At 50.0% G+C, this 274,806-nt stretch overlaps 3 protein-coding genes and 2 long non-coding RNA genes across 12 annotated transcripts; 1 reads left to right on the plus strand and 4 right to left on the minus strand.

Moving 5' to 3' along the window:
- The first annotated feature begins 44,948 nt into the window (after positions 1–44,948).
- LOC146429634 (uncharacterized) lies at positions 44,949–45,976 on the plus strand. The gene is made up of 2 exons (XR_014855625.1): positions 44,949–45,068; positions 45,230–45,976. It is a non-coding gene; the product is annotated as an uncharacterized LOC146429634 (long non-coding RNA).
- A 3,493-nt stretch (positions 45,977–49,469) lies between these two features.
- On the minus strand, positions 49,470–185,153 carry SEPTIN9 (septin 9). 7 transcript variants are annotated; one of them, XM_085077891.1, is made up of 12 exons: positions 184,808–185,153; positions 161,210–161,266; positions 105,637–106,293; positions 67,890–68,081; positions 63,811–63,939; positions 63,349–63,430; positions 62,555–62,692; positions 57,128–57,245; positions 54,727–54,822; positions 53,848–53,944; positions 52,382–52,433; positions 49,470–51,581 (listed from the first exon to the last, which is right to left on the minus strand). In XM_085077891.1, the coding sequence occupies exons 1-12, from the start codon at positions 184,827–184,829 to the stop codon at positions 51,446–51,448; spliced, it is 1,776 nt and encodes a 591-aa protein (XP_084934017.1). In that variant the 5' UTR covers positions 184,830–185,153; the 3' UTR covers positions 49,470–51,445. The 7 variants fall into 7 exon arrangements, with proteins under 7 accessions (XP_084934017.1, XP_084934024.1, XP_084934023.1 ...); XM_085077898.1 differs by lacking the exon at positions 161,210–161,266 and having other exon boundaries at positions 184,808–185,149; XM_085077897.1 differs by lacking the exons at positions 161,210–161,266; positions 184,808–185,153 and adding an exon at positions 147,333–147,852.
- Positions 185,154–212,290: 27,137 nt separating this feature from the next.
- Positions 212,291–229,302, minus strand: CD7 (CD7 molecule). The gene is made up of 10 exons (XM_085078051.1): positions 228,407–229,302; positions 227,812–227,964; positions 226,800–227,117; positions 225,706–225,873; positions 224,915–225,037; positions 219,608–219,724; positions 218,477–218,815; positions 216,626–216,967; positions 214,889–215,013; positions 212,291–213,884 (listed from the first exon to the last, which is right to left on the minus strand). Exons 2-10 carry the CDS (start codon positions 227,873–227,875, stop codon positions 213,774–213,776), a joined length of 1,707 nt encoding a protein of 568 aa, XP_084934177.1. The 5' UTR covers positions 227,876–227,964; positions 228,407–229,302; the 3' UTR covers positions 212,291–213,773.
- Positions 229,303–234,546: 5,244 nt separating this feature from the next.
- On the minus strand, positions 234,547–244,419 carry LOC146429637 (uncharacterized). 2 transcript variants are annotated; one of them, XM_085077900.1, is made up of 6 exons: positions 244,251–244,419; positions 239,981–240,143; positions 238,975–239,292; positions 237,381–237,524; positions 236,731–236,827; positions 234,547–235,501 (listed from the first exon to the last, which is right to left on the minus strand). In XM_085077900.1, the coding sequence occupies exons 2-6, from the start codon at positions 240,042–240,044 to the stop codon at positions 235,474–235,476; spliced, it is 651 nt and encodes a 216-aa protein (XP_084934026.1). In that variant the 5' UTR covers positions 240,045–240,143; positions 244,251–244,419; the 3' UTR covers positions 234,547–235,473. The 2 variants fall into 2 exon arrangements, with proteins under 2 accessions (XP_084934026.1, XP_084934025.1); XM_085077899.1 differs by lacking the exon at positions 236,731–236,827 and adding an exon at positions 236,605–236,730 and having other exon boundaries at positions 244,251–244,418.
- A 24,526-nt stretch (positions 244,420–268,945) lies between these two features.
- On the minus strand, positions 268,946–269,561 carry LOC146429638 (uncharacterized). Its single transcript, XR_014855586.1, has 2 exons — positions 269,423–269,561; positions 268,946–269,311 (listed from the first exon to the last, which is right to left on the minus strand). It is a non-coding gene; the product is annotated as an uncharacterized LOC146429638 (long non-coding RNA).
- Positions 269,562–274,806: the final 5,245 nt, after the last annotated feature.

A 274,806-nucleotide genomic window follows, 5' to 3' on the forward strand; every position in this document is an offset into this window, starting at 1 on the left:
CTCAGATCTGACACTATTTGTCTACTTTTCTATTTTTCTACTTTTTCTTCTTTTCTCTCTTTCTCCAGGTCTGCACCTGCCTGTGCAAATGGCACACCCCACATGCACCCTCATCCAAAAACCACATCTGACACACACAGGACTGAGGCCAAAGCTACAGTGAACAACTTCTCTTCCCAAGGCCTTTAAGAAAACATTCCTTCAGCAGCACTGACTCACCTCCACTCTCCCCAATTCCAAAGTTACACCAAGAGCCATTAACTCCCCATTTCTGCCTCACACCACTGCCAGACCAGAAGGTTTGGCTCAACTCAAGGCAGGAAGGACAATGAATGGCAGAAGCATCTGCCCAGGGCAGGCTGGTGGATGCAGCAGGGTCAGTGGAGCAAAGAAAACATTCTCTGAGCAAAGGAAACCTCCTCTGTGGGGGGATTGTGTTGTTTTGTTGTTTGTTTTTTGTTTTGTTTTTTAACCAAAATCCTGGAGCTGCCCCTTATTCCAGTAATGATTTCTGATATTCACTGCATTTTCTTTTGAACCATCTTGTTGCTGTAGGGAACACCAGATGCTCTGGCTGTGCTGCTGTTGCCTAGGGACAGCCTTCAGATATCTGGTTTGATTTTCCTGCTTCATTTATCATCAAATCAAAATCTCTTATCCAAACTTCCACGGACTCCTGTGGGCTTTGGTACCAACAATTAACAGCATCTGCTGAGGGGTAATCACACTGTTCCTGTCCAGGGTGGGAATGAAATAAATGGGATGGAGAGCTGACAGATTAGGGACTGACATTTAGTTACTACAAAATACATATGGAAATAACATACATATTCATTTCATTTTACGTGTATAAATGTATCAGACATGTCTGCACACACATAAAAACTTCTTAAACCCCCTGAAATCTCCCCCAGTGATGCTCTGAGAAGGCCTGGAGTGCAGCCTGTTTTGACTGAAGTCTGGTCAGACACGAAGGCATGGGTAGAGACAAACTGTGACAGAAGAGCTAAAGGGCCTTCTAGGGAAGAAGGACTGATTTAAAGCAGAAAACTAAATTTGGAAGAGAGGTGATAGAAACTGGCACATGAAAATGCATTCTCTTTCTTACTCCCATTTACACTCCTCTGTTATAAATAAGGCTGTTTTAAGAAGAAGAAAAGCTCAAGTTGTCATGTTGAGATGTTAGATGGCAAAGCCATCCCCTTTGTCCCTGTTTGGATTAAAGTGTGTCTTTCCACGTCCCATATGGAACAGAAACAGTAAAACTGAAATGTTTAAACAAATATCTGCAAGAGGGAGTTTATTTGTTTTTAAATACTTGTCCTACTCCAGGCAGGACCCACAGACCACACAGAGTGTCATAAAACACCATTTCTTTCCTCCCTCTCCAAAAAAAAATGGAGCAGAAATGTGTATTAATGAAGGAGATCTGGATGAGTCCAAGAGAACAGGCAAGATTTTCACTCTCAGATGCAAAAACCAGACCGAGATATCTGCATCCATTTCCATAGAGTGAACCAAACAGCTGAATGAAGAGCTGTCACAAGGTGTGACCTCAAACCTGAGATTCAGATAAAGCCAAAACCTGTTTTGGACCCAGTCTGGCTTCCTCCAGCTCATCCCAGCAGTGGTAAAGATTCATTTTTGCCAACCAGGCTGCACAGCTTTGTTTGTAAAGCAGAAGACATCAATGCAATCATTAAGAGGAAGGATTTAGTCTTGGCATAAACAAAGCTAAAAGACTGACCTTCTGTCTGTCACCAAGATCTTGGCTGTCTTTGGTATTAAATTCACAGGCAGAATCTTCCATGTCCTGGAAAAAATACATTAAGAGAGCCTGAATTCGTGTTATTCCTAAACTTGATACCTGCTTGTGTGCTGTGTAGTGTAAATATTGCTGGAACAAAGAGGGTTTCAGCTTTGTGCTCAGAGTTTCTGGTGACTCAAGTGCGGGTGAGACCAGAAATGATGAAATAAAAGTTTCCAGTTTCTCAGCACTGATATGGGTATACAACAAAAGGCAGTCAGGACTAAGTGGTTGGAAACAAACCGAAAAACCTTAAAAAATAGAATAAAATAAAAACATTTTCCTGTCTAAACTTTCTCTTAAAAAAAAAGAAAAGAGACTGAAAAATGTGAGGTATCTGCCACTTTCTGCAGCAAGAAGTGGGACAATTTTTCTAAAAGCTTTTCAAATCTGACATTTCATCACAACTTGAGGGGCCATTAACAGCTGAGGATGCTCTGCAGCCTCTGTTCTCCCCAAAAGCTTCCTCCTCACCCCTGTTGTGCCAATATCTATATTTTAGATCTGCAAACACAGACAGAAAGAGCTGTTTTCTCCAAATATCCCCCTCCAGCAGGTAAGGACAGCCTCGAGAGCAGAGCCTGGAGCCGCAGAAAAGCCAGAAAAGCCCCAACTCTGCCAGAAAATCCTGGAATCTTTGAGGAATAGCCAGAGGTGACAGCAGGAAAGCTCCAGAAAAGTCGTGGGGAACGGAGCCGGCTGTGGCAACGATAGCTCTGCAAATCGTTCTCCTGATGGAAAGCCAGCGTGGTGCTAAAAAGCCAAGTTTCCCATTGTTACCTGGAGCATGAAATAACGTCCCCGTTGAGGGCAGCAGGTTCGCAAAGCAGAACGGAGAGTCGTGAATGGGATTGCCAGAGGTACCTGAGTGCTTTGCAGTAAGGCTGAACTCCTGAATTATTGAGGTGCTTTAGAAAAAATCCCACTTCACACAAGTAATTCCACGAGATATCGCTGGTGTGGTTACAGAATAAACACCCTAAAAAAAGCATCAGCTGTAAATTGCTGTGTGATTGCTGATGCCTGAGGATAACGTCAGGACTCTCCTCACTTAATTCTTCATTTTGCCTTGGAAAATATCAACAAGCTGCTCTGGAGTGAGCCCAGCTCCCTCAGAATTTGTGTGATGCTGGAGTTATTTGTTAGTTATATTCCTCAGGCAGAGCAAGGGAAGCTTCTAAGAGAACACGAGGTAGGCTTTTAAAAATTTTTTTTAAAAAATGCATCAAAAATGTTGTTTCCACAGTGGGCACTAATTTTTCTTCACTGTGGCTGTGTTTGGACCTCCTGCCCTAGGCACCTGCTGGGGTTTGCACAGAGGTTTTCCCCTTGATCTCCTGGCAAATAAAGTTGAATACGATGGAAGATATCTGCCGGCTGTTTGCATTCAGAATATCCAACAGCGAGAGAATTACTACGTGCCGAGTGAGACACCTTAAATAGCACATTAAGACACAAGCAGTCAAATCTCTGATTCAGATGTCGGCAGGGCAAGAGATGGGGATGGCTCGGCTCTTCCTGACCTGAAAGCTGTGAAATTCAGCCCAGAAGGTCCTGTTTCATTCACACAAGAACTGGTTATGTTCTTTAGTAACTCAATTATCACCCTGTCCCTTCCCAGCCTCCTGTGCTGAGCTACCCAGCGCGGATTGCGGGAAAGATGCAACGTGGAAAGTCATCAGCATTTGTTTCTGGAGAAGACAACTGAAAGCTGGGAAGGCAGAATGAGAAAGAAGCAGCACCGAGACACAAAGGATTCCAAGACAAATGCCCATTACCCAGCACAATGTGCTGCTACTTTCTTAGCAACACGCGTCACTTGAATTAATTTTCTGAAAGAAAACAGACTGTCTCAACAGCAGCCTGATGGTCTCAGCAATTCGCTTTACAATTACTCACTAAACTACCTTGATTTAATTATTCAAGAAGAATCTCACTGCCACTGATAACTACTTAATTAAAAACACAACTTTAGAGCAATAAGAGAGTCACATTATATTGCGTTTGAAATAGATTTCTTGCTGTAAACATGCGCAGTTCATTTTAAGCGGCTTAATGTGCCAATATATTTGGAGTCCCAAGGATTTTAAGAATGGCTCGAGCACCAGTCATCATCCAGGGGCTGCAAACAACACTCATGAGCTTGTTCTTGCTTGGAGCAATTCCACTAAGATCAAATTAAGAAAAGCAGTGCTGCAACAGACAGAGTGTAGAGCATAAAGCTTGATGCTCGGAAGTCAGAAGCTGAGAAATGAGGACAAATTCTTATCCTGCTCCACTGTTCTTGCTGGAAATGATACAATTGAAATTTTTTAAACTAACTTTATTCAGGGGTTTTGTTTGTCTTCTCGCAGAGGGAAGGGAAGGGAAGTTTCTTTTCAAAAGACTCTGTTCCCTGGATGAGCTTAACATCTACAGACTGGGAGTAGCAGTAGAAAGAAGAGACACAAGAGACCATTCAGGAACATCAATGCCTGAACATCCCCCTGGTGGTTCAGGACAGCTGGCCTGGGAAATGATCTCTTAGAGAATGAAGAATGAAGACCTAAGCATCGAAGGCAAAGGGAACAAAAACCAATAGGAAACCAAACACTGAGAGCTGCATAGCTTGGGATCAATGAACATTGAACCAATGAATTTCTCTGGGTTTTGCCTGTGTAAGTATGTGAAAAATCTAGAAAAGAAGGATGTGTGATGGAATGATTTTCTCTGCACAATCTGGGTAATGTGTGGATGAAATGATTTCTGTTACACTTCCTGGCCAGAACAATATGCTGGCCAAAATAAAGTAATGCCTTAATTCCCTAACACTAAATGTTGCTGGAGAGTTTTGTTTTCCCCGCAGTTTCAGTGACATTCCCAAGCACCCCCACTGTGCTCTGCTGCTCTCTTAGCACTGCAAGAACTCCACAGGTGAAGGTGCAAACCCCTGACTGAGGTTACCCTCTGCATTCCCAGCAGCAGAGGAGGACCTGCCCTGCTCCCATGACAATGGTGGGACACCTGTGATTCCCCTATAAAAGCACCTGTGGCCCCAACAGCTCCTCAGGACTACCCTGGGCTCAAAGCACCAAGTGCCCAGCCTGGCTTCTGTGCCTAAACCTCACCCTGGGAGTTCCCAGGATCTTCTCCAGCACCCTGTGTGCATGGAGGGAACATCCAGCCCTTCCCTCTGTGCCCCCCAGGTCAGCTGGTGGGATCAGCTCACATCCTCCAGGCTGGACATATCTGACTGAGGGCAACTGCCAGAGAGCAATTCCCATTTTTCATTAATTTCACATTTTAATGGCTATCAAGTATGGGCACCATTAGATACTTGAAAGAGTCGAGAGCAGTCTTTGAAAATTTGGTGATTTTTAACCTGTGACAGAAGGGGTTGTGAATAAATTGGCTCAAATTCCACTGGGATTGAGGTGGATAAACCTTTGGGGGGAAGGAGCTGTGAGCTGCCAGTAGCCAGAGGAACAGGAGACAAGCAGGGCTGGCTGCAGACACCAGAGTGACTCATGAGGAACTTTCCAAGAGCACTGGCTGGATTTAGGCTGTGCCAAGTGATGGAGGAAAGCCTCCCAAATTACCAGCATTCCATCCCCTGTTTAGTTATTTAAAACATCTCTCCTTCCCCCTAACTAAGAGGTAGCGACTCCTTTGGTTTTAATGCATTTTCAGTGCAGCCGAAACTATAGATGTATTTATATATGAAAAAATTAAATGACTGCCTTCTTGAATATTATCTTCCCGTTTATTGTGTGCCCTCTCTCCCCTTCTCTTCCCAGAGAGACCAACCATCACATGAAAATGCTTTTCATCATCTGCAAAATTTGATGCCCAAAATAGCCCCATGGTTGCCCTAGCAACAAGCATTTATTCCCCCTCCCCCCAGCATCCCCCCCTTTGCATATTGCTGCATATTTCTATCATCTCTTTCCAGGCACAGTTCATAAACACGGCTGCATAATAAAGAATGTTATCACCAATGACTTACAGCCCAGCTGCTGCAAATAAGATATGAAGTGGCAAGGAAATACAATTTCATGCAGCTAGGACAACAGATTGATTGGGTGCCCTTCAAATTTGATGCCACTTCTTTAAGTCTGTCCAAATTCAAAAAAAAAAGGGAAAAAAAAAGTTAGTTTCCCCACCTCCCCATCTTTCCATGGTAGCAACAGACAATAAAAGTGGGAGATAATTCACTAGGACACTCATTATGTCTGCAGCAACCTTGCCCTGAGAGATTGACAATTTAAAGAGATGTGCTTCTTTTCCCTGCCACCTCCTCTACTTTTTCCCCAGCTGCCCTTCTCCATCAAAAGTCTTATTCCTCCAGTTTGGTTGCCTGTTTAATTCAATTATCTTCCCTTTCAAATTATTATTTCTGTTCAGATTACTAGCCAGAAGGTTGTTACTGATAGAGACAAGCAGCCTCCTTCATTTCCTTGCCACCATCTCCAAAATCTTGTCTTTGTTTTTATTTAGTTTTGGTAGAACAAGACGAAAAGCCTCTGTCCTGCAGCAATCCCATCAAAGAACACCCCATCAAGGACAAAAAGAGGTGGGCTTGTAAATTCTTCCTTCCTCCTGTCAGTTCTGCTGGGTTCAGTTTCAAGGCTATGGAGAGGCTGATGGGGATGCGCAGAGAGCACCTTGTGACCTCGTGGTGCCAATGTGGGACACAGCAGGGTGAGGAGCTGCACGGATGAGCTGTGCTGATGGACCTGGATGCTCCTGCTCATGGGACAGAGAGCATCTCTGGGAGCAGAGACAGCTCCCCATGCAGGGTTTGTCCCATATCTTCACCTTTCTGTCCCCTGCCTCTCCTCTCCTTTACTAACAGTGTTTTAGGGAGTTCTTCTTCACCCCTGAGTGTGAAGATCGTGGTGCCTGTGTCTGACCATCTGACTGACTTCCTTCCTTCCTTCCTGCCTTCCTCCCTCCCTTCCTCCCTTCCTTCCTCCCTTCCTTCCTGATGCCTTAGTATTTTAGTTTCTATATTTTTTGTGTCTAAGCTCCTGTTCTCAGCATTTTTAGACAAAGCAATTCCCCTCTAAGCTCAAAACCCAAGGACACCTTACTGTCTCAGGCCCTAAGATGTGCAAACAGCAGTGAACTGGGGGGAGAAAACTTGGAGAAACTGATTTCATTACCTGAAGCTTTAATTGGAGGATTAGACCTCGATATGCAAATGGACAGAACTTATAAAGTATGACAAACTCGTGACTCAGCGTTCATTTTGGGTGTAACCCCTTGGGTGGGCTGTGAGTGCCCTAAATGCACCTGAAGGCCTTCAATAAATATAACTACTTTCTATTCTCTTAACTTTGTCCAGCCTCTGTTTTAGGCAATCCCTTCCAGGCATCACTAGGAGCTCTTCCTCTGCATGGAAAGTGTGCCTGGAGCAGTGCTGGCAAGGCTGGAGTGATTCTTCAACAGAATCTTAGCACTGATCTCTGGCACTGCCATTGTTGAGGGAAGAGCAAGACTCAAGGTGCACAGAGACCTCTCTGCTTGGAAATGTGCACTGAAAGGAAATGTGGTTTATTCCCATTTAGCAAAGAGAAGAGAGAGCCCCATCCTACGTGTTGTGCAGCCTCTGGCTCCAAATTATCTCTAGGATTAGTTAACGCTAATCAATCTGCATCAATCAAATAAACCACAGAGGAGGAAACTGCTCCTTGCAGAAGCTGTTCTAGTGCTCAACAGCAGCACCAACTGCTCCCAAATCCTCGCAGAGAGCCCTGCGGGAACTCACGTGCATATGGAGACAACACAAGGGCTCAAATCCCTGCAGCATCTCCAGGGAGCATTTCCCACAGCCAGGCTGACCTGCAAACAGCTCTCCCTGCCCAGGAGCACAGAGATATGGAGATATATTTTTTTTTTCTCACAGAAAGGAGGGTAAAGCATTTGAATGGACTATGCAGGGAAGTGGTGGAGTCACCATCCTTGGAAGTGTTCAAAAACCATGTGGATGTGACACTTGAGGCCACGATTTAGTGGTGAACGTGGTGGTGGTACTGGGTTGACAGCTGGATTTGATGATTTTAAGGGTCCTGTCCAACCTTAATGATCCTGTGACTCTGGCTGTATCCAGTGTAGGATCCCATTGCCTCTCATTTCCCCTTTCCCATCAGTACATTGCAATAATGAGTCTAGAACAAGGTTTCAGACACAAACAGCTCTGATTTGTGCAGTGAACTGGATCTGAATCCTGGCAGCTTGCACTCACTGGCCCTTAGGATGTTGTGATGCTTAAATGAGTAGGACATTTGCCAGCTCTTCAGATGGAAAACATGAAAGCAGCTCAGAACAGGATTATTACTATTATTAAAATGAGAGATGAGGTTTTAAACCCAAAAACTGCAGATCAGGAAAGTTAAAACAGTTTTCCATCTTGAAATATGTTCAACGATGGAAGAATGAAGTCAGCATTAAAGCAGCACTCATGGGTCACACAGAGGAGTGTGTTCAGAAATGGCAGTGGAAGAGAGCACAGCAAAGTTGGTGGATTTTTGTGTCTTTTAAAGCAGAGATGAAAAAAAGCAGAAAATGTGTAATATGAGAAGGAAAGATTTTTTACAAACTAATTTCTATCACCTCCTTCGAGGCATGAGCAGTTCTCTAATCTAAGAAGGGTCATTTCTGTGTCATTTTTCTGCCCTAAGTGGAGGCCAAGTTCAAGAGAACTGTGTTTCTTTTCATTTCCTTTGGATACAAGTACTCGGATCCAGTCGCCCATTTATCTTTCCCGACTCAAGTAAATAAATTGAGAAAAAACCAACTTCGTGTGTCCTATAAATACCCCATAATACAGCCGGATCCAACATCACTTTTTTTTCCTTTTTTTTTTACACCTAAAACCTTAAACCCTTCTGACACCATAAAACCAGGCATCCCCCATCCCGGGATTGTTTCCCATAATCTAGGGGAACATTAAAGAGAGAAAAATCGCGCTGAAAAATGACATCTTATCTATTTCCTGCCTTCCTGCCGCCACTCGGTGCTTTTGTCATCGCAGGTCAGACACCTGCTCCCCGCATTAGTCTGGGGAGGTGATGGATGCTCCTCGCGGTGATTACGGAGCATTCACAGGGTGTCAATCTGGAGCAGCCATCTCCTCTCACTTGCCATTCTTTGTCCTGCCAACAACCCCGAAAAGCAAGGGAGAAAAGCAGAAAAAAGGAGAAAGTGACGATTTTTCTCTCCCTGGAGAGGACAGTCAGGATGTTGGAGAAACCTCAGGGCCAGAGAGGGGATGCTGCAAGCAGCATCACTATTAACTCTTGTGGGACTGCGGGATAAAGACCATAATTTGCATGAGGCTGGATTTCCTGGCTGTGGCTGTGACCCCTGCGTGGCTCTGGATGTATTTAACTGGCAGGACAGACCAGCAAAAAGCCAAACTGCAGCCCAACCTGGCAGAGCCCAATTTAGTCATCACTGCACCAGCCACAGGCAGCCCCTGACTGCTGACCTTTCCCACCTCAGGGCTGCATCACATCCTCATTTAGGCAGACCTTGGGCCACCCCAGCAGGGTTGAACAGGTCAAGGAAGAAGAGTCTCGTTTGGTTTCTCCCTGTCCCATCACAGCAGGCTGTGCCCATCTCCTCCTCCCAGAGCAGTGGCTGCAGCACTGAACATTCCCCCCAAACAGGCACAGCTCTGACATTTTGCACATTCCAGGCTTGTCACAGGCTTTTATTCTTTATTCTGGGACTCCATTTGGTGCTTGGGTCTGTTTGTGGCTGTTGAAACTTGTGCTACACCACCTGGGCTCTACCCTGCCCATCCCTGCAGTGCTGATGTCCAGCCCTGAACACACCTGGAGCTACCTGGTGAACTCCCAGGCAAAGAGAGGAGGCTTCAACCCTGAAAAACCCAGGAACTCAGGAGTGCTGATGGCCATCCCTGTTCACAACCAGCCCTCTGCCCTCCAGGCTGGAGATGGCCACTGGCATCTCCCCATGGATTTGCTCTGGAGTGGAGTTGTTAGAAACAATATAACTTTAAAAATTTTATTTCTCTAGTTAAGCTTGGTTTGACTTTGCCTTGGGGAAAGGAATTTTTTTAGAGTTTTTTAGGAGATGTAGCATCACTCTGTGGAGATGGGATTAACATATTAACAGAGCTGGAGCAGCCCAAAAGTTACCCAGAAAGATTAAAGGCCATCAACGGAGCATCAACAGAACATCAGTGGTCATCTACAAACATCTACCCCAGACACTGCCACAGAGTTGGAGACATCTAGCCCAGAAAAGACTGAAGAAAATCAAAGAATGAAGATCTAATTAACATCAGAGGCGAAGAAATTTGGATCCAATAGGAAACTGAATACTGTGGGCTGCTCAACTGTGAACCAATGAACTTTGAAACAATTCATCTCTATGAGTTTTGACTGTATAAAGTTTGAGAGAAAATCCTGTAAAAACATGTATGTTTGGAATATTTTCCTTGGCACATCCTGACCAGAAAATAAAGTAATGCCTGATTCTCCATAACTTCAAATATAGTGCTAGAGGGTTTTATTCCCCACTTTTAGTGACAGAGCCACATCCCTGAGCACAGGATGAGTGGAGCCTCCGCTGGGCCAGCAAACCTCTAGCACATCCTCTGTGCATTTTAGCCACTGAAGTGGAGGTGACATCCTCTGCTGGTCCCCAAGTCACTCCATCACTTCCCAGGTGGGGAGGACACATCCCAGGGACCAGCTTTAGAGTTGTCAATTACACTGTGGGTCCACAGTGCAATTATTCATAAACATTTATACACACACACGCCTTTTGTTCTGCTTTTGTGTGACACAGAGGGGGAATTTTGGCTCTGTTCTTTCTGCCTCACCTGGATTTGCTCTGCCCTTTCTGTTAGATACAAGGGATTTGATTGAATCAACTAATTGGCAGATGTATTGTTCAGACAGCTGTGACAGAAATTACTTTGTGCATTAGTCAGGAGGTTAAGTGGCTCATGACAGCTCCCAACACCGGTTTTGCTTCCAGTCCCCCATACTGGAGCAGTTTTAGGGGGCAGAGAGATCTGCTGTGTTGTACATCACGTTTGGGTGCTCAGAGCCTCATGGTCAGAGATGCCAGACCCTCTGGTTCCTTGCCTTGCTCCCAGCCTTTGGTCATGTCATGGAGCAAGGCAAGGAACTTCTTTTCCTGCTCTGGAAATTGTAACTTGAGGTGGCTGTGATCCAGATCTGTCCATGGGAAACAGAGCAAGAACCATCTCCAGGCACAGCCAGCTCTCCAGACAGGATGAATTGTTCTTGGGCAGACCTTCCTCTCTCCTCTCTGACTCTCCAGTAGCTGGGCTGATGAGGTTCTCAACTTCAGTACCTCTGCTAAAAGCCTAAAATGGACCAGCTGTCAGCAGCCCTCCTCCTTCTCCCATTATTTATTGCATTTTGCACACACTACATAATTTTAACAGCTTGGAAGCTCATTGTATGCATGAGATCTTCCATGAAAAGATCCATGGAGGAGGTCTCCTCTGGATGGCTGGCAAGGTAAGGTGTGGGAGAAGCTCCTCTTTAGCACCTCTCTGCACCCTGAGCATCCTCTGACCACACACTGGTCCATTCTCCAGAGGGGCAGGACAGCCCTTCCCCAGCACCATGGGCACTTGAAAAACACATTGAAAGCTTACAGGCAGAGGGAGAACAGCAAATTTTCATAACCATTTTGATTTCTGCTAAGTGAAGCCAGTGTAAATCTCTGTTTTTTATGAATCTCACTTACATTTCGTGCCTGACTCGTGCATAAAACTTCCCCAGATTTATACAAGCCAACTCCATAAGTCATCTCCTTCCCAATCGGGCCCTATATCTTGATGACCTTTTAGAAACCAATGACTGCTTTCCTGTTGTTATCCATAATTGGAAAAGCACTAGAGATAAGAAAATTTATGGCAATGAGTGATCTACCTGCAAGAGACAATAAAGAACACTGGGAGGTGAAAGAAGGGGAAGGAAAAATCCCACACAGGAGCTGTGCAGGCACATGGGAATGTTCAGAGGCACACAGCTCCAGCTGAACTTCCCCTGATTTTACTGAATCTCTCTCTCCTTGAGCCCTCAATTCCCCTGACCTTGCAACCTCCACCCTACAGGACAAATACACCTCTGCATTTCAGTTTTCCTGGAATTTTCTTGCAAATCTTTTGGTTTAAGGTGAATGAGGCATCATACAGGAAGGGGTTCACTCCCCAGGTGGGTAATCCCATCCACACCATCCCATCCCTCTAGGAAAGCAAGCCAGGAGTGCAGTGTTCACATTGCTGTAGGTGTAACACACAGGGGGAGGGAAGGGCAGCCCTACATGTCACTTTGGGGTTAATCACAGACACAATAATCACCTCTCCATCATCCCCAGCCAGCAGGAATCATTCCACACCAGCACCACCGAACTGCTCCTGGGCATCCAAACCCCATTCCCAGACTGAGTCTTGCTTTGTTTTGAAACAAAAGCAGAAGTTCACTTGCTGCCACATCCCTTCACTGCCCAGACTGGGGTGCAGCACTGCTGTGTGTAAGGAATGAGAGTTTTCTGTGAGCCAAAGGACCTAGTCTTGGTTGTTCCCAAGAAATCCAGGGCATGCCAAGACTCAAGAAGGGAAATGTTTCCAGCAACATCCACTTTCAAGTCAGAGTAACCCAGGTGACCTTCTTGTCTCTAGGAACAGAGGTGCTGAAAGGAAAAGGAGCATTTTCTAGTGCAAGGGTGAGCAAAGAGCCACCAGTGGTACTGAAAGGGCTGAGTGTGGAGGGGAAGTACAAGGTTTGCAAAGCAGAGCAATGAAAATCTTCAAACATGCAAACAATTAGTCCAGCCTTACTCTACAAGTTGCCTCCAACCCTCCTGCAAGAGCAGGAGATTGCAACGAGGGGCAGCCAGGATTCAGGGACACTGCAGGGGACAAAAGCCCCTTATTCCTGGATCAGCTGTAGCAGACATGCAGGCAGCCTGCAGGAGATTATCCAGCCCTTTCTGCTCTCCACATCTTCTGCTGAAAGGTGCTGATAAAGGGGCAATGCTCTGTCCCTGTCACGATAGCATTTTCAGATAGCTGGACAAGAGTTACTAAAGCAGTTTAAAAAGTGGCTTTCAAAGCTCTGCTGTCACCTGAGACACTCAGATACAGTGACCTGCACCCACTCTGATTGCTGTACAAGTGTTTGTGCTGCCCCAGCTTAAAATGGATTCTGGCCACAGCTCAGCTTTCTTATTTGCAGTCAGGAGGATTACACAGAACTATCTGTAATAATTAACTCCCAAGAGATGAGTTAAAGTGAAAACAGTACTAGCAAGCTGCTCAGAACCAGAAAAAAAAACCCAACAAAACAACAGAGGACAAATTCCTGGCAGGGGCTGGGATGGGGAGAGGCAAACAGAAAGGAGGAAGGGTTGTCATTGAGGAAACCCTGGCAGGTCTCCCCTACAGCCCTTGCAAATAAAGATCTCTGCAGCTCCAGTGAAGGTCGCCAGGTCTGTGCAGCCCAAGGCTGCTCCAGATGCACCCAGTTTGCAGCTTTTGACTTGGCTCCCAGTGAGCTCTGCCCCGGGGTTTTTTGGGGAATGAGGTGGTGGCACCTCAGGGCTGAACATCTCCCCCTTGCTGGGGTCTCCTCCAGCTGCTCTCCCCCAGCCCTGCTGAATTCAGTCTGCGCCGAGGACATCTGTATTTTTGGATTATTCATTATGAATTGATTAGTTCATCCCACAGTCACCCTGATCATATTCTTCCTATGTACTAACATCTCAATGAATGAGCAGTCAAGTAGAAAATGAATGCATTAGTGCCTGATTGTATTACTAAGCTCTTGTATATGCTAACGAATGCAGCAGGGCTTAATTCAGCCCAATAACAAACAGGTAGTTGCAGAATTAAGCAGCACAAGTGTCCAAATAAGAGTAAAACATCAAAAAAACTCTTAATATCTTTTGTGTTTAACATTCAAATTAGCTTTGGACACGGGTACCTGTTTGTGGAGGATTCTTTTGTCTGGCTATAGAGACATTTTCCTGCTAGTATTTTCACAATCATGACACTGATTCAGCCACTGATCGTCCCTGGCAGGGTAGAATTGATTACAAACCACCTAGTTAATTAAAAAAAACAGCTTGCATTCAGACCTGCTTTTTAGCAGAAACTAAGCTTAGAAAATTATTTTTTGTAAGTCCACTGGAATTGCTATTTGCAGTAAAATATGCCAGACGAAGTTCTCTGCTGGGAACAGAGAAATGAAACATTTTTTTCCCTTCCTTTTATTTTTATTTTTCATCATACACTGTATGAGATAATTTCCTATTTCTACCCACAGCAGCCACAATTGTACATAGAGAAAAGAAAAGCTCAGAGAAAGCACAAAAGGAAAGGGTACATTTTCTGAGCAGGACAACTTTGTCCTTGTCCGTTGACTTACTGCGTGATGCAGAGAAAAGCAGCTCTCTGGATCACAATCTGTTCATCAAAACTTTATGAGTAATAGATGAAAAAGTCTGGAAAATTTCCACCCGGGCTCAGGTTTGGCTCCCTGGTTCAGAGCAGAGCAGCAGACCTGCAGAGCCCTGCAGTCCAAGCATTGCTGGGGGGGTACAGGGGGCACAGACCTACTCGTGCTCCCCAAATATACAAGGATATTAACTCAGGGAGCTTTTTGTAGGGATTTCCAGACAGCCTCAGGTTGTGCAAACAACCAGCATCCTAACAGGTTCACATTATCCCTTCTATCAGCTTGTTACCATTAAAATGTAACAAGGACACTACTAAAAAAAAAAAAAAAAAAAAAATTCTTCCTTCTTAGCAAGTAAAAAAATCACCTAAACCACAAAGGACTCTGTAGCAGCTGTCAGAACAAGGCCTGGACAGCACCTCCCTCCACAAAACCACGGGCACTGACCCCTCCAGAGCCCATGGAGGTGACAATTCAGAGGAGCAGCAGCTGTGTCCACCATGACCTGAATGCAGCAGGGTGACTCAGCCGTGAGGCTGCATTTCTTAGGCAGCCTTGCTGGCTTAGGGGCTCACACAAAAATCCCTAAGAAATCCCTCCTGGCTTGTACTCCTCTTGACATTGTTCCTACAAGGGACAGCAGCAGCAGCAGGGCTGCAGAGAGGCCCTGGGCAGGGCTGGCTGCCCCTTTAGGAGGTTTTGGACCCAAAGCTGTCCGTAGTGCTGGGTGGCCAAGCCCTGGGACAGCAGCACTGACCCTCGTGCATCCTCATCCCCCTACTCCCTGCACCAGAACCAGGCATGCCAGGAGCCACATGGGCATGGCATTCCCTGCCTCTGACCCAAATCCCTTCTGAGGCACTGCCTCCAGCACGGGAATCTGGCTGCTGCTTTGACTCAGCAATGGGCAGCTCTTCCAGACATCAGCCCAGGGAGGTTTTAACTTCCCCTCTCTGATGAGCCCTGGCCAGACCCTGTGGCCAAAGACCTGTCCTCCCACAAGCAGTAGGACATTGTGGAGCTGAGCCCTCAAATCCACTGAGCAGAGTATAAATTAGAGCCTGCAAGAAGTGCCTGTAACCACCTGAGTGCAGAACACTGACTCATCCCTGTGTTTTCCCCAAGCACAGACTGTGGCTGTTTGGCAATAGACCAAAGAAAATGACAGTATAAACTGCCAGATCCTAGCAAATCTCTTCTTTTGCTGCCTCTGTTTTTCACTTCCAAGAGGCAGAGTTGGTTTGGTTGCTACCCCATAGAGAAGCCTCATTCTCAGGTCTAAATTTGGCTCTCCCATCTTTCTAACAAGCAAAGTGACAGAAAGATCGGTCTTGTAGATTAAGACTCTCTCCAAGAGTCAGTTGGCTCTGTAGATGCCTTTAGGGTCTCCTCTATCAGTAGAAAGACAAGTGGGCTTTGCATCCTGGCCCTGGGGAGCACAGTTTGGGACTGCTGAGGTTGTGCTGTGAGGTCTCACCACCACCACATGGGAATCCTGCTGGCTGCACCCAACTTGAAAGGAAAGTTGAGCACTTGATCCACTCCACAGGTGAGAGAGTCCTAGCAGAGGCACAGGGGAGGAAAGGCTGCCAGAAATGATGCATCCATCAGCCTTTCTCTGCACGTGGAAGAGATGTGCAGGCTTAAAAATACATGGTAATAGTCTGACTTGAGTGCAGATGAAAGCTGCTGGGCCCCAGCTCCCAGCAGAGCACAGCAGGAGTGGCCATGGTTCACACTTCCCTGAGGATTCCCAGAAATAAAACTGAAAGGATTACGCCAGAAAAGGACTCCAGAGGTGCTGCTTTCCCAGGGCCTGGGGCAGAATTAGACCTGAAAGAGGGTGTTAGTCAGGCCAGCAGGAGAGGCAGGATCAGCCCTCACTCCCTGCAGCATCTGCTGGTCCTGCTGTAGGGCCAGCAGAGATCCCAGGTTTGTAATTTGGGCATGTTTTCACTAAGAACCACAGTGAGACCATTCACTCCTCTGATACAGCCCACCAAAGAGCCATTTGTGATAATGACCAAACTTGGTTTCATCTTGGAAATCTTTAATAGACTCCTGTATATTGTTGAGGTTTTAATGGAGCTAGGAGAACAAACAGAAAAAATACCACAGACAATATGAAGACACTGGTTTTGTTTTCTGCATTCAGAGCAAACCATTTTGAATTTTTTAGTCAATATTTTCTGTATTTCCCCCATTCACTCAGAGAAGTTTGTATTCATTTTTTCAGCTTTTTCACTGCATCTTTTCTCTTTCCTTTCACTTTTTATTTTCCTTCTTTCTACAACCATAGAAGGAAAAGAAATCAAGAACCAGGAAAAAGCAGCAGTGATGAGCCCATCACCATTCTCCCAGGACTAGCTGCTCCTCACAGCTCTGGCCTCTTGCTCTCTCCCAGGGCAGGGAGCAGGAGGAGGCAGCAGCAGCAGCCCTGGGCAGGGAGCAGGACACAGTTCATGAGCTGTGTGGCAAGGAAGTGACAGCATTTGATGGGACATGATTGGAAGGATCATCTGTCTTTCCAAAGCTGGACAGCTACTGGAAGAGGGTCACCAAACAAACTTATTTGCCTTCCCTGGGGAGATGCCATTCTCCCTGTCTGAGGGGGAATCTCAGCCAGGATAAGATGAGAACCTCCAAGTGTTCCTCAACATAAACACACAGGGACAGCAAAGGTTTGCTCATCTTAGAAATATTTTGCTCACCCAGAGACAAACAGAACCTACCTGGTAACTCTATAGTCCCAAGACTTGTCCTGAGCAAACAGGATAAGCTTCTCCATAGAAATTATCTCCTTGACATTAGCTGGGTGCTCCTGAGCCAGAGAACAGTGAAAAAACCTCTCCAACTGCCAGGTTATCAAATGTTTATGGTAATCAGAGGGAGATGGTGATGATGTTTGACCCCAATGGGTGAGCACGAGTATCAGGGCACAAATACTTGTGATTATGAGCTGCTGGACTAATAAAACCAATTAGATATAAACAGAGGCATCAGCAGCAAATGAAAGTAGGACCTCTGTTCCCAAAACCAACTCTGCCAGTGGAGTGTTTTGATCATCTATCCAAGCAAAACTGCTTTAGAGAAACCAATTTGATGAGCACATGTTTTTACTCAACATGTGCAACTGAGGAGATCTCCAGTTTTACCTCATGTCTCCCAGAGAAAGAAGGAGTTATGAGGTTTTACTCTTGCAAGTGTAACTGTCCTGGACGAGACCCTCACAGCGATGAGAAGTTTTACATTACACAAAATAGCTGGGAGATGGACTCTTTATGGTGTAAGTATAATTTTGCTTCACTAGGAAATGAGGTACACAAGCAAGCTGTCCTGTAAAATCTGCAGGAATTGTCCAAGCAGCTCAGAAAAGGAGCAAAGGCCTGGGCAAAGTCAGACAAACAGGCCCTGCAGACAGATGTTTTGTATTAACAGAAAAAAAAAAACACAACAAAAAAAGGAGAAGAAAAAGCCCCAAGACAGTGTGGCCTAAGAAACAAAACAATTCCCAACACTGTTTGTTTTAACCTGTAAAAAGCATCTCTGAAAGTGTCCACACACACAGACACCCAGCCCTGGAGGGGTTATCTGGAGCAACACATTACAGTATAGAGACTTCTACACCAGTTTCTAAGATTTCCAATCCCTACATACTCAGTTGTATCCAGAAGTCCTCACATGGATCTAAAAAATCCCCCTGCATTACCTGTGCTTTGCTTAAAGTAGGAAGGCCATGCATGTAACTCAAGAACTTTCCTGTATGTTGTTCAAAACAGGAAAACAGATCTAAATGATTTAATTTTTTGTTATCACTCATGTTTAGTCCCCAAAGTTACTTTTCACAACCTCACCAGGAGCTCATGTTTTTGGAAAAGCTTTCCCAAAGCTGCAGAGGAATACAGGGTGGGAAAAGCCTGCTCTGGGTTTTGTACCAACACTCTTGGAACAAAACACTTTGCTCAGGCAAGAGCTGAAGAACAGGAGAGAGACACAGTGAGAGGATAATCTGCTTTGTCCAACAAGATCAGCTCATTTCATCCAAAAGAAAGAATTGGGAACTACTATTATTGGGCAGCAAGCAGAGTTTGCTCCACAATAACCACAGGTGGACCTCCAATATATAGACCTACCTAACACACCTCCTAGGGTGGTTCCTGATCATGCCACCACCAAACAGGACCATGTAAACCCACAAAGCACATCAGGGAACTCATCAGGGAACCAAAATCTAGAGCCCTTTCATCACAGACCTCACACCCCTGGCAACCACACGAGGTTGGCCATGACAGCAGCAGAGTGGGAAGCCCAGAGAGTGATGGAGACACCATATTTGCTGCTGCTAGCTGTGCCCAAATCAGGATCTGAGGCAGCTCAGGTACCTTCAAACTAATTCCCCACGGTGCTCCCAACATGCACAGCCAAACCTCTCTGTTGGGCAGGGAGCAAGCATGGAGGAACCTGTCCAAGGCACTGACCCCAGCTCACACAGGAGCCATTTCCCAGCACTCCATCATCTTCCTGAGCCACTGAAATCCCTCAAAGGACAGGGCTTTCTGCTCCTCCCTGGACAAGGACATGACCAGCAAGGGCTGGGAGCCAGGAAGGAGAGGCCAGCAGCTTGGGCTGGGGAAAAGAGGACACAGGTTGTTGGTGTTTTTCTGGGGCGTTGTTGTTATTTTTTTTCTTCTTTTTGAGGAGCTGTAGTGTCATCTTGTTTTATTTCCTGGCACTGCAGGCTGCTGGCAGGATGACTTGGTTGCCAGGGAAACCTCTGGGAAAGCACACAGGGCTGCTGCCTGCATCTGGGCACCAAAACTGCAGTGCCAGTGAGGATCCTCCAGCCCTGCCCTGCATGGCCAGCGTGGAAGCAGCAGAAACAGCAGCCAGCCTAGCATCTGCCCCCACACCACCCAGATCAGGGGCTGATCTAAGCCTCCAGAGGCAGGGAGAGAGCCCAGCTCAAGGGTCAGGATGTACAGACAGCCCTCGCCCACCAGCAAGGACAGGGTTAGCCCAGCTCCTAAGGGATGCTCTATTTTTATTATTTTTTTTTTTTATTTTCAAATCGCTGCCATTAGGAGAATTGTTATGGTTGGCAATTTGCAATAATCAATTTGAAACCACACTTTGATTAGTTAATGCACTTTCTGCTGCTCTCTCCTCTTAATTTGATTGGGAGGAGAAGATGGGGGGATTTTGTTTCCTGGTTTGTGGCAGTGCTGCAGTTTGTGCCTGTGCTGACACATCCCTGTTCCTGGCTGGTCCCCAGGGCTGTGGCACCTACAGGACAGGCTGGGTGTCCCCTGCCTTCTCCAGGCAGCAGAAAGACCCTCCTTCCCCACACATCCTTCCCCTCGGGCTCAGCCAGTGCTTTCTGCCTCCCCAGCTTCACACCAAGGGCTGGGGGCAGGTGGGTGGGCAAGGGAGCACAAAGGAAAGCTGAGCATCAGCTCCAGAAATATCTGTAATACACGATATTATCCAAAACAACCTCCAGGCAGGCGCTGATCTTCGCACTTGCCTGTAATACATGACTATCCTGAAGGTTCTCACTTCAGTGCCCACACGTTATTCCCACCAACAGCAGAGAGAGCAACAAAGCTGGAGGAGCACTTACAGGAAGGAAGAGAAGGAAATGCATTTTCCTCTCCCTTTCATGATCTACTCAGACTCCAAATACTTTGCTATAATCCACATTTTTCCATGGAACCTGCCCAACCTGCTAAAGCAATGCAGGAATCACCCATCAGCTCTGCCAGAGGCAGACAGAGGTGTGTCCATGCTGATGCACATCTCCTCTCCAGGGTATCCCATGGCCTTGCTGGTATTCCAAACCAAGGTTGGCTCCATGGCTCAGGTCCCTCCACAAGGCCCAAGTCCCAGCAGGATGAAGCTGATGCAGAATATCAAAAAGCCAAAATCCAGCCTCAGGAAATTCAAACCTGGTGCTGCAAAGCACACAGCAGCTGTGACTGCCAGGCTCACAATGACCTGGGCAGCCACAGCTCTCCAAGAGTTATGTCAGCCACTCTGGAAAGGTCTTTCCATCTTAAAAATGACACTATAGTGACACAACAGATCTTTGCCAACCCCTCCAACCAAGTCATGTCTGAATAAAAGAGTGACTCCTGCTTTAGAAGAAAAATTAAGTACAAACCAAACTTCTTTGGACTTGCATGTCCCAAACTGTACAGGGGAGGACCTCAGAATGTGCAGAAACTCCAGTGCTGTGAAGGTGCCAGAGATGCTGAGTCTGTGCTCAGCAGTTATAAACCCCAGATCAGAGTAATGAACAGAGTGGTTAGCAGGCACTACAACCAGGGGGAATATTTCCATCAATTACCTTTTACTACATCCCCACCAAGGTGACTCAGGCGCTGACAGAGCCCAGAGAATCCCAAATTGCTCCTCTCCATAGCAAACACTGTAACTTCCAAGGAGTCAGCTGGGGCCACCCAGCTCAGTGCTATTTTCTGCCTCCATCACTCACGCTGTCTCTTAGAGCTCTTCACTGCTGCTCCTTCCTTTCCCTTCCTGCTCACACTATTCCCATCCTAGGCAGCTTCCTCCACCCACCTCTCCCCATCCCCAAATCTCATCATGTAGCTGATGATCTGTTCCCATCTCCTCGGTTATTCTCAGCACCACGTACCAAAGATACACCAAGCAGCAAGGCTGTGACGCTCCACTCTGCTGCCCTAAGTGAGCAAGTTTATCTCTGTGCCATTAAAGGGAGAGGAAAAACCCGACAAATCCGTTTTGTAAAAGACTTCATACATCCCACCTGCTCACAGAGCATCCTTGGGAGAAATCTGGATTGTTGTGACTGACGTTACCTGCTGCAGTAATTAGAAGCTGTATTTACAGCCTTGCTACCGTTTTAATGCTGTTTTGCATCTGTTGTACTCTCACTTAGAGAGTAAATGTAGTGGGGAACATCTGTTTCCTGCTGCTGGCTCTGGTGATGTCCCCGGCCGGCGATTTCCCCTCTGCTACCGTGGGCTGTAATTATTTCAATTACCATGGCAGGGATGTCTCCCTGCAGCAACAGGTGCCAGTCCTGGGACAGATTTCTGAGCCCAGTGGAGGTTTGAGGTGACCCCACTGGCAGTTTAGCTCGAGGCACCCCCAGGACCCCTTTCATATCGGGGTCTGTGCTCCCTTTCCCTCCAAACCCCAACCACTGGTGTGGTACTTGGTGGGTTTGGTCACCTCACAAAAAGGGATGAAGATAAAGCAGACATTGAACTCCTTCACCTCTCTCTTCATCCCCTCTGGGATACTTAGAGACCCAGGCTGAAGGACCCTGACTGAGGGAGTGATGAGGTCCCAGTTAGCTTTGAAACTGTACAGGATTGGCTGCTGCAACTGAATGCATTTAAGAAAATGGAGGCTGATAGGATTCATCCCAGGGGACAGAAGGAGTTGGCTGGTGTTATTGTGAGCCTCTCACAGTTATCCATCAGTGGTCCTGGGAACCCAGAGCAGCCCCAGTCAACTGGAAGCTGGCAAATGTCGTTCCAATTTTCAGAAAGGGCAGGAATGAAAACCCTGGTAATTACAGGCCTGTCAGCTTCACATCAGTGCCTGGTGAAATTATGGAGAAGATCATTCCAGGAGTTATTGAAAAACACTTGAGAGACAATTCAGTCAGTGGACAAAGCCAAGGTTGATGAAGGGACAGTCAGGTCTGACACTTCCTGAATATCCTTTTACAACAAAATTACCCACCCAGTGGGCAGAGGGAGGCAGGGTGTGTGGGCTTTGGGGGATTTCAGCAAAGCTCCTGATACCATCTCTCACAGTAACCTTCTGGACAAAGTGTCCAGCAGGCAGCTAGACATGTAACAAACAGCTGGCTGAAGGGTCAGGCTCCAACAGCAAATGGGATAACAGCTGGCTGGTGGCCAGTCAAGACTGTTCTCAGTTTTAGAGCCCATGCTCTTGTGGTTTATCAGTGACCTGGACAGGGGAGCTGAACACAAACTAAGTAAACTTGCCAACAATATTATATTAGGAGGTCCAGTTGATTCCCTTGAAGGTAGAGAGGCCTCATGGAGAGATCTTGAGCTGGATGGCAATGCTGTGCCCTTTATCTTCCCATCCTCTTCTCTGCACTTCCCTAGCCTAGTCCAGGAACTTGTCTGGATTAGAAAAACGCAGCCAAAAAGCATTTTAAATCACTGTACTGATGCAGGTATGGACACAGTCCTCCTCCTGGCTTCAGCTATTCCAGGCAGTACTGAATGAAGCAAAACCAGCACAGGAGCACCTGGTGGCTCAGGGAGGAGCTGTGTGCTCACACTGGGGCTGATTTTCCCAAAGCAGGGCTCAGGCACTGGTGAGGCACAGTGGGTGGCAGCTGTGGCTGGGAGGGCAGAGGAGGTGGCAGCCTGGGCTTGCACTCCCAGCAGGAAGGTGGGAGCACAGATCAGAAAGGTTTTCATGGATCTTAAAGGGCAGCCTTAGGCTGTGTTTGGAAAACCAGGTGCTTTTCCAGCACCTGCCCTTGCTAGCAATGGTTCTGCTGCTCCCTCACTCCTGACACCCTGCTGGAGCTGCCTCTGCCAGTCCTGCAACACCACGCAGGGTGAGGAAATCTGCCTGCAGAGCACTCTGTGCCCAGATCAAGCACCAAAGCAGCTGTGAAGAGACCTTCCTGCAGCTCCAGGATTTGCTCTCCACAAGCAGTCTGTCTCCAGACCCTCTCCTGCTTTAGACACATTGCCATCTTTCCCAGCCAAACCTATTCCAGGCTGCTGCTGCCTCCTCATCCCTGCACAGCAGCAGCTTCCCCAGGGCAGAGCTCTCCAGACAATTCCACACCACAAACCCCCGTTAGTAAACAGCAGCAGCTTGAAAATGCACCAGGAAAACCACTCTGCTCCACGGTGTGTTTAAGGAGAGCCAGGGTTATGCAGGTTTTTTGTACATTAAAGCCAACAGAAGGTTCTTAGCTTATTTAGGTCAATTAACTACAGCTTTCAAATTAAGTTCTCATCTCATTTTACAGACAAGCTGTAAGCAAAGCGTAAAAAAAGGGTCAGCTGAGGAGAGCAGAGCCCAGGGTTTCCAGACAAGTAATTTAAACCCAAAGGGTAGAAACAAAATTGAGATCAAAGGAGAGCACAGAGACCACTAAACACGTCTGCTGCTTCGCCCACTCGTTTTTCCAGCGCTCTGTGCACCAAACCCGAGGCAGGAAAAAGGTAGAAGGAGAGGCAACACGAAGAGCTGTGCAGAGGAAGCCATTTGTGGCACACACCACCACATTTCATTGGTCTGCCCGAGCCGGGAATGACGGTCCATATTCTGGAGTGCCATCTACTGGCATTTTTATCTCTTTCCTGTAAATTAAAGCCAACCTCGGTGTTAAAAGAGCAGTCAGGTTGCAGTTAAGCACTTGAAAAATGCCAGAATCCAGATAACCCGAGCCCAGTCCCCTTGTCCAGGTGCATCACAACACACGGTGGAATAATAAGATCATGGAGCACTTTTTTTTTCTGCAGGAAAAAGCCCCTTTCGTACACCAGATGGATAGTGCTCTCTTAATGAGCAGCTATTCAATATTTTTCTTTATCCTCATCCTTCAAGATGTAGTCCTGTGTCCTGGGCATGGCATGCTATTGAAGTCCCGGGCTAAATAATGAGCTATTAATTTTCTCCTGGGCTTTCACAGCATTTATTATCACAGTATCCAAGTGGTTTGCAAACATTAATTTGCCTGAGAGCAGCCCTGCAAGAGAGTGGAATTATTCTTGTGCAGATGGAGAACTGAGGCAAGGCCAGTTTCAAACCAGAAGGGTACCCTGGGGTTGGGTGCTCGAATTGAGGTGCAAAAAGGACATTTCTCTGAGCTGTGCAAGTCAGAGCTTTTTAAGGCACCACATCCACAACCTCCACCTGCTGCTGGGAACTGCTGGGGTTCATTTGAGATGAAGCTTCTCCACATTTTGTCTGAGACTGCTGCAGTCCTCCAGGCTGCCCCAGGAGCTCCAAAGAGACACAATCCCCCAGGAGAAACACATCCCACCTCTGACCACAGCCTAAATCATCACTTCAGCTTGGGGCAGACAAATTCACACTTACTTCCCGAAGTGTAAATGGGATGATCTTCCCAAAGATCATCTCTTTCCCATAACACAATCCACCACAGAACATTTCCTGACACACCTCTGGCAAGCTGAAGACTTGGGTTAGAGGATGAGAAATCACAGCAAAAAGATGCCCAAGGAGGGGAGAGAGAGCAGCACAGACTGGGGCCCTGCCAATGAAGAATAACAGTTCCTGTTGGTTTGGAAGAACCCACAAATACAGCACTAGGAAAAAGCTCATCCATATTCCCTGTCCAGTGGGAAAAGGGTGTTAATCCCACCCCTAAATCCAGGGAGCAGCAGGAGCCAGCCCATGGGAGCAGCTACACCAACCCCAGACCAAGAGAACAGTGTCAGACTGCCACAGCAGCTCAGACTGTCACAGCAGCTCTCTAGGCTTCAGAAGATGCAAAAGAGATCCAAAACAGGGTCAGCAAGCCATGGATGAGGGCAGGGAAAGGATAAATCCCTTCTTGACACCTATTGCTCCCCATGCAGCCCTGACATCCACCACGCTGAGCCTCCACAGCCACCCAGGAGAGGAAGAGCTTAGCAGTGACTGCCCACGAGTGTGGAGCTCAGAGCCAGCTGCTTCACATCCCCACGTTTTTGGCAGAGGCAGAGCTTCAGTTCCCCTGCTCTAGGGCTGGTGAATCCCATCATGGCAACCCCAGCCATTCACTCTGCCCTGACAGGGGCTTTTCCAGCCCCTGGGCACTGTTTTAATTTCACCCAGGAGAATCTCAAGACCATTTTGGGGACTAGAAGTCAATATTTTGTATTGTATTTAGAGAAGGGAGAATTACTCACACACATCATGACAGTATTATATTTTCTTTCTACTTTTCATCCTTTCCAGCCCCTTACCCCTCCTAAGATCTTATTTGCATTTTTGATCAGACCCATACACCAAGAAGATGCCCTCAGGGAGCTGATTGTAACAGTGCCCAGGTCCTTTTCCTGGGCTGAATCAATTAATTTGCACCCCTGGGAATAAAATGGATTTTTCCTGGCAATGTGTACAATTACTCCCAGTTTTCATTGGTAAGAGAAGGGGAGACTGAGGCTTTGAAATGCAAAATCGTTTGCACAAATCATCATCTCCAGCAGCAAAAGCTTCCCTGGGGTGCTGTGATCCCAGGTGAGGCAGCATCTCACCTGAGAGGGAAGGAGCTCTGCCTGTCCTGCACTGCTCTGCCCACATGGAGCCACCCAGGAGGTGAATTGGATCCTTCAATGAGGCACCAACCCCCCTGTGCCTCCCCAAAACACAGCAGCATCCCATAAAAATGCTCACGTGGTTCCCCTTGCAGGGCTCTCTCCAATTCACCCCCTGAGCTCCACCACCCAGGTAATTTTCTGTTTTAAACTTCCATCTCAGAGCTTGAATCCACAAAGCTCTTAACCACATCCCCAACATGAAGCACAGCAGTAGGAAAACCTGGCCTGGGGAGTGTCTGGGGGTTTTCAGTCCAGTTTTGCTGATTTAAGATTCTTCACCTCAACTTTCTCATGTATCATTACATTTAAGTTTGTTTTCTTTTTTTTTCTTGAGTGCATAAACATGGACGAAATCTGTTCTAATCTGGGAATAGCTTTTTTCTCACCTAACAGTGGAAATATTGTTGCTTGGTAGGAGAAGAGACGAAGAAAAGCCTGGTGTGGTCTAATACCTTCTGCAAGTGGCAGCCAGTGCTTTATGGACCCCAAACATCTTCTTGTGGATGCCATGGATTAACTGCTTTTCCAGGTTCTGCCTTGCATGAGAGCTGAGCCACCTCCTTGCCCCACAGCCCATGCAAAGGTAGCAGTGCTTTCAAAAATGCCCAGATTAGTTCAGAGTATTACACTGCAGCCTTGATAATCTCCAAATGCAGATGCTGCTGATTAACCACATGCACTGTCCCTTTCCCCTTCATCCTGCCTTTTTAGCTCCTCTCATTCCCTCCTCCCTGTGCTCTCTCTCATTTCCATCTCACACTGCTTTCCCATTTTCCCAACTCTTCTCCCGCAGTCATGGAGGTTTAGACCTTAGAGGTCTAAAACCCTTAGAGGTTATGAGAGTTTTCAGGGTCCCTCCCACCTGAACAGCTCCTCTCCCATCCTGTCCTTTCCCAGAGACACCAACTCTCCCTGCTGTGCTTTCCTGAGCTCTGGAAGCTTTTCCCACCACCACAGCCAGCATGTCCACCAAGCAGCAGGGAAGAGCTGCCAAAGGCAAGGGCCAGCAAGAACTATTCATTAAACCTCACCAGACTGGACACAGGAGACTCCCACCACAGTTAACTTTATTTCTGATTACTGACACTCACAAGTGCCAGATGGAGCTCCAGGAAGTGTGTCCTGCAAAAGCACTGCCCAGGGAGCTCAAAGAACCCTAGCTGATAAACTTTGGGGTTTTCTGGTGCAGCAAATATCCCAGAGCCTCCCTTCCCCTCCTACTTCAAAGCTTTCCAGGGTGTTTCAGGATTTCTGTGATTCACCACCAAGGCAGAATAACTTCTGCATTAAGGGATGGTCTCAGAGAGCAGTGAGTACCACAGGCTCAGCACTGTGTGTACCTCACTTTTGCACTCCCAAGGAATGATCCCAACCACCCCTCCAAGGGGCTGAAACATCTCTGGGCTCAGAGAATCCTTCTCCAACCAAGCTCCAGCCTCAAGCAGAACAACTTAAAAATCAAGTTCTCCTCCTCGGACCAACTCTCTGCACAACCCCTAGGTTGAACTCTGTAGAAAATAGTTAATTAATCTCTCTTGCTGTGGCCTAATTCTCTTTTCAACATGTGGCTGTCACTTCCCTGTCATCACAGCTGATTTACAATGGGGTTTAATTAAATCCTCCGTACATTATTCAGCATTCTCTGAAGACAACACCAAAGCAGCCAAGGGTATTTAAAATGTCACCTGCTGAGACGTATCATCTCCTCCTAAATAAATATGACAGTGATCAAACTTTGGCTAATTACAGTGACTTCGTTATTTGTTTGTATGTTTTAATATTTAATTGCTTTCGTGTTCATCCAATTACAAAGCAACAGCAAATAGAAATTAACTTTTTATCAGCGTGTTCCCAGCCCAGCTAATCAGCACTTCAAAGGCCAGACACAATAGGAGGCCATCCAACCTGAGAGCGCTTTACAATATATTCTCTGCTGAATGGACCGTTCTATTAAATTACGGGAGAATTGTGTTTGTCAGGGCACTCCCAGCTCCCACCCGCATTCCCTTTATGTGGCCATTTATGGGTCTCGCTGCAGATCCTTGCGGCAGGACAGTAAATTGTTTGTATTGCTCTCTGCTCTGCCGCTGCCCGAGGTGACGGTGGGTGGCTCCATGGCACAGAAATTTCCCAGAAAATCCTGGGAAATCGCTTCCCTTTGGATGCTCTTGCTCCCTTGAGCGTGGGGAGCAGAGGCAGCATCACACCAAGTGTCCTGTCTAGAGTTACAGAGGAGTTGAGCCTCGCTTTTTTCACCCCAAATCTGAATTTTCCAGTGCAGCCACCACAGATTCCAGAGTGCTCCCAAGCCGTGGGGCTGCAATAACTTTAATCTCACCACCATTCCCTTGTGCCTGGTGCAATTCAGCTCAGTTTGGCAATGAGAACTGATCCATCCTTCCTCCCATCTCTCTTTGGGAGACCTTAACCCATTTTAGTAGCGACCAGAGGAAAGCAGCAAGAAAACCCTGAGCATCCACAGCTGAGAGAAACCAAATTATTTCTGCCAGTGCAATGATCTTGCTGGTGACCAGCAAATATTTATATTGTCACAAACCCTACAAAGAAAATAAAAGGTTAAGTGTAGCTGTTTTCCCCCCTCAAATCTCCCAACAGAAGTAGGTAAGTGCAGACAGAGTGATTTAGGGTCACAGCAAACAGATAAATAGCAAATATGCCAAACAGCAGAGGAGAAATAGCACCAGGCCAGCACAGGCATAAATGAGCCACATTAAAGAACTGCTCTGCATTGCCTTAGTCCTGCATTTCTTTGCATTGCTCCATTATTACTGCCTCAAAAAAACTGGATTTTCAGTCACCACAGGGAAATTCTAGACAAGAGACCAGGAATTGTGCCATAAGTTAAAGTGATTTTAGGAAGTAATATACATAATGACAATAAAGCACAACCTCTGCGTTTCAAATATTCAGATATCAAATATTCAAGAAAAAACCCCTGACCCTGTGCATCCATAAGCCCAGGCCAGGCAGAGACCTCTCCCTTGGAAGCACACATAAATTTGATGTTATGGCCCAAACACGGGTTTTGGAGTTTATCAGAAGCCTTTCTTCCTTTGTGCACACGAAGAAAATAAAGAAAAACACTCACACAGGTGAAAATTGTACAAATTGGGACGTTTCTTGCCACACATGCTGCTGTTTCTGAGAGGGTTGAACTCAACCCTCCAAGCAGGGAATGAAAACCTCCAAGAGCAGCCACAGCTCCTCCACACAGATTTTGGGAGACGCCACATCCCCTCTCACACCTTGGGTCTCTCTGTTTCATGTAAGCAAGACCTCACAGGAAAAGGAATAATTGTACAGAAAATCTATTTCTCCAAACTCCACTGCAGCAGCAAGACTCATCTCTGTCCCTGAGCACCAGGAGATGAGAAACCCACAGAGGCACCATCTTTCTGCAAAGGATGCAGTGACAGCCTCACATTGAAATCCTCACATTGGGAAAAAAAAAGAAAAAAATATTCTAGGAGGGAAAAAAAAAGGACTTTTACTAGACGGATTTATTATTTCTTTAAAACATACAAAAACAACCCCTGTTTTTTTCCCCAGAGAAACAACTCTATGTTTAATTTTAGGCTTCTCTCATAAAATATTAAATGAACAAAGAAATCTGTTTGAAACGCTTTGATTTTATTGAAATTAAATATTTAATTTGACTCAAAATATTGTTTCAGATTTTTTTTTAACCTTTGAGAGCAGTTCCATTTGAGAAATCAAGACTTGCAGACTTTTTCATGCAAACAGATCTGCTTTCTGCTATCTCCAGTAATGACTCATTCACTTAATTTTTCTCCACCACAGTTACATGGCTCATTAAAAAGATAGAGAAATATTGGTCTCACACCAAGAATGAAGCTGAAATAACTTTGATGGAGTTCTTTGAAACAGCTGAGCAATGGTGAAGGAGAAATTTGGGGTTGGGAGGAGGAAAACTGAGAAGAAATGCAGAAAAATGCATGTGAAGAAAAACAGATATTTCCCACTTTGATGAAAAATCTGAGCATTTTGAAGTTTATGCACAAAGACTTCAGCAAACCTGACTGCCAGTGACACGAGACAGGGAAGCAAATAAAACCCCACCAAACTCCTGGTTAGAAAGATCTCTTTGGCAGCACAGAAAAGTAACTTTCTGTACAAAAGCAAGAGGATGGAACTGGTCTGAGGGATTAAAAATGGTTAATTCCAGACAAAGTCCTGAGATACAGGCCTTTTTTAATTTCAAAATTAGAAAGATGGAAATATCCTGATTTTCCTGGCCAGTCCCAACAGAACCCAAAGCATTTTGGGGTGGAGGCTTCAAGCACCCCAGTGGCCCTACTGGTACCAATGTGGGGGTTTGTGTTGAAAAAAATCCATCAGTTCATTCCCAGCAAAGCCCTGCTCTGAATCATTTCAATATCCTTTGCCCTAAGGGGAAAAAAAGTTGGAGAAAGTCCTGAAATCATGTTTATATCACTTCCAACATGCAATTTATTTTCCTCCCTTAGCTTGGAGGGAATTTGTATCCTGAAGCTTAAGCTGCCTGCATCTGTCCAAGTCCAGCCAAAGCACAAAGCCCAGGCTGAGTCCCAAAGCCAGCCTGGACCAAATCAAAGGGTTCAGATGGCACTGCCTGTTTGCTCTGGAGCTTGCTGATAGCTGGAATTATGATTTACCAGTCTCATCTGGGCCAAGAATGATACTGATATTATTATTATTTCTGTATCTACATCTTAAATGTTTTCCAGGATGGCAAAAACATCTCCTGCTCAGTTTTACTGCTTAGTTTCTGCATTTTTCAGCTCTGTGATAGATGGGGTGGCTGAGTACAGGGCACATCTCCAGACTTCTGAAGCTGTCATGTCATCAAAACTCAGGAAATAACTCCATGCTGGGGACAGCACAAAGAATCCCATCTCCCCACAGCTTCCCATTTCTCTGCTCCCAAGTTCTAATTTGGTCATTTCATAGAAAAAAAAATCCCAGAGTCAGAAAATTACAGGAGAACCTGAATTTTCATTCCCCAAAGGCAGGCTGGACAGGGCTTGGAGCAGCCTGGTCTAGTGGAAGGTGCCCTGCCCATGGCAGGAGGTTGGAACTAAATGACATGTAAAGTCCTTCCAGCCAAAACCATTCTGTGATTCCATGGAGAATCAAGTTTCTAACATTCATGGCTGCTGAGGAGTATTTGAGGAGGCAACACTAAAGGCTGAAAAACCAGGAAAAAAACCAAATAAACCTGTGATGGTGGGAAAAATATAATCCAAAAGGACACTCCACAAATTCAATGCTAGGAATTGTTTTGGTCAGCACGCCTGAAGTGTTTAGTGTGGATGTTCCTGAGGGATTATCCAGGACCTTTGGGATGGGCACTGGGCTTTGATAACTCTTGGCCACACAGTGGGGAAGAACAACCCAAGGCAGGATGGCACTGGACCTGCTGAAAATGGGGCTGTGCAGAAAAACTCCAACAATATCCATCTCACACAGAGGGGGAGAAACGTATAAACTAATTTTTGTTTGCTCCTCCTGTGTTTCCATCCCCATTTTCATCCTGTTCAGGTTTCTTAGTCAGGCCAACAGAGTACAGTGTGAAAAATAGTTTTGCCCAGCTGCAAACACCCAGGAAAGTTCCTCAGATCTCACCTTCCATGGGTGGGGATCCTCCTGCTGCCCAAAAACTGCTGCCCAAAAACTGCTGCCCCAGCCCATCCTTCACCCACCATCTGCTCCAGGAAAGGGAACTCTGTTTCCCTCCCCCTCTTAGCAGACTCAGAGCTGCCCCAGTGTCTCCATAGGGAGATCCATAAGGTGTTTAGGACCAGCTAAGCTTGTGGATGAAGACAAGGGTGTGGTGGATCACTGCAGAAATCCACAGAGACACAAGTTGTGGGCAAGACAATGTCACATCCTGGGAGATGTGAACAGCCACTGGAGATATTCCAGAACTGTCTGGACACAACCCTGTACCTGGGATGATCCTGCCTGAAGAGGGAGGTGGAAACAAATGATTCCAACTGGGGTTCCTTCCAACCTGACCCATCCTGGGATTCTGATCTCAGCAGCAGCTGCACACCAGGAGGAGCTCAAAAGGGGATCCAGGAACGTTGGGCTGCTCCAGGCAGCACCCAGCCCCTCCAGCATCAGGCTCTAGTGATGCTCTGTGACATTCCAAAGCTTTTGCAGAAGGAAATGCTCCTGGAAAACCCCAGACAGGAACAGATTGACTTCCAACGCACAAAAAATTATATAAAAAAAGAAAAAAAAAATCAAAGCCAGCAGCTTGCACACAAGCCTTGCATTTGCAATTCTGATTCTCTAATAGGAAACAGCTCCCAACTGGGGGAGGGGTAGACAGGAAATATTACAGCAACGTTATTTTGTTACACTAATTACCAATAATGGCACATACTAGACTACCAACCACAGTCAATTCATTTTGAAAGCTATATAATAATGTTTAGGATAAGGAATTAATTTTTATAGCCACTGAAGCAGATTTACTTGTACTGTAATGCAGATTTATTACAAATTAAATTTCTTAACTCCAGAAGTTTCCTTGGAGAGGCTCAGCAGGACCTGAGGGGGGACATACCTGCTGCAAGGAGGGAATTTTGGCAGCATTTAGGTTCGGGTCAGAGTGCTCAGACCATTATTAACCCTTCAGCACACATGCATGTTTGGATGAACACACCTTCATGGGCATGTTAGGCCCACACTGTGCACACAAAAAGCACCCAGAAGATGATTTTTCTCAAGTCAACTGATTGTGAAAGGGTGGGGTTTTTGGGTTTTCTTATTGTATCATTTACAAAGGTAAAATTTCACTAGTACAAGGGTTTGTTGTTTTCTTTTTTTTTTTTTCCTCCAGTGTAGAGAATTCCATAAAAGATTCATAAAGTGAAAACTTTGAAGTACAGTCAAAAAGATACACATTAATTTACAGAAACATCCCTGGTGTCAGTTATCGACTGTGAAGAGGTTCATGTTGTCTCTTCCATGCAGGAGCAGTGCTGCTGGCTCAGAATTGGTACAGAACTGAGGGTGAGGCTGGGCCTGGGCAAAAGACCAAACAGGGAGAATCCTCAGCAGGACTTCAGATAGAAATTATCCCATTCAGTCCCCCTAACTGAAATAATTTATTAAATGATTGGGATTATTTCACTTTCTTCACTCCTGCTCATAAGCATCCATTACTAGACCCACAACTGTCTGGACAGAAAATCTCCAAGGCCTTCTGCAGGTATATTAGTTGGGCTGATCTTGAAAGAGTTTCCATCCAGCCCTGGAGATGTGGTTGGCTGAGGATGGGAACCAAAGGGATGGCTGGGCTGAGCTCTGCATCCTCCAGAGGGAAATGATGCATCAATTCTGCATCCAGGGAAGGAACAGCCACTGTGCACCTGAGTTCTCAGGATGTTCAAAGCAAACACAGGGAGGGTTCAGCATACGGTGGGAACAGAGGCTTGGTTTTTGGGATTCATCTCTTTTGGGTGTGCAGGGAATTATTTGGTGTCTCACAGGGAGCCCAGGCTGGGGCAGAGGGAACACATGTGGCCAGAGAAGGAGCTACACATCTGCATGCACCACACCGAGGGACTCCTGCTGGGACTCTGCCCTTGGACCCTAACAAAACCCAGTGGGAAATGTTCCTGCAATCCAGCCAGCCCTGAAAAATAATCAGGCAAACACCCCCAGATGGGCACCCACCAGGACGCCTTTCAGGGCACCAGTCAAGGACTAAGCTGAGTGCAGCTCCTCCTCATCTGCATCCTGGAAAACACCCCAGCCTGCCAACCCAGCTCTTGACATTGCTACTCCCTCAAAAGAAGCCACTTATTCAGCCCAAGCCTTCCAACAGCTCCAGTGACAACTGGCAGCCCAGCCCAGCTGGGGGGGCTTGCAGTGGTTTCTAAACATCGTCTCTGCACCATCTGATCTGTGCAGGCACCAGACAAAAACCTACTCAAATTCCTTAGCAGAAAGAACAAGGCAGCTGGAGTTGCTCCAATTCCTGTCCTGGCTGGAAGCAGCTCCTGGCTGCTGGTGTCTCCAGGGCCCTGGTGCGCAGGCGTGAATGCAACATGGCAAAGGGAATCTGTCTGATGCTGTTTTCATGTTTGGTATTGTGGGTTTTTGTTTTGGGGTTTTTTTGGGGTTTTTTTTAATGACACTTCTAGAGATCCCACCACTCTAAGTTCCATACTGGGAGGGAGATGCAGAGGGAGGAGAATCATTACCTTATCCCTAACGCCTGGAGAGGACAAGGAGAAGGGAGGAGGGGTTCCCTATGCTAATCCTGCACAGGCTGATCTCCCACCAATGCTTTGCTGTGCTCCAGGATAAATGAGACTTCCCTAATTCTTTTCCCGCTGCAAATAAACAGACGGGGAGCCTGCACCATGCGGCTCACACTGCCCTATCCATCACCGTGTCCCGACTGTAGGTAGCGGTGATTACAGCTCATTATCCGCAATTACCACCGCCGAGCTCGTAGGTGTTTTCCCCCAAGAACTTTCAGCAGCTCCAAAGCTCTTTGAAGGCTTCTCTGTGAAGAACGGCTGAAGGAAATCCCTCCCTCTCTGCCCAGCAGTCAGATCTTCCTTCCAAAAGCTGTAGCCATCAGACACCACAGTGCAATCACGAAAAACAAGTGGAAAAAATTCCCCAACCCCGTGAGCCCGAAGGATCGGCGATGCACCAGGTCTGTCTGCTTGGCACGGCTGGTTGGTGGGCAACGTGTCTGCTTGGAATGACTCTTCTTTCTCTCTTTTGCTGCTCAAAAAGCTTCTCCTGTGAGCGAGCCTGCCTCCCCCTGCCCCTCCTCCAAACACACCGTTTAATTCACACAAAAACCCCCACGCAACAGAAAAGCACATGTACAGAGGGTGCTTTTCCCGCATACAAAGTAACACGGCGGTGGACTGAGGGATGGACCCTTTGAGAAATTCATATGCCAGCCTTCCCACTATAGCAATTTCATTCTGTCTTTGTAATTGTCTGATATTACATTGTTCCCTGCCAGAAGATTAATTAGCTAGTCTTACCCTCCAACATACCATCCCTCTGCAACCCTCAAGGAAGCTGGAGTGGTGCCAAGTCGCACGGATTTGCTATTCTGGCTGGCAGCTGCTACTGTCGCCGCAAAAAAAAAAAAAAAAAGCAAAAAAAAAAGCCTCCTTTTGTCCCCAAGCAGCAGTTGCTGTGCCAACTGACCCCCACGTCCTCGGCCCTCCCAAAGCCATCACCAACGAGGTGGCCAAGTTTCAACGCCGTGGGCTGGGCAAGTGGAAAAAAATAAAAAGGTGGCAGGAAACGGAAATTAAAGATTTTTTTTAAAAAAATTAAATAAATAAATTTTTTAAAAAATCAAGCAAACCCCCCCCACACACACACCCAACACCGAGCTCTCCCCACGCCCCGAGCCCCCGCCTGGTGTCATTACTCACGCTGGCTGAGCATGGCTGCACTGCGGCTGCGAGTCACGCGGGACACGGCGTGGGCAGGGCGACATCCCCACATGGACATCCCCACATGGACACCCCAGAGCCACCTTCACGCCCCAGCCCACCCTCAGCCCAGAGGAGAGGGCAGCAGGAGCACCAGGGCCGTGTTGGTGCACGAGCACCGCCGCAGCCGCTCTTGGCAAGGAGCCCGGCCGGCACTGCGGTGGATCTGCTGCTTTTGTTCCCTCTCCATCTTCCATCCTCACACACAAACACACACACACGCTCTGGATCTCTCCATCTTACCCTAAACGTGGTGCCCATGCAGCTCCCACCTGCCTGGGCATGAGCACACACACCCATGGTCACCATCCCAACCAGCTGTGGGTCCACATGGGTTTTCCATCTTTCTAGAGGGGAGACGAGTTCAAAGACTGGGAGGTAAAAACCTGAAATACAGTCACCTGTCTAAACTCGGATGTATACCACAAAACCAACTGACAAGAACATCATCTTTCCTTCCAGACAGTCCTCAAAACTTTCTGTTCTGCTAAAGTCACCCCAGCAGTCCAGCTTTCCCATTGATTTGCTGGTTTACCCCAACATCACCACAGGGCTCTCCAGCTGTGTCCCACCAGGGCTGCAGCACAGTGCAGCAAGATTTTGGCAAAGGAGGCACCGCAAGTGCCAACAAATTGTGTTTAAGGTAAAAACCAGAGAAAAGGAGAGCAGGAGCCCTGCAACACCAACAGACACAGCTTCAAGCAGTGAGGGCACTCCCTGTACAGCCCAGTGGCGTTTGGTCCCCAAAACCGAGACAGACCAAACCTGGCAGCTTTGCCTCCTGTCCCTCATCCAGTGCAAAAGGAGGCCAACTGGTGATAATTTTTTTTTTTAATTTGGGCAGCTGTTGCAGGAGATCACCTTTCCTCCCCAGCCGCCAAGGACTGGCACAGGGAGCTGAGTTTGCTGGGCACCAGAAGCCATTTGGAGCCACCCATTCCCGGGCTGTGGGAAACGAGCCCATATTGTCACGGGGGCTAATTAAGCTCCTCCACTAAGACAGCAGCTCTAGACTGTCTCAGCACCCGCCTTTGCTGGCAGCCCCCCTCCTCGGGTGCTACGGAAACGGGAATTAAGCGGTGATGAATGCAGTATTAATTAATTAAGAGAAGATGCACATGAAGGGGGTGGGAGGCAGGGGGTCTTTGCGCTGTGGAAATTACCCAAGGAGGGGCCGCTGTAAATTTGTTTTTTATTGTTTTTGCTCGAGAGAAGGCACCAGGGGGGACCTGCACGCCCAGGTGGTGGGAGTGACCCACTGGCACCAAACCCACTCATCCTCCATCACTGAGGAAAAGAGGATATCCCAAAAAAATGACAAGGGAGGGAAGAGGCGCCCGCAGCGCCACGCCGCCATCTTCTCCCACTGCGGAGGCCGAATACAAAATCAATTTTGCACACTCCGAAATGGCTGTTCGGGAAGGGTTTTTCGCTCTGGAGAGGTTAATGGGGAAGCTCAACCCAGCTGATGGTGGGGGATGGATGCTACCTTTCAGTTTGCATATTGAGATTGTTTACACACATGATTAGCTAATATATTAAGCTTCTTAAAGGAAAAAAAAAAAAAAGGATGGCAAAGCGCATTGTTTAGTTTTGATTTGCATTGCTCACCCACTCTCTCCTTCACAATACATCGCCCTGAGAAGAGCAAGGACTTGGCCATCACTGCCAACAGCTGGGCTTTGGAGAAGGGAAACAAATGGTTAAAATTCCATCAATGACTGCAGTGCCCAGCAGGATTTGGCACATCAGGTAAACGCTGGTCCCCATCAGGCAAACTGGCGCAGCTCAGAGGTGAGTTTTGGGTGGGTGCCCAGCAGCCCAGGGTCCCCAGACCCTGACCCCGTGGGGAGGACAAGATCCCTGTGGGAAGCCTGCTGTGCCAAGTCTGGCTTGACCGGTGGCAGTGGGGTGCCAGGGAAATGCTCAGCACTGCAGCTTTCCCTCTCTGCATGGCTCCCTGCTCCTGGGGCCGGGTGTGGTCTCCAGAGTCACTTTGCTGTCTCAAGGCTCGAGACAAACAAGCCAGGAGATAACCAAGGCTTTGTTTCATCACCAGCAGGGGCAGAGAAATTCAACTGCAGACCCAGCTAGCACTTCCCTGGGCTACCAGGACACGTACTGCCATTCCCTGATCCAGAGACCTTCTGGGCATCTCCAGGACACCCCTGCCAGGTATCTCCAATCCAGACCTGACTGGTTTCTAGCTCCTCACACCACACACACTCCTGGGAACACAAACCAAAGGTGTGGCTGTGCCTCAACAGCTCCACAGATTCATCCCTGTCTCCCAGGTTATGCCAGTGTTTAACTAAGCCACTAAACAGGCTTCACTCCACTTCTACACACAAAATTCCTCCTGCAGGAGCTCAGTGGGATGGTGGGCTGGGAAGTGTTTTAGGAGATCTCTTTTAAACACCAGGCTGTAAACTCAGGACCTCGTGCTGTTCCTCCAACCCAGAGCCTACACTGCAGACTCAGCTCCTGCATCCCTGCCTCTCGAGCCAGCTTCCTGGCATCCTCCAAATACAATTCTCTTGTGAATTTCCAAACACACTGGAAAAGCTCTTCCAACTCACCATCCTTCTCTGACATGGTTTTAAAACCACACTTCTCCTTTACTCCTTTCTTCCGCTGCTACAGGGATAATCCCTCCTTCCATAGCCAGGCATCACAGCTGCTCTTCTTTCCCTCAGCTTCCTCCCAGCTCTCACCAGGCAGGGTGTGTTATTTATACAACATCTCTTAACACCAACTTCTTCAACACAACTTTTTCTTTAATTACTTGCATTGAAAATAAAAATGCCAACCTATGCGAGCAACTGCTCTCATTACAGTATCAGTCCTCCAGCTAATTAATATCTGTTAGCTTTGGCTTATGCACCAGGATGCCTAAATCCAAAATACACAAGGCTGCCAAGTTACTTTGCAAACAGGAGCGCTTGCCTTGAAGAGAGAATCATATTATCCAACTTGCCTCTATGCAATCTCATCATAACCTTTACTTTCAAGGTCTTAGGAAAGAGAAGGAAAGCTCATCCAGCTTGAAAGAGATTGCAGTGAAACTAAAGGGGAAAGCAAAGAGAAAGAGAAGAGGAACAGATCTCCAGAAGAAAGAGAAACACCATCCTTGTACCCATTTTCTTATACTCACACAAGCCTCACGGGAAAGATTGAGTCTAAGAAAAACCTCTCAGCAGCTCCCAATCCTCTCACAGAGCACAAGCACACCTCTCCAGGCTGCAGAGAAGGAAAGGGAGCCGATTACAAGCGATCCCAATCACAGCAGCAATCACCTCCCTTCACGGTGCTGTGTGACTGCAGAGGGTGTCAGAGATGCTGCACAGGTGACAACAGAGCCACAAGCCTCAGGAGGGTTTGGTGACAAATCAAGGAGCCTCCCCAGTGAGCACATCAGAGCTGGCAGGGTGGGAAGGTGGGTGCAGCCCTCCTGTGAGCCCCTCACAGCTCCTGAGTGCATCCAGCACATGCCGAGGCAGCGGGTTGGGAACTGATTAAAAACGGAAAAGCCTTATGTAAACTTAATGCATAATTAACCTGAGCAACGCACTTGCAGAAGACATTATTGAGGTCAGGGAAGCATTAGAGCCACAAAAGCAACTCTGCTGGCATGTGAGGGATGAGAACATCCACTGTTAAATTATTTGAATGCTCCTCTAACACAAAGGAAAAACCTGCTGGATCCTAACCAGGACAAGCCTCCCCTCCAGGCAGACTGGAGCAGGTTTCTTAGATCCTAATCCAAAGCATTGGATGGGAAAGGCCAGAAAGGACAGCCTGAGGTGGACAAGCCCTTCTGAGATTTTCCTGTCCATATCAGGTCTCCTGCAGAGCTTACAGGGGGGATTCCTGCCCTACTGTGTGTGTCCATGAGTGGGACACAGGGGTCTGCACGAGTCACCTTTGGCTGTCCTTGTGCTTAGCTGAGACAATCAGCCCACACAGGAAAGCTTCATCTTGTCCCAAGTGCAATCCCTGGGAGGTGGATGGTCCTTGTGAGGTGCCTGGCCCAGGGTGATGCAGCCTCACAGTGCCCTGGGCACCATGAACTGATGGGAGATGCCCTGGGGTGCTCACTGAGCTGTGCTTGGAACAATTCCCAGAATTCAGAGGGCTCTTGGGTGCTTTTAAGCCTTTACCAGCCTGGACAAGGATGGACGGAAATGCTCCCTCTGCATTTTCACTTCCTGCACTCTCCTTTGCCCCTACCCTGCCTTGACACCACTGTCACAGTTCCACAGGGCAGAAGCACCTTTCAGCCCCCCTTTCAGCCCCCCTCAAATGGTATTTGGGGCTCCAAGGTCCCAGCGATCGTCCTGATGCCAATTAAAACAACAGGAGAGCCTCCTGCCTGCCAAGGTCCATAACCAAACAGCCCTAGGCATTGCCCTCCCCTCCATTCCTGGCTTGCTTACAGCCACAGCAGCTGTTCCACATTTCCCGCTTTTAAAAACTCCTGTTAAATCAAGGTCTCTTTTGCCAAAATCCAGTAAAACACAGACTTCATGAAACATTTCATGGAGACCAAAATTGCCTTTCCCAGGCTGCCCCTCTCTCAGAAGATCATGATTTAAATACTTGAGGCTCCCTCTGGAGAAAGCCAAGGGCTTTATTGGCAGCTCTGCTCCCAAACATCCCACAGGCACAGCACTTGCTTGGGATTACGGCAACACTCCAGAGGGGTTTGTGGCAATGGATCCACCTGGGATGAGTTCTGTCATCCCCACCTACCCTTGGGCAATAGCTCTGGTGCTTCCAGCACACACAGACTGGGGGCAGTGCCAGGCTGTCTCCCTTTTCCAAACAATCCAAAATAATAAACCAGAAAGTCCAAATAGTTCATTTTACAGCTGATGTAATGGTATTTGGATATAATAACCTCATACTCCTTGTATTTGCATAAAACAAATATTTTAAGGTGCCAGGCTTCACTTGCTGAAGCACCTCTCTGCCCCTCCAAGGGCTGGAAAGGCTCACGTGGGAAGGAGGGATGCTCTCAGCCCACCAGGCTCCAGGAGAAATACAGACACCAGCTGTCCATGACTCCTGATAAATACAGCAGCAACAACAAGGCAGTTCATGCTTGCGGCCAGGTAGAACAAAGCCTGATCCAAACTCAGCTCATCCCAGTGCATGGCACAGCCCTGCCTGCTCCAACAGGATGAGGAGGATTGGAATCCTGGAGTCAGAGGGCTCAAGGACTGGATCATCCCAGCTATTCTACAATTAAACCCTCAGCCCCACGAGGGAGGCAAGCACACCAACCAGGTGATGGACCCCACGTGGGGTGGCAGCTTGAAGGGGGGATTTGGCCAGTAAAAGCCCAGGAAGCCCCCAGCCCATAGAACTGCAGCTGTGGCAGTCAGGACATATCCTTAACAGCCTCCAGAAAAGCCAGCTTTCCATCTGCTCCAGTTAAGGTTTGGAGTCTGTACTTTCACTGCAGGGAATGAAAACCTGGAGCAACCTGGTCCATCAAACTGCCAAAAGTCCTGCAAGAGCAGGACACACACATTTCAGCTTTGTTTCCTTCATCCTATTGCACAGGAGCTCCCATTATATTTAAAGAGGGTTTGTGGCATGGCTGTCATCCAGACATCCCTTGTAAACTCCATGGAAGAGCCTGGATAAGCACAACATCCAAGTCCTTCCGTTGTATTGAAAGGGAAAACTGACTCCTGGTGGCAGCACAGGACCTCTGGGATGCACTTCCCTCACCCATCAAATAACAAGATAAAACAGCCCTCCCTCAGCTCACAGAGGTGCTATAATTCATACCTGACACTCACAACATTCCATGGCAACCCCTGGAAAAGCCATTAGCACCAGAAGGGAGGTGAAGCCACACTCTGCCACCTCTCTCTGCCCGTATGCAGCAAGCTACTGCCACCAGCTAGCCCAGCATGTGAGACTGAAAATGAAACAACTCTCATTTGCTTTATGTTGCTTTCCAAGTGACATCTTGCACACTGGCTGGACAGGGGAGGTGGCGCTGTCACCAGGTCACCATGAATATCTGATTGCCTGGAGGGACACGGACTCACTTTTTCAAAAACCAGATAATATTGCAAAGACACTTGGTGACATTTTTCCTTGTTCACAGGCAGAAAAAAAAACTTGCAATCTCAGGGCTACTGCATGACACAGAAATGTCACTAACCTGAGAATTTGGAAGCAAGCAAGGGAAAAGAGAGAGAGCAGTGTTTCATATTTTGAGTTTGGCTCAAGGTGGCCTCTCACAGGAGGACCCATTTGCCAGAGCTCAGCTTGAGTGGTGTCACCCATGAGTGGTGTCACCCAGCCCTGCCAAACCCTCACCAGCTTGCTCTAGGGTGGTTTCAGCACATTTAACACATTTTTAATAGCTAGAAACCTCTTTGGCTCAGTCACATCCCTGGTTTCAGCTCGGGGGGATCCTTTGGTGAGGATCTCTACCTCCCTCTCACAGACCTTTTGTGCCACCTGCACATCAGCCCTGGCACAGCTGCTGAAGGCACCTGAGACACCCCATTAGGAAAAGCTCATTCCTCTCCAGGGATCTGGAGTCCTGCAAGCACCACAAGGATGTGGGATTGCCAAAGCAAACTGGCACCACAGCTTTGGAGAGCTGCCAGGAATCAAGTGCTGCCAACTTGAATGAACACAAGGAGCTCCAGCAGGAATCTCATCCAGATAACCAACACCCATTCTCCTGTCTCAGCACCAGCACCCCAGGCTGCTCCTCAGGTTCCGACCAGCTCCTCTGAAACCCCTCTGACCTCCTCCCATTTTATTTTTGAGCACATGGAGCTGGCCCCTCTTTGGCAGAGGATTTCCTTGGACCTGTTGACTCCTCATCCACTGAATTTAAATTTCCCTTATCCAGGTTGCAGCCAAGACTCTGTGCCAGTGGCTGCCCATGCTGGTGGGAGATCCTTGCTTCCAGCAACCCCCATGCTGCTGGCCCTACAATGAATTTCCTTCCAGTTCAGCACAGAAGAAAAACCCACCATCCTGCCTCCCAAACACATTTTGATGGCTGATCCCTGCGCAAGAAAGTCCCACAGGATGGCAGAGATCAAATATCAGCACCTGGATTCAGGGCTTGGCAAGGATGACATTTCCCAGGGGATGAAGATGTTTTGTGCTAACCTGAACCATTCTTATTTACACACCCAAACACAGCACTTGCTCTCCCAAAATCCTACAACCTCTGCAAATTAACAGCTGAGTTATTCCAGCTCCCAGCCAAGCTGCTGCTACTCTTCCAGAAGAATTTTACACCCAAAGCTTTGGCAAAACCTGCTGCTGAACCCATCCGTTCTGTCAGCCACCACACAGCACAGCATCCATAGGGGAGGAGTTGGGGTCTCTCCTCTGTGTAAAACAGGATCACTGCTCAAGCAGCCTCCCATCAAATGGGAGCCTGGCAATCCTCTGGGACCTTGTTCCCTCATCAGAGGGTGTTAAACTCACCAAGATCAAGGGCTCTTCCTTTGCTCGCCCCTGAAAACCAGGAGGAAGCTGCAGATATACTACAGGCACTTAGGAGGAAAAACATTACAGCATCTAAAGGTACTTTAAATGATTTAGATACAAACTTGCCTGTAATAAGACATCTATTTTGGTTAATCTCTTAGTTGCAAATCTTGAAACTCTTGAACCTGCCTCAGGCTACTGTCAGCAGCACTTCATTTAACACTGCTTATTGGGAATAACTGCTATTTCCCACTGTAACCTCCAAACCTCTTAAAGTCTCTCTTATTGCTCTGCCCAAATATACTTGCCTTCAGGATACAGAGGGTTTTTTCTTGCTAAGAACTGTTAAGATGATTTGAGCAAGCTGAATCAGAAGAGACTGTTTCCCAGGCGAAGCTGCCAAGACTCAAAACACCATCCCTGCGATATTTTGGGAGTGATTCCTTTTTTTATTTTTTTGAGCATTTACTCGGGTTATGAAACCAAACAGCTGCACTTTGATCACTCCTCACGAGCAAGGGAGTGGAAGGGATGGAGGAGTGTGATCATCCTCCAGGAGAGTCACCTGGGGGAAGGGATCTCCATCCCTGCTCACACCTGGGGCTGTGGAGATCATCAGCAGCTCACCACGTTCATGGTCAGAGCTCTCTGAGGAGATTTGGGGCTTCAGCACCACCAGTGCAGCTCCTGTGCTCTGAACTCAACCCCACTTTTATTTTAAGGGGATGCAGAGCCATAGTGAGCACCAACCTATGACTACAGTCCCACCCATCCCAGCTCAGCAGGTTTGATTTTCAACCCAACCTCTTGGGCAGCACTGGCTGTCCCAATGGCTGTCACAGCTCCAGCCCCAATAATGCTGGCACTTGCAGCAGCCCTGAGGATGCTCCTGTCCTGCAGGCACAGGGAGCAGCCTGAAGCCACAGCAGTCCAGGCAAGAGCAGCTGCAGCAGAGCTGCCAGAGCCCTCCAAGGCTTTTAGATATGGCATTTAACAATAACACAGGATTTTGCAGCCCAGGCCTGTGTCTGGAGCAATCAATGACTCATCACTGCAGGTTTGCAAACCCCAGAGCCACCTCAGTCACCACCTTCTCTCTGCTCACTGTGAAAAGCTTTGGTTGTTAAATAACTTTAACCCCCATGGAGCAGGACACAGAAATGGGGGAGCAGGACCCCAAAGGAAAGGGACAGGGCTCACAGCAGACACAGGCCTGACTTGGGATCACTTTCTATTCCCACCAGTGTGCTTGAGAAAGTACCCAGCATTAAGGGATTACAGCTCTGGGAGTTTAGAGACACTCTCACATCCATCTGCACCAGGTTTCACACAGAAATGGTGATGGAAAAGAACTCCAAACCAGTATGAAATACATGTATATAAGCTGTGCTTAAAAAACAGCCTGTCTGTGCAGGCTAAAGGGCTCTGCTCTTTACATTCACCCTGGTTTAGTAGGGTGAATGTAAAGCCACCAATAAATCCAGTCTCTGCCAAACCAAAACCAATGCAATAAAAACCAGCATGCTGCCTGCAGGGCCAAATGGGTACCAAACACAGCTTTGGCACACCATTGTCCCTGGAAAACTGCAGAAACCAAAACTGTGTCTTTGCAGCCTCTGCTTCCCTGTGTCTCCCTGCTCTCCAGGGCTAGCCCATAGTCTGAGCTCAGGTTGCAGAGAACAAATATTCTACCAGATATAAAACAATATTTTCCCCTTCCCCCTAAATATCCCACTTTACATAATCAAAACCAGCCACTCAAGCCCCACTGTATCCCTGCTTGAGGCAAAGCACTTGTGGGGAGGTACCTGCAAAGCCCTCAGCTTTGGGAGAAAGCTGGCCCATAGCACACAAAATTACACTTACAGATAAAGCAGAATAAAAACTCCTTGAACCTACTTCTTCTCACAGAGCAGCTCCAGCTCTCACAGAAGTTTCCAGCAGGACAGGACCATCCCAGGAGCTCTGGCTCAGTGCAGTCTCACACATCCTGACTGCAGGCAGTGCTTCCCCCTCACTCCCGAGAGCAAACAGCTGCTGCTGTAAGCCCTCCAGAGGGTTAGGAGTGGAGCACCTGCAGCAGCAGCTGATAGCACTTACTGCTCTCCAATTAAGCTAATTTTGCACCAAAGGGGAGACAACTGTGCAACTGCTGCTCAGCCACTCCATTCCTGGCCCTGCACTGTGACAATGACCTGCAGCAGGGAGCAGAGGTGTCTCAGTGTCACAGCAGGAGCAGGGAAGCACCAGAGTGGCTCTGTGAGCACAGGAGGGTTCCAGGAGGAGCCCCTGGTCCCTTTTCAGAGCACGGCAGCTCTCTCTGAGCTCTGACTCCGGCAAACCTCACACAGCCTGGTGTTTGCACACTGTGCTTGCTCCAGCACTGGCATTGATGATCCAGGGCACTGGCCTGGCTGACAACAGCAAAAACCCTGTTTAAAACAGTTTTTTCCTCCAGCAGAAAGCACTGAGAGTGCGGTGTGTTCTGAGATGCCAGACTGAGGTAGGAGAGGGACGAAACCAGAGCTTCTAAACAAATGGGAAATGTTCCAGCTACAGCCACCAGCACAGGCCCAAATCTGCCCTCTCCTCCTCCACAGCAAACTGCAGAAGTGCTCAGAAAAGGAAACACCAAACATCCATGGCCTCTCTTTTCCTCCACAGGGCTGAAACTGGCATTGGTGCCTCCTTCTACTCATGCCAGTGGAGTAAAGCCATTGCAGCCAGCCCTGGGGAAGGAGGACAGAGGGACAGAGGGTATTTTAGGTGTCACCCCTGGTCTCACCCACAGATGGGTCCCTCAGAGTTCTGCTCAACATCCATAAATCTTCAGAGTGGGGCAGAAGGTCACTAGAGATGCTCCTTCCAAACCCTTTGTGTCTTCACCCATCAGTCAGCTCTCTCTGCTGAAGATCCCTTCCATCCTGGAGAGTTTCAGAAGTAATTTGCAGACATCTCAGCTTGCCCAATAATTTTGTTCCTTATTAAATGTTGCTAATGACAGGGTTTTAGACTCTCGGCCATACATCCACTTTCTGTTCTAGTAAAAATTTTAATTTATCTTCCCTCTTCCTTCTAGACTAGTCTTTAAAAAAATTACTGGAATAAAAAGGAAAGCACCAAGTAATTGGAAAAAGCTGCTAAAAACAGAAAGGAAGGAAAGCTAAAGAAATTCATAATGATTGAAAAGTTCAATAAAATTGGAGGAAAGGAGGAAAAATTCCAATTTTTAATGAAATGGATGGTGAGGTGTCACTGGCACATGGCAGCAGATCCCTGGAATGTGAGATCTGTTTTCCCACCTCTATGGGCCACCCCAAAACCATCACCCCACTCCCCTTACCCTGTTGTAACTAGAGGTGCATTTTCTGCTCTCTACTCACCCTCAGGCTAATTCTTTTCAGCTGGTGCTTTCAAAGCCTAACCAACAAAATGCTGAAACCAATAAAACTGTTTGTGGGGAAAAAGTTTTCAGAAGAAATTGAGCACAAAAGATGATGTTTTACCAAAAGCTACAAGCAGAAAAACGGGAGGTTGGAGTTAAAAAGCTCATGCAGATGAATCTTGAACGGTCTATTCTCACCCTCATAATGAACACATACATGATTAATGAAAATATTTATCCTCATAACCCACTGCAGCGAGTTAATATTTAATCCAAAGTCCACGTGAAAGCCCAGCCTCTCCTGCTTCCTCACCCACCTTCTTGTTTCCTTGGAAATCTCTGAACTCTGCCAGCTGACCTGAGATTTGGCTCTTTGGGGCTGGCTTTGCCTGGCTTTCTGCATAAGTACCACACCTTTTGATCCCGAAATTGCCGTCGCTTGGGACCTACAAGGTTCCTCAGATAATCCCGGCGAGCTGGGCTTTGTAACGCTCCTCACTTTGATATTCCAGGCAAAGCCGGACAGCCCACACATGAAAAGACATCCTTGCCTTTCTTCCCAGGCTTAATTTCATCTGCAAATTAAACAGATCGAGACAGATATTTATAGAGGAATGCCCTGAGCCTCCCGGGAGGGCTCTGGAGTCTCCAATGTGTAATTTTGCTTTAGGAATGTGATTTTAATCTTGACTTTCTTTGAGGCTGGTGGCAGGAGAGGAGAAGGGCAGGGAAGGGGGGATGCTCCTCTGCTGCCCCACAGGCTGAGCCCTGGGCTGGTGCAGTGTGATGTTCACAAGGCTCTTTATGCTTTCCTGTCCTTGTCCTCTGCAAAGCTGTTTCAGGACATTGTCCTTAAAAGGTGACAATTTTTACTTTTGAAGGAGTGCAGTCTGTAAACTTTGCCAGCAAGAGCTTTCAGCTGTGGCTTACAAAAAAACCCCAAACCTCCTTTAAAAATGGCTCACAGATTAAAACAACTGCTCAGCCCTGGGTCCTGATGGCACTTAGTGACAAGGAACTCCCACAGAATTATCCATCTCTATGTATCCCAGTTCTCCATCCCACATTTTCACTGTGGGTAACCCCCAGCCAAAAAAAAAAACCTACAAAAAAGGAACATTTTGGCTTATGTAATTTACAGATATGCACTAGAGCAGAGGACTTTTATTTTGTTTCCCAGTTAAATATTTTCATTTTATCTTCTTGTTAAAGAGTAACTCAATGCAATTCTTTTGACCAGCATCACTCACTTACACATCCTCCTGATGGGAAGAGTGCAGGGGAGGGAAACTTGCAGGAAAGATGGTTTCAGTGGTAATAAGAAGAGGGACTTTGGCACATTTCTGCATGCTATGAGGTATGTCTTTAAGCTTCAGTAAACTTTTGGAGTCCCTGGGAAGCTGGTAATGTGCCTTTGAAGGAAGTATGACTTATGAAATTGCAGTTTTTAGCTTAGCTGGGTAATGTTAATGAGAAAATATCATGGGCTGCGGGTGGAAGTCTCCTGAATCCCATAACTTAGGAATAAATTATTCTGTTTTCCTAAATGAAGCAGCGCAGAGCAGTGCTGCTCGTAAATCAGGCTGATGGTGAGAATTATTTATTAATTTGTACAGGACCAGAGAGAAGCTCAGGCAAATAAATACAAACTAAACTGCGTGAAAGAGTTACAAACTCGGGCTTGCTGTGGGCATGGCAGAAAAGGTTTTGCTGGGTTGTGAGAAGGAGCAGGAGGGCTGGAGCCAGCAGCCAGTGATGGAGGCAGCATGAGGAGCTTGCACAGGGGTGGAGATGGAGAGACAAATCCTCCTTTCTGCTGGAGCCACACTGGAGATGATCAAAACCCCCCAAGCTTTCAGCTGCAGTGCAGCAGCTTGGCAGTAATTAAAGGCTGAGCTCTGCAGCTCTGCCCGTGCCTGCTGCAGCCCAGCCTGCACATCAAAGGGAGATGTTTCCAACAGGACAGCTCCCACGCCAGGGAATTCAGGGATTGATGCACACTCCTGGCTGGTGTGTGAGTGATGGCCCAGGAAGGTCCCTGAGCAGCAGCTCACACCCAGCAGGTGCTGGCACATCCCTCTGGGGCTCCTGGTGCTCCTTGGTCCATTTTTTGGGCATCCCAAAGCTCCATCCCTGCAGCAGGAGCCCTCTGGGGCTCTGCAGGTAGCACACAGCACAGCTTCCCCTCCTGCCAGCACCTGGCCTCCTACCCAGAGAGGATTTATTCCTCCCTGAGCAGGTCTCCAATGACATTATTAATCAGGGAGATGGACGAGTACAACCCAGTTTATTGTGCGCTGTGGGTGAGTGATAAGTCTGTGCCGATGCCTGGGATAGCAATCAGGAGAAGGGAGCGAAAGGAAGAGGAGGGAAGAGCAGCATTGTGGGTAAATATGTGCGCTTCTGGTGGTGATTACCCTCCAAGTAATTAGTTTTTAAATCAGGCAGACGTTTCGGGAACTACTCGCAGTGAGCTGCTTTAATTATTTATAGTCCCTTTTATTCTTATTATTTATAGTCATCCTCTTTGGATGGAGGTGCTCTCTGGAACCTGACCCATCTCCAGCCCTCCCTCCTCCAGGGCTGCCAGGCTGTGCTGGGGGGTCCTGGTCTCCTCCCAGAGCCAGGCAAGGGAAGTGAGGGCTAATCCTTGCTGTGGAAAGCCCTGTTCAGATCGGTAATTAAACTCTCACTCATCTTCATTTCCCTCATTTGTTAAAGTGAGGCCACTCAATAAGCCATTAGTGCAAGGTCCTTTCTGTCAGCCCAGGCATCGTTAGGCACATTTCCCTTGGAGACAGCAGGGGAGGGTGTGGGCAGGGGGAGCAGCCCCTTTCCTGCCCCCTCCTCTGCCCAAACCCTCCCCATCCACCCCCTCCCAGGCCACTCCTGCCCTTTGGCCAAAGCTCTGGGGACTGAGGGGGAATTTTGCAATGGCAAACCCTTCCCCCAGCTGGGATTTTTCCCACAGCACCACACAAACTCCCGTTCCATCCGAGCATCTGGTGTTGTTGCTCTCCCTTCGCCAACCCCACCTCTCCAGAGCTTCCCAACATCTGGAAGCCATTCCCTGCACCATTCCCATGAAGGGACCTCTGACCCTTTGAGCTCCTCCTCTGGGCTAAACAAAAGCTGCCCTTATTGCTGAGCTGGGGAATTTTGCCTCCTTTCCCCTCTCTCTGTCCACAAACCATTTCTCAATGTGTCACCAGGAGAACATCTGCCTGGGAAGCTCTGGAGCATCCTCTGCCCCATCTCCCTCCATGGGCACATGGTCAGACACCAGCACTGAGGAAAACTGTAAAAAAACCCCAAATTCCAACACAAGAAAAACCACAATTCAGGGGAAAACTCCTGTAGATTCCTTCAGGAGCAAGGCCCATGGTCCATGTTTGTAGTTACTTCAACTATACTTCCTAGGAGTGTTTGTTCTGGGTTTTTCTCTGGTTACAACAGAGAGAATACCATGCAGCAGCAACTGCACAGTGGCTGGGAACAGACATTTCGAAACAAGCCTCCTTCTATTTGCATTTGAAACATTTATTTTGGGAAATACATATTAAACACTATTATTTATACAAAAATGGACTAAATTTTCATAATGCTTATAACCCCCAAAAGGCCATTTTAATAGATCTGGATGAAGGGTTTTTTTATTGTATTATTTTCTTTTTTTTTTTGTCCAAAAAAAAGTCAGGTTACAAAGGAGAAAGCGGCGTGTCTTGCTTGGCCCAGCTTGAGATATCAACTAGAGGAAAAAAAAGTTTAAGATGGCATTTGCAGAAGTGCCTAACACAAGAGATTTTTCTCCCCTTTCAGTCTTTTTTTTAAACACTTGAAATATATATTTTTTCTTCAGTTAATGCATTTTTGTTGTTGTTTTTGCTAAAGTATAGCAAGTCAGCAAATAGAGAGTTGCTGTTCCCCAACAGCTCCGTGGGGCTGCTGTGGAGGGGGAATATGAGCGAAGGGGAGAACTGATTCTCACAATGTCCACACCCCTTTGGCTGCTGGGGGCATGTGTGGGGAGCCCCTGAAAACCTGGGCATCCCCAGCAAGGGGAGAACAACCTCCTCCCTCCTGCTGGTCAGCTGTGCTGAGCCAGGCTTTGTCCCCTTGGAGATCACAGGGCTCTGCAGGTGCCTTCCAGTGCTGGAGGATGGGACACGCTGCCACTTTAGGGTGTGCCCCCAAAAATGGGTGATTTGCAGGAAGTTTTATCCCTTAGAGAGGATTTGGAGGTTGATGGAGAACGGAAAGGCAAGGGGAGCTGGGGAGGGGAGCAGGAGTGCAGGGCTCTGCTCCAGGGCTCCCTGCTCCTGAGTCACAGTGCTACCTAATGCTTGCAGGGTCTTGTTTACTGGAGACACACAGAAAGAGGGTCTGGGGGCAGAGCAGGGGGAGCAGCACCCACAGCACCCCCCAGCTCTCCCCAGGGCTGCAGGGTTTGATCAGCACATGCACAGACCCTGCACAAGGACCAGTGACACAGAGGATGTGTTCCCCAGACACACATCACACAGGGGACCCAGAGAATGAACAGGAATTCACCAACAGACACCCAAGAGCCTCCTCTGACACAGGGAAAAGCCCAAGAATCACAAGGGTCAGACAGGACAACCCTCTGCCTCCCACCACTGCTTTGCAGAGACAAAGTTCCACACTCAGCCCCCTCTGGACAAACACACTCTGAGTCTTCAGACAAAAACCCACCCAACTGAATGAAAAATAAATACACAAGTGTTCCCAGGACATCAGCACATCTCTGGCCCAAGGGAGAGGGAAGGAGGGTCTCTGTGGAGCTTCACAGCCTTCTGCAGGCTGCAGACAGACAAGGCAGACCCTCCTTCCTCTCTCCCACGCTATTGCAAGGTCACAGTCTGAAAAGGCACTTCTCCCAAAGCAGGTCTCTGCCTGGCCGGGGGTTGGTGACAGGCGAGGTGACACCTAAACACTCCCAGTTTATTGCATGTAGACAGGGTACAGGGGCTGGGCTGGGGGCTGGCAGGTCCCACAGGGCTGCAGAGGGCTCGGAGGAGGCGGCAGGAGGCAAGGATGGCACTGTCTTGCTCTCTTCATCCCACCTTGCTTCCGAAAGCTGTGGAGTGATTCTCGCCTTCAATGGACGGAGAAGAACCCCTGCATGGAGGGGCTGGAGGGGCTCAGGGCACCCCAACCCTGCCAGCCCCACAGATCTGCTCCCCTGGGTTCTGCTGTGGGGCCAGAGCTGGGGGCAAGCAAGAGCCTGACCCCCCCAGAGGGACATCCCCGGCCCAGGGACACAGCTCAGGGGGCCGAGGACAAAACTCATGGCACAAAGCGGGGGGAGAGCGGCCAACCCCGCTCCACGTCTGGTTATTTGGTCAGTTAACATGGCAGGGGTCAGGGACCAGGGCAAGAGGGACAGTGGCAGAGGGTTTTATATAAAAATAAAGGGGGGACAGGGGAGAAATAGCGAGCGTGAGCGAGCAAGGTCCTGCAGGCGGGCGGGACGGTTACATTTCGTTAGCCACCAGCTCTTTGTCAGCCACGCCGTTGGACAGAGAGCTCTGGCCCTCGTTCAGCCTCTTCACCCTGTAGGCTTCAAAGTGGATGTTGCTGGTAATATCCTTGATGTTCTGCATGTGTGTCCTGCAGGGAAGGGAGATGGAGCAGTCACGCCTTGCTGGGCACAGCCTCTGCCTCTGCACCCCAAACCCTGCAAACAGCCCCCAGTCCCCCTGTCCCCTCCTGTCTCACTGGTGAACAGGGTATTTAGGGCACAGGAGGGATATAAAGGCAATAACAGACAGCAGGAGCTGATGCTTTCACTGGTGCTTGGGCACGTGGGAGCTGTGGATGCAGAACACCCACCCAGGGAGACCCTGACCCCACAAGTCCTGGGATGAGGTTTTGCAGCCCCACACAACTCTTGGCCAGCAACAGCTCTCGTGTGCAGAGCAAACTTGCAGCCAAATTCAGGAGCAGCCCAATGCCCCCTCTAGGAAGCCCAGGGGGCTCAGCCCCACACTGCCCCACAGCAGGGACTCCTCTTTCAAGAGGGCCCAGTGATCACCCAGACCCCAGAACGACACCCCAGTGGAGGGTGATGTCTTGGAGCTGGGCTAAGACCTCGCACTGGTGAGGGATCACTGAGGCTGCTTGCAGGTGAGCTGGAGCCACAGTGCCAGTAATCCTGGAGTGTGTGCTGACCCACCCACTGCTCCTGACCTCCTTGAGCTCAGCTCTGCAGCTGAGAAAAGCCCCCTGAAAACTCATCCCATGGAGTGGGGCCACCAGAGGGGCTGCAGAGTGGCAGCAGGGTGGGAGGGAAGGAGGGGGGAAGGGGTGGAGGAGCAGAGCAAAGCAGCAGCTGCTTCAAGCTGGGCTGGGCTGTCCCCTTTCCCTGGATGCCACCTGGTGACAGGAGGCTCTGGGGACACAGCACTGACCTGATGAGGAGGTCCCGCAGGTAGGCGAACTCACAGTGTGTTGTGTTCTCCACTGGCAAGAGAGAGAGAAACCATCAGTGTGCACCCAGGGGGGCCAGCAGGAGCTGGGGGCTTCAGCAGGGCGTGGAGGGCTCAGGTGGGCACTCACACCCCAGGGGACAGGGGCAGGACCAAGGAATCCTCTTTGCTGCTGTAGGTACAGCGTACCTGCCTCAGCCCAGCCCTGCTGAGGTCTGGCTGAGCACCCACAGCCCCTTTCCATCCTGCCCCAGCACAATGTGGGAACCCCTGGGCCCCAAAAAAGGCAGGGGAAGGTCACAGTGAGCACCAGGCGTGTCTGCACAGAAGAGTTTCACCTGTAGCTTAGCCATGAGCACCCTGCAGCATCCCAGAGCTATGCAAGGACATGAACTCCTGCTGTCAAAGGCTGCTGCTGGCAGGAGGAGGAGTGTTTGCAACAGGGAAAAATCAAGGGGTGCTGCTTCACCACAATTAGTCTGACAGCTGCTATTTTACCCCAAATTTTACTCAATTTTGAGGTAAAACTCCTTTTTTATATTTTTTAACCCAAACAGTCTTGTACATAGAACAGCAGAATCCTTTATGTTGGAAAAGACCTCTAAGATCGAGTCCAGCTATTTAAATACCATAACACTGCTATGCAAAGGCTGTCCATGGCCATGGCTGTGTTCTGGGAGTCTCCCTGTGCTGAAGGCAGATGCCAGAAGCAGAAAGTGAGGGTTTAATGAATCCCATTAAACTCAGAATGTTCAGGGACACAGCACGAGAGGGCAGCAGAGCTTCAAAATACACTGATTTCCCCGGCAGCTTTGTTAAACCATCCCTCAACACAGGATTCCTATTAAAAAGACTCATAAATGAGAGGAACCTGTGAAGTGAAGGGGAGGAAGATGAGAGGGGTGGCACTGGAGATGAGCCAGCTGGCTGCCAGAAACCACAGCCAGGGAAATGTAAGATGTGCTGGAGCCAGGAGCTTTCATCTAGCCTTTAAACTGTGACTGTAACATGGGGGAGAAGAAAGGGAGATGCCGATGGGAAACGGAAGAGAGAAGAGATCCCACAAGGGCACCAACCAAAGGCATGGGGAAGGGCAAAGATGCCAGGGGAAGGTTCTAACAGGGGCTTGAGACACAGGGATGTCACTTCTGTGCCCTCAAATCCTGCCATCAGGCATTTAACTGTGCAGGAAGTACAATCCAGGCCATGAGACCCCCAGAAATGTCCCCTCCAGCTCTCAGCAGCCCACAGGACACACCATGGCTCAGGAACTCAGTGCAGGAGCATTGACCAAGGTGTTTCCAGTCCTAAAAATTCAGGGAAATTATCTTTTTTGGAGGGGCAGGGAAGCACCACATACACCTGAACTTCTGCTGGTTTTGGAGCTCAATGTCTTCTGCCAGGGCAGGGAGATGGGCTTGGGGTTCGGGGAACCAAGAGCAAGGTACCTTCAATGGTGCCCCACTTGGTCTTCCTCCCAAGGATTCTTCTTCCGTTCACCTGGTACTCCTGGTCACTGCCCACCACTGCAAATGGGATCATTTCCTGTGCCAAGAGAAAAACAAAGTCATGTTTTCTTCCTGAGAACTGCTCAGGAAAGTCCTGTGAGCAAAGTCCTGTGTCAGGCTGTTTTCTGGAGAGTTTCGTGGGCTGAGCTGGTCTGTCCCTGATGTTCCTGAGCAGTGTTTCCTGCCAGGGTCCACAGGCAGCCCAGGACTGGGTACCAGCATCTCTTGCACATGTGCCCAGCCTGAAACCAGCCCAAAGCCCAGCTCAGCCTCTCACTGGCAGGTGCCAGGTGCAGCTGGAGCAAAGGTGTCCCAAAGCTTCCCTGGGAATTGCCCCCAGCATCTGACAACTTGTGACCAAGCCTTCTCCTGACCCAAGCTGGTGTCTTAGAATTTCAGAGTCCCTAAAATATTTTTTTCTTCCTCGAGTTTGTCCAATCCACTTTATTTTGCCAAGAAATTGCTAGCTGCCTCCTGCAGCATGGAATGGACAGCTGCAGGTAAATTCCATCCCGATGCTGGGAAGGCTCCTGCCCTAGGCAGGGATGGGCAGGCTCTGTTCCCTGTGCCTGGGGCAGGGAAAGGGCCATGGAGCCCCTGCTTGCTGATGGAGATGGGGAAGGAGGATGGACAGGACACCTTCCCCTTTCTCAGCCTCTTTCCATCCCTGCTCTGATCCTCTGAGAGGACCCCTGGTCCTGGGCAGACCCCATGGACAGGGCACAGCAGCTTTGGGAAGAAAAGAGTCCTTTTGGAAGGGATCCCCCAGCACATCCCAACCCCTGGAGCTGCAGGACCCTCCCAGCCACAGGCACTGACCCGGAATTTCTCGTTCACCAGCCGATCTTCAGAGTCCTCATCAAACTCCTTCTGGGGATACACGTCGATGCCGTTGGCGAGAAGATCTGCCATTATCTAGAGGGGAAGAGCAGAGGGGCAGCTGAAGGAGAGGCACAACAGGAGCTGCACTCCCAGCTGCTCCCAGCCCACCCGAGAGGGTCTCTAAGTGATGTCCAGCAGCAGCATTGTCCCTCTCCATCCTAAGCACTGCCCACCCAGGGGACACAGAGCTGTGTTTTCCTGCCACACAGCCACATGTGCTTCCCTGGAACCTCTGCAAGAACCTGGAGCCAAGGCACAGCTCAGGCAGGGAGTGAGATGGAGTTATGTGAGCTGGATGTTGTTTAGGGATTGAAAAACACAACAAGGCAACCCAAGCTGCCCAAGCAAAGGGGAGCACAGCTGCCAGGCTAGTAACACAAAGGTATAAAGCTGCTCTCTGGTGTTTGTTTATGCTCCTTGGAAAAGGAACTTGATCTGAGGGGACAAGGACTGCTTGGAAGAGCAGCCTCTAAGGACTTTGCCTCTGTGCAAGGCCAAGAGATACTGAAATCTGATTCCTGGGTGGAGGCTCAGCTCCTGGAGAGCTTGGAGGATCAGCCTTTGACAAGGCTGCAAACCCCTGGTGCCAGCTCCTGTCACTTCCTGTGGCAATAACCCCACATCAGCCCTGCAGTGCAGGTTGGCAGAGGAGTGGATCCAGCCCAGGGAATGCTCCAAGCCAGCCTGCCACCTCCCACCAAACCCACACACTGAATTTAGGGGAAAAACCCCACACAGCCAACTGCACAGAGCACATTCCACTCGCTCAGCACAGCACTGGCATCAATCTGCAGCCAAGCTGGAGCTTCACATCTCCTGCCCACCCCATCCAAACCCCCAACCTATCACCTCTCTGAGCTAGCCACACCCCCAGATGCAAACAGGGCTCTGCTTTTGGAAGCACACACACACCACACTGGAATGAGTGGAAAAGATCCCAGTTTGTGTCCACTTGGCCTGATTTCCTGCCCTCTCATCTGCATCAGCAGGTCTGGAGCTGGGAGCATGAGAAGAGTGAGCAAACACGCCATGTGGCTGAGTGTTCTCCCTCCATCTGGAAGGGTCTGGGGCTCTGGTTATAATCAGGAGGCAATCAGAGATAGGGAGAGCTGTCCTGTGCCAAGCCAGGGCAGAGCAGCACAGCCACACACTGTCCCCATGGCTTCCATGGCATCAGCAGCCAAAGGTGCCCAGGTGACACTGAGGTACCAGACTGACTTGGTAGTGCCAGAGTCACCCTCAGACACAGGGATATGTGCATTGGTGACCTCTGAATGGAGCCAGCAGCCTGCAGAGGCCACCACAGGGAGCAGATGTGGCACTGTGGACTCACCCCTTGGTGTCCCCTCACCAGCTCCTTACAGAGCTCAGTGCACACAGCCTGAGGAGCCCAGTGAGCCCAGCCTGGATTACCCCTCAGCTCCATTCCCAGACAGCCTCTAGCCAAGGAAATTGCTTGCAGAGTTTGCATTCAGCCCCAAATCCAGACTGCGTAATTCAATGCCTGAGGCTGCTCTTCAGGAACTGGGAAAACACTAGTGTGGGAAGGAGTGGCTCACCCTCTCCTGCAAGGTGTGGAACAACCCCTGGCTAAGGTGTCATCCTCTCCATAACCCATGGAGTGGCCCTAAAGACTCCTTTTTGGCAAGACCTCCTTTCCCTTCACTTCTCCCAGTTCAGACTCATGGACCAAGGAGCTTGGGGATCTTAGCTCTGCAGGGAATGCTGAGGCCATCACGCCTGCAGCCACATCCATCTCCCACACAAACGGATTTACAGTCCCTTACCAAAGCCCCAAATGGGCCATCTCCACCTCTCGGAGCAAAGCCCACGCCTTGCTGTGGATTCAGACAGCCCCTCCTCAGCTCCCAACCACGGGAATTTCATACCTTGCTTCCCTCTTAAGTCTTGCCCAGCTGAGCTCAGCAAACCCACATTTTTCTGCCTGGTTCCTGTATCAGTGCACGATGCTGCAGAGGGAGGGTTTTCCACCCCCTATTTGCAGCACCACCAACCTCCCAGAATAACAGAAAACACCCTGAAAACAACAACAACACCAACAAAGGAGGCAGGAGAAACAAGCCTGGAGACGCAGAGCTCCAAACTGATCGTGCACTGACAGAGGTCCAAGAGAAACACGAGGAAGTGCTTGGAGAGCAGGGCTCTCTGCTGCCCTGCGGCCAGGCGGGATCGCTCCGAGCTGCAGCCCCAGGAATGCACTGGGCTCCCGGCCAGACACTGCCTGCACAGCCCTGCCTGGGGAGCCTCGGGGGGAGAGGGGCAGCAGGGGATGGGCTGGCAGGGCTGGGAGCCCCGGGAAGAGGCAGCAGCCCCGTACCCGTTGTTTGAAGTAGTCCCTCTCCTCCAGCGTTAGCGTGTCGGCTTTGGCGATCACAGGGACGATGTTGACCACTTTGCTCAGGCGCTTCATGAACTCGATGTCCAACGGCCGGAGCCTGGAAAACAGCAGGGAAAAGGAGGTTTGCACTGCGAGGCTGCTGCAATCCCCTGGCAGAGAGGGGTTTTCAAAGACCAGACAGAGGGGGAATCACTTCCTTTCAGATAGGACAAGTAAAGAAATTTTCTTAAAAGAGTGACAGCACAGAGAGGGGTTTGAAAACACTTTAAACATTTCCCTTTCAAAGCTCCCGCTATCGCCTGTGAACCCTCACAGAGCCCCGGGAAGTGGCAGAGAGCTTTTATCTCTGTACAGCCACAGAGGACTGCAGGAACTTGCCCAGAGCTACTTGTGTCCTTCTGGAGCTGGGATGAGAGCAGGACGATGCTGGCTGCAGGGCCAGCCCACTGCCATTTTTGTTTTTGTACAAATCTCAACCTCCTCCAGCCCTCTCCAAGCTGTCACCAGCCATCCAGGGACAGCACAACATGGAAATGGCCACAGGTGACTGTTCCTGCTCACACTGCCCACTGTGCTGAGCACCAGCCCGTGGTTATGCACAAGCTGCATCTCACATCCATCAGCTGGGATTAAAAAAAGCCCTGGAAATTCTCCAGGGGCTCACAGAGCACAGAAGAGATGCTGCTTGTTCCAGAGGGCAAGAATGTCAGAAAATCTCTACAACAAAAGTCTCAGCTGAGGAAATCTGCAGAGATTGCATAACCCCAGTGATCAGCGCCTCGGGAAATCCCTCCCGGCTGAACTGCTGCTGACAGCACTGACACAGCTCCAGTTCCACTCTGCTCCACATCCAAGGCCTGCAGACACCTGGCCATGATCCCCCCTGCTCCTCAGCCCTTCCTGAAGGTGTTTTAACTGCTGGGGGTTCCCAAAGCAGGAGGAAAGCCCTCCTTGGGACACTTCCAGTTGCTGCAGGTCGCCCTCGGTGGCTCTGGAGGTGATGGGGACATGCACATGCAGCACAGGTGAGCAGATGCTGCCTTGCAAAGGAAACCTGGAGGTGCCAGGGCCCAGGAACACCTCTGGGGTAGGAGCCTGTTGGAAATGAGTCCTCACTGAAGGGCCAAGAGATCACCCACTGCCAACACACTCCAGCCAAACCCCACCATAGTCTCCTTGAGCCCTAAAAAGGATTGAGAGACCCCTGCAGACCCAGCCACAGCAGTGAGGGGGGGAAGGGACCCATCCTGCTCCTCAGCAGCCAGCAGGCAGTGTCCCCATCCCTGGGGGACACCTCTGCCTGGCTCCAGAGCCAAGGGAGGGACATTCAGCCTCAGAGAGACCCACTGAGCTCCAGCAGATCTGAAAAGAGCAGCTCAAGGCTGCCCCAGCACAGCCAGCACTGGTGACCCAGCTGAACCCTGGTCAGAGCCACTCCTCTGGCAGGGATGAGCTGGACTGTGCCAGGTGGAGCCTGTCCTCCACACCAACAGCACACACAGCCCTGAACACGTCATTAGCACACCAACTAACGAGGTCCTAACACAAACACGGGGTCACAGATCACCCTGGGCCCCAGGAAAGAAAGATTTTGGCTATTAAAGGGAAAAAAGAATAGAAAAAAACACAAGGAACCCCCCATGGACACATCTGAGCTGACTTGCTGCTGGCAAACATTGTTTGGAGCTCTGCATAATGTATTTCCCAGACCTCCAAGGAAGTAATGCAGTTATGCTCCTCTCCCAGTAGAATTCTTTCCCCTCCTCTCTCTTTGCTATTTTCCAAACAATTTTTCTCCTCTAAAAGCTTCTTCCCCACTGAGCCTGTGTTCCTGCCTCTTTCATCAGCTTCTCCTTTAAAGACCAGGATGCATATGGAGCGAATGCAGATGAATTCACAATCAGGCAGAGGCTGGAGTTTCAGCTCAATCTACATGTTAAAAGCTCAGTTCCGATCTCTCAGATCCCTCACACATCCGGAGCATGCCGAGGATGCCACAGTGAGCCTGAGAGCAGGAGGCAGAGCCAGAGGCAGCCCACAGCCCTGCTGTGTCCAGCAGCATCCCTCAGGCACAGTGACAGTGTCCATCTGCACCCACTTGGGCACAGTGACAGTGTCCATCTGCCCCTATCCAGGCACAGTGACCATCTGCACCCACAGCCAGAGGGGCCCAAAGCACCTTTGACACAACTTTCTGCTCCAATGGGCTCCTGCAAGTGCCTCATCCATGGAGGTCACTTCCCTGCACCACCCTGAGAACAAAGAGGGACTCCCCAGCAGAGCAAATTGTACATTTTTAGGGTATTCTGTAAGTTTCTAGATATTCTACCAACTCCTGCTAGGCAGATCCCCCAAAACCCTAATTATGTAAAAGAAAGTGAACCTTTTCACTAAAAACAATGCCTGCCTGCAGCTGCACATCACCTTCATGTGAAGACACCAAAGGAAAATACATGGATTAAGGTGATGATGAGCACTATTTGCCCCAAATACATCACAGAAGAGAAGGTAAAACCCAAGAAAATTAATCTATTTTCTTCCCCTTCCCCAAATGGTCCCTGATATTATTATTAAGTTATAACTAGACACACACATGCTTTGGGCTTTGCTAGGAGGGGTGGAGGAGCTCTAAGGGGAGTGGATGGCTGGAGCAGGAGGCACAGGATGGGCTCCAGACACTCCAGCTAGTGCTGGCTGTTCCCTCATCTCCTCTTGCTGTGGGCCTGGGGGAGAATGTGCAGCTGGGCACACCTTGGCAGGGCTGGGGACATCTTGGCAGGGCTGGGGACACCTTACAGGGCTGGGCACACCTTGTGGTGGCAGGACACACGTTATTTCTGCCACCATGAACAGACAGCATCTAAGCAGAAGCTCATTCCTGCTGGTTCCCCTGAAATGCAGTTACAGGACTCAAAATCCACAGTGAGCTGCAAAGTTATTTCCTTTTGGTCGTGCCCCAGATCAAACTAACAGCAGGAATGTGAGCTGTGTGTTGAGCAAACACCAGTGAGGACCCAGCAGCCACCCAGCCCCATCACCTGCTCAGGGAGCTGGTGGGCACCTGAGAGGGGCACTCAGAGGCAGCCCCTCAGCCACCAGCCCTGCTAGAGGCAGGAGAGGTGCTGAGGAGGCCAGGCAGAGTTCCAGAGCCCCATTTCCGAGCTGAAGGGAGCTTTGCAGGGGTCAGAGCAGGGATATTTATTGGGTGGCAGAGCCAGGATTGTGCAGCTGCAGCTGCAAGCCCCTGCCAGCTCAGTCCTCAGCCTTCACAGGCAGGGTTACAGGGGAGTGTTACAGGCTGTGTGTGAACTGCATGGGCTGCAAAGCCTGTCCTCAACTCCCTTGGGAACTCTCTGTGCAGCAGAAACTTCTCTGCTGATTAACCCTCGAGCTGCCTGCAAGGGAGGGCAAGAGTGAAACAGAGCCCAGCAATCCTCTGCTCTGGCCTCTGAATCTCTGCATCAACTTTAATTTCTTTAATCCCTCACTCTTTTATTTAGGAAAAAGCAAGCTCTCACCCAGTGACCTGGGTGACAATGTCCCCAGTGCAGGTCCTACAGCTCCACCAGCCACTGCCATCCTCCCAGCTGGCTCCTGGAGAAGCCAGAGGCACCACAGCAAGGACCTGGATCCCTTCCCATGCCTGGGGGACCACACCTGCAAGGGACCAGGGATCACAAACCTGCACCCAACCTTGTGACAACCCCAGGACCAGGCTCCCCACAGGATCCTCTGCTACAGCCCTGCCACAGCAGCTCCACCCTGCAGAGAGGTGGCCACATCACCCCTTTGTGTCCACGCTGGGAAAAGCCTGTTCATGATGATGAAAAACATAACTTGGGCTTCACAACATAGCAGAAAGGAAACCCAACGCCTGCTCGAGCTCTCAGAGAAGCAAAATTTCTCATCAACATCCCCCTCCCAGTGGGTTTGCCCCCTTCAGTCATGCCTCAGGTGGAAGGAGGGGACGGGTGAGGCGGTGACAGCAGGGACAGCCCCAGCCAGGCTATCAGGCTGCGGGGAAAGAGGATCAGCACAGGGTTCAGCAACAACAGCCCCCAACTGCCGGGCTAGCTTGGATATTGGAAACACATGTTCACTGGAGAGAAGGAAAAAAAGCAGCTGAAAATCCCCACAATTGCTGTTGGCCGGCGGGTGAGAGAAAGCAGAGCGCGGCTGGAGAGGCTCCGCCAGGGGACATGGCAATGGAGCTCCACATCCCTGCCTGCACCCAGCATCCCCAACCTCCCTGCAGGCTCCAAGCATCAGAGGTGTTTTTGAAGGGTTAAACAGCCAGAGCAGGGAGGAAAAGCTGGAGCACAACTCAAGCTGCATGTCAGACCTGCCGAGGCAGGGGCTGCAGATCCAGGCTGAGATAAGTGGGACCAACACGTTAGACTGGCCTAAAAATGTCATCTCCCTTTGAAACCTCCTCTGCTTTCTTGTATTCAACCATAAATGTTTCGTCAGCCCCTCTGCTCCCGATCAGTTACACAAGAGGAGCATAACTGGCCCATGCAGTCATTTGATTCCAGTGAAAGATGCATTTTTGGTCTACCCACTGACAGAAGCAAAACAAAGTCCTTTCTATTGGAATAAATCTCCACATGGGGAAGTGGAAAAGGCTGACATGAATACAGTGCTGGAGGCTTAAGTTTACTTTTGAAAACAGACCCAAAAACATCCCAATGCAGACAGAGCCAGAAGTGGAAGGAATTGACACAAATCAAAAGGAAACTTAGGTCTCGTTTTATGTTGTGATACTTTAAGTCACATTTTTCAAGACATTTTAAGCGCCCCAGATTTTCAGGGTGGGCTGTGTGCCTAAGGTGGGGGGGGAGCAGAAAAGGAAAAAAATAGAGTGAGATCTGGGCCTTTTGATGTTGTCACTTGAGAAGTGCCAGAGCCAGGAGAACTCTGGGCTGAATAAACAACATCCCACTTGCAGACTCGTCAAACAACCTACAAAATATCCTTACAGGGTGAGGGTGTTTGCTGCCTTGGAAGCATAAGGAAAACTGGCTTCACCCCTTACAATGTCGGGGCAAAGGAAAAAAAAATTAATGTTCTGCTTGCAAAAGCAGCCTATCCATCCAATTTGAGACCTGGTGTCCATTCACTCCCAGTAAGCCAGGTGACCACAGCAGAGCAAGCAGCTCCCTGGAGCTCAGAGAGGATTTTGTGGAGGAAACACCACATTTCTCTGGGGTACAGCAGCTCTGCTGTGCTACTGCAAGGGCTCCAGATGGTACAGCCCTAAAAGGATGGCTTCAAGCTGTCCTCGAGCTCCTCAAGCCCCAAAAACCACAGGAGGATCCCAGGGAGAACTGCCCTGGTGGCTGAGCTGCCCTGATGGGACCCAGGAGAGGGAAGGCTGAGGGGTGGCAGGGACAGGGGGTTACATACGAGTGGCCGGTGGCTGGGATGAAATAAATACAGCAGTGCACCCGCGTGTCGGGGATTCGCTTCTTGCGGTTGATGTTGATCTCCTCCTGCAGGTACTTCTCGTACTGGTCGTTGATGAACTTCATGATGGGCTGCCAGCTGCAGGGAGACAGGAACAGGGGGTGGTGTGAGGGAGCTGGACCACCCTGACCCTCCCACCTGGCCTGTGTGAAGCAGAGCCCTTTGAACCAGGGATGCTCAGCATCTCTTAAATCACAAACCTGACATGTTCACTGCTTAGCAACTCCATGCACTGCTGCAGGAGGGATTTACTGGCTGGTTTAGACAAGCAAGTGCTAAAAAGTGCTCCCTTCTCTCCCCCTGGACCTGGCTGTGGAGCAGCACAGGGCTGGGACTCATTGCACGGTGTCATGGCACAGGAGCAAGAGCAGAATCAAAGCCCCCAAGCCCAGCCCAGCTCAGGGTGGCAACAAGGCACCTGCCATGGGCCAGCCCTGGGGCCATCCTGCAGAGCCAGGCACTGTCCCAGGGCTCAGAGTTCAGCCTCCAGAGCCACATGAGCAGGGTCTGGGGAGTGGCCCTGCTGGCACACAGCTGCTCCCGGCCACAAACAAAGGCTGTCTCATGCCTGGAACAGCAGGATGTTTGTGGCTCTCACGGGGAGCATGGCACTGCGCTGTCACCACAGCAACCCTCCTTCCTGCTGCCCACGGAGCAGGGGGGCACAGCACCAGGGTCAGCATGTGCTGGGTCCCTCCTGCCTTCCCCCTGCAGCCAGGGCAGTGGCAGCTCACCAGTTCTCGTTGTTGATGTGGTCCCCAAAGCCCGGGGTGTCGATCACTGTCAGCTTCATGCGAACTCCTTTCTCCTCAATCTCTGAAAGAGAGGAAAGCTGGGGTGAGAGGAGAGTGTTGATGGGTGCTCTGGCCAAGCCCACCCTCCCAAAGTCAGAAATGCACCTTCACAGCTCCTCCCAGGCACTGACCAGCCCTCCAAAGGGATCCAGCCCCATACCCACCCTGAAATGCTGTCCCCACGGCCACCTCACTGGCTCCCTTCCAACACAACTCAATGCTGATGAATAAAGGAAAAATAGATGTTTTCTCAGCCCTGCAAGCATCTCTGGATGGTAAAAGCCCGTTCAGAGAGATGAGAGTGGAGGTTTATGGAAGTCCACAACCCCTGAGAGTCCCCAGAGACACAAGGCAGAGCAGGACCTAAAGCCAAAGCAGCAGGTGGGACCTGCAGAGCCTCACCGTGAGTGATGGATTTGATTTCAATGGTCTTGGGGATTCGCTCCTCAGAAGTTGGCTGTACAGATTTCCGGCTGATCTTGGATTTGAAGAGAGTGTTGATTAACGTGGATTTCCCCAAGCCACTCTGACCTGGAAGAGAGCAGGATAACCCACGGTCAGCACTCCCTCCTTTCCAGGCTGTTCTGTCAGGGGCCAGGGGATGGGGCTGCTGACAGACTCAGCCTGTGCTGGATCTGCAGCAGGGACAGAGGGAGGGAAGAGCTGCAGCTGGAGCCGAGGAGCTCAGTCCAGCCCAGCCAGGAGGATGCTGGAGGTAGCAGAGCCCCTCTCTGGCTCTGAGCAGCCAGGCTTGCTGGGAGTCAGCAGTTCTAGAGCTGCTTCCCTGCATCCAGGCACAATCCCAGCAATCCTGAGGACAGGCACAGTGCTGGGGATGTTTAAAGGGCTGAGATGATGCCCAGCAGGGCACAGGGACCAGGAAACCCCAGGAAGAAGCATCCCAAGTGTGTCTTCACTCTCCTGCAGTCACATCTGTCCAGCTCCACAGGGAAAGTTTTGGAATAGCTTGGCAAGCCTTTATCTGGGCAGGACTAACAACAATCCTACAAACCTCAGCCCTGCTGCATCTGCTGCTGCTTCCCTGCTGGACTTGCTGTTGCAATCAGCCCAGCTGGCTGCACAGACACAGGTCCACGCCAGGAGCTTCTCTGAATCCCACAAACAACACCCCAGGAAGCACACGAGATTCCACAACTCTAGCAAAACAGCCATCAGAGAAGCATTTTCATGCTTTATATCCCAGAGCTGATGCTGATCTGTGAGGAAAGGACACCAGCAGCTCTTGACTCTCCAGGAACGGCTGCACTGTGAGCTTGGAGAACAAATTTTCCAGAGCAAAGAAAACAGAACAACTTCTCAAAACCCAGGGAGCAGATATTTTGTGCTCTCTGCAAACACTGCAGAATTCCTGCACACACCACGATGACCCCAGTGGCCCCGTTCTGCCAAGACATATTGCAGCCAGTTATTGTGGCACTGCCATCAGCATGTCCCTTGTCCCACAGAGTGTCCCTAAGCAGAGCCAGCAAGGGTTTCACCCACGTCCTTCAGGGTCCTGGCCCATCCAGGCTGCCAAAGCCAACAGTAGGATCAACCAGCATGGGGCATCACCTCCTGCCATCACCCCACTCCCTGATTAAATAGCAATTTTAGAGTTGAGTTTGCAACATCACCAATGGCTGCAATCCAGCACAGGAAAACTCTCAGCCACTGTCTGAGCTGTAAGGAACTGCTGGGCTGTAAGGAACACATGGACCAGGCTGGGGGCAGGTGCTCCTGGTCCTCTGCTGCCTAAAATCACAGGGCCAAGAACAAACAGGTCTGGAGCTGGGCATGCAGAGCCAAAACAGAGCTCTCATTGCACCAGTGCTCACCATTAAATGGAGCACCTGGGGAGAGGGGAAAGAGAGCTGACACACCGAGGAAAGAGGGGTGACACACTGCCAGAGCTCTGGGCAGTAAGTCTCTGCAGTTGTGTCTGTCCAAGCTGCTGGAGCTGCACTGCCTGGAAGGGGACCAGGTGAGAGGCACCAGCAGCCAGGATGTGATGTCCCATTATCACCACAGCCACCGTCTGACCTCACTGAGCCATGATGGGGCTGCACCTGGGGATCCTAAGGCTGTGGCACAGGCAGCTGAGTGCAGGGCAGAGCCCTCCTTCCAAGAGCCCTGGTTTGCAGCCCACTGCTTTTCCCAGAACTGAAATCCAGCAGGGGAAATGCAGCTGAGCCTGGCCAACTCTGCTCTCCTTCCAGCTGCTTTGCACTGAAAACTGAAAGCAAAAGATGTGCTTTGTTTTTTTGTTTTTGTTGGGATATTTTCAAGTTTAGACATTTTTCTTCATCTCTTCAACCTTAGAGGACAAGGAGCTGGGCTGAACTCAGCCTGCAGCCTTCTCTCAGAGCTCTGGTTGGGATTGTGAAACCCTTTTGAACAGGGACCTTGGTAGAGTGGGCAAAGGGATTTCCCAAAGCCCCATCACAAGGACACGGTGAGGAGTGACCCCTGCATGGCAGCAGTGCCCAAATTCCTACCTCCCTCCTCCCTGCCCTCATCTCCTGCCTGCCAGACTGAGATAGGAAAAATTTCAACTCCAGGACTCGCAGCTCAGGCTGGATGGGAATAAACCCACCCCTGGCAGCCTGGCCATGGCCAGGGAAGCACAGCAGGATGAGAGCTGCTGCTGCCTCCAGCCTCAGCCCAGCACGCCTTCCCCAAGGTGCTGCTCCTCCCGCATCCCTCCCGCTCTTCAGGGAGGGCCAGAGCTCCACTTGTTTATGCTGCCCCGAATTCCCAGCCTGTAAACAGCCAGCCCAGCGCCTGCCAAGGGGAGAACAATGTTTTCCAGGCGCGCCGCAGCATGGGGCCTTCGTACCACACACAGTGCTGCCAAGGCAGAGCCACTCCTGAGCATCCCTCCCTGTCTGCACAGCGCAGAGCCGGGGTGCTGAGAGAGCACAGCCTGCTCCTGGAGGAATGGGAACGTGCTCCTGGAGGGATGGGAACGTGCTCCTGGAGGGATGGGAGCCTCCTCCAGCAGGAAAACGGGAGCTCAGCTCAGGCAATCTTGCTTGCAGGCTCCCAGCACCAGCACAAAGATTCCTCTGCCGTGGAAATGCTGCTCTGTTAGCAACAAAGTGCTGGATTGGTTAAAATACCTCTCAAGAACTGGTTCTGCACTGACCAGGCTTGCTGTGATCACCCAGCCCGGGGAACATTCCGCACAGAGGGAATGAAAATATCAAAATGGGAAAGGCAGAGCATCTGCAGAGCTTGCTGGGAAGCTGCAGCACACTGATATTCTTAACAGAATTAGGAAACAATGGATCAGGCCCTTCCATAGCCCCATGCAGACCCCCAGGATATCCCTGGGACATCTCACAGGCACCACCTATAGCCTTACACAGCTCCTCCCAGGAAGATAAGGGATGGTGAGGCCCCATCACCACACCTCTGCTCATGGCCTGGACTTTGCTCTCCTCATCCCCCTGCAGCTCCCCTGGGAGACTCAGGCAGGGAGAGCTGCTGCCTGACCAGCCCAGCCCCAGGGAGCACAGCCCAACCCCAGGGAGCACAGCCCAGCCCCAGGGAGCACAGCCCAGCTCTCACAAGGGCTCCACAGGGCCAGGCCAGACATTAACAGCTGGAAAAGAGCAGAAAAGGTTTATTTCCCTTTTCCCCCTTGCCTGGTATCCCAGTGTCTGCCCAGCTCTCCAGTACACCCAGCATTTTGCAGGTGAGTGGCTGTGCCATCCCTGGTTTTGGGGGCTCCAGGAGCACAAGCCCCACAGCTGAAGCAGTGATGCAGCCAGGGGTCTCCAGCAGAGATAAATCTCCTCCATCCCATCCATCGTGCAGCCTGGGAGAGATAATGAACAGGAGCTTGTGGGCAGCAGGATTTGGGCACACAACCCTCCAGCCCTCCCTGCTTGCCTGTGGATCCCCCCTGGGATATCTCATCTCTGCTGTGCTGCCCTGCATGTTCCCAAAGGAGCCACACAAGCCAAATGACTGAGCTATGCAAACCACTCCTGCTGCTCTTTACTCCCACCGGTAAATCACTGGGTTTGGCATTTCTTCCCTGGTAGGTGTAGCAGGGCTGCCTGAATACAAAAAAACTCACAAACATGAATTTTACCCAAATTACTGGAAGTACCAACAAGGATGAGGGCTCTGGAATACCAGCAGCAGTGCAGCCCCTTGAGCCTTTCATGTGCCCTCTGACTGCTCAAGCCAGAGCAAGACTCCCAGCAGAGCTGTCAAGGCAGCTCTTGTGAGCCCTGACTCCCCTCGAGGTGCTTCTCTCTGGAATGTGCCAATGGATAATACATCCCGAGGTGCAGGAGGGTGCAGAGGACCATGGACCACACCACACTGACAGCTTTAACTCCAGCCGAACTCAGGCAGCTCCTTGGGAGCAGGGTTTGCTGACCGAGGAGACTCCAAAGAGGACAAACATCCAGGCAGGACAATGACAACACCCAACTGAGCGCACTGCAGGCAGCAGGGGGACAACTCACCCACGACCATGATGTTGAACTCGAAGCCCTGTTTCATGGCTTTCCTCCTCAGCTGCTCCAGGATGGCATCGATGCCCACGTAGCCAAAGTCAGCAGCTGGCTTGTCCGGCCGTGCCGGCGCCGCCTGCTTGGGGCCAGCATCCCGCGGAGCGTCCGTCATGCCGGGAGCGTGGCTGGGAACGGCCTCTGGACCTGCGTTGGGAAATACACCAGGTTAAAATGGTTTTTATATAGCTTTAGTCAAGGGGTTTTGGTCGCCTTTGCCCCGGGAAAAGGAATTTTAAGTTTCTTTCCAGGGCATTGCTCTACCAGGTGAGGTCTGATGAGCTTAACCTCTCGACAGACTGGGAGATACCCAAAAGATAATGACCATCAGGAAAATATCAAAGGTCATCAGCAAACATCAGGCAGTATCTACTCCAGACCTGACCCCCTGGCATGGTTGGAGACATGTGGTCTGAAAAAGGCTGATAGGAAAATCAAGGCGTGAGGACTTAATTAACATCAGAGGCAAAGAAATCCTGGTCCAATAAGAAAGTAAATACTGAGAACTGTGCAACTTGGGACCAATGAACATTGAACCAATGGATTTCTATGGGTTTTAACTATATAAATTTTGGGGAAAAATCTAGTAAAACTTATGTGTCATGGAATGATCTTCTCTGCACACCTGGGCTCTGTGTGGATGAAATGATTTCTGTGGCACATCCTGGCCAGAACAACATCCTGGCCAGAAATAAAGTAATGCCTTGACTCTCTAACACTAAAATGTTGCTTGGAAGGTTTTTGTTTTTCCAGCAGTTTCAGTGACAACAGGGTGGTCAGAGGTGCTGCTCCTGGCAGGGAATCACAGGAGCTGCCTGCTGTATCCAAAGTGGGAATAAAGCACATGCAGAGACTCAGAGTACCAGCAGGCTGGGGGGGAGGAGGCTTGTGGGATCTTCCTCTACAATAATTACATTAAATTTTGGATTTCCTTTCTCCATTCACTGGATTCACCTTGATCCCTGGCCACTCCAGCAAACCTGCCAGAGCAGAGAGATGCTGCTGTGGGGGTGTGAGCACACCAGGTCCCACAGAGCAGGACCCAGCACCCAGAAATTGCTCGGAGTCTGTTTAGTGAGTGTCAAAGGCTTCCAGCCCCACAGCCCTGTGCCCAGCACTGCTGTTAAAGGCTGGCAGACCTACACATCCCACTGGAATTACAGCACTGTGCAGCCTGCTGGTGTGAACAACTCCCAGCCGCGTTCTGGGGGAGCTGGATGGCTTTGCAGACACACAGAGTCCTTGGCATCTCCTGCCACGTGCCCTCCTCGAGCTCCAGCTGACGCAGATCTGAGGCTGCCAGCCCTGGCTTGTGGAAAACCCAACACATTTGCATTCAAACGGGTTGTGCCAGACAACACCCACGCAGCCACAGAGCTGTGATCTCGCTCTGATTCTGTCGATATCTGCTCAGAAACCCAAACCCTTCAGCTCCCCTCTGAGACAGGCTGCCTGTCTCCCCTGCGAGATGCTCCAGCCCGACAAAGTTCTTCAGGAGAAGTAAATGTAAAACTCCTGCCTCAGCCAACAGCTTTGTAAGAAAATCCAGGAATACCAGCAGTATCTATTCCCCCAGGCACCAGGCAGAGCATCAGCCCGGGAAGGACAGAGAGCTCCACGTGTTTTGGGGTGATGCAGCCTTGTCCCCTGCCAGCCCCAGCTGCTCTGCATCACCCACAGCGGATACAGCAAATATCCCCAAGGCAGAGCATGCACAAGGCCAGCCCAGTCCCCTGCAAGCTCCTGGAGGCATCAGCCATGTGCAGCATGTTCCTCTGATCCAGGCACAGAGAGGGAGCTTTTAGGAAAACACACTTCTAAGAGCTCTCCCCACCCCAGGCTGCTGCTGCTCAGTGCCTGTGTCCCTGCAGCCACCAGCCTAAGAGAGCATTTTGTTCTTGCTCAGTGTTTTGCAGTGCTTATTTATTATTTTTTAATCATCTACTATTATTCATAAAAACATCATTATTTGCAAAGTCCTCATCCCTCCAGACAGCAGCAGAGCTCTCAGTTCATCTCACCCCAGTTATTCCTGTTCTTTGACGATGTGCTGCCTGCTTTTCTCTCCCTCCCTCTCTCTGTGGGAGTGTGGCTGGGCCAAAGGGGCTCCTCAAACACGAGCCCATCATCACTTCTCCTCTGGCCATGTCAGACCAGAGCCTGCTGGGCTCTGTGAGGTGGAACCACACTTCCTGTGAGCACAGCACACTTCCACGTGCTTAATATAGGCCAAGCAGAAAAAAAAAAAAAAAAGAGCAAAAACAAACCTAGAACTAATCCCAAAGACTGTTGGGTCACTTTGAACACTTTTTTCCAACCCACAATCCTGGGCTGTGCAGCTGAGTGTTACTCACAGAGGTGCTAGAGAGCAAACATGCTGTCCCTGACACTCATGGGAGCATCCATGGAACTCTGCACAGCTGGAACTGCACTGCACTGGGAGCATCCTGCTCCTCCTGGGAACTCTGCACAGCTGGAACTGCACTGCCACTGGGAGCATCCTGCTCCTCTCAGGAACTCTGCACAGCTGGAACTGCACTGCCACTGGGAGCTTCCTGCTCCTCCTGGGAACTCTGCACAGCTGGAACTGCACTGCACTGGGAGCATCCTGCTCCTCTCAGGAACACTGCACAGCTGGAACTGCACTGCCACTGGGAGCATCCTGCTCCTCCTGGGAACTCTGCACAGCTGGAACTGCACTGCCACTGGGAGCATCCTGCTCCTCTCAGGAACTCTGCACAGCTGGAACTGCACTGCCACTGGGAGCTTCCTGCTCCTCCTGGGAACTCTGCACAGCTGGAACTGCACTGCACTGGGAGCATCCTGCTCCTCTCAGGAACACTGCACAGCTGGAACTGCACTGCCACGCTGCCCCTGGCAAAGTCAGCCAGCCCAGCATGCCCGAGGCCTCACCACAAATCCCAAATTAGCCCCGTTCCAAAATGGCAAGGCCAAAAGTAGAAAAAAAAAAAAATCCCTGAAGAACATGAAGAAAAACCCCAAAAATAAATCATGTGGAAAATATGCTGCCACCAGCAGCAATGCTGGGTTGTGCAATGGGTTTAACTCCTCCAGGCACCACTTGTGCTCATGGGACAGACCAAAGGATGGGATGGCAAACAGGGACACTGGGGTAGGTAAGGTGCAGAGAAATTAAGGAATTAAACAAAGCAGAAAGCCATTCTCCTCTTGACAAAGGCCAGGAGCATCTCCAGCACCTCAAGGAGCAGTTGGCAGTGTGCAGAGGAGCTGACCTGTCCCTGGGCAGGGGGATGTGAACTGTCCCCAGCTCAGGGAGCAGACATTCTGTGGCTGCCTCACCAAACTGCCCTCAGGGGGAGAAGAAAGGCTCAGGGGTCCCCAGACTCCAGCCAGACCAAAGCCACAGGAAGAGCAGCACCCCTGGCAGGGCAGCCCAGAGCTTCAGCTGTCTGTGGGGAACTGGTGATTTAAAGCACCTGGGTCCTGACTGGGGAAAAATACAACAAAAGTCAGTATATTGCAGCTAGGAGTGTCTGCAGGACAGCAGGGATGCAAAGCCACCAACACCCCAGCAGCACCAGCAAAATCCCAAGGGAAATTCCACAACTCAAACACGCAATTTTTTTTTGCAGCTTCCCAGCTCTCAGCTGGTCTTTTTTTAGCAAAAACTCCAGTGTCACACTTGGCTCCAGGGGGTTTGTGCCAGCAGAGGCAGGGTGCAGCCAAACCACAGGAGCACTCCGTGGCACACAGGGACGCTGTGCTGGGTGGCAGGGAGCACTCCCAGGAGTCACTTGTCTGAAATAGAAACATCCTAGAAGTAAATTGGAGCAGAGCAGTGGATGCCTGGGGCGCATCATGGGCACATCCTGGGTTTGTCTGACCTGCTGTGCTCTCTGCAGGGGCACTGCAGACCTGTGGTGCTGTCAGAGCCAGTGTCACCGAGCTGACCCTTCTGGAGCACTGCAAGGAGGGATGAGTTGATAAACACCCCATTATTGCCTGAAATCCCTGATTGCTATCAAGTCCCTGGCAAGAGCAGGACCAGACCTCACATGATTCACCTTTGTCACCTTAACCCAGCTGTTGTCCCTCCCTCGAGGGGACATCATTTTGCTGATGGGGCAGAGAGCTCAGAGCCTGCAGCTCTCTCCCACTCAAGAGCTCCTGGATAAACATCAAGCACATGGGAACATGTGCATGTGCCATATTTAGACCTCCTGTGCCAGGGAAAGCCTGTCCACATGAGCACAGGGGATGTGGAGATGCTCAGGGCAGCACTGCACCGAGCAAGGACAGAGCCAGAGCTGTGGCTCGGGCACGGCTGACTCAGGACAGCTGCTCCAAAGTTGATTTTGCCAAAGACTCGGGGCTGTTGCTGTGTAATTGATGCATGTCAGACACGAGCCAAAGCCAACATCTGTGAAGCAGCAGATGAAAGGCACCCCGCGGGGAGGGAAGCCCCTGGGAGCCCCCCGGGGACCCTGCTGCTCCTGCAGCCAGCTGGACGCCGTGTGTCGTGGGATGGGCTTGGCCAGGGGCTGCTGGAGAGGCTGTGCTGGTGCCACGAGGCTGCCACAGCCCGGGACAAGGCGGGCAGGGCATGCAAGGACAGCCATGGGCTTGCCCAAAAGCCTGAGCCCAGGCTGGGCATCCTCACTGAGGATCTGGATAGGGAGCTGCTGGAGATGGGTGTTTCACTGCACGTACACAACGGTTAAAGGAGGCCTGCAGAGGCTGATCTGGGAATGTGTCACCCACCCCAGGTCCTGGCTAGACCCAGCAGCTCCATGCTCTGCTGGTGATCTGGGAGAGCAGAGCTGATCCTGGAGCAGGGCTGGTCACAGACCTGGTGCTCAGTGACTGCACAGCACCCAGAGAGAGGCAGGAGGCTGCACCTCTGCCATGGCCACCTGTCAACACATCCAAACCATTGTCCACTCTATGGATGCACCACAATCAATGGCAAAATGCTAATGCTTGCAGGGCAAATCCAAGAAACTCTCCTTGGATGCCAGGAACACCAAGCACTGGCCACCTTTTGAGGTGCTGCAACCAGTTCTGCAGAGCTACAAGCACCCAAAAGACCAGGACACTGTGGGTAACTCCCCTTTCCCCCACACAACAGGTGCTGGAGATGCCATGGGCTCCCAGATGGGTTGGATGGCTTCATGCAAACACAGAAAGCAGGTTCAGAGCAGTGAGCAGTGGTGTATCAGGGTGGGAAAGCACAACCTGGGCAGCTGAGTATCCACAGATTTTTCAAGGGAGAAGTGTGGACCACCTAACCTTTCGATTTCTGGGAGCAGTTCTCTTGGAGAAATGTGCCTGTAGGGTGTCCCAGAGACATTTATAGCTGTGAAGAGTGAATCCACAGCTCGTGGCTAGGAACAGCTGGCTGTCAGGGCTGCAGCACACGCAGCCTCCAGGGCCTCTCCCCTTGGCACACCGAGCCAGTGACCACAGGCTATGGAAACCGATCCAACCTGCGGAGGAGGTGGCAGAGCCACAGTTCTCCCTTCCCAGGGGACAGGAGGAGTCAGAAGGGAGGGAATCAGCAAAGCCAGGACTGGATGCCATCCCAGCATGGCCCAGGCACTGCTGATTTTTTCAGCTGCCCAGCCACTGCCACCATGGGATCCCCTGGTGCTGAACGTGGCAGGTCCCTGCTGGATTGTGTGGGTGCCAGGGAATGTGAGGCACAGCTCAGCCTGAAGCTGGAGTGGCTCAGCCTGGCACATAGGGCAAGTGCCACAGACCCTGCAGCACCAAACTGGAACTAAGGGATATTCCTATTATGCAGTTAATACCACCAGCACTTGGCTGGCACTGCCAGGCCAGAGCTGGAGTCTGTCCCTCGCATCCCTGGGCAGCAGGCTACAGTTTCAGGCTGGCCACCAGCCCAGGCCCACCTACCAACCAGTTCTGTTTCCTTCTCAACTTGCATTTCCACCTGGGTGCCAAAAAACACCACCCAGAAATAGCAGAGTGTGCTTAACTCTGCTTCATTATACCAAACCCACCCCAGAGCTGTCAGAGAGGTGGCCAGGTGCCTCCTGAGCAGGCAAGATGCTCCAGGCTTGAAGCCTTTTACTCAGGTGGGGAATAAACCCATTCCCAGAGTTTAAAAAAGGCGGCAGTGATTCCTGCTGTGGTGTGAGTGATCCCACAGGTGACCAGACAGGGCCACAGCCCTGAGCCCCAGGCCAGGGGCACACACCACGTGCAGGTCGAGCTGTCCCTGCCAGCCACATGCACTTCCGTCCTCCCTGGCTGTGTGCTTCCCCTCTGCTCCGGAAGCCCAGGGTGCCCTGCCTTCTGCAGCTCAGCCCTCCTGGCTCTTTTATTTACAAGATATGGGTGCTTCAGGGCTCCCCATCACTGCTTCCCACCTAAACCCTCCTGCAGGCTCTAATCCCAGGGGTCAAACCATGGTGCCACCTCAAACTGTTGCCTGTGGCTCCACTGCCAGCTTCTGTGCTGGCCTGGGTGTGGTGTGAGGCTGACCTGACCAGGCTGACCACCACCCTGCCCTGCTCAGACACATGCAGCTCTGGCAGCAGAACCCTAATTTCTCCAACCACGTGAGACAGCAGCTCTAAACCACTTACAAAAACCTGCAATGAGTTGTTAGGCTGCTCTCCACGATTAAAAAGGAGGAGATAAGCATGAGCAACCCCAAGTCTCGGCTTGGGCATGCAGAGGTCTCTGGCCATGTGGCTCCACTGATCTCCCTCTGTAAGCAGCTGGAACTGGAGCAAGGCTGACCCCAGAGCAGCCCTGCCTCACTGGGAACAGCCACACAGAAGAATCCCACCAAAAGTAGCTCCATCAACAGTCCCCACCAGTGCCAGTGGCCAGCACAGCCCTTGCTCCCTGCAGACAGGCTCAGGGTGCCCATCCCATGCCCAGGAGGCTCTGAGGATACCCACAAAACTGATTCCCGGGGGTCTGAGGGCAGGACCCACTCCCGGCCCTGTCCACCCAGCCTGGACAGTGGTGCTCAGCACAGGAGGGACGTGGGGAACCTCCCCTGGCCAAGAGAAGCACCCTTCAGCCTGTCACTGCTCCGCAGAGCTCTGGGCTGTGAAAACAAAGAGCCAGGCAGCACTCCCCAAACTCAGCTTGCCCAGAGAGCACTGCAGAAGGAACGAGTCCAGCCAAGTCCCAGGAATGGGCAGCGGGCAGGGCTCAGTGTGCCCAGGGCTGCCGAGCCACACTGCGGGGCTGATGCCCCGACCAACCCACGAGGCACTGACTGCAGCCACGGCAAGAAAAGAGCAAGCCAGAGGGATTCACATCCCGGGGGCTGCAGTTCAGCTTTCCTTTTTTCATTTCCCTCGTTCTTTTCTCTCCTCTTTTAATTTTTCTTTTGTTTGGTTTTGTTCTTTGAATGGTTGGGTGGTATGGGGGTTTTTTAAATTTTTTTTCGGTCGTTTTGTTGTTTTCTTTCTTTACCAAAGGCAGCTGCGCCCCAGACGCCCCGCGAGCCCGTTTGCGGGGGCAGCAGAGGGAGGAGGATGCCGGCGGGCAGGGCAGGGGACTCGGAGTGTCCCCCGGGCAGGGCAGGGGACAAGGGGTACCCGCTGGGGCAGGGCAGGGGACAGGGGATGTCCCCCGCCCGCAGCCCCTATCGCTGCCGGACAATGGGGGCAGAGCGGCCAGGCGGTGCCGAACCACGGCCCCTCTTGTGGGGCACAGCGGCAGAAGGGGCAGAAGGGGCAGAGCCCCCCGCAGCCCCCGGTGCTCTGCCCGCAGCCCCCCAGCCCGCCGGGGAACCTCCGCACCGCGCCCGGTGCGCTCCGCGGGAACGGCGGCACACACCCCCGCGCTCTCCAGCCCTTCCCCGGGACAATTCACCCCAAAAAAGCGCTTTCCCCCCTCCATACCCGCCCGTCCGCTGCCCCCCGGAGCCCCCGCCCCGGGCACCGCAGACTCACCCGCGGCGGCGGAGCTCCGGCAGCCGGTGGCTCCCGCCTCCTCCCGCGCTGCCCTCCGCCTCCTCCCCCATCGCCCTTCCTCCTCCTCCTCCTCCTCCTCCCCCACCAGCCTGCCTCCTCCCCCCGCAGCCCGGCCCGGGGGGATGGAGCCTCTTCCCGGGAAGTTGCTTCGCCCCCGGGCGGTTTCCATCCCCCCGCCGCTCCCAGCCCGGCCCGGCCCAGGGGGGCCCGCAAAGGGTGAGAGGAAGAACAGTTTGGGGGGATGTCCCACCCCGGGGGTGCGGGGAAACTTCCACGGCAAAGAGATAGGTTGGGACAAACGGGGCAGCCCCATCCCGAGAAGAGCCCAGTACACCCACAGCCCTGGGGACAAGGGCCAGCGTCTCATCTACATCCCCATTCCAGAGTCCAGGGAAGCCTTTTGCTTCCCAGCATCCCGAAATTCTCCAGCAGAGCCCCAAAGCAGCCGCGGGTGGGTGTGAGCGCTGGGAGCATGGGCTCACTTGGCTCTGCAGCTGCTTGAAGACCCCTGGGCTGCATCTCACATCTGCCAGGACAAGATGCCCACTGACCCCCACGGGCACGGCTGCTCTCTAAAATGATGCCAGGGAAGCTGAATCAACATACTAGCTGTCTCCACAAGTCCTTCCTGCCTTGTACCTTGATCCCAGAGCATCCCCATCACCTCTCTCCCACCAGTGCAGGAAAGGGCCAGCCCCAGGAGAGAAGCTGCCGTGTGCAGGGGTCAGGGAGGCTGGGCTGCATCAGCTGGCACTGTTCCTTCCAATGCACACTCTGGTGTGGGGTGAAGTCCCCTCTGTGATGTCCAGCAGTGGAGGTGGGACACCCTCCTGAGACAGCCAATGTGAAGCCAACCTCCCTCTTTTGGGCTCCTGGGTCTGACACATTGCTTTGACCTATCCTGATATCTCAGGATTTTTTCCCTGCAGTTCCCACATTTGCATTCCCAGAGAAAGGCCTGCAGGCTATGAAAGGGTTAAGACAGATGTGCACATCTGCAATCTCCAACACCCAGAGGACTCCATTTCCCACGAACAGCCCCTGCACAGCCTGCAAGCCCAGGGCTAGTGCTTGGACTTCCTTCTTGACCTCTTACCAGCAGTGCCAACCTCTGCCAAACTCCTTCACTTGATGCAAGCCCTGCCAGTGGCACCACAGCCCCCCTGCCCTGTCTCCTGCCTGTGGCTGTCACCTTCCCTCTCCACTTCCTGGCCACCAGCAGTGGCAGATCTTCCTCCACCCAGCACAGCCACCACACACCAGGCTGTCAGCTCCTCCCGTGATGCCCAGCAAGGCTGGCACAGCCTGCTCTGGAAATGATGGGTGCTCAGGGGGGCAAAACTCACATCCCCCCACTTCAGCGAGTACCACAAATACCAATTTCTGAGAAACCACCACGCAGCACCCAGGCAGGAAACCCAGCCTCAATCTGCTTAGGCTGCAGCTGCGTGCAGCTTTCTGCCAGATTACACCACTTTTTATGACTTAATAAAGCTTTAACCCCTATCAATGGGCATTAGTGTTTTAATCTCTCTAATCTCTAGGAAAATCCGATGCTAGATGCCAAACTGGGCTTGCCTGAGTAGCAGCTGGGTCTGTTTGCAAGTCACCCCAGCCTTGTTTTAGCTGGAGAAAGGCAGGAAAAGGCTGTGCTGTGCTCACTTAGGTGCTGTGCTAGCACAAAGAGTAAAGGGAGGATCTCAGGTGTGTGTGGGCTTTGCAGATGAGATGTGCTCTTCCTGCCCCTGCCACTAAGTTAACCACATCTGGGGCTGTGCAGATGTCAAAACATCAACACAGGGCTCATGTGCCCAAACCCAGATCAGCAAAGAGGTTTGAACACGGTGTGCTCAGCCACAGGAAACAACTCCTCACTCCTCAGACTTAATTTTGTCAGGTTGAAATCATGGACATGTTTTAGTTTTGCCTATGAGGGAACAAAAATACATAGAAAAGTACTCCCCACAGTTACTGAAGACATTTCACAGAATCACAGCCTGGTTTGGTTGGACAGGACCTGAAGACCATCTAATTCCACCCCCTGCCATGGACCTTCAGCTAGACCAGGTCCAGCCTGGCCTTGGACACTTCCAGGGATGGGGCAGCCACAGCTTCCCTGGGCATCCCTGCCAGGGCCTCACCACCCTCATGAGAAAGAAATTGGAGCCCATGGGAACTCAACACTGTGTACAAGTTGTTTCCCAGATTAATTAATACAAAATATTTTGTTTCAACTCGTATCTCATCCTTCCCAGGAGCAACAGGTGGTGGGGGAGCAGCTCAGAAGGACAGCACAGTGTCACCCTTGGCCTCACAGCCAGTGCAGCAGGGCTTTGGTAGCACTGCTGGACCCCAGGATGGGTCTCAGTGACTTTGGGGTGATTGCACAGAGGTGGCACTGGCAGAGTGACAAACAGCCACCTCTGGGAGCTGTTCTCACAGGAGCATCCTCATTCCTGCAAGGAGCACAGAGCCTGCTGTGCTTCTCCCACTGCTCATTTCTGGCTCTGAGCACAGGCAGGACCCACAGGCAGAGGAAGGAAGCAGCTTTACCCCTACAGTGCAGATGAACTGAGAGGGATTAAGTGACTCGCCCAGGGTCACACAGAGATCTTACAGCAGAGCCAAGAACTGGATCCAAATCCCCTAATTAGGGGTTTTAAAATCACAAACTCATTGTTCTTCTCTTCAAAAAAAAACTCCTAATAATCAGAGTTAGGAGCAATTCTAAAGAGGCCTATTGCTGTTTTAAGTTGTAACAAGGGATTTGAGCTAACTGCAGATCCAGCTTTTAGTCTTGCAACTAATCTGAAATATTAAGGAAGATTCCTGCCTGGCTTACACAATCCAGTCTGTACTGCTTTCTGGGACACCCTGGCAGGTGAAAGCAGGTCCCCATGTCACAGCCACTCTGTGCAGGGCTGCTAGGGCTCACTGGAGAAGGTGGTGCAGCACTGATGCTCAGGGAAACAGCAGTGAGGATTTCAACAGTCCCCGAGTTTTGAGGACAATCCCAGCCACAGTCCTGCCAACAAAACTCACTTCATCCCGAGCTGCCCAGCTCTTACAAAAACATCAGATCCCTTGGGCACAGGCAGCACAAGCAGGACATGTTCTCTCGCAGGAATGCTGAAGGGACATTTCCAATTTTACCTCACCTCAGCAATCCCCAGTTAAAAGTGCACCATTAGGGCTTAGGAAATAATTTTTGTTTTTTCAATATTGCTGCAATGCTGACTACCTGCCAGCCCCCAGTGACTTTGACAGACAGATGGAAATTCTGCCAGCTATATTTATAATCTCAGATCAATAGCAGAATGAAAAGTACATCCAGAGACCTTGGTAGAGCACCAGCAAGTTCAGTGGAAAGTAGCATGACCGAGAAAAGGACATGAGCTTGCAGATCACAAGACCAAAATTTAATTTTTTTAGCATTTAAAGAGACACCACCACCTTTAGCAGGAGCAGAAAGGATCCCCCAATGCCAAGAACATCTAAAATCAACCCAAATGATTTTCTAAGAGCCTGAGTGCAGATTTGCAAGTGTTCCCACCCCAGGAGGATTCTGGCAGGCAGCCACCATGGTCCTTCAGCATTTTGCAGGGTAACTCCCCAGAATATCTCTAAGACCCACAGATCAATGACATTTCCTGCCCTCTGGCTGTACTCAACTCCCAAGTCTACAGATGATGCTGGTTTTATTCTTTTAAGCTACCTGGCTGCTGGCACTGAACAGCCCCTCTGTGCAGCCCATGTCAGACACACCTCTGCAGGTATGCTGTTCTGCTGAAGCCACATTACACCCAAGCTTCCACCACACCAAACCCCAGAGCCTCCTCCAGCTGGACATCTCCAGATCGCTCCCACTGTCCAGGAGGAAAGGAAGGAAGGAATTATTTCACACGCTGTCACCAGCCGTCACGCGCAGCTGGCACCGTGTCCTTGGCGTGAGTCACCCGCGCCTCGGTTCCTGGTGTGTCACATCCCAGAGTGTCCCTGCAGCAGCCTCCCTTCCTCTGGCACATTCCTCCTGCAGAGGCTCTGCAGGGCCTGCTCCCTTGAGCAGGGCAGGCAAGAGGCTCATCACCCTGCTTGAGCAATCCACCATTTTCCAAAAGGGGACAGGCTTTGCTGGGAAGGCACTGCAGTCACCAACACTTGGAAAAAGCAAGAAAAAGCCCCATTCCTCCCAAATTCCTCCTCCCTTGCTTGGGGCAGTGGTTGGGGCACTGGTTTGGGCATTGACATGCTGGTTTGGGCAGGCACAAAGCACACTCAGCACCTCGCAGGCACTGCCACAGGCTCAGGTGTGAGCACAGGTTTTGCTCAGCAGGGACAGCTCTGCCTTGGCACCAAAACGCTGCTGCTCAGATCCCTGGGCCAGCTCTGCAGATGGCACAGTCCAGCCATGCCCAAGGAAACATGCTTGGCTGCTTTGGCTGCTTAGGAGCAATCCTCATCCCTCTTCCTCAGGGCATGATCTGCTCCCCAGACACCCCCACAGATTACCACAAAGGACAAATTATCACCCCACCAGCATCCCAGAGCCCCATTCCACCAAAACCCCATATCCTGCCCTGTGGGGAGAGGGGGAGCAGGTGGAACCTACACAGAGCTCACATCCCAAAGGGCACCTCACAGACCCCCAGCATCCTCCACCACCACCTCTGCTCCTCTCACCCCAACAGCACAGTCAAGGCAGACCCAACAGCAGAGGCAGAGGATGAGTTTGGTGAAAATAAATCACCTTCGCAAGGGGGAACAGCAGGCAGTGAAAAATTTGACCACTTGAGTCACCCCAAACTTGCTCAAGTAGTTTAAACTCTATTTCACCCCAAAGTAGCATCTCCTCTCAAGATGGGGAGATGCCCAGGCAGTGACATCCCTTGGGGGTCACAACACCCCCCTGGGACAAACCAAGCTGCAGAGAAGGTGCTGGGATGTCCTAATGGTCCCTGCAGAGCACGTGCAGGGATACACGTCCCTGCGAGCTCACATAATGGGCCCTTCTCCACCCTTTGTCTGCTGCCCCTTTTAAACCTATAAACGGCCGTTTGGAGGTAAAGAAAGAATTTAGGGCATCCTACCCTTGAAAAGAAGGAAAACTCCATTCAAGCTGCCTGGCTGTCTCCTGCAGCTTAATTAATAACAACCCATCCCCAGCAAGCTGCTGCAGCGCCAGCTGTCTCCTCGGATGGAGGTGCCTTGCTCCGAATAATAGTGCTTTGTGTTTTGATGGGAAAAGGTCAGGAGGACAGGGGGGAGGAGGAGCACGGGTGGGAGGGAAATGCATTGCTTCCCTGCAGTTCCCGACGCCGTGAGTGAGTCCTGCTCGGTCCCCATCTGCTCCTGGGTCAGATTTGGGAGATGGTGGCACCCCTCCATCAGCCTGGGGGTGATCACGTCCTAAAACTCAGTGGGGACAGAGGGATGAGGAGAATTCAGACCTGTGGTGTGCACTGCCCCCACTGCTGGGAGGGCTGGGGAGCCCCTGAAGCCACTCTGACATGGACCAGGACCCCCTCTGGGGAAATCCTGCTCTGCTCTTATCAGGAGCCTCCCTGATAACAGCGTAGGACCAGCGCTGCAGGGAGCCAGCACTGTGTGCCCCTGGCAGCTTCTCCAGGCCACCAGACAGGGACATTCCCTGCTACCATTTGGCTTCTACAGAAATAAACAAGGCAAGCCGAGGCTCAGAGAAACAGAGGATGAATCCGAGGTGATGCAACAATGCGGCACAGTGGGGAAACAAAGTCAAATGAACCCAAACCCTGGGTGGGAGATGTCACAGCCACCAGACTGCAGGGCAGGGCTGTGAAATCACCTCCATTTCTGCTTGGCCACAGAGCCAGCACCAGGTACCACACCAAGATGCCTCCTTGGATCCAGGGCACCAGAGCCAAGGGTTCCTACAGGTGCTCTCTGCCTGCCTTCACCCTTCTCCTGGCTGGTTAGCCAGCCCTCCAGCTCTCCTGGAAAAGGGATGCTCCTGCCCCAGCCCGGTGACAGCGCCAGGCTGGGCAGTGGTGCCTGGGGAGTGCCACTGACACCATCACTGCCCTCTGAGAGCACACAGGCAGCTCTTGTGCTCCGCCAGCTGGCCTGGCCTCTGCTCTCACTGCTGCTCTTGCTCCCTCCTTGTCCCACCCATGTCCCTCTGTGCCATCCAGACAGCCTGAGCTGCCCCAGCACAGACAGACCTCTGCTCCCAGTGCAGGACTGGTGCACAAACTCCCACCCATTTATCTTGGGGAATGAAGAGAGACTAAAAACAGCAAAAAAAGGCAGCGAGAAGCAGCATCAGGGCAGGTCCCTGTCCCACAGACATGTCCCACAGACATGTCCCCTAGCCAGGCTTTGCACGTCAGCCTCTAGCTGTGCAGGAGAGGGCACAGCCCACAGTGCCCCCTCTTCCAACCCAGGAAAAGGCCCCTGTTGCTTAGCAAAGGGCCATTCATCACCAGGACTGTGTGGGATGACAAAGGGTTAACCCACTGCAGCTGGGCCAGAAATACCATCCAGGACAAAGAGAGATTTCATGTCACCAGCATCCGCCCAGCACGGAGAAAAAGGGGCCTTAATCCGATTCCCAAAGAAAATGTGGCTTTTACAGCCCCGCCTGACCAGGGCCCTCCAGCAAATTCTGCATCTACAGCAAGAGTTAACCCAGTTTGAGTTTGAGAAGGGGCCAGAAAATAAGAAGGGAAATCACTTTTGCACAAGTTTGTGAGAAGGGAGGGCTGGGTGCAGGCAGAACTCAGGCAGCATCCCTGCAGCAGGACTACAGGGACATGGATGCCTTAGCCTGGGAAGTCTGATGGCCCCAAAGCACCCTGAGAGCAGCCAGGGCAGTGATTTTTAGGGGATTTATCAGGGACAGGAGAAAGCACCACTGCTGATTTCCCACTGGCTGCACCCCATCCTAGTGAACACCAATGGCACAGTGAGGGACCTGTGAGCACTGCTGTTTTGGGGACGATGAGGATGAGCCAGCAGAGGTTTTCAGGGTGTTAATGGCAGAACTCTGCCTCATCCCCAAAAGGATGAGGACCTCAGGGAACAGAGCAGGGATGCTGCTGGGAAGCAGACAGTGCTCACACCCACTCGATGTGGGTCAAATGGTTTTGCCTTTGTCTCCCAGCTGACAGCCAGGCACACAGCCTGCAGTGCCACATCCCTGCCCAAGTCACAGCCCCGTGGCAAGTGGGGTTTGCCAGCCTGGCCCCTCCACCCTGTTACCTTGAAATGCCTCATGCCCACTCCCCCAGTGATTTTTGGACAGGCACTCCTAGGGTGCCACTGAGCTGTATTTGCAAGATTAAATAATTCCCTCCCATTTTGCTGATCACTTTTTAACAAATGAGGTAGCTCACTGTACTCCACAAAGCCTGACAAATTTTGGGGATAAATGAAATAAACTACAATCGAATTCAACCATAAGAGCAGCGCACTCAGCAGGCTCAACCCCAGGAGAGCCTTTCCCAGCCCAGCTTTTCCCCTGTACCAGAGCAAAGCTCAGACACATTACACAAGGAGCAGCAGCTCCAGCCCCTGTTTCACCCAGCCCCAGCATAGCTTCAGCAGGGCTGGATGTGGCGTCAGGGCCATGCGGAAATCACAGCATTTAAAACCACAGGCTATAAAAATTCCACCGTGCTCAGAGAGGGGAAGTCTGGATTCCCCATGGAGAGGCATCCAGGAACCACTGCTGCAGGGTTATTGGCCACCAAGCCATTAGAGCCTGCCACATGTGCATGCCTGGAGCTGTGGCCAGCACAGAGCAGGGAGAGGGGATGGGCTGAGGGGCTGTGGGGTCAAACCCATTCAAACACCACCATGGAGCTGCCCACGAGCCCCATGGCCACACAGGGGTTTTGAGCTCAACATGGGAAATCATGGATGGCAACTATAACAGCATGGGAGAGGTCACAGCTCCCAGGGCTATTGCAGCCCTCTGTGCTCCAAACTTATTTTATCTGTCCTGACATGTCCTTATCTGCACTCAGGATGCTCTTACAGCAGGGCACACACCCTGGGCAGCTGTACTCCTGCTGGATGCTGTATCTTACAATCTGGAATCACACCTGGACAAGGCAACAGTGCTCAGGTGTTCACACATAATCACAATTCTTGCTTTTTTTTTTATTTTTACCCTGTCTCGAAATGAAAGCTCAGCCCAGTATTGCCTGAGCACACAAATGTCCCATCCCCTTGCCCAGGCCCACTTATCTCCCCGAAGAATTTAGCCAAACCAACCAACAGTCATTAGCACACGGAGTTATTAGCACCAGGAAACCCAGGACTCTCAGCCAGCACACATCCACCAGCAGTGTAAAATCCACTCCCACCCCAGAGCTGCACCACCAGTCTGCTCCCTCCGCCGCACCCACCATCCACAGCAGCAGGAATTCCATAAAATTAAGCAACTTTAACCCAAAACTTGCCTGGTGCTATAGGAGGCTGTTCCCGTTCTCCTCTGCTCCGTGTGCTCCTGCAGGCTGACCCTGGGAAGCAGCAGGAGCAAACCTGTGCAGGGCTCAGCTCGTGGATGGCTAGATATCCGTGGCTCCCAAGCAGGGCTTAGGGGAGAGATGGCATAACCTGCTATTTACAGAAGGGAGGGCTCAACACCTATGAAATCTCCAAGAAATCCTGTATCAACAGCTCGGTGTATGCTGGGAGTCAGAGCACAGGGCAGCAATCCCTGCCCCATCAGATCCCAGCTGCTCCCCTGGCCCTGATCTGCTCCAGCAGAGCTGAGGTAGTCTGAGTGCTGAATACGTCAGCCCAGATCCATCCCGGATGCTCCTTCCCTAAACGAAGTGTGCTCACACTGGGATGGATATAAAAAGCCTAGCCTGAAATCCTCTGGTGTGAAACCTTTCCTGCAGCCCTGGCTGCTTCCAAGGGCTGTTTGACAGGGAGATATTGGGATCCAGGGGGGAAAGAGCCATTCTTGGGGGTTCACACTGCCACAGCCTGGGCTGCCATGCCCAAATTCTGCCAGGCTAAGGCAAGTGGGAAAATTCCTGTGCTTGGCAAGTCCAAGGGGTCCCTGGATGTCACCTAAACATCTGTGTCAGTCACTGGGAAAACAGCTGGCAGGAGCGGTGAGACAAGAATGCAGAGGGGTTGTTCAAATTGTAAAAAGAAAAAGAGGGGAAAAAATGGTGAAGCTCTGGACTGGGCCATTTTGCAGGGCACCAGTGCTGTGACACAGCACAGGACAAAGTGTGGGGACACACCAGGAGTGGCGTGACCTGGCTGCCAGCCCCAGAGCCCCAGCCCCAGCCCAGCCAGGGGAATGACAGAGCCCCTGTGAACCCCCCAGCCCTGTCCCCCCACACTCACCAGTGACCACAGCTCCCTCACAGGGCCAGAGGGGCTTGGCTGGGGCTGGTTCAGCCATCCATGCCCACGTGTCCTGTCCCCAACCCTGTAGTATCTCTGTCCCCATGGTGTCCACGTTCCAATGACATCCCCACCTGCCCCCTTCCCTGTGCTGTCCTCATCCCCATGGCATCCACATGCCTGGAGTGTCATCATCCCTTCACTGTCCCCAACCCTGTGGCACCCCATCCTCACAGTGTCCCCAGCCATGGGACATTCCCATTTTTGGGGGACTGAGGTGTCCCAGGGCTCCAGGTGACCCCAGCACATGGGGGATGTGTGCCCTGGGCTGCAGCTCAGGTGTGGGGCTGCTGAGAGTCCTGGGGCAGGACAGGCAAGGGGGCTGTTTTGGGGGAGCATTTCCCACACAGGCACTGAGAGCCACAGAGAGGGGCTGGGGACAAGAGTCCTGCACCCACCCTGACACAGGGATGCTCAGGAAATGGATTTTCCCCCGTGTTCATGAAGACACCATCAAAAACCAGAAGCTCCTTTTCCACATCAGTTCACAGCCAACTTCCAGAGCAGAAACCAAGGAGTGAGGTCACCACGAGCTGCCAGACCTCCCTTACGTCACCAGACACACTCCCTGCAATGTCACAGAAATGCCTTTGCCAAAATTAACATGAGAGCATCTCCAGTGCAGCCCACAGAGCTCTCTCAGCCACACATCTGCCAGGCTGGGGGGCTGTGGCAGCTCCTTCCCACCCCCTGCACAGATGCAAACCATAGCTGGCCCCTCTGGCTGGGGCAGGCAGAGCTCCCAAATTGGGCACAGACCCCACCAGAGGCAGCAGCCTCCCCCTTGCCTGGCACTGCCAGCAGCCAGGGCTGCTTTACACCGCAGGGCTGAGTGATCTGGGTCTGGGGTCTGTCTGCACAGGGGTCCCAGCCTGCTGGGAGGTGACACCCAGGGAGTCCCCATGCCCTGGGTCATGGCAGAGCTGCTGCCACCCCAGTTCTGGCTGCTGTGACTCCCCTGTCCCCCTCTCTGCCTGCTCAGGTGTTGGTGAAGAGGCTCAGCTGGTGCCTTAAGAATTTTTAGCTTCTATTCTTCATGAATCTGTAGCTTTGGTGTGTAGCTCTAGGCTTCATAAAGTGCAAAAATCCTCTGTTCCCAGCGTTTTAGACAAAACATTGCTCTCAGTTGGAAAATCCAAGGACACCTCGCTGCCTCAGTGCCCCAAAATGTGTAAACAACAGTGAATTCCGGGGAGCAAGTTTGGGGTGGTTGACATCATCACCTGAGGGTGTAATTGGAGACTTGGGGTTCGATATGCTAGTGAGAACTCATAAAATGTGAAGAACTTGTGACTCGGTGCCCATTTTGGGTGTAACCTCTCGAGTAGGCTTTGTCCACCTTGAATGTACCTGAAGGCCTTTAATAAATATGCTATTTATTCTCCTAATCCTGTGTCTTCTGTTTCAGGTAACCCTTTAGGCATCACAACCCAGCACATCCCATCCCACAGCGAGCCTGAGCAGTGGCAGAGCCAGCTCTGCCTCCTCCCTCAGCACAGGCCCTGACAAATCATTCATTCCCCTGTGACAGAGCCTGCATCATGCCCCTGGTATTTTCCCCCTTCAAACCCCCCTGCACTCATCACACAGCCACACTCCAGCTTTCCCACCCCACAAATCCCCATCAATGGAGACCCCAGCACAGCTCTTGCCACAGCTTTTTCCTCCCCGAGGCTGGGGAGAGCTCAAGCAGAGACTTACTGAGCCAAGGATGATGATGATGATGATGATGATGATGATGATGATGAGGACAATGCACGCTGCTCAGCACCAGCGAGAGCCAAGGATGCTTCAGCACCTCCTTCAGCTGCTGCCCCAGAGAGCCTCCCCACGACTGCTGAAAAGTTTTGCTCAATTCCCTCAGAAAAGGTCTCACAAAGCAGATCCCTCCTGGCTCTCTGCCTCCCTCACCACCAGACATGAAAAGCACTCGAGTTTCTCCCCGGGTAACGCGGGCAAAAGCCTCCAACATCAAAGGCACCACACAAGAGCTCTCTCCCCCCCATTCCTCCCAGGCACCAGTGCTGGGGTTGCCTCCCTTGAAAGCACAGCAGCCTCGGTGGTTGAGGCGCCAACTGTGCTGAAAATGCAGTTTTGATTTTTTTTCTGTCTTTTTCTTTTTTAAATCAGCCACAAGCTGGGGAACTTGGGGGCAAATCTGGGCCAGGCTCTCCTCTGGGGGCAACATGAGCAGTGTGGTGCTGGTGGGGTTTTTCTCGCTGTCTGCTGTGTGGTCACCCCAGAAAAAGGGGAGCAAAACCCTCCCTTGTGCCAGTCCTGTCTGCTCATTGCCCAACACTAAAGGAAGCCACTGAGTGTCCCAAACCCAAACCACAAGCACCCTCCAAGCGAGCAGATTCCCATGGATTTCTCAGCAGCCTCTGCAACTCCTCTCCTCCGTCTACAAGGCAGAAACAACATCTCCCCCCTGCTTTGCAGAGCACTTTGATTTCTGCACGGCAGAGCAGGGCGAGGGAGGGGTGTTTACCTTCCTGGAAACAGGGAGCAGCATTTACACCCAAAACAACACGGCCTCAGCACAAAATTCCGGGGCAGAGGGAGCAGTTGCAGACGCAGCAGGAACAGCCGTGGAGCCAGAAAATGAGGAGGACTAGAAAATAGCTTCAAACACCGCAGGGATTTCAAAAACTCCTAGGAGCACATGGTTTCTTGGCCCATTTCGGAGCGTTCCTCATCCCTTCATCCCACACAGCAGTTGTTCCTGCCAGATCACTGCCTGCCCGGGAATGCTAGGTTCATTTTATTGCTGGAGCATGGAAACAAGCTCGGTGTGCAGGGGGGAGGTGGGAGGCTCTGCCGTTTAACACTTGGCTGCAACCACGCTGTGATTAATATCACCCAGTGCACAGATACCAGATGTGCTCGGGGCAGGCTGCAGCGCATCCTAAATTGCACCAGGATGGAATTTTTGGGCAATTTTCAGGGAGTGCTGAGGGCAGGCAGTGATGGGAGAGGAGAGATTTACAAAGATAGGCAAGGAAAGAGCAGTCTGTGGGGTTATGGCACTGGTCATAACCCCTGGGCCAGCTGCAGTGCCATGGGCTGTGCTTATCATCAACACATTGTCATTTTGGGGGTAATTACTCCCATGCCTGCCCTTCAGTGGATCACAAGGCTCTGATTTCCACATACTCACAGCAATAAATACTTCAGTTTTACCCCTGCTTCTGTTGATCTCACAAAACTTCAGCTCCTGCTGGTACAGGAACAGCAAATGGGTAAGGCTGGACCTCTCCATGCTTCTTCCCCCACTGCAAGCCCAGTCCTAAGCAAATCCCCCAGCCAAGAGCCTCACTGCATCAGCAGCTTCTCCCCACCCTGATGGGGAGGAGTGCCCCGGGGTCACCTCCATGGGTGTCCTTTTAATTAGAACCAAATCCTGGAGCAGCACTGGAGACTGAGTCATTCCAGCTTTTTGGAGGCCACACACTGCCCTGGCAGAGAGCTGACCTTGATCAGGGTGACTTCTGGCTCCTTGCTGGCTGCAGGGTGATGTGGGGCATTGGCTCATGGGACAGTGGCTGTCCCTGACCAGCGTGGCACAACCCAGCACTCGCTCCAGGATGGGGAACACCCCATGGCCAAGCAGGCACGGAGCAGCAAAGTCCCTCTGGAGCTCACCCTGTGACCACTGAAGGACCCAGCCAGCTAACACTGGGGCCCAAGCAAGGAGAGGATCTGCTGGGGTGTCCTCAGCATGGCAGAACTGTGGGATGCCCTAAACCCTCACCATGGGATTTCAGAGACCTCTCTTCTCTCTGCTCAGGGTTCCCTCCTGCTGATCCCACCCGTGGGCCATGGCTGATGTCCTCCAAAAATGAGTTCAGGCAGTGTCTGGACCTTCTGGGGTTTTTTTTTCTTCTTTCAATAGATTTGGGAGCTGAGGTCTGGGTTGTTCTCACCTTCCCCAAACCAGATCAGCCCTACACAGAGGTGGCCAGGCTGTGGTTCACACCCCGTTTCAGTAGCACTGGGTGCTGCTGATGACACGACTGGTGGCAACCACCAGTGTCACCAGGGCTGTCCCACAGGACACAAACCAGAGAACAAAAAGAGAGTCCAGGGCAGAGAAAAACAGTGCTAGCTGTGTATTCTGCAGTGGGCATGAAAAAAAGCAACAAAAAGGAGCATTTCTCCTCCCTGAAACTCCATGGATGTGCTTGCTGCCAACAGGGAAAATGAGGGAGCTTGTCCATCTATCCAGGCAGGACCTGCAGCGACTCTGGGCGTGAGAAATCCCAAATTCCACATCCCACAGGGCTGCCTTTGTGCTTCTGCTGAAATGGTGAGTCTGGCTGGCATCTGAAGCCTGGTTTGGGGGTTCATCAGGGCAGGAGGGAAGGGCAATTCTCTGCAGGCTGCCGGCTATGCCTACAAAGCACTTCACCCAAGCGAAGTCTCTCTCTGTTCCTCCTCCGTTTTTTCCCACCATGGGTCTGTGCTGTGCATACAAAACCAGTGCTGAGTTGTGAATTTACACCCAGAAACCAAAAGTAAAAGATCTCCGTTATTCACTTCTATGAGCAAAGGTTAAATCCTACCAAATACATCAGCTTTTGTGGACAGGACAAGCGTTTGGCAGCCAGCAGGAAGGAACAGAAACGTGGGAATTCCTCCTACGACTTGGCAACAGACTCTTCCCCCAGCACGGGAGCCCTCTGGGGTCTGCTCAGCCTCTGCCAAGCTCAGAAAGCCCCTCATTCAAGTGCTCAGTAATCTCACAGGACATCCTGTAGCTCAAGGAGGAGATTAAATGAGGGGCTGGATGGATTCAAGCTGCCTAATTGTTGCAGAGAGAAATAGGAGAGGTGGGGTGGCAGGCCTGGAGCTGCGATGTCCTGACCTGCTCTTTGGAGAAACACCTCTCATCCTACTGAATACAGAAGGTGTCCATAGAAAATCACAGAAAATCAGCTGCTGAGCTGTAAGATGATGTCTGCCTGCAATGAGCTCCACTACAACATGAAAGAAGCTGTCTTAGTATTCCCTGGGAGGTCCAAGAGGGGCATCCTGCCTCTTCCTCCCTCACCCCAGCTGCTCCCATCACCCCACTCCCCATGGCAGAGCACATCTTGGGGTCTGATGCTCTGTTCAGAGGCACACAAGAGCCAGGACATGCATCCTAAAAGGTACGTAGGCACCTAATTCTGATTAGGCTGTAATGCTCCTCAAGAGAGTGCAGAAGATGATAGATAGATGATAGATAGATAAATGATAGCTAGATAGATAGATAGATAGATAGACAGACAGAAAAGGAAAAGGACCAGTATTTGAAAGATGTTTTGGGGCAGACCTGCACCACCATCACACCAAGTGGGGAATGAAGCACTCAGCACCTGCAGCCAGGTCTTCATCACCACCCACCCCACACAGCTTTACATGCACTGGAGCAGCACCCAGACCAAGGGCAGGTGCCCACACACACACACACACACACACATGACAGATAGCTGCATTTGCTGGGGAAGGGGAGAGACCTGAATTAGTGCCTGCTGCTGCTGAATAAACTCTCAAAGGATCAGCAGGAACAGTCAACAGGAGGCAGCCACCTCTAAGAAAGCAGAGCTTGGCTTTAGATGTGAACGAAACAAACATTTCCTCAGAGCTGCCATGCACACATGTTTTTGGGATTCATTTGTACCTATTTGAAATGTTACACCTTATCCCCATCCTCACAGTGCCTACAGACTCGGCAGGTCATACTTTCTGGAGATCTTACACAGGATGTATTCAAGGCAGCTCCTCTGGACACAAATCTGCAGGACACTAAGGGTTCTCCCAGCTTTGTGTCTCTGTATCCTACAAGGACTAGAGAAAGTGTCTAGGGGATGCTCCAGGCTGCAAATCCCACTGGTTCCCCCAGGAGCACCCGAGGAGGGGAGGCAGCAGGTGCTGATCCCCAGCAGTGGGTGTCCCTGGCTCCCTGCACTGGGTGCTGTGTTCCCCACCAGCTCCCCAAACCCTCATCACCCAGCACAGAGCAGCCCCCAGGCTGAGCCCCACCACCCCACAAAACCAGGGCAGTCCCAATACCTCCCAACCACCAGCTCAGAGCAACCAGAGCAGCTCTGCCACCACCCCAGTGCTGCTCAGAGCCTCCTCCCCAGCCCTGATCTGAGATAAAGGCAGAGGCTCTGCTCTGTGACACTCACTGCTGCTTAAAGGTCACGAGGCCCAACAGGGTTTGAAGTTTTCTGCTCTGCAGGATACAACTCTCATGTCTGACACCCTCTTGAAGCTGAGAGAAGGCAGTGCTGCTGCCTTCAGCCTAATTCTGGGGGCTCAGGTCCCCCCACAACTCCAGGAGCACACTTGGGGATCTATCAACCATCAGTCACATTTTTGGTCCTGAAGAAAAAGCATTACTGAGGTCTCCAAGAGCCTGGATCCAGAGCTTGGGACCATTTAACCAAAGGCTGTGGTGGAAACTGACTTTCTAGATGAGGGGCAACAGGAAAAAATCAGCTTTTGAGGCAAAGACTGGGTGCTGGATCCATCCCTTGAGGCACACAGGCAGGTCCAGCACAGCCCCTCTATGTCCCTGCCCTTCCCATCCCAATCCATCCTCCTCCAGAGCACATCAGGGCCTCACAGACTGGCTAAAACTCACTCCCTGGGCTCCAGACTGCCCATTCATTTCACATTTAAGACAAGCCTTAAGAAAGATTTAAGGCAAACTTTGGCCTCCCTACAGACCTGTGGTGCAGCAAGATGAGCTCTGCCCTCTGCCCTGGACGGAGAACTCAACGAGCACTTTCCAAACCTCTTCCCAACCCTTTCTGTGCCTCTCCCCCTGCCGCAGCCCCAGGGCTCCGTGTCCCTCTGCAGGAGCCGTGGGAAGGAGGGCTGGTCCTGCACAGGGACACCCTGACCCACAGCGACACCGAGAGAAGGGCTGGCAGGGGCAGACCGAGGGTCAGCCAGCCACAAGAAGAAAAATAAATCCCCCGTGCAGGGATTACACACTGCTCCTTCCTGCAGCCCCACAGCCTCACCACAGCTGCTCAGCACACGCTGGGGCTGCTCAACTGCCCAAAAGGCTCTGAAACACCTCTGGGGAAGGATGAATTTCGGGTGAATTCCCCCATTCCCCCACCCCGCCTGGAGCCCCGTGCACCCAAGGATGCTGTGTGTGTGTCTGCCTGCCCAGCTGATGGGTGAGCAGGGCAAAAGCAGGCTTCAAACCAGCACCATTTGGGGCAGCAAAGCCTTTTTTACACACACCCCCTGCCCTGCATTGGGTGTGACCATCCTGCTGGTCCCTGCACAGCGCGGCAGCCGCAAGGCACATCGGGGAGGCTGCAAGGCAAACGGGAATGATTCCAGAGCAAAGAACTACATTTCTACCCCCAAACAGCCCCAGCGCTGCCCCTCCAGCTCTGCAGCCCCAAACCAGCCTTGTGTGCAGCCCATCCCTCCTCTCTGCCCCCCATATCAGCTCAGGAGGGGCTCCACTCCCCCAGCCCCGCTATCCCAGAGCATGGGGCACCTCTGATGTGCTGCAGGCTGCAGACACAGCTTTCGGCCAGCTGGGACTACTTCTGGGATTTAAATCAGCCTCATCTTCCCCTCCCCCAGGGCTGCCGGCCAAAGTTTTCCCAGGAAAAGCTCCCCCCATGGAAAAACCTGGGAAAACAAGCAGGGTGTGCCTCGCCGAATCCCGACCCCGAGGGCTGCGCTGCGCAGGGTTTCGGGGATGCCATGGGGAATAGGAGGGCATCAGACACCCCAAGGCCAGAGCTGCCTCTGAGGATGGAACTCACCCGTCCGGATCCCAGCTCTGGCAGAGCGGCCGGGGCTCCCAGCATCCCACATGGAACGGCGCAGGGAAGGAAAGGAAGGGAAGGGGTCAGGGCGGAAAGCCTGGGAGGAGGGTGCTCGGAGCACAGCATAATGCTCCATTCACCGTGCACCCGCCCCAAAAAGCACCCACACGCTTGGCTGCTGCTCCCGGAGCTGCACAGGCCTCCCAAAGGGACTCAGGTCCCGGCACAGGGGCAATTTTTACTCCTTTACGAGCAATTTTAGGATTCTCAGTGACTGCTGGAGGAAATGAGTGTGAGCGAGCTCAGAGCAGCCCAAGCTCTGACCCCATAATCTGCCCACAGCCCTCACTTCATTGCTCCACTGCACCTGCAGACTCCCAGGTATTTGTTATCCAACCCATATAACATTCTGAATAAAACTCCCCAAATCTCCAAGCTCCAGCCAGCAAACCAGGGTTTGGAGAAGCTTTCCATACCAGGGCAGCAATCTCCAGGGAGCTGAATCACATCTAAAGATGTCACAGCCACCCCAGAGCTCCAGCGAGGACATCCCTGCCTATGGGACCTCATCCCTGCCCTCCCTTCCCCTGAACACACAGATATTCCTGTTCCTCTCCAGCCCTGTCCGTCTGTCCTGCACACACACAGATATTCCCGTTCCTGTCCGTCTGTCCTGCACACACACAGATATTCCCGTTCCTGTCCGTCTGTCCTGCACACACACAGATATTCCCGTTCCTGTCTGTCTGTCCTGCACACACACAGATATTCCCGTTCCTGTCTGTCTGTCCTGCACACACACAGATATTCCCGTTCCTGTCCGTCTGTCCTGCACACACACAGCTGCTATTCCCTGCCTGGCCAGGTAGATGGTGCTCAGCCGGCACCAAGAGGGAATTCATCCTCACTGGAAGGATTCCTTGGCCTCTGATTAAGCCAATAATTAAGCCAATGATTTTCACTGCTGGATGGGGAAGGTCCTGCTCCAGCCCCAAACAAACGGCACCAAATCAGATCCAGCTATCCCACATTTTCACCCTTCACTGCAGGCTGGGAGGTGGTGGATAAACTGCTACAAACATTTCACCAGAACCAGCACTTTCCCAACTCCCATTTTCTGCTGAAAACTCAATTTGACGACATTTTTCCCCACACCTTCGACCAGCTCTCCCCACACATTTCCCACAAAACCAAAACCCAGCAAAGCCCAGAGGAGCAGGAAACAATTTGCCCATTTTTCCCCCATCAAGTCAGGGGGATTGGGGTCGGGGGGCACTGCAGGGCCCCTCGTCCTGCCGGAAGCTGCCAGGCACAAGCAGCAGGGGGAGGGGATGTCCAGGCTTTCCATCCCGTCACCCCAGGGTCACCTCCCCAGCCAGGCCGGATGTAGGATGTCTAATATTTCTCCAGTTCTGTTTTAACACTCACACCATCTTGGGAGCAGGAAGCTTAAGCCATTTCCTGCAAGGCATTGCTCTGCCCTTCAAATATTTTCTGCCTCGGTGCAAACTGTTTTAAAACCGAGCCTGGCAGCTGGAAGTGTGAAATCACAGGAGGGGCTTGTCCAGGGAAAATTCAGTTTGTGAAACCTATCCAGTCCCCCCACTGCTGCAGAGCAGCAAAGTAAATATTGCTGCGGACAATAAAAGAGAGCAATTAATCTTGCCCGTCTGAAAAATGAGAAGAAAAAGCAGAAACTCCAAACAATGCTCTCAGTGCCTCTCCCAAGAGACACAACACTGATCCCCAGCAGAAAGCCACAGCCACGTCCCCCCTTGTCTCTGCAGCCACGATTTGAAGCTTTCCCAGCTTTGCTCTTTCAGTGGAGCCCAAATCATGGCTTTGGTTTTCTTGCCCTTCAAACGACTGTCCCATAAATAATCTGTCCCACACATGGGCTGAAATAACCCCAAAGAGATCCTTCCCGTTCCTCCAAGTGGAGGTGAAGACAAATGTTCATTCCCCGAAGCTCTGCAGAAGAATTACAGGCAGTGCCAGGGCAGAGCTGGAAACCCCACAGACCCTGGGCAGCAGAGCCCAGCCCCATCCCCAAATCCCCCTCAGCCCTGTCCCCACAGCACCCTCAGCCGTGGCTGGGGACAGATGGGTGGCAGCTCACCTCCTGCTGCTGTCCCTGGCTGCTCCAGCCCACGTGAGCACTCGTTATCAGCTCTCAGCTCTCCTTCCCCAGGTGACAGGCAGGGACACAGGGCTGTGAACAGGGAGCAAAGCCATGCCCCAAGGCCCACGCAAAGGGCTCTGCTTGCCCTGAGCTCCCACTCCCAGAGCTGCTCCTTCCCAAGACTGTTCTGTCCAGGAACCAAAGCCACAAAGCAGAAAGGAAACCCCAGAGCTCCTCCAGGGCCCTGCAGGAACCCTTCACCTCCCAACCTCAGGGCGTGCACTCCTGGGCTGTAAATAAACTTTTATTTACTACACAAAGTAGGGCAAGGAGGACTGTTTCCCTGAGGAATGGTGGGAGGAACATCAGTGTTATGGCAGGGTCTCAGATTTCATCTGACTCCACAAAGCAGTTCCTGGAGACCTTGCAGGAGCCACACAGGGCATGGCAACACCTCTGCGGTGGCCACATCCCCAATCCTGGTTGCCCCATCATTGCCAGGTCAGACAGCAATCTCTCAGGGGCACAGCTCTGCCCTACACCCTGCACCCAGCACTGCCAGCTCTGCAGAGAACAGGGCTGGAGCAAATTCACCTCCTGCATCCCACAGAGCAACACACAGGCAAGGTCCAGCCTCTGCAGCTGAACCATGATGGATTCACTGCTGCCCCCCAGGACCACCCACACCCCTGATGCACTGCCTTATCAAGGTTCCCATCACATCTCGGGGCACTGAACTGCCCAAAGCCAGGGCATCATCCTCAGCACTCAGCTGTGTCCTCTCTTCTTCTCCAAGGCCACCAAAAGGGGTGGATGGGGGGTCTTGGGGGCAGGGTGACCCCAGGGAGAGCCCCAGCAGCCTGTGAACTCAACCTCCCACTTCCACCCCATTTATCTGCATGCTGGGATGCAGGAGGAAGCAAGTTCAGCCAGAGTTTGTCTAAACAATTATGTTTTATCAGAAAAGCTGCTTGGATCTACTCTTTTTTCCCAGGACATATGTGGACAATTCCAAGGTGATCTCCATTCTCCATCCAGTCTGCACCAGATGGGAGCAGGGGAAGAGGACATGAGGCAGAGAGCATCCAAATATCCCTGCTCCTCCCTCAGTGCCAGCAGCCTCATCAAGCAGGAGGAACAATCCATCCCACATCTGCTCCTCACACATCCAAAATCTGCCTTCCAAATCCTTTTTTCCTCTTCAAACTATGGGGGTTTTTTTCAAATTTAGGAGCAAGTAAAGTAGACTAGGGTAGGTTTTGATACAGAAACCACCTGATACACTCTCTCTCTTCCTGGACAACTCAGGATCACCCTTTGTAGAGCCAATCCAGTGGTTTCTCCCACTCTGCACTATCTCACTGCACCTCTGGAATTTCCTAATCACCAGCTGAACCTAGAAGAAGAAAGAACCCAATGCAAGGACCAGACCTCAGGCACCTTGCCACATTCACCAGCTCCTTGTTACAAAAGGAGGAGCTGGAATGGGTAGAGGGATTCCTCCAAGACAGTGAAGGAGTGGACAGCAAAGGCAGGATCCTGACCAGGCTCTCCTGCCACACAGACTTTTGCCATCTTCTCAGTGTTTTTCTGGCTCTTGGTCCATTGAGTTATTTCCACTATGGGTGGGAGGGAGTTGCCAGTGAATGCCCTGAGTGCATCTCACATGAGATGGAGCACAAGTCTGCACATTTGTAGCTTCAGAGACTGGAACCAGGGACTCACCCCTGTGCCAGAGCTTCAGAGAAGGGTCCTGAGCACACCAACTCTTCATGCATCCACAGAGAGCAGCACAAGCTCCCAGATCAGAGCAAATGCCAAGCAGAGTGAACAAAATTCCCCACCCAGAGTCATAACACACAGGGGAAGCAAACACAGGCAGGGGTATTCCTGGGCAGGGCAATTCCTGTGATGTCCCTCCAGATCTACCCAGCCCACAGCAAACACCCCAGGTGCATTTGGGCTGGAGTTGAAAGCAGTGCCCTACAATTCAAGACTTGTGAGTTACCACAGCTGAGGCTGAGAAAGCTCCTTTCAGGAGCTTAGGTGTCATTAACTTTTATCACTGCCCTCTCCTCCCAGGCACCATGTCCTTTGGGATTCCCATCTAATCTTCTTACTCTGAGATCTCCACAAAGTGAGCTTCTCTTTGAGAGAGGGAAGGAATGTCTGTCCCACTCCACGTGCAGCAAGAGAGGAGGGAAGGGGGGAGGCAGAGCCACCATAAAAAGTTAAAGTACTATGGATAAGCATCAAAGAAAGTCTGACACACACACTTCAGTAAATGATATCCACAGCAACAGAACAACCTGAGCCAAGGGGACCAGGCTGGCTGGGGGGCTGGCAAGCACTCATGACAACAAAGGATTCATGCCTTACCCACTTCTGTCCTGCTGCAGATTGCTTTTCACCTCCTTCTCTGACTCTGGGAATAATTCAGTAGGGCAAAGCTTGTCTCCAAATAGAGAGATATCCAGCTGAACCAATCCCACAGGCTCTCTTCACACTCAGCAGAGAAGAGTAAACCCTTGGAGGGCACAGTTCACACCAGCTCAAGGCAGACACCCAGATGATTAATTCAAGCACAGACATCTCAGGCAAGACAGGGAGAGTGCCACAGATGGATGAAGCCATGTGCAGGAGATCCCCTGGGAGCATTTCCTGCACAGGTGCTGCTCAGAGATGGATGAAGGTTGAATTCACAAAGACACAAAAGCAGGTAGGTGCTCAGCTCCCATATTTTTTGTATTAATATTTCTGGACCCCTTGGTAACACAAGCCAGAGGTCACATTAAAGCTGCACCACAGAAAGCCTCTGCAGACCCAGAATTCAAAGAACCCCAGAATTCCAAGAACACCCAGGGGTTGGTAAGACCACCTGGCTCAGATGAGCCCTAGATACCTTCTCAAGGGTTGAAAAGCTAAACATCAATCCAAGGCTATTCTCATATGTGCTGGGGCATCATCAATCTCTGAACTTCAAGGTGTTGAAAGATGCTCCATTTCAGCCATTGGTGTTCAAACGGCCTTTGCTATGCAAAAACCAACCTACAGCTTCCTTACAGAACAAACTGCAGGTGATACAAATCCAACAACCCCAAATCCCCACGCTGTCACTGCAGGGCTGGCACAGCAACTTTAGACTGTATGTTAAAATTATTTGCTTTTCATAAATGCATAAACATCTGCAATGTTTTGTTGTTTGCAAAATATTTTGGACCAGACCCTTGGGTCCAGCTTTGTCTCTCTCCAGTGCTACCTTCATGCCAAGATAAACCAAAATGATTCAAGAGGGTGAAGTACTGATGAGTGTGACCCTACAGAAATCCAGGGAACTTCTGTGGTGAGAAGATCAATGAAACGAGTGACCCACATTTAACCAACCCAAAGGAAAGCAGCTCTCTCCCCACATCCCTCCTTTGAAACCTCTAACAGATAGAAGAAAAATTGGGCCTTAAGAAGTCTGAGCACAGGCTGCAGTCCAAGACCAGCTGCTTTTTCCATTTATAGCCACATTCACTTCAGCTTCATCATGGCATTTTGGACAATGTAAAAGTTTCCCTGAGTCTGTTTGTTTGCTGGAGGAGTAAAGAACACAACTGGCCTGCTGTCAACTTATCTTTTCTGCTCACAACAACGTTTGATCTTCTCAAAACAAAGTTATCTCTCTATAATCTCAATTCAGTTCCTCGAGTCCTCTGACACAGTTTATGGAGTTGGCACTGCACCCAGCCTATGGTGTCCCTCCAACCCCTGGCCAACAGAAATATCTCAGGCAGGGACACAAGTCTAGAAATAGCTTAAAAGAGAACTATTTCTTAATTACAGAAGGTTCATCACCACTGCCATCGCTTCCCTCCCCCGGCAGACAGCAGAGAAGTCACAAAACCAGCGGCCAGGCCTTACTGCAGGAGATCAAAGCAAACCCTTCGTTTTATCTTGGTCAAGATAACAGATTTTATTTGCCTTATCAGCCTGTAGGATGATTAACCTAGATGTGAGAAAGCTGGAGGATCCCAAGGAGCTGGTGGGTGGGGAGCATGTTCCCCAGCACGACTGCCATGGGCTCCAGACATGCAAATCCCACAAGATAAACAGAGAAACCCTGGGCTCTGGTTCCTACATGCCCCCCTCAGCCAGGGCTGTCTCCCTTTGCCTTTCAGCACCACTTGAACATGAATCCCATGGAAGGTGGGAACACTCACCCATTTCTCAGCCAGCAAAGGCACCTCTGTGCAGAGGCTGCCCCAGATTTCAGCACAGAGGAGCCCAAGGCTCCTGAGGGTGCACAGGGCTCAGAGCCCAGCTGGGGCACAGACCCTGTGAGGCACAGCCAGCTCTGCTGTTGGTCACCTTGTGCCTGGAGCAGGAGGCTCTGATCTCCACAGACACATGTTCAGCCCTGGATGCTTCCTGCAGGGTTCAGGAGGTGAGGAGATGATATGGATGCACAGCCTCAGCCACAGACCCAACCTAGCCATGGGAGAGACCTGCCAGGTCATTCAGGCCAGGGTCAGGGTCACTCTGCAGCTCAGCATGGAATCACAGCCTGGTCTGTGACCAGGGACCCTATAGACCATCTAGTGTCCTCCCTGCCATGGGCAGGGACATTTTCCACTATCTCAGCTTGCTCCAAGCCCCATCCAACCTGGCCTTGGACACTTCCAGGGGATCCAGGGGCAGCCACAGCTTCTCTGGGCAACCTGTGCCAGGGCCTGCCCACCCTCACAGGGAACAATTCCTTCCTAACATCTCATCTGACCCTGTCCTCTGGCAGTGGGAAGCCATTCCCCCTTGTCCTGTCCCTCCATCCCTTGTCCCAAATCCCTCTCCAGCTCTCCTGGAGCCCCTTTAGGCACTGGCAGGAGCTCTGATGTCTCCCTCTCCAGGTAACTCTCCCAGCTCTCCAGGCCAGCTCTCCCAGCCTGGCTCTAGAGCAGAGGGACTCCAGCCCTGGCAGCATCTCCATGGCCTCCTCTGGACTCTCTCCAGCAGCTCCACGTCCTTCTCATGCTGAAAGCCCCAGAGCTGGAAGCAGCATTCCCAGCTTTGCCCTCTCCTGGTCCCAGATGTGACGTGTGGCAGGAAAAGGAGTGGGAACAGTGATGTTTCCTATGGGAAACTCTCCCTTTGCATAATGAAGCTCCACTGGGGAGGTGGCTGCTTTTTTTACAGGCCCTCAGGGACTTCCAGCCAGGCAAACCAACCCTCCTGGGTCTGGCTGGCTGCACTGGACAGCCTCACTTCCTGGGGTGTGTCCTGCCCAGCTGGAGCATGCACATGGGACAGCATGCATACAGTGTGCCCACGCAGAGAAGGGACATGTGCATGGTGATGGGACAGGGGATGAACATAACAGAATGAGCCTGGGGACAGCAGAGATGGGCAGCATGGGCACCATCACAGCCACAGCACACAGCCTCCTCCTGGCACCGTCAGCGCCCAGAACACACCCCAAAACACACCCCAGAATGACAGCTTAATAATTTTGGGGGTTTTATCCTCTTCATGCATCTGTAACTTGGTGTAGTTCTGTGTTACAGAATGCTGAAAACCTCTGTTCTCAATGCATTTAACCAAAACAAAGCCCTCTGGATAGAGATTCAAGGACATATTTGTTACCCTAGGGCCCAAAAATATGTAAACAAGGGTGGTAAGGGGAAGCAGGCCTGTAGTGATCAATATCATCACCTGAGGGTGTGATTGGGGAATTAGGGACCAATATGCTAATAAGACAAAATCTATAAAAGGTGAAGAGCTCGTGACCCAGAGTCCATTTTGGGTGTTTTCCCCAAGGGAGACTTTGCTTGCCCAAGGGTACCTTGAAGGCCTCGAATAAATTAGTCCACTTTTTATACACCTAATTGTTTTGGCCTCTGTTTTCAGGCAGCCTGTTTCAGGCATCAAGAACACCCCCCAAAACAATACCCCAAAACACACCCAGGGGCTCTGGCTGCTCCCTGCACAGCCAGGGACAGGTCACAAAGAGGCAGGGGGAGCAGGCAGTGCCCCTTCCATGCTCGTGGTGTCCTGGATCAGGCAGAGTCCATGATGGGACACAGTCCTCTCCCCCACACATGCTCCTGCTCTTCCTTCCAAGCCACTGGCGCTGCAGGTCTAGATTTTTCCCGATTATCTCATTTTTGGCATCTGAGTTCACAAACCGAGACTCAGCATTTCCCACTCAGCCCCTCCATCTGGAATCTGGGGCTGTAGGCATTTTCCCATTAAAAATAATAACAAGAACAAAAAAAAAAAAAAGGCTGCCTGTAACCCAGCCCAAATCTGTCAGCTGGTTATGAGGAAACATTTCCTTACAGCTTTAATCTCTTTGTACAGTTAGAGAGCAGAGCAGCTCGGGGAAGCTGGAAATGGTGACTCATTGATCTCCACTCAGCCCTGGGCTCTCCATCCCAGGGAGCATCACTGTGTTAACAGTTGTCCCAATGCAGAGGCACAGCAGCCCCACTTCTGGTGTCACCCTGGCAGGACAGAACAGAAGAAAAGTCACCCTAAGGCTTGTGGGGCTTCACTTCTCCATCCCTGGGTGTCCATGGCAGGATGAACAACTTAAACTCGTGGGAGAGCACTGGGTTACAGCTCCCAGCACAACTTCCCTGTTTCCACAAGGATCTCAGTGGATCTCAAAGTTTCCCTTTTTCTATTTTTAAGTATTTCTTGTTTTGTTTAAATTTTAGCCCATCTCTAAGGGACTTCTGACGAAAAGTCTTGCTGTAAGGGTTCAAGGTGGAAAAAAGAGTGAAACAGTTGAATTGCTTCACTCTCCTGATGTTGCCCTGCTTGTTCTGCAGCAAAATAGGAGAGAGGACCCTGCTGATTTTTAAGAGGCACCTGGCACCCTGTGTGGCATCCCAGAGTGGCCATGGGACAAAGACACCCACAAAGCTGAAAGCTCAGAGGTGGTTCAGACTGTTTTGCACAGAGCCACGGTGAGACACACAGAAAGGTCATGTCCCTGTTTGAGGTGAATGTTCCATTATTCATTGTATCTGCCTTGATTTATAAACAAGCTCCAGAGCATCCTTGCCAGGAAGGTCCACAGGGCAGGAGCAGGGGTGGGACAGAGCCTGCCTTGCTGGCTGAGCGTGTCCCCAGGGCCTGGGCAGCTTGTGAGGACACAAAAAGGAGCATCAGATCAAACCAGCTCTCACTTCTCATCTGGGAGTGCTTCCAGCCAATCACCTGAGATCCCAGAGCTGAGCCTTCACCCCAAACACAAACAGGGTCAGACTGGGAGAAGCAGAAACAGAGTATTAACCAAAATGGAAACCATTAATTTCCTGGGGCAAACAATGCCTTCCCCCCTCTCCAAGCCTGACCACCACGTTGCAAGGCACGAGGAACAAGAGAAGGCCAAGATGTTGAAGCACACAAGCACAGTGCCAGTGTCAGTGATGGGAGGCACAGTGGAAGGGGATGCTGTGCTAGGAGGATGTGGCAGGATTACCCATGATTGATCTGATGTGGTTTTCCTGAGGATTTGCCCTTCCCTCATCCCCCTCACAAGGATCCCTGAAGATCTCTCCATGGCAAAGGGCACGTGGGTGTCTCTGGATGAGCACTGCTGCTCCCACAGTGATTCCCTGTCCTTCTCCTCACAGGGACAAACCAGATCCTGCCACACTGGCACCACATGCCCTGCTCAGACCTGCCCTGCCAGCACAGGGCAGGAACATCCTCCTCTGCGAGCTCCATCCTGGCCAGTGCCCCAGGACAGGGAGTGAACTGCTGCCCACACAGGAGCCTGGCACAGGTCACCCCCACCCACGGGTGGTCACATTTGGATATTCACATTTGGTAAGCCCTGCACAGCAAAGACAGCCTCCCACAGTGCTGTGGGTTCAGAAACAGCCCTTCCCCTCACCTTGTTTTAATGGCTGTTTTTAATTGCTTGTGCCTCCTTCTGCCCTCTGCATGTTGTCCCCTTGCCTGCACCCACTGCACAGCCCAGCTCAGGTTGCTCTGGCAGACTTCACCCATAGCAATGCACACCACCTGGCCATCCCACCACATTTCCTTGTCCCAGCCACGTTGGAGACACAAAGTCCACCTTTGCAGTGGCACATCCCACACTGATGGGTGCCCCTGTCCCATCTCCCTGTCACCAATGGCCCAATTCAATGTTACACCAACACAAGCAAAGCCAATGTTCCCCAGGAAGTGCAGGAGAGCACAAGGATCAGAGAGGGAGAACATGGATGGGAAGGAATATTTCTTGCCCCATTAAACACCTCCTACCCTCCTTGAGAAGCCCAGCTCTGGAGAGGCTCAGCTCACACCACCAGGCACACTGCCCTAGTGAAGTTCAGCACTGAAATGACTCCTTTCCTCTGTGGTTTGTTCTGAACTGCCAAGCTCCCTGGGACTGTAATTCTCCTCTATCTGGCCTCTTCCTGCACAACATGCTCTCCTGCATACCTTCAGCAGCAGGACTGGGGGTTAAGGGCAAGGCAGCTGAGCCTGACAGCTGGGGAAGGCAAGTCCCAGCACAGGAGTGAGGGCAGCTGGAGGCAGCTGCCTGCATCCCCTGCTCAGCTGTTTGTGCTGGAGAGCCACCAGCAACAGGATCCAGGGGTGTCCAGGAGCACCTCCTGGGTGACCCAAAGCCGGGGAGCAGGACTGTCAGGTGCTGTCTCTGCTGCAGACACCAGGGAGGCAGCATTTTCACCTAGGGATTGTGCTGGGGCCAGAGGTGCAATGGAGCTGGTGAGCGTTAGCAATGTGCCTGCAGCTTTCCATGGTGTATTCTGAGGGTCCCTGTGCAACCTCCCCAAACATCTCTGTGTTATTGCACCAGCAGCAAGGAGAGAGGCCAACCCTGTGCCAGCATCACCCCATGGTGGGTGCTGTGAGCTAAGCAGAGGAGAACCCCAAAATGGGGTCGTGTGAGAGAGCAAACCAGGGCAACCTCGAGTCATGGCAGTGGAGGAGCAGGAGAAGATCTGGCAGTGACTCTGGGCTGTACCCTTGTGCTGACACACAGGCAAAAGGAGACAGAGTCCTCACAACCCCTACAACTTTGTCTCCTGGCTCTTTGTGGCAGCAGGGCTGGAACTAGACGATCTTTAGGGTTGCTTCCAAGCCAAACCATTCTGTGCTGATTCTTGGAGACATTTGGACTGAAAGCCCCTTTTGTAGCAGACCAAGGCTGGCTCGTGCTGCAAGGCAGACTCCAGACAGCCGGGCTCAGGGGTAACACTGTCCCAGCAGCTGTCCTCCCTCTGCCCCCACCCTGGGCAGCTGGAGGATTCAGCAGCTTAGACACTCCTCTGCTCTTAAAGTGCCCAACCACCCGCAGGGTTCAGAGCTCGGGGCACTCAGAGCAGCCCAGACCCAGCAGGATGAGGCTGAGCCCCAACCCAAGGGACAGGATGAGCCTCCCAGGCACCACACATGGCAGCTGGGGACAGAGAGGGGACTCACACACACCCCATCACGGCTGGGGCTCAGGGCTCAGCTGTGCCCAGCTGGAGAGGCACCAACCTGTAAAATAACCCAGCCTACACCACGCACAGTAAGAGAAACCCCCTTGAGTCCTGTAGGTTCAATATCAGCTCCATTGCTGACTCCTGCCTTGATTTGGACCATGAAGGTCTGAGTGACCACAGGGTTGCACCCAGGACAGAGCTTTGGGGAGCCCCATGTCCAGCTCCAGGGCCAGGCATGGACCTCCCAGGTCCTGGCTCAGCCACCCCACACCATCCCACAGCCCCTGGAGAGGCACAGGGTGGGAAGGGGAGGGGGTGACCTCCACCCTGTGCATCCCTCGCAGCGGAGAGCTTGTGGGCGATGGAGAACGGAAAAGTAATTAACAGGTCCGAAAGGAAAATCTCCAAAACATTGTGGAGAAAAAATGACAGCTGGCAAGGGAGGGAAGCTGGCTCTAATACGGGATTAATTGAAAACAAGATAGAGCTAATATAAGCCAGGTCTCTAGTTTAACAGTGGCTCTGGTCCATGATGTTATTAGACTTTGGCTCCAAGGTCAAAAAACCCTGACTTCTGCTAATGAAGAGGCGTTTCCTGCCCCACAACCATAAACAACACCACCGAACGAGTCATCCCAACAACACTTCCACAGCCAGAGCCTCTCCCACACCTCAGAGCCTTTCCAGGGTGCTGTGGCTCTGCACGCAGGGCCTGAGCTGGCAGAGCTGTCATCTCCTGCAAGCACCCAGGCTTTTGGCATTTCCTTTTTTCTCTCTTCCTAGGCTCGACAGCATTTCTTATTGAACCTGACAGCTCTTTCAGGCAGGATAAACCCGAGGATAACAGCCATGCATGTGGACACATCTTAGCACAGATCCCAGAGCAGCCTCCAGAGGAGCAGAAGGAGCAGCACTTGGCACCTCCAGAGGGACACTCGTGTGACACCTGAGGCAGGGACCAGCCAGAGCCTCCCCCAGGGCTGTACTCACCTTCTTCTCTCTTGGGCAGGCTCTCCACGGGCAGCGGCTGCGGCTTTGGCTCCACCAGGGCAGGCTGGGTGGGCAGGGCAGGCTCCGAGCTCTCGGCCGGCCGTGCCACCGGGGCCGTGCCCTCGGCAGCCTTGGCCACCTGGATGTCCAGGCGCTTGGGGGCCGCGTCGGGCGCGGTGACGTGGGCTGGCTCTGCCCTGCGCTGCGGCGGCTCGGGGATCTTGGAGGCCGGCGTCTCCACCCTGCGCAGCCCCGGCTCCTGGGGCTTGCCGAGGGTGATCTCAGTCCGGCGCGCCGCCGCCTCGGGGGGCTTGTGCCCCACATCCGCCCGCTTGAGGCCGAACCGCGACACCCCCGAGCTGGAGTTCTCCACCTGCTTGGAGGAGATGTCGATGGAGATTTCTGTTCTCCTGGACACCGGCTCGGGCGCTTTGGGTCCGGAGAGCTCCACTCTCCTCAGGGGGGGCTTGGGGGATCTCTGCACTGTGGGTTCCGCATGGCGGGCAGATGGCTCCGAATTCCTGGCGCCGAGTTCCTGAAACTTCTGCGTGGAGCTGGACACGGTGGACCTGAGGAGGGTGTTCGGGGCCCGTCTCTGTGGGGTGGAGGAATTCGAAGACTGGTCTACCTCCTCAACCTCAAAGGATCTTTTCAGAGCTGAAAAACATGAAAAGTGGTTCAGGAGTTAGTTGCCATCCACCTGAGCAGCTCCAGGGATGATTACAGACATGGCACGAGGCTCATAACTCCATTTCTGCTCCTTCATCCCTGGATTCATAATCCATTTGAGCAGCTGGGGATTAAAGGCCAGGCCCTGCCTCTTCAGACAAGTTACAAACCCAGTGACAAAACAAGCCAGAGCCAGGAAATTCAACCCCAGAGCAGAAAAAATCCCCACACTGCCCTCCATCCCACACTCAGAGGGAAGCAGAGGGTCCCATTGTGGTATGGCAGAGCAGAGCACTGGATTTGGGGGAAGATCCAGCTTCCAACACCTTGCTTTCCCTCTCACATCCAAAGCATGCACAGATAAACACAGGCTTTCCTGTGAGCACTGCCAGAAAAATCCAAGCTGGGAACAGGAAAACAATCCCAGGACAGCACCAAATCTGTATAAATGCAGAAAGAAAACCAAGGGTGGCAGCCACAGAAGCTCATATCCTTAAAAACAAACCTAGAGACCACATGAGCCAAAGACTGAAGTGTTTTGAGCACATGGACTTGACCCTGTTACGAGGAAGGGACTCCTGACCCGCGCTCCACAAGGGCCAGGCCAGGTGGAAACAAAAGGCTGAGCTCCGTGGAAAGGGAACCACTGCTGGATCCCATCCAAATGCCACAGGCTGCAAATACCCTCTGTGTCCTGCAGAACCCAGGCAGGGTCAGGGCAGGGTGAGGCACAGCCCTGGAATCCCAAAGGAGCCTCCTTGAAGCGAGGCTGAGCTGGTGTGGTGACAGCCTTGGTGTGGTGACAGAAATGGTGTGGTGACAGCCTTGGTGTGGTGACAGCCACATTGCTAATGGCCAGCACAAGCATCAGCAATGAGTCCACCCATCCTTTACACCAACAGAATAGTAGCAGTGAGATTTAGTCTTTAAAACCTGGCTTGAAATCCTACAGTACATCAGGGCTCTGGGGAGAGACTGGAGTACAACCTTGCCTCATCCCAGGATGTCCTCCCACCCCTGGGGTGCAGCTGCAGAGGAACCACCATGCAGGATGAATCTCTGCTCCAGGGCTCTCTGACCCCCAGGGCAGGGCTTGGGGACATGGGGATCTTCCATCCCTCAGACATTTGCTGGACAGGAGCCATTGGTCACTGCTGGGTCCAGCCTGTGGGACAGGGACGGGGGACATTCACATGGCAGCCACTCAGCTCTGCTCCACCAGGCAGGGCAGCAGCAGGTGTGACCTCCTCTGTCCTTGCAGGGGCTGGGACAGCCATGGTCACATCCCCTGGCTGCAGCACAGGGAAAGCAAAGGAGATGGGCAGCAAAGCAGGGGCTCACAGACAAGCCAGGCAACAGGGAGACTCACATGGGTTAAAATGTGAGGATAAAGACTTAGGGCTGCTTTCCCTTTTTGGGGGAATACCCCAAAACTGCTCAACACGAACCCCAGGCTGCAAAACCAGGCTGGATGGGCACTGAGGAGCCTCCCCAGGATGTTCTGTAGTTGTGACCCGGCAAAAGCCCTTTGTGCTCAGGGACAGACAGATGTGAATGGACATACACCCATGTCCCCTGGTTCTGGTTCAGACCCCATGGGAAGTGCTGGGAAGCACCAGGAGTTTGGGATGGGCTCCCCAGGGTGGGGTCCCAGCTGGTTGGGCAGGGAGGGATGGACAGAGCAATTGACCCTCAATGTCAGCCTGATGGGAGCAGCACCAGGGTGGCTCTGTGGCTGCAGGGAGGGAAGCACCACAGCACAACACTCAAACCACTGCAAACATCCCCCTGTAAATCCCAGAAAGGGTCACAATGGTCTGTCTTGCATCTCAGAGACAGCAAAGAAAACCAAAGGTGCTTTTTCTCCAATTTACCTGCTCTGTTTCCTGGTTTCTGTGGAGCTCTCCCAGCCACATCATCACCTGCTCAGAGGGGTGGGATGCTCCCTGCAGCAGTCCCTGCTGCTTGGCACAGCTCATGCACTGCAGCTCTGTGTCCAAGTCCCAGTTCTCAACATCCCCAGAATAATTAATCCAAAACAAGCCTCACATTTGAGAGCTGTTTTAATGTGTTTGAACTCTCAGGTCTGCAGCACTGAGCTGGAGCTCAGACTCCAGCAGCCTTTTCTGCAGTTTTCATCCTCCATCACACACATGATCCAGAAACTAACATTTTAGCTAATTTTTCCCCAAAAATCCCAAGTTTAAAACAATGCACCAGGCAAGCCCAATTTGCATTTTGCTGGAAACAAAGAGAGCAGAAGGGACAACCCGACAGGGAGCCCTGCCTGGCCTTGAGCAAAGCTGGGTGGGCAGGAGCAGCAGAGGACACAGCCCAGCCAGGCACTGCCAGCTCCCTGAGGGGTGGAATCAGAGCTCTGTCCACATCAGGCCCTTAAAACGTGCCTGTCACTCCTCCAGCCAGCTCTGGCTCCTCCTCTTCCCTTCAACAAGCAGCCCAATAACCTCACGAGAGATGCCTCTTGAGGAACAGGGTAAATGTTCTCAAGGAACACGACAGCAAAGGAAATGCTGACGAGGATCTTTCCCTAATGAACACTGCCCTGGAGATCTCTCAGTACCAAGTGGTTTGGGGATTTCTTTCTGACCTGCTAATGAGCTTTGGATGCAAACAGCCCTGCTGACCTCCCAGGGTTCCTGGCATGAGCCACATGCAGCTTTTCCACTCCTCTGAGCCCTGCTGCCACTTCCTGAAGGGGAACCCAATGGCAGTGCTGACCCACATGGCTCTTCTTTTGACTTTAAATCCCCCAAAGTGCCCCAAGCCCAGGGTAAACCTGCCCAATGCCACCCATGTGGTCTTTCTGGAGCACAGCCAGCCCCTGTCCTTATCGAAGGGCTGGACTGAATTACAACACCCAAAAATGGCTTCTTTCCAGCTCCTTCTGGGCCTTGTTGCAGAAAAGACAAAAAGGTCAAAGCCCAGGCACAAAGGGGTTCAAAAAGCCTAAGGCAGAGCTGCAGAACCATGATTACAGTCTCAGGGCACCCAAGCCCTCCAGATAACACTTCCCTCACCAGTGCTGCAGTGCCAATGGGCAGGAAGGGAGTACTGAGGGGCTGGGCAAGGAACCTTCACCCCAAAGGAGGGATACAAATGGCTCAGCACAGTTTCTGACAGCAAAATCATGAGGACCCCCTGGTCCCAGTGGCATTCCCTTCCCAGCAGGGTCGCTGACTTGCCTGGGGACAACCCAGGAGCTTTGTCACCCATGGCTCTGCAGGATGGGGTGTCCATCTCATGGTTTCATAGGGATTTCGGTTCCCTGCTTGTCCTGCTGGCACATTTGACCACTGCCCTGAATTCTGTGTGGTCAGGAGAAGGTCAGACATCCCAGGCATGAGAAAGGAGAAGGACTGTGACCACAAGGGTTTGTGTTTCCACCTCTGAGACAGAATCCCACTGCCATGGACATGATCCTCGGGAATGTCACCTTCAGCAGTGGTGGCCCTCGGGGGCACCGAGCACGGTTGGAGTTCCCTGCTCAGCACTGCCTCTCTCCTCCTTGCATGAGACAAGAGAAGGACCTCAGGAAGTACAATAGCTCTCAAAAAAAGAGAAAAAACTTATAAATAGTGTGTCCTGCCCAGAGCCAGGAAAGGAAAGTAAACAGCCTCTGCTCCAGATGACCCTCCTCCCGGCTTCCTGCAGGGAAGTGTCCATATTCCCTACAAAAACAGGAGCTGAAGGCAAGGCAGGGCTGCAGGGCCCCACACCCCACTGCCACCCACCGTGCCAGGTCCCACATGGGCAGACATGGCTAATTCTCCATGTCCCCATGGGCTCCAGGTCCCTGTCACACCCCTGACAGCCCTGAACAAGGTGTCCCTGCCCTGAGCAGGGCCTGGGCTGTCCCCACTATCATATTTCCCTGCAGATTTTGGGCACCAGCAGGGTTTCCCGTCCCCTCCAGCAGCATCCCATGGACTGCCTGGTGTTGGAGGCAGCTGGCAGGGAAAGTGGTGGAGGTGTTGAGCACCACCCTTCCTTCTCTTCCTCTGGAGGTGCACAAGGAGCTGAGCACAACCTGCACTGCCCTTGCCATGTGCTTCCTTTTAACCAACTCCAGACCCATTCAGACATCTCCAGCTCTATCCACCATTGCTGAAGGCAGCAGCTTCCCTCCCACAGCAGGGAAAGGCCAAAATCCTCTAAAATGAGATTCCCAAGAACTTCCTATCAGATGCAATCTCTGCAACAGCCCACCACCATCATCTCTGGGCCAAGAACTGCTCACTGCGATGTCACTTTGGGGACCAGAGCTTTGCAAACCTCTCAAGGTTGTGTGGTTTTGCTCAGCATCACCCAGCTCTGTGGGGCTGGCTTCAAAAATGCCACTGCTAATCCTGATGGATGAGGGAAGCTCAGGCTCTTCGAGGTGGCTCTGCTGGCTGTGCACAAGGGCATGCATTCCTGAAAACCCAAACGTGGTCCATGCCAGAGAGGAACTTGGGGGCAAGAAACACATGCCTACATCCCTGGCCATTTGTGCCTCAAATGCTCCCTGAACAGGCACAGTTAAAAAGGAGAAAACATTGATTTCTCTTTCTATGTTACACAGCAGTGCTGGGGATGGCTGCGCAGTGAGGCCACTGTGTCCTCGAGGTCATCCCCCAGCCAGGCACCAGCAGGTCACACGCCAGCAGTTAAAGCTGCTCTTCAGGGATCCTGTCAGCTGGGAAGAGAGGGCAGAGCTCTGCTTCCAATCCCAGCAGCTCATGCAACAGTCAAGAGCCTTCCAGAGATGTCAAGAGTGAGTGGCACTGCTGGGGACTGCCACATACACAGCTCTCACTGAAGGACCATCCTTCCTCAGGAGTCCCAGGCAAGCCAGGGGGACTTGGCTAAACATGGCTAATTCTCCATGTCCCCACAGGCTCCAGGTCCCTGTCACATCCCTGACAGCCCTGAACAAGGTGTCCCTGCCCTGAGCAGAGCCTGGGCTGGCCATGCTGCAGGGCTGTCCCCACTATCATATTTTCCAGGGGGAAATGGCATCCCTTCATGCCCAGATGCCATGAAGGGTTCTGGCTCCTGCACAAGGACTCCACATCTCCAGTGGGAGCACTGGACTACCCAGCACACTGGCACTGTGGCTCACCCTGCTCTGCAGCCTGGCTCTGGGCACCCCGGGGCAACATCTGCAACATCTGCAACATCTGCTCCTTCCCTCCTCCCTGCTCAAACAGAATATCCCACTGACAGGCCAGGGGAGGCTTCACACAAGGAAACATCTATGCACAGAGCTGCAGAGGAGACCAAAATAAACAGCAAGGGATGCTGATTCCCCCGGGACTTTCTTCCCAGCCGGAGCCTCCAGCTCGTCGCAGCCACAGCGCCCAACTGCTTCCCATTAAACATCCTGCACCCCTCATGGGGTCTCTCTAACCCAGGGGTTACATTTGCTTGCTTGCTTAAGCACAGAGAGCTTTCCTCGGGTTTTTGGACACCTAAGAGCCCTATGGGCAGCCGGCGCCCCATTATTTCCCACCACACAATGGCAGCGTTTGAGAGCACAGCCTTGCTCTAAACTGCTACCAGATGGTCACCTCCTGTTCCTGGGCAGGAGAGGGGGGAGGCTGCAGCTCTCATCTTTCAAGGAACCCTTGGAAACCCAACACAGCGTTAACTGCTCAGGGCCCTAAAGCTTCCCAGAGCTCTGTCACAGGCAGCAGGGTGCTTGTGGTGCTTTTCTGGGCCAGGCTGAGGGCAAAGTGTTTGCCCACATTGCCACGGGGCCACCTGGGGCTGGCTTATCCAAACCTCCCCTCTGTGATGCCACTGAAGAGCTGCCACCACCCATAAGCCAGATGGGTGCACTGGAGTGAACTGAAGGCTCAGTTACAGGGGCAAGTAGGGTGTTCTGCATGTACCTATAGGGTTTATCCACCGTGTATTAAACCTGAAGGTCCCAGAGCAGAAAGGGAAGGAGCTGCACCCCTGCTGCAGGGCCAGAGCAGGATACCTCTGCCCCATCCTCAACCACAAGTTGCTCCCAACTCCCCTGAGCCTTTCAGTGGGGTCAAAATCATGGGTGTGAGATAGAAAATCTCTGGCAGTGCAGGCAGCAGGCGATGCTGCACGTTTGGCAGGATTTTGTGATTGCACACAGCTTCAAAACAGCCTGAGAAACTCAGATCCCTCTTACACCTACAGAAACCAAAATTTAAAAGCACCTTTCCCAAAGCTTCTGGCCATCTGACATAAGGAAGAAGAGAAGTAAGGGTTGCTGGGTCTCCTCCCTGTGTTTTAACCAGGAGGCTTCACATCTTTCCTTACCAACAAACCAACCTATATAAAAATTTATATATAGTAACACTCTGCTTCTAGCCTGACTCTCACGCTATCCTGGGTGAGTTATGAATGGTTTATGCACAAATAAATCCTTTCTCTGACTTCACAGACAGCCTTCAAAAGAAGCTGCAGCAGGTTGCAGGGTCTGACACGAATCACGTGTAGAAGACAAGGTTGGCAATGTGCTGTCACTATGCAGAGCCTTCCTGAATGGTGTAAATGGTACCAAGAGGTGAGTTCTGGTGGAAATTTGGGGATAAATGCAAGTTCAGGGCTCTGACATCAATCAAAGCTTTTCAAGCAGCATTTCTCTCACTCACAGCAAGCTATAAAACAGCCTGAGGCTGATGCAGCAAACCTCTTGTTTCCCAGAAATGAACATGCAAAAGCAACATCCGGACTAAGAATAGAAAAAAAAATAAAATCCACACTCAGATTAATACAAAATCCCAGCTTGCCAGTCCTTATAAATGCAGTCCTCAAAAGACTTTAGCTTGACTCTCTATTACACTTGGGTTTACATAACCATTAACTCTCAGCAAAATGTTTCCAGATCAGACCAGAGTATTTTACATCCCTTATATTCATTTCATACTTGTACAGAAAATTACATAAAACACAGGGTATCCAGCCCAGCAGATTGCATTACTGGCTCTGCCACGGGCTCATTCCAGCTTCTGTCTCCGGTCTGTGCTCCAGTTTCCTCTCATAAGGGGAGGAGGAAGGAGAGAAATAAATCTTCTCTGCGCCTCCCCTGGGACTGTAGATTTGGTTTGGTTCACTAATATTTCTAAACTGCCTTGAAAGGATTACCCAGAGACAAAAGTATGATGCAGATGGTCTTGCAGAGCCCAGCCTGCCTCTTGCTGGTGCCACAGATGCCACCCCACGAGTCACGACTCCCAGTGCACACAGAGGGGACATGGGGAGTGACTCAGGTGGGTGACCAGCCTGGGTGGCAGGGAGAGGGTGATTAAATCACTTCAGTCTCCATTTGAGAAGATGTTTGTTGGGTGCTGTTGTAATACGCTGGTTAAAAAGCTACAGAAAAGGGATAAAATGGTAAAAGGGGCTAAAGGAGGAGCCCAGGAGCCATTCAGCCCCGCAATGCTGCCCTCTCCTCCTGCCTGCACTGCTGCTGATTGCTGCTGGCCCTGCAGCCAGCTCTGGTGACTCTTGGAGGGGACACCCAGCACCGCAGTGTGAGCAGCTATCCAAATGTCCTGAAGGTTGGCAGAGAGAAGAACCCTCCAAGCTCCTCCTCCCTGGGGAGCTAAACATGCTTTAAAAAATAAAATAAAATAACACTTTTCACATTTCCCTATATTTTTACTTCCAACAGCCAAGATGAAAGAAAGGCTGAAGCCCCAATCCTAGTCCTCAGCACATTCCTTGTGTCCCAAACCGTCCAGCAGAGCAGAGCTGCTGCCCTCACCACTAACCCCTGCCATGACTCCCAGGGCTGAGAGAGGCTGGAGAGCACCCACCAGGAGCATGGGGTTGTACACTTCTGTGATGTTTGGGTCCCAAACTGCCTCCTCTACTGCCAGGAGGATGGTGGCACAGCCTGATGTCACCGTGTCCCCTGCCCTGCCATCCACTGGAGGCTGTCTGACACTGACAGTGCCTATGCCCAGAATCCCAAACTGTGCTGCCCTGGGTGCCAGCAGCACTGAGAGGATGCAGAGTCACACACCACCCACACCACCTCTCCTTTTGGCACACAAACCAGCCAGGAGCCAGCTTGGATGGGCACTGCCTGTGGGCCACCGTGGTGGAGGTGTCCCCAGGAGACCCAAGGGCTGAGCTCCATCCAGCAGCCTGACAAAAGCAATCAGGGTAAAAGCCTGAGTCACAGCCATCAGGAGATGAGAGCTGTTCAGAATAAGTTGGAGGAAGCAACAAACTCCTTCTTGCCCAAGGGCTGCTCCTTGCCTGCACTGTTTGTGGCAGGGAAGGAGGTGAGGAGAGGTCTCCCCACTATGGCACCAGCACAGCAGCTGGGTGTGGGGTACAAACTGCTGGTGCCACCAGAGGGGTGCCAGGACCAAGTACCCTACAGGTGTGAAATGAGAGGTGGCCAGGACACAGCCCTGTCCCTGTGCTGAAGGGCATGGTGGCCCACAGAGAGCTCCCCTGATGGACCCTGACCCCCACTGAACAGCCACAGCCCCATCAGGATCTGAACTCAGACCCATCAGTTCATTTTACAGGCTTCAAACGAGTTTAACCAGGATTTAGAGTCACTTGGCTTGTTGTCTCCACATCCCATCTCTGAAGACTAAAGAGGTGCAGAGCTCACTGCAGCAGGAAGAGGCAGAGAGGCTGGGAGAAGGAGAGAGCCTGCATGATTACCCTGCAGAAGGATGCTGCCCAAAAATATCAGAGTCAGAAACATGAATATCTGGAGTGATTATGGGCTCTGAAGTCTCCATTATTGTCTTTGGACTTATGGCACATCCCAGTCCAGGTTTTTGCAGCTGCTGTCTCAGTCCTGGCTCCTGGCAAAAAGGGGTGAGCAGCTCCCTGCGAGGAAGGGCAGCAAACCAGAAATTAAACCAGCACCCAGTGAGGCCATGGGGCACCCAGAGGTGCCAGGTTAATGCCTGGCAGTAATTTAGCCTCAGGTTTGCTGGCATTTATTGGCCAAGAGACAGAGCCATGGTCACTCAGATCTATCAGACATAACCCAGAGTGTTCCAGAGGCATTTCCTACTCACTCCATCACCCCAACCCACCAAGAGGCAATGAGTAAAGAGTGAAGTATTTGAGGTGAGCTCCTTACCAAGGGAAAGATGGCACCAGGATCCCAGAGACTGGGAGTGCTTGAAGAGGCAGCATGGGGTATGTGCTCTGTGCCCTGACTCACCTCAGGCATCAGCCCTGGGCTTGCAAAACCAAAGCAGCTGCCATGGCTCTGGTGAAAAGACTCATCCCCTCCCTGTCCTTCCCAGCAGGCTCCTCTGAAAGGTCTCTTTATAATCAGCAGAGAGCTGTGCTCACTTTGCCAAATGGTCCCAGGAGGACAGCAGAGCTCACCTGTGCCAGGCAGCACAGAGCCAGGGCCACTGACAGAGCCAGGGACACTCTGCTCTGCACCACAGTGGTGTCCCAAGGACACACTGCCCAGCCCTCCTCACATCAGATGGCTCCAAACAACACCCTTTGCATGATCCTACATCCTAACTGGGGCCAGAGGCAATCCCCAGAGCCCAGTTCACATGGACAGAGAGATCCACATCCTGTTCTTCCCTTTCCTACTCCCTCACAACCTTTTAATTCCTGAGGAAATGGATATACATAGGGAAAATCCCAACCTACAACAGCAGGTCTGCACTCCTGTGACCAGGCAGATACATTGTTTTTACTCCTGTCTTGGAGGCAAGTTCTGCTGGGGGAGATACAACTTCTGCTGGAGAAAACCTCCCTTCCCACAGGCACCTTCCCCTGTCTCCTTCCTCTCCCACCACACGATAATTTGGCAGAAGACTCCCATCCAGCCCATCCTTTTGTCTCAGACTGAGAAATGCAGATGTGGAATGAGAGAGAAAACTCTCTGAAGTGCCTGTACAGCTTGGCTTTGAGGTTATCAGAGGTGACTTCAGTGTCTTGGAGCACCAGCTACACGAATGAGCAGCTCTGGCTCTGCCCACACCGAGCTGGTGACAAAGAGCTCCAGAAGACACCAGCTGCAGTGCGACTTTTTGTGGACAGCCCAGGAAATCCAACAATTGAGGAGCTTTGCCTCGCTCCCAGGGCTGGGACGATCCAAGATGTAAATCGGAAAGGTCTTTTTGCGTTTCCTTTTCCAGGCATTGAGCCCTGGCACACGAGGGACTGTTAGTCACACGCTCAGCTCTCATCCTGCAAACCCTCGGGCTGGGTTCACGGGACAGACCTTGAACACAAGTGAGACACTTCCACAAACACGAAGCACATCCCATCTCCAGGGCTTTGCACTGTGCTGGATTCGAGGCACATCACCCACATAGCGCTGTGCCCATCCCTCTGGCACATTCCTGCTAATATTAGCCCGGGGCTGAATCCCAGCATCCCCAGCATGCAGCAGCTGCTCCCCAGGGCAGCAGGAACGCTGGCCCTGCACAGCCCTGGGATGCTCCACAGCCACGTGTCCTGCAGACATCCCGGGCATTCGTTCAAAGAAATTTTAAGGACGAGTCCATGAGTTGTGTACATGTAGAAAAGCTTATTTATAATGCAGTGCCCTCCTGGAAACGAGCTGGGTGATGGCTTTTGGTGACCCTTAAAACCAGGACATAACTTAACACAAGTTTGTACCTCACTGAGACAAAGTCTGCTCCTGAAATACTAAAAATAATCTGCACTGCATGGTGACAGAAGCAGTGTCTGAAAAGCGTGAAATAGCAAGGAAGAGTAAATAAATAGCCAGAGAAAGCCTTCTGAGCATCAGTGTCATGTCCTGGCAGGGCTGGAGGCTCCCCACCCAGCTCCGCAGCACTGCCAAGGCTCCCCAGGGGAGCTGGGCTCTGAGCAGGGGGGAAATCAGGGATTTAAAAACCATCCACAAACACTGTCTCATGGTTTCTGCCAGAGCAAAGCTGCCAGGCTGTGTCCCCACCAGGCTGTACCTCCAGACACCACACTGAACTGCCAGGCACCCTCCTGCCTCTCCACACACTTACAGCCCTGCTCAGCATTTCCACCAGGCACAGTTTACACCCACTGTGACAATTTGTGTTTCAACATTACAGGGAAAAGAGTCTGGTGTTGACTGACAGCACTGGCAAAGACAAGGAGTGCTTGGCATCACTGCTGCCAACTCACCACCAGCAACTGCCAGCAAAGATGTGCCTCAGTTACCCCTGGGACTCTGCTCAGCAGCCACAGCCCACCGGGGTGAGAGGCTGGAGCAGACCTCTCCTGTCCTACCACCAGGCAGCAGATACTGAGTGCACAGTGCTTTACACCTTTAGCAGGAAGATGAGTACCACACTGTGGAATTATCTTGGTGCAGCATCAAAACCAGCCAAAGCTGTGAGCAGGAACATCCACCCTCTGCAGTGGAGCTCTGTGGACACCAACACTCACACATCACCCAGCCTGGCCTGGATCAGGGGGTTTGGGGTGCACAGATGGGTAACACACTGCACAGGCAGCTCACCAGGTTGATTTAGCACTGCACTTTCCCTTCCCTGCAGCTCAGGGTCTGTGCCTGAGGCCCTGGGGAGCCAAGGGATCCACAGCCCCCTCTGAGGCAGAGGTGAGCTTGGGAAGCACTGCTGCAACCACAGCTGAACCAGCCAGGCTCCTGAAAACCTGCCAGAATCTATAAACCCAGGGGCAGAGCTATTATGCTCCGTAAATCCTGGCAAACCACAGCCCTAATGATGCTCTGCCCCATTAGAGATGAGGAAGCTTTTGTCAGTCAGATAAGGGGGATTAGAATCATAGAATGGTTTCAGTTGGAAGGGATGTTACAAATCATCTTTGCCATGGGCAGAGACAACTTTCATCAAACAAGGTTGCTCATAGTCCCATCCAACCTGGCCTTGAGCACTTTCAGGGATGGGACATCCACAGTTTCTCTGGTGCAGAATTCCCTGGACTTTTCTAGTGGCCTCCTGCAGGACCTGCTGGTCAGTGCAAGATGGACTCTGTGAGCATCCCCATCACAGCATCGGGCACAAGGAACAACACTCTGCTGTGCTGTTTCCTTCTCACATGTTGCTACGATTTGGAAACTAAACTGGAATGGAGCACCAGGTGCTGTTTCCTTGAGCTCACCGAGGCTGGCAGCTCCACTGCAGAGGCTGCAGCTCCCTGCCTGCTGCAGCACAGCAGGGACAAGAAACCAGGCAGGGATGCTGAGAGGAAAACTGGCAGGAACAGCCAGGGTGACTGTGGAGGGCAGGCAGTGTGTGACTGGCAGGGACAAAGCGGGCTCTGGATGATCTGGTGTTTCTGCTCCGTGTTTTTGGCAGATCTCTCCTGCTTGGCCAGGGGCTGTGTGGGGTTGAGATACCCACCCAGCAGACAGGAACACTGCATCTCCTGCCCTGCGGGCCAGAGATTAATTGCCTGCTTTTTGGGAAGCTGCTGTGCAACCCTGAGAGCTAATTAAATTGTGAAACAGTAGCCCGGATCCCTGCTCAAGGGCAAGGCCAGACCTTTTGGCTTCAGATGTACGGAGCTTTCTCTCTGCCTCTATACAGACAAGAACTATAAAGTGCCCCACAGACTGAAAATAAAGGCACTGCAGAGCTGCTCGGTGCCACCGAGGAGCACACAGAGCCCCAACAGGCAGCCCCGGGGCCCACAGCAGAGCCTTTATCGTACCCATGTAGGGAATTACTCATTCTTCAGAGATTTAAATGCAATTGGGGCAGCGAGAGGAGAGCTGTAATTACATCAGCGCTCGCAGCCCTGCGGTGGGGAAGCTCACACGTCCCTCAAGGACAGTCACAAAGGGTCCCTTGAGCCCCGAGCACCAAAGGGGTGGTGGATTCGGGTGACCCTCTGTGTCCCAACACTTGTTAGTTCCGATCTTCCCAGGGGACGTGACTTCCCTCAGCCTCCTGCCTTGCCCTCCACTCCAACTGCAGCTGGAGAAAGCTGGAAACAGAGGAGCAGAACGTGTCCAAACCCTACGGGGAGGACTGCAGAGCCCCCCAGCTTTGCCACCCGTTTCCTGCCTGACCTGGAAGAGGAACTCTTGCGCTCTGAGCTTCCTCAGCTCCCCAGCAGGAAAAACAGCAGAGCGCTGCTTCCCGAAGGCCGGGCTGGCTTCTCCAGGAGGCGGTGAAGGCTCAGCCTATAGCCATCCACTCGCAGCCCCTGGATAAGCTTTCACCGCGGCCCCCACAGCTCCGCTATTTCTTGTGGTGTGTGCCTTTTTTTTTATTTCTAGAAACCGCTGCACAAAGCTCCGCTTGGGTCTCTGCCAGGACGCTCGAGTGCGTAGGGATGGAGCTGCTCTTCCAAAAGTCTGCTCGGGAAGATGAGCTCCCCCGAGCCGATCTCTCAGCGCCTGTTTCAGACACAAACCCCCAGCCCTCTCCTGCCTGTCTCTCACTCCCAGACCCATCTGGCAGCAGCACGCTCAGCGCCAGCACATTTTTTTTGCCTGAAAAAGCCAGACTAGCAGGCAAGAAGAGGCACAGAGCCGGGGAGAAGCCAAGGGGGCTGCACGGAGATCGTCCATCAGCGAGCGAGACAACGCTGCGGGTTACTGGAGCTTTGCCACGGGACCGCTGCAGAGCTCTCTAGGGCAGGCAGCTCCCGCGATGGGAATATGGGAAACTTGGGATCGTTATCCACATCCCAGCTACTCCACGGCTGTGTTCGCATCCCAAAGCTGGGAATCTACTCAAAGGTCTGTGCCTGTTTTTTTCCCGGACTTTCAGTCTGGGCAGGCGAGTGTTTTCAGCAGAAAAAAACTACATAAATCAGCTTGGGAAGGGCAGGAAAGGAGAAACATCCCGTAAGACCCTGCCTTGGCAGATACCGCCGGGCGCAGCCGCTCCGCACAAAAGCTACCGACAGCCCTGGGGATGCCGCCCTGGGGCATCCCGCTCCTTCCAGCCCTCCCTACCCGCGGGGTGTCACCCCAGCCTCGGCCAGGACCCCCCACCCGGGTACCACCAGCGGCTTGGGGAGACTGCGGCAGCCGAGCTCGGGATGAGCCGAGCCGAGCCGAGCGCGTCCCTCTCCGCCGCTGCTGCAGCTCCTCCCGGCCGAACCCCAAAAGCGGCTGCTCCCCGTGGGCTCCCTCCGCGGCTATCCCTTCCAGCCCCCCGCGCTCCCCGGCGCGCCGCACCCGCGGGGCCACCCACCTTCGAAGTCGGAGATGATGCCCTCCAGGTGGGCGCTGACGGCCGGGTCGGCCATGGCGGGGCGCGGGGCGCTGCCCCCCGGCTCCGCGGTGCGCGCTGCGGCCGCGCGAATGGCGGAGGGCGAGCGGCTGCGGCCGCCCCCCGCCCCGCCGGGCAGCGAGCCATGCCCCCGGCCCGGCCCAGCTCGGCCCGGCCCGGCACGGCCCCTCGCCGCGCACTGGCTGCTCCCCACGCCCGTCACACCGCCCCCTCCGCCGCGCCAGCCCCTCTGCGGGGCGGTGGCAGGGACCCCCGCTCCTCCCCGATGGCTGTGCGGGGTGCAGGGAGCACCCCCGGAGCCCCCCGGGAGCTGGGCACTGCCCGCCCCGCATCCCCCGGCAGCACGGCGGAAAAGAGGGGCTGAGCTCCCCGAATCCCTGTGCCCCTCCGCACGGAGCCTAACAGCCTGGGGTAAGGAACCTGAGCTGCCCCACGGAGGGCGGAACCAGCCCCACACGGGTGGGTCGCACCCCCGATGCTCTCCGGCGCTGGTGAGCCTTTCACTTCTCGGTTTACCCTTGTTTGGAAAAGGACAACTCGGCCACACTCCGTTTTGTAATTCCTCAAAATCAAACCGGCGCTAGAACCAACTGCGCTAACCCACCGCTGCCAAATCCAAGCAGCCTGCTCTGGAAAACCATCGCTGCAGCCGCAGAAGGGGCTGCAAAACTTGTCCCGATGCTGAGCCCAGCGCTGAGCACTCACTGCTGCCACAGCTCCCTCTGCTCCAGCCCGAGCTAGCTCTGAGCATCGACATCAGCTCCTTCCGTGCTGCCTCTTCCCCACCTCTCGCTCCCTCTCAGGTTGAGCACCTCGCTATCTGATGCTTCTCCCTTCCGGTGTTGATTCAGACCCTGACCTCCTGACCCTTTTTTTTATCCTCCCCGCCCTGTGTTTTAATAGCATCGTTTGAAAGTGATGATACCCACTGAAATGTGTCCAGGCACATCAACAGGAAAGGAAAAATGAATGGGTTGGGCTTTTAGTCCACTTTGGGTGAACCATTAAAGAAAAAATTATGCAAAACAGCAGCACAGTTATTGTCTGATACTGCCGAAAGTACGAGCTTCACCGCTGATGTCACCTTTTTAATTTCACACGTTTAAAGTCTGCAAACACCACAGACTTCCCCTGAGTGTACATGAACCAGAAAATGAAACCAACAGTACCAATTTCCCAGACTCAACAAGCTCCAGGTTTTCCCTGCTGTCCAGGGAAAGGCATTACTTGAAAACATGAGAACTGTCTGAATAATCTTGAGAACACACCTTTACAACTGACGTATGGTATTTTAAGGTAGGCATAGTAGGTTCCCTCCCCTCTGGCAGACAGCAACAGTCAGCTCTTTCATTTCTTGCTCTCCTCGTGGTGTCAGAAACCACCATCCCAGAGCAGTGCAGGGAGGAACAGCTCTGTGCAGCACAGCATGGGAACAGAAATGCCTCCCCAGTGCCAGCAAAGCTCCTTGGTGTCATCCTGTCTGAACACCATCAGCTGGTCCTGATGGCTTGGAGGAGAACAGGGATGGCCATGGACCTGTGGCTCCGGTGACACTGAGCTCAGTACAGGGGTGCTGAGTCCCTGCTGTCCCCACCGCACACCCCACAGCGTCACTGAGGGCTGACCCACATCACCGGCATTGATTTTTGAAAGAAAGTATCTTTATTTTTCCCTTCCCAAGAGCTCCTGTGCAGGTCACATCCGCAATCCATTTCCAGCAGGTAAAAATGTAACTGTCAATAATTAACTTTGTTACTGAGCGAGAAAAAAACACACTTTGTTAAAAACTATGGGTGACTTGCTGACTGGAAGAACAGAACCTGGATTAGCCTTTTACAAAGGCTGTTAAACATCCTGACTCCACCGTCACCACGAAGTTGTAGAATGGGTTTAAAGCTGGGACAAAATGAACTAAGCAAGACAAACTAAAAATCATTATTGTAAAGAAGATTTTAAAAGAGCAATACGGGCAATCTGAGTAACGACCAAGCACATTTTTTGATGTTCAGAGTGTCCCACTTGCAAACCCCATAAGATTCAGTGTGAGACCCCCTGCTTGGAGTTTGGTGGCACTCTCTGAACTAGGTCACACAGGAATTGGTGTGATGCTGTGATGGGGACTCTGGTTTTGAGGTCAACAGGAGGCAAGAAGTAAACCACTAGAAAAAAACCCCAAACATTGCTTGATGGACTGTGATAGGGAGTGTCATGATGACGTCTGCTGGTGCCAGGAAGCTGGTGAAGAAGCTCAAAGCACTTCAGCAGAAGAGTTTGGGGCAGTTTGGGTCAATCCCAGCCCCATGGGTCACTCTGAGTTTCCCAAGCAAAGGCGATGTTATCATCCTGGATCTAATAAAAGTTTAGCAAATCGAGTGGCTGAGAGGAGAGCCCTGAGAAGTGTGAAATAAAATATCCGGGCTGTAAGCAGGAGTTCCTTTTCATTAAAACCAGCTGGGTCATATTGCACCCATGTGCACCTTAAGGCACTGATTGGGGGAGAGAAAATGGAAAATTACAGCAACTGAAGAATAATAAGAATATCCAGAGCTCTAATAGTAAATATTTAAAGCAGGAAGGTATGTAAACAGCTCACCCCATAGTACATACCCCAAGAGCCTGCTAGTAGACGAGGAGCAAGATTTCCTCCAGGGAGATAAGCCCATCCTTCTCTCTCTTGGGGGCTTTCTTGCCCTTTTATCTCACTGAGCCATGTCAGGGGCACAGCTTTACGAGAGCATCAGACCAGAAAAATCATCCCCTTGTCCAAGCTGCACATAACCAAACTCCATTGCATCTGCTTTTCTACCTGCATCCTCAAGCAAAAAGCTTATGTTTAGCTAAACCTTCTCCCAGAAAGGCAAGATCAAGGAGATGGAGGACCCTGAGACTTCTCCTGATGAAAGATCTCCCACACTGATCACATCACCTGCACTCCCTTTGATAAAGTAATCAGGTTCTGCTCCTCCTGTCCTTGTGGCAGGTATTTCCTTCAGTCACTTATCTGGCTTTTCTGCTCCTTTCTCCCAACATGAGTGTTTGTCATTGCATTTTAATTTTTATCTCAAAAGAGGAAGACCTCCCTTTTCAAAAGAAAGAGAGCAGATCACACCTCTGCTGTCACTTGCTGCTCCCCTTGCTCACACAACCAAGGGTCTCACTCACTGCTTTTACTGTACCAGAAGCCTCACCTCAGGCTCCTGGTTTGATAAGACATCTGGGATATTCCACACATCAACTGCTGTCCAAGATAAAATCCCTGTTCTCCAAAGCACTGGCTGCAGGAGAGATTTAGGTAAATATTTTCCTCACTGTGCTACAGTACAGTAGAAATATTTCTTGTTTCCTTACAACCCCAGGCCACCACTGAGTGCCCAGCCCTTTCTCCTTCACCATCACTCTGCTCTTCAGATGAGCAATAAACTTCCTACAAAGTTGTTTTATTGGCCTAGAAGTGATTTCCTGTGCCCAGAAAGGCACTCTGTAAAACCTGCTGATCACTCTATTATAGATACCAAGCTAAAATTGGATTGGTGCCACCAGAGCTGGCAGATGCAAGAAACTTTAACCCTTGTGCCCTGGGTGCTTCACCCCTGGGCAGTGATGTGCCCTGAGGGCTTCTCCAGATTTCAGCTCAAACTCCTCAGGAGCAGCCAGTGCTGGGCACAGCCTCTGCCCTGGCATGGGAATGGGGGACCAAAGGCAACCAGGCTCAGAAAGTCACTTCAAGGAGACAAAGTCACAAGAGAAGGAAAAAAGATAAACACAAAAAACCCCAAGGAGATGGCAGGTATAAGCATTAGAAGATCCCTTAACAGGCTAAGGCAGAAAAGGGACTTTCCTATCCAAACTCATTTCAAACAGCTCTGTGCAGTTCCCTTGCAGGCTGCTAAGAATGCAGTTTTTCAGGCAGATTTTCTTCCTCCCACAAGTCAAGGTTTTTCTGAAGCTGTCAGCTTTATCAGTGTCACAATCTGCTGCAGTCATGAGCACCAGGCTGGGTTAGAGCAGGGACATGAGTCATTGTGGCTACCTGAACCTTCAATTATCTCCTACACAAAAGTGGGTAATTCATCCACAGGATCTTCCCCTTCCTCCTCATATTTTAATTAGAAAACAAAACCCTTTATTGATTCTGGTCTCTTCTGTAAAATACCTCCATACTTACTGACCAAAATTACTATGTAGAAGCAGCTAAATATCATTATTATTAACCACTTAATCTTTCTACTGAGAGCCCAAATACCTTTCCTTGCTGCTGATTCCTGGTGAAACCTCCTTCCCAGCCTTCATGGGAAGGTGCAGTGCCTGGGTGGAGGACACCAACCCCAGTGTCCCCAGGGTGTCACTTCCAGCTCATCACAGGGCAGCTCTGGCTGCAGCATCCCCTGGCAGCACCAGTGCAGGGTCACAGGGAGAGACAGATCCATAATAACCCAGATGAGGCAGATTTTGGAGCTGAAGGGATGGTGAGTCACAGCTGTTCTCTCCAAGCCAAAAACAAAGGCTGTTGCCATTACCTTCCCCTCTGCTGCTCTGCTCCCTGCAGCTGCTGAGTTCCTTGCTGCTTCTGCCCCAAAACCATTTCTGCTTCCAAACCCACCTGGAAGAGCTGCAGTCACCTCCATATGACAGGAGAGGCACGGAAAAGATGTCCCTCAGAATCAGGGGGCTGGCAAGGCATAAACCAGAGCTGGCTGTGGCAGGGAGCAGTGCTGGGAGCCTCCAGCTCCTTGGGAAGTGCTGCTGTCACTGCCTGGGGACGAGGGGACTCCGGAAGGAAAATCAGACACAGTTCCCATCACCTCCTCCCGGGGTTTCATGGCATGACGGTGTGAATCCAGCCCTGATTACGCAGGAATTGTCACGAAAAGAGGCTCTTTCCCAAGGCTCCAGGATCTTCCTGCTTCCCAAGAGTAGGAAACGCAGGGAGGACGGACGTATTTCAGTGCTAGTCACATTTCCCTTCCTCCTCAAGGAAACCAAGATCATGGGAAAAGTTAAAGTGATTCAAAATAGGTTTGCTAATCTGAGATTTCTGGATAATAAACTGATTTTTTTTTTAAGAAAATGCTGCCAGATCTCATCCCTTAGTGCTACAGAGCCAGGGATCTGCACAGGAAGGGTCAAGTAACTTTGAACACTGGATAACTGGATGAAAAAGGACAAAATCTGGAAGAATGATAGAAGGGCAGTACTTAAACAGCTTTTAATAAAGTCTTTGCTGATGAAAAGAGCATCAGCACGAGGGACCTCACTGCCCCAGTAGGTTCCAGCATGACCATGAGCCACCAATGTCACACAGTTAAAGTGGGTAACTCGTAAAATGTATTAAATGAAAGACTTTTAGCAGCAAAGCAGAAATCACCAGTGCTCTGTCTTGAGTCATCCTGGCTACCCAGCATCACTCACACTAAACAGGAAGGTGGAGAGGGGATGTGGCTGGCAGAAGCATCACCCGCAGATGCACCACAAGGAAGAGTTGCTGTGGGCAAAGATCACATTGCCAAGGGAACAAAAAAACATCAATCCAACCCCAAATATGGTTATGGTACAAACAGATTGATAAGAGCAGAAATGAGAAGATTTTACCAGCTAGTGATAGGAGGTGTAAAGGGGTTGATGTGAAATCAAGGCAGCAAAAAGCCAAGGAGGTTTCTGCTTGTAGGAGATTAAATATGACACAAAGAAGGAGAAGGTCCCTGAACCCACAGCTTCTCAGATATCCACTGCACCAACAGGGCACACAGCAAACTTGGTGTGCTGGGACAGCCCTGGAGCTGAGATGCCCATGGGAGCTGTGTGGGTGGAGGAACAAGCACAGACAACCACAGTCCCTTCTCCCAGCCCAGCTGGGACACAGCTATGAAGATCAAGGCCTCCCTTTGTGTCAGGTTTAACCCCATTAAATCAACACACAGAGGAGGTACCAGCTTGTTCTTGAAGAGGATGAGAGAATGCAATGCATGTGGTTACACTGAGCAGGGCAAGGGAGAACCAACACCCATCCTCTCATCCTGCTCACCTGGAACAGAGCTCAGACTGTCCTGCTCCCACTCTGCTCATCCTTGATGGTCCCCAGCACATCTCTGGGGGTTGATGAGGTCCCCCAGTGCTCAGCTGGGGACCAGCCAGGCTCCTGGTCCCACTGCTAGCCTGCAGGAAGGATGCTGTGGGTCAGCACAAGGCTGGGCTCCAGGGAACAGGGCTGGGCTGAGGGCACAACTCTGCCCCCTCCAACACCCTCCTGAGCCTCATCCACTGCCAGGAGCACTTAGCTCATTCCCCTGGAGATCTGCATGCACAGGTGGAGCTCACTGCACCCCATGCCAGTGCTGTGGCCCAGCTTGAAGATTTCATGCCACAACAGTGATTCTGGCTACCATGCATGCTGAGAGCCTGGGAAAGGGAATGTTGTTGCAAGCCTGGGCCAGGAACATCACCCCAGCCACCCTGGGCTCCTGGGAGGGCTGTGGTGTCCCCATCCCACTGGAGGAGCAGGCTGGCAGCCCACGTGCCTGGGAAGGGAAAAGGAGAGGGAAGGGAAGCTCAAGTCCCTGGTGTTGATTAAACAGCAGGGGACACTTGCAGAGGAAGGAAATGGAAAGAGGATCAGGAACTGCATCTGCCTGAACCTCAGGCAGTTAAAACAAACTCAGTCTCAAACTCAGTCTCAGTTTCAGGTCAGACTTTTCTTAGAACCGCAGAGGTGCAGTTTAGGATCCAAGCAGAAAACTGGTTTAATTACCTTAATAACTTAAAAAAAAAATAATTATTAATTACTGTATTTTAACATTAAGGCCAAACAGGCACAGAATTCAGTGTCTCATGACAGCACAGATGTTTTAAAAGAAACAAGAGGCTTCAGAAACCTTGCCCATCCTTAATGAGTTTAACACACACAGGGCCCAGCACGTTCCCATTGGAAAACCTTCCTGCTTGGCTGACTCCAGAAGGAACTGCAGGTAAGAAACACCTTTCCATGACTGGCACCCTTATGATAGTTGCAGGGGGGAGAAGAGAAGGTGAGGGTCAGTCAGAACACTGAGCCCCTTGGAAAGAGGCCATTTCCAGCCCTGGAAACCTCCCAGCAGCCCCTAATTAGGGAGAATTTGCAGGAATAAATAAACTGGCAGTGCTACATGTGTGCACTCCGCTTCCAGATGTGTGTGTCTCATTTTCACGTGGTGTCCAAGGCAGGGCTGGAAACTCCATCCCCGCACAGCACAGCGAGGGGAGGAGGCACAGCCCAGCCCCTCGCAGCCCCAAGGGCACAAATCCCACACCATCCTGCCTCCCCCACACATCCCAACTGCCTTGGGCACTGTCCTTCACCCCTCCGGTGCTCCCCACCCCTCTCCCATCACACCAAACCCCCACAGGACTGTCCCAACCCCTCTGCAGGACAGGGAAATCTCTCACAGCCCCTGCCTCTGCTGCTCCCTCACCGCCTGCTCACGACCTTTTCAACCCAAAACTTTCCAGTCGTAAATATACCAGCCCATGGCAGGAAACTTGCTTTCCTTATGCTTCTCCCCTGCTTCTCAGAGAGCCATTTGCAGCAGCTCGTGCTCCCTGCGCCAGCCCCTGGTTGTTTCTCCCCACTCCTCCGAGATATTTCAGGCATGCAGCAAAATCTGCTGCGGCACAAAGACCCCAAAACTCCCTGTAAAGTCTCAGGAAGCACCACGAGCTGCAGGTCAGGCCTCAGGAGCAGCTGTGCCTCCCAATCTCCCTGCTTACCATCAAAGGTTTTATTATTATTATTCCTTTTTGACATAAAGCAGTTTGATAAGAACAATTCCCAGATGGAGCCGCAGCCCCACACCCACTCAGCTTCCTCTGGGCAGCTTGGACACAGTGTGGGAGCTCAGTGCACAGCAGGAGGAGGACACAAGGGCAGGGGGAGAGGAAGGAGAGGAAGAATGAACACCATTTTCCTTTCCTTTTAAAGGTTTTGGCAGATGGCAGCGAAAGCACCAGTGGGGATGCTGAGGTAGATCAGCATCCACACAGCTCTGAGCACCACTGGCAGCTTCCCTTTGCTCCAGCTCCACCACACTGGGGTGGGAAAGGTGCACAGTGGGCAGGAATTGCTGCCAAGGGCCATGGGCTGGGTGCTCCTGTCCCCATGTGGATGGGAATTTGGATGCCCTGTGACAGTCTGGCCAGGGGAGCCATGGGAACTTGAGAGAGCTCAGCAGGTCTAACACAGGCACACAAAATTAGGCAGGATTGGTGCTCTTAAACTGCTGAGCTCGAGGAGTCAAATGGGAAAGAGACGAACCACTGCCCTCAGCAAGGGGCACTGCCTTGGCTTTTACATCCCATAAAGCCATCCTCTCAAAAACTCTATTACAACCCTCTCAGACTCACACAAAACACACATCCAAGGTGGCTCCCACTAACCAGATCTCAGGATAATCCAGCAGGCTCCAGTGACTGAATGAGCCAAGCTGTGCTGGGCAGCACTAATGGAACAAACCCCAGCTGTGTGTTCAAGGATTCTACCCCAAACACAGGAGGCAGCCTGGGACCTCAACTCCAGCTGCCTCTCCTGCTGGAAAAGCATGGCAAGAGGGATGGCAGAGCCCCTTTTAAGCTGGTCTCCCACAGCACACAGCTTTTGTTCTCCAATCCATCTCACAGAAACCCAGAAGTGCCACTTCAGCATCTTTTACAGATGCAGAACTTTCACAGCTGATTAAAAAAGCCGGAGTGAAAAAAAAAATAATGAGTCAACATATTTAGGGGAATTTCCCTCAACTTCCTCTCCCTTTCCCCTGCTCAGCCCTGCTGCCTGCCCCAGCCCCTGCCTGAGCACAGCCTGCAGGTTCCCTGCTGCAGGCAACTTGCTCCTGCTGAGATTAAATCACTGCTGCAGGAGACAATTGATGCTGTCACCACTCCCTCCAGGCTCACCCTGTCTGCTGGAACAGATGATCTACACCCAGGACAACACTTGGGTTTCCCCCTCCAACCTGCCCCAGTGCAGCTTTCCAAGAGCCAAACCTTGGAGCCACAGCTGAACACATTGTCTATCTGGGTGACACTGGGGATTTCAGGCTCCAGAGACAAAAGAGGATTGAGAAGAAATAAAAAAAATATCAACTTGGAGATGAGCTGCAAGCAGGCCAAAAGCAGGGGCCAGGCAGTGCTTCCCTAAATGGGAAAGAGGCCCATGAGCACACTGGGGCAGAGCACCAGCCACGGAGAGAGGGCACCAAGCCAGGAGGGAGAGGGGGAGATTTCCAGCCAGAAATACACGGGGGGAGAAACTCCCCACTGGCAATCCCCCAGCAAACAGTAAAACCCGGGGGATGGGCTGAGTTTGGGGGTGCTGGAACTGGGAAAACTCAGAACCTGTGTTGCCAGCAGCTGTGGGGCACAGCCCTTCCTGGGACAGGGGTACAGAGCTCCTTCCTGCAGGCTGCTGGGCAGTTGGTTCTGAGTGTCTCTAAATGAGCACAGCAGAGTCCAAATGTCCTGAGGGAGCAGAGCTGGCCCTGCTCCTGTGCAGTGACACAGTGACAGCCAGGGCTGGGATTTCTCTGCCCACACACTGCCCATCCTGTCTGTGCCCAGAAACCCCCATGGCCAAGCCCAGCAGGGGAAGGGGAACAGGGAAATTCCCCTTTCCAAGGGGATGTGGTCAGTGTCATCACATCAAGCCATGCCACAAGGAGGTCATGATTTATCTCTTCTGCTGTCTCCAGACTGCAGGCACCACTCGTTACCCCATCACCCACTGCACTCTGATGAACTCAGCATTACCACGATGACTTTTTTTATCACTTCATCTTACCAAGTGCCCATAATAACCACACCAGGTCAGGGAGTATTGGACTTGATGTTCTACCAATAGAAGTAAACTGTCCTCTTTTACGAGAAGTTAAAATAAGGTAGAAACTAACTCTGAAATGTTTTTCCTTATAAAGGAATGGCAGGAGGAAAGTGCTGGATGAATTAAGCTTCAGCCTTTCTCGTTCAGCAGGGACTGGCAGTGTCTATAAACTCAGGGGATGTTGTTATTCCCAGACAAGTAATCACAGAGAGACCAACACAGCCAGGTTTACCTTAACACAAGGGAATAAAATGACAGACTTGAGCCTTGTCCTTGAATACCTTCCTTCTCCCACACCTCCAGAAGAAAACCACTGCACCACAGAACCTCCAGTTTCGTTGGTTTAACAACCAGGCAACATTCCTGAAAGTCAAATAAAACTGCCCAGTGCTGGGGCCCTGGGGAGCACTGTGCTGCAGAAACCTGTGCCTTGGCATATCAGCAGCACCCTGCAGCAAGGAGGACCTAAATCACTACACAGGCACTGTGTCCACCAGCTCCAGCCACAGGTGGCACAGCCCAACCGAGGCCATCCCATCTGCAGCTCTGCTCCACTTCAGGAGGTGCTTTCCAAACAAACCTTCTCCACAGCGCTTGCTTGGAGCTTGGGAGAGCTTTTCCTGCCAGCTGGAGGCCGGACAGCAATCCCTGCACTGCAGAGAAGTGCTGAGAGCCCAGAGCAGCTCGGAGCCAGCGATGGTGACCCTTGGCAGCAGCAGGGCTGGGCTGTCCCCGTCGTCACCATGTCACCATCCCCTGCACAGCCCAGGCGCTCAGAGAGGTCTGTCAGAGGATGCTCTCGTGCAGCTCTGGTGAGCCAGGCCTCGTGGAAGCAGCCAGAGGCCAATTTGCACATAAACAGCCAATTAGTTGGAGAGAGAGATGCCCACTTGGTCTCTTGCCAGTCTGGAGACAGATTTAAGACATGCGGGAATTCAATCTCCGGTCCAGATATCACTGTGGCCAAGCAGGCCACCTCCTCTACTGGCCTCTGGGAGAGCCTCTGGCAGCACAATAAAAGGAGTATTTAGCAAAACTACAGACTCGCTTGAAAAAACTGGAGGCCGATGAGGCCTTTTGCAGCCAAGCTTCATCTAAACACATTGATAATGCTGTTAGCATGGGGCTGGGATGAGCAGGGCTGCATGGAAACAGCAGGGCTCTCTGTCTGCCCCAAGAAAGCTCCTTTCTTGCCATGCACATGTTTAATCCACGATCTGCATCTGCTGCCAGCCACAGGCATACCAAAACCTGCTCACCTCATCTGTCTTCTGTACATCCAAGGATTTGAGCGAGGCAGGAGTGCAGGCAGGGCTTTCTCACAAACCTGCTCTGGGCTGTGCTGTCCTGCTCTGCAGTGAAACCTCCACCCTGTGCTCACCAAACACCTTCCTCAGAGTTTAACACACAGGTGGAGGCCAGAGGTGTGCAGCAGCCTCACCCTCATGTCAGAGGTGGGGAAAACCTTCTGTATCTGCAGCTTTGATGAGGTTCATCTCAAACAAACTCTGAGACAAGAAGACTCATCTCTGCTCTGTGTCATGGAATCACAGACTGGCTGGGGTTGGAGTGGACTTTAAATGCCATCTAGTCCAACCCTCTGCAACAAGCAGGCTGATCTTTGACTAGATAATTGCCCAGAGACCTGTGCAGCATACCCAGGGGACACATCTGAGCCCTGCTGCCCCTCAGGGCAGAGAGCCTGGGGGACAATCTAGCACCAAAACTCAATGTCACCTCTTGCTCACAGAGCCCCTGCTGCTCCATGTCCCTTCTGCACCTCTCAGAGAGGGAATGTCACAGCCCTGAGGACAGGAACAGCCTCACCAACCTCACCAGCAACAGGATCAGAGCATCCTCGATCTGCTGAGGACAGCATCAGGCTTGGGGCACTTGGATTCACCTTTGGTCACGTTGGTGCAGTCCCAGAATAAACCTACATGCCCATCCCTGGCAGATCTGCCTTGATTTGGCTGTCACTCTGATTTGTGTCGCTCAGCAGCTTTGCTGATGGCTTCAGAAAACACAGGTTAGTGCAGCTCCTGCTCCCTGAGCTCAGCCAAGCATGCACTGCCTGCAGTCACCTCCCAGCTGCAGGGGACAGAGGCACCAAACTCTCATCCTGACACAGGGGGAGACAACGGCAGCACGAGTCAAACTCCTGGAAATGCACTCGTGAAGACACTTCAGCTCAGAGCAGCAGCTCTTCTCCCTGAGCTCCTGCTGCCACCCCACATCACTCACACCTGCTGAGCAGCTACAACCTGCCATGGCTCCAGAGTCATCCCTGTGTCACCATCAGCATTTCATTAAAGTTGTGGAGCAAGCACACCAGGCACAAGGAATACTCATACCACCTTCCCCAGCGATGAACTGGGGTCCTGGCACAGCAAAGCAAAGCTCTGCAAAGCACAAAAGCGTGGGAGTTGAACAAGGATCAGTATTATCCACTAAACCACAGGATGAGCCTTGCAGGAACTGGCAGGCTGGATTGTTTCCAGTTGCTAAAGAAGGCAAGTAGTCCATCCCAGTGCTCTCGTGCCAGATGTGTGGATCATCTAAAGAATTGAGGATGTGAAGGCACCCCGTGCCCATCCTGAGAACCAGGCAGAGTCCCTCACACCCCCCAGCAATGCCTGTTACTCAGAGGCAGACTGGCACTCTCAAACAATTCTCTATATTTCCCTGAATTAGGCATTAAAAAAGCATTTTGGAGACAATGGTTTCCTTCTAGGTCTCGCAGGCTGATAGAAGAGCTGGCAAAACTCAAGGAAGGCTGTCAAAGGAATAAAGCAAAATAAACCCCTAACCTTAGAAGGAAACAGGCACAGCCTCTGACAAAGGAATAAAGTAAAATAAACCCCTCATCTTATAAGGAATCAGCCACAGCCTCTCCACACTGCGGCACAGCCAGGGCTTTGCCTGGGAAGGGCTGACTGGAGTTCATGTTATGTGACAAAAGGATGGTTACTGGGGATGAACTGGGCATCTTCCAGGGAGAAACATCCCAAGCCACAGTTCTAGGTGTTCCACACTGCCTGGAGCTTCCACAAAAGTTTCCCACTCCAAAGACAAGGACCTCTTTGCATCTTGTCACCACTCTTGATCTTCTACATGCCAATAACTCTGTCTTTAACCACATCCAAAGACAGACTGGATGTCTGTATCTTTCTTCCATCACAAGGGCTCCCCCAGCCCATACCAGTCACACAGGGATGGATTTCCAGCCCCAGCAGGTTTTCAGCATTTCCAGGATGCCCTTGGCCTGTGTTTCCCTTCAGTGCTTCTCCTGAGGGAGCTGTGCACTGGAAGATCCCATAGGAACAACCATCAAGCTGCCCAGAACCCAGTTTTGAGGGCAACAAAATCTCCCAGCCTGGCACAGAAAGGGCCCCACTGTGTGTTAACTATGCCTTTGCTTCCTTTGCCTCTGAGCCTCACACCCAGAGCTGGGAGCTCCTTGCAGCCAAGCCCAATCACTGTGAGTTGTCTCAGCTCAGGAGCCAAGAAAACCCCTGTGGATTACAGCCTGTTGCTGCATTCGTTGTCAGAAGAGCACAGAGTGTCAGAAATCACTCAAAGGGCCAGGCCCTGTCACATATGATCCAGATTTATTGCTACTCTCCCTCCCCGGGGGATGTGGAAACCTCAGAGTGGCCTGGCTTCGGGGCAAGCCCATGAACTGCAGCTCCTCAAAGCCCAAGTCCTGCTGCTCCATTTTCCCACTCCACCCAGCCCCAGGAGCTCCCAGAGGTGTGGCATCCTCCTTTGCCTGCCAGTTCGGAGATAAACCTCCACTCCTACGCCTTCCTCGGGAGAAAAACCTGATTGTGGTGGAGAGGGAGTGCAGCATCCCGAGCTGATGGAAAGTCACCTCTGCAAGAGGGCACTGGGAAGGCACAAGGAGGTGACAGACCCAGGTGGAGCCACACAGGTGAGTCCAAACTCCTGAGGATGACCCTGCTGGCCTCTCTCTGAGTGTGGATCAGCTCCCAACATCTGGAGCAGCAGCAGGCACTGGGATGGCCCAGAGCCACCTCACACACCTCACAGCTGGATCCTGATGGCCTTGCTCTGCCTGAGGTGCTTCCCATCCCATCCCATCCCATCCCATCCCATCCCATCCCATCCCATCCCATCCCATCCCATCCCATCCCATCCCATCCCATCCCATCCTCACAGAGCTGCCAAAGCTTCTGGGGCAGCTCTGCCTCCTGCAAGGGACTGTCAGCAATGTGCAGATTGCATGTCCCAGCCTCAGGGATAAAAGAAGGATGTTTATGTAACCCCAGGAAAACGCCAAGCGCGGCAGGATTGCCAGGGAATACGCGTTCAGCTGCGAGAGCTGGTGGAGCTCTGAGAGCCACGTCAGCTGAGGATCTCTGCCCTTAGCTCTTCATAATAAAAGGGCAACTTCCTATCTAATGGAAAAGAGCAAAGTCCTCGCAATGCAAGATGTTCTTGTTCCCAGCAGATGCAGCTGATGAGCACAGTATTAAATCCAAGTGGCCACTTCCAGCGCTTCCTGAGAGAGACCAGCTCCCCACAGAGCCAATTCTGCAGCTCTGCTGGAAAACACCACTTTTGTTCATTGCTGTTGGTTTCTCTTTATTTTTTTTAAAAGCAGTGCTTCTCCAAGCCAGGAAGAGGACTGAAAGCCAGCCTGGCTTTATTGCTTAAGTCAGTGAGCAGGCTATGAAGGGAATGTTTTTGATGGGTTATTTTGATGATGGATCTGACATATCTGCTTTAAGAAAAGAATAAAAAGGAAATCTCATTCGTGAGCAGCAGTCTGCCTTGGAAAGCAGCTTTACAAATATTGGCAGCTCCCGATGTTAATTAACTTTCCTAACAATGAGGAAAGAGCTAAAAGCATCCAAAAGGCAATGAAGAGCAAGTCAGCGACCTGGGAGTCAAGATCTAAAGGAACTGGAGGGAAAAGTAACAGTTTCTGGGAACTGAGGACCTTGGACAGGCAGAGGTGGGAACAGCAGAAGTTCCTGGGTTTTGGATGGAGGTGATGCCTCCACACCTCATGCCTCATCTTAGCCATCCTCATACAGATTACCACACTCCACACATCCCCAGACACTGCTGACCTGCACAGTTCAAGGCAATTCCCATTTAATATTTAAGCAGAGAAGGAAGCATGAGAGACAGTTCAATTAACTCAAACAGCCTCTCCCTGATGGCCAGAAGCAATTAGGGAACAGCCCTGCTTCTGCTGGTCCTTCCCAGCTGCACAAAGATTGTGCATCAGCTTCTAAAAGGATGCAGGGATTATTGGAGCTGGGAGAAGGAGCAACCTGAATTTCAACTCAAAACACAACAGGAACTTCTGCTAAAGTTCAGGCCACCTCTGCCCCCTGAAGCTATCCTTGGGTTCACACCACATTTGAAGCCAGCAGCAGTGGAACTGATGGGAAAAGCTTCCACTTCGGATGTACTCATATGTCAACAGCTACAACTCTGTACTTCATGGGAAAAGCTGTCAGCAGAATGTCCTGAGCCCAGCCAAGGTGCCTTTGAACGGAACATCTGACACAGAACCGGATTTCCCAGGATTTATGTTGTGCAATTTTTTGCTGCTGCCAGGGCACAGAGGGGTTCCCACCAGAAACAGCCACCAAAACAACCTGCAGCCTTGTACAAGATGGATTTGTCAAAGAAAAGGAGTAGATGCTTGGGTTTGATGGATAATTAGTGCTGTAGGTAGAAAAATGGAGGTAGAAAAATGGAGGTCAAGGTAGAAAAATGGAGGTCGTGCTGTTGGCCTGTTGCTTGGATTCACATCATTCTGTGAGCAGCAAAATAAACCTTTTCTTGTTATCACAGAATGGTTTGGGTCCCTAAAGGGACCCTAAAGGACCCTAAAGCTCATCCAGTTCCACCCCCTGCCATGGGCAGGGACACTTAGCACTATCCCAGGTTGCTCAAACTCCCATCCAGCCCAGCCCTGAACACTTCCAGGAATGGAGAACACACAGGGTCTGGAAGGAGCAAATCCTGGGTGACCAGACAAACCTGAGTTTTACCAGAGACAGAGCAGGGCCCAGGTCTCTGCTGGCCTGCACTGGGAAAGGCATGGAGCCAAGAGAGGGAGAGCTCAGGCTGTTCCCCCACCCTTGCTGCTCAAAGCCCTCCCAATACCCTTCCTGCCAGCTCTGATGCCCTTTTCTCCAAAATACCTTTTCTTCCCACAGGTCTGCAGCTCTTGTATCATCCCCCCAGCTCCCTCACAGCCCTTCAGCTGTGACAAAACCAGCTCTGCATCACCCACTGTCACACATCCCTTCCTCTACCCCTTGGTCCCCTGTGTGACTGCCTGGCACTTTCTTGCCTCTCTGCAGGGCAAGATAACATTTCCTCTCCAGCTGCAGACTAAGTGCCACTCTCTGAGCAGTGTTGAGATGAAGAGGGAGCTGTGGAGCTGTGACAGAGGTGAGCACAGGACACCAGAGGTGGGTCTTGACCAGTTTGGGGATTAACCATGAGATGCAGGCCAGTTTGAGCACCCAGCTGCTGCACAGGTGTGTCCACAGCAAGCCAAGACCAATGCCACCACACAGCTCTTGCTGTATCATTTTGGAGCAAGGAGCAGACACAATCCAAGCCACACACCCCCACCACTGCTCAGGGCACCACGTGAGAGTCAGCAACATCCTCCATGGTCTCACAGCACAGCCAGCACAACATCTGAGTGCACAGCCCAGTACCACCAGTACCACCAGTGACTGGAACAGCTCCTGAGACACCAGTGCCCACAGCTGCTGGAACAAACTGATGAGCAAAGGGGACAGACAGGACAACCTGCACTTTACCAGGCCTCTCCAGTGGGTGTCTCAAGGGCTGGAGAGGTACAGGACAGGATCCAGGAAGAGCCTTTCTGGATGGAAACACTGCCTCCAGCACTCGGCTCTGCTGCAGAGGGGAGCGGGGAGGGAAGGGTTTCCTGGTCCCTGGCCAACACTGCTGTTTATGGAGGATATGCCTTCCCCAGGGTGTGTTTCAGCTGAGAGCACGAGACACACAATTTCATAGCTCACTTTCCCTCTCCACCCACCGGGAACTTGTCATATTTTCTGGAAAAAATCCCCCCCTGAAACAACCAACAGCTCACCAACCTCGGTGGTTTCCAACCAGGCTCCCTTCCCTGAGGAGCAGCTGTCAATACAGAGATCCACCAGGGCTTTTTAGGCAGCTAAAGTCAGGTTTGACCAGTTCTCCACTTGAATGGAGCAAAAAATGCAAGAGAGGGGAGAAGAGGGAAATATTTTAGGTGCTGAAACCCTCTTCATGGCCCAACAGCTTATCTGCTCTCAAGGCTGCCTGTTTTGCCTCTATCTTGATAAAACTGAACATTTAAACATGAACCCTCTTGGTGAGCATTCCTGGGGTGGCAGCTCCAGCCTTGTCACTCCACAGAGCCAAGAGAAGCTGCAGGGAGAAGGAAAACAATGAAGCAAAACTGCTAAATGTTTCAGGGCTGGGGAGGGAGAACTGGGGGAAATAATATGCCCATACAGGATCATCCTCATTTCCAGGGGCAGAGAGGGCAAAGCTTGATGACTTCAGCAGAAAACAACAGGGCAAGGATGACCAGGTTTATGCACCCTTCCATCTCCCCAGGGAACAGAGGAGATCAGATGGTTCTTGAAGAGTGGGGCAGAGAAGGGACACAGCAGCAGTGCTGTAGCTGTGACCATTGCCCTGGCAGCACAAGCATCCCCCTGGAGGAAGTTCTGCCTGCCATGCCTGCAATGCCACTGGAGAATAAATCCCGTGTTCTTGCTCTTTGGCCCACACCCCCAGCAGAGACAGATCCAGCGAGAACAGCTCGTGTCTCCAGGCTGATGTGCAGCTACACCCCAGCCCCACATCCCAGATTAGCACCAGCCCTGCCCACACCCCGCAGGGAGCCTCAGCCCAGCCCTGCGTGGGGTGCTGACACATCCAAGGGTCAAATTCCCAGCTTTGTCATGACAAATCCCCCGCAGCTGCCGAGCAGAGGATCCTGAAGTGCCAAGGAAAAGCGGAAAGTATCTACCTCATTTTCCATCTAGGAAGTGAGAGCACACGTGTTAAAGGATTTACGTGAGGATGCAGAGCAGTTTAGTGGCAGGGCAGGAAGAGGACTCCAGCAGCCCTGCTTTAAAGTGCCACGAGATCATTCCCTCCCGCTGCTGCTTAAATCCTGACTCACTGGTAAATAAAAGCTGTGCCAAAAAGCAAATCTGTTCAGGAGAGGGGAACCCCGATGCTTTTAGAAGGGCACCCCAATGCTTTTAGCAACACAGTTATAAACACTGTCTGTTTTACTGAATAAAACCCCTCCCTACAAGCACATAAACCAGACTTTACTGTCCTCGGCTGTAGGACTCAGCAGTTATCTATTTTTTACAGCCGGACACAATCTTTCAGAGGTGAAATTCAAGCGGGCAGATAGCAGGTGAAGAGACATCCCTGGGACAGGGCAGGAGCGATGGAGGTGCGGGCAGGGGGAGGTGGGAAACAGGCTGGAGAAAGCATTGTGGGCAACCCCCGCAGCTCCGGGGGCTGGGCAGGGAACGTGGCAGTGCCCACCTCATCCTGACAGCCCCGGGGTGAGCGAGGGGCACCCACAACCCCAGAAGTCAGCTCCTCTGTTTCCCGCATCCCTGTCCGACACTCGGGACATCCACAGCCCCAAAATTCGCCCCCGCCGCTCCCCGCATCCCTGTCCCTCACTCGTGCCCGCTGTCCCCCGAGCTGTCGCCCCCGCCTGGCCCGTGGCACCTCTCTCCCAGCCCCGGAGCATCCCTGGGGATGGCGATGAGTCAGCGGCAGTGACAGACTCGTGAGTCAAAGGGATGACGACCGGAGCCTCCGGGGATGCTGACATCCGCCCTGCGCCCGCTGGAAACCAGCGGCCGGGCTTGCTGGGATCCGGATGTGAAGGGCAGGGTGACCCCACAGGGGTCAGCTCAGGGATCTCAGCCACGCTGTTCCAGCAGGTACAGATTGCCTAGAGGTGCCCAGGTGGGTAGTGAAGCCAACCAAGGTGTTTCTTGTGCAAGATTCCACCCTCCCCGTAGGCGTTAAGAAAGCAGCAAGGATTTTCTGGATGTTCTTTACAGGTTGTAGGTTTGCAAAGGTCAGCTGAAGCAGCTAAAAAAAGCCTCTTTGCCGCCCTTTACACATGGTGTAGTCAAGGAAACAGGTCTCCGGACTGGAAAACGGGAGATCTGAGGCTGATGTCTTGTGCAGCCCCCGGCAATTGACTCTTTACAAGTCACCTTGTGGAGCCATTACAATGTCTCTGTAAAAGTCGTCAGGACTATTGCCTCCAGCTACACTCACAGCAGTCATCACCTAAAGCTTCTGACCAGAGCCGGGGTCCCTGCAGCCCTGTCACAGCACGGACAGTGACAGAGACCCACACTGAACACCCGTGGGCAGGACAGCAGTGCCATGAGCCTCCCAAGCCTTCATTCCCCCCAGGCCAGGCTGTGGGTACCAGCAGCACAATGCTCTGTATTTCCAGCACCACTTAGAGGAGAAGATCTGGAAAACTCTTTGCTTGTAGCCTGGGCAGAACCAGGGAGCAGCAGGGATAAAAGCTCATGGGCCAGGCAGCAGCAGGAGCTCCCCAGGAAGGTGCAGGGATTCACACCCTCACACAGGACCCTGCTGATCCCCTAATCTCAAACAGGGACTGCCCAAAACTAAAGTCCAAGCCAGCATCTCAGAGATTCTGAACCAGAGGGAGTCCATGATGTGCTGCAGCTCATCCAAAGTCAGCAGCACAGGGACAAAATCCCAGCCCCAGGCACCAAAACCAGCCTCACCCACACCAATAAGTGTCTGCCCAACACAGTCTGTTTTCATTCCTTCTTTTTTTTCTCCCAGGTAAAACAGAAACAGGCCCTGGACAAAAATCCTGGGTTCAAATCCTGATCCAAGCTACCCAACCTGCAGCTTCACACCACTCAGGAGCTGCTTTTCAGCTTCCCAGGTGTCCTTCAAAACAAGCATTCCTGCCAGCTGAGGATTTTAACTCTCCCTTTGTCCCCTCACACCACCAGGATGGACTCAAACCCACATCACCCTTGAGTGAGGAGCTGCTCAGCCAACATGGGTCATTCCATCCTGAGTGTGCTGGGCAGGTTTGGTGCTCCCTGGCATTGTCAGGGTTTAGGCACCCAGAAAACACCCAGAAAACACACAGAAAACACCCAGCACCCACCAAGCACATGCCCCTGCCCCCCAAACCCCCCAGGTCAGCCTCTGTCCCCATCAGCAAGGCCTCTGACACCAAGGCCCTGCCATTACCATAACTAGGACAAGGAAGCATAAAACCCTGGAAAGAAAAAGCATCTGAAACTAATAAAGAACCCACATCCTGCAGCCTTGGGAAGGAAGGGAGAAAGTGCAACATGCAGGCAGGCAGTGCCAGCTGGCAGGGATTGAGCTGCCAGCAAGGGGCTGCTGCTGGCATCAACTGATGCTGGCCCAGGTTGGGAAGCTATGGAGGCAGAACCCAGCTCTGGGGGAATCAGGGAGAGTAATTTCAGAATATATGGACCAATTCCTTCATTAGCAGCCACACCAGGGAGTGCCCACACTTCTGTGCCTTGACCCAATGGGATTCTGAAAAAAAATCAGACAGCAAAAGCACCAAATTACGAGTATTTGTCTGCTCCAATGTGCCAGAGACCAAACTTGGGCTGTCCTGATAATATGGTTTAATTTTCCAGACCAGGCAGGCAGTAGTGAAATGCAAACCCACCATTATTTCCACAGCCTCAGGTTACATCATGGTCAAAGCTGCAACCTGGAGATGCTGCAGAGCTAATGGCAGGATCCCCCTCATCCTGCATCCAAGAAATCACACTCATCCCCTGCCAAAGTGACTTCACTGAAAACCAGAATTTGCTTCAACAGCAACTACTTCAGTTTATAAGGTACCTGGTAATGATGTAATCACAAAATTAATGCAGACCTGTTTATGCAGCACTGACTTCATATGGAAAAAAAAGAAATCTTCATTTTGAGACAAGAAAGATGTTTTTTACAGGGAGAACAATCAATCACTGGAACAAGCTCCCCAGGGACATGGTAGAGTCCCTGTTGCTAGAGGTTTTCAGGATGTAATTGAGCACTGTGTTACATAATCTCATTTAGGCTCCCTTTCCCACAAAAGGCTGGACCAGGTGATCTTTTGGTGTTCTTTCCAACCTGGGCTGTCATTCCATGAAAAAATACACTCTCAGATTTACTGTGTGATTATTTGCTTGTAAAACTAATGCATTTTATTCACCTGTAAACCCCTGCCCATTCTCCCCCAAGCCACAATCCAGAGCTGTTTATAAGTCTCTAACAACACTCTTGGCATCAGCAACCCAAAACTCTGTTAAACCTTGCACTGAAGGGCTATTTCACTTCACCTGCACTCAAACAGCAGCTCCATCCAGCAGCACGGACTCACAGCTGTCCTGTGGCAGGAAAAGAGCACCTGGGCACAGGATAAATCAATGTGATAAATCAATGTACCCAATGTACAATGCACCCAGTTTGAAGGGCTGGAGGAGAGAGGGTCATGTCCTGCTCAGCCACAGGGAAATAAAATTTTCAGTGTTGCTGATTCAGAAGGGAGAAGCTGCCCATGCAAACAGACACTGCTGGGAAGAAGCACTGGGTACAGCTCAAGAAACTTCTCTGAAATTTTCCATGGATATTGGTTAAGCACATACATAAAGGATGCTGTCTCCATCAGCTGTCCAGAGCAGCCACCAAGCACCAGTAGCCCACATGGAACAGCTTCAGATCCACTCACAGCCCTGTTTTGGAGACTCCTGGCTCCCCTCACTGCAGGGTCAGAACAGCTCTGAGTTCCCAGCTGCACTTCTGCAACTCCCTCACCCACAGGGAGCTTCAGCACAGAGACCCAGACACCAGATCCTCACCCAAAACCAAAGGGGAACGGGAGCACAAACACCTTTTCCCAAGGACTTACAGAGCATCTGAGGCAGAACCAGGAATTTCCCCCACATTTTCTCAGGTACAAGCCTGCTCCTAACGTGGGATTTGCTGCCCAGCTGATGCCACAGAGCCCTGAGCCCAGTGCAGCACTCCCAGCACGAGGCATCCACTGCTCTCTAACAAATCCCTCTGTCCATGAGTTACAGCTGCAAGTGCTGCACGGAAAAGCCAACAGGACACAGATATTGTGCTTCTGAGATCATTAAGGCAACACAAGACATGTGTTGACCCAGACATACTTCCCTCACTACGTACTTGCTTCTACTCAGCATTATGGTATGCTGGACCTTGGAAGAGCCCTGACTCGCATGAGAAATGTCCTCCCTCACCCCAGCAGCATGGGAATCACTTTGCTGGGAGGCTCAGAGTCATCCAGCAGAGTAAAAAAAGAGTAAAGGAGTCCTGGCCCCAGGGTTGGCCGAGTTCAGCAGAATGATACCGAGGAGTGTTACCTGTGCTGTCAGGCCAGAGATGAGTTGTGCCCCACAGAGGGAGCATATTTAACAGAGATGAGCAGGATTTCCAGCAGATTTAAGAGCAGACATCAGGAAATGGATAATGCTTCATACCTTGACATGTCCCAGACAAATGGGGGAATGTGTCCGCTGGCCAGGCGGGAGCAGGGAGCCAAAGGGGCTGGGAGCAGCACAGAGCACTCTGCAGACACAGAGCCTGCAGAGACAGCTCCAGAGCCTCCAAAAACCCAAAATCCTTCCCTGAGAGACCTTCTGCTCACTGAGCTAAAACCTGCAGCCACAACAGGTTGCTACAGAACACACAGGGTGAAGGTAAACGCTTCAGCGAGAAACTTGGCAGGAAAAAGGTGGTTTTTACAGGGCATCAGAGACTGCAGCCAGACACAGGGGTCAGCACCAGGCAGGGACACGAGCAGTGGGACACTGACAGCAGGAGGGAGGGCTAAGGACAGACAGGAAGATGTCCCTGAGTGCCAGGGCTGGGTGAATGCAGTGGGATCTGACAGGAGCTGGAATGGTGTGAATGCACAGTCTGGTGTCCCACGTGTGATGTGCTGCAAGCCAGAGAAAAAGGGAAATGTCTGGCAAATAAGGTGTATGGCTGTGAGAAGACCACTAAAAACACACATCAGACTTATATCTGCCACTTCCTAGCAGTAACAGGGACAGCAGGAAACCTGAGACAGGAAAGACAGCTAAAGTCATCAGAATTAACTTCAACCCCTCTGCCCTGACATACACCTTTGGAAGATTAACTTTTATTTAAAAAAAATGAAGAAACAAGTATATCCCCTCACACCTCCAGCAATCCCATGCAGCACCCCTGCTTGCCTTTCCTCTTTCTCACTCCAGGCATGTGATGCTTCACAAGGAGACCCTGAGGACACTGAAGATGTTCTGTCACATCTGCACAACCCCTGCAAACCCCACACTGCAAACAGGGGCTGTGTCCCTGCTGCTCAGGATGATGGATAAAACCATGTGAAACTAACAACATTACACATAAACATACCCACAGTGCATGTAACTGAAAGATTAAGCAAACAGCAATGGGTTAATGAAGTTAATCTTCTTTCTCTGCACCTACAGCCCCCAAGCCTGGCTCTGCCTGACACATGCCACTCACTGCACTCAGGTGTTATAATCACTTATTCATCCTCATCTGTTAACTCTTAAAATGAGTTTTCCCAGTGCAATTTCAAAGGTGACATGAATAATTTCACTGGGAGACCAGACCTCCTTTCACCCCCACCATCACAGGAACCAAACCCCCTCTGCTCAGGGAGCTGCAGATCCTTCCTTCTGTTTTGAGAAGAGGCAGGAGGCCCCGCGGCATTAACAATTACAGCTTTGTAGAGAGATCCGAGCCAGTCAAAAGGCACCAGCCGCTAGGGAAAGACAGGAGAGCCATCTCCAGGCCACTGTCACCAGCGCAACCTGGCACCGAGGGACAAGGGGCAGCCTGAGGAGAGGAGCAGCCCAGAGCACATCTCCCAGCCCCAAAACCAGGGCAGAGGCATGCCTGGAAACAAATCCATTTAGAGCTAATACTTTTCATGCTTTCATAGCTTTCAGAAATGTGTGAGCAATGAGTTAACTGGATTAGAAGAGACAAACAGGTTCTGTGAGATTGTGTTTCTTCTGCCAGCACCTACAGGCACCACCTGAGCCTGGCACCTTGTGACAGAGCAGGGAGCCCCTCGCTGCCCCACAGCTGCCAGGGAAGCAGGCACAGACCTACAGCCTCACCCTACACCTTCCCTGAAGCACGAGGTGTCTGTCACCCCCTGGGATGGCAGCCTGGGTCAGGGACACGGCTCTGGGAAGGAAGGCTGAGCTCTCCCTGGGCAGAGGACATCCCAGAGGACACGGCCAGCTCCAGCAGCTGTGGGAAAACAGACCTCAAAGAAGAGGCCAGGCCCAGTTCCCACCCGCCCTGGAGTGCCCTCAGCCCGTCCAGCAGCCCCACACTGGGCTCAGGAGTCAGCCCTTCCCACCCACAGCCCAGGATTAATTAAAAGCATGTTTAGGGCCAGAGCAGTGCCTGTGGCCCCCAGCATGGCACAGATCTGCTTTCATCCGAGTCATCTCTCAGTTAGTCACCAAAGCAGGGCCCAGCTGTCCTGCTGGCTGTGCCTGAGCTCTGCTCCCTGCTCCTGTCCACCACCAGAGTGGCAGTGCCAGGGCCCTGTGGGACCCTCAGAGCACATCAGCAGGAGCAGGGGGAGCAGAGCAGCTCTCCCTGTGCATCCACACTGTGCCATGCATCTGGGAGTCAGCAGCACAGCCTGGTGATAGCAGAATCACAGAACCGCTTAGGTTGGAAAAGACATCTAAAATCATCGATTTCAACCATTAATTGTAACTTCTGTGCCCAGAATCTCTTCAAGAACAGTTTTCCTACACAAGGTTTATCATTCCCTCCACAGCCCCAGCTGAGCAGCTTTCCCTGCCTGTGATGACCCCTTCAAGCAGGGACCTGTGGAGCAGACCCATCTATTTCCCCATCCCATATTTCATGCCAGACTCAAGCATCCCAAACACCACTAAGATGTTCTGCACATTTCCAAGCTCCCACACAGCATTTGGGTGAGGGCAGAGGGTTGTGTTCATCATCCTGGCAACCTCCTGAGGTGAATTCACACACCACACTGATGTACACCTGGCCCAGGTCACCAGGCACAGCCACGTGCCCTCCCTGCACCCCTGCCTGCAGCTCAGCCACACCTGAGCCACCCATGGAAGAGCTCAGTGAAACACATCTGCACTTGGGCATCATTTTGGAAATATCACCCCAGCTCCAGGGCATTAGCAAGAGCTCCTCCATCCCTGCACAAAAATGCTCTGGGGTCTTCCTGCCTGCAAGGATGACAGCCTGGGAGCAGTGACAGCCAGCCCTGCACCAGGGCTCTGTGCTACCTGCACAATCTGCAGCCTGAGGGCTCAGAGATCCCCACCCTTGGTGCTCCTTCAGAACACAAAGCCCTGGATCACATCACTGGGGAGTTCCCTTTCTCATCAGCAACCCTTTGCAGAGCCTCCCACCACCTCTGTGAGGAGGAAGGGGACCCAGGATGGGAACAAACCCCCTGTCACCCCCTTGTGTCCCCTGTGTCCCTGCCCAGTGGCACAGGCTCTCCAGCCCAAAGCCCCGGGCTGCTGAAGCACCCACCAAGCTCTGAGTTACAAGCAGCTGCCAGGAATGCTTTGAAGTGGCTCAGAGCAGAGGGGAAAGCACAGGCAAGAGAGATGGACAGAGGGATAAGGAGGTGCCAGGAGCACTCTGAACAGGCAGTGGGGAACAGAGGATGCTCCTTATCCAGGGGCTCTGGGTGCTCTCAGCACATCCCTGGATGGGCACAGTGAGTCTGGAACAGCCCAGCCGTGGGAGCAGCAGCTTTCCCTGGCCACAGCTTCGCTCCACCCTGGCTTGAGCGCTTCCTCTCATCCCTGTGGTTTCCCTCCCAGCGCCGATGCCCGGCAGCCGGCTGGGAACGCCCAGGAGAAGAGGCCTTGGGCCGGAGGAGGGTGAGCTGAGCCGGGCTGTGCCATGGCAGGGAGCAGGAACACCCACGGGAGCTGCCACTTTGGGCACAGACTGCCTTGCCCTCTCCCATCCTGGTCACCCTGCTCCTGCACACACAGGGAGACATGTCACCCCATGGGTGACACCACGCTGCCTGTCCCTGTCCCTGTCACTGTCCCTGTCCCCTGTCCCTGCTGCCACAGCCATCCCCGAGCAGCTCAAGGCAGCACCACAGCCCAGCAGCTCCACGGAGCCGGGAGCAGTTCTTGGAACCACTCAGACATGCACCACTGGGCGGGATTTGCGGGGAAACTGGGGAATTAAATGGAGTTATTCATTGCTCTGCCTGCCCCCCTCCAGCCTCCCCCCCAGGCAAGGTGAAGCCCTCCCCACTGCTCCAGCACAAAGCAGGGACAGGAAGAGAACAGGCAGCCAGCTCTGCCCAGCCAGGCAGGATGGGAGGGCAAAAACCCAGGGAAGATCCTTTGGCAAGCAGGAAAAGCTCCACCACAACACACACACACACGCACACGCACACCCAGGAGCCAACCTTCAGAGCAGAACCGCGTCTCCATGCCAAGAGCTCGGCTATTTTCCTCCCTCTCTCCCCGGCTCGCAGCTCTGAGCTAACAGGCTCAGCATTCATCCCCCCGCGCCGTGCGGCACATGGGAGCAGAGGGGGGGAGAGAGGGACTCAAATGAAATCCAGACCTAGAAAGCAGTTTCTTTTTCCCCCCTGCTTCCCCCCTTCGCCCTCCCCCCGGCTTCTGCTGGAATCACCGTCTGTCTCGAGGGCTCAGGAGTATGGGAAGGGAAAAAAAAAAAAAAAAGAAATGCAGAAGGGAAGCATTGGAAAAAAAAAAAAAGGAAATAAATAAAGGAATCGGCTGAAATCCACCCGGAGCGGGGCTGTTCCTCTTCTTAAAGTACAGAAGCTGCTGGAAAGGTAGGAGGGCAGGGGCAGAATATAACATATTAAAAGATCAATAGCCTACCTGAAATCCGGTCCCTCTCCATTACTACGGGATATATTTAGCATCCGCGTGTCACGGCCGTCCCTTTTTTCGGTGGCGTCCCCTTCTTTCCCCCACTCTCCCTCCCTCCTTGCCTTGCCTCCTCCTCCTCCTCTTCCAAAAAAAGCTCTTTGTCTGGTCTAATTTCTTCAATCTGTTGCAATCATGAATGCATCCAAATTACCACATTTCCATGTGCTGATCATATGTTTGTGCTCCAAACTGAAGTAGCTTTGTCTCTTTGAAATGAAAAAGGAGAGTAAGAGAGAAGGAGAAAGGAGGAAGAATGAAGAAAAAGGGGGTACATGACCCGAAAAAATCCTGTAAGTCCCTGAAATACTCCACCAGGCGCAGGAAAACTGGAAATCCCGAGTCCTCTGTAAAACTCTTAAAGCTACAGCATGCGAGTGTCCAGGGGAACGCTCCAGCCTCCACAGCTCCCTCTTAATATCCACCAGGAGATGCTTAAGGAACTTGGCTCCTCACAATAACAGAGCGAACAACTCATCCAGCGTCTCAAATCTCTCCCCACTTCCCCAGTCTTATTTTCCTGCTATTTCCTCTATCCCCTCCTCCTTCCTTGGCTCCAGCATTTTAAAAGAGCGCAGATCCTGCACGCTCCCCCCACTTCTGCCAGGTCTGAAGTTTCGATTCATGCATAAACTATTCGGCTGATGCAGGCTGACTTCATTCCAAGCACAGCATCACTGCGGGGCTGCTGCTGCTGCTACCAGGCGGGACCCGAGAGCGGCACATGTTCCCCGGTCCTGTGCAGCCCTGCGGGGGCTTCCCCGCCAGCCCTGGCACAGAACCCCCCTTCTCCCTCCTCCCCACGGCAAGGCAGAGAGCGGCAGGATTTCTGAGCCGGCCAGAGGCGACAGTCAAAGTCTCTGCCCCGGGCAGGAGCTCTCGGGCTTGTCCCCAGTGCGGCGGCGGAGCGAAGGTGGGATTTGAGAGCAGATTTGCCTCGCTGCGATGCCCCGGCAGGACACGGGGGAGCAGAGGGAGAGCAGCAGCCCTGCACAGCCTGTTCCCGATGCTCCTGTGCCCGGCTGGCATGGAGGGATGGGTGGCTGCAGAGATGGGCTGTCCCACACATGGAAACTTCCACTTGGCCACTGGCCCGGGCAGGCAGCGGGGACACAGCCTTAGCACCTCCGACAGGGGCTGCCCGCTGCCCAAACACCCGGCAGGACCCTCCCGAGCCATCCGACACTGATTCCTATCGCTAATCACCCAGCCAGATGCCAGGGCACTCCTGCATCCCCACAGCTGCCAAAGGAGCCACTCCATTCCCATCCCCAAGGCAGCAGGAAAGGCACAACTCCTCGGGCCAGCTGTGCTGACAGCACCTTGTGTCACCAGCACGGCCCAGGCGACACATTTTGCCCCAAAATGCTTACAAGTTCACATGGAAAAACCCGAGTGTGATGGCTGTGACACAGCCTGGTGCTGCTCTCATGCCATGGGCAGGAGGACAGGTTGTTGCCCAGCTGGATGAATAAACCTCCAAGGAACAACTCCAGGCATTACAGGCACTGCTGAAACCTCTGGACAGCCTGGGCCTGTGCTGTTGTTTTCCAGTGTTGAAGGTTTCTCCTGTTCAGCAGCTGATGCCATATCAGCATCCCTAAATCAGAGGGAGGAACACAGGCAGCACCCAGCTGTGGGGTCAGCCCAGGTGTGGGGTCAGCCCAACTATGGGGTCAGCCCAGCCTCCCCAGCCAGCAGCAACCCCTGCTCATCCCAGCAGGCAGCAGGGAGCTTCCTGGTGGCAGGCAGCCCCAGACACCCCAGTCCTTCAGAAAATTTCTCTCTATTCCCCAGGAGCTGGTGGGATGGCTCACAGCCCCAAGACAGCCCAGTCCTTCAGGAAGTTTCTCTCTAATCCCCAGCATGTCATTCCCTAGGCAGAAAAGTTTAGATTCCTGTTCATTCACTATTTGCTAGCAAAGCTCTGCATGCTCTTGCTGCCAGAGCCCAAGGCACTAAAGGGGACAATAAGCAATGTTTTCCCATTAACAGGCTCAAACCACATTTCCTGCCCGAGACCTCAAAGGTGCTGAACACAAAGCAAGGACACAGGGGAGCTGCACAGCCCCATGGAGCACAAACCCCACAGCAATGCCTCCACCAAGCAGCCTTATGGCCAAGCTCTGAGGCTGGAGAGGAAGGGAGAAACTTCAGGGAAGTACAGAGAAAGGAAGAAGGTGAATGGAAAGGAAGAAGGGATGGGGGCAGCAGGCATTTTAGCCTCCAGACTTTAACCCATCAAGCCCCAGGTGGGTTGGCAGGATAAAGTAAAGGCACTGTTCCTTGCAGGGCAGATCAGCAGGAGGCACTCAGGGAAGTGAATCCAAACTATAGTTAATGCAATTGAATTTGAAATGCACAAAACCTCCAGGTAGCTGCTCTCATTCAGACCTGAAGTACTCATGCAAATTTTAATGGATTCACTTTAAAGGTGCAGTCATGTGTCTCTGTTTGAAGCAGTGCTCACAAAGCACTAATAGGGAAATAATGGGATGCCTGTGTTTGAGGGAAAACTGGAAATTTTTCACCATGCTGGTGATGTCAACATCAGGATTTGCTCCCTCCAGAGCTGTGGCTCCAGTGACCCTCATGTTCCAGGGCTGGGGATCCCCCACTTCTCTTAGCTTTTGAGAAGCTCCTCACATGCCTGTTCAAATGGGTGTTCAGTGGTCTGTGCACTACACAAGTCTATTATAAAGACAATTTACATTCCATTTCCTAGTAGCACTGCTAAAGGGTGGGGGGAAGTCAAGCACACCCAGAGTTTAGGAAAGGGATGGAGAAGTCTATCCCCTGACCACGACTGCCTTCTTGGGGTTCAAACCCCCCCAGGGCTGACTTTTGGGAATGCCACAAGGAGAGGGAAGAGGCAGGAGCAACTTTAGGGAAACCACTACTATCTGCTGTAAAAATAACCCCAATTTCCATCTGCAAACGATGATCTGACACAAAGCAGGAGCCTCACTGTGCTGCCAGCCTGTGCTCACAGAGTGGCACAGGGATGCACACGCTTTCCCTCACAGCTTTGGACATTCCCATCAGTGCCAGGCAGCAGAAAGCACTGCCAGGTGCAGAGAGAGCAAGGAAGGAAATCACAAAAATGAAAGTCAAGCCAGCCCTGCTCCAGGCACACCTGTGCAAGGCTCACCCAGCAACACCCCAGCCCTCTGCCAAGCCAGAACCTGCTTGCTGTGCATGAACACACAGATAACAGGGACTGTGGCCATGGCACAGAGCCAGGGCAGCAGTGGGCAGCCAGGAGGGCCTTTAGGACAATTGACACTGTCACCAGCCACAGCAGTGGCCACTGTGGCACAGACACCTGCAGGTATCCAGGTAGATCTTAATTCCTTGCCTGTCTGCCTAGTTTTATGCTGGGATTATGTTCCTGGAGCATTTCACCTGCCAGAAGAGCTGTTTTCTTTCCTGCCTAGTTCAGTGCAGTCTCTCAGCCACAGCTGACCAACTCCTCCAGGGTTTTAACACATCAGCCAGGTGTCATCTCATAGCCCCAGCCCTGAGCTGGAGAGGGTGAATGCTGCAAGTCCATTCAGGGATCAGAGGTTCAGGAAGTATCCAGAACAGCCAAAGACCTCCAAGGTCTGGAGAGGCAGGAAAAATGGGGATTCAAGTGGTTCTTTCCCAAGCTGTCTCAGCTATCTGCAGCACTGGTGAGCTGGGAGAAGAGCACAGAGTGGGGACAGTGTGGCAAAGCAGAGCATTTCTAAAACAAATTATGTTTAGTGAAGCATTTTCACATGAGGAAATGCAGGTCCAAACTCAATCAAGGGTTACTCCATTATATTCCCTCTATGCCTTTTACCCCCAGGCTGGGCCCAGCCAGCAATGAGGGTATCTGAGCCTCCATGGATTATTTGCTCCAAGAACCTTTCATTTACATTTATATGAGCCTTGACAATGGGAAGAAAGAAAATGTTGGCTAAAACTGTCCTTTTCATTTGGGAAAAAAAAAATTTAAAACCAAACTGAGGAGATCCTCCTCTTTCCAAGGGAGAAACTCACCTCAATGCTGCTGCCCTGCTCTTTGCCAGGTGTTTCTTTGCCTCCTCACTCCATCCCCCTCTCCCAGCTGGGCAGACAAGGAGCTGCCCTGCCCTGGGCTGCAGCTCTCAGCTGCTCCACAAGTGCTGCCAAGCACTGTTTTGCCACTCCCTGGCTATTTCTTATGAAAACCTTTATTTGTTCAACACAGGGAATGCAGATCACTCAGATCCTCCTGAGTTACCAACTTTCCTAAGCCAGAAACCTTTCCCAGGACACAAAGCCCATCACCACCCGGAGCTGGGGTGGCAGTGGCAGCAGGGGATGGCTGTGACAGCAGCAGGACCTGTCCCCTCCTGCCCCAGTCCCACACAGCCCCCTGAGATGATGCCCACGGAGTTTATCTGTGATATCTTAAAGGACAGTCCCTGTTAGATCTCTCCTCCATGCTGGCTCTCTCCTCTCTGCCTGAAAGCCTCCAACTGCTGGAAATGCTTTGCTCCTCCCCAGGCTCTCTGCTCACTCTTTAACACTCCTGAGCTCAAGAACTAACAGCAGCTGGCAGTGCAGAGCAGAGGCGAGGCAGGACTGGGCACTCCTCACCCTCCTGGGAGAGCACAGGCACTTTCAGATAAATATTAACTCTTCCACAGTTCTCCACTGATGTTTTCCTTCCTGAACCCCTCCATCCCATTAGTCTTGCCCTCCTGACACTCCTTGAGAGCCCCAAACAGGGGGGTTGTGGTTGTTCCCTGGTGGGGGGAAGGCAGAGCTCCAAGGGGCACTGCTGAATTTGCTGCTCTACCCAGCTTTGGTGAGTCCCCAGCTGGGTCACTGTGTCCAGCTCTGGGGTCCCCAACATCAGAAGGACATGGACTTGCTGGAGTGAGTCCAGAGATCTCAAAGAGACTGGAAAGTCTGGAGCCCCTCTGCTCTGGAAACAGGCTGAGAGCTGGAGGAGTTCAACCTGGAGAAGGAAAAGACCTCTCCAGGGAGACCTTAGAGCCACTTCCAGTGCCTGAAGGAGCTCCAGGAGAGCTGGAGAGGGGCTTTGGACCAGGGCCTGCAGTGACAGGACAGAGGGAATGGATTCAAAGTGACAGAGGGCAGGGATTAGTTTAGATATCAGGAAGAAATTATTCCCTTTGAGTGTAGGGAGGCTCTGACACAGGCTGTCCAGAGAAGTCGTGGCTGCCCAATCCCTGGAAGCACTCCAGACCAGGTCTGATAGGCTTCAAGACCAGGATGGATGTGGCTCTGAGCAATTTGGTGCAGTAGAAAAGCTGCAGACTTTCCTGGAACTTCACACCTGGGCAGCACAGGAATGTGGGATGATGCCACACTCTGTTCCTTGCATTGAAGCAGCTCCTTGGCAGGGAGAGCAGACCTCACCTGAGGACAAACCTGCTGAGATGTTTTCTTCACCTTCTTCAGGTGAATCCCAAGCACTTGGACTTTCAAAGTGACCTGTCTATCAAGAAAGCCCTAGCAAGGGATTCTCTGTGATGGTTTTCATTGTGTTATTTCACTGCAACGCAGAGAAAGAGAAAGAAAGCCACCCAAGAAGCCACAGCAAGAGGACAACACCCTCATCTTTCCTTGCCTTAAGTCCTCGTTGCTGAAGGAGGGATGATCCACTGAAGGAAAGAAAACACTCCAAAACTGGGAGCTCCAGACCCTATTTTCATTTAGCAGCAGAATCATCCCAGCCTGAGCTCCTCTCTGAGCATCATAACACACTTTTGACCAGAAATCAAACCACAAATTTAAACCAATAAGGACTGCTCCGTTGGGTTGGTCAATCAGGAACATCCCTGCTACTGGTGCTTTTCTTGGAGCTCACTGCAAGCTTTCAGGGCTATCAACATTTTGGCAGAGAGACTTCACACTCTGCAGGTCATCCCAGAATATCTCCAGTGCTTTCTCCACAAATCCCACTGCAGAGCTGCCTTCCAAGCAAGTCATCCCTGCAACAAAGGGCAGTGCCTCTTGCAGTGCTATTCACCAGATAAACAGAGCCAGGAGCAAATCCCTGCTCTCTGCCCAAGGCACAGTTTGGGGGTTGGTGAGCTCCTGCCACCCGGGATGTGCTGGCCCTGGAGGCTCAGAGGAGGCTGTGGTGGGCAGGCAGGGCTCAGGAATTGGCTTCTGCCCACGGGATGAGGGACAGCAGGCTTTGAGGGCAAGAGGGAAAGCTGAGCAGCCAGGAGCTGGCCTGCCAACATGCCCAAGAGCAATTTGCAAACTGGCGTTTCAGCAGCAAAAAGATGAATAAAATAAACACCAGGGAGAGAGTCCTGGAGTCAGCTGAGAGAAATGTGGCCACACACAGCTGCTTAGGTAACCAGCACTCCCGAGTTGGCACACACAGAGCAGGGCAGCACACACCAGTCTTCTTTCCACTCCTTTTCCCCTGTTCCTCAGTGTCTCCCTTGCCAGGTGCTGCACTCACACACTGCCCCAGCTGTCCCACTGACACCTCTGCTGGAAGTGTGTCCTTTCACTGCCACCTGCCCCAGGAGAGTCCCCTCCAATGGCCCATCAGCTCCTGCACAGGTCCTGCAGTCAGCCACATCCCAGCACAGGTCACGGCTGGGGCTGGCAGAGGTGATAATGAACGTATTTCTCTCTCAGCATTGTTTTATTCTAGAGAAAGCAGGATATTCTTCCTCCATCCTTCAAAAGGGGAGAACACAAATAAATGAGATAAATCCACACTCCACTGCCATTCCTCTCCCCTTTCTCTGCTGCACCTGATGTCAGGCTCTGTTGAAAGGCTCTCAAGGATTCCTGCAGAGATGTCTGCTCCTGAGGTGAGAAATAACCTTGCTCAAGGACTGCTGCTCCTGTCCTGGAGGACACACTGTGCTTCTACATTTCCTTTCCTCAGGGGAACCCTGCAGACCTTGCCAGTGCTCATCAACAAACCTGTATCATGCTCCAGTGCAGAAACTGTTATCTTAAAACACAGTCAGCAGCTGAATCCCCCACCATTACAGAGCCCAGGTCATTCCTGAACCACTGATTTATATTTTATTGTCTCTGGCTTCCTCAAAACAGAGCGCTGTGGGAAAAGCGTCAAGATCTACCTCTGGGGACTCAAGGAGATTATACACCAGACTGGAGATGAACCAGGGGTGTTGTAAGAGAAAGGACAAGCAGCCAGAGCTCAGCACATCCCCTCCCCAGCAAACAGCCCAGAGCACCCAGCACCATCCCAGAAATTCTCAGCTGTGCACTGAGGCTCCTACACTCCCTCACCCCCTGTGAGTAACACAGCTCTGCTGGCAGCACGTGGGAGCCCCACAGGACTCACAGGCAGCCCAGAGTCCACGTGCCAGCATTACACAAGTGCCATGTGTGTCCCTGCAGGAATCAGGCACCTGGGCTGGGAGCAGCCCTTTTGCTTTAACCTCTTGTTGCCTGCAGCTGGGAACACCTCCAGAGCAGTGCTGCTGCAGGAAGGACTCTCCAGGCTGGCTGGTGACCAAGCTGCACCCTCTGCTGCTCTGCCCTCACGAGCAGAAAGGACGTGTGTGGTGGAGGGGACACGTGTGGAGAGAGGGTTTGTCACCAGGGAGCCCGAGGGGAGCGGGTGCTGTATGGGGACACTTTGGCAGGAGAGCTGCACAGCTGGGGTGACCAGTTTGGTGCTTCAGACAAAGGGGAATAGAGGCTGCCCGAAGAAATTCATATGACCTCATCTAAGGACACAACCAGAGCCATGAGGCTGCAACCACAGGCTCCAGTTAACCCCTCAGCTGCTCCAGCACAGTGAAAGGCACATCTGTGCTAAAACCACAGAGTCACAGCATAATTAGGGCTAGAAAAGAACTCCAAGGGTTCATTGAGTCCAACCATTAACCCAGAAGCACTGTGTTCACCACCAAACCATGTCCTCGAGTGCCACACCCACACCACTTTTGAACACTTCCAGGGATGGCAATTCCACTGAAGAATTTTTTCCTAATATCTAATCTAAACCACCTCTGGTGCAACTCGAGGACATTTCACCACATAATCAAAGAGATGCTGACATCACACTGCAGAGAGAAGCTGTGCATCACCCCAGCTTCCAGCTGAACCCAAAGTGCTGCTCTTGCAGCCTGGATCCCAGGATGCCAGCAGGGAGATACAGACCAATGCAGGATTCATTCTGGATCCCAGGATGCCAGCAGGAAGATACAGACCATTGCAGGATTCATTCTGGATCCCAGGATGCCAGCAGGGAGATACAGACCAATGCAGGACAAGCTGGAGAGCTGGACCAAGGTTTCCAGGAGGTTCCCAACCTCAGTTTGCTCAGCTCCCACGCTGGCACGTGGAGGGCTGTGCTGTGAGTGGCAGTGCCATGCCTGAGCTGTGGATGTGTGACAGTTCTGACAGCACTCCCCCGAGGAAAAACCCCTCACACACCTCATAGTTTTTACAGCACTCTGAATTTGCTTATGTAACACTCATCATGCACGCTCCACTGGGGAGCCCCCGGCTCCTGACAGTCCTTTTGTTTATCTCACTACTCTGGTTAACCCACAGCCTTGCAGAAAGCAGTTCCTAGATTTGTTCTCTTACAAACTCCAGGCAGGAAGAGAGGAGATAGTCCTCAGGGCAAGGGGCTAAGTCAAGAGATGGAAACAGCATGATCTGTTGTCATCTCTACCGTGAATTTGGAGCATCCTAAATTAGTGAGCCCTGCTGAAATCCTGCTGTCCCTGTTAAGGCAATGATGCCAATTTAAACTGTGCCCACAGCTATGTGTGTTCAGCTCTTCCACCCACCTGGCCTCACATCTCCCCACTGCAGTGCCCATGGGGAAAGATCCCTGGACTCACAGGCAGTGCTCAAGGCACAGCTTTCAGATTCTCTGCTGCTCAGTTTTCCCCAGCTATGAAATAGGAACATCAATAACTATCAAAGGGAAAATGCAAGGCTTGATCAGGGAAAAACCAAGTAAGACAGGAATTATCTGTGCCCATCTTGTTGAAATTTTCATGTAGGACTATAATTTTTTGATTTTACTAATCCCAGGTACCAGAGACCTCCTGGGTGCCCAGGGCAGTGACATAAGGGTCAGAGGGGTCCTAGAGCTTGTGCCCTGAGCAGAAGCTCACAGGCTCAAACCACAACCAGCACCTTTGAACAACCTCCCTCCTCCTGCATCCCCACCCCACACTGGCCATAAGTGACAATATCAGTCCTTATAAAATACTGCATGGCACACCATATCAAATTGTGCACATTACAAGAAAAATCTATATGGGAGAGAAAATTGACTTGCAAAAGTGTTTAATAGCTTTTAAGTTCCTGTGGCTTCTGGATCATCTGCCAGCATAATAGGTGAACAAGGGACTTGAGTTGGTGCAAACAACATCTGGCATGGGAGTCTCCCCACTTTAAACCCAAGAGAAGCATTCAGACAGTACAAGACAAGCTGTCCCAGCAAAGGTTTCATGACACCACTGAGTGCCCCTTTCTAAGGCCCAGAGAGCTGGCCTGAACTTCCTGCCTCTCCAAATTATGCCCTGCATTTCCAAAAAGCGCCGAGACAAGTTGTGGCTGATCCACAGCCAGCTGCTGACGAGGCAGAAGTGGGGCTGCTGTGCTCTTGCTTTTTGGATGGAAAAGCCCTGCCTGCCCTGGCCCTGGCAAGCTGCCCCTGCTCCAGGCAGCCTCACAGCCACACAAAGGCTGGAACAGGAAATCTGAGGCACCTGCTCCCCTCCCACCCCTTTGGGACCTCTGCTGAACAAAGCACCTGAGCCACAAATAGCACTGGGCCAGAGCAGTGCTGCTGAAATGCAGCTGGAAGACATCGTCCTCCCTGCCTTCACCTACACAGAAAAATACGCTGTTTTAGCTCAATCAGTAAACTCTACCTTTTCATGGACCCTCTCCTGCATTACCCTTGCCAGGGAAGTTCCTTCCTCTCGAGCAAAAAGTGAGTTGTAGGCTGGAAAGAAATCAAAGTGCAGAGCACAGCTGGCTGCCTGAGAGGAACTCAATCCCGATTCCTTCCACTCCAGCTGCTCTGGGCTGTTTGCTGGCTGAATGAGGAACACACCACTGCTCCACATGGCAAACGTCAGCAAATATTTCTCTCCTTCAAATTCACCAGGTACAGTTGTAGGAAAATGAAGTGGGAGTAACTTCCCTGACACACCATTCTAACTCTTGCAGGCAACATGCTGGAGGGATGGGATTCAATCCAGAGGGACAGGGACAGGCTGGAGAGATGTGGACAGGCTTGGACAGGCTTCATGTGACCCTCAGGAAGATCAACAGGGCTGAGGGCAATGTCCTGCACCTGGGTTAGGGCAATGCCAAGCATAGGCTGGGCAGGGAATGGATTAAGGGTCATCTTGGGGAGGATTTGGGGTGTTGATTGCTGAGAAGCTCCCTAAGACTCAGCAATGTGAACTCCTAGCCCAAAAAAGCCAAATATGTCATGGGCTGGAGTGCAAGAATTGTGCCCAGCAGGTCGAGGGAGGGGATTTTGCCCCTCTGTTCCACTCTCCTGAGGCCCAGCCCTGCAGTTCTGCCTGCAGCTGTGGGACCTTCCACACAAAAAGGATGTGGAGCTGCTGGAGTGAGTCCAGAGGAGGCCATGGAGATGCTCTCAGGGCTGGAGCCCCTCTGCTCTGGAGCCAGGCTGGGAGAGCTGGGGGTGTTCAGCTGGAGAGGAGAAGCTCCAGAGAGACCTCAGAGCCCCTGGCAGTGCCTAAAGGGGCTCCAGGAGAGCTGGAGAAGGACTTCTGCATCCCACCCCAGGGGCTTACCCAGCAGGTTTGTACCAAACCAACACCACAGCCCCAAAGCCATGGAACTGCTGCTCACTGAGCACTGTGATGCCTTTTCAGATGGTAAAAATATGAAGCAGACACAGCAGCAAAGGGAAAAGGGAATATCATCTCAGTTTTTAATAGGATCCTAGGTGCACAGCTTGTCAAAGGTGGAAACATGCTGAGAAGCACACACTGTATAATGCATATACAAATTTATGGACCTCACAAATTAGTATATCTACCTAAAATCCCCCAATAAGTGACTTAATAAATGAAGTCATTGTCCCCCTATTCTAATTACCCTCCCATAAATGATACTACTGCCTCATTTATAAAAATATGTTCCAGAGAGGAGGCTCTGTCCAAGGTTGGAGCCTCTAGTTCTGAGATAATGTGAATGTTTGGTCTTTTCACTTTGCAAGACCCAAACTAAGCTAAATATCAGACTACAAGGGTAATAAACATGTGGGGCTAAGGTACAAGGAGTGTTTGTGAAGGCAAAGGGTATAAAAATGTATAAAAAGGGTATAAAAAGAAAAGACAGAAACCACCAGGCATAATTTCCCCCCTTTTCCTATAAAATATGGACAAAAATCACCAGAGGCATCAACTGTTGGATGCCAACGCCACACAGCCACTTCCAGAGGGGCAGGAAAATTTGAGTCACAGAATGGGGTTTCCAAAAGAGGTCAATCTCAGTTCTGCAGGTTCCTGTCCTCACTGCACACCCCAAGGCAGCACGTGGAGCCTGCCTGTGGAGCTCTCTGGATCCCAAGGGCTGGTGGCTATGGAAATGCACGTCACCACTTTCTTTGCTTAGGGTGGCAAAGAGCCCAAAGCAACCAAGCCCCTTCTGCAATGCTTCACTTGCAACCACTGCTCAGTCATCCCAACCCCAATTTATCTTTTACAGGAATAAAAGCTTCTGGGTGCAAGGCCAGATGTGCACAGGGGAAAATTTGGACCTGAAACAAGGGGAAATTGAGCTCCAGTTATATGGAGCCATAAATATTTACTGCAATGTAAACTGAAGGGCTGAACTGCTCATTTGATTTTTTTAACTTGAAAAAAAAAAAGAATATTAAAATTTACAAGGTCTCTCACCAGAAAAGTGGAAAAGTATATAATTAGAGTCTAAGGAAAACAAGCTTGAACAAATGGGCTGTGTCTGTCAATGTGGATTGCCTACACCCCAGTTCCCTCTGGAGCTGCACCAATTCCCCCTTCTGTCCTCAGATGGATGTCCATGAGCACAGGCAGTGCCAGGGCTGAGGCAGCAGCTTGGTTTGTGCATATGCACAAGATAAACACCCACTTCAGTTCAAAACTACCAGCTCTGCGCTGGTGGCCGAGTTTTGAAGCATCAGCTTTAAAATGCAGCTCAGTTCTGGCCTGGCCTCTTGCTGTCATGAAGGTTAAACACTCACACAGCTCTGAGACTCCCCCAGAATTGTCACTCAGTGCATTTTTGCTGCCACATGACATCAGTTTGGGGTGCAGCAGCCTACTCTGACCAGAGTTCCATCCTGCCACTGATGGTGGTGATGCTGCAAGGCTGTGGAGCTCCACATGCCAAGCAACAATTGTCCCAGCAGCAGGACAGTGCCACTGCAATGCCAGCAGGACAATGCCAGCCCCTGTCCCCCTCCTCTCTGCCACGAATACCTGTCCCTGTGCTGGTCACCAGTGTTCACTGGGGCCAGGCAGGCAGTGCCACAGCTCCCAGGGCATTTCAGTGCATGTTTAACCAACATCAGTGACTAATCCCCATCCCACCCGTGCTGCTGCCTGCATCCAGCACAGCTCCAGGAAGGCATCCCCATCCTGCTGCCACCCACGCCGAGGGAAAAGCTGGAAAGCACTGTTTTGATAAGTCCATCTGGGAGCTGAGGCAGGATATGAGGGCTGAGAAGATGGATTGAAACAGCAAATCGAGCCCAGAGGGAGCAACTGAGTGACAGAGAGACCAAGGGGATGAGAGCAGATAAAACCTGAGCCCAGTGTGGCCAGGGCAGGGCGCTGAGTGGGGTTTTGGGGGGGAAAGGCAGCAGAGAAAATGAGAAAATGAGGCAGCAATGCCAAGGGGAGGTCATCCAGGTTGGAACAAGATGATCTTTAAAATCCCTTCCAACCCAAACCATTCCAGGATTCTGTGACACAGGAGAAGGGAACAAAGGGAATATTTCAGTGGCAACAAAGCACCTGCTAATTAATAATGTCTGGGATGTAGAAGACATCTTGATATGGAGATTTGATGCTTCCCATGGGGGTTTGAACCAAGGAGCAGCACAGGCTCATCAGAGGGGCTAACGCAGCCAGCAAAAGGAGCTGCCAGAAGTAAAACCCCAGAACTGGGCTGCCCCAGCTCCCCTTGGAGTATTTTAGATGAGAACAGTGACATTTTTTACTTGCAGACAAGCAGCAGGGACAGTCCCTGGGCAGCCCCAGTTTGTGTCACACACAAACAGAGCACACAGCCTCAGGTACTCACAAGCACTGGGAATTCTGCTACTGCTTTCCTGAGGCTGGGAAACACCTTCTTCAAGAAAAACAAACCCTCCCACCTGCTTCCTTCTGAACCAGAAGCAGCTTCCAAAACATTAAGGTACAATTAGGGCTGTAAATTTAGCCACAAGCACTTATAATCCATAAATCTGCACATCCAATAAAAAATAATAGCTAAGGAGAGTCCAAAAGAGCTACTAATGACTAAAGCTGGATTTCAACCACAGGCCACTCCTGCTTTCTGTTGCCATGTGTTAGACTCCTTGAACTGGGTTTGGGCTTGCTAATTAATGTCTCTGGACCCATTATACAGTAAGGAATATTTTATATTCTCTCTCTTTTCATAGTTTTTTGCATATACTGCTCTCTCTCCTCAGAATAAAGAGCTCTGCATTTATGAGCAGCAAGCTTTGCCTTTCAAACCATGGCAGGACATGTGATTTCTGTTTCACCTCCTGCATTCCCTCTATTTTTTCCTTTTTTTTTTTTTTTTTAGTTGGATGAGGAAGTTTTAAAGAGAGGAATTCACACACTTACTTGGACTCGTCTGGTCGCTGAGCCTCCGAAGTCTCCCGCTGGAGGTCCGGGTGATCCCTAAAGCAAGAAGAAGCTTTGAATAAGGAGTCCATGTGGATATGGTGTGTGGAGTGACCTCCCTGCTATCCCTCTACATCTGGCAAGGCACAGTTCTGTCGGGAATCTGTGCAATCACCTCTGTGATCCAAGGAGAGTTACAGGTTATTTTAACCAAAAAACACCTGAGGAGAGACCTCCACCTTCCCCTGAAGACATCAAACATTATTATTCAAACACCTCAAACCCACAAATGTATTTAGGGTTTCCGGAAACACCAGAGGGAACCTTTGAAACCATTATGTGGGACATTCACATTCACCTCTCACTCCAGGGTATTTTATCCTAGAGAGAAGTGCAGCAATTCCCAAGACAGACTTCCTTTCTGGGAGAGGAGAGCAGAGGGTTTTAAGGACTTGCATGTGTCCTGTACTTCCAGAGACTCCCCTCTGGACGGATTGCACCCAACATCCCAAAAATACATTGTGTATGGGAGCCCTGCTGTGGTGCCAGAGCAGCTGGAGCACTGAAGGCACCTCCACTCCCATACCCATTTCAGAGTCACCAGGAATTCCCAGGTGCCTGCCTGCCTCCTGGACTCCAGGCAATGTCAGTGGGACCTGCTGACTACAACAGCATTTCCAATCCATCAGCAATTTGTTTTATTTCACTGCCATCCCAGCTGCTTATTTGTAAAATGATGATTGCCACAAAACTCGCTTCCCAGGAAGATGAGAAACTCAGCAAGGACCTGAATTCCCCTTCAATTCCCCATAATTCCCATTCAGTTAAAACATAGCCATATGCTGAAACTGTACATGGACCAGATTCTCAGTTTCTCTTATTTTACCCACAATTAAAATGGCCACAATAAAGTCAGTGAACCACCTCAGGTGGAGTGCTGTATCCTGAAATCCCCCCAAACATGATGATGTCCTGGTATGGAGATTCCCAGAAGGTCTGGTAACTCCCCAGTCTCTGGTGGGTCCTGCTGGAGGAGCAGATGATGTCCAGAATGGACATCAGCTCCAGGACAGTGTCCATCACCTCGGGCACCAGAAGCTCCTCAGCTCATTACAAACCCTGCCTTAGCACACAAAAACCTTCAGTCAGGATTTCTACCTGCAAACAGGCAAGAAAGCCTCAGGATTTTGGAGTGATGTTGTTATTCAATAATATTATTTAAACTTTCTTCTCACCATCTACCAGATTCATTGGACAAGAAGCAAAGGGATTAAAACAGCACCAATTTAAGCTGCAGAACACCCCTAAAATTTAATTTATAACACAGTCACAATCCTACAAACCTTGTCAGCTAGAAGACTGCATCACATGAGGAAAAAAAAAAGGTTAAAAAAATATGAAGACAAAAAAGGCAGGAAAACTTTCCTACCAGTAAGCCCTGGGATAGAGGGAGGGAAGGGAAAAGAGCTTCCTGGCAGCTGGACATGGAAAAAGCATCTCATGCTCAGAACCCTGTGCTTGTGTATATATATATATTTTATATATTTTATATATATGCACATGTGTGTATTTGCTCTCTCCCTTTCCTTTCCTAACATAAAAAGCCTCTGTGCCTCCAACGTGCTGTGGTTGAACCACAGGGCTGGTCCTGGGAAAGGGCAACATGGGCAGAACCCATGGGCAGCACCACCCAGAGCTGTCCTCTCACTCAGCTCTGCCCCCAAAGAGCCAAAAATAGAGCCAGGACTGTCCACCCACACATGTGAACACCCAGTCTGTCTGCTCCAGAGCTTTACCTGCACTGCAGCAGGGCAGGTTGGTGCCACACCCATCAGCCAGCCTCACTTTCCATCACTGACAGCAGGATGAGGGCTGAAGCTTCTGGGAACTTCTGCATTACAACCACCACTATGAATTTTAAACATATTTTTGCCATTAAACCCAGTCCCTGGATCTTTTTCTTAATTATTTTCTCCTTTCTAGATGTCTACTGTTTCTTTGGATGCTAGCAAGAATGAAAAGCCGTATTTCCTCTGCTGAACAGAATTTTAAACAGCCCTTCTTGAGCCAGGCTGCAAGAGCAGTCCCATCCTGGCTCTGCAGAGAGAGAACACCTCTCTCCACGTTCCCTCTGTGCAGGCAAGGTGCAGTGCTGAAACCCAGCTTTCAGAATGGCTCAAAAACCAGAGAAAATCATCCCTTATGGGTGGCAGGCTGAGGAATGCAGATATGCAGCCATGCTGAGCTGGTTAGAACAGCCTTTCATGTTCAAAGGCTTCATTCAGTCTGCGGCGAAGCAGGACGGAAGCTGAACGAGGAGCTTACAAGCTTGGACAGGATTGCATATAGGAAATAGGCTTTATTCCCTTTAGCAACGACTCCAGTGGAAAAACACACACAGCACTTGGAGCATCCAGCACAGCACAGCACAGCCAGCACAGCATCCATGCCCTGGCTGAGCCTGCAGCTTTGGTGCAAACCTTGCTGAGGATTTGTTTATGTGCCCTGTCTCCCAGGTTTTCTCTGGGGAGCTGGAATTACCATTCACACCCTTTTCAAAGGGGTGGCCAAGCTGAATTGATTTGCTGTGTGTTGGAGGCAGCGTTAGGAGGAGGTATTTTTTGTGACAGCTGTTGCTTCACTGCTTGTAGCAACATTAATAATACATAATAATGCTCCTAATCCCCTCTCAGACAAAGGGAAAATGAGGAGCAAACATGAAATTCATCCAGGCTGACCAATACCTTAATAGAGAATCTGGAAAGAGGAGGGAGAGCTGCAGAGTCTGAGCCAAGCTTGCTCTCTGTGATGCCCCACTGCCCCTCCACTGAGGGAAGATCCACACTGAGGGATCCACACTGAGACACTGAGGGAAGTCCTGGAAAGCAGATAAACAGCAGGGAAATCTGGCAGCCTGGCAAGACAAGGAGAGAAGATCTGGCAAAAAACAAAATAAATAATGAGAAAGCAACAGCTAAAAATATGCTGCTGTGAACACACTGCCAGCAAGCCGGCGGAGGGGGCAGGACCAGAGAGCATCAGCTGCTGAGCCTGATCTGGGGTTACCTCTATTTATAGCCTGGAAGCAGCAGTTTGAGCCCCACGTTTGAGCTGCGAAACGCAAATCAAACATTTCCGCCGCAGACACGGTGTCTGTGAGCCTCCCCTCTCCACGCTGCTCAAACGCCCTCAAGCCACGTTGGAAACGCGCTGTAGAGCACTGGACCGAGAGCCACAGTGCAATGTGCTTTATTTAGCTGAAACTGGGAGTTCTTCCCCTCGTTCCCAGCAGAAGGAATTCAGAGCGGAAGAGCCCAGCAGTTAAAACTCAGTCAGTCCAAGAGCAGCTCATTCAGCCCGGCGGATGTGCCTCAGCAGGACAAAGCTCTGCCTCACCTTGGCTCACTCGCTTTACTTTTTCACGTTTTATAATCAATGACTAATTCCCTCCAGATCCACGGGCTGAGGCCATACAGCCCAGCAGAAAGGCAAAACCCAAAACCTCTGGACTTCGCTGGAGTCTCCTTCACGACTGAGAAAGTCCAGAATCGCTCCTACAATGTGTCAGTGTGAGGCTCACGTTTAAATCACTCCTCCAGACAATATTGGACCAAATTTCCTACTGTTTTGTGCTCCTTGCAGCTGCTGATGTAACACATGATGGATGTAAAGCATTCCAGTATTGAAATGGGAGAACCTTCAGGGTGCTCAGCCTGATGCAGAAGATGCAGACAGTGCAGGGCAGCAGGAGGATGGAACCCAGCTTGGCTGGAGAAACGTCCAGTGTGACTTTTCCAGCTGAGTTGGCTGAATCTGGACCTACAGCTAACCAGAGATGTTCACCTCCAATGAAGTCAATGCATACATTCTCCAAAACACATCAGAGTTTTTGGATGATACACCCCAAACCTTCTGGATGCATATAGTAGTAATGAGAAAGCTCACATGAGATTGATTTTCTCCTCACAGTAAGACATCCATGCTGCTGCACTCACATGATGTAAAATTCAAAAGGACAAAGGAGCAATTCCCATTATCAACAGAAACCACGCTGTGAGGACAAACAATGGAAGATGCAACTCAGGAACTCGCTCTCTCTACGCAGTCCAGCAAAAACAGAAAACAAACAAACAAAAGAACCCAAGCCAAACAAAGGTGGTGATGGAAAGGGATGGGCCAGGCCCAGCAGGAGTCATCCCACACTGTGCTGGAGTCAGCAGAGCAGCACCAGCTCATCTGAGCAGCCAGCCTGACCTTGCTTCTGTTACATGGATTTACTGCAGGGTCTGAGATCAGATAATGCAGCTTCCTTCTTCACCCAGCCCAGCATAGCAGAGTGTCCAGACAGCACTGGAGACATCTCCATCCAGTAAGAGTTTCCTCTTCTGGATATTTCCACACTCCTAGCTTGCTGGGGCGAACAGCTCTGGACCAAATCCTGTGGTGTTAAACACACAATCTCCACGATGGTGTGGTGAAGACATTTCATTGCAAAAATCCAGGATTCTTAAACTGTTAGTTTGTTATGAGTTTCCACACTTGTGAGGCACAACAAATGTGCTTAACCAACACCACAGACCACGATAGGAACATCAGGTGTGACCAACCACAGCCCATGGTGTGAGCACTGATTGGTTCTAATAATTGTTTTACATTTATGTAATTTGTTTTTCACCTCTAGTTTAGCTGAGTCATTCCCAGAATGCTTTCCTAGTTAGCCAAAGGAACAGAAGTGAGCAAGGATTTTACAAAAGCAACAAAGCCCTTACTTTACAAGGTCTTTCTGCTCCACAACAAAATCCCAGAGCCATCTCTGGAGTCCAGCTCTGGCTTAGGGAGGGACATCTGTTTGCAGATTAGCAAAGGATGAAGAATCTCTACTGCTCTGAGTCCAGTGAACCACACAATTACAGCTTCTCTTCCATTAGCTTGAAATCCACTTGCAACATTAACCTCAAAAGGAATACAGTTTAAAAAAAGGGGGGAAAAAAATTCATGTTCATTTCCAGTACTAATCAGAAACATGCACTGAAGAATAAAAGACACTTTTCCAGATCCTGTGTAACAGAAACTCTTTACAAAGAAGCTGAGCACAGCTAGAAAAAGAAAAAAACCCTTCAACCCTAGTGCATGGTTTCACTCTGGATCAAATATCTCTGGCAGCAAACAGAGCTTTCACCAGGATGGAGGGATGCTGGTGGGATGGAGGGATGCTGGTGGGATGGAGGGATGCTGGTGGGATGGAGGGATGCTGTGGCCAAGAGGCACTGACTTCAGGCTCAGGAATGGTCCAGTACCTTCTCCAGCACAGCCTGGATGCACCAGCAAGCTGTGTTCAGGTCAAAGGCTGAGCATAGACAGCCTAAAATACCACCAGCCATGTCTCTCAGTTGGGAGCTGGGGCCAGACAGCTCTGCTCATCAACAGATGAGTTCACACACAGAAAGAACCCAGCCCAAGGCTGGATGTCAAATCACCCTCAAGGAAACCACAGGAGAATTTGCATTAGCAAGATGCATCTCTTCCTACCATAACACTGTGCTTCTGGCAGGTGCAGAAATCATTCTAACACTAAAAAAAATTGTTGTAAAAGCCTGTGCTAATGGTAAGAGGCAGCGAGAATTAAGCCTCAATTTTTGCAGTAGTAGAAAGGCTTGCCCAAGGCCAGCAGTATCTGGCCACAGCAAAGTTCTGTGCTAGGCAGAAGGACCAGTCTTGCACATGGTGGTAGAAGGTGACAGGGGACACAGCACTTTAACCTTGGCTCAAATTTAGGCCTTGATTCAAATTGTTAACTCAAGTTAAACTGCAGCAATTCTCAGGATATCAACTGCTGCCTCCATAAAGCTTAAGGCCAGAAAATTGCCTTGGCTGACCCACCAAATCCACAGCACACACTTTTATTTGGTCAACACAAATTCAAACTCGTGCTTGAATAAAGTCTTGGCTTTTTGGAGACGTTCAATCTCAAGATTAAAACACTGGAGTGATCTCAAATCCTTTGGCAAGTTGTTCAAGAGCTAAAATGGCCTTCAAACAACACAGGGATTCTCCTTTTTCCCCATGAGCTTATTCTGAGGTGAGTAATCTCAGTCCTCAGATATTCACTTCATAGAAATAACAAGATCATTTCACCACCCCTCGTGATCATCTGTTCTTTACTGACCACAAATTCCTCACAGCTGATACTCATTCAGAGGTACGCTGGACAATCATGAAAGCACTAAAAAAAAAAAATTAGCACAAGCAGTTTTTCATATGAAAAAGTGTATTAGTCATCATCTGTGATCCTTCTGGTCAGAGTGTTCCAGTAATCTGGGCAGGCAGCAGAGAAGGTGCCACGTCACCCCAGCAGATGACTTGTGAATAAATGCATATTCATGACACCAATGTCCTCACAAATTGGAAGGGACTGCAAAAATGAGCTTTTTGTACGTGTTGTCAGCTCTGCTGGCTTAGGGGATTCTTGAACTCAGCAGCAGGAGGCAAGGGAAAAGGATTGATGTAGGAATAGAAAACTGCTCTTGAAGCTCTGCTGGTTGGGGATGGAGTTGGTAACCACTGTCAAGTCTAAAGTCCCTCCCAGTTCACTCTTGATGCTGACCAGATTTCCAGAGAGGTCTTGTCCCTCTAAATTCACCCTGTCTTCACCAGGCTCCTCACTTCTCACACTCCTTATCTGCTGAAATCCAAGAGAGAGGAGCAGGACCCAAGAATGGGAACTCAGTGAAGAGCTACCTTGTGGAATTTTCACTAAATGAGGGAGTTTTGAGCTCACAAAGCCATGACAAGAGCAGCTTGGCTCTGGTCCCCTTTGTTCCTGCAGAACCTGCAGAACCCAGCAGGGGTGGGAAGGAGGGAAGTCAGCTGAACCATCCAAGCTGCAGCCTTGCTCAAAGAAGGAAAAAATCAAACTCTTACATTAACCAGCTGCCACAGGAGCTCCAACAAGCTAGAAATGTGTTAGATAATTAACATTAATAACACAGGAGTCCTCAGTAGCTTGAATGGACAAGGGATAAGCCTCAGCATGCAGAGCTCTATGGAAACAAAGGAAAAACAAAAAATCACCACTCATCCTTTGCCTTCCAAAACCCCCCAACTTTTACAGCTTCCAGCCTCATGAGTGCACCTCACTTGCTCAGGTTCATCTGCCAATGGCCATGGATTAGCTGGAGAAAACCATGGGCAGAGCTGAAGGAGGGGAAAGGAATTTTAAAACTGCAGTGTGGTATTTCCATATGGATCAAATACTCTGGAGCCACCCTGCAGCTCTGCTCCTCACTGCCTGCAATGCTCTGGCTGTGACCACACAGCAGAAGTCCTGCTGCAAACTCCCCAGCCCAGCATCTGCCTCTCTGCTGTGCTCCAGCACTCTGTGCAGCTCTAGCACATGAAGCAGAAACATGGTACTTCAGACTAAAAACAAAATAAAATCAAAAAGTCATGCTTACTTAGATTTTAAACCAATTTCCTGCCATCTTCTTATAATCTCAATGAAATCAAAGCTTTTTCTCAGGCCCAGCATTTGCTCAGTGACCACTCACTGCTTCCCTGCTGATTCCACACACACAGAACTCCCAAAATTGTGTTTCAGAAGGTCCCCCTGGCAACAAACACCACTGGATTTATCACGGGAGCCCTGCAAGCCTGGGGCTGCCATCGGGATGGAATACAGACCCCTTCTGTTTGCCAAGCTCTGCAAGGCAAATGTTGATTTTTCCCAGAGAGGGGTGGGGGTGTACAAAGGAGGAAAGCTGAGAACAAAGAGGCAGCAGCTCTGTGGCCAAAGGGCAGCAGAACGCCAAAGGGCAGAGGTCAAGGGCTCTCCTGAGCCTGGGTGACCCACTGGGTGACCAGCAGGGTCCTTGTCAGACACTCTGGAGTGCCCTGCCCTAGTGAGCAGCTCCCCACCAGGGCAGCAGGAGAAATGGGGCAGCTCTGGGGTTTGAGGCCAGTGTCTGACTGCAGATGCTGCAAAGGGAAAAACAGCCAGGGATTTGCCTTTGGTGCAAACCCAAATCTCACTCCAGACTTGGACAAAGTGTCCTTTCCTTTCTGCCCTATGAGAGATGCTCCACTGCAGCCAGGTAACATCCAGGGAAGAACCAGCAGCAGGTGAAGGAGCAGCCAAGGGGCCACAGCCACTAAATCCCTTCCTAGCCAGAAACTCAGATGAAGTCTCTATTCAGGGTCAAGTTTCACAAACTGTCAGGCCACTCGATTGAGAACAGGCAACCTTGCAAGAGCATCAAGACCAAGCAGACAATGGCAACTTTTCTCTCTGCATCAAACATCCTCACAAATATTTATGTTCTAAATACACTTCAGGCTGCAAACTCTGCCAGAGCCCTTCCACCTGAGCAGTCCCAGGGCAGCAGCAGCCTGAACACACACACTCAGCACCACAAACACACACAGTGATGAGTCTGGATTGCTTGGCCAGGTCCCCTGAGATGCTCTGATATTGTACAGAGTTGCTTGAGAGTCAGAGAGCCCAGGCTCTGAGCTGTGGGTCAGAAACAAGCTCCCTGCATAGCCCTACACAAAAAAATTAGGCTCAGAGTGGCAGTTTCTCCCTTGGGACATCACACATGCACATTGTAACATTTATTTTTGACCCCAACCCCAGTCACATCTCGGTTCTCTGCTCCTCGAGGCTGATCCTGCCCTGGGCAGATGCTGATGTGGACAGGCAGGGAGGACCAGCTCAGCCATGGGGCAAAGCCAGCTGCAAGCAGAGGAGTCAGGAACTGCTCAGCCACCATCAGGACTCCAACATGACTCGCTGCACGTAGTTTTCCTCCTCCACATACCCTTCCCTGCCTCTAAAATGAGGTGTCAAACACTTCCCCTGGTCAGAGGAGCTGCAGGGATATATTATTTAATGGTTTTACATTAATTCTGTACTTTAAAGAATGACTCAGGCACTATCTATAGATTCCTGAGATAATGTCCTCTGTCCTTAAACTGGAGAGAAGGGAAATTACAATTTGAGAGTACAATGAAGCCCTGGCCTCCTACAATTGAGGGTTTTCTCCTATTAATTCTACCCCAGATGTAGCCAAGGCAACCGAGTTTCATAAACTAATAACATTCTTTGGTGTTTTTCCTTGTATCTTACAATTATATTTAATAGTGGCTGCAGCAGGGAAGTTGGAAGAGAACTCCAGCCAAATTTAGGACATTTTTGAGTGCCTAATGCTGCAGATCAGCTTACACTGGAGTTTCCAGAAGTGCCTTTACAAACTGCAGTACAATTCCATCTGGATCTTGCAAGATGCTGCACTCAGACCTTCAAGCCACTCGTGTGGCTGATTTTGGGACCATAGTTGGTCTTTCTGTGGGTGTCTGACTTGGAGATGGAAGAGAGAGCTCTGTCTGTAAGGGTCCAGTTGTGTTCTCCCCTTCTTCCCCCCAGACTATATCATACAGACAATTTAAAGGCATTTAATGAAGAACCAGGTTCTAACAAGTCCCCATGGCCCATGCTGTGCCCCAAAATCCATCTGCTGTGTCTTGCTGCCACACATCAGAGACAGCCAGCACAAAAACACTAAGCTCATTTAAATACAAGATGTAGAATCAATATGCAAGTGCCAATATCTCATTGGGTTGTCCTTTAAAATCTTTGTGAGGGACAAGAGGCAGGCACTGATCTTTTCTCTCTGGTGACCAGTGACGGGACTTGAGGAAACAACAAAAAGCTGTGCCAGGGGAGGCTTAGGTTGGATATTAGGAAAAGGTTTTTCATCCAGAGGGTGGTGGAGCACTGAACAGGCTCCCCAGGACATGGTCATGGCCTCAACCCTGCCAGAGTTTAAGAAGTGTTTGGACAATGCTCTCAGGCACAGGGAGGGATTTTGGGGCTGTCCTGTGCAGGGCCAGGAGTTGGACTCGATGGACCTTGTGAGTTCCATCTCAGAATATTCTTTGATTCTATGGAAACAATAGTTCTAGGTCTAATTCTACCTTTCAGCCACATCTTGCTCTCCAACAGCCAGCTCTAGAGCAGAGCAGCAGGAAAATTAAGAATGGGTTCATTCAAATAAAGCCCAGATATAAAAACCACCTCCTGATGCCACTCCATGATTACACACACCACTCTCCAGGTACCAAGGGATGCCAACACAACTCCTAATGGGGCTCTCCAGCTGCCAGCAAGGGGAAAGCAAAGCCCCTGGCACCACCAAAGAGCTCAGCCCTGGCAAAAGGCAGAGTGAAATCACTCCTGGCACAGGTGAAAACCATCCCAAGCCACGGAGCAGTGCCTGCAGCCTCTGAGGAAGCCTTTTTCTCTATAAAGAGGGCTCACACAGGGAGGCACAAAGCCTATTCTGTGGGTGTGGTGAAAGGCAGCTTTGTCCATGGAACATGGCACGCCCGGTGGAACGGAGCTGTCAGCCTGGGTCCCATCCAGAACCCCCCCGAGTCACTCACCCTGACAATCCAGATGTTCAGGCTCCACCATGCAAATCCTTGCCACAGAAAAGGCAGTTTCTGCCCCTCCTGGGTGACCCAAACCCTGACCCTGGCCGAGCCCCTGCTCTGTGCCAAGAGGGGATGCCAGCAGGGTGAAGCTCCTGAACAGCCACCTTGTGCCATAAGGAATGAGCCACAGGGTGAGAAACCTGCCCTGGGGCATGCACAGGCTGCTGCCAGCCACACCTGGAAGGTATTTCCCTGTCTGGAGGCTCAGGTCACTCCTGACAACCTCAACACCACTGCCAGAGTTCATTACATGAGCTGACCTTTCCCAAATGGCATCTCCTGCAGCCTGAGAACTCCAACACCCTTTGGCCAGAGGGGATCCATGGCACTGCCATATCCCTCCAGCCCAAACCTATCCACCCTTTGCATCCCTGGCAGGAGCAGCACCCAGGCAGGAACCTCCCTGCCCTGTCCAGAGCTGCAGGACTGACCTGGGGCCAAGGCAGGATGCTCTGGGGGGTGTCAGAATTCCAGCCTTATCTCCAGAGGCTGAGATCATGAGCAGAAAATGTTTCTGTGTTGTCTCAGCAAGCTTCCTCTTGGCACCCTTCTTCCTCCCTGCCGCAGCACCTCTCTGTGAGCAGCTCTGGGGAACATTCACTGGTGCAGAATAAATGTATTTACCACGTCTGAGACATCAGATCTAGGACAGTGTCTGTCCCTAGCATGAGCCAGCTGCTCCTCAAGCAGCTGTGCCTGAGCAGGTCAGGGGCAGCAGCCCCAGCTGCAGGGGGATGCTGCTGCCACTGCTTTTGGAACCTGCTGCCACACTGAGCAGTCACCACACACTTGTCACTGGCTGCAAGCTGGCAGCCACCTGCTTTAGTGCCTGAAGGAAGGGTGCCATGGATCAGAACCAGTCTCCAAAGGGTTTGACTCCTCAGCCCAGCAGTACCTGGAAGCCAGAGGCACCAGGAGCAGGGCTCTGCAGCACTGGCACCTCCAGCCCCAGATGGAGGGGGAAGATGGGGTGAATCATCTGGCTGGAGAGAGGCTGCAGGGAGCAGATCTGATTAGGAGATGCTTTTAGATGGCTCGACTCAGGCAAAATTGAATTCCACCTGGTTTTTTTCCAGGCCTCAGTCCTCTGTAATACAGGATATTAGCTCCCTCAGCTTTAAGATAAATGCCTGAAAGACAGAATAGGAAGCACTTTGGTTATCTGCAGTCACCAGAGGGGGAGCAGGACTCAGGGCACCTGACTGTGCCCCAAGCTGGCCACACAAAATGAATGAGACAGTGTTCCTCTGTCTTTCCCAGGCAAAAAGCCATATTTATCCACAGAATGGATCCCCTGGAGGAGCCCAAAGCCCCTCTGTAGGCTCTACAGGTGATACAAGCACACAGAAGGTCAGACAGACAGACCTGTGCTCCATGGGAAGGTGACACCCATGTCCCTCTCCAGAGGCAACTGTCACCCTTCATGCCCTGAGTTCCCTGTGTATAAACAAAGCACTGACCTCCAGGGCTCTTGGGCATCTGTCACCATCAGTTTATTCCATGAGAAAGTGAAATTAAAAAAAGCCCTGCAGCTGAAACAGTGCTTAATCTTGCAAAGATTATGATGACATGATTTGAAAAGCAGAGGAGGCTGTTAAGCCCCCAAAGCAGAGGTCTCTACTTGGTTTATGGTCTTATTTTGCCCATAATCTATAGGCAACAGGGCTTGGATGCTTCCAGGATGTTCTGAGGGGCGATGTCACAGCAGTTTTTAATCCAAAGCCTGACCTTCCTGCTGTGTTTTGACCTAAGGACCCATCATTCATCAACCACCAGGAATGGGAAGAGAGGTTATTAAAGATGAAGATGATCCCACGTGAGGATGAAATGTTAGAGATTATTAGAATTCAGATTAATCCTGGTACACTGGAAAAGGACAACCACAAAACAGAGAGGAAAGTGAGGGGAGACCTCACTGTGATCTTCAAAATCCACACAAAGGGCACAGAGAGGACTCAAGAAAATGGCTGGAGCTGAGTCAGGGCAGGTTTAGGTTGGATATCAGGAAAAGGTTTTTCACCCAGAGGGTGGTTGGGCACTGAAACAAGGCTCTCTGTGTGACACTGAGCCTGTCTGAGCTCAAAGAGCCTTTGGACAATGCTCTCAGGCACGGGGTGAGGTTCTTGGGGTGTTCTTGGGATTCTTGGGGTGAGGTTCTGTTCTGCACAGAGCCAGGAGTTGACGCAATGATCCTGGTGGGTTCTTTCCAACTCTGCATGTTCTATGATTCCATGAAAAAACTCAAATACTACACAGTGTGACCAGAAAAGAACCAGCACAAAGGTCTAATTTACACGTCAGACTCAAGTCAGTGGCTACGGGAGGCTCTTACAAAAAATTCCTATCCCACGGGGGTTGAATTGCCAGGCTGTGTCACCATCAACTCAGGGAATGGCTCAGGGCGACAGGAACGCCAGGCAGGTGCCTGTAACCGTGGGATGGAGCTGATGCAGAGGAGGGGTGGGAGGCAGGCTGTCAGGATGGTGTAAACCAGACGAGCAGCAGCAGCCAGGAGATGCTCTTCATTAGAACTGTTCCCTTTGCAAACCCCTCCTGCTGTGCCCTGCATGCCCAGCGGGGACAGAAAGGCTCCAGAGAGGCAGAGCAGCCCTGGTCCAAGGGTCTGTTTGCTCGGAATCAGCTCCTCTGGGGTTCTGCCATGTCCCTGTGCAACCACATGAAAGGAGCCGCTGTCCCTGGCCGGCCAGCCCTGCAGCCCCTCGAGTGCCAGGGGAGCTCCTGGAAAAGCCCCACATCCTGCCCTGAGCAGGGCTGAGCACAGCCCAGGGTTTTGCTGTGAATCCCCTGGGTTCCAAGGTGAGCAGGACACAGTGCCACCTGCACCACCCCGGGTGTTTGCTCGGAGAGAGGAGCAAACAAACCCTCCGTGCTCTCCAGAAATTCAAACAAGGTCAGCTCCACATGGGAAGCAGGAATAGTGAATGGTCCTGGGGGAAGTTTGGGCAGCCCTGGCAGGCCTCAGCCAGCAGAGAGAAGAGGGTGAGGAGGGAGGAGAAGAGCCACAAGTGGTGGGTAGCTGGGGACATCTCTGCCAGCACAGCTTCTGTTCTCCCACCCCCCTGTGGAAACACTGCTCACCCCTGAGCAGCTCCCAGGAGCAGCCTGGCTGTCACTTGGAGGGGCTCTGGGCACAGAAATCCTGCCACAGGCCCAGGAACAAGGACACTGCTTGTTTTTACCCATGACTATGATGAGGTTTTACTCCTGGCTCAGCAGCAGCTCTGTGACTGTGCCCTGGACCAATCTTCCAGATCCTTCCCCTGTGTTACAACCTCTGCCAGCAGCAGCCCAAAAATCATTCACCAACAAAGAGGCACAGTCTATAAAAGGGTTTAATGCAAAAACCTGCACTAATAAGCACCCAGCACACTGACATGGGAGGCTTTTCTGGCTCATATCCATTCCCATACTTATATTCAGGGCCCAAAGGACATGCAAGGCTCAGTCAGATCTGAACATCAATCCAGGCACATATTATGAAACATTCTTTTACTGTTCCCTCTCCATCACAGCGCAAGAACAGGGCTCTCACTTTTCCCACGATGATCTCTAAAAACTTCACAAAACCAAAAACACAAAACAACCACACAGCCACAGACATCCTCCTCTCCTCCCCTCTCCCCACCACGTGTCCAAAAGGCCTCAGATGTATTTTAAAATACTGATGCATGATGATGATTTCCTGGACAGTGGCTGGTCCACACAGAACCATGCAGAGCAGAGCAGCTCTGCCACAGAGGAAGGTCTGAAACCCCCACAGATGGATCAAACTCTCTGTGTCTGAGCTCATCCTTCCCCAGATTAACTCACTGCTCCCAACACTAACTGCAGGAATCAGCTGTCAGACCATTTCACATCACTGCTGGGAGGTTTATCTGACAAAAACCCACCACGGGAAATAACTCACAGCCTCTTGCTCCAGCTGCCAAGCAGGATGAGGAGACCACCCAAGCCATGACATCCCCAACAAGCCACAGCACCAAGAGCCTTCCCCTGCTCTCAGATGTGGGACTCTGCAACTGAGGCATCTCACTTGTCAGAACAGCAATTTGGGAAAGCATTTACAGATGCAGATGGAGCAGAATGGAAATTAATGTCAAAGGGTAATTAGCTGCAGTCATGTCAGTCCTTCAGGTGGTGTCTGAGCTGTTCAGTAAATGCTCAACAGCTCTGAGAGTCATACCTTACCTGGTAAAAAAAAAATCAATAAATTAAAAGACAAGCACTTGAAACCCCATGGTATTGTGGTTCTGGTACAGTTTGGGCACAATTCAAACTCACATTTCCCAGTATCATAACCAATTTTATAAAACACTCTCTAAAACACGTGAAGGCAGGACACCAGAGGGGGAAAAGCCCTTCATGTGGCAGAGAGAGCTGCAAGAGCACATGACAAAGGTCTGAATTTAAGGACACCACAGTGTTTCCAGCAACTGACCTCAGATAAGGGCACTGCAGCACATGTGACTTCTTGTATCAGTAGGACACTGAAAATCAGTGAGCTTGAAAACCTTCCCCAAAGCAAAGAGGATGAGGAGAATTAGGCTTGGACTGGTGACATCATCAGCTTTCAATGCTTCAGATTAAATTCCACGCTGGCAAAGAATTATGGTCCATCCTCATTCCTACTAATTAAAATGTACCTAGATTTTGCTCTTCAGTTTAAAATTTAATTGAAAGTCATCTTGGTAGGAAGATGGAAGTTGAAAATGAGAAGAGCAAAGCCTCTGCAGGGTGCTGGTGGCTGAATCCCACACCACAGAGCTGGGCAGGCTGGGGGCCTCCCACCAACCAGGGTGGGAGATGGGTGACACTCACTCTTCTGCAGCCCAGAGGTGGGCCTTTCCTGCAGGCAAAACAGAGCTCCAGCCTCCCTGGAACAACCCCCTGCCACCTCCCTGGGCTGTCCCTTGCAAATCCTTTGTCCTGACTTGTCCAAGCTGTGCTGTTCTCCTCAGCAGCCTCTCTCTGTACGTGCCCAGGCACTCACAGCTCAGCACTGAGTCACCCCACAGCAGCAGCAGTGGCTGAGGGCATCTCATCCTCGCTTCCTTTGTTTATTCTCTCCATTATACAAAGCTGTAGGCAATCCCCATTTCCCTGGATAACATCAGGACAAAGCAAACACGCTCCCGGGGGCTGCAGCTCGCTCCCCACCCCGAGTGTCCCAACATTCCCTGGCATGGCCAGCACAGCCTGCAAGGGACGTGACTGTGCTCCAGCTGAGGGAACAGGGCAGTTTCAGGGACCCTCTGTCCCAGCAGCTGCTCTGGGCTCAGCCCCACGAGGCATCAGGGAAAGCTGCTGGGTGCCAAACCCTTCCCTTCCCAAAGGGAACCAGTTCATCCCTCTCTCCCCCGGGAGCTGGAGCCCAAGCTCTGTTATTCCCTCAGTCCCCAGAATAGCAATACTCCCACTCCAGGAAATTATGGATTTTCTTGAGCATTGCTGTGACCTTTTTAATTTCCATTCTGCCTTTAGCTGTCTCCTCCCCTACACTCCTTCTCTAAACAAATCTCAAAGCTGTACAAAGTGTTTCCTGTAAATAATACTCATCTGGCATGGACAAAGGGAAGAAAAAAAGCCTTTTTGCTGCTAGTTCCAGCTTGCAGTCATCCCTCCAGTTTGACTTCCATCTGCTTGACCTGGGAGCAGCAAAGGCAGCAGTGTTTGAGGGGAATGGAGGGGACAGTGACATACTCTGACCATCAGATTTGAACCTGAAATGAGAAGTTCAGGCCAGGAAAATAACTGATATTGCACTCCAGAGTGCTGCAGTGCAATGATCAATGCTGAAACCGGGGCAAGACCTTCCCCACAAGCCCCTTCCTGCCCAGCACAGTCAGCTGCTCTCACAAGTGCCACAGCACAGGACAAAAACTTTCCTTCCCCAGGCTGTGATGCCACCCCCCATGGACACCAACCCCTGCTCTAGAGAGGCTCACCTGAGCAGTGGCACAGCAGGAAGCAGCATCCCAGGCTGCTGTGAGTGCCCCTCTGGAACACAAACCGTGGCAGGGTGCCTTGACCTGTCCTTGTCACTGGTCAGTCGCTGAGGCCACCGTGGGAACGAGCTGACTCACCCACCAGGAGCTGTGCTGCCTCTCCCAGCACACCACTGCTGTGTGTGATTCCACAGGGAGAGAGAGGGCTGCAGAGCACAGCTGCTTTTCCTGAGGATACCAGAGCTGCAGGAAGGGGAACTCCCTGTGTGGTGTTAAACACGCTGGCACGGCCAGCTGGCGTCACCCCAAGGGACAGGTGTCTCCTGCAGGTCACCTCTGCCTGCTTTTTGTGAGCTCCCTGCCCTCACACATCTGTCCCACGGGGTAAATCTTCACAAATCACTGCAATACAAAGTGTTCTCCCCTCTCACAGACTTTCCACTTTGTTTGGGTCACACCTTGTGCAGCGAAGCCCAGACACCTCTTCTCTAAGAGGTCCAGGCTGGCCTCACTCAAAGCACCCCACTCTCTGTCAGTGCTGCTCTTTGGGATGTCCCTGCAGCATCTCTCTATGCTCCATGTCACCACTGCTCCTTGCTCAGCCCAGGTGGGCACAGGAATAGGATGGGTATTTTGGGGAAGCACATCATCACCCCACAGGGCCTTTCATTATGTTCTGCAAATGTCTGTGTGTTGCAGTTTGTTATTTCTTCCTCCACAGGCTGGATTTCCTCGCTCCTCCAAACGATTTTCTAACAGATGTTGGGATGTTTTCCTACCTGGAGCAAAGCTCTACCCCTGCCCACACACACCACCCAGCCTGGAGACAGCACAACACCCAACCAAGCCCATCACTGCCATCTGGCCACCCCAGCACTGCACGGTGCTGCCACAGGAGGGTTTTCCAAAACAAGGCTCTGTCAGTCATCACGAGCCATCAGAAACATGTGACGGCACATTGCACTTACATCTGTGGCAATACATTCTGTCAGCATGGGAGCGAAATACAACAATTGTGCCTTTTGATTGGACTTCTCGTGGTCCCACCTTGGGTTTTGCAGCGAGGAAGTGCTGAGGAAAGCTTGCCAGGACTGATGCCAAGTGCCATCAACAGCTCTCGATATCTGCTAAGCCACAGAAACCAACTGTGAGGCCCTGAAGGCAGCTGAGAACAGTCTGTCCAGGGATCAAGGTGCTTTCATCCAACAGAGACTCCAACAATCTCTAACACTCAAGAAAATTACAGGCTTTACTGCCACAAGAGAGGACAGGCATATTAGAAATCTAATTCTCTGAAGAATACAACTTTTTAATTTAAAAAGTAAGCAGGAATGGTTAATGGTTTTTAGGTATTACACAGTGCAGCCCTGGGCAATGCTGCCTCTTGGTCACAGAGTTGTTTTGGGAGCACAGTCTGCAACACTGCCTTGCCCTTCAGCCTTTGCCTCTGCCACCCAGCACACACCAGACATCAAGAAAGTCAGAGATGTGGGGTGGGAAGGACATGCCTGCTTTCACCTGGATCCCCCAGCACTCTGGATAAAGGAGCCTGTTTTCCCTGGGCATCCCTGTACATTGCTACAGCTCAAACAACGATCCCAGGGCACCAGCCAGTGGGAACATCAAAAGTCACTGTCCCACATGTGTGCAGCAATGGGGAAGTGGCTCAGGCAGGGACAGAGCAGGAAACAGCATGATGTGATAGATCAAGTGGTTAAAATAATAAAATGAAAGAGGTTGGAGGAAAAAAACCTCCAGACAGAATGTGTGAATGTTGTGAAGGTGAGCAGGAACCATGGCTGCTCCTCACTGCTATGAAAATGTGAGAGATGGGTTTGGACAAGCTGGAGATGGAGTTGTCCAAAAGTGAACAAAGGTTTGCCTTGCAGGAACAGCATTTGTTTGTTCTTTTCTGTAGGGCTTAAAGCAAGGATGAAGGGCCATAGACATTTGGTATCAACCAGCTTTCACATGGATCTGAATGATGCAGATCATTCCTGGCAGCTGACCCAGCCAACCTGCAGAGCTTTCAGCATCCTGCAAATAATGCAAAGCTCTTTGTCTGTGCACCAACCTCCTGCTGTTCTGGGATTATCCAAATACAAGTTGATTTTGTAGTCCTTGTTTTCTTTCCTGCTGTTTCAGCACCACCAGGTAACACCACATCAACACAAACCCACAACAAGAACTCCTTCCACAGCCTCAGGCAAGGGACTGGAGTTCCTGGGGCATCCCACTCCAGGATGGCATTGCCAGCACCACCATCCTTCCTTTTCCCTCCACTTCTGGGCTCCAAAACTCTCTCCTCACCTTTTTTTTACCTTTTCACACTCCCCCCCTCACTCTCACTGACTTTGCTGATGCTTCCTCTTGGCTCTGCCACCAATGGGAAGGGGAAAAAGCTCAGTTCTGCTCGGGCATGGAGCTCTGGCAGAGGGGAATGGCATCCTCTGAGTGTGGGCAGAGTATGAGCCACTTGTAAACCAAACAACCACCCAGCACAGACACTTTTGCCTCCAATAAAATCAGCCATGAGCCCAGTAACCAGCATGGTGGCTGCTCCTCCACCTGTGGCAGCTCTGCTCCACCAAGCACTGGGATGAGGGTAAACTCCATCATTCTCAAGTGCAATGGGTATTTCCTGCTCCTGCACTTGTCCAGGAGCTTTCCCAGAGGCCTTTCCTTCCTGCACTGCTTGGAGGAGCCCTGCAGAGCTGTGCCAGGGGCTGCTGCACCTCACCATAACCCAGCTTGCTGCTGCAAAACCACAGAGTCCTTTGGTCTCCAGACACAGGAGCAAAAACATGCAGCAGAGACACAATGAGAGCACTGGGTGCAGCAGGGCTGTGGCTCAGAGTGACAGGTGGAAATGTGCCCAGGGGACAGGGCATTGTGAGCCAACGCTGGCACTGAGTTTAGGAGTTGAGCAGCAGGTTTGAACAGCCACAGAATCAAGACTCAGCTTCCTGGGGTTGAATGCAAATCTTCGTTACAAATTTGATTGGTTGGTTTTGGGGTTTTTGTGATATCCCACTGGCCCAGCAATGCAGGTTTCAGGGAGTGAGAGCTAACTGAGAGTTTGAGCTGAAAAACAATGGCTTTTTTTTAATATTTCAAACAAAACTATTTTGAATTTCTGTTCCAAATGACAATCTAAAATTAAATGAATGTTTTTGTTGGATCCAAGCAGTATTTTTTCCTTGATATTGCAGTTTGGCCAGTGAACTAGAGAAAAAAAAATATTTAAAAAATCAGGTCTGAGCAAGTCTGTTCATTTTTCCCCAGCTCAGACAGAGGGTGCCAGTTCAGTGACAGGAGATAAGGTCAGTTCAGGAGCAAACAATGGGCTCTGCAGGCACCGGTCATCCCCACCCCACCCAGCAGCTTTTATGGCAGGGTGGCTAAAAGCCTTTGAGGGAACCACACCGGGTCTCTCTCACACAGTATCAGCCTGAAAATGATCCAGTCTCAGTTTTTCTAGCCCATTTCAGACCAGTGACAACCAGATATGGACTGAGACCCCACCAACAGACAGTGCTTGTCCAGTCACAGCCCTTGAGGATTTTCAGGAGGGACAAGTCTATGCACTGCTGCCTCACTGTGCTGTGATGACCTCCCTCACTCTGTGCTGCATGAGGAATCACTGTGAAGTGTCCCTGTGCTGTCACAGCTCCACAGCACATCTCTAACCCAGCCCAGCAAGAGCTCCTGTGCTTCTCTTCTCTCTCTGGATGTGCTAGAGCACAAACCAGAGCCCTTTGGTGAGGTACAAACCCCACCTGTCCCCCACACCTGTACCTGATGCTGCTTGGCTCAGATCCACAGGTACACAGCACCTGCAGGAGCCCTGTGGTGTCACCTCTGAGGCCATGAAGGGCCTGGGGCAGGAGGGGACCCTGGGACACTACAAACCAACAATCAGAGGACAGAGCAGTTTTCCCAAAGCTTCCCAGCTGAAATGGAATCACAGAATGGTTTGGGTTGGAAGGAATCTCAAAGACCCTCTAATTCCAAGCCCCTGCCACAGGCAGGATACCTTCCCCCAGACCAGGTTACTCAGAGCCACATCTAACCTGGCCTGGAGCACTTCTGGTGATGAGACAGTCACAAATTCTCTAGATGGCACCAGCAACTCCAATCTGACTTACATTCTGTTTCCCATGTTTTATAGGGAATCATTTTACGAGTCGCAATATGGGAAAATGCTCGTGCAATGATGGAATCACAGCTCTTGCTGTTATTCCTGTATTTTTTCCTATAGCTTTAGCTCATATATGAAGAGTTATTTCTCCCTAAGTGCCTAAGCAATAAATTAGGAGTCTGCAGTTCAGGTAAGGGTGGGTGACACATAACCACTACGAATAATTCTGGAGGTACTGTAATTCCAGTGATCCTTATTTTAGTGAGTGCCAACATCTAACATAAACCTGAAACTGAAACCATCCTTGGCCAAAACCACTTGCACTATCCTTGAAAATACCTATAAATCGTCATGTCATTTATCACAAATCCTGTCTATTGCTTCTTTGGCAATGCAATTGGGCTTGAGTAATGGAAAAATGAGAATAGAAAAATCCTTAAAAAGTAGTATTCCAGGGCAAGTTCGCCTTTAGCATCTGAAATAACAGACATCCCCAAGGCAAACATGTAAGAGCTGGCTTCAACAGAAGTTACTGCTCGCTTTTAGCTGGCTGTGTAAAATCCCTGTTTCACGCTCTCCCCTCCTCCTGCTGCTGCTGCCAGGAGTTCCAGGAACAAAAGCACTGCCGGGATGAGCCTCACACGCCCGCGGCTACAGCACAAAGGTCTGCCTGAGCCTCTCTGCTCCCAGGAGGTGAGGCATGCGAAGGTAAACTCTTCATCCCAACCCCACCTACGTGGCGTGGTGTATGCTCAGGAGTCACGGCAGATGGGGAATGGTGGCCCCTGAAGTGCTTTAGGGAAGGTAAATCTTGCCTGGGGTGGGGAACAGCCTGGTGACAGGAGAGCACTGCTGTGCCCACGGAGGATGGAGCTGCAGCTTCAGCCCTGGGGAGTCAAGCAAGATGTTTCAGCTCGGTTCAGGGGGACCCAGTCCACAAAATATATCCACAATGTGCCAGAGAGGGACAAATCAGGCCAGGGAGGGATGTTCCCTAGGCTCAAAAAATGTTTAGATGTTAGTTTTTCCCCTTTGCCATCATTGTCAGGAGTTTCTTAACCAGGCACTGTGTTTCCAGGCTGCCAGGGGCTGTCAGCATCAGCCTTTGCAGCTGAGAAGCCACTTTGTCACCTCACCAGCTCCTCTGGCAGACAGCAGAGAGCCCAGGGGCTCTGCAGCACCCTGAACACCTTTTGTCCTGGAGAAACAGTCTGGATCCCCAGTGAAATCCCCCAAAGCGAGTGACCATGGCTGTGCCCTGATTTGTGAGCCCAGCAGCCCAGCAGAGCTGGCTCCACCTCGCTCACAGGTGGCAGCTCTCCAAGGTGGCCTCCTCAGCGCTGTGGGTGATTCATCCACCTCCATTCACCTCCTGCCTGATAAATCAGGGAGAGACATGGCCCTGGCACAGCACAGCCAGAGCTGCAGTGCTCAGAGTGAAGCCTTGGCAGCCCAGAGCAGCTCGGCTCAGCTCTTTGCAAGGTGTGAGGTGTTTGTGAGGAGCACACTTCTCCTGTTGCTTCTGTGTAGTGAATTCTGGCCATGGCAGCTCTTCTGTTCTTTTCATTTCAATATCTGCACCGTGCCCAGGGAAAGCTCAAAGCAGTTTTTCCAAAACACAACCACAGTCTCCTTGAATCAAAGGTCCTGTCTGAAAGTCAGCCGATCCCAGCTGTACTGACCAGAGACACATCAGGGGCTTTGCAGGGCCTCAGCTCCATCCCAGAACAACCCACCCTGAACAAGCAGAGCAGCCAAGGACCACTCAGCCTCATCTGCATGGAGTCACAACAGCAGGTCACAGCACTGGCAGCTTTTATGTACAACAGCCAGTTGTATGCAAACCCATCCTTGCACTGCTCCTCAGCTGCTCCCACCACCTCAGGAGACCACAACAATAACAGGTTTCCCTACACAGAGTGCACAACCATTAATAGCCAATTTAATCCATTACAACGTGCTAATCATCACACTCAGACTGTCTCAGGTTCCCGGCATACAAGCCCTAATAAACCCTCCCGGCAGCCCATTTAGCAGCACTAATGAGAGAAGAGAAATGTGCAAGAGAGAAACGTTGCTAATTAATTTTAATAACAAACGGGCAGCAGCATCACAGAGTGAATTTTCTGAGGGGAGCCAGACTCTCAGCTCCTGTGGCTCATGAGCTCAGGCAGAGTCCCGTGGCCGTGACATGGCTTAAGTGACTGGAACTGCCACCAGCAGTCCTGCGGGGTGACCAGACCCGTGGCTTGGCGCGTTTGGAGGTGGCTGGCATGATGCCACCACGTCCCCACGGTGGCCAAGGCAGAACTTGGCTTGTAGAGCACAGAGTCACAGGCTGGTGCCTGGAGCAGAGCAGAAATCAGCTGCAGAGCAAAGTCCAGCAGCTGGAGGAGCTGCCAGAGGCACCTGAGCCTTATGGGGTGAGTAGGGGATCTCTCACAGGAGCTGTGTCCTCTCTGGGGTGCACCAGCCGCTCCTTGGGGCCTCTGGCAGGATGTCCCAGGGCGTTCAGAGGAATGACACCAGGCGTGGTGGCACACTCTGTGCCAGCCAGGGAGCAAGGAGCAGAGGGCACAATGCCCTCACCCCATCGGGCAACACTGGGAAAGCCAGGGAGAAGTGAGAATAGAGTCCCCCAGCTTTAGGGGATCCCATCTCTTACACCCCGTTTGGAGATCCGCGCAGCCCCGAGGGCAGCCAGTGTCACACACACCGCGCTCCTGTCCCCATTTCGCGCTGCCACTCGGCGCTGGGTGCCCTCTGATAACAAGTTCCGTGCCACACTGCCGGGTTCTGCCTGGAACAGGCTGCCTCGCTGCGTTTGCTGTGCTTTTCAAGCCTTTTTAACGTGTTTATACACAGTGAAACAGCTGCTCACTCCTCCGCAGAGCGCTCGGAGCCAGGAGCGCTTGTGCACGTCGTACTTGGGGGTGTTTTAAACCTTTTCTTTTCCCCGTACAGACACAAAGGGAGAGGCGAGAGGAGAGGGAGGCTCACCTGAATACGAGGATTTCTTCATGCCGTCGCTGCGGGCTGTGACATGGGAGCAGGGGCGAGGCCGGGAGGGTGCCGGGGGTGCCGCGATCCTTTTGTAGGCAGGGACGGGGAGGGGACGGCAAGGTGCCACCGCATCCGCGCCCGGCTCCGGCCGAGGGGCAGCCCAGCTCTGCCAGCTGTCAGCACACACCTTTCCCAGCCGCACACACCGGTGCGGGCTGTTCCAAGTCTCCCGGCACGGGCAGGGGAAGAGCGGGGCTCAGCCTCCCCCGCGGCTGCACCTTAGCCCCGCGGCACGCAAACCATCCCCGGGGCTCAGCCCTGCCAGCTCCCCGCCCTGGAAATCCCGGTGCGTTCAGCCGCCGCAGCAAAGGGAAGGGGTGGAATTTCACGCCTCCAGCCCGGCGCACCCCATGGATTTGATTCAGCCCTTGGCTGCTGGAGCAGCTCAGGTCAGCGCTGCTCCGCCGTCTCTAGTTCAAAGTGCACTAGTGACCCGTGAAAACGCCTCTTTCCTCTCCAAACCCGCTCGTCCGGAGCTCAATCAAGTCTGTAAACCGAGCAAAACCTTAGTGCAGGCTCACACCTCGCTCACCCGCTGCTCTTGGGGGAACAGAGAGCCACAGACCCCAGGAGCAGCCCCCAGACATCACCCCAGGTGTGGGGAAGAGGATTTTACTATTCCATGTGCCAGCAGGGCAGGCACGCTCCGGATCGCTCCTCGGAGAGACGCAGGTTGGGCAATTAATTACACAAATGCAATCAGCCGGGGGCATTGCAAACACAGACAGGAAGAAAGTCATAGCTACTCCTAATTTGCTCTGAGGGCACAGGGAAGTGCAGAGCCTGAGCTGCTGGAGGAAGGGCCAGGCTGTTCCCCGGAAAAATTTCCACAGCCCCTCAAGGTGGGTCACGCACACACAAAAGTCCTGTTCACATGAGAGAATTCCACCATTTCTAAGGCATGGGTTCCATAGGAAGGACTTTCTGCTTGGTTTCAGACTCTTCCACAGTAGGAAACAAAGTGTTCTGTCCCCAGCCCTAACCCTGGCATTGCATGGGGACAGAGAAAGGTAGTAGATGAGCTGGATTAAGAGGATATAGTCCTATCAGCATTTCTTACCATTTCTCAGCCATAGATTATCCCCCCTGTAACAGATCTGAACAAAAGGATTGTCTGAGTCTCTCTCTGGCTTTAGTGCAAAACTGGAAGAGCTGGATGAAGTCACTGGGGGATTCAGTGCTAAGCAGGCAGACTTTGCACTGGAACAGCTCAGGAGCACTCCACATTCCCAGGATTGTAGCAACAATTCCCCACTGCTGCAGGACAGCACTACAGGGGTCTGCAGGGAGAAAGATGTTTGCAAAAACTGTCATCAACCAAGCTCTTGAACCACCCAAGGTTTGTTGCTTAATCAAACACACATTTAAGGCAATAGTAATGATATATTACACGCTTTCCACAGGTGCTTTTGAAATCATTAGTCACAATTCCTGGAGGAGAAACAATAATGCAACAACTTGCCCCACCTCGTGCACCAAGTAAGGGCAAAGTCGGGAGCAGAACTCACTGCCAGTCACTGATCCCACTGTTCTGCCCCTGCCTGCACCTCTCTGATGGACATGACTGTTTAACACTCAGCACTCACAGGGATACACCTCACAGCAGTTCAAAAGGCACCTTTCCCTTCTTGATTTTGGGGATATGTGCACATGTGCCTGATTTAGTGTGCAATTACACACACACCTGCGTGCAATTCAGCGTCTGGCTCCGTGTTTGTGTGATTAGGTGAGCAAAGGGTGGCTGTGCCATCATCCCAGGGCTGCTGGGGAGCAGCTTGTTTAGAGCTGTGGCCTTTTGATCAGCTCCACTGCACAAACACAAGCAGCAAATTGTGGGGCAGCCGTCCTACTGCAGGGCCAAACAAACACGATGAGACAGAAAGTGGCTGAAGGGATAATTTTCTGGAATAATCTCTGACAAAGAATCCTTTTCTTTGCCTGCCCAGCCTCGGAATTACCCAGAGAATCAGTCCCTTGGCTCAGAAGGGCAGGTTAATGTTTAATACACAGTGCAGAGCCCACAGGCTTCAAATAGGTAAGTCATTTTGAGGTTTTTTTTTTCCTCTACTCTTTCTTAAGCTAGTGAGGGAGTTTGCTGTTCCTGAAAGTGAGGGGTTTGGACTGCTGGCTCAGCTCTGGCAGGCACTATTTGAGCTTCACCAGAACAGCTCAGATCTAACCTGGCATTCACCAGCCCTGAACATCCCCCTGCCAAACACATCCCACCCTGGCACTGGCAGAGGCACAGAGCTGTCCCCTGTTCAGAGAGGCTGTGCCAGCACCTCGGGCTGCCCAGCTCCACACACACAGCAGTGACCTTTGCAGGGGTGAGCCTGGCCAGGCTGCTCTGAGCCCTGTGGCACCTGCAGCTGCTGGGGCTGCAGATGTTGCACCTCCTGCAGCAGCTGCAGTGCCTGGCCCAGCTGTGGTGCCCTCAGCAGCTGGTTCTTCCTGCAACACGTGTGTCAGAGTTGTTTCAGGCGTGAAAAGCTTTGGCTGCAAGTGGTCTGTGCTGTCTCTCCCCCAGCATCCTGTCCAGGGAGCCACGTTCCCCAGCATGTGGGGGTCCTGCATGCAGAAACACAATCTCCCAAACTAAACACAGCAGGGATGGGAGGAGGGAGAGACAAGCACGGCCAGCTCCACGCTGTGGGCTGAGACCAGCAGCCAGAGGCCCAGGAAAGGGTCAGGGGGAGAGAGAGAACAGCAGAGGCAGCAGCACCCAGAAATGTATAGTGGAGTGAGGAGGAAAAGGTACAAGTAAGAAAAGGATGAACCCCATGGAAAAAGACTGACTGCAAGGACTCACACAAAGCGGGATATTCGGGAATGCTGAGCTGTGTCACTGCCTCTCTGACTCACTCATTCAATCTCTCAGACCAGGCTTCTCTTGCAAAAGGGGAGGAAGATGGAGGTTTCCCAGGGAGAGGTGTGGTGTGGCAAGGCTCAGTGCTGCCCTGGGGCTCCAAGGCATTGACTGGTAGGCCAAATTGGCTGTTATGGAAAGAGCAGAACTCCCTGAGACAAGGAGAAGCAGGAATTTACACTGCAAACACCTGCCTGTGTGCAGCAGAGCAGAGCTGAGCTTGGGGAACAGCATCTTTGATACAGGGGTAGAAACTCAGGTGTCAGGACTATAAACCCTCCCCATCTCAGCTCTGTTTAGTTTACATGGGATCCTCCAAGCTCCTTTCCTGACCAATCACTCTTGTGGCTTTGATGCTGGAGAGGAGATGCAGAGGAGTTTTCCATCCTGCTCTGCACCAGCAGCCCCTGGTGGAGCCCCTGGCAGGAGGTGAATGGTGACACTGCATCCCAGCCTTGGGGATCCCTGCCAAACCCAGCATGGAGAGCCCCTGGATTCAAGGGGAAGGAAGCAGGAGACCTTGTGGGGTTTGGCCAAGACAGGGCTGTCCTGGAAGGCACCTCTGGGCACTGCTGCACGTGCAGCAGGACCTGAGTGACCCCAGAATCCAACAGCTGGGATGCACTGAGCCAGCAGGAAAGGGCCAGGGGTTCAGTCATCCCACTGGATCTGCTCACTTCCACTGCAGGAGCTCCATGCCAGCAGACTGGCTGCTGTGACACAGCTCAGTCCATGCTCTGTGCCCTTTGCAGGGCACAATTCCCATTGTCTGTGCCCAATTCCCATTGTTGGTGGCCAGGAGAGCAAGATGCATGTGAGAGATGACAAAATCCTGGCAACCAGCACTGGAGACTGGCAGAATCTGCCCTTTTTTCTGCCACCTTCATGGGGAAATTATGGCACCTCTGATGGCTCTCCCTTTCCCCTGCATTCACTCACACAATGCCCCACTTGTGCCAGTCAGTTAATCCATACAGTGCACTGGTTACTTACATTCATTATCCTCATTTACTTATTAAAAAAAAAAAAAACATATTTTCATTTTTAACAGCTCTGAGAAAGGGTTGTCCAAACTGGGATTAAAACTTCTGAGCTGTCTAACTTGTTACTGCCTAACTTTTCAGCTGCAGGAATGTTGGCTGCTCCAAGCTCAGTGGAGCCTTATAAAAACATACCTGCCCAGATCTTGGGGAGGGAGATAGGAATCAGTTCGATGATCAAAGTCCCTGATAGCATTCCTGGATCATACAGGCTTTGCAGAGAACAGCATGCAGAGGTCTGCAGGACTGATTGGCAGTGACCTGGAACTGCTCTCTGCAGCACTTGGGGATAATTTGGTGGAATTCACATCCAAGGAGCCTCCAAGCCCTGACTTCCTCAGTAAGCACATATGAATCATGTGGCTGCTCTGAGGCAGCAGCCTGACTCTCAAGCTTGCAATTAGGGAGTCAGGGGTGGGTTTATGGAGTGCATTTGGGGTGATCTGTTCTTCATGAGCACCAAACCCACTGAAATGTGGGACAGGGCAGTGGGATGTGCATGAGAGCAGCTCAGGTGCCCATGGATGGGGAATAATCTCCTACCTGAAATCATGGCTGAGATCTCAGTGAAATCTAAATAATTTAACATGTCAACAGGCCCACTGCCCTGTCCTCGGTGTCTCTGGGGACAGTGTGGCCTTCTGTAAGTCCCAGTGTCCCCAAATGTCACTGCAAACCTGACTGCCACACCCAGGATGGCTAAACACAAACAACAGCAATGGCATAAACCACCACCACTGCTAAAACTTGCCAGAGTCCAGTCCTGAGCCACATTTTCTAGCCACTGGCCGGGATTTCATGCAGCTCTCTCCCCTTCTTGCTCCACAGTAGGAAAACACAGATGTTCAGCCTGTCAACATCAATCCACAATGCTCAGATGCAGGAGGCCAGGCAGCTGTGGTGACCTAAAGCCTCATCCACTCTCTGCTTTTCCAGGCACTGATTCACTTGGTTAGGACACAGCACAGCCTCTCTGTGGGCTGAAGTGCATATGGTTAAGAGGTAAATAATTCAGCCGTGTGTTTCCTAGCTTTTTTCCCCCCCTGTGATTCCATCTGACAACAAAGCACAGAAAACCCACAGCACTGAAGGATCATCATATATGATCTGATGGTCAGGTTGGTCTCGTTGGGCTGATGGTTATGGTGAGGAAGCAAATAACTTAATGAAGCAATTACTCATATCAAATCAGCAGGTTTTCTTTTTCTTTTCTTCTGCCTTAATTACAAGGAACCAGGAAGAATGTCCAATTACTCAGGGCAGATTTTCATTACCAAACAAGATAACATCTGCTCAGCCACAAGGTACATCAGATGGCCATTTTCATGGAATGGTTAGGGAAGGGAATACTCCAACCTGAAATTAAAGTTGAAGAGGGCATTGACAGACAACAAAACCAAAATTAAAGGCAGCAGTCAATGCCCATTCAATAGAAGGAAAATCCCTGAATGTGAGGGAAGTCTGAATGAAAGGTCATAAGTGTTTTTCATTTTCAATAGCTCCGGTTTCTGAAAACAAAACTCTTCAAGGTGGCTCATGAGCTGACCCACATGAATACATCCCCCACCCCCCTCCAAGAATCATTGTAAAATCCCTGAGCTGCTTTCAGAACTGCCAGCTAAGCACTTCAGAATCTAACTGCAAGTTTGAAAAACAAAAGCAGGTCAAAGTCAAACTCTCAAACTCCTCAAAGCTTAATCCATTTTTCACAAATAGAGAGCCCTGCTTTATGGCTTTTGTGGCCTGAGTTTGAGTTCAAACTGCAGGAATTAAGCAACAACCTCAGCTTTGTGTCAGCTGTGTCCTTCCAAAGTGGTACAGAGGGGAGCTGGACCTCATTTGCCACCAAGTGAGAGTATCCCCAATTTTCATCCAACATCTCACCTAACCCAGGGCAGGACCTGAATCACCAGGTGCCTTTCCACAAGTGCAATTTAGAGAGGCAAAGATGAATCCCTAGGGAAGGGGGAAAGGGGAACAGAGGCACAGTGCTGGAGCTCTGAACAGCCAGGCTTGCTGGCGCTGCACTGGAGGGAAGCACAGAAAGTGTGGGTGAGAGGAACCACAGAGTGCTGACCTCCTCAGCAGCCCCGAGCAGTCTGGCTGCAGGCTGAGCCTGTGCCAGCAAACAGCCAGGCACAACAGCTTGGCTGCTCCTGGGCCTGTGGGGAGCCATCCCTGGGGAGCAGGGAATGGCACAGTCATGCTGCCAGCTGTGCTGAGCTGCCTGCCTGCCACAATTTCCAAACCCAGCCCTGAACGCAGCTCCCAGCCCTGCAGAGGGATTCAGAGCATATCCCTGCATGCAGGACCTTACACATTTACCTCATGTCTGGAAGCCACAGGCACAAGGTGCCCCTTTCCCTGTCAGCTCCTCATGGAAAGGCAGACCCAAAGGCAGAGGGGGCTCTGCCTTGTCTCTCACAGGGAAAACACTGGACTGCAGCCATGGGGCCTGCTAGAACTGGGGAAGGGGAGCAAGGAACTGGAAAACAGAATCAACAATAAAAGAGCCCACCGAAAATGTGGATAAAGGAAAACCACTGTAGGATCAACCAGAGTCTGCCTGTAATCACTAGCAAAGCAATTACAGAATTAGGGATGATTTATAACAGACTGAAGAGCTGGATACTTGGCATGTGTAATGGAAAAGCTGTAAGGAGGGAATTCTGTATGCTGGCACTGGGCTCAGGAGCCACAAGTGATGCAGCCTCAGCAGTTCTGTCCTGTACAGAGCAAACTGAGCAGCATTTGGATGTCTTTCCTTATAGCTCTCAGCTTCCAGCTATAATTTGGTCCAGCCACCGATTCCAAGTTTTAAAAATCAAAACAAACAAAATTTAGTTATGCAGAATGTTGAAAAAATATGAGGCACGATTAGTAATAGCCACTGTTTCCTTAGCACTGTAACACAGAGCAGCTTCCAGCCAGCACTGGCAGCTCTTTTGGGAGGAAATTACTATTGTCCAGCTTTACAGGTGAGGAAACTGAGACACGAAAGGGCTGTAGAAAGCAGCTGGTTCAGCCCAGCTTTAGAGTTGTAGTCCTGGATTTTTATTATACATGAAACTCTCTGTTTTCCTGGAAACTGGGGCAGGTTGATCTGTGAGACACTGTCACCCAGCATCAGCCATTACTTGTGCCTCTGCCTTACTTGCTAAGCACATAATTCCACTGTTGCTTTCTCTTTTATTGCACAGGCAAAGCATAGTTTCTCATTGCTCTTTATCTTCCATCTATATCATTTATTCCAGAATTTCAAAGGATGATTTTGCCATCAACCAGCAGCAACTAAAATACCTGCCCAGGATCTAGGTCTGTGGAGAAACCAGCCTCTCAAAACCAAACTCATTTCCAGTCAATTCACGCATGAACAACAAGCCCCAAGCTGAGAAGTCCAAGACTTCCAAATTAGTTGGGTACAAATTCCTTTGGAAAGCTCCAGGGGATTCTCCCACCGACAGTGAAAGGAGCAAATCTAAAAGACAGAGGAGTTGCAACAGGCAGTGGCTTTAAGGGTAAAAATCAGCTTAGTTTGAAGCTTTGCAGTGCCAGTAAGGAAGCAGCCAGGGCTGCCTTCACACCCAGCTCAGAGTGATCAATCACCATGAATCATCCCTTGAGAGAGGAGCAGGGAGGTGATTTAAACTCTGAAACATGCCTGCTGCTGTTCAGCAGGTACCTGCATGACTGGGCTGACATACCCACCTCAGAGGGACTTCAAACAGGCAGGGAGGGAGGGAGAGAGGGTGCAGGAGCACATCCCAAATCCACGTTCCTCCCCAGACCCTCTGAGCCCCAACAAGGGACAGTCCCTCTCTTGCTGCTGGGGAAGCATCTTAGAGCCTGAATACATATTTTTGCCTCATGTATTCCTTTAAAACATCCCAAATTTTACAAATTATGGGGTTTTTTTGTGCTGGCACTGACATGGTGCAGACAGGCCCTGTAGTGGCAGCACCAGGCATGAAGAGAGAAAATAGAGCCACTCTGTGCAAAGCTGCCTGTCTCCTCACCGAGGGAGGGACAAGCACAGCACTAAGGGGAGCTGAGCAAACAGCTCTGTACAAACGGGAAGGAACTGCAAAACGATGCAGGGAAAGCACTGCCCAAGAACAACAGAGGGCTGTGGTCTCAGCCCAGCCCCTCAGCCCTGCCAAGACAAGCCAAGCAGCATCAGAGGCTGTGCCAGTGTTTTGGGGGGCTTTGAGGAGTCAGCTGGGGCTCAGGCTGGGGCATGAATGGTTTCCTAAGAGCAATGATTCAGAGTCTGGAGCGGTTTCAGGAGGAGCTGGCCGAGCTGGCTGGTGCCAGGAGCTATGTGAATGTAGCAGCAAGGAATGCTTCCTCCCTCCTCATCCCCCGGCTGCTCCCGGGACCAGACTGTGCTGAACGAGCTGGAAAAAGTGGGTTGTGATCCAGAAACCCCAGGGGGAAGCTGGCCTGCATTTCCACACAAAATGCAAAGGGAAACTCCATGGAGTAGCTGCAGAAACAGTCACCTGCTGGGAGGGTCGAGGCTCCAATAAACCCTCACCTCACCCGTGGCCAAAGGCAAACAGCTCTGCTCTGAGGAAGGGGAGAAACAGGGACTATGAAAGGGATATTGCAAGCCCTAGTGCAAGCCTGCCTGCTGTTGCTGCGTTTAATAACTATTCCCAAGAGGAGCAGGGACTGTGACCAGTCTGACCCCACAGAGGGTTCCCATCCCCTGCCAGCTCCTGCTCCCTCCCTGGCTCCCAGCCTGGCACAGCTGCTGCCCTGTCTGATGGATTAATTCTCACTCAGGTCGTTGTTCCTGCCCTGGCTCAGGTGCTGTCCCACAGATACAGCCCCTGCTCCGTGCTGTAGTGACCATCATCAAGGAAAGAGCTTTAACCAACATCACAAGCAGCTCCTTTTCCAGTGAGGTCATTCTGTGTGTACTGAATCAACTACAAACATCACCTTTTTGCCTTCACTTTTCTTTCCCTCTAAGATTGAAAGTACAGAAAGATGCATCCACCTGGCCATGGGTTTTAGCCATCATCTCTGAACAGAGCTCATCAGAATTCTGAGCATAAGCACTGCCTATAAACACTGTCCTGGTGTGGAGAAAAGCAGTGGAAAGTAAGAATTTAACTAAACTGCTCAGAGATGCAGCTTCAGGATAGTGTTACTGTGAAAATACCTCACATTTCAATATTTGCTCACTGATCTGAGCCCTGGTGGATTCAGCTCTCCTACTTCCCCCTTCAGGCAACTCATGAGTAGGAAAAAATAAAAAAAATGGATGCATTAGGTAAATAATTCTTCCTGAAGCATTCAGCAGATTCTGATCTCACCAGGATATCTCTACAGCCATCTGCAGTACCAAACCCTTCAAGTCTTACTTGTGCTGCTTGCTCTTTGTGGCCATAGGAGTTTTCCCATGGAGTCAGACCGAAGGTTGTTCATTTTGACACAAAACTCGGGCTTTTGTGCTAAAATATTAGCAGTCAGTAGATGGAGCTGTTCCCAATTGTATTTCCTTTTCTATAGGCTTTTCCATCATGTAGAACTATAGGGAAGACAGCCAGCAGTGTGGTGCCTGTCTTTGGAGAGGTCGAGCATAAATCAGTCTGATCACTGTCTGCAAACCTCTGAACAGAGCCATTCTCCAGCCACTGCTTCCAAGCCTTGCATGAGGAGAAGAACACACAAATATAAACATATTTCTTCTTCCATTAAAGCCAAAACCATTTTTATAATAATTATTACCAGCAGCACACAACCAGTGCCTCACAGCCCACCATTCTGCTTCAAGAATTAGAGCTTCTCAGCAATGTGGTTCTAACCTGGAGGTTTTCGAGGAGCAAATTTGTCTTGCTGCTGAGCCATGCCCATTTCATTGGCACTTCAACTTATCTAACCACAAGAGCAGCTTGGCCAATGACAAATTACACTGTTTATACAATTAACAGTCCTGGATGAGCATATCTCTTCCAAGAAACCATGAGCACTTACAAAGCTGTCTTTTTACAGCAAGGAAGAAAGCCAATGCAAAAGCAGAGCATGTGGCTGCCAGTTATAATTGAAATCATTTTAATAATTCATGCCTCATTACCTTGCCACATGGCAGTTCAAAGACCATCTCCTAATCCTTTAACCCTTCTCTCCTGCGTCCTTTGGTTTGGTTTCTTAGTTTAATCAGTGAAGAAACAAAATGGGGAATGCTCATCAGCACTTGCCCATGGGGACAAAACCCAATGGGGGCTGGAGAGTCTAAGATCTTAATCCCCTTCCTCCTGCCCTCCTCAGTTTCCTGATTTGATCTGTCACTGCCAGCTGAACCAGTAAAGAAATTAATAAACTGTCTATGATATATCCCAAGCTGCTGGCTGAAGCTGGAATTGCTTTGTGGCATGTCTAGGTACAGCACCAAGGGCAAGGGGAGCTCTTGCAGATTTTCTATTATGTCCTTTATCCTCAGAAAACTCTTAGGATTTTTCCAGCTTTGAGTTGTCCTCTGAGTAGTCAGTCCCACATCCATGCCCTTTCTCCTTAGGCAGAATTACAATTGGAAAGTCAGGATACAAGAGTATTATATTTTTTAATGGTTTTGAAGCTTTTTTGTTGCCCCCTTGGCCACTGAGGGAGAGAACACCTGATATCTATTTACTCTTCCAGTACTATGTGAGCAGATTGCAAACAATAAAGTAAGATCTAATGTTATTTATGGCTGCAAGCATGGTCCTGTTCTCTCATGAAAAGGAAATAACCTTGTAAAAACACATTCATTTCAAGCACAGTGTGTATTTACACACAGGAAGGGTCCCTCCTTCACAAGTGTAACTCAAAGTGGATGAAGGAACCCAAACCACGTACACACAAACGTGCACCAACATGTGCAAAATGAGAGTGCTAGCAGGAGATTTCAACAGCAGAAATGCCAGCAGCAGCAGAGACTATCATTCTATCATTTTATCATTTATAGCTCGTTACTCAATCTGTTCCAGCAGGCAAGCACACTGAGCTGGAGATAAACCCAGGGCTTGCCTGGTGGAGGTTGGAGCACAAGGAGCAGCACAGGCTCTGTGCTGTTGTCACCTCTCCTGCAGCACCCAGGCTGCCTGTGAGCCCTGAGCCTCCAGCACGGCACAAACCCCATCTCCTCAGCAGCTGACAGCAAACCTTCCAGGCTCCACATCCCACCTGCATCTCCACACAGAAGAGCTGCTGGCAGGGCTGCAGACAGCCCTCAAGATCCAGCAGAAGGAAGCTTATGCACTCACTGCTTTTGAGTTGGTCTCTTGGGAGTCAAATTTGGATCACCCAGCAGCAGAGCCAGCACAGGGTCACCTTGGGGAACATTTCAAATACAAGCAGAAGCCAAGCCTCAGGTTTTAAACCAGCTCCAGTGGCATTAGAAGAGATTTATGGCCTGTTTTTTTAAGTCTATCACAAAAGATTGTCTGCTGAGCACACAGAGCCATCCCCATGTTCCTTGCACCAGGGAGAGCAGGTTGACTCTCCTACTCCCTCTATGAAGTGCTTATCAGAGGAGTTGCTGTGCTGGTGGATGGTCTGGATTAGAGTGTGGGGAGTCCCCTGTGCCTTTTCCCAGGCTGGATGAATGCCTACCAAGAAAACAGATCTTTGCAGGGAATTTATTAGACAGCCTGAGCAGCACTCCAGAAGCTGCATGTTACCTTTGAAGGCCTAAAATAAAATCTATTGCCAGATCACTCTACCTGCAGGGAGAGGACAAAGGTGATCAAACACAGGTTTCTTTCATGGATAAGCTCTGAGCCAAAGCACTCTCTCTTCATTTCCCAGGGAAAGGAGTACAATCAGTGTGACTCATGGCAGAGCTGTGTGGGTGATGCGCTGCCCACAGGCAGGATGCTCAGCTGATGAGGCCATTTCAACCATTAGACCCCATCCAACATGTCATGCTGCTCTTAAATGTTGCAGAACCGAGGTGCCCAGGTGGGTATTTGCCCTCAGAACACCAATAAGAATTCCTAATTCCCCTTTTCTATCACTACTCACATTAACAAGCACTGCCCAGTGACAAAACATGTTAAGGTTTTCAAGCACCATCAAATTGGATTTTCCAGTTTGTAGGAGAGGAAAAGTAAAGGTCACAGTGATCATTACAGCTGTCTCCTTATTCAAGGCAGAGCACTTTAGAGAAGAGTTTGGCCTCACTTCTAATCAGCATTTGGTATTGAAGAGCTTGGGGCTCTTCTGGTCTGGGCAAAGGGCCAGAGAGTGACTGAACTGGAGGAAGCAAATTAAGAGAAAGTAAGCAAAGTCTACTCTAATTTCACTGAGCAAACCAGGTGAAATACAAAAAATAAGTCAATTAAAACACTGAGCTCTAATTCAGTTTTCTGAAATTCAGTTTCTTTCCCTGTAACAACATTAGGAATTACTGACAGTGAAACAGGCAAGACACTGATCTTGAGTTTAGTGGTGTTTAAAGGGGATATAAATGGTGCATTGGAGAAAGTGCTGCCAACACACAGCAGAACTCAAAGGATCAGAACAGAGCTGTGGATCACAGAAGGAATCAGAGCAGAAGTCCAAGAAGTTTCCACAGCCGTGTTCTGGACTGCTCCAAAAGATTACCTGCTCCCAAATCCATCCTTTCTGAGAGCTGGCTCCTCATCCCTTCCCAATTCCCAGGCACACTGCACCCTTCAGTCTTCATCCAGCTTTTTACAGCTGAATCTCCTCCAGCTCTTCCCTTCCAAAACTATGCTAAAGTCTTTTAAGGGATCCCAAGCATTATCCAGCTGAACACAAAGAAAGAAAGCAAGCTGACCATGTCTCTCCTCCCTCCCTGGCCATCCCTTCCAGCCACACTGCCAACTTCCAACACATCCTGACCATATATTTAGTCTGCAGTAATTTGCTTTGCATTGTCTTGTGCGAGGTCCAAGCTCAGGAATTACATATCCAGTGAGGCATCCAGCACTCTGTGAAACCCTGGAGTTCTGGAGACTCAACTCCTCATGCTGCTGCCAGAGGTTGAGAGACCTCGTGGTCCAGAGCACCACAGTGATTCAGGGGAGCCAAATGGCAACTCGGGGAGACAATCCCAAATCCCTGCCTGTCTGTGCTGACAGAGGGGGTGGAGTAGGGTGAGAGCTGCCATTAAACTGATTGAGGGATGGGATCAATGCTGTGGGCACTGGGTGAGGTTTTTGGCAGTTCTACTTGCCAGGGCACAGTCATGGGCATTTTGTGACAGAGAGGCTGAAGCACAAGAGTCACCACAGCATCCTCAAAATGGCAAAATAACCCCCACCTGGTAAAGAAACATGTTCAGGTTCCTTCACTTAGTTTATAAAGGAAAGATTGGGTAAGGGAACTTGGTTGGACAGAAAACACTTGGAGGACAATGGCTGTGAGACACCTTCTCCTAAGGAACCCAAAGCTTCTCACTTGTCCACCTTTAAATGAGATAAAGCTCATCTGTAGCTGCACATCTGGCAGGTATTTCCAAAAGTCCCCCTGGGCCAAGCAGTGTCACCAATCTAAGCCTGGAGCTAAACCTGTCAGACCAAAGCAGATCAAGAGCTCTGAGGAGACACCTCAGTGACCCAGCAGAGCACAAGGCTGCACTGAGGCTCCAGACCAGGCAGGGTGGCAGCAGGGGTGACATTCACCTCCTGGGTACCCCATGCAGCAGGTCAGGTTTAACCAACACCTCCAGAGCTCAGCATAAGTCACTTCCCAAGAAGTGGTGATCCAGGGGCTCTTTGGACTAACCCATTCCTCATTCCAAGCTGGAGGTCCAAACAGGGTGGAACTGAGAAGCAGAGCCATCACTGCCCCCAATCCCTGAGATTTGCACCCCTGAAGCAGCACTCTGCAGGTGAGCCTGGCTTGGGTGGAGCAAGATCTGATGTGAAGAACAGGATGTTCATCCCTAAGGGAGCTCCTTCTCTCAACACTGCTCTACACACAATCAGGAATCCCTGCCTGGGGTGGAAACAGATTATTTTACAGTGTTTCCATCAATCATTTCACGGTGGCACAATCATCACCAGGACTCCAGGCTTTTCTGCCCCACAGGTGGAAGATGGATGTGCTGTAGGAGTGAGTAGGACCCCACAGACACACAGCACCTGCTTGGATCCCTGAAAATACCTGAGTGAAGGAGCCTTCACGAGGGTGTTGGTGGTGTAGGGAAACCCTGTAACAATTGCTGTTGGGCAGATGAAATGGGTTTGTGTTTTCCCAGGCAGGTCTGCCCAGGGACAGCGTGTCCTCTAGAGTCCCCTCCAGTACCAGACCGTGGTAGGAGCAAGCAGGAGCAAGGATAACCCTCTCATGGCAGGGAAAACATGATAAAACATGGTAATTTCCTCTCTAGAGCACATTCCCCTAGGAGCCTGTTCGCTCTACAGCACACAGACAAATTCCTGAGGAAATATCACCCTCTTGTGTCCAAAGCGAAGCGAGCAAGAAATGCTCCAGAAGAGGAAAATGAAAAAAGAAATCCACATCAGCAGAGCCACACTGTGGCCATTGGGGTCACCATCCTCCAGTGTGGAGAAGTGGTTTCCACACTGAGGACAAGGACTGGGGATCTGCCCTCCAGAGCACCTGCAGAAAGGGTTTGAATTCAATAATCAGGAGCCTCAGTCCCACTTCACTCAGGATTCTACAAGTTGTAAAAGGTCAAAAGCATTGATTCCATGCAAACTCAAATCAAATTACAGGGACATTAATTAACCTTGCATTCTAGCTTAGAGACCTTCATTTCTGTCACTTGCCCATGGCATCAGCCTGCCCAGCTGGCATCACCAACAGGAAGGGATCAGGGCAGAGGAATTAAATACTCATAGGTCTGATGCTGCCAGTGCTCTGCTACAAACAGTTGAACTTTTACCAAAACCTGCCAGCTCACTGTGTCACCTGCCTGGGACATTTCTGGGCTTTGTCCCCAGGACCCTGAGGCACTCTGTGCTCCCAGAGCTAAGGACAGGGTGGGAGCTGCCCTGGGTACAGATGAGAAGGGGGATTTGCCAAGGCGCAGCCCTGGGACCTAAACTGGCCTTTCACTTTTAACTGAGATGTTAATCTGCCACTCACATCCCACTTCAGACATGAGCTGGCATTACCAACCACAATTTTGTTATTTCTCAAGCTTACTTCATCCTTGGCAAAAAAAACCAAAAAAACAAAAAACCCCAGCAAACATGATTGAGTGTTTGACAAACCTGTTTTCCGTAGTGAAATTTTTTTTTCTGTTCTCCTTTCCCCCAGCAGGCCCAGAGCAGCTTCTCATGGGGTTTCTTTTATTTCTTTTTTTAATTTTCCTTTTGTCCATGGCCACTTTAACACCTTTGTTCTCCCACCCACAGCACCAATTATGACAGCAACCCTCCATGGAGGATTATCATATCTTCCAAAGGTTTTAGTTACCTCATTGGGGTTGGTCTGCTCACTTGCAGCCAGGGTAAAAATATTTCCCACTATCCCATCAGGCTAGCTTGCTCATTCCAGAGTGCACAAGGTGCCATTTCCCCTTTCACTCTCCTTAGCATATTTCTGTCCATCTTTAAAATCCTCTTTAAAAGCCACAGGCACAGAAGAAATTTAGCTTGAGGAAAAAAACAAGTGATAAATAGCAATAAAATGGCCAACTGCAGACATGAGATCTACAATGTGTTTGTCATTTAGATTTAATCAAAATGTTAATATGCATTAAATGGTATTTGAGAATTTCAGATGTATTTAATATGAGAGGATTTGCATATCTGCCACTGAGTTTTTAATCCTTGATAAATGTGTAGAATAATCAATTATTCAATGAACATACAAGAGTTGGCTGATTAAATCTCAATTATAAAGGCAAGTCTTACCCACTCTATTTATTATGACTGTTCTCTCAGCATTGCCTAATTAAGCCATAGTTGATTATGGGGTGAAAAACATTTATTGCAGATATTGTGGCTCTGTAATTGATGCATATCTGTGGCCTGGCTGTTAAGCCCTAATAAATACATTTTAAACAGCTAATTATTTAATTAACAACAAGCTTCTTCCAAGCTCACTGTAAGCCATTCTGCAGCCCTTCCATGAAAGCCCTGAGAGCTGCTGCAATGTTTTCACCTCTCTCTCTCCCCAAGTGCCAGCATTGCTGGGATGCTCCCAGCTCTGCTGCCAATGCTTTGAAGAGAGACTCCACCACAGGGGTTGGGATGCACCAGTCCAAACCGGCCTCTGCAGTGTGGACAATGACATCTGAACTGGTTGTTTGCCTGTCACAGTCCAGGGAGAGGAATAGGCAGCAGCAGGGATGCTGTGGTTTTGTTCGTAGGACACATCCAGCTCCTTTTCTTTATCACTTTTTTAAAAATCTTGGGCTGCCAACATCATGCTGCTCCAGCAGGTTTTAGAAGTAGCCTGACAGGTTCACCCCTCCCTTGAAGACAACTGAAGGCCAGCAAGATAAAACCTGCTTAAAATACAGTTATATGTTTAGTCACATGTTCTAAGCTTTATTTTCTCACCCTTTTCTAGGAAGGTTGACAAAACCTTCCAGGTGAAGCTATTTCTAGTCACTACTTGGCTCACAGTGCAAGAGGCAGCTCTGTGCTGATCCAGTCTTCCAATTAACTCCAATTAACAAGAGAGGCAGAAGCACAAGAGCTTTGTAGCTCTTCCATGGCAGAAGCCCTTCTGCAGGAGATTTTGGACATCACCAGGTATCTACAGCTTAATTTCTGCTCCCAGTTCAGCAACTGGAGATGTTCAAAAATGAAGAGCACCACAGTGTGCCCAAGATTTGTTTGTTTTCCCTCAGCTATGAGAATTTAACTCCATTTCCTTGCTGAGAAGCTGGTACCAGAAAATCTGCCACAGAAACAGAGAAAATGGAAAGAAAAGGTCTGTGTGAACTCTTCCTACACAAACACACACATCCACAGCACCAGGTCCCAAATGCACACATCAAGTAGGCATGGAAGGAGATTTAAGGACACTGCTGAAGCTCAACAGCTCTGTGACACTCTGGTGCTCCTCTGCAGGGTTTGAGGATGTGCACTTTAGGCTCCTAAGCCACTGTCTTTTCCTGTGATTTAAAGTGAGCATTGCTGTAAGTTTTCATTTTCTTCAGATGAAATCATTCAACCTGCTCTAACTATCCAGCATTAAAAGCATTTGCCCAGTTCATATTTTTTTAACATGTTTGCTAATCCAAAGTAAGACTTGCTAATGCAAACCCGGTGGGATGTAATTGCAGCAGACACCAACATAAGTAGAAGAAGTTAGAAGGATTTTGGTTAAGAACTACAGAAACAACTCCAAAGCTCCTCAGAGAGCCAGCAAAGCAAACCTGCTGCATTTTCCAGGCAGGATTCCCCATAGCAAGGGATCTTGCAAAGTACCATAATTTAATTATCCATCTGTTTATTATCAAAGAATTATCTGCTTTGGAGTTTTCTTCCCCTAGAAGCCAGAAATGGTGAAAATTTGAAAAAAAAAGTATCTGAAAAGCTGAATGCAAAGCCCCATGGCCAGCCTCAGCCAAGGCCTGTGTGGTTTGGAACCAACTTGTGCTCAGAACAGAGGAAGTTTAATGGCATTTGTTACTTAGAAATCAAACCCCTGCATGACACAGTGTTACCCAGAGGAAGCTGTGCATGAGTGACCCACAGTCACTGCTCTGGTCACTCTGGTGCCTCTTGGTCTCCTTTGGGACACAAAGAGGCAAAAACGATCAGAGTCACTTGGACACAGGGATGCTGTGACTTTCTCTTCAAGCCAAACATCTTTGTTTGTCTGCTACTGCTCCTTTTCAGGAGGTCCAGATGCTCCTCTATTAAGTAATTATAAGTAAATTATAATTATTAATTATATAATAATTACAATATAAATGCAATTTTGACCCCAAACCATTTTTGGTCCCACAGAATATTAAGTACAAACTCCTATCTAACAGCCTTTGACGTTTCCTTTTCCTCCAGGTATAATGAACCTCAAAGTACCAATCCTGCTCTCCTCAACCAGCCAGGCTGCTAAACTGGACCCATAAGTTCTACCCACAGCACCTTCACATCTCACATCTCTTCTCAATAAAATTGGTCCATCAGTTAGGTGCCTCAAACCCAGGTTTGATGGCAGCAAACAGCACACTGTCCTTGCTGAGGATGGCAAACACCCACTGTCTCTTTAAGCAGCCAGTCAGGTGCTTCAAAACCTCTGAAAAATCCGGCAAATGTAATAAATCAAAACTGTGTGTGTAAAAACAAGTGCTGAATATTGGTGGTTTAAAACTCAGTCCGAACTAGCTCAATAATTTGGTTTTTTACAGTGACTCAGAAAGAATTGCTCAAAGGAGAATATTCCATTATTTTTATCCTAGAGGAGTGAGGAAGCTATTTCACACTGGGGCTAAACGCAGACCCTTTGGGGTAAGGCAAATATTGACTAGAAATACAGCTACCTGCATCTTCTACCCACAGCTGATGGGGACATGGCAGGGATTCCTCTGGAGTAGGATCATCTGTTTTCAGCTCTGAGCTTATTTTTCCTGGGAGGAAGAGTCAAATCTAAAGATCTAGCATTAGGACTTATCTTCAAAAGAATTTTAATGAAGCAGAAATCCTAAATGTAGGAAATTAAAGAGCCTCCTGTTTTATCCCTGGTATCTAAATCCTGTAGGCAACATGAAAGTCGCTGAAATATTTCTAAGCCTGAATAATACAAAATGTACAGATGAGAATCTTCCTCTGATGAATATTTGATAGGAAGAGTCTCAGCACGGAGCGTGGAGAGCACCTTCACTCCCCCACACGTCTGTGTGCACATGCAGAAAGCTCCAGAGACTGAGACACAACCCAAGAGTCTAAAATTAAGAGGTTTTGACATGCAAAAGCACAACCATCAGCCTGTTTCTCTTTGCCAGCCAGGGAGCACAAACTCCTCCTCACTGTGATGCTCACCAGGGAGTGGATCTCTCTCCCTTCACCTTATTCCCTTTCAAGCCCCTGCACATCATGCATTTGCATGTTCTGTCATAAGAAAACCTCATTGCCACAGCAGTTCATTTGGCACAAATTGACACCAACAATATTTCTCTCACAACAACTCTTGTGTGGCTGTATCAGCTCTACACCAGATTTACTGTGAGTCCCACTCCCCTCTGCTCAGAGTCCCTGACCTGGGCCAAACCCCAGAGCTGAGATAAGCCAAGGAAAGGGAACAGCTTTGTTTTCCTGGCACTGCTGGGGACAGGCTGGGCTGTGAGCACAGCTCAGGAGTTATAAGGAAATTAAACTCCAGCACAGAAGTTAGAAATGATGCCACCAGCAGGAGCCTCCAGGCACAGATCAGGCAGACCCTTCACTCCTGGGATGGGCTGGACCTAGACACAGATAATTATTTTGTGTGCTGGAGTTGTGCAAGTCCTTTCTAGCCCTACACTTTTCTCAGCTCTGTCCTTCTTTCCTAGCCCATTATTCCACTTTAGCATCCTTCCTGGTACCTCTTCCATGCTTTAGGAACAGTCTGTGTCTTTCTCCATTCTCTTAAAATTGCCTAATTTTAACAAGGCAGGGAGTTCCCTCCCTCATTAATGGGTTTGCCCAGAAGTAATTAGGCAAGTAGTTTCTAATCCAAGCATAGGAACTGATATCAATAAAACCCTTTACACCATTACACCCTTAAACACCACTATGTGACCACATGTTTTCCTGTTAAGCACTGATGCCAACTCCTACTGCAGCATTCACTGTTTAATGTCATTTAAATGTGCTTTCACAGATGTAAAAAAAGATTTTTGAGCCCCCAGAGTATTAAGTACGGATTTCCTTCTTTTAGGCTGGTATTTCCTTTTCCTCTCACTGAAAGAAGTGTCAAAATAACACCCCTTCTCCTTTCTCCTCAAGTGACCAGGCTATTTGACAGTGCCAAAGGCAGCTTTAACCACAATCTGATGTAGTAAATGGAAGCACCTCAGAGCTAAATATTGTTGTACTTGTGGTTTTTGAAGACATATCCTGTTTTGATGCAAAGGAAACAATAAAACACAAAAGTATAGAAGAAGAGAGGAAAAAAAAAAAAGAAAAACACCAAACAAACGCAGATTGCAATTATTATAAACACCACTTGCTCCTGAGGAAATACGTCGGCAGCACAAACATTAAGGAAAACTTCACAATGCAGAGCTGAGTTTCTGCAGCACTACCCTTTTATTTAAAGTCTTTCAACATAGATGAAAAGATGTCTGGGGGGTTTTTTTAGGCCCTTCCCAGACAAAGGGCAGCCACAGACAAAGACAGTGCTGTCTGGGGGCGAATGCCAGCTGATAAACAAGGTGCAAGTCGCTGCACCTAAGATAGCAGCTAAACCAGAGCAGAGCTGCAGAACGTTGTAAAATCCCCTCCTTCATTGCTGGCTGGGCTGAGAGCACCTCCAGAGTGAGCACAATGCCAGCTCAGGGCCACCCTGGCTGCTGGGTGTCCTGGGGACACTGGGAACATCCAACACCTTCCTCCCCAAAACCCTGCACCTTCCTGGGAGCAGAGTAGCTCCTGCACCCCTGCCTTTTGCAGGCAGCCCGAGGATGCAGCTGTGAGTGTTGCCCACTCTTTCCAGGATGTCTTACAATTACAAGTAATTCAGCTTCAAAGATTCACAGTGTCCCTGCCCACAGGGCTCATGTTTCACACATTTAACCACACAGAGCTGGGTTTTTCCTGAGACCAGGCTTCTGCTGGAGTACAGCAGTGGTGCTTCACACACCCCTATCAGCAGGGACTGCCCCAGAACCATCTCAGGAGCCAAAACCCTGCTGTTTTTATCCAGTATTTCTAACCTGGAGCTGTAGGACCTGCAGCTCCCAGAAGAACACACAGAAAACAACCAATAAAGCATAGTACAGAACTAGACAATGACTCTGTGCAGCTTTTCTAATGCAGCTTTACCTTCAACAAGACTAAAACAGCACTTACCTAAAAATCCTGGCACCTGGCTCAACCCAACCAAACTCCTTTCTTTCTGCTCTTCTGTTTAATATCATACCTCCCAGAGGGCCTTAGGAAACCTCAGCTGCACCTCATTACCTGGCCATCTCAACTGCAGGCAACCCAAAGGGGGGAATTAGTTTCCAGCCTCCTGCTGATGTGAAATGGCCTCTACACCCAGCTGTGTATTGTCAGAAAATTAGAGTCACTTAAAGAGTGACTCTAAACATTCACAGCTGAGCCCATTTAAAATTTACCACGAAAACCTTACTTCCAACAGCAAGGAATCTTTCAACCAACAAAAGACATTTCAGAACTGGTAATGTGTTGTCCAAGCAGATACAAACACTCTGTGGGTTGGTTCATATGTGACTCAAATTGAAGAACATTCTGAGAATATATCAGCATTTTAGGAGGAACTTTGGGAAGGATAACCAGCTGGACCACCCAGCTGAGAGGATGCAGCAGCAGATCATGTCAGGTCACAGCTGAGGGGGATTGGCACAGACTGTGGACAAAAGATCAATGCTGCAGAAAAGTAATTGCACAGCTCTCACATGAACTGAGTAGTGGGTAATATTTTCTATCTCCAATACTGATCTTTTGAGTCTTGGGTTTATGCCTGAAAGTGCCTAGTCCTGCAAGGAATGTCCCTATTTTCCCTATACCCCTCAAGTGTAACTGCTAAACATCTCTGAACCTACCAAACAGATAGCCATGTATGGGTTTTCCCATCCAGCAATCAGTTTTCAATAGCTAAAATAGTGAATAGATAAAATAATAATAACCAAAAAAACCCCAAAACCAAACCACAAATTCCACAACAATGAAAAACACCCAAACCAGTAACCCCACCCCTCCAACACATAAATCCTTGTTTACTCTCTGTCTCCTAGGCAACTTCTTTGCTGATACTCCAGACTGGAGGTTCCCTCTCCCCATTTTGTCCCTGTCAGACTGGGAATTCATGACTCCACATGGTGCCAAGTGCACCCACACAGCATCTGGGGCACATGGCTGTACCCCAGCAAGCTCAGGCATTGATCACAACAGAGCTGGAGCTCAGAGCATCCCAGGTAGCAGTGGATTTATTCAGGATCTATACAAATGCCAGGTTTTGTGGAAGGCAGCGCTGATGCCTCAGGATTTGAGTATTGTTAACTGTATTTCTGCATGTTAACTGTATTTCTGCATTGCCTCCACACTGGGATAGCTGAGATACCCAGACAAGCTCTAGCACAAGATATCAGAAGTGATTTAATTGTGGGCAGCATATCTGAGCCCAGAAGGAAGTTGGGTCTGCAGGAACCAGACTGCTGCTGCTGCTGCCTGAGCTGGCAATGGCTCAGGCTGATGGAGAGATGACCAAATAAAGTGATGGAGTGCTGCAGCTGAGAGGCTCAGTGGGGATGTCAGTGGCCATCAATATCACACATAAACTCTAATGTCAGAGATTGTACTTGAGATAAATAAACCACATCAATAGATAAAATCTCAGTTTGGGTGTCATTGTTGACTGTCAGAGCAAAGTCACTGTCTGATCCTATCTTGTGGTGGTGGAGATGTCACCAAACACAACATGCCACTGGCACATGCCAAACATTCTGCTGGAAAAAAACAAGCAAAACCAGGAGTCACTTTCTCTCATGTCTTTGTGCGAGAAAGTAGATGAGGTTTACTCATCAAAAAATCAAGTCTTCTAAATGTGAAGTAATGCCAGTGGTGGCAGCTCATCACTGGAGACGTTTGATTGTCACATTACCCTCCTCTACCTCACTCCATGCAACAGCAGGATAGAAATATGAGATATGTGTTTATTTTGGTGGGATGGAATGAAAACTGCTTGACTGCCTGACTCAGTGGCCTTGGTCCAGAGCCATCAGCTACCCAGTGCCTCAGCTGTTCCTCTTTAAACTGGAAAAACAGAAGATGGTGCTAATCAGTGAATTCACAATGCTTGGAGCAGATCAAACCCTATTTACACCCTGGCCATGGCCAGCAGGACTGCAGCTCTGCCCTGCCTGCAGGAGCTGAGGGAGCTGAGGAAATCCTGGCAGGCACTTCCATGTGTTCACAACATTCCTCGTGTCTGACCACCGTGCCTGGCTTTTACCTGCTGACAACCACTCTGCCAATGCCAGCTGCTCTGGGGCCAGCAGGGAGTGACAGAGTGGCCACAGCAGCTGCAACACAGGGCATGGTGTGACAGTGGCAGTGAGGGAACTGAGGGCACTGGTGGGTGGAACACAGAGTATGGTGTGGCAGTGACAGTGACAGCAAGGGAACTGAAGGGCACTGGCAGGTGGCAGCCCAGGGGAGGAGAGCAGGGCTGCTTTCAGGGGTGATGCTCTGCAGAAGCAATGCCTCAGCCCTGCTGAGCACACAGCAACCACAGGCTCTGTGTTGCCAGAGCGTGCTCATGGGTCCCTCTCTCAGGATGGGGACAGGCCAGACCACAGAGCAGCCCCCCTGTAGCACTTCTGAACGCAAATAACACCCCAGACCCCCCTGCAGCAGTCAGGCTTCGCTGTCTCCACCGCAAAACCACAGTTTTTATCTTGAGATGTGAGCAGCCCGAGAGAAGTGAGTTGCAGATAGCATGTTATTAAGGAAGGTAATTACCATTGTTATGAATATTTCTGCCTGTCTTTTTGTTCCATCCAAGTGATGCCCCCAGGTCTGAGCATTAGGACTTGCCATGGAATAGCACTGGAAGAACAGCCCTTCTCTGCTTTCACAATCCCACTCAATTTGCAAACTCACTGTGTGAGATTTACTGACAAAAGCCCCAGGAGGACAACAGCAATCCTTTCAATGATGCATCCCTTCTGGTTCACCTAATGCTGGGCAAGTCTAAAGTTGCAAAGCCTCAGTTCAGGCTGTTCATGGGGGCTTCTCTTTGAGCTCTAAACCTGCTAGGAACTCTCCTCTGTTTTCTCTTTTGGCTAGGACAGAAATTTAATGATCTGGTTTTGCATGCTGCAACTTTATTTACAAAACGCCCTTGCAAGAAGGAGCACCTGGCACTCTGGGTGTGCCCTCTGTGGAAGGACTGTTTTTACTTTTAGCCTTGACAAACTGCAGTTTGTTTACCTGCAGTGTGTACACTCACACATGCACAATTTGTTTTTTGAAACCTTGAACTCTTTGGGATTTTTTTATTAAATAAAGAGTTTTGAGTCCAAAAGCTGTTATAATTTAGGCACTGACTGCCATCACTTTGAAGAAACTCCCTAGAAATCTTCCGCTGTAAGCATTAAAAAGTTTGAGAATGAGTGTAAGAGAGAAATCCACAATGATGTTACAGAGTTTCATCAATAGTCTTATTTCTCAGAAATCACAGGCACTTGTGCAAAATATCATCTCTCCATTGTGACTTTAAATGTCACTTACCCACAAGCTCACTGCCAATTGTATCTCTGAGCAGAGATAATACAACAGAAGTAGAAACCACGAGCAGTAAATTGGCCTGAGTGATTTCTCAGAAAACTTGTCTCTGACTTGTAAGGCAATAATGTGAGGGCAAAGAGACCCCACTAACCAAGTGTCTCTTTTTTTCTGTCACATCAGAGTAGAGAAATAAGTTACACCATCTGAGGATGAAATTATTACTGCCATTGGTAAAACACCACTTGTACAAGGACCCCCTGAAAAAGATTTTACAACCTGTGTGACTCTGCTAAGAGCAGATGGACCAAATGTCTCCAGGTGTCATGAACTGCAGAGAGGGATGAAATTAAAGGCTTTCCCAGAGAGTTACTAATTACTAATTACTGACACTAATTCACAGAAGGAACGAGGGAGCATCTTCCACTTGGCATGTGCAGTGTTCAGATATTATTCCCATAACAGACAGCAGCACATTACAGCCAGGCAGTGTAGCAGATCATATCTAACATCTCAGGTGGAAATCTCTGGAGCCATGGATGTGTTCTCCAGGGAGAGTTTCCAACATATGCCCATCAGCTGGTGCAGTCAAATACCACCCAAAATCAAAATAATTGCTTTTGTGAGGGAGTTACTCAGGAATTAGCACCATCCAGAGAGTTCATCCAGCCCTACCAGCAGTTAATTATACAGAGTGTTGTACAGTGTTAATTAAACACCTCCCATCCACATCTGGACAGATAATCTACTTGTACCAGACAGATTGTCACAACACTGTAAAATTTTAATGTTAGGACAAAATGGTTTATTCCCTGCAGTTAATATTTAGTCTGGTAGCTTTGTTTCAATTTTTAAATGAAAAAATTATGTGAGACTCTTGTAGGCAAGGTAGGATGCTCTGGCTATATGACTGAGTAATGTATTATCAGCAATTTACTGAAAAGTAAGGTGGAACTTTTTTGAGACTTCAAATGAAATTGGAAAGATTTCTTGCATGTTGCACATAGCCAGTATCCAGTCATTACTGAAGGATTTGAAATAGTGTCAAAAACCATGCAAAACAACACAAATACTGTTCAATTTATATGACAAGCAATAAAAGAATCCATTAACTGGTTCAGGAGCATATTAACAAAATATGTCAGATGAAAGAAATGGCACCAATTAAGCATTTGCAGCACCTCAAAGCTCTAAGCCGTGAGAAAACCAAATCTGTGAACTACCAGAAAAACACCCTGCATGTTTTCAACTTGACTGTTAGCTAACTGCTAATACATTGCAAGCTGAGTGTCACAAAGCATTCAAAAAGAAACTAAATGCTTTGGAAAACAAGTGCTTACAAAAGCTTGCACACCAGGAGTGGAAATAGTTTCTTCAGCTAACACAGGGACTTTGAGAATTAAACAGTCAGTAGCTTGTCTTTAGCAGAACCAGCAGTGCTGAGGATATTTTGATATCTGATGTCTGTGACATTCTCTGAATTCTGTCACAGAATGTCTCCTGCCCCAGTTATTGGATGGAAAAAGAGTCACATGCAGCAACAGACAGGTGAGAGAAACTGGCTCCAGACAACTGTCCCAGAGTACATTTTAGATATAGATTGTGTAGCACTGACAACTGCTAGAAGCACACAAACACTGGATTGCAGGATAGCCACTGGGGACAATCCAGTGTCCTACAAATGGCAGAACCTGCTTCTCTCCTGTATCCTGTCCCCCTGCAAAACCTTTTGTGGCTCAACTCAGCTTATGAGCTGAGATCAGCTTGGCACCTGAGTTCAGCCCTGTCCTTGTCAGACCTGAGTCAAGGGGTAAAATGCTTTTTCCAGCTAAATTTTCCTGAGTCTACAGGCTCCACCAGCACTAGTCTACATGTGCTGGCTGATTTGTCCTGTTTTGCAAATAATCAGAATTATTTCTGATGAGCCCTCCCATTCCCAGGCACTCAGCCCAGGCCACTCCACCCAGACCTGGCTCCAGAGTCACTTCAGACACACTTTGTGCCTTGCCTGATGGGTTTTCTCTGCTTCTGACCTGCTGTCCTTGCTCAGCTGCCTTGGTTTGCTCCATCCCTATTCCACAAACCCTGATACTGGAGCTGCAGCCCTGCTCCCCACCTAGGCTGCTTTGCTCCCAGCTGCAATTCCTGTCGTTTATCCCATGGATAAATGGGATCTCACCATGGATGAATGGGATCTCACCAATACCCTGAAACCATTCTCACTGCTGTGGGTCCCATCCCAGCCTCAGAACTGCACTTCCCACCTCTCCTTGAAAATCATTTCCCTCCCCAGGGGCAGAGACAAGAGACAGAAAAAGAAGCAAAAGGAAAAGAATTAGCCCTGAGCAATTCTGTCTGCAGCTCTGGGGGTGAAAATTTTCAGTTTTTCTGCTTTGCAGGGAAGCTCTGAGGCCACGCTGCATCTTCAGAGTGCTCTAACCCTCTTGGGCAGCTAATACCCAATTCTTCCCTACACTCTGGAGCTAATTTCCCCAGCAGTTCATTCACCACTGCTTGGGTTAATTGTGGTGCTGATTCTCTACCCCTCTACCCAGACACACCCCAAGAAATGGCTCAATGCGTGTCATTTTCCTCAGCAAGGTGTTACTTCTTTTTTTAAAAATTTATTTACACCAAGCTAGAAAAACCACCTCCACTACTGTTTCCTTTCACAGCTATTCTTTTTTCACCATTGTGGTCGTGTTTGCACAGTGGTGTTGCTACAGAAAGCTGATTTCAAATGCCACTTTGCTCATTGTGAACCTCCTTGCGTTGGCTCTCAGGGGTTTTGTTGTTTTTAACTAAACCTGCACCTTGTTCCGACAACAAAAATGTGATGAAAGGTATATAATGTGTTGGTTCTTCCCCAGCTCTTCACCCACCCCTGCACTGGGCTATTCCAGGGACTAAGCCAGAATGGGTCCTGACACCAACTCTAGCAGAGTTCAAGAAAAGTCTGGGCAATGCTCTGAGACATGGAATACACAGGGTCTGAAGGGCTTTTTCCCTATTTTCTTCAGTGATTGGTTTTAGAAAGAAAAACCTCACATGCAGATGATGTAATTAAAGTGGAAAACAGTTATGATGTTGTCTAGTGTGATGTTGTTAGCAGTACTTTATACAGTATTTTGCAAAAAGCCTTGATTCACTAATTTTAAAAAAACCCACGACAAACCACTAAAAGAAACATCCATTTATTTGCAAGATATATGAAACAGGCTTTAATACATGTATGAAAATATCGAGGAACTGCACAAAGCCCCATCACAAACACGATTTATCCAGGTCTGGCCATGTGAAGAGAGCACCTCTTTGCTCACCAGGTCAACCTGCACCAACCACCTCAGGTCTGGTGCACAGCATTTCATGAGTGATAGCTGGAGGGAAATGGATTCTCCTGAGGGGCAGGATTGGCTTGGCAAGCTGGGATCTTGTCAGAGCTCAGCTCTGGAGAGGAATTACCCTCTGTGCCTGGCTCCACTCCAGCTATGCACTCATCAACAACAAACTGACCCTAATCCCTCAAAAAACCCCAAAATAATTACATCAATAGAGAAAAACTCCAGTCTCAGCCTGTTCTCAGCAACCACAAGCCATCACTCATGCCCTGTATCAGGGCAATCGAACATTCCTTGTGGTGTGGAAGATCTGTTGACTTTCCACAGCCACCCCAGCCCTGCAAAAACAAAACAGCCCCGGAGGAGGCTAAGCCCTTCCTCAGCCCCACTCCCCACAGCCACCTTTTCTGAACCAAATTTAGCCTCTTCTTGCCTGATGAGAGTTTTGATAAATCCTTTGATAAGAAGGGTTTTTAGATCAGCCCAACCTGTGCCCAGATTGGCATGCAGGCATTGGTTTTACCCCAGATTATTTCATATTGTGTTATACAGTGTGGAGTCACTGAGCTGGAGAACCACATCCTGCTGGGAAAACCTAACACCAGCATGTCACAAACATTCCTGCTGTTCCAGGAAGCCACCATGCCCCAAGTTTAGTCATTTTGCCCATCAAGACCCCCATCAGTCATGTCAGTAGCTCTGACAAAGGCAGTAAATTAAAATCAATGCTTGGTTGTGTTTTTGTGGGACTATCATGACCTTGGAGCAGGTGAGCCACAGGTGTGCAGCACTTCACTCACAATGCACCCTGCCACATTCCTGAAGTTTCTTCAAAACACATTGAAGAATGTGTTCTGCTCTTGAGTAGTTTTAGCTGCCTGAGCTCTTGGGCAGACCCTGAGGATCCATGAGAGAAATGGAATCCATGCTTGTGTGGATCCATTGCAAACTATTGAATGGTCTTCCTGACCACCTACCAAAGCTCAGATCCAGACCTTTCCATCCATCCCACCTTCCCAGAAAGAGTTATTCATCAAAGAAACAAGCCCATATATTGCATTTAGCCCCAAAATGATGCTTTTTCACACCAAACTGCAGACACTTCTACAGGTGTATTCAGCTGCATTTCATTACCTTTTCTGTATATTAAAAAAAAAAAAAAAAGAAAAAAGTCGAAACAGCCTTGGAAATGAGATTTTTCTTTCCACTGAAGAAGGTAGGTGATAGCAATTTCAGTTCAGCCACTACATCAGGTTGTTAAAGCAGCTCTCATTCTTCAAGGGGAATGGTCGATTCCCTTACACAGTACCAGCTGGCAGAAGCTCATTTTTCTCTGGAATAGGTGTTGCTTCTGACCAGTGTGCTACGTCTGGAATTGTAGGACATGTCTTCATACACCACACTGGGCTTTTTCTTCTGGAAATATTTCTTCACCTGCAAAACAAAGAAAACAGCCATTAAAAACAGAGCCTGGAAAGACCCCAACCAAGGAGTCATTTTCCATCTTGGGAATCCATCTACATCATCTGTTGGAAGAGGAAATGTACTTCTAAAATTCCTCTCGTGACCCCGTGAGGTCTTAGAGGACCAAGTGGAAATTATCAGCTTATTTATTTAACTTTTTTTTTAAGAGTCTGAAGCAATTTCACTAAAAGTTCCTTCAAGAGTTGGATATAACTGTAGCTCTGCCATAAATAAGGCTCATTTTTAGTCTGTTACTGGCAACACAAGACACCAATTCCCACCAATTCCCACTGGCTTTGACAGAATCATGTTTCACTTCTGGTTTTTAGCTGTGCTGGATGCACATGTGGAGGGAAGAGACAGCAGCCTGTGAATCACACACTTAATTTTCAGTAATCTTTGTGGAGCAGAAGGTTCTATCAGACACAAATAATTCCTGGGCACTTTCTGCAGTATATGAATAGAAATAATCCCAGTAAAGCAAAAAAAAAATTAATAATTTTTTTTTCTAGAATGGGGCAAATTTTTTCTCATAGTGCTACTTCCAGACATCAGGCTATTTTATGAGGGTTTTTTGCCCTTGTGTCCTCCTCCAAACATTCTCTTACATCTCTTACAAGCTTGCTATGCACAGCTCCAGTCCCAATTCACAAAAAAATTCTAAAAAGCAAGCAAAGCAGAACAGCGAGGGGCTTTGTTCAGGGATCCACACACAACACATGGCTGTGTCAACCACACAGCTCACTTGAGGTTTGTTATCAAAAGACAACATCTCATTTACAAAGGGTTACAGAAATACAAGACACTGTGTTAGCCGCCAAGAGCTTACAGCTGGAAGATATTAATCAGTGGCAAATAGGGGAGCAATAAGAAGCCATAATTCCTTAAGTTTATCAAATATTTGCTTGACTCAGTCAGTATTTAAAAATAATATCAGTTGGCTCAACCTGACCCAGGTTTTGCTGCATACTTACATCCAGCCGGTACAAGGTGCAGCACACCAGTGCACAGAACAGCAGAGCCACCACGATAATAAGGGCATACAAACCCCAGGAGCTCTTCTCACATGCCTGGGAATGTGCCTGCTCCACTTCTGCATCTAAAACTACAGTAGGATTATTATAAATATGAAGAGGTAGGATTTTGTTTATATTCTGGAAAAAAAATTTTCACAGGTTGACCAAAAATTGGATATCAACAGCTTCACAGCTATGTTTGTCATCCCATTAGGATTCCCCCTGGCACTCCCTGTGCTCTTCCAGAGGCTGGGGGTGGCTGCAGGGGGCATGTGGAGGGTCAGCAAGGAGCACTCTACAAAGCTGTAGCTTCCACACTGTCGCTGTTGAGCCGCTAGCAGAGAAAGAAAATCCAGGTTCAAAGTGTGGCATCAAGAAGAAAGTTTGATTATTTAAATCCAACTTATATAAACTTTTCAAAGGTCACCCAGATTGGTCAGTTCAAAGCCTCCCCCTAGGCCTGACTGGCCAGGCCTGAACTGTCCATATCTTGAGAAACTGTTTTTAATAACATCCAAACTTTATCTTTGTTTATAAAACACAGGAAGAAGAGAAAAAAGAATTCTCACGGGAAAGGGCTGTGCTTGCCACACCACACCATTGGAAGGACCACACACTCATAATGGGAACAGAAAATGTTTTCCTGCAGCCCTAATGGGGTGTGAATTATCCAAGAGCCAAGCTTGTGAGAGGAACAGAAAGAAGCAGAAGGAAGCTGTGGTGTGAAGTACACTGAGCAGAATAGTGTTGGTGCAAAGGGTTCCAGCTCTCTAATACCTCAATTAAACCATATCTGAATAACACACTGAATTAATCACCCCCCTGTTGTGCTACTGTCATTTCTCCCACCACCCTTTACTGAGTTGTTGCCCCCATTGTGGGTGGTGGAACAGAATGGAACCACAGTTGCCTTTGCAGACTGCAGGAAAATCCTTTGTGACTCTTAGGGCATTTGTAAACCTTATTTTACAAAGACCTCAGCAAAGCCCAATGCACAGGGTTAAACTGCACCAGTAAGATCAAAATCAAGCACTCTATTGCAGGTTCTGATTTCAGCTTAGCAAAGGGGTTCAGCACCAGCCTAAAGAAAAATAAAAAACACTCTTTGGAGCACAGAAAAATAAAAAACCCTCTTTGGAGCACAGAAAAATCAAACCCCCTCTTCGGAGAACACACTCGCAGAGTGCTCAGTGTGTAACAGGGGTGTGTGAGAACATCTCTGCTGTGGGCCTGTGGAGCTTGAGGCAAATGCCTGAGGACTGGTTTTGTGCTCCCTAGTGTGATCTATTTATAAATACAAGACTTCCTAGAGGGAATGGAACCTAAAAGCTGTTTATGTCACACTAAGGTCAAAGAATTGGTGCTAAAAATACTTACTCAAATCCTGAAACTGACAGATTATTAATGCACACACTGAAGTGTTTGTTATCTTGCTTTGACCTTTTCTTCTCTTTCTAAGTTGAAGGATCATAGCAAGGTCTGAATTCCCCTCTGGTTGTACGAGACATGTAGAAACACAGAGTGTTTTTCTGTGCCAAAGCTCAACAGGGCACAAAGAAGCCTGAGCCCATTCTCCAGACTTTTCCAGCTATTGGTTTGCCTGTCCAGACTAAAGTTGCATAAGCTGTTTGTCCATTTTTGCACTACAACACGACAGTAGCTATTTATGATTAAACAAGAAAAAAAGAGTCTTACCTTTAACCAGCACTATGGTGCCACTTGCTGAGAGCAGACGGGATTTTTCCACCTCCTCAACACAGACATAGTTATCACTGTCCTTTTGCTGCAGCTTGTGTAGAGTTATCACCACTTTATTTCCTTCCTTTGAATACTCCAAGCGATTCTCAAAGGCAGGAGAAACCTCTGACACGTTCGGATTGGACACATACAGAACTTGGCCGGGCTGCACGAGAGTCCTGAGCAAGTAGAGCCTCCCATGTCCAGGTGAGCTTCTCAACACACAGGTGATGCTGACAGACTGGCCTTGCTCAGGGCTGGCAGAGAGAGGTGACTGCTCCAGAGCCCTGCTGGATTTAGCTAAAAAAAAGAGAGATTAGTGGCTATTACATGCTTGACATGGTGCGTTTTAACTGGGGAGAAAGGGCAGAGGTCACAGACAGAAGGAACAGACCAAAAAAATTTAGACAAGTTGAGTTTTTAGACTGGCTACATTTACACATGCTTTGAGAAGGATGTATTTTAGTACACCCTGGCATATTTTCCTGCCTCAGGATCTGAAAGTAGGACTGACCAACAGGTTTAGCTGTTTGTGAAGGGTCTGTATCTATCTAAAAAGCCACATATACTGACCTCCTCTAAAGGAATACAGCCTGATCAGCACGTCCTTGAGCCATGCATCATTGCCTGCTTTCTCAAGTGAGATGAAGCCATAGAGAGATCTGGGGGCTATTGGTGTGGATCAAATCACACAGTGTGTGTCCCATCAGTGTTGCAAATAGTCTATGAAAATTGAGTGGTTATTAATGACTCACTGTCCAGCTGGGAAGACTGAGTTCCTCTGAAGACAAGCCTTGTTCCTTTTATATTATCATTAAAGTGGATAAGGGAGTGAGGACAGAATTCATGGTGTTTGTAAAGGGAAGGCTGTAAGCATTTCAGAGAAGAGGATCAGAAGAGGATCAAAAAGAGATACAAAGCAATTTAATAAAACAATTTGGAGAGACAATACGCAATAAACAATATGTGATTCATGTGAGAAAACACAGCCAAGAAGTTTGAAAGGAGACGCCTAAGGGAGGAGATGATAATCCTTTGTGAATATAAATTACTATTGCTGATCCAGCAATCAATTAGATTTCACATGCCTTGAGGACAGGAAAGGAAGAAAGCCTTGTAAGCTTTGGGAAAGATGTTTCAGGTTAGAAGGTCTCATTGAAAAGATGGGTGCACAGAGGAATAAACTGCCAAAGAATAGTGTGGACTCAATCCTCTTCTAATGGAAAAAAAAAATAAAGACAGAAAAATTGTTTCCCCACCCATCTGCCAAAATGAGCACTTCTGCCCATTCATCTACTCCTTATTAACAAGACAAAAACTCTTTACCCAATCTCACCCAACTTGCAGACTCTGCCTAACCAGCTTCCCAATCACTACCAATTTGTCATTTAAGATGAATTAGTAAGAACAAGAGAGATTTGCAAAAACTGCCACCAAAAAAAGGACTCTTTGCTCTGCTAGTTATTTATAAAGGTTTGACAGGTTGTTTTGGAAAGAGCTGTGGGACCTCACTGTTTCCAAACTGCTGCAGCAAACTATGACTCATGTGAAAATCTGCAGTTGGAATTAATGAGTCACAAATTAATGTTTTAGGGTGGTTTGGGGGTTTTTGGTACCTTACTATCTAATGTGTTTTCTTCCTTGTTTCAGGGAGCAAACCACATTTCCCTTTAAATCTGTTCATGCCCTGAGCAGACACAGAAGAACTCCTGTCAGATTCACTCTCCCATTGTATTTCCTTCCAATCTTTGGTATAAAATATAGATCTGTATTCACTAATTGATGACATAAAAGGTGTAATTGCAATACCTTTGACCACAACTATGGTTGTCTTCTCAAATACTTCTTTGTGATGGCCATGGGTTTTAACAATCTTAGAGCATCGGTAGATATTGGAATCAGATTCCTGTACCCTCTGCAGGGTTATCCTGAGATTCTCCCCTTCCTTTGAATACTCGGTGCGATTAGCAAAGGTAGGATGGATACTTGCGTTCTGCTTTTGAGGAACATATATCACAATGAGATTCTCTCTGGAAAATTTCAAGAACATCCCCACTTGATTTTCTGAACCATTCATTGAGCAAATTATGCTGATGGAGTCTCCTTCCCAAGCACGGATAACGTCTGTTGACTGTTCGTTTCCTCCACCTAAAAACAAGAAAAGCAATAGAAATTGTAATGTCAGAGTTCCTCTTGGTCTGCTCATATCAAAATAGTTTTCAAAACCAACTCCTCCATCAACAGAACTCTCTGTAAGACTGGACCTCAGTCTGCCTATGCTGGAGATGTAATTTCTTGGCTGCCCTGGCACCTGTAGTGCCCTTCATGCCCATTGACCTGAGCAACTCAGCACCTTCCCAAGCTTCAGAGGCCTTGGAAAAAAATATGGCTTCTGTCACACAGAAAATTTAGTTCTCTCTGTAGATTCCCAGGATGATCCAATTGGTTCTCAAAACAAAAATTTCACTAAACTCAGCCTGATAACTGGAGCTGATTCAGATCTAAATTAGGAATGCAAAGGTAAGACGAAGTGGCAAAGAATGGAAGAAAATACATTTTTCTTTTTCTTTTTTTAGTTTTAGAGAAAGGAACATGTAACAACATCAAGGAACTGCATAACAGCCTCTCAGGAAGAGGGCTGCAGAAGGTGTAAGTCCAATCCATACTAAGAAAAAAAGACACAAAAATATATAGAAGACCCTTGGAGTTCTCCAATGACCCCAGTATCCAAAGAAACTGAATGGGAAATAGTTGTGCAATAGTGAGGAACAGAGGGATCAAATGGGGAACAAGTAAAAGAAGCTACATCAGAAGCAAGGGAAGAAAAATTAAACAGAGAGCATTGCATGTCTAAGACAAACCTAGTTTAGAGAAGATTGAAAAAAAAGGGAAGAAAATATTGAAATGTAAAAAATGTAAGTGCATCACTGTTATACGTACCATCCTGGGCAGAGAAGCATGGGAGAAGCAGAAGAAAGAGGGATGCAGCTGGGTGACATGACATCCACAGCATTTTCAGGGTCTTTTTGGTTGTTCCCTCAATGTGACCGATGAGTTAAAGTCAGGAGGGAAGAGTTGTGAGCCCCAGGTTGACCTGTTGCCTGCCAGCTACATGAGCTCCCTCCTGAAAGAAGTCAGCAGAGTTTTGCTTTTGCCTTTGTACCACCACGATTGTGACAGAGGGGGAAGAGCCACTTCTCTGGGAAGTGCATTCCGGGTTTCTTCACACTCAAACCACCCCTCATTTCCTGCTGCTGAGCAACCTCCAGCCACCCAGTAGAAAGCTGTCTGTGGTGAGCACCTACCTCCTTCTGAAGACAATTGAGAAAAGGGAGGCTAAAATTTGCTCTCCACAGTGCCAAAGTCAGGCAGAAAGTTGTCCCCCAGTGGCCTCTCTGGAAATGCAGGGGTTTGGTATAATCAGTTCAGTTTGTCAGGACTCCCACAGGTTTAGATTGGTGGCTGCAGATGCAAATGTTTTGGCTTTGTAAGGAGAAAGGAGATGAGAGATGGTCCATTACTTCAGGGAAAACCTAAATTATTATACAAGCCCTGCACACAAACCAGCAGGTTTGATCTGAATATTGGCAATGACAACATGAATCATTCCCAAGCAGGAGGAGCTGGAGTTCCTGCAGCAAACACCAGACACTCACACCCAGCTTCCCCCAGCTCACACCTGAGATCACTGGCAGGGGAAAGTGGATTTGGCAGGAAATCTGTACAGCCCCAACAAGGCCTTTTTATCTTGTTAAAATGATCTATTTGAGGAAACATCACTACCTGAAACTCTCAGGCTTTCCCTTCTCCTTTAACTTCATAGCAAAGCCAAAACAATAAATAATTCCAGTATTTACCAGGACAATAAAGCCTTTTCCACCACAGCAAAGCACTCTCTCCAAGTTGAAACTTAGCTTGCATCCTAGAAAGCCAACTGTATTCTAGATGTCTAATTAACAAGACGAAGGAGCCACAATTTCTAAGAGAAGAGATTGGCTCCAAGACTTAAAGAAGACAGTGTGAGTACCTCACACGTAGTTTGTGTCCAAGGAAGCCTTCATGCCTCTTCCATTCCCTTCTTCAAGTGACTGAGCAGCCTTTCCAGCCCCCAGCTTGTTCAGCTCCTCTTCCAGGAAAGCCAGGGAAGGAGGAAGTCACTTCGACTTCAGGGAAAAAAAACAGGCTACTGGCTCCTCCCTTCATTAAAATATAACTATTTTACCACCTAATTACAAGCAGTAAAATTTTAACTTTCAGTTACGAAGGTCAGCAGTGTCACTGAGTAGTGCAAACCAGACAAATCTATGCTGCTGTGGGGCACATTGCACTAAGAAAGCTCGGGAAAAAATCACACCCCTAAAAAATTTCCCAGGAGCCCACCTAGAGGTCCCTCTAGGAACTGCAGCAGCGATGTGAAAAGACTGGATTTGACATCTGCTCCTGAGACCAGGGGTCCCAGGGCAGCAGAGCCTGTGGTGCTGAGCTTGGCTTGCTCCCTAGCAGGGATCAGTGCTGCAGACACCCTGACAGAGCACACACACTGCACACACACTGCAGCACTGTTGCTGCTGCTTGACTGAAGGTGTGTCCATCTCAAAACCTGGCACAAGCCATTGGGACCATCAGGAGGGCAGAGTTAATCCAAAGAAAGCCCTCATGAGCAATTCCATAGTAAACCTGGCTGTTCTTGACATCAGGGGACAAGAAGGGGAAACATTCAGGGCCTGGAAGCACAGGGCACAGATGAGAGTAAGATCTGCTGCTTTCTACTCTCTTTTGAGTGGCATTTTTTTGGGACATCAAGGAGGAAAACCAAATTGTCGAAGTAGATTTAAACTCTCAGCAAATACAGCACAAGGTTACAACAGGGGAGTGCCCCCAAGACTGCCTGATCCTCTCATTTCCCCTCTTCTCTACAACTCCAGATATCTCCACAGAGTCATAAGATCTTTGCCTTGACATGGACATTGCCTTGGCACACATAATGAACTGCTTTGTTGGGGGTTTTTTTCACCCTGTGCAAGTTGTCCCCCAGCCAGTCCCAAGCAGCAGTCCCAGCCCTGGGCTGCCATAAACTCTAGCTGGATCTGAGAGCAGCAATGCTTCCTCCCAGCCCTCAGTTCACCCTTTCTCCAAGCTGCTCTCTCTTCCACCCTGGCTCTCAGCAGAATCTTTTAAACAGGAACTTCACACAGAGCTTCTGTTCCAAACAAACCTGTGCCAGTCCCAACCAGCCCAGATTGCTGCAGATTCACAAGTTCTAAAAGCAAACCTGGGAGCAGAGATCTCACCAGCTGCTGCTGGCTGGGCTGAGCTGCTCACCTCACCCTGAGCTGACCCAGCACCCATTGCACCCTTCCCTGCCAACTCAAACAATCTGGGATCCTCATGGAAAATCAACTTGCTGTCATAGAAGGAAATCATGTTGACAGGGCACTCTTTGGTCAGTCTGAGTTCATAATGAAACCAAAAGAAGCCCAGTGCACAGTGTTATCTCTGATAACAGGGTGTATGTGTATCTCCAGATGAACCCTGACATAAGGGAGGAATCTCCATTGCCACTGCCCTGCCTGGGGGCACGGAGGGCTGTGACAGTGACAGGAGTTCCTTGGCAGACACTTGTCTTTTAAACCAACACTGTAAAATAATCACAGACACTTTCCTATCTTCCTCAAATTAATCAATAAATTTATTTGTGTGTCTTAAGTTATGACCTTTTTTCCACTTAGATTTGACCGTAGTAAAGTTCAAGAGTGACTCAACATCTTACATCCTTTGGGATTTCCCACTGGAAGTTTCAGCTGCAAGTTTATGGGGAACTAAACCATGGAAAAATGATTCAGTAAATATTCACACAGGTTCAGGCAACTGGTTTTCCAATTGTGCTGCCACTGATTTTGCTGCACAGATTTGATACTAAGTTAGATCCAGTGCAAAAGGTGAGGATTTATTCAAATCAGATGGGAATGGTGAATCGTTTAAAGATGCCAAGCACCCAACAGGGATTCCTGAGGGGCCATACACATCACACAATGTTTAAACTTGCCTAATTAGTCAGGAGGATTAAAACCAGAGTTCTGTTCAGCCTGGGGGAAGCCAAGGCCCCTGTGACCCAATGCCATTCCTGAGGGAGTTGGGCACAGCCTCCCACCCACCCCTGCACAGCAACAAACACACAGAGATGCCCTTAGCCTGCAGATGGGGGCAAAATCAAATGTCTCTTCAAAAGACCAAACTCCTTTAGTTCAACCAACCTGCCAGCTGTGCAAAAGGCTTTTCTGAGTGTAGAGATAACCTGAGAATTTAAAAAATACAGACACATGGGTGCTGCTATGGCATTAACAAGTGAAAGCCATGCAGAGGGCATGGGAAGCATTTCAGAGCAGTTCACACTTTCACAGAGAGAATTCAGCTGGTTTCAGTGTGGGTTGCTGAGTCAGACACACACCCTGGGGTGGCTGCAGCCAAGCACCAGGAGAGGATGGGAGCTGCAGGCTGCTGCTTGTGCTGCTCACAGAATCCTGGAGCTGGACAAGAGTTGCAGTTCTCAGTGAAGGTGTGGATGTGGTGAAGGTCCATTTGTGAAAACAAGACTATTTGTGAATACAAGACTATTTGTGAATACAAGAGCAGAAGTTTGTCGCTGTTGAGCAGCTAGCAGAGTAATGAATGCATCAGTTCTCAGTGGCAAGAATGATTATTGTTATTTCATCACATATAGAGTTCTCAAACACCCAGATTGGCAGTCAGAAGCCTTCCCCAGGCCTGATTGGCCAGGCCTGCACTGCCCAAGTTCTGGACACTGTTCCAACAACATCCAAACTTTATCTTTATTTACAAAACACAAGAAAACTTCTAGAAAACCTGTGCTAGCCACAGAAGTTCTCATGAAAAATCAGGCTGTTGTTTGGCTGCTTGCTGTACATCATGAGAGAGGAGGAGGATGCTGCTGGCAGAGAGGTTTTCTCCTTTCTCCATGGTTTTCAAGCATGCGTGAGGTGTTCTTCATCAGGAGCCTGCCTGTCCTGCCTGGATGCTGCAGAATTGAAGGAAAAGTTTCTGTGAGGCCACCAAAGAAAATGGTAGATTCCAGAGAGAATTATAATCTAAATGCCTACATTTAGGCTTGGAAACCTGGTGTGTGAAGTCCTCCAGGCAGCTCCCCTGTCCCATGTGCTACTGGGGCACCTCTTGCTCTTCAAGGGTTGCAGCCTCATGGCCATGAATATGGGTTCAAGTCTCTGCTGAGACCCTGCCCTGGTGCTGTGACCCATCAGCCTCTGCCTTAGAGGGGCTCTAGGACACACCTGAGACATCACTGGATGTTGCTCCCCAGGGCAGGACCTCAGCACAGTCACCAGTGGTAAATTTTTTTCCCATCACACGTTATCTATCCATTAATCTATTGATGTAACAACTGCAGTGAGACTGGTTTTGTGCTGTCTTTGCTGGGCTGTACAAACACTTGTGCAACTCCTCATGAAAAAAAGTCAGACTTGGAAATTTAATCCTTTGACTCTCAGAAAGAAACAACCAACCTCAGTTTCTAGGGGATGGATTGGTTCAATAACTGAGAGGAGTCTCAGCCTTGGGCATACACAAGGTGCCAAAAACCCTGTAGCAACATTGGACACAGAATAGAGGGGGAAACCATATGGAAGGGTCAAGGGTGTCTGTAGAATTCTCCACAGAGCCCATCCCACCTCTCTCCATGTGTATTGGGTTTGAAAAACAAACTTCCCTCTTGGATGGATGAAGAAAAATTCTCATTCTTAAATTAAAGCTGGCTCTGTAGTGGGCAGGGCTGGCAGAGGCTGTCAGAGGGCTGGCACTCCCCTGAAAGCCCTGTCAGCCCATCCCTGGATGTCCATCAGCCTCCTGGCTGGGACATATCTCTGCCAGTGAAGCTGCACAGCCATGCTGCAGGCTGGGACTGCTCCAAGGAACAGGATCCCATGGAGGGAAGGCTGAGCCCTGCGATCACTTGGCCCTGCCAGCACTTCCTCCTCATTCTGGGACTAAGCAGTGAGGAAATTCCTTCTGTGCTTATTTGTCATAACAGAGCCACCAGATGGGCACTGTCACAGCAGCCATCGGAGGGGAGTTCATCCCAGCTATTGGCTCAGTGAAGATTGTTAGGAACTTCATAAACAACACACTGGAGATAAGATCCAAGAGGAAAACTCTAAGCTTGTTCCACTACCAGGTGTGACACCCACGGGGAGCCCACAATTTGTCACACTGTACCTTGGCCACGCCAGTGACAAAAGTAGCAATACATGGTGGCCATTAGTGTGACAACCCAAAGGAAGGAGACTGCGAAAAAGATACGAATGATGCTCTTCGTTCTGGTGGGATGTTCTGGATTATCTGGAGAGAAGAAGACAGAAGATCATCCAAGTGAAGCAAGCAGAATTGCCAAGCCATGAGCTGCCTCATAAGCACCACACAAAGGAACTGAGCTTGGTGTTTGTGCAATGTACTCCACAACAGCTGATACAGGTGTTGTGTGATACAGCTGATGAATGACACAACAAAGAGCCTCTGGCTCATCATATCTTAATGAGGGCACCTGTCACAAGGCTGACTTTATCAACATTCAAAGGCAATTCTTGTCACCCCACCACAACAGGTACCTTTCAACGTCAATCTCATCTGAAATAACCAATAACAAGAGGAGTGAGACCCATCCTTAATGAAGGATTCAATGGCCAATAAGGAAATCCACTTTGACTGGTTTTTTTAGAGACTTGGTTGTTCATGACCAAACAAAGGTGACAGGGATTTCTACCATATAAGAAATTTGAATATAAAAATGCCTTTATGTGACAAATGTCCTCTGAGTCAGGAGGCAAAGTCTCATTTATCACTTACAGTGATTATCACTTGGGAACAAGTTTCACACCTATCATGTACCTCCTTCCCTCAGCATCCCTGAGCTCAGAACATCCCCACTTGTCTAAAACCTTGTTCACATCAAGCTCTCTGGACAAATCCCTCTTAAAGCAAAAGGCAAACCAACACGTGAAGAGATTAACCCAGAATTCCCTCACCAGCAATGTCAGTTGGTGGTGTGGGGAGTTTTGGACCTGGTGGTTTGGTGTAGCACTTCAGGGGATGGCTGGGCTTCCATATGTTTGTCTCTGCTTCACAGCAAATTTTATACTCCTCAGTACTGATGTTATCCCTTCCATTTTCTGAGAAAGCTAAAAAGTAAAAGAAGTTTTGATTATAAATATGGATCATGAAGAAGATCTTCAGTCAAACATTAATACGGGTTAATATAAATAATATAAATAAAATGAATCTTTTGTATACCACCAAAAAGCTGGAGATTGCTACGATCAGATTTAGTTCTCCAGCTGATCAGCTACACTGCCTATCATTTACATCTTCTTCTTATGATGAATTGTTAGGCTAAATAAAGGCATACAAAGGTGAGAATTATTTTCCTTTGTTTTCTTCTGTCAGCAATAAAATTAGAAGGGATGCTCTGAGTCCAACAGGAGAGGTGATTCAAGCTGCTCCCAGAGAACCAGCTGCAGACAGAAATGTCATTGACTTGGACTCAACTAAGTTACACCTCTGCAACCTGAACCACTGTGAAGTTTTTCCCTCCTGGAGCCACTTGCTCCCTGCACTGACAGGTGTTTGAATCTCTGATTTTGGCAGATTTGTGAGGCAGCTGGAAAGATTCTTCTGGGTGTTTACTGAATTGGACAGAAGAGCAGCACAGAGCAGCTCTTGAGGCTGAGGCTGGGTCTGGGTGAGTTCTGTTTGTTTGTTCATTTGGCTTGAACCAGGACCCAGATTCACACATTACAAACTGGCACAGGATTTGACCATGAGAATTGCTGTTGCCAAAAACATAAAAATAAAAAAGTACCTGTATAAATCAGAGTAAAGTGCTTATCTGAACCTTTCCCAGTGTAGTTTTAAGCAGTATTTGACCTGAGAGAACTGAATTTATTTTTGTGAATTACTTTATGACTGTTTTACACAGAAGAAACTCATTCATTGCATGTCATTTACTCATTAATCTCACTGTCTGCCCAGACAATATAACAGTTCAGTTGCATTCCCAGAAATATGTTTTCCATCAGTTAATAACCAGGTTTCCAGTAGAGCATACCTCCAGGACTCAAGATGCCACATGAGATTCCTGCTCCCTCAGCTTTCTCCCAGCCGATGCCACAAATTCCTTCAGGAAAAGAACTTGCTTGCTGAAAGCACATAAGGATGTGTGTTTTGTTGGTCACCAACTCAATGATTCCATTTGAAAATATCTCGTTTTGTGTTTCAGCGATTTTTTCAAATTTTTCAAAATTGTACGGTTCAGATTGGCATACGCTGCTCTCACAGTCCTTGCAGTGGTACACTGCCACTCTTGTTTTGCCAGAGGAAGAGTCTTCTGTCCCTTCAGCAGTGTCCTCAGCGGATATGGCAATATCTAAATCAGAAAAAAGCAAAGAAAAAACCATTTTCTAATACTTTTCACCCTAGAGGTTTAGTGTTAAAGAATAGGATGAGTTTTGGTGGACAAGACCAGTCATGTCTTAGCATACATTGTCTGGGCAAATGTTATACAGTATTGGGGCCAGTCTGCACAATAATTTTTGGGGTGGAAATATTATAGAATTCCCCCACTGCTTCCACTGTTTTTTAAATGGGAAGCTGGCAGCTTAGGAAGTGAGTTGAAAGACATTCCTCTTGCTGAGCTCAGGTCAAACGTCTGTTCCTGGTTTCTTTCCTTCCCAAACTCCTCAGCACAATCCCACCAGCTGCCCCTCCAACACACTGCCACACCCCAGGAGCACTGAAGCTCAGAGCTGAGCTGCCAGACTGCACACTCTGGTGCATTGTCCCAGCTTTGCTCTCTCACACTCTCCTGGGAAAGGGTCACTCCTTCAGGAGAGGACTCACCTCATCTGACATCAGACAGACCCAAATAGTCACCCCTCCCAAAAGAGGTGATTGTGACAGGTCAGACAAATCAACCTTCACCTCCTTATTTTCTCTTCTCACCTTAGAGGTTTTGAGGTCTTGGTTTTAACTGGGCACAGCTGAGCTTTCTCAGAACAGTTCAGGAGTTTTGAGCTATGGATGTGCAGGGAAAAGCACTGAGATCAAACAGAGAGACTCACTTGGATGGGAAGCAGCAACAGCCAGGAGCAGGAAACCCAAGTGCAGGAGGTGGAGAGAATCCATGGGGCTGCCTGGAGGGCTCAGATCCAGAGGGGCTGGAACTCGGTGATCTCAAAGATCTTTCCAACCTAGTTAATTCTGTGATTCTGTCTCTTGAAATCAAATGAGCAAACAAACAAACAACCCCTTAGAATTTCTTTTCAAAAAACAGCTTGGATTTAGTCAGAAATTCATCTTTAATCCCTTGGATGGAACTGTCCTGACCTTGTGAAGCACGTTTTAGTAAAACACAAACTTCACCTTCTACAGGAGTTTTATAGTTTAGCTCCAGCCGGCAACTGAGCACCACGTAGCTGCCCCACCCCATCCCCAGCCCAGTGCAATGGGGAGGGGAAACAAAAGTGAAACGTGCAGGTTGACATAAGAACAGTTCAGTAGTTGAAACAAAGTGAAATGTAAGAATAATACTAACGGGCGATAATAATATTAAGAGATTATAATAGTAATAGACAATAATAATAATAATAATAGTAGTTTAAAAAAAGAGAGATGAAACTCAAAGGAAAACAATGGATGCACAATGCAATTGCTCACCAGCCCCCAGTGGCTCAACAGTGCCACATCCCAGCCCTGACTGTCCACTCTTCTGTGTCACTCCCCAGTTTATACACTGGCCATGACATTCCATGTTATCAGTGCCCCTTTAGCCAAGCCAGGTCAGCTGTCCTGGTCAGATTCCCTCCCAGTTTTTTGTGCAACTCCTGGCTGGCAGAACATGGACTTTTCCAGTGTAAGCACTGTGCACTGTGCACTGTGTAAGCACAGTGTAAGAAAATAAGTAAGCACTACTGACTTCCTTGCTAAGTGAGCACTACAAAGGAGCAAACAAAATATAAGTGTGTTATCAACACTGTTTTCATACTGAATCCAAACCACAGCACTGCCCCATCTACTGAGAAGAAATTAACTTCATCCCAGCTGAAAACAGGACAAGGAGAAAATCCCCTTAATCATCATCACTAGCTTAGCTCTGGGAAACACCAACTACTTTGCTCCCGGGAGCATTCATTAAAACTTGTGTTGGTATGAAGTTTTAATGCAAGAATTAGGTACTTGAGGAAGTTTCCAAATTAATTACACATGCTTCCTAATGATGCAGCAGTTAATCAATGCTTATCTCTCGTGCTCTCTGCTAATGTCGAGCTGCTGAGACTCTCACCCTGATTCCCGGAAACCAGTGATGCAGGAAAAGCACAACCCACAAACTGAACCCATCCCAGCTTCTGGCAGGTGCAGCACCCAGGCTTTGGGACCAGACACAAAATTTCCTGTGGAATAAAACCTGAGATGTCTCCACAGTGCCTCAGGCTCCTGATATCCCCATGCAGGGCCCACACCAAGGAGGTGCCCGAGCCAGCCAGGCTCCTGGCACTGCTCCACAAGCACCCTCCAGGGAGTGATCCAGCCACTTCTGATCACACCACCCGAGGGAAGAGAGTTTCCACTTTGTTCACAGAGCTCCTGCTCACCTGGACAGTCCTGCAAGGACTGCCTCTGACCCCACCAAGTATTAACAACAATCTCTCCTCATCATTTTCCTATACATGGAAGAAAAGATTTTATAAGTTTGATTTTAAGCTTGCATTCTATTTTTTTTCCAAAGGAGCTCATTCTGCTTCTCTTCTATGGTCTTCTTGCCCCTTCCCTCATTCCACTAAAAGGACATCTCCCTTCCTCTTCTCTCTGGTGACATTTCCTCCTCCTCCCCCTCTCCTCTCTTCAGTTTCAACAGCCAGAATTCCATCCACCAAATCTCTGTTCCCTCACACTGATTTGTCTTAAAATCTGGAGACTCTCCAGCTGTCTTGGCCACCTCCTGCCATCAGTTTGAAACTTGCTGCAATAAAACACTCAAATCTAAAGTGAAACACATTCTTTGGATAGAAAATATTTTTCATCCATTTTGTTTGCCTGCTACCCTTTCTTCTCAAAGTAATTTAAACTTTCACTTTTCAGAGCTACTGGGGTTGTCTGCAGAGTTGTAACAGAGCAATGCCAGACCCTAAAAGCAGATCAGCTGCAAGCAGTAGGTGAATAAAGAAAAAACAAGAGAAGCTGAAGTTCCTGCAGCAACCACCAGACACTCACACCCAGCTTCCCCCAGCTCAGACCTGACCCACAAACCAGCTCACCTGAGATCACCGGCAGGGGAAGTGGATTTGGCAGGAAATCTGTACAGCCCCAACAAAGTCTTTTGTTCTTGTTTAAAGGATCTATTTTGAGGAAACATCAATACCTGAAACTCTCAGGCTTTTCCTTCTCCCTTCATAGCAAAGCCAAGACAATAAATAATTCCAGTATTTACCAGGACAATAAAGCCTTTTCCACCACAGCAAAGTACTCTCTCCAAGTTGAAACTTAGCTTGCATCCTAGAAAGCCAACTGTATTCTAGATGTCTAATTAACAAGAAAGAGCAACAATTTCTAAGAGAAGAGATTGGCTCTAAGACATGACCATTTACAGAAGGCAGTGTGAGTACCTCACACGTAGTTTGTGTCCAAGGAAGCCTTCATGCCTCTTCCATTCCCTTCTCCAAGTGCCTGAGCAGCCTTTCCAGCCCCCAGCTCATTCAGCTCCTCTTCCAGAGCTCTGCCAACCTCATGAGATTGTCGCTTAGATGCAAGACAAAAGACAGGCTGCCAGCTCCTCCCTTTTTAAAACATAACTAGGTTTAATTTGTATCGAATTCCAAGCAATTATTCTTCCACTTTCACTTTTATAGTGCTGGACAGCAGGTTTCACTGAGCAAGGAGCACCAGGCAAGTCCATGCTGCTGTGTGGTACACTGCATTGGGAAACATGGGAAAAAACTTACCAGAGACCTGCTTATGGGTACATGAGTAGTCACCCTGTCCCTCTAGGTACTGCAGCAGCAATGTGAACAGACTGGATTGGAGATCTGCTCCTGAGTCTGGCACTACCTGGCCAGGCAAGGGCTCCTAGGGTCTGTAAGTTCAGGGCCTGGAAGCACAGGGTACAGATGAGAGTAAGATCTGCTGCTTTCTTCTCTCTTTTTTGGGTGGCATTTTTTTGAGGTGGCAAGGAGAAAAATCACACTCTCAAAGCAGATTTTACTTATCAGCAAATGCAGCACAAGGGTACAACAGAGAAGTGCCCTGGGGAGTGCCTGACCCTCTCCTTTCCCCTATTCCCTATAACTCCAGATATCTCCACAGAGTCATAAGATCTTTGCCATGATCTGGACATTGCCTTGGCACACATAACAAACTGGCTGGGTATTTTCACCCTGTGCAAGTTGTCCCCCAGCCAGTCCCAAGCAGCAGTCCCAGCCCTGGGCTGCCATAAACTCTAGCTGGATCTGAGAGCAGCAATGCTTCCTCCCAGCCCTCAGTTCACCCTTTCTCCAAGCTGCTCTCTCTTCCACCCTGGCTCTCAGCACAATCTTTTAAACAGGAACTTCACACAGAGCTTCTGTTCCAAACAAACCTGTGCCAGTCCCAACCAGCCCAGATTGCTGCAGAGTCACAGGTTCTAAAAGCAAACCTGGGAGCAGAGATCTCACCAGCTGCTGCTGGCTGGGCTGAGCTGCTCACCTCACCCTGAGCTGACCCAGCACCCATTGCACCCTTCCCTGCCACCTGAAACAACCTGGGATCCTCATGGAAAACCAACTTGCTGTCACAGAAAGAAATCATGTTGACAGGACAGTTTTTGGTCAGTCTGAGTTCATAGTGAAACCAAACGAAGCCCAGTGTATGATGTTATCTCTGAGTGCATGGTCCAAAATACACCCTGACAAGCAGATAAGGGAGGAAATACACGTGTGCACATTGACAGACAGAGCCAGGGCAAGGGACCTGGGAGAAACTCCCCTTGAGGGCACTGAGATGCTCACTCCGGATGCTTTTGCATCTCCCCAAGGGACGCAGGGTCGAGCCTCGAGCAGGGGAGGATTGGCCCAGGATCCATCTTTGTCTGGGGATCCCCTGAGAGCAGCAAACAGGATAGTTCCCAGCTTGGACAGCCCTCACTCCCAGGGAGCTCACTGGGCTCTGCTGAGGCCCAGGAGAGCTCCAAGGGTCTCGTTTGTGACCATTGTTCATAGGGCCCCAAGAGACGGGCTTTGGTCACAGCAGTGTTCCATCCTGGCCCCAGGCTGGGTTGGCAACTTTCTTTGGAAGAAAGACAAGAAAAGGCAAGAAAAACAGTTTCCAAGGCTATTGGTAAAGAAAACAGCAGATCATTGGATGACAGCAGCAGTTCCTGGAACCACAGTGTTTCTGATAAGCTCCAGCAGAGCTGAGCCAAGGCTGAGGCCTAACCAGAATTTCTTGTTGATCAAGGCTGAGGCCTAGCCAGAATTTCTCAGCTCAAAGTACCCTGAAAAAGGGTGGAATGCACCACCACACAATGAACAGTCAGTGTTTATGCTGAAGTTTTATTTGGATTATTATGACAGCTCAAATGAAATGACAACTGTCAAATTATAGCTTTTGGTGATACAGGCCATCTTGTGGTGACATCTTGTGTCATATTTTTATTTCCTAAGACAAAGTAAGATGATCTTTAAGATCCCTTCTAACACAAACCATTCCATGAGCCTATAATTAAAAATATTTGCCTCTGTGTTTATATTGCAAAAGCAAAATGCACTTGCTGAGGACAAACACTGCAGATTTTTAAAGCAAGTTATCACCACTCTTCCTGAGATGTGGTACCTTTGTGGAGATGTGGTACCACCAGCACAACACAGCTCCAAAGGGGCAAAGTGGAACAGTTGCTAGTGATGTCCCCGATATCAAAATCTGCATAATCACCCACAGGAAGAAGAGATGTGAAGGAAAGAGTGGTTGAGGGGGACAAAAAAATCAGTCTGTGACTTGTGTCTTGTGACCAGTGTCACTGACATACCCACATAACATTTCCTCTCAAAACATGTCCAGCTCTCTGGCCCCAGCTGCAGTTACAGAGTAGGAATTAAATTTGCACATAATTAAACCTGAATACCTCAAGTTAATTCAATATAATTTCCAAAAATTGTATTCCTCACTCCTTTTACACAGCCGTACTCTGTCAAAAGCTTCCAACAGTCTTGTTGTAGGGGATAAAAAATGAAAGCACAATTGTGATAAGATGCTGCATAAAGAGGAAAAGTCTTTTTCCTTCTATCTCTTAGTTCATCCACAGTCTGGACTCCTTACAAGTAACCTTTGTTTAGATTTATTGACTAAACATAACATTCCTCATGATCAAACACAGATCACAACTGGATCACCAGCACAACATACTCAGTAAATACCTAAAACCTTGAAATACCTGGACTGACATCCCTTTGGGAAGGTGTGAGTGCATTCCACCACATTAAAATTGGGAATTTGCATCAAATCAGCTGAGAGCTGAGTTAAAAGCATGAATGTAAAGCCCCAGCTGGGGAGGGGGAAAGAACCCCACCAACCCACAAACGCATTGGTCTCTTGTGCCAAACAAAAGGTAAGTGTTGGAGATTAGGATTTTTCCTTTCTTTTCTTTCTACCAGGGAATTTTTCTCCCATTTGTTGCTTCAGAGATGGAAACAAATATTCCTTAGGAAAGACATAAGATGTATTCAGGATAGGCAGGGAGGGGGAAGAGGTGCACTTGGCTGCAGTCTCTTAGCTCTGGGGGGAGATTTGTGGCTGGGGGGTTTCTCTGGGGAAGTGCAGAGATACCATGAGACTTGTCTGGGGCTCAGCCTTCTCGCTCTCTCTCAGGCATTGGAGGAGACACAGCTGTGGTCTTGGTGCTGGACTGCTGCTGCAGGGAGAATTCACTGCCACTGCAGAGTTCTGTCCTTCACTGCCTCTCCTTACCGTGGGTCAGCCTTTGCTCGTAAGAGCAGCCATTGAACAGGGAACTTTCCAACCGCTAACCTCACTGGGAGCGACCCTCACCATCTGCTTGGGTGCCTCAGGGGAAACCCAGGACCCCCAGTCCCTTCCCCTCCCCAGAGGGAGAATCCCCCAGCTCTTTGTGGGAGTCTGGCTGGTGCTGCCCAGACTGCTGTTTTCTGCCACTGCTTTGGGCTTTTGCTACACTTTAACTTCACACCCTCTGTCCACCCAGACTCTCTACTGATCCTGCCAGTGCTTCAGGGTTTTTGCTACACTTTGTTTCCCACCCCAGATGTGCTTGCCTCTGCTGTTCTAGCCTGCTGCCCCGAGGATCGTGCTACAGTCCAGCTGAGCACACAGAGCGGCAGTGGGACCAGCTGCTCCCAGTGAGTTTGGCAAAGGGAGTCACCTCCTCTCTCTCTGTGTCACCTGGTCGCCATTACCACGTGAGAGAGGCGGCTGAGCTCACGCCACAGCGCCCCTTGCAGCCGCGGAGGAATCATCGCACCTGCCCTGCTCAGCAGCGCCGCTGCCGGCTGTGACTGGAACTACACCAAGGGGAAGGTGCTTTGGCAGCCCAGAGCTGTTCGTGGGTTTCTGGTTTTGTTCAGTGTTGCTGCTAGTGTTGTCTGTTCACCTTGTTGTACATACACATATGTATACTAGAAAAGAACTGTTATTCTTTTTCCTATATATTTGCCTGAAAGCAAAGTACTTTCTAAGTTATAATAACGTGGAGGGAAAGGGGTCATATATTTGTCTTGAGGAAGGTTCCCACCTTCCTTGGCAGACACCTGTCCTTTAAACCAACAGCGTAAAATAATCACACACACATTCCTATCTTCCTAAAATTAATGAATAAATTTATTTGGATGTCTTGCATAATGAAATTTTTCCACTTAGATTTGACCTTGAGTAAAGTTCAAGAGTGACACAACACCCTATATACTTTGGGAGTGCCCACTGGAAGTTTCAGCTGCAGATTTATGGAGAGCTAAACCACATAAAAATGATTCAGCAAACATTCACACTGGTTCAGGCCATATTCATCACACAATGTTTAAACTTGCCTAATTAGTCAGGAAGATTAAAACCAGAGTTCTGTTCAGCCTGGGGGAAGCCAAGGGCCCTGTGACCCAATGCCATTCCTGAGGGAGTTGGGCACAGCCTCCCACCCACCCCTGCACAGCAACAAACACACAGAGATGCCCTCAGCCTGCAGATGGGGGCAAAAATCAAATGTCTCTTCAAAAGACCAAACTCCTTTAGTTCAACCAACCTGCCACCTGTGCAAAAGGCTTTTCTGAGTGTAGAGATGACCTGAGAATTTAAGAAATACAGACACATGGGTGCTGCTATGGCATTAACAAGTGAAAGCCATGCAGAGGGCATGGGAAGCATTTCAGAGCAGTTCACACTTTCACAGAGAGAATTCAGCTGGTTTCAGTGTGGGTTGCTGAGTCAGACACACACCCTGGGGTGGCTGCAGCCAAGCACCAGGAGAGGATGGGAGCTGCAGGCTGCTGCTTGTGCTGCTCACAGAATCCTGGAGCTGGACAAGAGTTGCAGTTCTCAGTGAAGGTGTGGATGTGGTGAAGGTCCATTTGTGAAAAAAGGAGACTTTGTTAGTACAAGAGTAGAAGTTCTCATGGAAAATCAGTCTGTTGTTCAGCTGCTTGTTGCACATCATGAAAGAGGAGGAGGATGCTGCTGGCAGAGAGGTTTTCTCCTTTCTCCATGGTTTTCAAGCATGCGTGAGGTGTTCTTCATCAGGAGCCTGCCTGTCTTGCCTGGATGCTGCAGAATTGAAGGAAAAGTTTCTGTGAGGCCACCAAAAAACCCAGTAGAATCCAGTGAAAATTATAATCCAAATGCCTGCATTTAGGCTTGGAAACCTGGAGTGTGAAGTGCTCCAGGCAGCTCCCCTGTCCCATGTGCTACTGGGGCACCTCTTGCTCTTCAAGGGTTGCAGCCTCATGGCCATGAATATGGGTTCAAGTCTCTGCTGAGACCCTGTGCTGTGACCCATCAGCCTCTGCCTTAGAGGAGAGACCTGAGACACCACTGGATGCTGCAATCCAGGGCAGAACCTCAGGGCAATCACCAGTGGTAATTTTTTTCCCATCACACCAACATATCCATTAATCTATTGATGTAACAGCTGCAGTGATACTGTTTTTTTGCTGTCATTGCTGAGCTGTGCAAACACTTCTGCAACTCCTCCTGAAACTAATATAAAATTAGTTAATCTTTTGATGTCCCAACTGCAGTGAGACTGGTTTTGTGCTGTCTTTACTGAGCTGTGCAAGCACTTCTGCAGCTCCTCCTGAAACTAATTCAGACTTTGAAACTTATGTTTATCTGCCCTTCCTGAGCAACTCACTGGCAGCCATCTCAGACAGACCCACAGGCCTTGTGTTTCTCCACAAAGCCTCACCAGGAATGGCAGGGGGATCCTAGTCCATGTGGCAGCACAGTTGTACCTTCAGTCCTGCACTGCATTGTAGCACAACTATCACTGGATTAAGAGTCTCCTGGCTGGGACACATCTCTGCCAGGGCAGCTGCACAGCCATGCTGCAGGCTGGGACTGCTCCAAGGAAAAGGATCCCATGGAGGGAGGGCTGAGCCCTGCGATCACTTGGCCCTGCCAGCACTTCCTCCTTGTTTCAGGAGGAACCAGGAAGGAAACTCTTGTGCTTATTTTTCATAACAAAGCCACCAGATGGGCACTGTCACAGCAGCCATGGGAGGGGAGTTCATCCCAGCTATTGGCTCAGTCGAGATTGTTAGGAACTTCATAAACAACACACTGGAGATAAGATCCAAGAGGAAAACTCTAAGCTTGTTCCACTACCAGGTGTGATACCTACAGGGAACCCACAATGTCTCAGACTGTACCTTGGCCACGTCGTCGCAGCCGCAAGCAGTAATACACGGTACCCCATCCTGTGCAAACCCAAAGAAACAGGAAAGTACACAAGATGCCAGTGCTGTTCTTTTTGCTGGTGAGAAATTCAGGATTACCTGCAGAGTAGAAGAAAACAGAGCATCCAAGTGAAGCAAGCAGGAGTGCCAAACCATGAGCTGCCTTGAAAGCACCACACACAAGAACTGGTCACGGCTGATAAAGAGAGAAGGAACTGGTGAATGAGAGAAAAAAAGAGCCTCTGGCTCATCATATCTTAATGAAGGAACCTGTCACAATGCTGACTTTATCAACATTCAAAGGCAATTCTTGACACCCCACCACAACAGGTACCTTTCAACATCAAGCTCATCTGAAATAATCAACAAGTGGAGTGAGACCCATCCTTAATGAAGGGTTCACTGGCCAATAAGGAAATCCACTTTGACTGGTTTTTAAAAACATTTCTGTCCATGACCCAAGGAAAATGATAAAGATTTGTACCGTGAAAGAAATTTGAATATAAAAATATCTTCCTGTGACAAATGTCCTCTGAGTCAGGAGGCAAAGTCTCATTTGTCACTTAGAGATAAGAGCAATTCTTGGGAACTTGTTTCACACCCATCATGTACCTCCTTCCCTCAGCATCCCTGAGCTCAGAACATCCCCACTCATATAAAACCCTGGTTACATCAAGTTCTCTGGACAAATCCCTCTTAAAGCAAAAGGCAAACCAACACGTGAGGAGATTAACCCAGAATTCCCTCACCAGAAATGTCAGGTGGTGGTGTGGGGAGTTTTGGACCTGGTGGTTTGGTGTAGCACTTCAGGGGATGGCTGGGCTTCCATAAGTTTGTCTCTGCTTCACAGCAAATTTGATACTCCTCAGTACTGATGTTACCCCTTCCATTTTCTGAGAAAGAAGAAAGATAAAAGAAGTTTTGATTATAAATATGGATCAGGTAGAAGACTTTCAAATGAAGGGTTAAAAATATTGAAGAGTTCAAGAGATTGAAAAAGTGGATCATGGAGCACAAAAAGTTGGAGATTGCTATGATTGTTATGAGTTGGAGATGTTTCATTCCCCAGCAGTTCAAATCAACCATTGCCATTTAGATTTTCTTCTCACTAAAGCTGATGAGCTGTTCTGTGAATCAAGAATGGAAATATTTGAAGACCATCAGAAAGTTTTCACATGTAATTAAGAATACCAAAACATCTGTAAAAAGCTTATCATTACCTTTACACAATAAAAATCTATCCAAATAATAATTATGACAAACATTTGCAGGTCTCTTTTATCCACAGGAACCAAAGAAGAGGAACAAGCAAGGCCAGCAGCTGAGTAAATCTCAGAGACACCAGAGTGCATCTGCCACCAACCCTGCATCCCACTTTGCCATTATAGAGCTTATTCTTGTTCTAAGAGAATCTGAAAAACTCCATCCTACCTGCAGCTGCACATCCACCCTTCCCCTCTCAAGGGACACAGGCATCCCTGTCTACAGCAATTTCCAGTGTTCACTATGGATGCTTTGGTGTCACCCAAGTTTTACACAGCAGTGATAGCATGTACATATATTGCACTGGTGAGCACAAACACAGGAGAGAAATAGATTATGGAGACCAGAAATTAAATACACGTGGAATTGTTAGGCTAAATAAAGGCATACAAAGTTGAAAACTTTTTCTTTCTTTTCTTCTGTCAGCAATAAAATGAAAAAGGATGCTCTGAGTCCAACAGGAGAGGTGATTAAAGCTGCTCCCAGAGAATCAACTGCAGACAGAAATGTCATTGACTTGGACTCAACTAAGTTACACCTCTGCAACCTGAACCACTGTGAAGTTTTGTCTTCCTGGGGCCACTTGCTCCCTGCACTGACAGGTGTTTGAATCTCTGATTTTGGCAGATTTGTGAGGCAGCTGGAAAGATTCTCCTGGGTGTTTATTGAATTGGACAGAAGAGCAGCACAGAGCAGCTCTTGAAGCTGAGGCTGTGTCTGGGTGAGTTCTGTTTGTTTGTTCATTTGGCTTGAACCAGGACCCAGATTCACATATTACAAACTGGCACAGAATTTGACCATGAGAATTGCTGTCACCCCCCCCCAAAAAAAGTACTGTTATAAATCAGAGTAAGGTGCTTATCTGAACCTTTCCCAGTGTAGTTTTAAGCAGTGTTTGACCTGAGAGAACTGAATTTATTTTTGTGAATTACTTTATGACTATTTTACACAGAAGAAACTCATTCATTCAAGTTCATACACATATAAACCTTGATGTCTGTCAAAATACAGAAGAGTTCAGTTTTCCACCCAGAAATATGTTTTCCATCAGTTAATAACCAGGTTCCCAGTACAGCATACCTCCAGAATTCAAGATGCCACACATCAATCTTGCTCCCTCAGCTTTCTCCCAGCCGATGCCACAAATTCCTTCAGGAAAAGAACTTGCTTGCTGAAAGCACATAACGATATGTGTTTTGTTGGTCACCAACTCAATGATACCATTTGAAAATGTCTCATTTTGCGTTTCAGCAATTTTTTCAAATTTTTCAAAATTGTAGGGTTCAGATTGGCATACGCTGCTCTCACAGTCCTTGCAGTGGTACACTGCCACTCTTGTTTTGCCAGAGGAAGAGTCTTCTGTCCCTTCAGCAGTGTCCTCAGCGGATATGGCAATATCTAAATGAGAAACCAAAGAAAAAACATTTTCTAACAGTTTTCTCCTGACGTTTAATGATAGAGAACAGGATGGGTTTTGGTGGAAAAGCCCAGTCACGGCTTAGGAGACATTGTCTGCCAATGCAAAAATTTTATACAACATTGGGGTCAGTGCCCAGGTGATTTTCAGGAAAGCAATATTATAGAATTCCCCCACTGCTTCCACTGGTTTTTTAATGGGAAGCTGGCAGCTTAGGAAGTGAAAGACATTCCTCTTGCTGAGCTCAGGTCAAACGTCTGTTCCTGGTTTTTTTCCTCCTCAAACTCCTTGGCACAATCCCACCAGCTGTCCCTCCAACACACTGCCAGACCCCAGGAGCACTGAAGCTCAGAGCTGAGCTGCCAGACTGCACACTCTGGTGCATTGTCCCAGCTTTGCTCTCTCACACTCTCCTGGGAAAGGGTCACTCCTTCAGGAGAGGACTCACCTCATCTGACATCAGACAGACCCAAATAGTCACCCCTCCCAAAAGAGGTGATTGTGACAGGTCAGACAAATCAACCTTCACTTCCTTAATTTCTCTTCTCACCTTAGAGGTTTTGAGGTCTTGGTTTTAACTGGGCACAGCTGAGCTTTCTCAGAACAGTTCAGGAGTTTTGAGCTATGGATGTGCAGGGAAAAGCACTGAGATCAAACAGAGAGACTCACTTGGATGGGAAGCAGCAACAGCCAGGAGCAGGAAACCCAAGTGCAGGAGGTGGAGAGAATCCATGGGGCTGCCTGGAGGGCTCAGATCCAGAGGGGCTGGAACTCTTCCAGATTCTCCACAGTCCCAGAGCAGGCTCTGCAGGCTCCTCCCTCAGTCTTCTCCCTGTTGGGACATTCAAGGCAGTGCTTAGCTCTCGGTGTCTCTGCTCTCCGTGTCCAGACAAAAACAAAACAGCTCCTAGGCTAAGTGCTGGACAGCTGCTTCAGCCCAGGGCACTGCGATGGCAACAAGGCAGAGCAACCCTCCCACGGCCCAGCTGCTCCTGCACTCTGCAAGGCCTTTGGCAAGGGCCAGACTCATAGCCCTTTCCACCTCTGGCTCAAGCACAGCAGCAGGAGACATGAGGTCCTTCTGCAGGGAGAGGGAAGCCCTCTGAGCCCTCAGTTGGGGAGGAGGTTCCATATCTACATCCTCCACGCTCCTCCAGGAGTGACCCTGCACACCCTCCTCAGCAGTGCATGCAATAAATAACAGCTTGACTTGCTCTTGCTTCCAAAACACACAAAAAAATTAAGGGAAGAAGCTGCATTATGCTGGATAAATGTTTCACTTGGCCTAAGATGAAATATTTATTGTCAAATTGATTGTGTTTTTAATTTTGGAGATCTGATGGGAAATAGCTGTTCAAGTCAAATGAACAAACAAGCAAAAACTTGGTATTTATTTTCAAAACATCTCTTGGATTTAGTCAGAAGTTCATTTTCAACCATTTCAATGAAACTGTCATGACTTTGTGATGTATATTTTAGTAAAATACTTGCCAAATAAGAAAAAAATTACAGAAAATTCACCTAACTTTCCTCACCAGGCTAGCTCTGCAAAACACAAACTGCTTTGCTCCTGGCAGCTTTTCACCAAAAGCTTTCATTGAAACAACTTTTTTGCTGTCACTACCTCAGAAGTACCTTGAAGAAATTCCCAAATTAATTATGCCCCAATCCATAGTTATACATTCAGCAGATGTTAATAAATGCTTATCTCTCATGGTTTGTGCTGATCAAGGTCTGCTCAGAGATCCACCCCATTTCCCAGAAACAGATGATCTAGGAGAAACACAACCTGCTGGACACACACCCTTCTGGCTGCCAGCAGGTGCAGAGACAGTTGTTGAGACCAGCTGACAAATTTCCTGTGGAATGAAACCTGGAACTCCTCAGGAACTCCCTGTGCAGGATGGAAATGCAGGGAATGCTGGACAGAGCCAGCATCCTGACACTGCTCCACACACTGCTCACCTGGACAGTCCTACAAAGATTTCCTCTGGCCCCACCAAGTATTAACAACAATCTCTTCTCATCCTCTTTACATTCATTGAAAAATTGATCCTCTCTCTCTCTTTTTTTTTTTTTTCCTGACCATTCACATTTCCCACATTATTTTATCCCATTTCCTGATTTTCAAAGCACCAGTTAACAATTCCCACCCCTCCTACCCTGCAGATGAGCAGAGTTCCAAGGGATTGACATCAGTCTTGGCATCACAGAACCACTGACCATCAAGTCCAGCTGTTAACACAGCACTGCCAAATCCATCACAAGATCACGTCCCCAAGTGCCATCTCTGCTTGTCTTTTAAGACAAGGACTTATACCCCAGAGCATGTTCTCTGCACAGAACAGCTGCAGCACATCTGGCAGAGTTATTTGCCCAGAGGCTAAGATTTGGGTTTTCCCTAGAAGTTTTCAGCCTGAGGTCTATATCTTCTATCCCCATTCATTTGGTCCTCTCTTGCAGGGTCTTCTTGCCCCTCCCCTCATTCCACTAAAAGGACATCTCTCTCCCTCTTCTCTCTGGTGACATTCCTTCCCACTCCCCCTCTTCTCTTCAGTTTCAACAGCCAGAATTCCATCCACCAAATCTCGGTTCCCTCACACTGATTTGTCTTAAAATCTGGAGACTCTCCAGCTGTCTTGGCCACCGCCTGCCATCAGTTTGAAACTTGCTTCAATAAAACACTCAAATCTAAAGTGAAACACATTCTTTTGGATAGAAAATATTATTCATCCATATTTTTCGCCTGCTTCACTTTATTTTCAAAGTAATGCAAACTTTCACTTTTCAGAGCTACTGGAGCTGTCTGCAGAGCTGTAACAGAGCAATGCCAGACCCTAAAAGCAGATGATTGCAAGCAGTAGGTGAATAAAGCGGCAAACAGAAGGAACTGGAGTTCCTTCAGCAAACACCAGACACTCACACCCAGCTTCCCCCAGCTCAGACCTGACCCACAAACCAGCTCACCTGAGATCACCGGCAGGGGAAGTGGATTTGATAGGAAATCTGTGGAGCTCTAACAAGATCCTTTGGGTTTTGTTTTCAAAATTATCTATTCGGGGAAACATCACTATCTGAAACTCTCAGGCTTTTCCTTCTCCCATAGCATCATGACAAATACAAGGCAACAAATAACTCCAGTGTTTGCCAAGAGAAGAAGGAAATTCAGTCTCCAGTGCAATGATATTACTCCCAGCCGAGCAAAGGTTCTCTTTCAAAATGAAAAAGCTAATGACCTGGAATACTCTGACATGTTTCCTGCTACTCCAGCACAAGTTAAAACAGCTCACTGCCTTTCCAGTGTGTCTCCTCAGGACTTCTGCCTCTGGCATAGCTTCTGTGGGGACTCTCAAAGTGACCAGAGCAGAGTTCCCTCAAAGCCCCACAGGAGCCAGCAGAGCAGAGCTGCTGCTGCTGCAGGGTTTAAATGTCCTTCCCTCTCCAACCAACCACTGAGCACAGTTATGTACACACAAAATCCAGTGCTGTTCTCCAGCTGTAAACACTGCATTTTCCCACCCCTTTTGCCTCTTCCAGCCACAGACCCTGGGCTCTATGGCTTTAGGAGCATTTTAGTCTATGGGTTTTAGGGTCAGAAGCAGCTTGGTGGAACAAGACACCACAATCTCTAAAAGATTTATCTGGTACTCTAAGGGTCCCATGGAGAAGGCTTAAGGTGCAATCGTTTTAGAGAAAACAATACTACTGGAGGAAGTAAGGCAGCAACAGGATAAAACCTGCAGAACTTCAGAGGAGCCGACAGATTTCATTTTCTATTCTGAGTTCTTTCCTAGAAAAGGAACAGTATTTACATTAGATAGTTTTGGTATTGCTTTCTTTATCACTTTTCCCTCATGGTCTGCTGTATACCACTCTCAACAAGCCTTTGCAACAAATACAACTAGACAAAACAAAACAAAATCATGTGAAGGGATAAAGCAGCTCTTTCCAGGGTGAGCATATGAGTGCAGTTTGGATCCACAGCTCCAACAAGCCATTGCAGAGAGAGCAACTAGCAGGACACTGTGGCTGAGCTGAGAAATCTCTGCAAAAAATCCTAAATGTAAAGCACACTTTGGCTTTCTTCCACCTGCTCTGAAAAAAATTTTCTACAGCAACCGTTAAAAAACATTACTAACTTTTTTTTTTTTCCTGCTTGCAGTACATTAAGTAGAATGAAGTGTTTCACTGGTTTAACTTCTTCTATTTCAAAACCACTGTCTCACTGGTTTAACTTCTTCTATTTCAAAACCACTGTCCTTAGTTACTAATGCTTTTTGCTTTGGTTCTGTTTCTTTCATTCTGAACCCAGAGCTGCCAAGTTCATGGGACAAGTTGGACCTGGGAAGTGCACAGTCAGCTCCAGCTGGAGTGGCAACTTCTCCTTGGAAAGGAGGAAAGCTGCAGGGATTTCTCCTGCAACCCTTCTGACAAATTCTCCCTTATCTGCAAACATGACACAATGGCACTTTTGGAAAAGAAGATATTAGCAAGTCCCACTAAGAAGCTATGAGGGGAAAAAAAAGAAGGTTAATGGATATGGGAAAAATTATTCAGGAATTACATGAACATGAAAATGCTGTAATATATTTATTCTATTATTTCTGTGGTCACTCACACTGTTATACAAATGCACCACTTGAGGAAGCTGTTGGGTTTCTGCATTCCCACAATCAGTGTGAGCTCACACAGAACTCTGTGAAAGTTGCCAGTCTGGCTACAGACATGGTGTTATTTAGGTACAAAGATCACAAGCACTAGTAACATATGTTCTTTCTCATGCAGAAAACGTGCAGCACACTGCTAATTTTCCTCCTTCCACAGACATTTCAGTGCCTGCTCCTGAATATCTGCTTAAAAAAAAATAGCAAGAATTTGTAAGAGAACACACTGGGTGTAAGACAGAAATCTCTAAAGAAGTAAAAGACAATGTGAGTACCTCAAAAGCTCTTTGAGTCCAAGGAAGCCTTCATGCCTCTTCCATTTACATTTTCCAAGTGCCTGAGCAGCCTGAGCATTTCCAACTCCCTGTTCATTCAGGTCCTCTTCGAAAGGAGCTGCAGCAGCCACTGGGATCTCAGAGAAAAAGGCTCTACTGGCTCCTCCCATTTTTAAAATGCAATTAGATCCAGCAACTGGATTTTCACTTTCACTTGTGCGAGTCAGCAGGGTCACAGAACAATGCAAACAAGGTAAGTCCATCCTGCAGTGTGGTAACTGCAGGAAATGCAGTTGGAAAACATGACAAAAAACCCAGTCACGCTCAAAAAAACTTCCCAGGAGCCTGCCTAGAGGTAGCTGGGCTGTCACCCTGTCCCTCTAGGTACTGCAGCAGCAACGTGAACAGACTGGATTGGAGATCTGCTCCTGAGTCTGGCACTACCTGGCCAGGCAAGGGCTCCCAGGGTCTGTAAGTTCAGGGCCTGGAAGCACAGGGTACAGATGAGAGTAAGATCTGCTGCTTTCTTCTCTCTTTTACAGGTGGGGTTTTTGAGGTGGCAAGGAGGAAAATCAAACTATCAAAGCAGATTTTACCTATCAGCAAATGCAGCACGAGGGTACAACAGGGAAGAGCCCTGGGGAGTGCCTGACCCTCTCCTTTCCCCTATTCCCTATAACTCCAGATATCTCCACAGAGTCATAAGATCTTTGCCTTTACTTGGCCAGTGCCTTTGACATACATAACAACCTTTTTTTTTTTTGCCACCCTGTGCGTTGTCCCCCAGCCAGTCCCAAGCAGCAGTCCCAGCCCTGGACTGCCACAAACTCTAGCTGGATCTGAGAGCAGCAATGTGTCCTCCCAGCCCACAGCTGACCCTTTCACCGAGCCGCTGTTTTATCACATTTTGTACCTATTTTTATCACAAGATCCAAGGTCAAAAAGTCCAAACGAGCAGCTTCTGCTTGCAAATTTTGCTCAAGGAGAAAATTAATTTTCCTGGAAGGATTAACATGCTTGGTTTATGCTGAGCATTGCTGCCCCTGGTCCCTTGTAGTGAAAGAGGCTGAGCCTTAGGGAGGCACAATATCAGGAGTTAATTTAGCAAACATCCTACAGAATTGCTCAGCCTTCAATTTAATCACAGTGCTGCAAACCCACGTCCCCTCTGGTCAATGTGGGTGGATTGCTTTGTTCTCACAGTCCCAGCTCAGGGCAGCAAAAATGCCTTCTGTGTTGGAAAAATGCCCCAAAACTGGGATATTTGTCTACCATTACATTCTCATGTTCCAGGCTCAGGACACTAATTTGGAGACATTTCCTTGAAGAGAAACCCAAACCATCTCAACAACAAACACAGCCAAACCAAACAAACCAACCACAAACTTGTTTCCCTTACCTTGTGCCCTTCCTTCAGGCAAGGTCTGCTCTGGCCTGGAAGGATCACCTTCAGCATGTAAATAAGGTTTCTACATCATCTGGAGCAGTTGAATATTGACAACAATAAATCCTGAGGTGGGTAATCATTCCCAGGGATTAAGCCGAAGGTGCTGCAGCCACTCTTTCAGTAGGACACAGGTCTGCAGGTTTTTTCCTGACATCTACCCACCGTGGCTCTCAGCACAGTCTGTCTGACAGTGACGCCACAGCAAGATTATGTTTCAAATAAATTCACATTCCAGTCACAACCAGCCCCAAATGCCACCTCACACCGAATTCACACCCTAAAACACCCCCTGGCAGAGTCTCACTGGCTGCCACGGGCTGGGCTGAGCTGCTCAGCTAGGACTGCCCTAACGTGCTGGAGCATGTGATGTGAATTAGCACAAGGAAACGAGCTGCAGCTATGGGATGTCGCAGCAAAAATGCACATTGTGGGGTTTTGGGGCTCCTGGAAGATTGTTTGGTTTTAGGAATTGCTAACAGGACTGAACCCTTCACCCAAATCTAGCCAACCTAAATAGCAGCTGTTCTAGTGCAAGCTGGCAGCACTAAAGAGATCAGTGTTTGGGGAATCTGGCTCAGAATTTTAATTTTTCTTTTGTTTTGATTCATTTTTCACAGAAAAGGGTTAGTCTCCAAGGACAGGGTTTGGTAATACCAAACCACACAAGAGTTGTTTCGTTTTCACCTCTTCCTCAGAGACACAGCACTGAGTTCCCTTGGTTCTTTCTTCACGTGTTTTTTCCATTTTCAGTGTTCCTTCTGAGTGATTCCAAATTCCTCAAATGCATGCTTTCTGCAAGCATAGAGCAGAAGTTCAGGGGTAACACATGCTGCCTACCCTAGAATTACCAGGAGTAGGCAAAGAACTTCAGTACCCAAAAACTGCTTGGAGAAGTTTTAGTTTGTACAGAGTTAGCACTGCATCCTTTTACTATAAACTATGCGATAAATAGAGAAATTATTATTAATTTATGTCTTCAGGGAGGAGTTTCTCCTTCTCCCTAGTTGAACTGTAGTTATATTGCAATAATCCCAGAAACTCTACTCCTGCATGAGGCTTAATTTCAACTTCCAACAGAGAAAATCTTCAACATGAACTTCTCCTATGGCCAAGGAATCTTATACTTTGATCCACCCTGGCAGCACAAAATCCCTTCTACTTGAATCCAGAAATAGCCCAGAATATTAATGTTAACTTTAACCAGAGCTTTACCCAGAAACTCAACATGAGAAATGAACCAGAAGGCATGAGATGAAAGTCAAATACTATCAACACAGAACTTTAGAGTTTCTCTTAGCTGTCTATATGCATGACTACAAGAAGTGTTTTGGGCTTCTATTCCTTTTTGTTTCAAGAAACTATTATGTCTTATTTCATGTTCTGGGAAATTGAAAGTGATAAGCAGCACATGGATCTATCCCAAGTCTCAGCATTAACAGCCTTTGTCCCATTAGACTGTTGGTCCCACTGTGTTTCATCACTGGTTTTGGCTTCCAAACCTCATTTATCTACAGAACCTCCACTTTCAGGTTTGTAAGGAGTTCCCCTGCTAATCTGGTACATTAAGAAAATAGAGCATGAGGTAATTTATGGGTGAAACACAAAAAGGATATCCCCAATGCACTACAACAACCATTGTAAGGTCAAAAAAGGCTCATTATTGCCAAGTCATTCACCAGTCAGGCGCCACGAGAAAACGTGGAAGTGTTTTTTGGCAAGTTACTCCACAAATCTGAGCATACACATCCAACTTTGCTCAGGAGAAGGAGAAGAGAGGCTACTGTGAGAAACCAAGTCTCTTACATCTTGGAACAGGTGAATTACTGCAATAGGAATCAACAGCTACTCGAGATGCTGCTGGCAGAAAGAGCTTTTGTAAGGTAGTCAAAAACCACGTTGTGAACATCAGACAGCTGTGAATTTTAGTTAATATACTGAATCCTGAAAGCCTTTATTAAAAGGCCAGAATTCCTCCCTGATGTTCTTACACTGCTTTGAAAAGGAACACAGTGTTTGGTCCTTCAGCCAGCACATAACTGGGCAAAGATTCCTCAGCCACAATGCCCTGAGGCTTCCCTGTCACCACAGTGCAGCTCCAGCCATCCCAGAGGCTTCCCTGTCATCACAGTGCAGCTCCAGCCATCCCAGCTCTGTGTCCCACATGCCTCAGAGTTCAGTGCTTACACAACATCTGTACTTGGAGATCCCCTTTTGCTAAGCCCCATGGACACCTCATGAGGAAGTCTCTACTTCCAGAAGCTGCCCTGGAAGCAGAAGAGAGACCAAGGGCAGGAATGAGAAGAGATTAGCTTCTTAACCCCAAGGATAGATGGACTGTAGACAATTTAGATCTTTTCCTTAGAATCATAGAATCGTTAAGGTTGGAAAAGCCCTGCAAAATCACGAAGTCCAACCTTTTACCAATCTTCTTTGACTTCAAGGCCATGGTCAGTAACAGAGAATCAGTCACAGGAGTGAGCCTCCTCTGCTCCAGGAGCCACTCTTCAGTGTCCCATAGGGTAGCACAGCTCAGGGATCACTACATGCTCTGGGCACCACGTAAATCATAGAATGGTTTGGGTTGCAAGGGAACTTAAAGGTCTAGTTAGTGACCTAATCCCACCCCTGCCATGGGCAGGGACACCTTCCACTAGACCAGGTTGTCCAAAATCCCATCCAGCCTGGCCTTGAACACTTCCAGGGATGGAGCAGCCAAAGTTTCTCTGGGAAACCAGTGCCAGGGCCTCACCATCCTCAGAGCAAAAGAAATTCCTCCTAATCTCTCATCTAAACCTCCTCCATGAGTCTGAAGCCATTCCCCCTCACCCTGTGCTTGTAAAAGGTCCCTCTCCATCTCCCTCGTGGGATCCCTTCAGGTCTGGAATCCGTGGCCTTGTTAGTTCCTCATTAGGGCTGGTGGGTCACACAGGACAGGAGTTCACTGCCAAGGCACAAACATTTCACCAGCTTTGCTTCTGATGAACAAACATGACAATGGTCTGAGGTCCCCCATGTGATGTCCCCTGCTCCAAAAATCTGTAGGGTGCTGGGTGAGTCAGCATCACCTTGATACCATAGCACTTTTTCCAGCAAAATGACCTGACAGCACGAAGAAGCTGGATGGATTAAGGTGATCTTGAACATCACAAGGCAGCAAGGGCCAACCCAGGAGCTGCCCAGCAGCCTGTGCTGTGGCACACAGAGCAGCCCCTGCTGCCAGGAGCTCCTGCCAGGCCCAGAAGCTGTGCAGCCACCCAAAACTCCCTCACTCATTCACCGCAGGATGATCCAATTGCCTCCCTAAGTATTGGGCAGCTTCTCCTTTTTTTTCTTCTTTTTTCTGTTTAAGTGGTGGGAGATTTATTTTGAAGCCTCCTAAGAAGTTGCTACAAGCCAAGCTCATGCACTACTTCTGCTTGTGTTTCGTTTCACTGTGGACCTGTTTAGATCTGCAGATGTTGTCTGAATCACCCTGAAACAGTAATTTTTGTCTGGGGAGACAAGTGTGAATGAAGCATCTCTCTTCCATAGCTGAGTGTCATTTTTGTTTTGTGGCCAATACCAGAGTTTGGAAAATTACTGTATGGAATGCAACCAACAATTCTCTTGCAAGAAATACTCATTGGCAGCTTCAGTGTCTGTGGCAACACTCCAAAGACTCTGCAAAAGCTGGAAATGAGCTTCCTCTAAAAGGCAGACCATTTCCTTGAATAGTCTCTTCCAGGAGTGCCAAACCAGAACCGTATCTGCTGTTGTGACCCTTTAAATAAGAAATGCTTTGATATCTTTTCAGGAGAAACAGCACCCTTTTCCAAGCAGTTCTGCACCCACTGCATGTCCAAGGGAACTGGTTTTGACTGCTATAGCACAATTAGTCCCCAACAGCATCCCAGAGATCAGAATACACAGGAGCAGAGATCCAAAACCTCTCTGGTTTTGCAGAGACACAACCTGAGATCAGCTAAATTGGTCAGAACAGGTAATAATGCCAAGGTTGTGGGTTTGATCCCATATGGGCCACTCAAGAGTTGGACTCGATGATCCTTCTGGGTCCCTTCTGACTCTGAGTATTCTGTGATTCTGTGAACCAAAAAAGTGTTGGACAGAGCAGTTCCATCACAGTCTAAAAAAGTATTGACAGCCTTCTGTGAAAGGAAAAAACAACTTATGGCTTGTTCACTTACTGCACCATACTAAAGACAGCTGTTACAACTGTCGCTTTGATTACTCCCTGAAAAAAACACTGTGGCCTCAACAAATATTTATTTCTTCACTTATAAAGAAGACATTATGAAACTTGTTTTTCCTGAAGTGCCAGCTGTCTGAGACCATGAGACAAAGCATGTAGCCTTTGTTTTCTAAACCTAACTTAGCTGCAGATCCTCCACTCTTTGATGTTTGCAAGGGACTTTCTTGCTAATCAGGACAACATTAAAGAAGTGCATGGAGTTGTTCATGGCTGCAATATAATGAAAGCCATGAATTTTTATGGCAATGAAGGCAGTAGAATAAAAGTGATCTTTATAATTCAGGTGATCAAATAATTCACCAGTCAAATATCTGTGTACCACCAGACAGCTGCTCACACAAGGAAGCTGTTTTCCCAGGTTTCCCAAGGCATGGTTTTCCCAGACTCACCAGATGCAGTTCCCTGAGGTCACCATATCACCAGTTTGGCTGCACAGCTCAGGGCTGCAGCTTCTCTCCTGGAGAGATGCTCCAGCCAACACCAGGACATTTGGCTGCCAGTAAACTCACATGCCAGGCTCAGGGCATCAGACAGAATACATGGTTGAGACCCCAGGTAATAATCACACACACAGGGTTGAGTTTGCATCACTCCCCAGTACATTCTTACATCTAATTGCCCCCACTTACCCTGAACTTTACTCCAGGTGCTGCCTTCCTTCCAACATTTCTAAATGCTTTGGCTCAGGCTTTTTTATTATCTACCCTATCCCCTCTCCCTTCAGGTCAAAAATCAGCTGAACATGACCCAAAGGCAGGTGGAGGAAACTGCCTTCTGCAAGTGGATGCTGGAAAATTATCCCATTGATAGGTAGAGCACACTGCATCCTTCCCCAGCCCCCTCCAGCCAGGGATCCCCATGTGGCAGATGTGGTACTCAGGGTTTCTGACTGACAGATAAATGTCTAACCCTTGTCCAAGTTTCCTTTAAGGTAAAAGCTTGGTAGGTGATCTGATATACATTCTTTGGTGGTGACATAAATTTATAAGTTTTAATGGATCATTTCCCTTCCCTTTCCCCTAACCCCTAAAAAAGCCATAGTTTAACATCTCATAAACCCCAGTGGCATATTGAGACATACAGGGGGCTGTAAAACACTTCCTCAGCTGAAAAAACTGATGTATTAAATGCTTTGACAGCCAGCACTCTGACATCATTACAACAACACAGTGACATACCTTGTATTGTAACTAATCCATCTTAAGACATTAAAACTGAGTCCTCTGAGCAGCCTGTAAAATAGGACACATAGCTTCTTTCAAAATAATCTTAAATAAAATTGATATGTCCCTGGTCTTCCTGTCCCAAGACACAGGTATGTGTAGAGGGGGTCTAATGGCCTTTGGGATAAGCTACCCCTGCTTGCAGATTTGCCCTACAGCCAGCAAGTCCATAAGGGTTGATGCCCTGGAGCCCAAAGCAGCCATCCTGCAGTGCAGTCAGATGGACTCAGACAGACACACAGACAGAGAGGAGCCTACCCACCTCACCAACACCCATGGGCTCATCAGCTGAGCTCACACACATCAGCCCCTGCACCTTGCTCCAGAGATGGCAATCACAGCCCACAGTCCAAGGCCAGGGCCAGAAGTGACACCATGCCAGGCAGAGATGGCACTGAGCTGCTGACAATGGGGTACCAGGCACCACCTGGGGGTTCCAGCACAACCCACGGCAGCTCTGACTTCCTGGGGGCCAAGGAGCTGCAGAAAAAAACAGTGACTTTTCCTCTTCAGTCACTCTGGTTGTTTGTCTTCTGTGTTTGCTTTCTGTTGCGACATAAGCACAAGTTTATCTTTGAGTTTATGGCTGCAGGGGAGATTTACAGCCTGGGTCATTGCTACATCATCTGATTGTGGAGACACAAGCTCTCTCCTCATGCCCAGCACCAGGAGCTGTGTCTTGGCTATCCTAACTCATCCCTTTCCAACCCAGAAGCTGCACCCTGCCCATTCAGTTCTGTGATTTTCTTTCCAAGCCCAGCCTTGTTCCTACTTCTTCCACAAGTCTGCTCGCTCTGACAAGAGGAAAATTTGATCTATTTTTCTTAGAGCCAGTCAATAGCCTAATCTGAGCACTCCTTGGGAAAGTCACTACTGAGGAATATTTGCAACCAGCCTCATCCTCCTTCATCTATTTATTGTATTCTGAACTGCACAGATAAGGTTTAGTTAAGAGCACATGTTGTTCTCTTTGCTTTAGCATTGTCCCCAGCTGGATGTGATACATGCAGCCACAAGAAAGCTGAACCCCAGCTTACTAACCCAGGAATGGTTTAAATACAAATGTATTGCTGCCACATGCTGCTCCAGCTCATAAAAACTGCTGAAGTAGTGATGTCTCACAGAAAAATGGCCTAGAGCTCATTTTTCAATCTCTGGGAAAATTGGGTTTGCATATTTGGGACCATAATTGAAAGCACTTCCAGCTTGAAGTGAGTCACAAGCAGTCTGTGGAGAAACAGCAATGAGCAAATTATTTCAGTTCTCCAAGGCAGAGGCCTGTACAGCGTGAGACAGGATGGGCGCAGGAGGAGGCAGCTCCAAGTGACTGATACCCCAACTTCAGATTTATGTGTTTTTAGAACCCCATCACCTGTTTTCTATAGGAGACTGGATGTCACCAAAAGATCTGCAAGTCTGAGAAAGCAGTGGTGCAATCCTTTCAACCCCAGCACAAAGGGATTCATTCACCTGCCAGCTAAAAATCACTGTTTTTCTGCACATCCCTGCCCTGCCAGAGGCCAAGCAAACACAGTGCTGCCTGCAGCAGCAGGATGGGATCTTCCTTTTGCAAGGGAAATGCTCAAGTAGAGCAAGATCAACTTTGTGCTGTCAGGCTTTCCCCATCTGTCTCTCATCAGACAAAGAACATGACTCGGAAGAGGAACAGCAGCAAAGCTCAGCTGTGCTCCAGACCTGGCAACACCAGCCCAGGCCACATATTTTAGTCTTATTCCCTTCCGCCAGTCCAGACCACGGAAATAACCAACTCCAATTTCCCTTGGGACCATTTATTGGACAGTGAGGGGTTGGCAGCCTGGAAATTTTGTGTATTTTCTTATGGATGTATGTTCATGTTTTGAGTCTACACCATGCAAGAAGCCTGCAAGCCTAGAAGCCAAGATCACCAATTGGCACATCTCAGCTCCCAGGTGGTCACTCAGTGTGATCTGGAGCATCCTGTAGTCCAGTTTTCCCTCTGCTAAAGCACAAACACCTTTGGGGTTCAGAGGGGAGCCTGAGAAAGTTGCCACCAAGATAGTTCCTGAGTGCTCCAGCTTGCTCCTAGGGCAGTGTGCCTGGCAGGTACTTCCCTGCCTCCTCAGTCACCTTCTTTCCAGAAGCCAAGCAACTTGTTCACATTCATGTCTCCATCTAGGTGATGCAGATCCTATGGATTTGGGCATTCCTGTCTCAAAACTGAACTAAAAGAATTGCAGAGCAAGTCTAGTCATGCAGACACGAACAGCTGTGTTATTGCTCTAAAGCAAAGAGCACAGTGGAATATTCAAGAGACAGTTACTCACCTGACATATTCCTTGGTATCTCAGGGCAGCTCATATGCCTTCTGAGGAATTTAAATCCAGATACTGCCCAGAGAATAACAAAATCCAAAAGGAAGCAAACATTTTAGAGACGCCTTTCCCAGATAGATCTGGTAAGATCTATGCTAGAGATGAGATTGCTTGCTGAGGGGAGGGAGTACTGCTGAAATAGCAAACTAGGAAAACCAGCTCAAGACCCCATACAGAATTTTAATCCTGTTATCCCTGATATTCAGTCCCAGTCCCAGCACTACAGACCTCCCAGACAACAGCTCAGAAAACCCAAAAGCCAAAACCCCAGGAGCTCAGTGTGAAATAAGTTGTTAGATGATTTCTCTCAACACAAAACCCAGGAGTTTTTACACCCCTACTCTCTTGCAGGTGTCCTGCTGCAGGTTAGCAAAAAGCCAAGCCTGTTGCTCAGAGCAACAAGCAAACCTGCCAGTGGGAATTAAATCAAGCAGGAGCAACGGGAGGCAATCACAGCATTACAGACTGCAGAGAAGTTTGCAAGATCTCATGAGGAACAGACTATTCACTTGCTACAATCTGCTGCCTTGTGCAAAACCAGAAAAGAATATACACAGATGGGTCAGTGGAGAGGGAAAAGAAATTATTAACAATGGAAAGTTACCTTCTTCAGTATTCTTTTTCCTTGTATGACTCAGACTTTGCACGTGACTCTACTACTCTTAATTTGGCCATTTATGACAAGCTTGATTTGCAATGTGGATATTGTTATTAAAGGAAATTATTTCAGCTCTGGCACAAGATTTCAGGGAATTTGCTCTTATTATGATTTATTTCACATGAAAGCCCCATGACCCAGAGAACTTTCACACTGACCTATCATTACTGCTTCCAGCTGGAAAGGAAGAACCAGGCTTTCACTTTGCATGTGTGTGTTCCAAAGGCTAAATATACCTTGAGTTTAATGGTATAGACATCTGGCTTTTTGACACCATTGGGCCTGTCTTCTGTACCCCTCCTGTACAGATTGCAATGGACCAGGAATCTGGAGATTTTGAACCCTTTTTTCCTTCTCCAAAAGGGATATTGAATCACAAACACTTGACTTTATTATATCTCCTGAACACTGAGGAGATAGAAGGTGTTAATCCACTGCAGCCCAAGGCTGTTTCAGAGGGGCAATCAGGTGGGGAACACCCCAACAATGCAAGGCAGTTGTGAGTCCTCTCCAGTGCAGCTCCCCTGCAGACACTCTGCAGCAAGGCTCATTGGTTTCACTGCTTCAGGCAAGGTAATAAACCCAAGAAGAAATTCCCTTTGCAGGTGGCAACACCATTTCTGAAACATCAGTGCATTTTTTTGGTTTGCAACCAAGGGCTTCCTGACCTGAGCATGGCCTCGCTTTCCCACACAACACAAAGATGACTTGAAACTATTTAGCAAAAAAACCCCCCTAGCTGTTCTCAACTGATGTTTTCATACCAAAATCTGACTCTTGCCTAGGGCACAGTTTTATCAACTTTTCCAGCTCGATTTAAAGTAGCTGGTGCTGTCTGAGGACTCACACCAATTCCCCCAACACTGACTTTCAGTCTCCTCTAGAGGTGTTTTCCTTCCACGAGGCACAGTCAGATGCTGGCAGGCTACAGCCAGCCCCTCAGAATACTCATTTATTGATGCACCACAGATATTCCTCATTACTGCTCATATTTTGCAATTGAAGCCTTGTCAGTTGTGCAACACAGGAAAGATCTGTTTCAGAGAGAAGCACGACTTCAGGCAGTACAACCCTGGCAAATCACACCTTCATTGTTCCCCAAGACTGCTTATCCAGCAGGGACTGTGAAAATTAAATTGGGGGACAAATTAAGCCTTTCATGTTTTCATCCCCGCTTTAGAAATAGACATAGAAATACAGCACTCTTTACTGGCTTTTTCCCCCTCTATTAACATGGCAGTAAATTCACTATCCAGATGTCAAGGCACTAGCAGGAAGGGAGTTTTGCCTTAAGACAATCAAGTTGAGGAAGTGTGGTCAATCAGCTCGTTGTCTGACCACCAAAGCAGTGAACTCACAGTCAACTCTTCAAGAGACATCAGGATTATGGTACATATGCCAGAAGTAGCTCAGTGCTACCTGCAGTTATGATGGAATCTCTGAATAATTTCAGTTGGAAAAGACCTCCTGGATCATTGAGTCCAACCTGTGCCCAATCCCTTATCACCCAGCCCAGAGCACTGAGTGCCTGGACAGGTGTTCCTTGGACACTTTTAGGGATATTACTCCACCATCTCCCTGGGCAGTCCCTGCCAAAGCCTGACAGCCCTTTCAGTGATGAGATTCTTCCAGATGTCCAAACTAAACATCCCCTGGTACAGCTTGAGGCGATTTCCTCTTCTGTCAAAGGGAAACAGAACATCAGGAAGTATTAGGAAGGAAATGCAGATCACAGTAACTAAACCAGAGGATAACTAATCTAATACAGATCAGAATACCTAATAACCCCATGCCCTTAGCTCATACTCCAATCATATAAACTAGAACCAGAAAACATGGGCAATGGGGGAAATGTGGGCTGCAGGAGCAAGGGCACAGAAGACCACAAAGATGTGCAAGAGATGGTCATGAAGATATAAATGACCCTGAGAAACAAGATAAGGAATATCACCTCCCCTGTCCTTGCAGGACAAGAAACTGGGCTTAACAAAAACCACTTCTGCTCCATGTTTAAAGCAATCAAGAGAAGGGCCTTTTGCCGCAGGACAAGGTGACAGCCCAGAAGCTCTCAGTACATTTGGGATCAGACAGATCCATGGGAGGAAGGTGCAGCAACAAGGGCTCTGCAACACTTTGTCTCCATGTGAGCTCCAGCTCAGGCAGTCTCCAGCACCTGCCTGCTCAGAAGGTGCATCCCAAGGGAACATCAGCTACTTGCAAGTCGCTGGTCATCCCTAGAGATGGGATGTTGGGATCCAGCCTGAGCCAGCAGAGCTGCTTTGCTCCCAAGTGTCAATTCAAGATGTTCTTTGCCTCTGAAATAAACATAAGTGGGCTTGGAGTTTTAACTTGGTTTGTTTTTCTGCTCAGAAGAGCATGAGGGAAAATTAATAAAAGGGGTGAGGCAGCAAGTGCTGAATCCAAACAGCTCCAAGTTTTTAAAGGATTATGGAGGGAACAGAATGGGGTCACTGTGCCATTGAAGAGGCACTGTATTTGGAATTTTCCATCCACAAACACACATAAAAATAATTGCACATATAATTAAAAATACTTGTGAAGCATCCAAATTACGTGCAGAGTACATTTATTTCCACACAAAGCTGGATCAAATTCAAGTCATTGAAACTTGTAATACACCACTGCAGCAAAATGCTGGCAAGAAACAATCCATCAGGACCTCACACCCAACATTTCCTTTATATTAATTCCAAGAAATGTTATGTGTGGTGTTAAACACACGATCTCACGATGGCATGGTGAAGACACTTCATTGCAAAAATCCAAGGTTCTCAAACTGTCAGTTTGTTATGAGTTTCCATACTTGTGAGGCACAACAAATGTGCTTAACCAACACCACAGACCATGATAGGAACATCAGGTGTGACCAACCACAGCCCATGGTGTGAGAACTTATTACTTCTAATTATTGTTTTACAATTATGTAACTTGTTTTTCATTTCTGGTTTAGCTGAGTCATTCCAAGAATGCTTTCCTAGTTAGCCAAAGGAACAGAAGTGAGCAAGGATTTTACAATGGCAGCAAAGCCCTCACTTTGCAAAGCCTTTCTGCTCTGCAACAGTTATGAGCTTTTATATCAAACTATGCTCAGTTCTCCTCTGGGTTCCTTTACACCATCCTTTCCATTTGCACAACTCTGACTTGCTGCAGACGTTACTCAAACAAGGCCTGCTTTTACACAGATGCTCCAAGAAAGGAAAGAGCCAGGAAATAATTTCATAACAAGACATTCTCATCCTTCTCCATGCTAAATACTCCCACACTCCACCCAGGAATAATACCACTTTTTCTCACCAGTCGGTGACCTACTGCTCCTTGCAAAGGTAACCAAGATCTGGAGGGAGGTACAGTGGCACCAAGCACTGCCTCCAGGTGATCAGGAAATCATCCCTTTACAATTGTTGAGAACCAATCTAGAGGTGAGGACCACAAACTGGAGCACAGCTGCAAAGAGTTAAAGCTCCCAGGATGGAAAGCACTTGGTTTCAGCCACCAGCCTTGAGTGAGTTTCATGGGAATGCAGATTGCCACAGAACTGTTTTGCAGCAGCTCAAACTGGCCATTGCAACAATGAAATATCATTTTCTTTTGCTGAAAGATTCCCATTATTGTTGGAGGGCCGGGGGAGGGAAAAAAATCATGCAGCCAAACCCACTACCAGCTACAAAATGTTCAATGCCTGTTTTCAGACACGTAACATGGGAGAGCTCTGGCACCTGCTGAGGAAACTGATAGTGGTTCTAGCAATGAAATAGGAAATCCAGGGCTGTGTTTCACCTGTGCTGGGTGTCAGGGGGCTGCTGGCTGACTCATCCTGGCCCTGAGTTTACTCCAGGGAATAGATGACCTCATACATAGATGACATAACCTCAGCATCAACACAGCTTGTTGATTCCACTAATGCAACAATAGTAAAAGCAGAGAAAAACCAAACATGTTGACATCGTAAAATAGTGAGAAAACATTTTTGACATGATGTGATAAGATCTCTAAAGTTGCTTGTGAGGGATTCAGCTTCCTGAATCTTCAAGAGATTTCCTTTTGTTCTATTATTTGAGGGAATTACACTGATTTCCCGTAAGAAAGCTTGATCTTTGACCCCTCCACTGCTGGAGCTCCAGAAGAAAAAACTGGGGTGAAAGTTCCAGGGCTGGATCTGCTCTCAGTGGCCTCCCAGAGTTTGAGCCCATAGCTGAGAAGAGAGATGAAGGGAAGAGGTTTATTGTGCAGGATGAAGTGCCCAGGACAGCTGAGGGAGATGCCACTGCTGTCCAGACAGAGATGAATTTCAGATTTCTCTCACACATGTTTAGGGTATTCACTTTTCTCCTCAATCTCCAGCCATTAAACTGAAACGTCTTAAATTTCCATTCACTTTGTCTTCTCAATTTCCAGCCAGTAAACTTAAACTTCTTTAACTTCCATTTCCTTCTATTGTGCTGGCTCCCGGGCAGACAAAAGCTCTTCAGTGGATGTTTATTCTCAGAGAGTCCAAAATAATTCTTAATTGCCATCCTGAAGCAGAACTGATATAGCCTTCAAAAACTTCTGCTTCAAATATTTTGTTCATTGTTTTAAAATTATGTTTACGAGCAAGCACAAATTCCTGCTCTGAGAGAAAACCTCATTAACAACCCCAACAGCACATACGCCAAAGCTTTTTAAATCTGAAAGGTCACTTTCTTAAAGCAACCCCCAGTTTGGGCATCTCTGCCCCAAACTTCCAGCAGTAATTCCAGCAGAGCAGGATAATGCCAGAGCCCAGGGTGTCCTGGCCAGGAGCTCATGTCTCACTGTCACACAGAGGGAGGCTGAGCTTCAGGCTGTGACTTGCAACCAGCCCCAGCAGGAGGGTAGTGGAGATGGGGCTGCTCCAAAAGCCCTGGAAAGAGCTCCACTGACAGATCCCAGCTCATCAGGCAGACAAGAGACAATAGGTGGTCTGAAAAATATAGTGGATCTTTAACTGCCTCATTGGTGGGCTGCAGAGGATCTCAGGATTGTGTCACATCTATCACCAGTTAACTGCCTCATTGGTGGGCTGCAGAGGATCTCAGGATTGTGTCACATCTACCACCAGTTTCCTGCTGGGAAAATGAATCAATGACTGGGATCTTTCTCCATGTGCTCAGCAGGATGCTGCTGGGAGCTGCACACCGTCCTGCTGTGCAGGTCAGGGGAATTTCCAGTCCCAGTTGGTATTTTTTGTCTCAAATCACCTCTCTGCTCCAGCTCTGAGCCAAAAGAGCTCTGTGAACAGCATGGGTCAGTCAGGCACAGGCTCCACCACCCTGAAGGACCTGGCACCACCAACCAGGTGGGATCCATTGTCCCAGGATCATTTCAGACCACTGTGATTCAAACTGGCCTTCCCACATCTTTGTGTTTTAAAAACTGCTCCAAAGCCCAGGCAAGCCAGCCTGTGCCCAGGGAGGTGACAGGAGGACAAAGCTGCAGGTCCCACTGCTGGAGGTGAAGGATGTGCAGTTTGCACTCAGGCACCAGTAAAGGTCACATCACAAGCTGTCATCACCACTGGGGAATGTCCTCCTGAAGCTTTTGCAGCTGTGAAGCTCCCACACTTACAGAGCCATTACTTCCTTTGCTTCTTAAGTTATAAATTTGAATATGTCACTGCATATCTGCATAAACTTTTTGGCAGAGCTGAGTGTGACACAAAGGGACTCAGGTCAGTGGTCAGTCACCTACAGCCACAGTGACCACCACAGACAATAGTTGAAGTAATGGGTTTATTTCCCATGAGCAGAGTTTTCTAAATAGATCACACTCCTGCAGCAAAATAACATTGAACTCTGACCTTCTGTCCCAGAAAGAGAATGTTGTGCAAACACGTGCCATAAAACCTTTATCATTAGCTCTGATGACAACACAAGATACTGGAGAAAAGGAAGAATCTAGACTACAAGTCTATTTTATTATGAACGAAATCACTATGTAATGATTTACGTAATGTAAACTATGTAAAGAGAGGAGCTGCTAACTTCAATTGAGATGTTTGCTAGAATGACATGATTAATGATCAGAATCACAGAATCACAGAATGGTTGAAAGAAACCTTAAAGCTTATCCAGTCCCACCCCCTGCCGTGGGCAGGGATACCTTCCACCATTCCAGGTTGCTCCAAGCCCCATCCAACCTGGCCTTGGACACTTCCAGGGATCCAGGGGCAGCCACAGCTTCTCTGGGCACTCTGTGCCAGGGCCTCCCCACCCTCACAGGGAGGAATTTTTTCATAATATTTAACCCTGCCCTCTGACAGTGAAGCCATTCCCCCTTGTCCTGTCAATCCAGGCCCTTGTAAAATGGAGTCTCACTCCATCTTTCTCGTAGAATCCCTTCAGATGCTGGAAGGTTGCAATTTGGTCACCCCAAAGCTGTCCCTTCTCCTCTCCAGGCTGAACAATCCCAGCTCTTCCAGCCTTTCCTCCCAGCTGAGCTGCTCCATCCCTCTGCTCATCCTGGTGCCTCCTCTGGACTTTCTCCAGCAGCTCCTTGTCCTTCCTGTGCTGTGCCCAGGGCTGGGGCAGCTCTGCAGGTCTCTGGGGTCTCACCTGAGGGGGCAGAGAGGCAGAATCCACCCTCCTCTACTGCCCATGCTGGGGGCTCTGCCCAGGGCATGGGGGAATATTGGCTGGGGCATGTCCAGCTCTCACCCACAGGACCCCCAGATCCTTCTCCCAGGGCTGCTCCAGCTGTTCATCCCAGCCTGGATTGATCCTGGGGGTTTCCCCAACTAAGGGGCAGCATCAGCACTTGTCTTGTCAAACCTCAGGAGGTGCCCTCAGTGCCTTTGTCTGTGTCCTTAATGAGGATATTAAACAGCACTGGTCCCAGTATAGACCCCTGAGGGACACTACTGGTCACTGATGTCCATCAGGACTCTGAGCCCCTGACCCTCTGCAAGTGACCATCCAACCACTTCCTTATCCACCTGACAGTCTACCCATCAAATCCATCTCTAATTTAGAGTCAGTTTTGGGTGAAACACCCCTAGCAGCAAAAACACAGCTGATCCTTTGAGAGCTCCTACTTGCAGGTTATTTTTTTAGTGTTGCTCCCCAACAGTTGCTTTCCTGCAAACCTGGAGAAGTCTAAAGGGCACAGCATCAGGCTCCATTACTGTGGGATTTGGTTTGGGTCTTTTTAAAATTAAAATCTGCTCTCTTTTCTCATGGAAAACAATGAAATGGAGCAAACTCAGTGCACAGCTCTGTGCAGCCACTGCCAGGCATGTGTCACTGGCATGGCTGGGCCCTGTGTCACAGCTGGCAAGGACAGGGCATGAGCTGCACTGGGGAGGCAGAGCTGCTGGGCACCTCCTGCCTGGCAAATGCATGCCTGGTACTCTGCCATCTCACAGAGATCATTTATTGGTCACACACCCTTGGGCAGAGGGTCAGGACATGTATATCCCCAGGTGCTGGCAAGAGAATAAATCCACATCTTGCAAAATCTGTGTCAATTAGAACCATCTGCAGCCTGACAATGCCTTCAGAGCCCAAACATCACAGCCTGCAAGTCTGTGTTTCTATCCTGGGAGGAAACAATGCTTTTGCTGAGTGCAAATTAGCACCAAAAGATGTCACTGGCACCAGTGTGGAGCTGACACTCCTTCAGGACCTGCAGAATGCCTGCAGCATTGGGGTACCCTGATCCCCAGCCAGCCTACAGGAATAAGAGACACATCAAAAGTGAGACCACCCTCAAATTTGCCCTGGTGATGGATAACATGAGGTGACAGCAGCAAAAAGAAAGGCAGGGCAGGTAAGTCCATCGAGCAGAGACAAACAGAACTCACATTCTGCTGTTTCTATTTTCTCACCTTTAATAATTTTGCTAGAACTAAATTAAATAGATGAATGTCTGTTTCCCGCAGAGTAAGATAATATAATTCACAAAAAACAGCAGCAGCTTTCACCAAGAGCCTAGGGTGCCTGTACACTGCCTGACATTCCCAGAGAGAGGCTGTAAATTGATTGTTTTAGAGAAAGGAAAGGCAAAGCTTGTGTTTTCCTTCCCAGAGAGTAAGTGCCTTCCCAATGCTTTTGTCAAAAGAGAAGCTTCTTTAATGTAAACAGAAGCAGCAACACTTCCAAAGCTGAGAAATAAGTTAGCTGAAGGATTGAAATAAAACCTTCCACCTCTGAGACATCAGAGCTGCTGACCAAGTCCCAGGATGGGACCATTTCTATTCTTTGTAGAGACAGCCCAGAGCCTAGGAATCATAACAGGCTCATGTCCCAGGATCCAAACACCTAATTCAGGCAGAGCAGGAGCAAACCTGTGGCTTTGGACTTCAGCCATCACTAGAAACTCATTTTTAATCCCTCACACTCCTTTTTTTCCTCACCACAAGGCATCAGGGCTGCTCCAGCAGCCCAGCCACGTCCAGCTCCTTCTGAAAGTCAGGCAGCATCTCCCAAGGCACAAACCTTTCATTCCAGCAGCACTGGTATTGCTGTCAGAGAAACTCAGATCATCTTGATGGAAAACTGAGGGGGTTGTGCCAGGCTGGTTTTCCAACATCCAGACAATGGATTTACATTCTCAGTGTAAACATCTAAGATACACACCGTTCTGGGAAACACATTCAGCAGCCACATCCACGTCTGATCCAAACCAGCCACTCAAGAGCTTTTACCCAGGTAGGGTCTTTTCTTTTTTTTCAGCTCTCCATGACCTCTTTCCACCTCTCATTTTAGAAGGCCAAAAGATCACTCTCACCCTGCTTGTGCTTTCATTTACACAAAGCCAGGCACTGACTTTTTCGCACAGTTCCAAGTGTAGGGAGGTTTTGAAGCAGGGCTAGGTGAGCTGTAACACCATTTATAGATGAAAACACCTGGGACACAAGATGGGTTTTCATTCCTTTCCCACAAATATGCTTGCAGGAGGTCAGCTTCTTTTATCCTTTTTTCCAAAGGGTCCAAAATGTGAAAAGGATTTTGGTGAAATGGTGTTTGCACAAAGTGTCTGGGAGAAAGCTCCTACCTGGTTTCTGTGTCACAGCAGCAGTCCCAGTCCTGGCACAGGATCACATTATATACAGAACTGTGCAAATCAGAGATTACTTAGGTCAGTCTTTCATTTCTGTATTTAGCAACCCTGAAATCACTACAACTTACTTTTAAACAAGCCAAAAGCAGTATAAAGGGACAACATTACTTAGGTCAGTCTTTCATTTCTATATTTAGCAACCTTGAAATCACTACAACTTACTTTAAACAAACCAAAAGCAGTAGAAAGGGACACTATCCTCTGAACCTCAAATGAGGAACCAATCCTAACAGAGCCAGAGATGGCAGTGTCTGGGGAACCCACACATTTCCACAGCGAGAGAGGCTAAATACTCAGCAGATAAAAAGTGTCAATACAAAAGAAATCACAGAAGTTGTCCATCAAGGCTTTTCCTGCCTCGAATCAGGCACTGCCCAACACAACCTCACCCCTGCACTTTTGCAAATTGGATGCTGTGCTGCATTTTCCAGTAAATGAAAAAATAGATGCATGCGCTAATTTGAGGTATTAATTGGACTAATACCAAGCGACCCTTCAAGTGGCAGGTATCTGCTACAAACCCACCTGAAGGCCATCCCCTGAGCTCATCTCCCACCTCCCAGCCTCACCCTGTCCCTGCAATGCTTCTGCACCCAACACTGGCTGTACCAAGCATGGAGCAGACACAGCCTCAGCTTGGGCTCTCACTCCTCAGCCAGGATGGAACAGAGTTGTGTTTGTGTTCCCCAAACTGAGCTACAAGTGGATTTCCTTTCTCCAGCTGCTGGTTTGCAGCATTTCCCCCCCAGCCTTGCATTCCCCTGCTGCACTCACTGAGATGTTTTGCAGAGTCCACAGGGTTCCATCACAGTCCAAGGAGCCTGAGCTGCAGCTTCCCTGTGTCCCTGAAATCCAAACTCCAGCCAGCAACTTGTCCAGCAGCTTTGTACCTTCCATCCTCTCAACTTGTGGCATAAGAAGAGTCTTCTTCTGGAAGAGATCCTCAGCTTGGAGATGGAAACAGGTTAGTAGGTAATGTTACTACCATGTGCAAACAGTGTACACAAAGCATATTCCTTCCCTGAGGCAGCCATCAGTCTGCTCCATGTAGCAGCCCAGCACTGGCTCCAAAGCTGCTGACAGAGGTGTTTATGGGCTCCTGTTGGAGGCATGATTGCCTTCAAGAGGGCTCTAAGCTCTTCCTCGAGCTTCCTTCCTGTTCTGCTTGTGGTTGGCCTGAAAAAACAGTAATGCTTAAAAAAGAAACCATGTTAAAATGTTCTAGTGAAAATATTCAGGCGAATAAACCTGTTCAGCATGAGAGCTTTACACAAGTCATTCTGATCTCGTGGCAAACTTTAAAGGCTCAACTTTAAAGTGAGATTAAAATGAAAAACCCTTTTGCAGGCAAACAGAGGAGAATCACAAGATTCACTGATCAGGCCACTGCTGTGCCCCACAGGTAAATGCAGCATGACCTCAGCCTGCTCGTTCAGCACTGCCCATAGCATCCAGCCCCTGCTCCTGGGGGGATCCCAGCGAGGGACACACACATCCTCCAGCCTCCTCCTGGCTGTCCCTGGGGCTGGGATCCATCTGTGCTTGCTGGGGCTGGCCCCAAACAGAGCACCAAGGCACAGACCCCAACACAGACAACAGGACAGGCCACTGAAAGGAACTAATAAAATCAAGCAAACATTTTTTTAAAAAATCGTTTCTATCTGTATCTATCTATATCTATTATCTATCTATCTATCTATCTATCTATATCTATCTATCTATCTATCTATCTATCTAATCTATCTATCTATATCTATCATCTATCTATCTCTGTGCAGATATGAATCAATTATTTGAGCTGATGGAAGTCCCTAGCAGCTTAACTCCAACAAATCTGATCTCCAGAGCAGGCAATAGCTGCCCAGGGCAGGGATTGCTCTACCTTTGCTTTACACCAGGAGCAGCAGCTTTCCTCAGCAAGCACGGGAGAGAAAAAAACAGAAGAACCTTCAGCTACTGATAGGAGATTGTCCCACTGACTAGGACAGAAACAGCCGTTTGCTGACCTGACACTTCTTTGCATGCTGCCCTGGAGCAGTCTAGGATAAAAAGCTCCTGTGCCAGTCCCAGCATCAGCCACTTGATGGCCATCCTGCTCTGCAGCAGAGGGACACCGGGCACGGAGCAGGGCGCCGGGGCTGGGGACCCACCAGGAACCCCTGAGCTGACCATCCGGGGATCCCTTGACACCCCCGAGCAGCTGCACCGTGGTGCTGCCTGGGCAGGGGCTGAGCTCGGGCACCTGTTGGCCCTCGGGCTCCTGTGGGAGCGCCAGCCCCGCAGCCCCAGCCCCGCAGCCCCAGCCCCGCAGCCCCAGCCCCGCAGCCGTGCCAGCATCGCACCCCGCCGGGACTCTGCGCCAGCAGCCAGCGCCGACCGTACAGCCACCTCCGGGCACCCACGGCCCCTGCCCAGCACGGCCTGCACTGCCCCATCCAGGGCTCACCCGAGTCGGGCACAGGCTCCAGTGGCTGCTGCCAGCAGCAGGAAATCGGGCAGCGCCAGGATCACCTCGCGTGGCTTTAGTCTCTTGAGCAATGGCACAGCAATGTAATGCACGGGAGGAGCAAAGCCCAGAGCCCTTGGAGGCTCCAAGCCTTAACCATCAGCCCCTGCAGCTCCAAAAGCTGCTCCCCGCAGCCTGGCTCCAGCAATTCCCAAGGCTGTCGTGGCCTTCAGAGCATGACAGGGATTTTTCATCCCTGCAGCCTGATGCCAGCTCTCGGCCCAGGACTCCCGAAGGCTCCAGCAGGAAGGCTGGCAGAAGGTTTTTCACCTGTTTGGTGGCATCGCTGCTGAGGCTGCTCCTGTCAGAGTTGCCTCCCTGATGGTGACAGATATGCTCTTGGGGACACTGCTCTGCCTCAGCCCAGGAACACGAGCAGTGCCCAGTGCCGGGAGCAGTGGGAGTGGAGCCTCCCCATGCACAGGGACCCCCAGCCCTGGGGTGGCCATGCCAGCAGCCCCAGAGACCTCCAGCCCCTGGAACACGGAGCAACCCCAAACCACAACCCTGCAATCATGACCGGTGCACAAAGGACTTGCAAAGAAATCTGGGGTGTTGGAAACAAATGACAATTTATTTACAGAAGAGCAGCAACAACAACATGCTGCAGAAGGTATTTACAATGGAAGAGTCTTTATAACAACAACAATCTATAGAACGTATTTACAGTGGAACGTTCTAAGTAAAAACTAAAATCTAAGAAACATATTTACAAAAGTGAACAACAAGAACAACAAGAACATATATACAGGTAAATTTCTCCATCATCTCCATCAGTCCTGGAAGAAAAGGAAGCAGCAGGGTCACTCCAGCCCGGCCCTGAGGGCTGTTCCCTGTGGCCCCAGGCTGGCACACGCTGGCCCAGGGGCACTCTGCTGCCAGCACTGAGCCTGGCTGGGGCTGGGAGCCATGCCTCAGGCACTGGCACGGGGCAGGTGTGGCCCAAAGCAAGTGCAGGGCAGGCCGGGGGTGGTGCTTGTGCCACCAGAATCCAGGGATCCCCCCGGGGCACTGTGTCCCTGAGCAGGGCCACCCAGCCCAGCCCCAGCCTGGCTGCAAGGGACCCACTGTGCCTGTGGGCAGGGCATGGGGAGCACGTGCCTGTCCTGCTGCTGGGGCTCCATCCTCATCCCAGGACCATGGGCTCCTCCTCATCCTTCTCATCCACCTCCATCTCTTCATCTTCCTCCATGACATCCACATCCATAGCCTCATCTTCCTCCATGACATCAACTTCCATCTTCTCCTCATAATCATGGATATCCACCTCCATCTCTTCTTCCATACTGTCATCGTCCACTTCCATCTTCTCCTCCATATCAGTAAGGATGTCAACCTCCATGTCCTCCTCAGAGTCTCTGGCAGGCTGCATCAGGTAGCACAAGCTCACAGTGGGCTCCCTGTCCCACAGCATCCCCACAGGGCCCCAGCCCGCCCGGGCAGCTGGGGGTGCCCAGCTCCATGGAATGGCACTGTACCTCCACTGGGACAGGAGAGCACATCTTGCTGGGATGAGTGGTGAGGCCCAGGCAGCAGGATGAGCTCAGGACTGATGGAAACATTTGAGAACAGATGAATAATGTTCAGGGTGCACAGCGCAGTGTGGTCTCCTGGCTGGCTCCAGGGTCAATGGTTGTGTTGTGCTCAACAGCAGGAGCTGGAGGCTCCACCTGCACCATGGACTGTGACATCACAATTCTGGGAGCTGGCATGTCACAGGAGTTCCAGGGCCACTCTGCACTGGGGGCTCAGGATCGTAGAATGTCCAAATCCTTGAATGGTTTGGCTTTGACAGAACCCTTAAGATGATCTCTCTCCAACCTGAGCAACCTCCCACAACACCAGGATGCTCAGGAGCACATCTAAGCTGGCCTTGGATGTTTCCAGGGCTGGGGCATCCAGAGCCTCTCCACAAAACCCGTGTCAGTGTCTCTGCAACCTCACTGGGAGAAAAAATTCTTGTTTAGATCAGAGCCTAGTCGAGCTCCTTCAGTTCCCAGCAATCCCCCCTTCTCCTCTCGCCACAGGCCCTGCTGAACACTCTGTCCCTATCTTTCCTCTGGGCCCCTCCAGGTCCTGCATGGCCACAGTGACACCTTGCTGGGGCCTTCTCCTCTGCAGGCTGAGCACCCCCAACTCTCTCAGCCATTCCCCAGAGCAGAGGGACTGCAGCCCTTGCAGCATCTGCATAGCCTCCTCTGCACTCCCTCCAACAGCCCCAACAGGTCCCTCCTGTGCTCAGGACCGCAGAGCTGGGAGCAAGGATGAGCCCTGCAGGGGCTGCAGCTTCTTGGGCAACAGCAGCCAATTTGGTGTTCTCCCTCAAGAGGAAGTTAATGCCCTCCACGCTATTTAGTCTGAGGGATAAACTCAAGGCAATGAAGCCTGTGCTGGGCAGAGTTGTGCTGCCAGCAGCAGTTCCTTGTGGAGTCTGCAGGGCTCTGTCAGGAGCAGATGCCAGGTGTCCCCTTGCCCTGGACCCCATCCCATGGCTGTGCTGGGATTTGCCCCTACAGATATCAAGTGTGTTCAGAGACACTGCAGGGCGTGGGATCTCTGTCACTGGAGCCTCCCCATGCACAGGGACCCCCAGCCCTGGGGTGGCCATGCCAGCAGCCCCAGAGACCTCCAGCCACAGGAGCCTAGAGCAACCCCAAACCACAACCCTGCAAACACTACCTGTGCCCAAAGGACTTGCAAAGAAAGCTGGGGTATAGAAAACCAATGACAATTTATTTACAGAAGAGCAGCAACAACAACATGCCGCAGAAGGTATTTACAATGGAAGAGTCTTTATAACAACAACAATCTATAGAACGTATTTACAGTGGAACGTTCTAACAAAAAACTAAAATCTAGTAAACATATTTACAAAAGTGAACAACAAGAACAACAAGAACATATATACAGGTAAATTTCTCCATCATCTCCATCAGTCCTGGAAGAAAAGGAAGCAGCAGGGTCACTCCAGCCCGGCCCTGAGGGCTGTTCCCTGTGGCCCCAGGCTGGCACACACTGGCCCAGGGGCACTCTGCTGCCAGCACTGAGCCTGGCTGGGGCTGGGAGCCGTGCCTCGGGCACTGGGATGGGGCTGGTGTGGCCCAAAGCAAGTGCAGGGCAGGCCTGGGTTGGCGCTTGTGCCGCCAGAATCCAGGGATCCCCCCGGGGCACTGTGTCCCTGAGCAGGGCCACCCAGCCCAGCCCCAGCCTGGCTGCAAGGGACCCACTGTGCCTGTGGGCAGGGCATGGGGAGCACCTGCCTGTCCTGCTGCTGGGGCTCCATCCTCATCCCAGGACCATGGGCTCCTCCTCATCCTTCTCATCCACCTCCATCTCTTCAGCTTCCTCCATGACATCCACATCCATAGCCTCGTCTTCCTCCATGACATCAACTTCCATCTTCTCCTCATACTCATGGATATCCACCTCCATCTCTTCTTCCATACTGTCATTGTCCACTTCCATTTTCTCCTCCATATCAATCACGATGTCAACCTCCATTTCCTCCTCAGTGTCTCTGGCAGGCTGCATCAGGTAGCACAAGCTCACAGTGGGCTCCCTGTCCCACAGCATCCCCACACGGCCCCAGCCCGCCCGGGCAGCTGGGGGTGCCCAGCTCCATGGAATGCACTGTACCTCCACTGGGACAGGAGAGCACATCTTGCTGGGATTGGTGGTGAGGCCCAGGCAGCAGGATGAGCTCAGGACTGATGGATAAATTGGGAGTAGCGGAATAGTGTGCAGGGTGCACGGCGCAGTGTGGTCTCCTGGCTGGCTCCAGGGTCAATGGTTGTGTTGTGCTCAACAGCAGCAGCTGGAGGCTCCACCTGCACCATGGGCTGTGACATCACAATTCTGGGAGCTGGCATGTCACAGGAGTTCCAGGGCCACTCTGCACTGGGGGCTCAGGATGGCAGAATGTCCAAATCCTTGAAAGGTTTGGCTTTGACAGAACCCTTAAGATGATCTCTCTCCAACCTGAGCAACCTCCCACCAGACTGGGATGCTCAGGAGCACATCTAAGCTGGCCTTGGATGTTTCCAGGGCTGGGGCATCCACAGCCTCTCTGCACAGCCTGTCTCAGTGTCTCTGCACCCTCACTGGGAGAAAAAATTCTTATTTCGTTCAGAGCCTAGTCGAGCTCCTTCAGTTCCCAGCAATCCCCACTTCTCCTCTCGCCACAGGCCCTGCTGAACTCTCTGTCCCTATCTTTCCTCTGGGCCCCTCCAGGTCCTGCATGGCCATAGTGACACCTTGCTGGGGCCTTCTCCTCTGCAGGCTGAGCACCCCCAACTCTCTCAGCCATTCCCCAGGGCAGAGGGACTCCAGCCCTTGCAGCATCTGCATAGCCTCCACTGCCCTCCCTCCAACAGCCCCAACAGGTCCCTCCTGTGCTCAGGACCGCAGAGCTGGGAGCAAGGATGAGCCCTGCAGGGGCTGCAGCTTCTTGGGCAACAGCAGCCAATTTGGTGTTCTCCCTCAAGAGGAAGTCAATACCCTCTACAGCATTTATTCCTATTTATTAAGGTCTGAGGGATAAAATCAAGGCAATCAAGCCTGTGCTGGGCAGAGTTGTGCTGCCAGCAGCAGTTCCCTGTGGAGTCTGCAGGGATCCATCAGGAGCAGATCCCAGGTGTCCCCTTGCCCTGGACCCCATCCCATGGCTGTGCTGGGATTTGCCCCTACAGATATCAAGTGAGTCCAGAGACGCTGCAGGGAGAGTGGGACCTCTGTCACTGGAGCCTCCCCATGCACAGAGACCCCCAGCCCTGGGGTGGCCATGCCAGCAGCCCCAGAGACCTCCAGCCCCTGGAACATGGAGCAACCCCAAACCACAACCCTGCAAACACTACCTGTGCCCAAAGGACTTGCAAGGATATCTGAGGTGTTTCCAGAAAACGAATTACAATTTATTTACAGATAAGCAGCAACAACAACATGCTGCAGAAGGTATTTACAATGGAAGAGTCTTGATAACAACAACAATCTATAGAACGTATTTACAGTGGAACGTTCTAACAAAAAACTAAAATCTTATAAACATATTTACAAAAGAGAACAACGAGAACAACAAGAACATATATACAGGTAGATTTCTCCATCGTCTCCATCCGTCCTGGAAGAAAAGGAAGCAGCAGGGTCACTCCAGCTCGGCCCTGATGGCTGTTCTCTGTGTCCCCAGGCTGGCACACACTGGCCCAGGGGCACTCTGCTGCCAGCACTGAGCCTGGTTGGGGCTGGGAGCCGTGCCTCAGGCACTGGCACGGGGCTGGTGTGGCCCAAAGCAAGCGCAGGGCAGGCCGGGGGTGGTGCTTGTGCCGCCAGAATCCAGGGATCCCCCCGGGGCACTGTGTCCCTGAGCAGGGCCACCCAGCCCAGCCCCAGCCTGGCGGCAAGGGACCCCCTGTGCCTGTGGGCAGGGCATGGGGAGCACCTGCCTGTCCTGCTGCTGGGGCTCCATCCTCATCCCAGGACCATGGGCTCCTCCTCATCCTTCTCATCCACCTCCATTGGTTCTTCTTCCTCCATCACATCCACATCCATATCCTCTTCTTCCTCGATCACATCAACTTCCATCTCCTCAACTTCTTCTTTGATGTCCACCTCCATCTCCTCTTCCATGTCCACCACGTCAACATCCATCATCTCCTCCATATCAGTCATGATGTCTACCTCCATTTCCTCCCCGGTGTCTCTGGCAGGCTGCATCAGGTAGCACAAGCTCACAGTGGGCTCCCTGTCTCACAGCATCCCCACAGGGCCCCAGCCTGCCCGGGCAGCTGGGGGTGCCCAGCTCCATGGAATGGCACTGTACCTCCACTGGGACAGGAGAGCACATCTTGCTGGGATTGGTGGTGAGGCCCAGGCAGCAGGATGAGCTCAGGGCTGATGGAAACATTTGAGAACAGATGAATAATGTTCTGGGTGCACGGCGCAGTGTGGTCTCCTGGCTGGCTCCAGGGTCAATGGTTGTGTTGTGCTCAACAGCAGCAGCTGGAGGCTCCACCTGCAACATGGGCTGTGACATCACAATTCTAAGAGCTGGCATGTCACTGGAGTTCCAGGGCCACTCTGCACTGGGGGCTCAGGATCGTAGAATGTTCAAATCCTCGAATGGTTTGGCTTTGACAGAACCCTTAAGATGATCTCTCTCCAACCTGAGCAACCTCCCACCACACCAGGATGCTCAGGAACACATCTAAGCTGGCCTTGGATGTTTCCAGGGCTGGGGCATCCGCAGCATCTCTGCATAGCCCGTGCCTTTGCCCACTACACTCACAAGAAATAATATTTTCCCAACATCCAATCCATTCCTACTCTCAGTTTGAACCCATGCCCTTTTCCTGTCACTACAGCTCCCAACAAAGAGTTGCTCTCCCACTTCCCTGCAGTCCCTTCACACCCTGCAAAGGTGCTGGGAGGTCTCCACACAACCTTCTCTTGTCCAGGCTGAACAGCTCCAACTTTCTCAGCCTGTCTTCACATGGCAGGTGCTCCAGTGCCTTCAGCAATGTCGTGGGCTATTCTGCACTTGCTCCATCACTTCCCTGTCCTCCTGCTGTTGGGGAGCCCAGAGCTGGAGGCAGCCCTGCAGCTGGGCTGTCCTGAGAGGGGAGGAGAGAGGCAGGATGTCCTCGCCGCCCTGCTGCCCACGCTGTGGGATGACCCTGGCACGTGTGCATGGGGGTTCTGGGCTGCCACTGCCCAGGGCTGGCTCCTGTTGGGATGCACATGTGAGGCTGGTGTCCAGCTCTTGCTCTCTTGGCTGCACACAAACATCACAGCCCTGTCTCCTCACCAGCCATCCGTGGCTTCAAAAGTTCCTAACACAGGTCACACACCAACTCCAGCCCCACTGCTTTTGCTGGAGCCTCACAGTTCAATCTTCAATGTGCTCTGAAACTGCTCAGTGTCATTCTGTTACTCCAATGGATACACAAATGTTTCCTTGTGCCGACTGCAAATCTTTCTTCTAGTTACACTGTTGTGTTGGTGGTAGTGACACAGAGTTATTTCAATTCATTACACTTGTTCAGAGGGCAGAGTGAGTTACGACTTGCTTTGCACGTAGACACAAAAAAGTAGCAATGATCTGGTGAGCTATGGATTTACTTCCATCCAAATACGACTCTTCCACATGCAGAAATCAGCCTCTCAATTTCCCACACTGCCATTTCAAGTCGTTTTGCTGGGAAAAGTATTACCTGCAAATACACGGAAGCGTTCTGAAATCTATTCCCCGGGTGTCCCCAAGTGAGGAGGCCCAGCAGAGCCACAGCCTTTGCTCTATGTGACACGAGGGCAGAGAGCAGCCGTGTCCCCCGAGCAACCGCGGCAGGGGGAGCGCAAATCCACGGCGACAGGGGGAGGAAAACATCTCCGTTTGCACTGGAGCCCAGAGCAGCCCAGACCCTACTGAGCACCTGGGAGCATCTGCCTGCCCTGGCACTGACCAGCGACATCCCCTGGGGACACCCGTGTGTGGAAAATCACACTGCCAAAGGCCAGTGTCCACAAGAGAGCAAAAAGAGTCCTGCAAAAATCCCCTTGATTTGAATCAAGGAAAGAGTTCGCTAAGCCTTTCCCCTGCGGGGTCTCTCTCAAGTGTCTGCAGGGTGCAGCCTCTTTTTAATCTGAAAGTGCCAATCATATGTTGCCCTCTGCCTTTCCCCATTGGCTGAGGTGCTAGGAAGGGACAGACTTCCCAAACCACCTACTCCATATTCCCCCTTTAACGTGTATCCCCCACCCCGCATCACGCGCTGTCTGATCACTAAAATTAGCTCTGAGCCCACCCTGGGCCCAGAAAGTAATCCTCATCAATCTCTCAAGCCTGTGCCTCTCCCCTGAGAGTTCACAAGATCAGGCTGAGCTTGGTTCTGTAACAAACCTGCACGGTTCAATGCTCCTACAGACCCCTCTCGTTTCTCTCCAGAACCTCACTGCTTCTTTGCGCTTCTCTCATCGTTTCTAAAGACATTCACACCCTTTTCTCCTCCCAGCCGGGAGACTCAGCAGCTCCTGGGAAGAGCAGGGTACACCAGGGATGGGTCTGCTCCACCAGCCAGGCAAGGCACTGGCCTTGGGGATTGCCAAAGCCTGGCAGCTCTGCAGTTGCTCGCAGCTGGAGCAGCTCGGCTCCCGGAGCCTCCAGCGCCGGCTGAGCCCCCTTTGCCCCAAGGTGCTGCCGGCCCTGCTGCGGCGGCTGTGGGCAGCGGGTGTCCGGGCAGCTCCGTGCCTGCCCCGGCCGTGCTCGGGCAGCGCCGGGCTTGGAGGGGACGCTGCCCGGGCAGGGGCTGAGCTCGGGCACCTGTTGGCCCTCGGGCTCCTGTGGGAACCCCAGCCCCGCAGCCCCAGCCCCGCAGCCCCAGCCCCGCAGCCGCTGCCAGCATCGCACCCCGCCGGGACTCTGTGCCGGCAGCCAGCGCCGACCGTACAGCCACCTCCGGGCACCCACGGCCCCTGCCCAGCACGGCCTGCACTGCCCCATCCAGGGCTCACCCGAGTCGGGCACAGGCTCCAGTGGCTGCTGCCAGCAGCAGGAAATGGGGCAGCGCCAGGATCACCTCGCGTGGCTTTAGTCTCTTGAGCAATGGCACAGCAATGTAATGCACGGGAGGAGCAAAGCCCAGAGCCCTTGGAGGCTCCAAGCCTTAACCATCAGCCCCTGCAGCTCCAAAAGCTGCTCCCCGCAGCCTGGCTCCAGCAATTCCCAAGGCTGTCGCGGCCTTCAGAGCATGACAGGGATTTTGCATCCCTGCAGCCTGATGCCAGCTCTCGGCCCAGGACTCCCGAAGGCTCCAGCAGGAAGGCTGGCAGAAGGTTTTTTACCTGTTTGGTGGCATCGCTGCTGAGGCTGCTCCTGTCAGAGTCACCTCCCTGCTGGTGACAGATATGCTCTTGGGGACACTGCTCTGCCTCAGCCCAGGAACACAAGCAGTGCCCAGTGCCGGGAGCAGCGGGAGTGGAAGCTCCCCATGCACAGAGACCCCCAGCCCTGGGGTGGCTGTGCCAGCAAC

This window comes from Lichenostomus cassidix, chromosome 18, assembly GCF_008360975.1.
Source record: "Lichenostomus cassidix isolate B80296 chromosome 18, HeHo_3.0, whole genome shotgun sequence".
NCBI classification, from domain to species: domain Eukaryota; kingdom Metazoa; phylum Chordata; class Aves; order Passeriformes; family Meliphagidae; genus Lichenostomus; species Lichenostomus cassidix.

What these genes read in the sequence shown, in the direction of transcription:
- SEPTIN9 (XM_085077891.1), bottom strand. Translation starts at nt 184,829, where the DNA reads ATGAAGAAATCCTCGTATTCAG. An exon ending in CAGCGACCAGACGAGTCCAA is followed by an intron (nt 106,294 to 161,209) that starts GTAAGTGTGTGA and finishes CATGTTTTTCAG; the next exon opens with CTCTGAAAAGATCCTTTGAG. An exon ending in CCTGCCCAAGAGAGAAGAAG is followed by an intron (nt 68,082 to 105,636) that starts GTGAGTACAGCC and finishes TTCCCAACGCAG; the next exon opens with GTCCAGAGGCCGTTCCCAGC.
- CD7 (XM_085078051.1), bottom strand. Translation starts at nt 227,875, where the DNA reads ATGGATTCTCTCCACCTCCTGCACTTGGGTTTCCTGCTCCTGGCTGTT. An exon ending in TGCTGGTGAGGGAATTCTGG is followed by an intron (nt 225,038 to 225,705) that starts GTTAATCTCTTC and finishes TCTTCTCTCCAG; the next exon opens with ATAATCCAGAACATCCCACC. An exon ending in AACCATAGTTGTGGTCAAAG is followed by an intron (nt 216,968 to 218,476) that starts GTATTGCAATTA and finishes TCTTTTTTTTAG; the next exon opens with CTAAATCCAGCAGGGCTCTG.
- LOC146429637 (XM_085077899.1), bottom strand. Translation starts at nt 240,044, where the DNA reads ATGGATTCTCTCCACCTCCTGCACTTGGGTTTCCTGCTCCTGGCTGTT. An exon ending in TGTTGCTGCTTCCCATCCAA is followed by an intron (nt 239,293 to 239,980) that starts GTGAGTCTCTCT and finishes TTTCTCATTTAG; the next exon opens with ATATTGCCATATCCGCTGAG. An exon ending in ACCACCACCTGACATTTCTG is followed by an intron (nt 236,731 to 237,380) that starts GTGAGGGAATTC and finishes TCTACTCTGCAG; the next exon opens with GTAATCCTGAATTTCTCACC.